At 41.9% G+C, this 286,116-nt stretch overlaps 16 protein-coding genes and 1 long non-coding RNA gene across 36 annotated transcripts; 7 read left to right on the top strand and 10 right to left on the bottom strand.

The window, feature by feature from the left end:
• Nucleotides 1-1,638: 1,638 nt before the first annotated feature.
• rerea (arginine-glutamic acid dipeptide (RE) repeats a) lies at nucleotides 1,639-126,602 on the bottom strand. 6 transcript variants are annotated; one of them, XM_051424228.1, is made up of 23 exons: nucleotides 126,280-126,602; nucleotides 98,888-98,968; nucleotides 73,988-74,498; nucleotides 66,028-66,098; nucleotides 41,209-41,314; nucleotides 39,417-39,513; nucleotides 37,043-37,147; nucleotides 32,030-32,078; nucleotides 31,027-31,151; nucleotides 29,836-29,935; nucleotides 28,980-29,078; nucleotides 20,496-20,576; nucleotides 10,376-10,538; nucleotides 10,158-10,250; nucleotides 9,414-9,613; nucleotides 8,985-9,146; nucleotides 8,778-8,891; nucleotides 7,305-8,683; nucleotides 6,434-6,656; nucleotides 5,614-6,334; nucleotides 4,206-4,349; nucleotides 3,915-4,095; nucleotides 1,639-3,818 (listed from the first exon to the last, which is right to left on the bottom strand). In XM_051424228.1, the coding sequence occupies exons 3-23, from the start codon at nucleotides 74,352-74,354 to the stop codon at nucleotides 3,785-3,787; spliced, it is 4,614 nt and encodes a 1,537-aa protein (XP_051280188.1). In that variant the 5' UTR covers nucleotides 74,355-74,498; nucleotides 98,888-98,968; nucleotides 126,280-126,602; the 3' UTR covers nucleotides 1,639-3,784. The 6 variants fall into 6 exon arrangements, with proteins under 6 accessions (XP_051280188.1, XP_051280185.1, XP_051280187.1 ...); XM_051424225.1 differs by having other exon boundaries at nucleotides 4,206-4,379; nucleotides 126,280-126,600; XM_051424227.1 differs by lacking the exon at nucleotides 98,888-98,968 and having other exon boundaries at nucleotides 4,206-4,379; nucleotides 126,280-126,600.
• Nucleotides 126,603-129,060: 2,458 nt separating this feature from the next.
• eno1a (enolase 1a, (alpha)) lies at nucleotides 129,061-138,032 on the bottom strand. 3 transcript variants are annotated; one of them, XM_051425064.1, is made up of 12 exons: nucleotides 137,867-138,032; nucleotides 135,120-135,214; nucleotides 133,028-133,123; nucleotides 132,813-132,871; nucleotides 131,986-132,055; nucleotides 131,712-131,845; nucleotides 131,333-131,555; nucleotides 130,742-130,939; nucleotides 130,108-130,309; nucleotides 129,896-130,004; nucleotides 129,703-129,761; nucleotides 129,061-129,577 (listed from the first exon to the last, which is right to left on the bottom strand). In XM_051425064.1, the coding sequence occupies exons 2-12, from the start codon at nucleotides 135,202-135,204 to the stop codon at nucleotides 129,514-129,516; spliced, it is 1,299 nt and encodes a 432-aa protein (XP_051281024.1). In that variant the 5' UTR covers nucleotides 135,205-135,214; nucleotides 137,867-138,032; the 3' UTR covers nucleotides 129,061-129,513. The 3 variants fall into 3 exon arrangements, with proteins under 3 accessions (XP_051281024.1, XP_051281023.1, XP_051281025.1); XM_051425063.1 differs by lacking the exon at nucleotides 132,813-132,871 and adding an exon at nucleotides 132,471-132,529; XM_051425065.1 differs by lacking the exons at nucleotides 132,813-132,871; nucleotides 137,867-138,032 and adding exons at nucleotides 132,471-132,529; nucleotides 135,306-135,328.
• Nucleotides 138,033-144,807: 6,775 nt separating this feature from the next.
• Nucleotides 144,808-150,706, top strand: ca6 (carbonic anhydrase VI). The gene is made up of 10 exons (XM_051424216.1): nucleotides 144,808-145,116; nucleotides 145,783-145,962; nucleotides 146,761-146,909; nucleotides 147,371-147,466; nucleotides 148,821-148,887; nucleotides 148,968-149,125; nucleotides 149,269-149,395; nucleotides 149,525-149,608; nucleotides 149,709-149,741; nucleotides 149,856-150,706. The coding sequence occupies exons 1-10, from the start codon at nucleotides 145,026-145,028 to the stop codon at nucleotides 150,488-150,490; spliced, it is 1,620 nt and encodes a 539-aa protein (XP_051280176.1). The 5' UTR covers nucleotides 144,808-145,025; the 3' UTR covers nucleotides 150,491-150,706.
• Nucleotides 150,707-150,749: 43 nt separating this feature from the next.
• On the bottom strand, nucleotides 150,750-161,554 carry slc2a1a (solute carrier family 2 member 1a). The gene is made up of 12 exons (XM_051424217.1): nucleotides 158,341-161,554; nucleotides 158,151-158,249; nucleotides 157,903-158,063; nucleotides 157,684-157,808; nucleotides 157,455-157,607; nucleotides 156,921-157,046; nucleotides 156,618-156,805; nucleotides 156,309-156,419; nucleotides 156,099-156,200; nucleotides 153,217-153,292; nucleotides 152,870-152,997; nucleotides 150,750-151,183 (listed from the first exon to the last, which is right to left on the bottom strand). Exons 1-12 carry the CDS (start codon nucleotides 158,383-158,385, stop codon nucleotides 150,959-150,961), a joined length of 1,539 nt encoding a protein of 512 aa, XP_051280177.1. The 5' UTR covers nucleotides 158,386-161,554; the 3' UTR covers nucleotides 150,750-150,958.
• Nucleotides 161,555-161,677: 123 nt separating this feature from the next.
• On the bottom strand, nucleotides 161,678-167,983 carry gpr157 (G protein-coupled receptor 157). Its single transcript, XM_051424223.1, has 4 exons — nucleotides 167,371-167,983; nucleotides 164,564-164,777; nucleotides 163,773-163,967; nucleotides 161,678-163,013 (listed from the first exon to the last, which is right to left on the bottom strand). The coding sequence occupies exons 1-4, from the start codon at nucleotides 167,745-167,747 to the stop codon at nucleotides 162,792-162,794; spliced, it is 1,008 nt and encodes a 335-aa protein (XP_051280183.1). The 5' UTR covers nucleotides 167,748-167,983; the 3' UTR covers nucleotides 161,678-162,791.
• Nucleotides 167,984-168,258: 275 nt separating this feature from the next.
• LOC127376867 (uncharacterized) lies at nucleotides 168,259-178,964 on the bottom strand. The gene is made up of 3 exons (XR_007887572.1): nucleotides 178,764-178,964; nucleotides 174,697-175,001; nucleotides 168,259-170,758 (listed from the first exon to the last, which is right to left on the bottom strand). It is a non-coding gene; the product is annotated as an uncharacterized LOC127376867 (long non-coding RNA).
• A 49-nt stretch (nucleotides 178,965-179,013) lies between these two features.
• On the top strand, nucleotides 179,014-186,557 carry LOC127376866 (glycine N-acyltransferase-like protein 2). Its single transcript, XM_051424224.1, has 6 exons — nucleotides 179,014-182,560; nucleotides 182,793-182,900; nucleotides 182,977-183,103; nucleotides 184,543-184,666; nucleotides 184,806-185,220; nucleotides 185,358-186,557. Exons 1-5 carry the CDS (start codon nucleotides 182,483-182,485, stop codon nucleotides 185,218-185,220), a joined length of 852 nt encoding a protein of 283 aa, XP_051280184.1. The 5' UTR covers nucleotides 179,014-182,482; the 3' UTR covers nucleotides 185,358-186,557.
• A 3,110-nt stretch (nucleotides 186,558-189,667) lies between these two features.
• On the top strand, nucleotides 189,668-199,689 carry spsb1 (splA/ryanodine receptor domain and SOCS box containing 1). Of its 4 annotated transcripts, none has more exons than XM_051424218.1 (3): nucleotides 189,668-189,751; nucleotides 195,002-195,892; nucleotides 198,058-199,689. In XM_051424218.1, the coding sequence occupies exons 1-3, from the start codon at nucleotides 189,742-189,744 to the stop codon at nucleotides 198,183-198,185; spliced, it is 1,029 nt and encodes a 342-aa protein (XP_051280178.1). In that variant the 5' UTR covers nucleotides 189,668-189,741; the 3' UTR covers nucleotides 198,186-199,689. The 4 variants fall into 4 exon arrangements, with proteins under 4 accessions (XP_051280178.1, XP_051280180.1, XP_051280179.1 ...); XM_051424220.1 differs by having other exon boundaries at nucleotides 189,676-189,859; nucleotides 195,006-195,892; XM_051424219.1 differs by having other exon boundaries at nucleotides 189,676-189,859.
• A 5,123-nt stretch (nucleotides 199,690-204,812) lies between these two features.
• On the top strand, nucleotides 204,813-213,798 carry slc25a33 (solute carrier family 25 member 33). The gene is made up of 7 exons (XM_051424197.1): nucleotides 204,813-205,054; nucleotides 206,968-207,141; nucleotides 209,382-209,459; nucleotides 210,663-210,763; nucleotides 210,964-211,030; nucleotides 211,657-211,913; nucleotides 212,018-213,798. Exons 1-7 carry the CDS (start codon nucleotides 205,014-205,016, stop codon nucleotides 212,215-212,217), a joined length of 918 nt encoding a protein of 305 aa, XP_051280157.1. The 5' UTR covers nucleotides 204,813-205,013; the 3' UTR covers nucleotides 212,218-213,798.
• A 1,994-nt stretch (nucleotides 213,799-215,792) lies between these two features.
• Nucleotides 215,793-221,529, top strand: si:ch211-150o23.3 (deleted in malignant brain tumors 1 protein). Its single transcript, XM_051424196.1, has 8 exons — nucleotides 215,793-216,211; nucleotides 216,858-216,896; nucleotides 216,981-217,289; nucleotides 217,631-217,939; nucleotides 218,758-219,072; nucleotides 219,201-219,350; nucleotides 219,428-219,501; nucleotides 219,990-221,529. The coding sequence occupies exons 1-7, from the start codon at nucleotides 216,181-216,183 to the stop codon at nucleotides 219,469-219,471; spliced, it is 1,197 nt and encodes a 398-aa protein (XP_051280156.1). The 5' UTR covers nucleotides 215,793-216,180; the 3' UTR covers nucleotides 219,472-219,501; nucleotides 219,990-221,529.
• Nucleotides 221,530-226,393: 4,864 nt separating this feature from the next.
• Nucleotides 226,394-229,610, bottom strand: si:dkey-183p4.10 (midasin). 3 transcript variants are annotated; one of them, XM_051424194.1, is made up of 7 exons: nucleotides 229,509-229,610; nucleotides 229,140-229,325; nucleotides 227,328-229,040; nucleotides 227,167-227,233; nucleotides 227,000-227,069; nucleotides 226,775-226,894; nucleotides 226,394-226,673 (listed from the first exon to the last, which is right to left on the bottom strand). In XM_051424194.1, exons 2-7 carry the CDS (start codon nucleotides 229,180-229,182, stop codon nucleotides 226,560-226,562), a joined length of 2,127 nt encoding a protein of 708 aa, XP_051280154.1. In that variant the 5' UTR covers nucleotides 229,183-229,325; nucleotides 229,509-229,610; the 3' UTR covers nucleotides 226,394-226,559. The 3 variants fall into 3 exon arrangements, with proteins under 3 accessions (XP_051280154.1, XP_051280155.1, XP_051280153.1); XM_051424195.1 differs by having other exon boundaries at nucleotides 227,000-227,066; nucleotides 229,411-229,550; XM_051424193.1 differs by having other exon boundaries at nucleotides 229,411-229,549.
• Nucleotides 229,611-229,695: 85 nt separating this feature from the next.
• On the bottom strand, nucleotides 229,696-231,630 carry dnase1l1l (deoxyribonuclease I-like 1-like). Its single transcript, XM_051424198.1, has 8 exons — nucleotides 231,471-231,630; nucleotides 231,302-231,390; nucleotides 231,094-231,180; nucleotides 230,888-231,009; nucleotides 230,466-230,578; nucleotides 230,192-230,349; nucleotides 229,964-230,060; nucleotides 229,696-229,877 (listed from the first exon to the last, which is right to left on the bottom strand). The coding sequence occupies exons 1-8, from the start codon at nucleotides 231,609-231,611 to the stop codon at nucleotides 229,797-229,799; spliced, it is 888 nt and encodes a 295-aa protein (XP_051280158.1). The 5' UTR covers nucleotides 231,612-231,630; the 3' UTR covers nucleotides 229,696-229,796.
• Nucleotides 231,631-233,391: 1,761 nt separating this feature from the next.
• On the bottom strand, nucleotides 233,392-240,679 carry LOC127377012 (TRAF3-interacting JNK-activating modulator). Of its 2 annotated transcripts, none has more exons than XM_051424541.1 (13): nucleotides 240,513-240,679; nucleotides 239,207-239,759; nucleotides 238,889-239,097; nucleotides 238,753-238,780; nucleotides 238,625-238,654; nucleotides 237,009-237,104; nucleotides 236,219-236,290; nucleotides 235,803-235,943; nucleotides 235,550-235,687; nucleotides 235,333-235,468; nucleotides 235,062-235,186; nucleotides 234,366-234,482; nucleotides 233,392-234,146 (listed from the first exon to the last, which is right to left on the bottom strand). In XM_051424541.1, exons 2-13 carry the CDS (start codon nucleotides 239,624-239,626, stop codon nucleotides 233,943-233,945), a joined length of 1,716 nt encoding a protein of 571 aa, XP_051280501.1. In that variant the 5' UTR covers nucleotides 239,627-239,759; nucleotides 240,513-240,679; the 3' UTR covers nucleotides 233,392-233,942. The 2 variants fall into 2 exon arrangements, with proteins under 2 accessions (XP_051280501.1, XP_051280502.1); XM_051424542.1 differs by having other exon boundaries at nucleotides 239,207-239,628; nucleotides 240,513-240,669.
• Nucleotides 240,680-241,547: 868 nt separating this feature from the next.
• On the top strand, nucleotides 241,548-245,549 carry atp5pb (ATP synthase peripheral stalk-membrane subunit b). The gene is made up of 7 exons (XM_051424543.1): nucleotides 241,548-241,697; nucleotides 242,479-242,515; nucleotides 242,644-242,789; nucleotides 243,379-243,542; nucleotides 243,762-243,887; nucleotides 244,053-244,232; nucleotides 245,290-245,549. The coding sequence occupies exons 1-7, from the start codon at nucleotides 241,670-241,672 to the stop codon at nucleotides 245,365-245,367; spliced, it is 759 nt and encodes a 252-aa protein (XP_051280503.1). The 5' UTR covers nucleotides 241,548-241,669; the 3' UTR covers nucleotides 245,368-245,549.
• Nucleotides 245,550-245,856: 307 nt separating this feature from the next.
• Nucleotides 245,857-254,852, top strand: eps8l3b (EPS8-like 3b). Of its 3 annotated transcripts, XM_051424540.1 has the most exons (20): nucleotides 245,862-246,002; nucleotides 246,767-246,867; nucleotides 247,152-247,267; nucleotides 247,362-247,426; nucleotides 247,513-247,671; nucleotides 248,928-249,077; nucleotides 249,240-249,325; nucleotides 249,740-249,867; nucleotides 250,071-250,195; nucleotides 250,339-250,474; nucleotides 250,606-250,682; nucleotides 251,366-251,440; nucleotides 251,528-251,673; nucleotides 252,247-252,409; nucleotides 252,843-252,883; nucleotides 252,983-253,076; nucleotides 253,560-253,670; nucleotides 253,755-253,840; nucleotides 253,938-254,070; nucleotides 254,162-254,852. In XM_051424540.1, the coding sequence occupies exons 2-20, from the start codon at nucleotides 246,830-246,832 to the stop codon at nucleotides 254,201-254,203; spliced, it is 1,971 nt and encodes a 656-aa protein (XP_051280500.1). In that variant the 5' UTR covers nucleotides 245,862-246,002; nucleotides 246,767-246,829; the 3' UTR covers nucleotides 254,204-254,852. The 3 variants fall into 3 exon arrangements, with proteins under 3 accessions (XP_051280499.1, XP_051280498.1, XP_051280500.1); XM_051424539.1 differs by having other exon boundaries at nucleotides 245,857-246,002; nucleotides 253,560-253,840; XM_051424538.1 differs by having other exon boundaries at nucleotides 245,857-246,002; nucleotides 251,366-251,673.
• On the bottom strand, nucleotides 254,748-259,550 carry LOC127377014 (glutathione S-transferase Mu 3). The gene is made up of 8 exons (XM_051424544.1): nucleotides 259,389-259,550; nucleotides 257,640-257,715; nucleotides 257,469-257,533; nucleotides 257,302-257,383; nucleotides 256,978-257,075; nucleotides 256,797-256,892; nucleotides 255,376-255,486; nucleotides 254,748-255,169 (listed from the first exon to the last, which is right to left on the bottom strand). The coding sequence occupies exons 1-8, from the start codon at nucleotides 259,422-259,424 to the stop codon at nucleotides 255,074-255,076; spliced, it is 660 nt and encodes a 219-aa protein (XP_051280504.1). The 5' UTR covers nucleotides 259,425-259,550; the 3' UTR covers nucleotides 254,748-255,073.
• Nucleotides 259,551-260,629: 1,079 nt separating this feature from the next.
• On the bottom strand, nucleotides 260,630-280,120 carry ampd2b (adenosine monophosphate deaminase 2b). 5 transcript variants are annotated; one of them, XM_051424533.1, is made up of 18 exons: nucleotides 279,695-280,120; nucleotides 269,523-269,647; nucleotides 269,294-269,424; nucleotides 269,110-269,178; nucleotides 268,910-269,012; nucleotides 268,570-268,759; nucleotides 267,520-267,661; nucleotides 267,282-267,371; nucleotides 266,993-267,122; nucleotides 266,697-266,891; nucleotides 266,464-266,595; nucleotides 266,192-266,355; nucleotides 265,569-265,695; nucleotides 265,307-265,470; nucleotides 264,330-264,450; nucleotides 264,045-264,218; nucleotides 263,204-263,314; nucleotides 260,630-263,081 (listed from the first exon to the last, which is right to left on the bottom strand). In XM_051424533.1, the coding sequence occupies exons 1-18, from the start codon at nucleotides 279,792-279,794 to the stop codon at nucleotides 262,863-262,865; spliced, it is 2,487 nt and encodes an 828-aa protein (XP_051280493.1). In that variant the 5' UTR covers nucleotides 279,795-280,120; the 3' UTR covers nucleotides 260,630-262,862. The 5 variants fall into 5 exon arrangements, with proteins under 5 accessions (XP_051280493.1, XP_051280494.1, XP_051280496.1 ...); XM_051424534.1 differs by having other exon boundaries at nucleotides 260,630-263,078; nucleotides 279,695-280,119; XM_051424536.1 differs by lacking the exon at nucleotides 279,695-280,120 and adding an exon at nucleotides 276,833-276,916.
• Nucleotides 280,121-286,116: the final 5,996 nt, after the last annotated feature.

Here is a 286,116-nt window from a genome sequence, read left to right as displayed (position 1 = left end):
AAGATCAGCACTCATATGTCATATGAATGGTTATCATAGGCCAACTCTCTCCTCATTTTGCCTTTATTTCAAAATAAAGTCGCACTGTTATTCAGGAAAACATTATCCAAAATTAACAATTTAAACCTTTCAAGAACCAAATTATCCGAATGAGAATTAACAGGATTATTTTCGGCTTCTAAACCACATTAGAAGAACTAAATGAGATCTAAATGAGGGAGGCATAAAAAACATTATCAAGAGATTTTATTAAGCACATGAAACTAACAAACTGGGTGATGGTTCCTGGGGGAATACCAGGCAAATAAAACATCTAGTATGTATATCTAAATCATGAACGGATGGGGAATAACACAAACAGCAGATCTGCTTTCTGTGTCAACACAGCTCATTTTTAGATAAACAGGGCCCTGCTCGGCTACGCTGCAGCCGCAGAGCTACCCGCTGAAGGCACACGGCTACCTTCCAGCTGAACGCACTAATGGCATGTAGGCTCCTCTCTGCCACTGAGCATCACACTCTGCAGCAGGCAGGCCCAGTGGAGCGTAAGAAAAAGACAGGAGGATGGAGGGGATGAGGAGGCTCCATGTCCGAGACCTGCTGCAACAGACACAATAACACTGCGAGAACAGCACAAGACATATTGCTATTCAGACAGAAAGAGCAGATTTTTTGAGACTATGTATTCCTGTGTGGCTGCCTGAGGGGTACACACAGTATTATGAGAAGGATTTGAGTTGACACAAGTCACAGTCGCTCGATCGCCGGTGTGGAGGAGGGGGAGGATGGGGAGGGGGGAGATGAATTATTCAACCAGCAAGAGCTGCTCGGCTCTGACGTCTTGTTGTGTCTTATGGGGAGGTGAGGCGAGCCGGCAACAACAAGCAGCACCTCCTCACAAGGCGGCCGTCACATGACAGCCCCAGGATAGAGCATCCAAGGAACCTCGATTTTCCCGAGGACAGGGCATCATTTCAGAGAGCAGCAGTAGAATAATAGCTCCCTCTCAAAATGACAGCCATCGCTGCGGCACACCATCACAGATTGCTGGTCTGTCGCTCCCCACACACAGGATGAAATGACAGCCCTGCCCCGCTGATAGCAAGGCATCTCAGCCTGAGTAAGTGTTCCTTCTGGCTTAGCCCAGCTTTGATGTTATTATACCATAGCAGTGCAATATTCAGCTCTGAGATTCACTACCTGCTGCTGAGGTGATCTCTCAAAGCTCAGTATTTGTGAAGCTGAGAAAATGGAAGGCTGGAAAAAAGAAAAAGAGAAACGGGAACGCTTGATCTATTCTGTAACACATTTCTCCCGTCGTGCAAAAATTCTATTATTCAAGAGCAAATGTAGGACATGAGTATTATCAAAACAGACACAGCGTCAGTCCCTCTGCTCAGCTGGAGAATTACATTTCACAAATGTAAAAAACAGATGGAATTAACTGTTTTCTTTCGTTCTTTCTTTCTTTGCCGTTCAGCAAATGAGCAGTGAGTAATCAAAATTGTTTACCCTTGAAAGGATTATTGTCTCACGGCTGCTGGGATTTAGCAGCCTGCTTACAAACAACTGTTTACACAAACAAATAGACAGATTTCATTCACGTATCAGGAAGCACAAAACAGATCAAGTCAGATCTTGTGGTGTAACTTAGTCGTTTATTTTAATTCCACAAATTTTTCAAAAAAATTACAAAATACTCAAATGGAGAGAACACAGGACTCACAATTTTTCTTATTATTTCTACTTTTTGTTTACATTGTGTCATCCCATGGCGACTACTCATATATACAATAAGCTTCAAGATACCAGTATATATATAAATCTTAGCAGTCAGAATTTACATTCTGCTATTGCCGCTTTGAAACAAGAAGCTAAACCATTGACAACACTTAACATCAAAGGTTTTGGAGACACAAAAAGAGGGAGTAAAAGGCAAGGGAATCGTCAGGAAACGAGGCAAAGATGATGATGAGAAGCTCGTCGTCAGGAGAGAGACAGGAATTGGTGGGAGATGGCGAGACAGAGTGACAGGTTCTTGTAAGGGATTCAAAGACTGTTTTGGATTTTTAAAAAGGGGACATGAGTTTGATGATGACTGCAAGCGTTTAAATGTAAATTATAGTGCTCCATGGGTAGATATGGTCACTTTTAAATGCAAGTACAGTTTCTTCATTTGGTTAAAAGAAAAGAAAAGAAAAAAAAAAGCCACAGTTTTATTAATGTCCATGACAGTCAAACAGTCTTAGTGCATGGAACAAATGCAAAACTCATGTCATGGCTACAATAAAAAAAAAAAAACTATTTCAATAAACAAAAAGAAAAACTTGGGCTCATGTGCACTGGTATGACAGGTCAACACGACTTGTAACAGTCAGTGGCACAAACAAACACACCACTCCTGAGGCCCAGGAGGCTGTGTGTATCCCTAAGGAACCAAGGCATACGAAAACATCTTGAGGAAAACACACACACATTCACACACACTCGTCGACCCTCTATCTCCTGGTCGTCACGTGTCGGCAGGCCCCCCCCTCTAGTGTCACAGTGAACATTATTACAGCCTAGTTGGAGGATGACTCAGTCGGATATGAGCCCTGCAACAAACGTGGTTGACCGGACCAGGTAAAGAAAGGGGACACCACAACACAACTAGCACCGACACACAACCATTCACGCATTTAAAACAATCCTAAAGTCCTGTTAAGCTCCTGTTACAGTGAACAATTCAGGTCCCCATAATTTAAAAGAACCTCGAAGCAATTTTAACTCTTCTTCAGTTCAGCCAAATATGTTTCTGGTGTCCACATTTTTAAAATCATTATTAAAATCATTCTCTGTAAAAACAAAAAAATAATGAAGTATTACTCCATTTTGTAGACTTAAATACTGATTTTAAGCAAAAAGGATAAAACCAGGTGAGTGGAGCTCAAGGATACTCTCAGTGCAAATGTTTTTTTTTTCTTTTTAATCCATGTGTGCACTCCACAGAAGCTTCAGTGACTACTGTGTCACCTCTTCAAGTGTTTCAAATCATTAACTCAACACGTTGAGTTTACACATTCTGACAACCTCCTGTGTGTTAAAGGTGTGTGATGAATGGATGTGGGTGTGACAGTTTTTATGGTTTACATAGTGTATGTGGGACTAAATGTAACACAGTGATGTCAGAGGAACGTCACAACTGAACCACAACTCTCTCAGAAACTGCTCAAATAATGCCATGGTGCTCCCCTCTGAAACAAGGGATAATGCTTCAAAACAATTATATTGGAGGTTGAAACGACTTGGTTTGGAGTCCACACCTAGTAATAATAATAATTATAATAATAATTATATGTTTATATATACTATTTACAGACTCAAAAACGCCATGCTGTAGCTTTTCTTAAAATTATGAAAAACCTCCAACAATGTATTAAAATAAATGTTGAATTTAAGATAGCACTTGTTATTTTTCCATAAACGGCCTGACCGGTCTTGTCTTTTTTTCTTTTTGTTGATAAGCACAGTGTCTTGTTCTAGCACCTACAAAAAAACGTCAGGGAAGCTTGTCATGCAGGAGTCTTGAGGACGTTGTCACTACTGGCTATATACCAAAGAAAGTCAATGTCTTGAAAAAATAATAATTAAAAAAAAAAGTCTTTGACAGGAACAGAAACCAAATATCAGAGGAATTCTCAGACGATCCACTTGGCCTTTTCCGTTCTTCAAAACTGAATGTAACAACTCTGTAACAACTTCCCGTGTCCTGCACCTGTCAGTCGCTGCTTCCCTTGACTGGTTACAGCTGCTTGTCACTCTCCTTCTTCAGCCGGCTGAAACATAAACAACATCAACCATTAATACACAGACTCAACTGATCTAAATGGTTTTTTTTTTTTCAAATAAAATTTCTGCGTCTAATCTCTGACCTGTAGTAGTCCTCCTGGCCAGGCAGTGGTCCTCCGTGCATGTGATGGTGTCCGTGAAGCCACTGCTGCTCCATGGCCAGCCTCTGGAGCTCAGCTGACTGGGCATGCATGGCCTGCAGCTGGTGTGCTGCGGACATGGGTGGTGGCAAACCTCCTGGTAGATCCCGTGGGTAGGGGGTACCTGGAGGAGGCACAAGAAAAAGATTTGATCAGGCAATCTGGCAGAGTTCGGATTGATAGATTGGACGTGATATTACTGTTAATGAGAGATGATATTGGCAGAGAGCCTACCGAAGACTGGGTGGCGCAGCATCTCGTGTTCATGCGGCTGCTGGCCGAGGAGAGGGTTGGGGATGGCGCCGGGCGGGTAAGGGAAGCGGGCCAGGTGAGGTCCAGCTGCCAGGGGATCTACTGCCAGGGGGTGGCCCCCCGAACCTGGAGGACACACAAGACATTCACCACCACCTTCTGGGCGTCAGAGTCTTAGGTTCAGGGTACACTCATTACAAGATACTGTATCACAGACAGTGCATGCAACAGGCATTAGTGATACACAGCTTAATATAATGTTACTCCTCTCAAGGTTGACCAAAAGAGTGCAGGGACCACTTGACTATATTTATCAACTGTAGAGCATCTGCCGGCTCTATCAGAAACATAATGAGGATATAACACACCCATATGCAATCTCATATGTCAACTCTGTACATTACTACAGAGAGAATAAAATATGAGGTGGAGTTTCAGATCATGTGGTGAACAATTTAGAAGTACCATTAATTAAAGTCCCTTTTTCAGTCTTGACTGTGATGAGAGGAGTATTATAAGTGCATTTACAGAAAACTTGATTCATGTTATAGCACACTGATCCCCCCTGGTCTATATTAAATATATAAATAAAAGATAAGCTAATATTAACCTCCTGAAGAGTTCAATTTGATCAGTTCCTTATTCGTATATATAACTTGCTCATAACAAATCAGGTGACCCTAATTCTTACTTACATTATCATCTACTCTTAATTTTTTCCAACAAAGTTGAAAAGAACATCCTGTATATGCAGATGTATTCTTAACTAATTGTATCTAAAGACTTTCATACTGTTAAACAAAATGTTTTCATTATAAAACTTTGAAACAATGGTTTCATTAAGGAGTTTGTTAACAGTTTAAATAACAATTTGAATCCTAAAATGGCTAAATCTTGAATAGGTAACTAACCTGTGGAGTGCCACATGGTTCTATTCTGGGTCCTCTACTATTTCTGAAATATGTTAACAATTTACCAAAGTTTATAAAACACCCTTTTCTTATCTTTGTGCTGATAACACAGATCTCATCATCATACCATGTCAAAATATATAATTTCAAAATTACACAATAATCACAATATCACACAATAAAACATTCAAAAAAATAAGCTAAAATATGCATACATCACTTTACAAATGTGTTAAGAATAACTGTTTACAAAAGATCAATGTATCAAAAACATGCAGAATATGTCTGCTAAAGTATAACATTTTGGGCTACGCAACTGCGTTGGCCAAATAGTGAGCAATAACATAGATTTCCCTATTATATTTGAATATTATAATATAATTTATATAGCTGTAGTAATTTCATTTGATGTATTAAATAATTTTAATAGTGGCACAGAGACATTTACATGAATGTATACAAGCAGGGCTTTCTTTTACCTTGGTGAAGAGGATCTTGCTGGTGGAGGTGGAGATGGGAGTGAATATGTGAGTGCTGGTGGTGGTGCGGCGTGACATTGAACATCTGTAGACGGGCAATGGGGTCATTGGCAACTGTGGCCATCCTCTCAGCATGGAGTCTCTCTGCAGCCAACCTCTCTGGGTAGCTCATTTCTGGCCGCAGCTGGGGCCCAGCAAGGGCCAACCGCTCACGCTCTAATGGGTTCAGGCCGGGATGGAAGGCGGCGAAATGGTGAGGACCGGCCATGGGGGGCAACGTGATAGCCCCATGCCGGGCAAAGTGCTCCATGGGGTTTGTGGAAGGGTGGAGTGTGTCCATCTCTGGAGGCTTAACCTCAAAACCAGGTTTCATCCTTTCCCTCAGTTCCCTCTCACGGATCTCCCTCTCACGCATCTCCCGCTCTCGTAGCTCACGTTCCCGCATGGCCGGGTCAGCATTGTACAAGCTGGGCATGTGATAGGCCAGCAGGGGGTCTGCAGGGTTGAGGGACACAAAGAAGGGGTGGTTTCGATTGGTGGGGGACATGACGTGGGGTCGTGCGTACTCGCTGAGGGTGCGTAGGGCAGGCGTGTCGGGGCCAATGTAGGGAGGCACAGCTGCAATCGTAGTGGGGGGGCCGTCGTAGGGTGGACGCATGTGGGCAGGGCCAACCATCTGAGGTTCACTCATTCTTCCATCGTGAGAGGAACTGGAGGCTTTCTGTGGGAGAGGGGAGGAATGCTGTGTTTAGTAAGATTTTAAAGAAGAAGAAAAAATTAAGCACTGCCAAACAAAAGAGAGACAAACAAAACCACTCACCGCAGCTCGCTCTGCTTCCTTCTCTCGTTCCCGCTCTCTTTCTCGCTCTTTTTCCCTCTCCCTTTCTCTCTCCTTCTCTTCCCTTACTTTCTGTTCCGCTTCCCTCTTGGCTTTCTCCAGAGCTTCCTCTCGCTTCTTGGCCAGTTTAGATGAAGCCAGGGGAGTGAAGTAGAAATCTGTCCTTGCACACGAGTTGTAACCCCGGTCCAGGTGCTTGTAGAACCTGTGGTCATGGTAAAGAAGAAAACATTTACTCAGAAAAATGGTATGATGCTCCTGTTCATAAATTAATACTTGTTACAAACAGACAAAAGGCTAGAGCCATGATATTCATGTTTAATTTTGCATGTTGAATGGCAGGATAATGTCCCATCAGATGAAAAGACAGCTTGTATTCGCTTACACTGGTCCATTATTCAAAAGGAAATAAACTCCCTCGGCATTCACTTTTGCGGCTACACTGAGTATGTATTAAAATCATCATTGCTATTCATTGGCAGTCTGAGAGCCACTTAAACACAAGGCAACTACAAATACTCATATTCAGATGCCTCAGTTCACTCGCATCTCACTATAATTAATCTCCCTGCTCTCCATCCCCGATAATTCCTAGCCATCAGCCACTCAGAGCTCTGGGCTAATTGTGGCCTTGGATGGCTGTTTTGCTGAGGACATTCGATTTGTTGCGTACATCAAAGCCTGAAAATCTGAAGGCAGAGACTCTTTGTTGTTGGATGTGTTTCAGAGCTAATCAGCATCCCTAAGACACTAAGCAGCTCACCAGACTACTGATTAACAACAGCTCGTGCAGGTGTATGTTTTCTTCTTTTACAGATAGTGTTGAGGTAGAAATCGGTGCTTGTAGACATACCGTGCAGACTGGCTGGCATGACTGGGCGTATTGACGACAGTAGGCTCTGGGGAGGGGCTTCTCTGTGGGGGTGGAGGGCTCTCTGGTTCTTCTGTCTCGTCCAGAGGCTCCTCTTTGATGTGTACAGGCGGGAGTGCCGGGCCCGGGCCGGCACATGTGACCGAGGCAGGCAGTGGCATAGAGATAGAGGAGGATGGAGTGGAAGAAGATGCAGGCTGTATGCCAGGCATAGAGTTTGATGAGGATGGGGGAGGGCCAGTTGGAGGTAGAACTGTATTGAAAGGATGAGACGAAAATGTCGGCTGCGGTGGCCCGTTGGGATGTGAGGCTGCTGCGGAGGGTGGCAGAGGAGGAGCTGGAGGAGGTTGGTGACTGGATGAGGGTGGGAGGCTCTGGGACTGAGTGAGAACTGGAGGCTGGGCTGGGGGAGGCTGGAGCTGCTGCCCCTGAGGCATGAGCTGGAGGGGAGGTGGGTGTGCTGATGGAGGATGGTGGCTGGCTAAAGAGCTGAGGGGCTTGAGGGCAGGAGGTGGAGGCAGGTTTGAAGGCATCTGAGGGAATGGAGGCGCTGACACATGTGGTGGGTGTTTGTGGGACTGTGGGTTGGGTATCTGAGGGATGGGTGTTGTTGGCGGGGGCTTGATGTGAGGCATGGACATTGGGGCAGGGGGAAGGGGCTGTTCTCTGGGAGGCTGGCCTCCACTCTGAGCAGATGACTGGGACTGGGAAGGAGGCGTGTGTGGCCTCTGCTGTGATTGGCCAGGGAGTGGCAGGGGTGGGACCTGAGACTGACCCACAGGGAAGCCCTGAGGGGGCATTGAGTGAGGGTGAGGCATGTGTGAGGGGCCAGGCTGCAGCGGATGTGACATGGGAGGCATGGGCCCGTGATGCGAGCTCGGTAATGATTGAGGTGGGATTGGGGGGCCAGGGGGCGGAGCCTGAGTCATAGGTGAATGTGGAGAGGGAAGCCTTTGAGGGTGGAGGGACGATCCTGACTGGATAAGAGACATCGGGCTTGCCTGGGGCAAAGGCTGGGGAGGTAGAGAGGTGGAGGCCGCTGAGGGGGAGACCTGCGGGGCCAGTATGGGGGCTGAGGTTGTAGGCGGAGGGGGTGCCGAGGAGGTGGCTGAGGTGCCTGGCTGACACTGGATGACTGGAGGGTGCTGGCTCTGCAGGAGCTGCTGCTGCTGGGCAGACGAGTCTGAGTCGCTCTCATTGTCACGGGGGCTGGGGATGCTTGGGGAGGAGCTCCGGTTGTCCTGGTCAATGTCTTTTGGATCGCTACTGAGCTCCTCGTTGATGCTGCGCCCATCAGAGCTCTCGCCCTCGCCTTCCCCTTCCCCCTCGCATTCTGAGGGCGAGTCTGGCCGACTCAGCTCCTGAAGGATAGAAGAGAGAGAGGGATGAATATCATAAGACCAGGTCATTCCATTGAAACACAAACAAACAGCAAAACAAAGACCATAAACGCACTTGTGTCTTGGACTTTTTGGCGCTGGCCCTCTCGGGCTCCTCTGTGTCTGAGGCTCCCTTCTCTCGCTGCCGTTTGGCACTCTTCATAGGTGAAGGAGCCTCCTCTTTAATCTTCTGTGGAGCCAAAATAGCAGAACCATTAGGGTACATTTCACAGATATATGTGTATAGACGAACAATGCTTCAAGTGATCTGTGCTGTGTTTACCTTGCTGGGCTTCTTCATGGAGTCTGTCTTGCTGTCAGTGCTGTCAGTACTTGCTGCACTGGGTGAGGTACGACCGCTGGATCGCAAATCCTCGTTGGTAGGCGAGGCTCTGCCATCGGGACTGGCTGTCTGCTTCTTACGACCACTACGTAGCGTCGACATCTGTTAACAACAAACACAGTTAACATTAATTATGACTGATGTTATGGTTCCACACAATTTGGATAGAAGGAATTAAGATGACATATACCATACGTCCACACCAGATTTATGAAACAATGCATGTCACAGCTGTCCCTGTACTACTTGTATACAGATGAAGAGATTATTGCTTTGTAGTCTGGCTCTGCGTTACTCCGGGGATAACTCTGAGGCTACGGTTCCTGAAGGTGAAAATAGAGGGATGGGTGGAAAACAGTGTGTGCGTACCGAGCCTCGGTTCCGTCGGGTCCTCATGCTATGCTTCCCGCTGAGTCCATCCTCTTCCTCTTTGACAGGTTTGAACATAAATGGCGGCGGGTCCACAGGTTTCTCGATGGGGGGGAGCTCACCGTACTTCTTGAAGTGAATGCGGCAGTCTGTGCACAGCAAGATGTTCTCCCGGCCCCCGTGGTGCCAGTCCTTGGAGGCTGAGGAAAGCCATTTACAGTTGTGAAATAACACTCTCACAAGCGGTGAGAAGTACAAACATGCAGAAATGATCTCTGAACTACAGTAATACTGCAGAATTTAGAAAGTGTCCTTAAGTAACTTTATAGTTACATCTAATCTAATGCTATATTTTTTTTTTAATGAACGATCTGAAGCAAGGATAATGTACATTATCCGTATATATCCTCGGTTACATAATATATGTACATTTTGAGTAATGACTATATGGGTTAACACTATAAAGCCAGTTATTAGCCACCCTTGTTGTGATGGCAGATCAGATGGGAGCCTGGCACTGAGAGCCAGCTGTGTGGAAAGAGGGGAAGGATAATGAGGTGGAGAGAGTGAACGAGCTATGGGCTCATGTCTGATTTGATCAAATTAGTCCTGACATCTTATGATGCCCATCTGTCACACAGCGCTGTGTTGCACAGGCCCACACTGATCCTAATCAGGACAGGAATAGCCAAGCAAGTCCACATGAAGAGTGTGAGTTTCTGTAAATGGAACGCGGTGTCTTACTGGTAGTGAAACAGTGGCGGCAGGCGTAGCCCTTCAGCTCCTGTTCGCTGTCTTCACTGTCGAAGTCATCTTCACTGGCTGAGCTGAGGTCCACTGGAAGAGAGAGAGAGAGAGAGAAAAAAACAAAAAAACACTTCAAATACATTGCTCTAACACCAGAATATATCAGGTCATGTCCGCCCCCCTCCCCTGTCCCTGAAGCAGTCAAATATACGTACAGAACTCGCTTGAGGGTGGGCGTGAGGGAGTGTTGACAGGAGTTGAAGCGGTTCGTGTCTTGATGCGGCGGAAGACGGGCTGGCGGCGGTGTCTGCGGTGGGCTCGACAACTGGCTGCCTCGGGGGTCTTCTTCCAGTAGTAGTAGAAGGTAATTAGCTCTCCCTGAAATGACACACAAAACGAATGCTGTTAAAACGGGCAAATATATGAACGCAAACGTGTGCAGTAGTAATGAAGAGGAGGCATCACTTTTGACTGAATTAAAAGGAATCAGGGTCTATTTTTTAAAGTTGTTGAAAAATTGGAAAATAGTCACTGTGAAGTATCTGCAGTTAGGTTGAATATAATATGTGGAAAATACACATTAGCAGTCAGCACAGTATTTCACAGTGAAAAGGCCACGGAGTAGGTAAGTCCATGCCAGGATTTGTAGCTGGCTGGGTATGTTTGTGCTGCGGCCCTGTCTGTCCCAGGATTAGGCGAGGAGGCTCACTGAATGCAGGGATATTAGGATCAGTGCATTGGTGGCTGCCTGGGTGGCAGGAGCTTGAATGGGAACAAAAGAACATGTCAGGCAGAGCTTTGGCGCTACAAATAGGGAGTGAAATGGCTCCTCGCCCCTTCACTGGAAGAGTCAATTGAACTTTAATCAAACATTCGGAGGGGCGCGCTTGCCAGTGAGCGAGGCGGATAAATCCACTGTACAAAAGGCCGCCAGGAAATCAATACCCAACTGAAACATTAACACATGCAATCATGGATCAGAAAGCACTTTGCTGAGGCAGCCTGTGCATATTAACTGCTGCTTTCCGGCCACACTCATAATACACAAGCCTTGAAAATTGGCGACAGGAGTCACAGACAATTATGCAGTTTCCTGTGGGGCTTTGCCCTTTTCCTCCTCACCATGAACTCTTGTCAGTGGTCTTCCACTGGCTCTATAACAAATTCATGAAGGTGTGGTGTGATTGTTGGGTGAGCAGTAAGTCACCTGTAATCTTTAAAGCCCAGAGGGCACCCATCTACTGTTTGAGGTCTGTTAAACTGCTGTTCAACAAAGCTCCCAGAGTTTAATGGCTATCGATTGTTGTTCTTCTCCGCTTCAGCTGAAAACTTGACATAAATTAGTCAGTGCATTGCTCTCTAAAATGCATTAACAGCTTTTCAGCAACAGCTTAACATCTTCTATCAAAACATACCAAAACAAACAATGGCAGGAAAAGATTTGATAAAATGGTGGATTTTTTTCTTCTCATTCAACTCTATTTTAGCAATGAGAGAAAATAACATTGTTACAAAGCCAACAATATAAATAGGCTGGTGTTAATGGAAACATAAAGGTAACTGCAGCTTTAATTTGTTATCTCATGAAATACAAAACTACTTGAGGCTAGTTGGTTTTCTTTTTGTTTGCTGTGAGAAAACATGGGCCAGTGTTTTATCGCTTCAACAAATCGTGTGAGTATCTGACATTAAGTCTCTCTCAATCACTGCTTTGATTGGCAGAAAATGTTCGACTCAGTGGGCTCAGGCCCGTTTAATAAGATATCCCTTCATGTAGCTCTTAGGGGAAATTCATATCTACCAGTGGCTGTAGGACTTCGTGTTATCAGGCAAAGCAGTGCTGGGAACATTTACCGAGGGTGTCTGAGCTCAATGAAACCTTCTCAAATTTCAGGGTAAATTAAGGTGCTGCGCTGTGTTATGGCAAAGCCATTTCTCCGGCATAGAATTGTCCCAAGCCCTGCAGCTTGACTAGGTTTTTTTTTTTAGACCTCAAGACTGCAGCAGATGAGCACATCTGGAGTCCTGGGAACGATTCCACATGTAGATGCTAAGCAGAGACAAATGAGAAGGGCTCCTTTAAAATACAAAAAACAGTTGGATAAAGAAGGAAAAATTAACCTTCTACATGTGGAACATTTACAGAGCTTCAAATAACCCTGAAAACATTGTTTGTCAATGTTCATGCCAAGAAAGAGCAGTTAATGGTTGTTATATCACCAAAAAAAGCTCCATTGTGTTTCCATGTGTTTGTGCATCTATTTTAGTCTGCTAACAGAACTTTCTAGTTGTTTCCTGTGCGCCTCCCTCTTCAGCCTGGCCGGCCAGTTGGGAGGGCAGGGCGCAGGTGCTAACTGAGGGAAGGCAGGCGTCCTGATGTGAAATCTAATTGAAATGTGCAGATCAAAAGTGTCGAGTGGTGCCGAGCGCTGGCTTTGCTCTGTGCTTAATGACTGTTCTCAGCAGTACCTCTCTGCCTCCTCGCTGCAGGCTGACAACCACACGGCCTCAACAACAGCTTGGCAGACCCGGAGAAAGGTCACCCTGCCTCTCCATCACTTACACTGTGTCAAGTACCATTACATTAGGCAGGGGCTAATGAAAACATTAACTTGGGCTTTTGAATGGGAATTAACAGGTGCGCTGATGAGCTGGATGTGAATGAAAAGGGGAAAACAAAAGAAGCAGCTTAACATATTCAGTGTAAATCTGTTGAGTTGAAAAGTTACGGCTCTCGGCCTCCATTAAAAATGTATCCAGCAAAAAACCTTTAGTCATGTTTGTTATACAGTTTGCTTTTACAGTTCATGAATATTAACTTTGCATACAGTCATGTTGACAAAGCAAAGACGGATGTCTGCAACACATCACAGACAAGACTTTCAACGTATACTGGCGTTACATATGGTGTCTGGGAGCGACGTGCAGTTGAAGATGAACATGGCATTCCTGTGGTTGAGAGGGGCTTTGTGCTGTAAACTAGTGTGAAAGGCAGACTGACAGATTACCTCTCAGTCTGCCTGTGAGTCAAGTTTGGTTCCCCTGAAGCCCCATATGTCCGATCCCTCACACTGTGTACTTTTTTTCTATCAGAGTCACTTTGTCACGCTGCCATATGCCCACAGTAACACTTTCATTACCTTGTGTTCCTTCCCCGTGATCGGGTGTTTAGCCAGCGAGTTTGTGTGTGCTTACGGAGGCTTCCGAGAAAAGTTGCCATTTCTTCATAAAAAGACGACGACAGTAAAGCAGAAACAAATCCATGAACCTGTCTCTAAAACAGTTCACCAGTAAAAATTCATGGAAATACTTGAAATAGAAATCTAGATTGGCCCTGGCCTCCGCACCATAATTTTCCCCCAGTCCACTAAATCACTGCAGAGCGGTACAGAGTGTGCTGCCGCTCGGCAGAACATGAGATAGTGACAACATAAGCTCTGTATTATAAGGCCTTTTAGACTGCTTCCATCTGCAGGAGCTTTCTGGCCGGTGGATTATCCGACAAGGAAAGGGCTTACCCTCCTAACACGACACTCAGGGCTTCCATCCCGGTTATTGCCACTTAAAATGGTCGTCAACATACAAGTATGTATGTGTGAAATGCATGTGGAGTTCAAGATTATGTACAGCAATGTTTTCTTCGATACTCCAACCCTGAGAAACTGATATTCATCCATTGTGCCATGATTTTTACTCTTCCTCATTTCATTGTAATTAATATAAATTAGTTAAATTACAAAAAAGTCATCTGTGCTCTTTAGATAGTATAAGTCCAGAGCTGGTACATAAATACACTGTTTTTATATCTTAACAGTATATCATTATATAATACAGAGATATTTAAAATTAATATGTAAAATATATAAAGAGATATGCATTTATTTTGAAGTCAAAAGGTGATAGAGGAAAATGTAGCCTCAGTCTCTACATGGTAGCAATTTTATGTGTTGAAATTCATAAAAATAATTCCTGATGTTCTCATATTCACTTTTGTACTCAGTCACTGTGTTTTAAACCGTTTTTATGTTCCTCTTTGTAAAGGTTAGGTTGAATAAGGTTAACCATGAAACCACAGTAGACTACAGTATAACTGCAGGTGGGAGTGCGGGTTGAGGGTGAGTGGCAGTGCAGAATCCTCCTCTGAGCTCGGTGGTCCTGTGTGCGCAAGCAGGGCTGAGGGCGAGGGCTAAACTCATGTATTTACACCCTCATCCCCTCTCAGGCCCAGGCCTGAACAGATGGTTTCTGTTTTTCCTGGCAGATTTGTGACAGAGCCACAAAAGGCCCCTGCTTTGACATGAAGCCAAACGGTTAAGGCCGTTATTGGCAAGAGCAGGGGAAGGAGGAGAGAACAGGGGAGAGCTGAGGAGGAGGGGGAGGGCCGAGTGTGGAGGAGAGCCGAGAGGGAGGAATAAAGAGCCAGCAGAGGATAACAATGGACAATCAACATTCAGCCCAACCACAACCCAACCTAAAAATCTCTCACCAAATAAAAACCTAAGCTAAAAACTTAGAGCAGTGTAGCAGCAGCTGTGAGAGCGGAGCAAGCAGGGAGCATGTGATTTCTGGGTTCTGGTGGCTGATAGTGAGTTGTGTAAACATCCATTAGTGCAGCGTGAACCTGTGCTCCTCCTGCTTCCTCCACAGTCTGCAGCCGGAGGAGGTAGGATTGCTTCCTGATTCATTTCAGTGAGGTGAAGGGGGGATGTATTTCCCTGCTCTAAATCAAACCAGGGTTTAATTATGTATGTGCTCGACCCCTGGACTTGGTATTCTTCATCGTCCATGACAGGTTGCGCAGTGTATCGTTTCAGTGAGTGGTGCTTGACTTTTCTGTCATCCTCACGCGGACTGTAACTGTAGGGGGTAACTTTGTAAACGCTTATGCGGTTAAGCAGGTCAGAAGCATACTTGTGATGCCTACAGGGCCATTTAACATGTTCTTCTGTAGAAAAAGTGCATATTTACTTATCTGGAGTTTCTAAACAGCATTCCTATTAAAGTATCTGTGATCCTTAAAGGATACAGATGACATAAAAATATTGCTCTAAAACTCAAGCTCACTAAATGGGACTAGCTTGTCACAGTTAGCAAGTTAGAAGCTGGTCTTTGAATAAATTACTGCTAATTAAACAACATAAACACTAATATAAGAATATTCCTGCAGCAAGTTTAATCAAATCTAAAATATTGTGGCCTATAAATAAAATCAAAGTTGCTGTTTAATTTAACTTTTATTGCCAAAGCTGCACAATTCACCTCAGAGCCTTTGTGAAATAAAATCCAGGGGACAAATATTGTCAAATATTCAAGGTATCAGCCACATGTATGCAAGTGGATTCAGAAATAGCCCTGCAGCACGCTGACGCCTCGAAGCCCATCGGCAGATAGCGGCGACTGAATAGTAAAAGGACCTTGGCTAGTGGAGCAGAGTGTATGTGAAAGGCGGTTAAATAGACAGCCATTCCCTGCTGCGCTGAGCCTTTCTGCCGGAGAATGACTGAATAAGCTCTGCTTTCACAGGTCAGGGATGCACATGCTGAAGAATCAGCACTCGTGTTTTTCCTGCTGTAAGCGCTTTTGCCAATGAAAGCAGATTGGGTGGCAACAGTGCCTTTTTGCTAGAGGGTCGATCCTGCGTTTTCTGCTGATAAGATAGTCCCCCAAAACCACAACATGAAGCCTACCAAAGAACTCAATTACACAGGGTGCTCCGGCTCCTCGTGCTCAATCTATTAGGCTGAAAAAAGATTTTGCCTACAGTCCACCATGCTAAATCGCCTGTGGTCTTCTGAAAGAACATCAATACAAGCTGGTTGAGCTTCCATCAGCTGACAGCGATTTCAATGCCTAAACAAGTTATATCACTTACCAAACACGAAAGCTGTTCTGTCACACTACTGACAGCTGCTGCCAACTGGACCAGGCCCCTGTAGTTTGTAGCTGGTTTAATTAGTGTTTGAACCAAAGTATTTATAATCACAGTCATCCCCAAGGTTCTGGCTGCTGAGCTAAGGACATGGCAATGAATTCAATTTGACGTTTGTACAGATTGTACCAGGGCAAACATCTGCTGTGAGGTTGTGTTGAGAACACTGTCCTCCTGTTGGCCATCCTGTAAATGACAGGGCCTGGGGGGGGCTGAGTGCTCTCTTTTCTCTGAGAGAACAAGATGCTGCAAGAACCGCTCAGCACATCACCTTCTGCTTGATCTGAGTCCCGACACAAACAAGACAGCCTTTTAAAAATCAGACATACTCAGGTCGCCCACATGCCCTGAAAATTTTAACATGCTCTGCAGTCACAGTGACTTCTGTGCCCTGTGCTGTTCGGTCACAATCAAATGAAGACAGCGGTATTACTGAAAATTATATATTTTTCAAATAACTGCTATCACTTGTCCAGCTGTTGGAACCAATGATTCTGAGTACACTTGTTTGACTTGTGACGTTAACACGAACCAAATACACAGTCTGGCTTCACCTGTGTTAGCTTTCCTAACACACTGCCGCACCACCTTTCTGACTTCTCCACCTCCATGCCAAAACAAAGCGGGAACCCGCAGCATAAAAATGTCTCTACGAATCAGTTTAATGTTTTATTCTTTTTTTCCTGTCCTGTAGGTTTCCACGGATTGCAGCAGACTGTTTTAGTAAAACTGTATTATGGTATTATATTACTACATACATGTTTTATGTATCTTAATTCTCAAAATTATTTTTTACAAAATGTCACCAAAATACAATTAGTTCACTGTGTCGGTGCTAATGCTAATTCTGCACGGATATATGAACATAATGTGTGAACTTTAATATTTAAATGTTGGATAAAGGCGAGCAGTCACAAGAATATTAAAAACAGGATGCAGGAATGGGGGCATGAGGGAAAACCAAACTGATACATACACACATACTCAAATTGTTTTACAGTGCCTCATTTAGTTCATTAGATTATGGTTGCTCTTTGTACTATTGTGAAATATATTTATGACCTAGAAATACATAAAACGATGATAGGTGAGAAAGTAAATCAATTACTTGTATTTTAAGGCAATTTCAATTTCTCATAGGACACAAAAATACATGCATATTTTACTTTGTGCCTTCACCGCAGGAAAGGGAAACTGGTGACTGAACACTGAAAATAGCCTCGTCCCTAAAATAGTCAAAGTCCAGTTATGTTAATATGCCCTTATTTGCACATTAATCTCTCTACAACATTAGTAAGTTAACCACTGCCCTGTTTTTCCACCAATGAAATGGTCTGGACTCAGTCATGTACGGAAATAAGCCGAAATATAAGCATCCTAATTTGATCTAATTTTCAACTGTCAATTTCTCTGTTTGGCTGTGCAGCAAACAGATCTGTGGTTGATACAAAGCTGTTCAGCAAATACCGTCTGTTGATATCCCTTAAAACCACATTTTTATGAAAACCCCGTCGAGTGAAAATATCAGGCGCAGAGTTATCTGTAATCTGCCATTTCAGCATATTTAGCTGTTTAAACACTGGAAGCAGCAAGCTCATGTTCCATGACGTCCTTTCTGGAGTGAAGAAAATGGTGGCAGCAAAGCCAGTTGCAGACGGTCAGACGACACACCCACTTCCCCCTCTGGGCCTTTATGTGACTTTATATAAAGCATTCCTGAGTGTTAGTCAGGCCTGGTGTGTTTACACAGCGCTGGGTGCTTACCCTTGGCACTGGCAGTTTGAGCCGAGCTGGCGCTTCAGGGGCAGCACGGCTAATAGGGGCTAGCGGGAGGAACAGTGAGGGGCAGACACACTGTACTGGACCTCTGGACCCAAGGGCTTTATGCCCTGCACTCCGATTTCAACAACAGCAGTCCGGGCCAGGACTTCAGACAGGGACATGCTAACATCCGCAACATACTTATTTTTCGATAGCTCGAAGTGAAATAACAGAAATATGTGCCTGTGGTTTCCCCAGTTCTAAAATATCTGGAGATGTTGTTGTGCTTGTGTTCCTGATATAGGATTTTGAAATGAGCAGGTAGAAAATAAGTGGAGCTTTCCTCTGGGTATTGACTAGCACTCGCTCAGATCAGTCTTACAGCACAAAAGCAAGTTCAATCATAAGCAAAGAGTTTGTTTGTTTCCCCCCAGTGCGACAACCTGTCTTTTCAGCGTCTATATTGAGCCCCAACCTTTCCCCCTTCTCCTCCGGTCACTGCTACCTTCCTTTTGCTCTCCCAGTCATTTTCTCCTCTTTTCATATGTTTAAAGGGCAGTTTATTTTCCATTTGCAGGGGAAAAATTAATCTGTCTCTGCTCTGTGGTGGTGGCAGGCCTAGATCCTGGAGGAGGTCTATTACCTTCCGTGCCAAGTAGACTCCCCCTCCAGGTTGAATTACATTAATACCTCCTTTATAGCCAATCAACTGGACTAGTCATATATTTCAAAACCAGTAAAGATAATTGAAGAAACCTCTGTGAGGAAAGTGTATTCACACACTTTAATCTCTTATTCAAGGGGTTCAAATTGGTTTTGAGGAATAAAAAATGCTGCATAAAGGAGGTGACACACTAAAGAGTTCTTGAGTAAAAATATTACATGATGTGTAGGGAAGGGGGGGGTTGTTTGAGAAGCGGGCCTGACATATCCTCAGCTCACAGCAAACGAGGAAATGAAGTGGCGAGAAGTATGACAAACACCTTTGATTTTCCTTTGATGTCTGTGTCAGCAGTGCTTCGGCACACTTCCAGCATGAGCAGCCTCACAGAAACAGCAAGGTCTGCACTGCTTTGTGAATCAAAATGCAGATTTAGGAATAATCTAACCGCTAAGTCAGACTTTGAAGCAACGTGTTCATGTACAACATGTTCCCTTTATTGCCAATTACAGCCAACAAAAAACAAAAACTTCTTCAAGCTTCTTCACTGTGCAGATATACAAAACAAAAACTGTAGTAAGCTGCTGGGAGCTTAACAGCACAAACTGTGTGGTTGCTATGCTTTGTTTTCTACATAATGATCACCTTTAATAAGGTTAACTGTTAATCATTGTCAGACCTGGGTTTCACTCATGTAACAAGTCACACAGTTGTTCAGTGCTGATTAACACACTGACGCGTGCGCACTCACACACAGGCTCTGACAAGAGGAACATGCTTCTGCTAGTGTACATAAATAACACAATTACAAGAGTTCCTGAAATCTTTCTCTTTGTCTCCGTTGATCAATGTTTTCGTAAGTGACTGACAAACCTTAAAACCACTAAGAAAGAATAATAATAATAATAATAATAATAATACAGACACATTATAATTTAATCCTTAAAATGGGTAAAGGCATAATAATCTGTGTCCCAAAGGTAAACAGAAAAAAATATAAATCTGGAACCTACTGTTACTCTCAAGTTGAATACAGGGACTCACAAAATAGTTAGTAATATTTTCTGATGATGCTAAAGGTTTGTTTACATCAGTGATGTTAGCAAACAAAGGAGCATATATTATCAGCTATAATCATTTGAGAAAGAAACACACAAAACCCCAATTGTACATCTTTAATTGAAAATATTTATGCATGAATATATCTAATTTATATGCTAAAAATAATTCATTTGGGCCTTTAAAGAAAGAAAGTACTAAGCACTATAATCTCAGTTGTGTCTTTTGCCTATAGTTCAACCTCAATTATCCACTTTCAGACACAAATATAATTTAGGTCCTTTTAAAATCACAGCTATCAGTGATTTCACGTTGTGTAAAAAGGCTCCCATTGTAACCTACTTTTTAATTCTCATGGAAGCATTTTATAGTTCACTACAGTTAATGTCGGGTGAACGCGTAACAAAAGCAAAACACAAACTCAGGTGCTGCTATAACACTTGAACACAAACAAGAGGTAAAGAGGGCGGCTCCTCAGACCTGAGATGTGCTATAAACACAGCGGCTCAGATCACATCTGCACAACTTGTTTACTACTTGCTAACAGAGGGTGCTAATTAATGTTCAGCGTGTAACTTGTAAGTGTACCTGTCTGTAAAGTACATTAAGTCTTTTCTCTTCTCGGGTATAACAAGTTGTTGTTTTGTTTTTTTTCTCCCCAGACAGCCTGAAGGAAGATCTGACAATACTGCAGCACAGTTGTTGGCAGGCAGCACTTACTTCTTATCAATAAGGCCTCTGGTTAAAAACCAGCCATGCTCAAAATATCACACTAAAAATGTTTTACTGCTCAAGCTTTCCATTAGTTACAAGCAAACCACATGTACCCCATTTTATATGTTTCAGTGCAATAAAACAAATGACACACACACACACACACACAGTGAAAAAGTTCAACAGTACAGAAAGAAATAACTCCTCTTACCGTTTCTTTGTTGGGCAGCAGCTCTTTCCGGATCCTGAAGAAGTTTTTGCCGAACTGTCTCAACCCTTTAATGAAGCGCTTCTGCAATTTTTCACAGAGGAACAAACAGACAGAGAGAGAGAGAGAGAGAAAAAAATACCAGTTACTATCTGTGAAGTCAGCTAAACTGCGACCGCATAAAGTTACAGGCTAGCACCATGACAAAAAACATTGTTTTCATTTCGCTAGTCTGTGGTTGCAGAGGTTTGATGTGTATCTAGAAACCTCTGTAGCCGTTTAAACTCCGGAGAAAACACAGCCATGTCAGGGCAAAACGAGAGAGGAAATGACAAGTAAGGCAGGGAGAGACGCTGAGATTAAGCTCGCCTTTTCATGTGCAGAGAAAATACAGTTTTATAAAACATAATCTAATATAAAAACATACACAATGCTATACATGTTGGACATATTGTTAATCACATGAGTGAAAAGTTTAAAGTCAAAGCCTAAACTTAAGAGTTGAAAAGAAAGCAAAATGCCTCACTGTTCACGGTGGACAGTTTCTATTTCTATCAGCACATTTTGCCAATTTTAAAAGCCCAGAAAACAATGTAAAATTGAGGAATACAGCCTTACATGAGTGAAAAGAAATGAACGGCCTGATGACAGAAATTGCTACTTCATAACAGCGTATTTAATCTGACATGAAAACTGAATTTAGACACACCACCTCACCTCAATGAGCTCAAAAACACCAGAAACAAATAAATGCAAAAAAGCTGAACAACACCAAATTCATTTCTTCTCCTTTAAGAGCCTGAGACTGCAAGCCATAAAAAGCGGAGGCTGAAAACATTCATAACCAGCGAAGCAGACAACCAACAGATTTACTTTCTTGTTCCAGAGGCGAGCCCCGCTCCTCAGTGATCTCAGCCAACCGTTTCCACAAAGTAACTCCAGCAAAAAGCAGGGAAAAGTCCTCAGGGAGCACGGCACAAATCTCTAACGTCCAGCCACAGGTAAAGGAAAAATTAGGGGGCAAATCCACAACGTCTCCGACGGTACACTGCTTTTTTTTCCTCTTTTTTTACAAGCAAGAAATAGCTTGTCACTCTCTGCTCTTCCACTACAAAGGGGAAGGCTTTACATGTGATCTTTCTGCAAGAGAGCCTCTGGTTCGCAGCAGGCTGGAAAACCTGGAGTGGAGTCCTGTGTTTCACGTTGGTGTTGGGAGCAGCGCTCATTTCAGCCTGTTCTTGATCCGCTAACACGGCACAAGCAGGCTTCATGTCTCCCCCACACAGGAAAAGCCAGGCCACTGATTGTTATTAAAACTACACCGAAGCTGGCAGTTTTATTGAAACAGAAACTACAGCAGTCCTTTAAATGCGTTCAGAGCTTGGGTTGAGCACAGAGGCACAAACTCAACAAGCTGCCAGCCTGAGAGGGGAGGCAGGCTGATACAATTTGTGAGGAGAAAGGTCTTGGACATGGTGGAAGGAGACAAGTGAGAAGGAAAACCAGACATGGAGTCTCTCCTGAGTGTCAGGAGTCCATTTTTCCATGCCATGTACAGTACATTATGTAACCACAGATTGTTTACATACCCAGCTTTGGTGGGGAACAAAAGCCTAATTTACAGAAGTAACACAGCCAGCTGCAAAACACAACAGTCTTTCAGGAGGGAAAAATTACAGGCGAGAAAGACAGACCTATCTCAACAAAAGGAATGAATGACTGTATTTATCTCTATTATGCAAACAAACTCAATATTCTGGAGTTTTAGAGTTTAACTGTGTAATTGTGAATAGCAAAATATAAAAGTATATGTCTCAGTTAGACCAGACTAAACAATCAAACATAAGAGGCCTGATCAAAAGCAGGATGAAAAAGAGCCGACAGCTGAACTAAAAGCCTCTTCTATCAGTGACATGAGACAGCAGTTAATTTGCATTAATCACACTGAAGGTGTAACGGTTGATTAGCCAGTAGATGGAGCCGTCTCCAACACAAGCGCTCCCCCACATCCGACACCCATCTCCAACCACTCAAGGGGTTAAGAGCAGATTACCATTTGGACTGTCAGTCAAACTTCCACAGAGCTACATATAACCAGTGGAACGCCACTGCAGAGGAGCAACAGTACAGGGCTTGTTTGGTCTGCGATGACAAAACTAAGTAAATATCCCTCTGAAATATTAGCTTCAAGAATGTTTGCACAGATATTTAAATAATCCTGAAGGAGTTACTCCTGAGGAAGAGTTAGGATAAATACCAGTGAGGTGTTTAATGTCTCTTTAGCAGTAAGGTGAGAGATTCTGATCAATTACATTTATTCATTTGGGAGAAGCTTCTGTTCAAAGTGAATAAGAATAAGTACCATAACACTCCCACCTGAAGTGTCATGTGGCTGCAGGTGTATGAAGTAACATATCAGTGCACAGCAACGGACAATTTGTAGAGAGAGAAAGAGCATATTACGGCGTAAGTACTCTTGGAAGACACCGGTCTTAAACAGATTTTTGAAGACGGAGAGGGATTCTGCTGACTGAATTGAGTTTGTTTACCCGTTCCACCACCAAGGGACCGTACATGAGAAGAGTTTGGATTGAGATTTCCTGCCTTGCATTGAATGTAGGACTAGTCCACAATCACTTCTGCCCATGCAGCTTGTGTGTCTGTCCTAATTATGTCACCTTAATTATGTTCCCCAACTGTACTATTTACACAGTCTGTCCGTCCATCTTCATAGAGGAGCTGTGTGCACACTCGCTCTCTCTCCTCTCCCCCGCTTCCCTCCTCCCTTCCGTTTTCTTTCCCTCGCTGGCTCCTTCCACCCTCCCTCCCTCCCTTCACGTCGGCTCCAGTTTAAGGCTCCATTTCAGCTGCCTGGGCTCACTGCTCTCCAGCCCAGCTAATAAATCATCCGCCAATCTGCTCCCTGAATCGCTCTGCCCCTGCTCTGATTGCTCCAGCCCTCCGTTGCTAGGCAACACAGCAGCGGAGGAGGGGCTGAGAGAGCTAAAGCGAGCAAGCAAGCGAGAGAGCAAGAGGAGGAGGAGGGGGTTAGCTGGGTGGAAGCGCTACCAAATGGCCATCCGCTGTGCAGAAACAACAGGCTTCTCTCTCTGAGCGTGTTCCAGAGAGCTGGCGCTTTTCACCCGCCCCAAGTTTCCCCCTCGGAGGCTAACAGAGCACTATTGTGAGGTTGGAGAGGAGACATATAAAAGGAGGAGGAGAACGAGAAAAAATTATTCAGTAGGCCATTGTTGTGTGTGCGCACTTCCTGCTTGAGAGTTGATTGTTGGGAGTTGTAAAACTGGTTAAGATAATGCGGACATATACACAAAGATGGTATCACGATGACAAACAGAGTGGAACATAATTCCTGCTAAATGTCATTCCGCGAAAACACTGACGCAAGACCGTCCAACAGCAAACAAAGCCACTTTCACTCAATATGGAGTCATTATACTTGACTCGTTGTTAAAAGCTGACCTTTCAAAGCCTGCTGTGTATAAACCCGGAGGGCCGAGGACAGCCAGTCCGCCAGCCAAAACCAAAGGGTAAAAACACTGCCGTCTGTTATGAAATATCTGCTAGTAATAAGATTGGCCACGGTGTACTGAGAGGAAATCACAACATGCTTGAAGAAGAGAGGGGGAGACCACATTGACAGACACTAGACTACCCACATCCTCTTTGCACCGACACTGAGCATAAAGATAACAATCTATGTTTAGATATGCAAAAATGTATGTGGATGTTAAAGGACATATACACTTTGATTAGGAATCCTTCTTAAAACCTGAAAAAAAAAAAAAACACTTTTCTGTAGCTGAAGATCTTACTTTGACCGATCAAGAGAGCTGTTTTTACCTGATAATAAACATGGATAGTTCTGCCAACCTTTAGCAGACAAAGTAACAGCCTCTGCTTCCTTTGGCTCGTACTGACACAAAAGGTGACAGGAAATTCCAGCACACACCCATCCTGCCTGCTATTTAGTTACTTAACAACCCTAAAAAGCATTGCTGGCACTGTACCATAATGGTGATAAAATGCACTGTTGACACTAAATCTTTCAGTGTAGCAAACAGATCTCCCTCTGCAGACGAGCACCGCTGAAGTGAAGCTGCTCGTCTAAACTTTGAAATAATCTATAGCCTGCAGCAAGACAGCATTTTGTGTTGTATCTGCCTGTGGTGTTTTTGGTCGAGCAGCGCATCTCAGGTCTGTCTGCAGGCCTGTGTTCAACCGCTGGGGGGAGGCTACTCTACTCTCTCCTCTCCCTCGTCTTCCTCCCCTCCCCTTCCACCTCAGTGCCGTCGGCAGCCTGCTCCAGTCATCCATCAGCTGAAGACACAGCCGGAGATAAGCCGCTGAGGAATAGACCTGCCGCCCCCCAGCAGTCATAGATCAGCCTCTCTGTCTCTGACATGGCGACACGCAGCATGGCCGCTGCTGCTGCTTCTGATTGTTTATATGGCACCTCCTGTTGGCCGATGCATTATTAGCACTGCTTATTTACACTCAGGAATGACAGCAGGTTCATGTGAAGAGACAATTTCATTATGTCTCTAGTGAGAACAAGAACCCTTTGATGACCTTTAAAGGAATCAATGTAATACTGACCTTACTTTGGATTTTACTGCGATACGTCTGAATATAAAACTTTTAGAGTAAAATCAATTCATTTGAAGCTCTTGAGATCAACAAAGGCAAATGATGACATAAGACTGTTATTGGTGCAACAGCAGACCTGCATCTGACACTGGGTGTACATTTAAAATGTAATATCTGTGTGAGGAGGTAGATACAAGATATCATGTATTTGTTGTATAACCGGTATATTGTGGTCAGGACTGTTATTTTAATGTATCAACTTACTGATAATTCATTACTACTATTATTATTATTTTTAGGTTTCTTTTAGGTGGAGATTCTTTTGAGATTCACTATAATCCTGTTCACTAATACTTCAATAAATAATCTGGATATCAGAAAAAGAGGCCAATGATGAGACTGTGTAATGACATCTGTATATAATAATATAGAACATTTCACAATGATATTGACACTGAAATAACTTAAAAAGACACAATACTTTATTACAACAACAAAAGCAATTCTTTATAGGTTTTTCAATGCTGTCTGTACATCTAATAAATGACCACATCATGAACATTAACTAAAAAAACCTGGATTGACTACTTCAAGGACTCTACAATCTTTTAGCCAGAACTTTATTTCGTAATGTGCAATGTTTTTTTTTAATCAAAAACATGGATCTGTACTTGCCCAGAAAGTGTCAGCAGTGGTCAGCTACAGTCCAAGATTCAGTCGCAAAAACTGTTCATTTAGTAAAAATCTGTAACGGCATTTTTCTGATCTAAAAAGCAGATGTTCTCACTGCTGATAATCATATCCTGTCAACTAATTGTGGTTTCATGCTTTACAACAAGTGGTTATTTACATACATCAGTGTTGTAACAATATTGCTATTTTTCAATACGGCATCAGTGGCGAGGCATTTAATGGAAACAAAAAGAAACAACCTGTATGCTTTTCACTGCTTTTTGTTCGTCATTTAAAGAGAGTTTATTTTTGCCGTTGAGACTATAGCGCAATCAAAAGGATGGGAAGAGAGTTGTGTGTAGGCAGGGAGGATTGATCTGGCTTCTGATAAAACACACAAGCGGTGTGGGAATCGCCTCTCTCGGTTAGACTTTAGAAAAAGCAGAGGACTGTACTGACTGTCTGAAACGTTTCAGCCGCCCATAATAACAGTAATTATATTAGTAATTATATTTTTCCTTTTTTTGATGGTTAAATCAACCACTTCTCTACTCAACGTTCCAGTACACAGCTATAAGGAGGTTAGACTGCGCAGTAGATGTTTATGGTGAAATATTTATAGTTTTATATCCATTTTTACCATTTGAGGTTTTTCGTTGTAGTTATCACCTTTGAGTGGTTCTCACATTAAGGTGATGAGGATGTACATAAATAGTCAATAGTAAGTAGTCTCACAGTGAAAGATTGTTCACAAGTTGACTGCGAATGTTGTCACGTCCTCCACAGCAGTAATGAAACAGTTTACAAATGATTACAGCAGTGGTCTTATCTTTCTGTTTGAAGAGTGTGTGGGGAGAAAAATTATAAATATTTTTCTAGACATTAGAGAGTTAAGGTCCAGGATTAGTATGTGCTATGTGGCAGCAGCTGCAGGAGAGAAGAGAGGTAGGGTGGGAGGGGGCAAGAGAAGTCAAAGGGGGGAGGGGAGGGTGACAAGTGACCCTGCAGACAGGCTGATTCTGTCATTCCAGCAGCCCCCGCTGTCACTTTTATTCACATCTCTAAAAGAATGCAGGGGTGGGGTGAAAAAAGAGCAGACAGGAATAATGAAGCTAGTCCTAGAGGGGGGATGAGATGGAAGAGGGCGAGGAAGAGGAAGGAGGAGAGGCAGAGCAACGGCTGATAAATAAATAAAGAGCAGCAGGGCTGATTTCTCTGAGTGCGTCAAGGTTGGAGCTACATTTACACCTGTCCCTCAAGGCTGCAGGGCTGAAAAGGCACAACTGGTGATCAGATCACTGGGATCTGTGTCCTTGGCTGACCAGAGACAAGATGCTTCTCCAGGCTGTGGAGCCCCTGTGGGGCAGGTGGAGCACAGACTGGCCTGCTGACCGCCTCCATCCACAAGACACAAAACACACCCGCCGACTGAACATGGCCAACAGTGTGTACTGGACTCTCTGATAGCTCCGCCTCTTCACTTACATGATGTTGTCTGAACATGATGAAACTCCTCTGTGGAAGTGTGGATGGAGCTGCCTTTACCGACGTTACTGAATAAATTAAGCATTCAGGGCTGGGCAATAATTCAATGCTATTATCTTTCATTATAATTATATGATAATAGCATGTTAACGTTTATTTCTAAAACCTTTAAGGTTTTTGCATTTCATGTGTTATGAGTTTTAATATATAAGTGGAACACAATTCATTGCATTAAACATCAGTGATGATTTATATGTCATTTAGCATACATGTGCTATGTTGTGGTATACAGCCATGTTAGCTTACTGCAGACATTTCATATTGATAAAACAATATAAGAAATCTGCCTCAAGAATGTTTGTTCATGTTATATGTTGATTTATTAAAACTTCCATATATCAGTATTGATAGATAGAGAATCAGAAATCCAGTTTGGTTGGGTTATATTGTGGTATCATTTTCTGATTTCAGCCACATTGTAAGAAAATATAAGATCATTTTTTTCCTAGCCTGTGCCACTGAGTTCAGTGCTTTAGCATTATAAGAAAAGACTACAGTCTATCAATACAGATAAATAACACTGTAATGGTAAATTTTTACTGAAGTGACCACTTTATTGTCTGAATCTGGGTATTTACAGCTCCTACTCTCAAGTCCCTACTGGGCTTCTTTGGCAAGTGGTCTATGGTAGACCTACTGTGGTGGAGTGTGGCAATAAAGCCTCCTATCAACATGCCTGTCCCCCGCTCTGATCATCTTTGCACAGCAGATTAGCTTGGCGCCAGCAAGTATGCATAAATAAAGGCGAACTCATAACCAGTCCACAAAAGGATGGCTGACTTAATTTGTTGTGATTTGCTGTGGTCCTGCCGTGGGCTCTGGCTTTATTCAAATGTGCCCATCATGTTCAATTACGAGACAAATCATCCCATTCACTTCCACCGGATCCGAGCTGCTGTATTCAAAGCTCAACAACGGACTGCCAAGCTTCAGCACTACCAAACAATATCAAAGGGGAAAGGATGATTCACCCAGGAGGAGGAAAAACTAACATAGAAGAATTTTAGTGGTGGTGCCTTTTGTTTTTCTACGATCCACAGTCAGCATTGTTATCTTTAAAAGAGAGTTGGTATACAAACATGTAGTGCAGTGTGTCATAAAGCATCAAGGCCAAAGCCGCAGCTCTCAGTTGTTTTGACATGGTGTTATCCAGCACTTTAATTCCCCCTCCTACCCCTTCATGATGTGGTGTTTGATCAGGAAGAAGGGCTGCCATTTTCTGATTCCAACCCTTCAACAGCTGTGGTGAAATTCACATCTAAATTCAAATGGAGGCTAACATTACCAGCCCTCAATCTTTTCCCTTTCCAGACTTCCACGCTTAAGATTTATTCTGTGGGTGATAAACAGGATGCAGCTGCTCTCGGGCCTTGGAGGAGCTGGAAACTGACGAGTGTTTTTAGTGATGTCTTGTGAGAGGGGGCCAAGAGCCTTGTTCTAACTCTCTCTCAACAGCTCCCTCTAAAGACACAAACCAAGCTCTGACCGACAGCAGCAATCCATACAAGAAATACCAAGAAACAGCAACTATTTAATACCCTGACATAAAGAAAAATATTAAATTGTTTTGGATGCCAACTTATTACTTGCATCCTTTAAGTAGTTATTTTTTTTAAGTACATTTTCTTTGTTAATGCATTTCCAAATCAAAGGCTCTCTTACCACTTCATCCTCAGACCAGCACTTCTCTATCAGTTTGGGTACAGGCTTCTTCACCAGACGCTGGAGAGCTTTTCCTGCATCATAGCTGCTCTCGTGAAGCTGAGGACAATCGCAAAAAATAACAGCTTAATATTCTGATTATAAAACCATGCATGGATATATTAAAAAAGGAACATTTTACAAAGATGCCAGCTTTCTTTACAGTCACACCGAAGGGACATTTTGAGCTGTATTGACATATTTTATTGAGCTGATTTGGATTACAAACAGATTTTACATCCAAGATTGACTGAAGCTTTTTACTAGAGATCTTAGAGCATCAGAGGAAATGCTGTGCAAAGATCCAAGAACCACCCTGGAAATAAACAACACGGTGACAAAGGCAATCACTGTGCAGCTTTAAGCCCTGTGTCACATTCAAATGGGTGAAACAGGCAGCACTGGAGCTCTTCCTCTGAGAATAAACAAGCATTACTCATTGGAATTGCAAATAGAGAGGAAGGTCGAGAGACAATGACCTGCCCGCTATGTTAATTTTCCAGTTTATAGAGTCGGAATATAAATGCCCTGTTTATGATGATTCTAATCTCTTTCTTGTGCTTGATTCCTCAGTATTCATTATCAATGTGACGGACAAATCTCTCATTACGCCTAATGTATTGTAAGCCTCTGAGGCTGGGTTCACTACAGGGGGCTACTCTACTGGCTCAGGGGCTTTATCATTGCCCATCACTGCAGAGCAGTACCATCCCGGCAATTCAAACGCAACATTTTATTGTGAAACTCTGTTTTATTTTATTGAGAAACCTCATGTGCACCTGATTTCTAGTGTTAGACTTATTGCTTGGTTACTTACAGTGTTAAGTGCGTTTAATGTAGTGTCATCTCGAGAAGCTGCTAGACACCCGTCTTCGGTTGAGCCTCCGTCACACATCCCTGCAAAGGCAGCCATGCTCCTGTGGACAACACGTAAAATCAACATTAAAATGACCTTAGTAGAGATGTCAACAGCTGACGATAAGCAGGGGTCACCTTAACAGTTTTACCCTCATTTACCAAACTTCAAAAGTGTTGACTTGAATTATAAATTACTTATTTCATGTAAAAACAATTTCTGGCACTGCAACATACTGATATAACTTCATAAATTACAATAAAATTACATCGTAGCAAGATGGCACAATATTCACAACAAGGAACTAATGAACAGGCTGACCAACATTCAATAGCAAGCTAATTTTTGTTTCCTTTATAAAATTAACTTGCTAGCTTGGTAAGAAATGTAGCGAAACTTCAACATCAGTCTGTTAACTTCATCAACAAAAAACTGATTGGCAACTACCTATAATCAATTAATCTTTTTTTTAAATGCCAAACATTTGTTGCTTCACGATTCTCAAATGTAAGAATTTACTATCTTTCTACGTCTGACATTATACTGCACTGAATAATTTGGGGCTACTGTGAAAGTCAAATGACTGTCTGACTGAACATTGTTCCAGAAAGAAAAACTACATTTTCACTGAGCAGGGCTTTGACATTAAGCACATATATTCAAATACAACATAAATATAGGCCTATGTAACACTGGTAAGCATGAAAACAAATATGATGGATGGATATAGACTCTGATGGAATTTATATAACACTGTCTGTCATACTGACTGACTGTGATTAATTACACTGTGGCCCCTGACTACACATTAACACAGAAACCTGTTAACACATATCACTTTCACTGCAGCAACATCTCGGGGCAACACCGATGAATGATTTTATCCCATGATACAACACCTGATGAAGTTTAACATTAATATGTAGCATAAAATACTACTCTGGAGACTTACAGAGATTTGGTTCGACTAATCTTTGGTACAGAAACTTTTACTTTTACTGATGTTTTAAGTTCTGAATTTATGCAGCTACCCTCAGGGATCAATACAGTGGACAGTTTGGGGTTACATATTTTTGAAAAACCTTTAACATCATTGGTGATAGTTTTCCTCTGAACTAGTTGGGCAGACTTGGCAGCCAGGTCTGAACTCACCTTGCGGCTCTGAGGTACATGAGAAGATCACAGTCATTGACCCCTGGCATCCAGACCAGCTCCTCATTCTCGGTCACGGCCTGGCCACCAGGAGAGGGGAAAGGCTGCAGCTCTGGGAGCTTGGCCTAATTAGGTCCAGGGAGAAGGAGGAGGACAGATGGTGTCACACTACAAATAGCTTGCAAGCTTGAAGAAAATATCAGCTTTCAACCCCCTGTCATCAACTTTTCACTGGGTGGTGGCAGCGAGGAATGGGGCAAAGTTACAGTGGCAATGATTCAATATCTTAACACAACACGGAACTGTAGCACTCGGATGACTTTCTGTCCTTGAAGCACTTCAGGTGAACAAGACTGTCTCAAGACCTTTTTTTTTCTCTTAAAGATGGAGCATATACAGATCCTTCCTACTTTTGGTGGCAATATAAATGACTTACTGATAAATTTAGTTACACAGTTAATATACAAAGCTACAGTACAGTTTAACAGGCTGACAGGTGCAAACATCACCGTAAAATGATCATGCAAACTTAATGCAAACTCTTATGTAAAGTGCAGGATCTTGATTCCACCTGGCGTGTCACATTAGTACACTGCCACACTGGCATCACTACCATATAAAATTGCTGTTGTATTTTTTGGGTATATAGAAAGTTTTAGATGTACTAAATTTAAATAATATGTCTTGTGAGAACAGAAGTGCAGCAAAGACCAAACTAGCTCATTGTTATGAGCAGCTTCAACGGTTTTGTGGGAGAAGTTGTCATTTAGTTAAAGCTAAATGGGGAGATATTATTATGCTGCTACACATCTTGTTTGGATTTATCTTAAATGACAAGCGATACCAGGAATCAGACTAAACGGCATCTATAAAAGGTAAGAGAAGAGTTATTAGCCAATTGTGTGATAAATCCAAAAATAAAAAAGGGCTTCCTGCGGTTTCCAACGTTCACAACAATCTCTCAAGTTAACTGCTAAGTGATGGGTGCTTTACAATGACTTACTTGGTGACTGGGTCCCACTCGGATTTCCCCTTGTGTGCTGTTTAGTCGCCTGAGAAGAGACAAAGAGAGCGGATTGAAACAAAATATTCACTTGGCAGCATTTTCAAAGCTAGCTGAAAGAAATCTGTCTGCATTGTGCCTGTTGAATCAGCTGAACAACTGCACGAACTACAAAGTCTCAACTGGGTATCGTAACTGACTGAAGCCTCGATGCAGGGAAGAGAAAGAAAATGTAAGAAACATAATTCATGACCTGGACAAGATCAAATGTAGTGCAAGGAGACATGAGCTGTACTTTCAATTGTGGAAAACATTACAGGCAAGTCACATACGAGAAAAGTACACAGTGTTTTATTCTGAAACACAAATAAAGATTTCAGGAGAATATTCCTGGTCGACTGCTCTTGCACAGCGAGCTGAGCAGAGCACATTTGCAAGCCTGATATTGTGGATGCAGCAATAAAACAGAATCCCCTAAAAGGAGGAGGAGGAGGAGGGGTGGGGGTGGAGGTGGGGGAGCTGGCTCTGGATATGCAGGGCGAGAGCCTCTGAAACGGCTGCTGGTACAAATGTTGGTAGCCATAGCAACTGCAATTTAATAATAGTGTTCCGAATCTCCAGCTGCAGTGGATTAAAGAAAATGACAAGATGTTCCTTTTGAAAAGCCATTCCCTCCGTTGCCTAGGTAACGGCGCCGATTTTCATACAGCCGAGCACGGGGCGGCCCAGAATCTGTCAGCGTGATTTGCACCCAGAGAAGCTCGCACTCCATCACGGAGTCCTGGCGGAAACCTGAGAGGCCGCAGCCCCTCTGGTCTCTTTACAGTGCTCCAACCACAAAACCCTCTGACGGGTACATATTTGACCCGACTCCCCTTTCCCCTTCTTAACAGACCTCCTTCTCTCAGACAGGAGAGAGTAATCCATACTGTTATGAACTATGGCTGACAGAAGCTTTGGCACAGACGACGTCAGCACGGGCCAAAAAAACTGCATTTCAGCTGCAGTAAATGACCCCGGGCCTGCCAGGACTGTCTGCTGCTCCAGAACATGTCGAAACACTTCATTTCATCTCAGCAGATAAGACAAAGTAAATCTAAAGAAATCACAGTTTTTGGCCGACTACGGGAACACAGAGCGATGAATAGTGCTGATAAAGATAAAATATGGTCATTTCCTGCATCATCAGCACTTCAGATTAGGTTTTAGTGGTTTCATAACGATTTCATTATACTTGAATCCTACTTTAACAGTGTTTCTTATGCCAATATTTGACTGAAAGTTTTGAAATAGTTATTACAAGTAAGCAGCGGAGAACTAGCTAAATACTATTTTATTTAGATTTATACGAGATGAACAAAGCTTGAAACAAAGACATACCATTATCCTGCTTTTTCCCTACACAGCACAGACTATATATCTACAATGCAGAATATTTCTGCATGTAACGTGGAGCAAGAGCGAATCTGGCTGAGACAAAGTTCTACAAACGTGTTCCTGACAATGTGCAGTCGGCCAGGTCTGCTGTACGTTTGGCAGGAGGCTGTAAGGATGACAAATGAGGACCGGTGCACCAGAATAAGAACGGCGTCTTGAAGACAGCTATGCTTTACTCAGGCAAATACCTGAGAGCAGACATTCAGATGGAATGCTGCACAGGTCCTGAGAGAGGAGGCAGAATACAGATGTATCGCAGCAGGAAGCTCTCAGGAGTTTCCATAAAGACTGCAGATATACTTGAACAGACACAGCAAAGTACTTACATAAAATAAGGTCAATGTTAGTAATAAAAGTAAGAACTAGTATTATCCAGCAAAAAATACCAGGTTTCATAGTTGATGTTTATTTCTTGTAGACAAAAAGCTAGTCTTTTAATTTTCTGGCTCTTAATGTAGATTAGAAAGACATTATCTCAAAGTTATTAGTTATAATACTGACTTCTTAGTAAGAATGTTTTATATAAGCTGCACAAAGCCTGTTGCCTAGCACAATAAACAAAGTAAAACAAGTCACACTCAACAAGTTCACATCTAACTCAGCATTAGCACACAATCTTGTCAAATAATTACAGGCTTACTTATTAAACCCCAAACAACAACGTGACAGTCTGGTCAACTTTGTGTGTGTGTGCGTGTGCAATCAAGGATAACCCCGCCCCCCTCCATCAATTTCAGCCAATCACAGCGCGAGTCTGTGGCACACTGACATAATTGCAGCACAGCAAAAACAAACCCAACTTGGTGGTATTTAAGTGCAATGGCGAGCAGCGTGGACACAACAGAGCCGGTCTGCGGGGCTGGCAGAGCCCGGCGGAGCTTTGTGTGCAGCCCAGCATCGCTCCATACGCCATGTCATGCCGGTTGTAAACAGGAGCTGCAAAATGGAGCCAGGGCTTATAACCGGGTCTTATAACAGTCATACAAGCAGGCGAAAGGGCGCAAACACACTCGCGGATGCGTCTCAGAAACTATGCATTCACCGGGTTACATACTGATAACGGTGAGATACGACGGTGTTTTCATTACGGTGGCACAATAACGCGTAACGGTATGTGATCTGCGATGACAGCGTTCAATCCTCCTGGCGACTGACACAATGTGCACACTCGCTTTCGTGCACCCCGACACACACAGACGGTTAAACCTAATGACAGTGATGCGGACAGCTCGCAAACATCACACACTTTCTTCGTCAAGACGAATAAGCCGAGCCGACAGTCGCGCAGTAAGTAATAACGGCACGAGAAAGCACGAGAATATGAGCACAAACCTACCTCCGGGGACTGAACAAATCGTCCATTTCTGACATCGAGCCCTAAAGGTTGGGTGGTGACACTGTGTGTATAAATGCTCGTTGGATTTAACTCCCCCTCTCCCACCTATTTCTAGGTGCTCAAAATGGAGAACCACGCATTCGCTCCCGGAGAGGTATTCACTGAGCTTGTGCTGTGACCTCAGCCTGCACGTACAGCGTCGCAAGCTCGGCTCGCTCCTCTGTAGACACTACTGAGCATGTGCTGCGACCTCACACACACACACACACACACACACACACACACACACACACACACACACACACACACACACACACACACACACACACACACACACTCACTCACTCACAGAGGCGCGCGCGCGCACACACACACACACACACACACACACACACACACACACACACACATAGAGAGAAGCAGACAGACACGCATACAGGATACGGAATTCATCTCTCCTCGTATGTCTGCGCCATAATAAACAAGAGTGAAATTGCAAGGCTGCAGACACCCCGCTCAGAATACCAAACGAGCGGAGCAGGGGAGGGAGGGAGGGAGGGAGACTGAGACTGAACAGGGCTCTGAAGGAGGGGGTTCCCAACTGGCAACCCAAGGTGCCAATAACAAGGACAGCTGACACTGCAACACGTGAGACACCACTAGTGGATAATAACAATGAGAGGTTCATCAATTTTGCTTCAGCACCTAAATGATTCAACGGCTCATCACGTATTGTAACCAACAAACATGTCCCATAAACTCTATATTAAACATACATGATACAATAGGTAAATAATGACATATAAATGATAAGCTGAAATGCTTAAATATTCAAATAAACTATGAAAAAAGTTATTTTCTAGCACAACAAACTACAACACAGTAAAGACGGGGTTCAAAGTTCGTGACACTTATGACGGGTTATTTAACCATTTGAAAACTGAAAACTCATCTGTTCAGACTGCGCCTGGGCCCATAAAAAAACAAAACTACCTCTTATTCTTTCGACGAACCTGATGCATGATCGCTGCACACATGGTGCACATGGCTGAATGCACGTATAGGGTCAGTAAATGTAATTCACAACGCGGCCAGCTGAGCAGACATAAAAACAACTTATTAAAAGTCATCTTTTGAGACCATCAACATCAATTGAGTCATTCTTATTACAGTGACATTGTGTCAGTCATCCTTATCAAACAAGTGACTTGATACCATTGATGAGCTTCATCTAGATTTTTCCGTTCTAATCTTCATTTTAACGTAAAAGATCGGTAATGAAAACTTAATCACGTAATCTGACAAATATCAACAAACGCCCAAACAATTATAAAGCCACAGGGGTCTCCTGGGATCAAACTCCATAATTACACCACATTAGGACCATCCTTTGTGCACTGATAACACTGACAGCAGTAATGAGTAGAAAGCATCATTAGACATAACACTGTGCATCCACAGCCAAAAATGCAGAGTGCTCATGTGAAACATCCTACAAATCCACACATTTTAATAGTATTTACGATAGTGAAAAAAGCAAATATAATAATATTTCTGACTCAATATCTTGAGATCTATAACTTGCTGACATTTTTAATTTGTCTATTAGTGCCATCAAATAATATGTATTACTACTGAGGATTCAGTATATGGTCATTGTTGGGATATTACTTCATAAAAACCCCTTCCAACATCTTGCCTCATATAGTTTTAACTGCATTGTATCAGTAAACTGCTCAGCTGTAACTAATGGCTATAATTATCATTGCAATTAAATTGAACCCAGCAACTTTGAATTTATAGCTGAAAAAAAAAAAAAAAAAAAAAAACTGGCAATTAATTGACTGACAGACTAATCATCTTTGATTATTAAATTTTTAATAATTAATTGTCATTACTCATGTAATAATCCTAAACATTACTACCTAATTCTAGCCTCTCAATTGTGAGGATCTACTGTTTTTCTTTGTCTTACGTGATAGTAAACTGAATATTTTGGGGGTTTGTCAGAATAAACAATCAAATGTGAAGACGTCAACTTGGGCGAATTTTTCACAATATTCTGACATTTTACAGACGAAAAAATGAATTGATTAATTAGAAAAATAATCATTAGTTGCATCCCTATTTTAATTAAAATTGTATCAGATGCACAGAGTGTTGAACCAGCATTTCTGGTCTGTGGGAGGACTAAGAAGGGTATTGTATCAGTGGAATTGACTGGACAGAAAGCTCCTCACCTGGTCTCTGGGTTATATCCGAGGATATAGAAAAAGGAGTCGATGCGGGCTTTGAACTCCCTGGCAGCAAAAATGTCGGAGAAATGGGAAATGTTGCATTTCCCCCTGTGAGAGAGAAAAAAGACAGGCCTTATTAGACAACAACAACTACATGACAAAGTGATACCCTAGCAGGAGCAGACGTAGCCCTAATTAGAAGCTCTTGGGATATTCATCTATTGGAGGTGACAAATACAGCAGCAGGTATCTAGTGCCTGTCAGTGCCTGCTGACTTTGCTGTGAGACATCAGGCTCTGGCTACTGAACCCGTAAACACCAGCTGAACATGTCAGCTCTGCCCTGTCTGCTGCAGCTGGGGCATGATGGGAGACAGACGTTGCAGAGATCTGGACAGGAATTCAACCTGTGTGTCTCACTCCCGACACGATTACCCCCCAATGAGCTGAGAGTGCTGAGGCTCCGACCACATCTTGATACCATTTCCTGTTTCCAGCACTCTGGTGTCTGGCTCTATCAGAATAACAGACATCACAGGCACACAGAGCTGGGCTGCCTTGCAGAGAAACAGTATCTTCCTTCCCCCTGAAAAGATTAAAGGGCACTAAAGAGGGCTGTCTTCGGAGAGCTGCGGCATTACAGCACCCCGCTGGAATTCCCTCTCGTTTATCTTAAGCCTGGAGAATAAGTCAAATCAAAGGGTGCTCTGTGTAGGAGAAGTTGCAGCTAATTTGCCCTGAAATCAGTGGTTTCTGGGAGACATGGCTTTGGCTGCCCGCCGCTGTGCTGCTCACACATGGTTTTGGTTAAAGAAAACGGGAAGTGGGAGAGGTGGGAGGGGTGGTCAGACAGGAATGGATGGAAAGACAGAGGCGGTAACACAGAGAGAAAGAAAACGATCCCTGTACATTGCTGACATAAAGCACAAAGAGATTGAGTGCCATCAGTTTCACTCCAGAGGCTCATGTAGTGACAGGTGTGCGTTTGGGGGAGTTGATGCACAGCCATTTCAATCAGTGTATTAATGTAAGACAGCGTGAGACACAAGTCTCATTTATGGCTTTTCATTTCTACACATCTGCTCTATTTCTGCAGCACCTGCTCACAGCAGCAAAGCACGGTATATTAGTTTAACTCCGAATAAATGGAATAGAAAAATTGCTGTGACTTGGTTCATGGACAATTGACAGAAACACAGTAGTAATGTAGTACTATTACCATGTTGCCACTGTTCAGAAAAATACAGATACATGAGGATAAATATAGTAGATTGTAGCAGTCAGAGAGAGAGGGTAGAGTCATTCTTCCGTCTCCTGAATCTGGATCACAGCAGGCGAGTAGGGATGTAACGATGTGATCGTGACACGATTAAAAATCGGTACAAATGCGTGACGATTCGCACCGGTTGACAGAAAAAATGAATCACGGATGCAAGAGAAGTAGGATATGTTCTTTCTCTTTCTTTTTTTTTCAGAAGTAGGTTACGTTATCTTAAAAAAAAGTCACTGGTTGGTGATTCATTTTTAGTCAAGATTTTATATTCTTTTGTTATTTAAGATATTGAATTACATCAGTTAACACCAGTTTACTTGTGAGATCGTTTCTAAAGAAAGGAGATATTTTTCATGTATTTTGTTGTTTAAGATGACCATGTAAGTTGCAATTTTTATAAGAGGACACAAACTGTTTTACAGAGTTTCTGTAAAGAAAGCACCTCTAAGATTTTATTTTCCTACGAATAAAAGATCATTTTATTTGGTCATAATTTGTCTGTAGCTCATTTTGATAAAAAAAAAAAAAAGGTGAGAAAACCGGATCGTGAACAAAAAATCATGAACCGCATTGAATCGTGAGTTGAGTTTATCGTTACATCCCTACAGGCGAGTATTTTAAAATTGCGGTGTATCCAATAAAAACACAGTCATTAGTCTGTTTGACTATATAAGACCAGTATTTGGTTGAGGGGGAGTTGAATTGTCGGTATAGTAGCACCTGATTTGTGGCCGTTTCATGAAATAGAAATCCTGAAGCACAGCACGAGGTGCCACAAAAAGTGCCTGAATTTTGCATGTGGTAATGAAAATAAAACATCAGTTAAATTAATAATTTTCCGGTCCACAGAAATTGGCTTGCTTTCAATTTAAAAATAGGCTACAACTGTGAACTCAACAGGCAAATGCAACAAAACACCACAAATAAAAGCTGTGTGGTGTAACAGGGTTACTGTGTTATAAATGCAAACACTGCAATCGCAGCAGCCGCGATGTTACTGGACAGTGAGAGAGACATGTTGGAAATGTATACTGTTCCTTTAAAGTGCCACAGCTAAGATTATAAGGATCCTAGTTGTTCTATGTGTGTGTTAGTGTTTGTTTACCTGAGAGCAGCAGCATGATAAGTGTCCACATAGTCAGAGATGAAGAGTTCTCGACTCCTGACCACCGGGTCTGTGATAACCAGCTCCCGTCCAGAGTCTGGAGGAAGAAAAAACACAGTTGTACTGAATGCCTATATCTACATTATATACAATGCCAAACACAACCAAACTCATTCATCTATGACAAAGAGGGAACAGAGATAAAGTAGCTTTGCTATTCGAACTCACTAATAAAATCATGAGCACAGTTCTGCGTACACCCAAAGTAACAAGTACCTCTGCAGAGGTCAATAATATGCCACATAATTCAATAAAGCCAATAAAGTGCGGTCCCCCGAGGAGAGGACATAATGTTCAGTTCTCAAGTGAAATGACCCTTCCGGGGGTTAAGATGCATCAACAGCACCAGGAGCCGGTATTCGTCGTTGACAAATGACCTGAGTTGTGGCGTGCTGTGGCCACTGTGCTCCGGCCTTGTGACATCAATTCTAATAATCCTGAGTCCCCGCTGCAAGGACAGACTGCAGATAGCGGAGCAGTGCGCACTGAAGCTGTTTCTGGAGGGAACAGCAAGTGTTAGGTTGATAACCTCAATGACATACCTAAACTGAAGTCTTTCCTCTCACACAAGTAATACTTGGATTATTACAAAGAGGGAAAACAGCATAACACATGGTTTGATTGTAAGTATGGCTGCATATGTATTTGTTCTCTGGTTTCAAGGCTGTTTTTATAGAGTCGACTGCAGTCTGAGGAAAACTGAAAGCAACTTGTTGGCTAATTAGAAATGCTAACAGGATGTGTCAACAGGTGAGTGTGTGTGTGTGTGTGCGTGTGTGTGTGTGTGTTGTGAGTATACACGGCTGCTTTTTTATCAAAACTGAGTTTAAATGATACGCACTCTTAAGGGAAACACACCCAATAATCTAACCTGTTAAAATAAAATATACTATTAACAAATTGTTTATAGCAAGAACACAGAGCCTGCTACAGTACAACACAAAATAACATTTTAGGAACAATATTTTAAATAACACTGAAAGATCCATTGAGAAAATAATTAATTATGTATATTGTAATGAAATTATGTATCTGACCAATTAAACACTTGTTGAGGGCAGGCTAACTCAGCTTAGAGATTTACATGTACAACTATGTAATGACTTTAATAATTAAAAATTAAAATCTGTCAAAATAACAAAGATTTTTTAATTTAACATGAATAAAAAAACACAATACAGTATAATGGTATGTGGCCTAGTGTAGGTCATTTCTAAAATCCACATACTTATTCATCAACTGATTATTTCAACCATTAAAAGTCATTGTTCAATCTGATTTTCCTCTGTGACCTTTCAGTCATCACCATTTGATATTCAGGTGCTAAAAATCAGGGACGGTGTTTATGTCCCTGTTAGAGTGTGACGGGTCCACTGGCACTGATGGTGTTCAGAATGTGTGCTCAAGGGCCACATTACACTGTGGGTTATTAACACTTGACAGTGCTGCTGTCTGGCCTGAAGGAGTGTTACCCGGGGAACAGCACAGAGCCATGGGATTGGCTCTGTTGCCTGGGACACTGTCTTCTGGATTCTGTTTGAAATGCAATTCACAGCTAGCTCTTGCATCCGCCAACAGTCTGGAGAGCAGAGGCAGGTGTGTGTTTGCGAAGGAGAGAAATTGAGTGTAGTATTACAGGGCAAGTAAGTGAATTTACTTTCTGTGTATGGAAGTCTGCTGTGTAAAATGCACGTGTGCGGATGAGTTTTCAGCAAACACAAGGCGGTCTCACCGTTTTCATTGTTGCGATCCTGCACCAGGTGCTGGTAGACAGAGTCGGGCACCTCTGACTGGCGGTAGTACCATTTCACATTCATCAGCAGATGGTCCCGTTTACTCTGCAACACAAAGAGACACAGAGGGAGTGAGCAGGAGACAAATAATAATACTAAAAAGAGATCTCACACTAAGATAAACAGACATCATTTTGTTTGATTACGACGTCACAAACTGGCCTCTTGGCAAACAGTGATGCTGTGCAGACGCACTGTTTATGACTCACACAGGCTGATGCCAAAAAGCAAGCAGAGAGACCAAGTCAATTAAAAAGGGATTGCTGAGCATTTAGAGCCTTAATAAAGTAAACAGTGGGATGGCCGTTGCTGGAGGAAATGTGGAGAGAGAAGAACCACGAGGGGGGATGGATGGATGAGTGTTCACAGTGTTCTCTGCCTCCTGCAAATCAATCCACTGCCTTCTGCTTTCTCTTCACTTAATAACAAACGGTTTTAACATACTATTTGGGCTTTTAAAGTGTACTCATGCACAGGTACTTTGTCCTTTTACTAGGATTTGGACATTACACTTTTTAAGTGCTGCCACCCACTGGCCTTCTGATAAAATGCAACTCAGCAAAGGCTTGTAATCCCTTAGATGAACAGCAAGCGGCAGCACTGAGGTGAAAAGAGAGCTTTTTCCAGGGCCAGTCAATGAAAAAACAGAGAAGGGAGGTAAGGGATGTAAGGGGGGGGTTGGAAGAAAATGGTAGAAACTGAGGCCAGTGCAGAGGTGAGGGATGAAAAGGGCAAAATACTGTTTTCATTTCATGTTATAAAATATTTATTGTGCCTTCACATAAGCCCAACTGACCGTCACAGTGGTTAGAAAGAACATTAGAGAGACTGCCGTGCTGTGTGCTGGACTGCGGCACAATCCTATTGGCCCCAGCCATCTTTATTAGGGACTCGGCTACACTGCACTGCACTCACCGACTGAGACACCTGCACCACCACTGCCACCACCCGTTGAGTAAAGGAGAAATGAGCATATGGGAAAAAAATAGAAGAAGGGAAAAAGTCTAAGATAACTGAAGACAGACAGTTCTGCTCTTTCCAGGCTCTTAATTGTATCTGTGTGTGTGAGTGTGTGCGTGTGTGTGTGTGTGTGTGTGTAGAGGAAGATGAGGTCAGAGTAAAGATATTTAAAGCCTTTAGAGTACATTGTTCTGTTATGTCACTGGGGAGGAGGCTGAGCACATGCAGCCAAGCAAATCATCACCTCCCTAAACCCTCAAACCCACCTCTGGTTTTCCCCATTCTCTCCATTCCTGCCTCCCTCCCTCCCTCCCTCCCTCCCTCCCTTCTCCATCTTTCTCATTCCAACCCTACACTCCTCTCCATTTTCTTTCCCTTGTTCTTCCCTTTATGCAACCTTGAGCAGCGAGGAGGAATGAGTGCGTAAGTGAGCCTGGACGTGTTAAACAGCAGCTGGCACGCAGTCAGTCAGCTGCATTTACTGCTCTGGACGATTGTGCGAGTACTCACGCAACATCACATAACCGCACAGACTTTTGCTTGTTATTTGACAGCGAGCCATACTGATGGACTGAGACAGAGACCCCTTGAGCACGTAGCCATACTGTGTGTGAAGAAATGTGTGCAATGACGTCATGTCCCTCCCACCTCCCTCCTTCCCTCCCAGCAGTTAGCCCACCCATCCAAACCTCTTGTCTATCCAGTGTACAGACACTGTTGCCTTCTAGACTAACAGGCTGCCTGCCACAGCAGAACGAGCAGTTATCCGGTGCTTATACATAATTAATACTTTAAGGAGACTGTAAATGCTGCCAGTGTGCCACCTGAACATTTCATTTTCTGCCTGTAAAAACCACAAAATCAAAGGGTTTTCAGAGAGCCTGATGCAAAAACAGAAAAGCACAAGCAGGCGGAAAGACACACACACTCATAGTTTTACACCTTATTCATGAGCCTGCATTATTTTAAACCAACCAAATGAACCAAAGCAGAGAGCAAATGTTACTTCAGCTATCATCAGTATCCTCGTCACTACAGAGTAGCTGCCGCTCTCCCGAGCAGATTGCTGTTTAGAAGCTCACAGCGGCGTTAAGCCCTCTCAGGCAAAAGAGGGAGGGAGATGGAGAGAAAGACTGAGAGTGCAACATATGGAGCACGTAGTGGGAGTGAAGCATAGCTTTCAATTATCACAATTCTATAAACATGCGGGGTGGAAAAATGAGTAGATAACGCAAGGAGAAAATGAAGGGGGATGATAGACAGCTCAGACTCACCACACCAACTACTAGTTGTATTGTCTGGGTTTTTGCTAAGCCTGCCATAGAAAATAACAGAGAGAGAACATATAAGAGGGAACCCACAATGCTGAATTGATTAGAGACATTCCATGCTGCCTGTAGAGAGCTGAGCCCCGCACAATGTCAGCCATCTTTGTCTGTCCTGCCAGAGGCTAAACATGGCCCTGCCCTCCCTCCTCCTGAGCCCTAAACCCTGGGAATGCCGCTCGCTGCGGAGAGGCCAAAAGACTTACTAACCCACTACTGAGAGAAAGAAATGAAACAAGAGGAAAAAAGAGAAAGTGCAAGGAAGCAGAGCAAAGGAGATAGAGGAGGGGGGCGAGAAAGGGGTTGGATTAAGGTAGGAGGAGCAAGACCTTCTCATTTCCTCAGACTTAAAATTACAACTATCCTCCTCCTGCTTTACTGAAGCCCCCAGGGTACAAGGCTACCCCTTTATTCATTGAGAAGATATAAATCTGAAAGTCATGCTTTGGGGCTGAGCACAATGGTACCTCCCCTCCCCTCCAGTGGCTCAGCCTGGCCTGTGGCATTCTTGGGTACACTCATCATCAGACAGGGGTTGGATTATAGGAGGGCCACAGGAATATTACAAGACTATAAAGTATATTTCTTGTAGAATGAATCCAAAATGTGTCACTATTAATAAATAAAAAAAAAAAAAATCAATGCATTCATTACTGTTCTAAAAGCAGCCAATACAAGCCAGGCCATTGTGTGAGTCGGTTAATTCTCCCTCTGACTAGCTAAAGGTGGCTGGCCCCTTGGATCCATAATGGCTGTGCAGTTTTCTTTGTGTGGCTGCATGTGTGTGCAGTCAGCTCTGGAGTTGGGGCCCCTGTGTACGACCACACCATTACAAAGACTGGGGGGGGAATACAGGAGGCAGACTTTTCTTTTAACAAGGAAAGGCTTTTAATTTGAAAAGAAACCAGCTCTGTTAGACACTTAAAAGATGGACTGAGTGTGGAATTAATTCCATGTTTACAACTAGAAGAGTGTGAAATCAATACAGTGCAAAAAGTAATGACAACTCTAATACCTTTCAATGTTCGGGAGAGTGCACAGCGGCAGCAGCAACTTTCTCCCACATCTGTTCACAGTGGCCTTTTACAATACGATCATCGCCTCGCAGCCAAGCTGAGCTGTGACAAAACTAAGGGAACGTTGTTACAACCTGTAACCCTCAAACCTAATACCCTATTCCTCCTCCTCTCCGCACTGTAACACAAGAGCTTTGCTTTAAACAAAACCAGACCCTCCTGCTCCCACACGACAGGCCCCCAGTGCACCTCGTTAACAGGAAACCTCTGTTTATTTTCTCTGCTTTTCAAACACTCTCTTCTTCCTCTGCTAACCCTGTTAGTGACCCCCCCCCCTCACTGGTGACATCAGCAGCCAGGATCTATGACTTCCTTCAGGAGGTGGCAGCCAGGAGTAAGGAAGGAAAGACAGATCCCAAACACACAGATAAAGGAGACAGGGGGAGAGAGAGAGAGGAAGGGAGTGAGGGACGGAGGAGGGGGAGGTCAAATAGACAAGAGCAGCAGCGGCAGCGTTCAGTGTTAGCAAGGAATGTCAAGCAGTTCAGCTAGGCTAGCAGGCTGCTGAGCTAACAGCTTAGTTAGCTAACGCCCCAGGGGCACGGGGAGGCTCGGGTATGGTAGATCAGGGCTGGTAGCGACGTGACATTGACAGGCAGAGGCTCAAAATGGCACGGAGGGCGGATTGTGGGAGTGTTCACCTCGCCTGCCGCAAGGGGAGAGTAAGCACAACCAAAGAACAAAAGGCTGATTGTGGCATTTGGAGGCAGAGATGGGATCTGGGAGGACTAATCTGCTGCTCCGACATGATAAGATTAGAAAGGGGAGGCAGGAAGAGCTGGCTGGGAAGATCACATATACACTCGCATAAACACACACACAGATGATGGATCTGATTGGAAGGGTTTTCCACTCGGCTTTCTCTCTTCCTCATTTTCCTTCTTTCTGAGATATCTGCCAGCACACCAGCACTCAATAAGCACTTCCATCTGGACGACAGAACACACACACACACACACACACACACACACACACACACACACACACACACACACACACACACACACACACACACACACACACACACACACACACACACACACACACACACACACACACACACACACACACAAACTGTATGTGTGTGAACATACACTGGCGAGGTACAAGAGATCTGCTGTGCTCACGCAATCTACGACATCTCAGTGACTGACAAAGGAGGTTGTTAAAAAGAAATGCCAGCATGCTGTGTGAGCAAACACACACATACAAGTGAATGCGCGCTCTCTCTCTCTCACACACACACACACACACAAATAACAGGCTTTCAGGATAAGCACCACTATTCTTCTCCCAACCCTGCAGTAGAGCGGGGCAGGCTGGGACTCTGTGTCAGAGGTAAGAAAAAGCACCTCTAAATCAGGCTGTCAGAGCCAGCAGCAGCAGCAGGATTCCACTCTGCAATCCTCCTCTGTCCTTATGGGCTTCACAGTGAGCACTTGGCTACTTGCAGGAAAGGAAGGATAACCTGCCCCTCAAGCCTCCTTCTCTTAGGCACATATAATAACACTAAACAAATGCTGATTACAATGTTCGTGAGGAGGAGCTGTGCACAGCCTGCATCCCCGCCTGGCAACAAGAACAAATGGAGAGAGTGTGGGGGAGGCAGAAGGAGGGAGGAGGCGAGGTGAGTCCCAGCTGTGGTGGCGGTGCTGGCAGGACCTATGCGCCGTGCCTACACAGGGGTGTCTCTCTCTCTGCCTCTCTTTGGCTTGACCTGTTGGATATTAAATCGGCGCCCTCTGCTTTGAACACACTGGGCCCATCTGTCAGCCCGGCTCCATATTGGATTGGCTGAGCTTTAGCCGTTTTTAAAGTGGGCAGATTTGCTCTTGTTGCTCTTTGTGTGTGTGTGCATGTGTGTGCGTGCGTGCCTTTGAACATCAGCGCCCAACAATTGCCTTAAATTTTCAAGGAATCAAGCAGACACATAAAATAATTTTGCGGACGGACTAGTTGAGTCATTGTACAAATTGTCGACATGCAGCAACACATCTGAGGATGTTAACAGGTCCTCCTGTCATCCAGGCAAAAGAAAGAGGGATGCTAGCAGAGTTGGAGAGAAGAAAGAAAAATAAGAGACGGGTTGAGTCACGCGGAACTCACAGATGATACTAATTAAGACTTGAGGGCCACTATTGGTGGATCATACTGCCAACCACAGGCACACTCCACACACTAGAGAGTCACAAGCACCACACATGACTGCAACATCTGAGGTCTAGCTTGTCCAACACTCTGTTTCACGCCATGCTGATAACAATCAAGGCTAATAGCACCAGTCTTTAGCAGTTTTCTCATGAACTCCCGACAATGTTCAGAGAATCAGGTCCGGACATTGCCGGAGCAGCCCTTTCACACATTGTAGGAGACTGTCTGTGCAAGATGCAACTTCACTTACTTCAAATACTCAGTTGGATTTAGAGTAAAGCATGCAGGAGGAGAACTCATCAATATCAATATGACATGTACTTGTATGTATCCGCAGTATCATCAAAAGAGTGGAAAGCAACACTATGAACGACGTCATCAACACGCCCACTCACTTGCTGCGAATTCTCCGGACAATGATGTGCTCTATTTACACATGGCTCAGTTGAACATTACACAAACTTTGTACTAAGGGGCTGGCAGGGAAAGGTCTGTTTAATGTCCGGTCCAACTGATTAGGTCATTTGCATTCACACACAAAGCTGGTGGGGGTAATGTTCCGAATACTTCAAGGAATCAGTGCATGTGATTGCTCATTGATTCCAAATGTATCCCAGTGGGACAAAGTGAATGAATGGCAGAAATCATAAGAGAAATGCATGATGTTGACTATGTCTCCCTCCTTCTGACAGTGGCAGTGAGAATCGAGAACACCAGCCTCGGCTACTCGCTCCATAAAGTAGTCAGGCTGCGGCCAACTTAAATATTTGCCTTCAACACACTTCTGCTGCGTGACGGTTTTAGCCAAGAAATTTAAGGCCGAGTTAAGTGATGGTACAGAGAGCAGCACCGTGAAAGGCAAAAGGAGAGAGGATATAAAGAATACATTCACTAATGATGATCATTATCTGCAGACCGCAGACACTGAGCACCAGGGACCTGACAACTTGAGTTCAGTGATTTAAAGCTACACACAAATACACAGGAACTACTTCTCAGTTTTTTGTTTTTGAGAACACAGTCAGAAATCCTTCCTTGCAGCACTAGCAGGGTATAGACTAGAATGCAGATCCAAGTAAGACTTCAAACGCAGGCTGTGCAAGGACAGATGGAGGCGGTTAGGAGAGCTCATATCTGGGTGTTCAGATCATAATACTGACTTTATTTCCCAAGCTCTCCCTCTCAGCCAGACATACAGTTATAGCTTGCCAGAAAACATTGTCATTTCTGCCTTCAGCCTTTCATTTAGCCGCTTCAAAGCCATCTCGCTTTGATACCTGGCTTCCTGTCTCTCTCTGTGTGTGAGTGAGTGTTTGTGTATAGCCCGGGATGTTCTCTTGAGAGCAGAGACTTGTCTGGTCTCAAGGTAATACCCATGAGTCAGGATTCAGAGTTAGACAAAGACAGAGAAATGCTGGCGTTTTTGGATGACACAGGCCTCCTTTGTGTTGTGCAGAGTGTTAAAACTGCTGTTTTATTTGGAAGGCTGTTTGCCTGTGATCCATTGTGTTAGCTTTGCCTTGTTAGCATAGCCTAGTGAGCTAATGAGACATCTTACTAATACTGACTGGACTACTGCTGTGGAGGAAGAGAGGGGGGGGGGACTGCTTACTGAGAGGGGTATGCAGAAAGGATATGAATATCAGGCTCTGTGTGCGTGTGTATGTCATATTGGACGTCTGCCCAGCCAGCTAATCTGGACCCTGTGCATGTGTGTCTATGTACGTGCATGTGTGTGTACAACTACCAGTGGTAGCCTCCTGAGCAGGGCATGGGAGAGAAGGAGCTTTGGTCTGATTGAGCGCTGCAATGGAAGGCAGGAAATGAGAAGGCTTGCTTAAGCCAATGCTAATCGATCCCCCCCTTGGTATAATTCACACACACAGAGACACACGCATACATACACATGTAACTGTAATGCAGTAGTAATAAATCAAATAAGATTTGACCAAGGGTAAGATATATGCGTGTGAAGGGTGGACAGGTTGCGTGTGCGCGGATGTAAGCCACTTCAATGACTGATGGGGTGTGTGCTTTGAGAGGGATGATAGAGCGTTGATAAAAAAGGAACTGAGTGTGTGTTTATGCGTATGTGTGAATGCTTCGGAGGTCTTCTCCATGTAACAGCAGCTGTCAGGGCATCAGAAGAGTGTCTATAGGGAGAGTGTGTGAGAGTGACATAGATACGGAGAAATCGAGAGGCTTCTTGTGTGTGTGTGTGTGTGTTGCTCTGTAGCACACATCGATACACAGCTAATAGGAATATTTATGATCCTTCAAACACACACACACACACACACACACACACACACACACACACACACACACACACACACACACACACACACACACACAAGCTCATTTCTGCATACGTGCACACACATACAAGCATTTCTGTGCAAGAACACATACACACCCAGGAGAGAGAGAGAGAGCGAGAGAGAGAGGAGTGGCGGTACACAGCCAGAGATGGAGGAAAATAAGCAGAGTAAGAGGGCAGGCATGCAAAAACAGATCTTAACACTGCGTGTGAAACCGGACAGATAGCATTGTAGGCGGCCTTGAAGAGCTCATATCAACATGAGCTCAACCGGTTGTGATTGTATTGTTTTATCTGGACACTGCTTCTGAAGATATCCATCTCTCTGTCTCTCTCCTCCCTCTCTCTATCTCTGTGTCTGAAGGTGACCTTGCCTGTCTGTCAGTCTCTAGCGATGACACTGGCCCTATCAGTAATACATCATGTAAGCTGTGTATCAACCAGATGCCGCACAAGCCGAGCAGTGGGTGGTCTGTCAGGGACGCTTGCTTTGTACAATATGCAAATAATCACATGCAAATTACCTACCCGTGTGTGTGACAATATATTGGTGCCGATGCAAATGCAGCAGGCTATCAGATGTGTGTGTTAACAAAAGATTTAAAGAAGTTACAGGCCTTTCACCAAATACAGTTACCCGCCGAAACTGTAGCCTGAACGCTGCGGAAGAATGTGAATATAACACGTGTGCGCGCACACACACACACACACACACACACACACACACACACACACACACACACACACACACACAAAAAAAAAAAAAAAAAAAACAACACACACACAACACACACACACACAAAAAAGGCCAGAAGCTTTGAGCAGCCTCCTGCTGTGCTGCAACAAGAGATGTATTGTACACAACACAGCTGCAATAACAAGGCTGGCCCAATGCTAGAAGGAGCTGTAACTGCATGACTCTCAGTCTAGACTGGCAATAACAGCCGCCATATTGTAACATGATTATGGATGGACTTTGAGTGTGTCAGAGAGACACATCTCAGTCCATTTAAAACTTGTTTAATTCTACCTGAAAATGTTTTAAAGTCGTCGAACATTTTGCCTCCTTAATTAAATCATCACAGGTATAAACCAAATCTAAAATCCATTACAAAGTCCAAAGGCATTTTTAAATTGATGGGAAAGGCTGAGTTGTGTCTTTGTGATAAGTTTTATTGACTGAAATGTTCCTCCCCCGCAATTAACTCACCACTAGAGATTTTACATCTTCCAGTGTAAAAAATCAAATCAAATCAAGAGCTGTTTTGCCTTTTGTTAATCTTTAAACGGTCACACGGATGTATGGTATTGAAGGTAGAATGAGCTAATGAGGCATAACATGTAAATTAAGAAAAATAATCTGAATTGAAAACAACAATGTAAGCAAACCACTTTAAGGATCTGATTAACGTGCAGAAAATAAAAATGGGTGGTGTAAGAGGGAAGATAAAGGGTGAAGGTATAAATTATTGAATTCAGTAAGGCAGAAACAATGAGAAACCATGCGCAACCTGCCGTTGAAAAATACACCTTTAGACACTTTTGTACACACCTTACACATTCTGTTGAGACGAAGAACCTGCTGATATTCTTATTAAGGTAGTACGATGTATTATATATGTATTCCTTTTTTCAAAATATTTTCACACTATAAAGGCAGAGAACATTCAGCTGACAAAATAATGGATCAATGGGTGACTATTTTGCAGGGATGACAGAAAATATAAAAATTAAATAAATTAAAACTGCAGCCCCTTGCAAAGGTAACAATAACATACACATGGTTAAGCAAACAATTGCTCACCAATGCAAAACATTGGAGTCATGATGAGCACAGTGTGTCAAACACATTGGTTATCGTTCTCTCACACACACACACACACATACACATACACACACACACAAATAGAGGACCCACCGAGAGAGAGCTCGAGACAAAGAGGTTGAACAACACACCAACATCTCTACTCTCTGCAACCGAGGCACATCAAAGCTTTCTCCGCCCATTTATCTGTGTGTGTGCCTGTAAATCAAAAGGCATACTCAGAACATGCACACACACACACACACACACACACACACACACACACACACACACACACACACACACAGGCTCAGACTGCATTAGCTTTGTGCAGCAGCATCCAGGGCTGGGTAGGGGAGGTAAAGGATTTTGCTGTAGACGGGGGAATTACTTGCCTCAGCTCACTCTGTCAGGGAGGAGAGGGGGATGACTGTTTACCCGCAGTGAGTGAGAGAAGAAGAGAAAGAAAGAAAAGACAGAGAGGTCAGTGCTGTGTCTGAGACAGTGCTTTCTTCTCTGCAAGTCACCTATTACTTCACTTTCACCCCTCACTTGCCCCCTTGTCACCATCATTGAAAGATGACACGCACATACACACATCTACCTCTGTTCTTAAAAATAGTACGGCGTGTTAGATAAGAGGCCAGGTCAATGTAATTAGTTGTAACAGCATGTTCAGGGCAAGATACTATACACAGGGAAAGAGGTGGAGGAATAAATGCACAAACACATTCAGAAACCCATGGAGAGGGAAACCGAGGAATGCACACACAAACACAGATGATCTGTGCATCCCAGTGTGACCATATGGTTTGGCGGGGACTTCCTACCCACCGCAGAGGAAGTGTCCGTTTACAGTGTACAGTTCAGTTGTCTGCCATCACATCCTGTCTCCCAGCACTAAACGGCAAAGCGAAGCCTGCTTGGCTAAGCCCAGCCGTGTCTTTGAAGTTAAATCAAGCAGAAAGGAGACACAGTTCGCCATACCGTGCAATCAGCATCACCATGAGATCTGGTAGGGCGCACGCAACCTTAAACGACAAAGCACTGGCAGCACAGAGGGAGCTTTATGTAGTGTATAGCTTGTGTGTGAAGCTAGTCGGCTTTCAGACCGTTTTGTTGGCAGATTCTTGCCCCCCCCCAATCTATTGTGGTGGTGTGATTGACATCCACCTGTCCTTGGGTGGAGGGTGATTAGGTGTTCTTACAGCTGGCTCTTTGTAACAGAGTGGATGCTTGTAATAGATTGTGTGTGGAGAGTGGTATGATAGGCTGATGATGGAATGATCCAGCAGACATTGACTAACAGTCTGTGGAATACAACAGGGTGGGGTTATTGATGACTCTCTTAAACAGCGGGTATCATTGCCATGGCAGCCCATACATTATCACCGCGTAGCCACGCCCCATCCCTGGCCTGGACCAATGGGCAGGCAGCTGCCAAGCAAACAATCCCCAGCAGTGTTGGAATGGTTGAGGGAGAGAGGAGAATGCTAAATGTGCCACTTCATCTGGTGATTGACACAAAGCCTCTTGTTTACCGGCGCCACGGAGATTTGCATCTTTTTAACGTTGCCCCTCCCTTTCCTCTTCTCTCTCATTTCTGTTCTTCTCCTCTGCATACCCTGCTTCACTCCCACAATCCCCCCTGTTTGTGGCAGCACTGCATGAAGTGGATATTACCCCACCCTGCTGCTATGATATTGATCAGCCTCCTCCCTCCCTCTCCTTCTTTCTCTCTCCTCTCTTCATAGCCCACTGCATTGATTCCACCTCTCCCTCTGAGCCCGCCAGCTAGGAGTGATTACACACGCTGCTCACACAAAGTGACGCAAGCGCACGCGCCACACACACACACACACACACACACACACACACACACACACACACACACACACACACACACACACACACGAGTCTTTGGTAGGGATGTGGGGATGTGTAGCCTTGCTTTACTTTAAAGGCTATAAAGCTCAGCGGCTGCTGCACCAGTCCTGTGAAAACACTGCTTCTTTTCATTCAAGGCAACCAATGACTGCAAGCTTAGCATGACATATTACCATAATAAATATCCTTGTTATAGCATGTTAGCATAGCACATCAGCAGGCCGGCGTAAAGTCGGCTGTGCTCTGGTGGTTTTTGTCAGGCTGGTGCTAAAGATGGCTGTGGTAGGGCTTGACAGGTGGGCTCCAGACACCTTGTGATTCTGTGCAGAACCACACAGAGCCGATACACACTCCTTATATGGGCCTGCAGTGCTGCGCTCACCAGCAATAGACTAGCAGCTAGCCCACTAAAGTCAAAGCAGTTAAATGTAACAGCACAGAATGGGTGTCTGCACTACATAGACAAAAGGGTTTATCAAAGAGGCAAAATCAGCTGTATACAGTTGTAGCAGATTCTAAGTTGGGAATAAAAAAAGCTCTCGTAGGTGAGTGGAAAGCTAAACTGCCTCAGTGAATTTCCACACCAAAATATGAGCTTGCCTAAACTGTGCCAGCAGCAGGAGCCGCTGGCTTATCCATACACACTTGCACATTAATTAGTTAAATATCTACCCTCTCCTGTTTACCAAATAGCATATCTGCTGACAATAGCTGGCGGAGCACGAAATGCTTTGGATGGGGAGACCTAGCTGATGAGCTAACAAGGACAGTGTAGGCTGAAGCCGCAAGAACACCCACTTATCTCTGTCTAACCTCTATCTGGCAGCAGCAACAATCCAGCAGAGAGTCTACAGCAACAGGCCAGAGATCCCACATATTATACACACCCTCGCTGCCATTTGGCATTTAAATGGCATTTTAGCGTGGCAGCAAACAGTTTGCACCTAATTATGGCCAGTTGCTGCTGTGTCCCGAGTTAAGCGGGAGTCTCAAACAGCCATCCAAACAAGAGCAGTGCTGTTAAATCCACTCTCTTAAGGATAATCAAATACTTCTGCCTTTAGCTTTAATGCTGCGGTGGACTGAGTGTTGATAAAGGGGGCTCTAAAACATGTAAAATGTTAACAGTCCAAACAAAGACAAAGACAAGGGGGAGAGCAAGGACAGTGTGAGTTTGATCAATAGTAGTAATCAATATTCTCCCTCTGTACCTTTCACGGTTTGAATAAGTACTTGTATTGCACTGCAATGTAACCTCTTAGACAACCTCAAAGTCACTTTATTTCAGTTGTGTGCTTTGATAAATACAAAGTCTTAAATTAACCTACATGAAACACTCAATTAACAGCTTTAAAAAAGCTAAAACAGTATGTTGACAAATAAATAACATTATGTCTCATTATCACTCAAAGTAAGCGCATCTAAAAACCCCTCTAATGATCCAATGAGGCGTCTTTAGAGATGACGGTTTGGGCCAAAAAGTACTCCAAGAGACAGTCAGCCATCTGTTAACAGCAAGCTCCATCAGTCCCCTACAGGTCCTGTCACAAGACTACAGCTAGAAGAGTGTATGCACAAGTTCCACTGCGGTGCACACACTGAAGAAATGAGGTGTGCGTTTTGTGTAAATGTGTGTATCTTGGCTCTGCAGGGAGGAGAGGACGAGAGGTCACTGTCTATACAAGGAGCACACCTAGACAGACGGGGGTCTCAATCACCTCCACCACCTCTCCGCACCCTCCACTTGCTGATGGAAGAGAGCCCCTCGCACTCATCCGCCAACTCCATTACCCACTCCGACAGGGCTGCACATTAAATCATTCCATTTCACCTGGAGAGGAGGGTGAAGGTAGGAGACAGGGAGGTAGGAGGAAGACAGGAGAGATTTTTTTTTGTTTTTACACTGTCGTTTCCTTTCTGGTGTGTGAACCGATTCGGACATGCTGGGCTACGATCCGTAATGGGCCCAAATCAGCCCCCCCAGCCCCCCATCCGACAATGCCTTGAGGCACAAGATTCATCACAAGGAAAAGACAGTAGAGGAGAGGAAGAAAGGAGAAGTCGAAGAGAAATAATGTGGAATCAAGGTGAGGAATGCCGTAAGATATGAAAAAAAAAAAAAAATCACATGACGGGAGCCTATAAAGAGTTATTCACCCTCAAATGGGGAGGGTATTATGGCGATCTATAAACGGGCTGTTAAGCTCAATAGCCCAAGGTTAACTTGTCTTGATGCCACAGTCAAAGTCTGTACAGCTGACTGTATTAGTGCTACCATAAACACTCGGCCAAGACCATCTGGGTTAAAAAATATTATTTATAATGCTCTGATTATTTCAATTAGCTCCAGAGGACGTAAGAGGAGGAATTAAACAACACGTCAGACAAAGCTCTAAACGCAGATTGGTGTGCACAGCAGCAGCTTGCCTTAACAACTGTATAGGGTTAGAGGAGAAGTCACTGGATGAAAGACATGGGGATTTGACAACTGTACAAAAAAAAAAAGGGACTTAGGGGAGGTCTGTATTTTCTTAATCATTTCATTAAGATAGTGCTTAGGCTAATTTAACAGTAGGCTTAATAACACAGACTTTCCTCCCTCTGCTCTGTACACAAGTGTTAACTGCCTGCTGGAACAAAGGCGGCTCTGTTCACAAACACAACACTGCCAAACTGTTAAGTACATTCCTATAAAGAGAAGAACAAAGAGCGTTTGAGCGTGGCGGGAGCAGAAATGAATACAGCTACTGAGGGGATAGCACAGCTCAGCCCTTTGATGCCAGGAAATGTCTTTACAATCGCGGATAGTGTTTATGCTGCTTCATAGCGTACTGTTTAAGATCGAGGCAACAATAAAATCAACTGATAGTAGCGTGAAATCTCAGTAGAGATGATGTTCGGGAGAGAAATGGGGCTGAGAGAAGGGAGGAAGGGTGGTTGAAGTATGTGCTGCAAAACAGAAGACGAGCAGAAGAGAAGGTAGAGAAATTAGAGGTTTGGACTGGATTGTTTTTAGTAGGCACAACAGAGGACTCGAGGATTATGCAATGCAAGAATAATGAAGTGTGCAGTGTTTTGTGTGTGGATGCAAGTCACAAAAATGCACCTATGTGCAGAATAAATTAAGTGTGTGTGTGCATGTGTGGTGAAGCGTCTCCCAAGCCCTTGCAGCTGTGGTTCCCTCTGTCCATGTGTTCCATTGGCGGTGACAGACAGGCAAACACAATTTAGACTCGCCCATCAAAGCACATGCAACACCAGTCACAGCCACTGCGGGCGGATATGTGACGCACTGAGCGGAAAACACACAATCCTCCTTCTGTATCCCAGGAAAGACCAGTCTAAATTTGTCATTAACTAAAATCTGGAAAACCAGTTTTCCTGCTTTTCTACCTCTTTTTCTAAGTTTCTGTTTTTTTTTCTGCATACACTCCCAGATACTCGTCTTTTACAGAAGGTTCAGAAGAAAAGAAATCCTCACTTGAATGTAAAGCTTGAGTTGTGAGCCCTTCAAGACTCCTGTTCGGTTATTGGTTATTCTAAATCTAGATGACATGACTGATAAGACCCTTGCGTCTTTAGTTTCTAGGTTTCGGAGAGGGTTTTTCTTGTTCGCACAGACTGACGGGACAGCGCTGTGCTAAATAAATGGCATATGAGAGCTCTTACACAGAGTGATATTCCCCTTTCATGATCAAAGCACCAGCATATGTGAGCCAGTTGCGTTGCATTAGATCAACAAGCATTCAGAGATGGAGAATAGATAAAGGTAGCAGTGAGTCAAGCTGTAGCACATGTACAAAATGTCAGAGGGTCTGTATGAGATTGCAGTGCTGCTGCAGGGGAGCCGCTGGAGATGGCTGCCTGTGGTGATGTTGCTGTTGTTTTTAAGGGTTGTGTGAGGCAGCGGGCTCCAAGGTACAAAGTGTAGACATTCCACAGACCTCACAGCAATCCCTGAAATTTCCTCCTCTCGTGTCTGCTCCTCTCTCTGACCGATGCCCTTGCCCTTCTTCCCCTCGTTCCTTCCTCCCTTTGCTCTCTCTGCTGGTAAGAGTTAATTTGCACCATGTGTTCTGTAACAGAGAAAGGAAGAAAGAGGGGGGAAAAATAGGGCCCTAGTGGAAGCGTGTGAACCCGATACCACTGTAAATCTCCACTTCCATAGCAGTACCCTCTCACCCCTCCTCTTCCTCCTCCTCTCCTGTTCTCTCTCTCATTCTTTTTTTATTGGCATGTCACACATTGGACAAGCTGGAAATTACACTGAGCTGAGCTGAGAACCAGTGGTGAAGCACGCCAGATACCCACTTAAGCTGAGAGCGGGGAAAAGTGGATGGTGGAAAGGAGAAAAAAAAGGGGGAAAAAAGAAGGGGGACAGGAGGGAAGTGGAAATGTAAAGTGGGAGTGGACAAGGAGGTGGGTTAAAATTAGCTGCCCATTCTGAGAGCAGAGGCCAATCCAATTAAAGCTTGACCAATCCACGCAAATGTGTTTAGGGTCTGGTTACTACACTCACACTGGGGGGCCAGGCAAAGACTAGGGAGTACTCCTCTAAATACAATAGTCTCTTGCTACTAACAAATACTACCTTAAATACTTACAACTGCAAATGATAAATAAAGAAAAAATGAAGGGGATCTATTGTGCAAAGCATCTAGGCCCAGTGACTGTGAGACACTATGAACATTACCCTACTTCAAAGGACCCTTCACCCTCTAATTTAGAGTCAACCCCCTATGGAGGAGTCGACTGTTTTCATTTCAACAGGAAGACCTGATCAGGTAATTAAACAGGCCCTGTCATTATTTTCATATACAACGACCAGGTTGGGAGTCCTTTAGGTTTTGCGAGCCACAAATCTACCTGCCTTTTCTTGGCGTCTTTGCTACATTTGTTTTCCCACTTTCTCATCAAAGCTGGTGCCAAAAGAAGATAGCACTGTCTGTTTGCTCTCCTGCTTTAAAGATAAAATGTAGTGCTCTACGCCGTAGCGCAGTGAATTTGCTTCAGATGTTAGTAAAGACATCAGAGGAGACATTTTCACTTGTGATGTGCCAAGAAAAAAAAGAAACGTGTCAGAGGAGCCGCTGAATATTTCAACAACTCAGCAACAAGGGGTGAAATTATCACTTGGATATATATGCGAGGCCCAAATGTCATCTGTCATCTGAAAAACGACTTGACAAATTTGCATGCATCTGTGTGTGTGTGAGCTACGCAGCCAAGCGGCGAAAGTAAACTCAACTAATGAAACTCCCAGGGAGAAGAGTGGGCAAAAGGCTTCTCTGCTGAATAATTTAGCAGTGGTGGGTCAAGGAGGTGGCTATTGATTGAGCTTTTAAAGAGTCTTATGAAAATGCTATGGCCGCTGGCCTGGTCCTTCAGCCTGACCAACCCCCAACCGCCCAGACACTGTACCCTCTCCATCTGGGAAGGTAATCAACACTCATAAAAACACACACAAAAACCCCATTTTGATTTCAGTCTGTCTCTACTTCCCTCCCCTCTCGTCTTCAATCCTAGAGAAAGAGATCATCCTATTGGCTGAACAACTAGTTTCCATAGCAGCATTTAGCTAATGCACAGGGAGGGCAGTGAGGGTGAGAGAAAAAAGTGTTATCTGTCCAAAAAGATGAAAAGAGGGGGATACGAGGGAGAGTAGAAGCGAGGAGCCAAGGGGAGGGTTGGGTAGGTTTGGTTTTATACCCACGAGCAGAGATGAATACAGCCTCCTGAACTCGCTGAGTCTGAACTGTGTCGTTATCTCAACCTTGCCATTTGTACTGCTGTATTTATTCATCGCTGCGCTCGTGTGGACAATCAATCTAACCTGCCTCCCCAAAGAGAGAGAGCTGTGTAGCTGTCTGAGAGATGCGTGCCTGTCTCCATCTGATTTGAGAAATGCACAGAGCTTGCAAACTGACACCAGAGAAGGACTAACACTTGTCAGTCTTGCAGATTGTGTCTGCTTAAGAACATGCTTACACAGAAACAGCAGCTGCTGCAGCTAGTGACCCCGACACCTCAGCTAAATGACCTAATGTTACTCTAAAGAACGGCATTAATAGCTTCACCTCAATGAAATTTCAAGTGTGCGGCGACAGAGAAGGAGCGAGGGAATTGGAGGGGAAGGCAGGATTGGTGGGATGCATACCTTCTCACGGAGGAGCATTAATCAAAACGGTCATAATGGGGAAAGTCACCTGATACTGCCAAAGCAGCAGTATAAAGATCCTTCCCTTGCAGGGTCTGGTCACAGCCAACTGTGAGGGGAGGAGAGGGAGGGAGCCATTTTTTTTCAAATAAAGGCAGGTAATATGAGCAGAATTAGTTTGTTCAAATCTAAAAAATTAATTCACTTCATGTTAACCTACTCCAGCCTCCCACAGTTCAGACGTATAATGTCAGCAACAATTTCTGGTTCCTTTTTTAGGTAAGTGACAATGAATGGCCATTCAACGTTTAGTAGCTGTTGTGCTGCAGTTCTATTGCTTTAAGGCTCAATGGGGAACATTACAGGCAGAACGCTTCAATCAAACAGCTTGCAGCAGGCTCGGCTGACCGGCCATGTCTATAGACGCCTAGATGCCCTTGTCAAAGCTGCTTCCTCAGAGAGAGCACAGAGACAAGCAGACACTTAAGGCAGCCCCACACACAATTGTGAAAGGCTGCACCTCCACATGTTCATGTCTGTGAAATGAACCAGCTCGCTTACAGCAGCTGAGTGGACCATGGAATGAAAGGAAGAGCTGAGCATCTCTCTCTCTCTCTCTCTCTCTCTCTCTCACACACTCACACACACATACAAAATTGCCCCTAATGAGGGTAGCGCCCCTCTCTCAAGAGATGGCAGCGGCTGCTGCTCCACTCGATAAATATTAACAAGAAGTGCGACTGATGGCGGTGCTCACTGATCCATAATTGCATTTCAAAATGTTCGATGGGGTTGGGGAGGAGGGTGATCGCGAAGGGAGAAACAGGAAGATAAAAAGAGGGAACTCAAGCCTTCTGACAAGAGACAAGTGATGTCTGTCTAGTCAACCTCCTGCCACCATCACAATGGCTCAACACCAAGGAGAGACTTTCTGGTGAAAGAAATGCACCGGTTCTGCATTACAGTCTGCTGTTTTTCCTTTCATTGACTGCTGCATGCATCACAAGGCACAGCAGCTTCACACAAAGGGAGAAATCTGAGGAAGGATCAGAAGGATGGCAGGGAACTCCACTTACCAATGCCACATTGTACATTAAGTGATATTTTTTGCATGGATTTGAATATGTGCAAAACAAGCTAGCCGCAAGCTACTTAGCTAGTGGATGTCATTGTTAAGCTAATTCTCAGCATTTTGGATTCCATTAGGACTGTACTCAGGGTCCAGAGAAAACCTAATAACTGCTCATGTTAAGCATGTATATTTATGCACATATATTTGCATCTTTATCAAACCTTTTTAATTATGGGCTTTGAATAGGTTGCATTTTCCAAGGCTGTATGATAAGCACCAGCTAAAACCATCAGGAAACAGTTGTGTGAGAATTAACATTTGGTGTCTGTGTGTGGGGTGGCGGGTGTACACACAATGTTTACATGACAACTGGGAAAGCTATGCTGTTATATCCAACACAAACATGCATGTCAAATACACATGTAACCAACACATGGACATTGAATGAGCCCTAGTTTTTAATATAATTCAAACTGTATGAGATTTTAGTCTTTGCACTATTGTTTTATATCTGTATCATATTTAAAACCACATTACTGCAAATAAAATTACTACTGGGAATTTTTTGATGTTGAATATAAATCTGGAGGGGGATTTTGTGGGTAACATAACTGGAAAGTCACAGTCTTTGGTTTTTTTTTAAGTGAAAATGTAAACAATATACCATATAGGCCTAACTATAACTGTTGTATCATTTATTTTTCCAATCTATGTGCTAATTAAGTGTTTTGGCTTTCCCATCAATTATTGCAACCAGTTTCAAAAAAAGAGATATATAGACACATAAATATATATATATTTACATACATGTTCTTAACATATTATATGTTGTATGTATATCTGGAGTTGTAACGAAAGTCATTTCCCTCTGGGATTATTAAAGTATTCCTGATTCTGATTCTGAAATAGTTTCTAAATACAGTTAAGTATACATACACTGTTGGTGTTCTCAAATGCCACTCATGAAGTTACCAGGAAAATATAACGTGGTACAAATTTTAATAGCAGCTAAGAGATTGATGCAGAGCTGCAACTAACTTTGAAAGATAATTTAATGAGATTTCTGCTTAATTTCCCAGTTAAAAGAATGTAAATGCGGGTAAAAGAAAGCAACATGCCAAAAAAAAAAAAACTGTTAGCTTGGACATATATATATAGCAATATGAGTGATCAAGACGCCCCTGATCGTTTGTTTCCTTAGCATCAGTTATAACAATTTACCATGTGTGCCATATGTGTTAATAATCATTAAGGACAATCTGGCACAAAAACAGCATGTAGGCTGAAAGGTCAAACACTAATCAATAAGAGCTCATGTTTATGGCAAGTCATTTTTCTTTTCCAGGTACACCTTTTCTTTTAACACAACTCATCATTAATTTGTTACATCAATTACTTTCAATAACACAGATGTGTACAATGTGTATATATGAGCATTGTTATTTGACAGTGCTGGAAGGTTGGACACACTGCAACACAGCGGGTTCTCTGGACACACGTGTGAATGCAGATTTCGAAGATGAGGGGCACCAAATGAAAACCAATACAACACACACACACACACACACACACACACACACACACACACACACACACACACACACACACACACACACACACACACACACACACACACACACAAAATACTGGTTATATGACAAAGAAAATCCCTCATCCCTTTAAGCTGATCAGGCCTGCAACATATGAGCTGGACTCCTGGCAGGATAATTGCATTGTACATGGCATCTAATTAAATGTCCATAAGCAGGGAGATCGAGAAGTAGAGATGTGTGTGTGCGCCCGTGTGTGTGTGGGGGTGGGGGTAAACAGTGAGAGAGAGGCTGCATGTGGGGGTGTGTATTGGCGTACTGGGCTCCTCAATCCCGTGTTCCCAGAGGGAAAAACGCTGCAATCACTCCATTAGTGAAAGAGGGAGGGAGACAGGGATGCTGGGAGAAAGCAGAGGGAGTAAGAGAGAGGGATGTGGGGAAGGAAGGGAGGGAGGGAGGATGGAACACAGCTGACTTGGCCAATAACAGCAAATGAGGTTAGATACAAGCAGAGAGGGAGTTGGGGGGGGTCAATGAGCGTCGAGGACATGGACACAATGACTAAAACATGGGATGGGAGGAGGGAGAGAGGGTGAGTGACAGCAGATAAAGAGGAGTGGGGATGGGGGGGGGGGTGTAGAAACAGACAGATGAGAGAGTGAGGGGGAGAGAAATGGAGACAGAGGAGACAATTGAGGTAAGAAAGCAGGATGGATCGGTGAAGCCAGGGTCAATGGGCAGATATGGCTGCAGATTGTTCAGTGCTCAGTCGCTGTCAGAAGGCTTATTGTCACAAAAACAAGAAAATCATGCTGGTGTGTGTGTGTGTGTGTGTGTAGTGTTGAACCACATAAATATGTACACAAACTGCATGATTATGATATAAGTTGCATTACCAAAATATAAACATGATGGCAAACATACATATACACACGCACGCACGAATGCACAACATACACGTCTATGGCCAGCAGGCTCACTGCGTTACTCTCATCAAATATAGATTGTGAACACATTACAAGGTCACGGCACTAGGTGTAAACTGAAACTATCCCTTGTGGGAAAACACACTGGAGGATTGTTGGTCCTTATTTGCCCTATGTGATCACATCAGAGCAAATAAAACACAGATTTTACATTAAATACATCTTTATATATATTTATTTGTGTACATTTGTAGTGACGGCTGCAGTTTCAGTCTCTGATACACTTGAATTCACATTCTATTATATATTTGTCCTACAGTGTCATTGTTTTAATGCTTCATAATCTTATGTTTACTATTCTAATTTACATCATATTCTAATAATCTAATAATCTATACATGGGCATGGAAGGGAATTTAAAAGAGTGGCTGCGTTTCCAAGTCTTGCTTTTGTTTCATACCTCTAACGGTTAAAATGGCCTCCTACTGGTCACCTCTGTATCTGGGCAGACATTTTAGAAGGAAGGCAGGAGACTGAAATCTATATGGCTGAATCAATATGTCACAGAGGTTACAGTGGGCACCATAGCTGCCACTGTTGAGCAAACAAACTAGGGAAAATGATTGTTCTCCCAAGTCCTAAATGACCCCAATAATGCTGCAGAATGGATTTTTTTTTGCATGTGTTATTGTTGAATGATTGTGTGTGTGTGTACAGGAGCGACGAGGAAGCACACTTACGTGCACTAAGACTATACTCAGAATCATTGCAAGATAGAGAAAACATACAATGAGAGAAAGATGTAACAACACAGATAGGCGGACTTCAATCCTTGTTCTTCCCCACAGAGGAGAGATTGATGGCTGCATTCAGGATTTCTACACACCGCTAATTGGATTCACAGGTCATTAGATAAAGTACATGAGTGAGACTGTTACAGCCTAAAGACTGAGAGAGAGAGAGAGAGAGAGAGAGAGAGAGAGAGAGAGAGAGAGAGAAAAAGGAGAAGGGTGCAAGAGGGGCAATATTGATGAGGTTGTTTGGTTCAGGACCAATGAAATTTCCTCACCCTCTGCTGTGCCTCCAAAGCCCTGTTCCCCTACACAGGGAGGGGGTTGATCGATAATTTGTGCGGCAAGAAAACGTGGGGGTTGGAGACAGAGGCAGGGAGGGATGAGAGGGAAGGAAGAGAATGAGTTGATGCGTGGTTCACTTACAGCGTTCTCAAGTTGCCTGTTGTCTCTCCTTTTCAATATATTGTGGCAAGAGACGGAAATGAGATTACACCGACCATTATGTCCAACAAAAGAGCCGAATGAGTGGATGAACATTTTTTTTCTCCCAACGGCAAAAGTCTGTGCCCCAGTTTTGAGAGCAGGGTGACGGAGGAGATTGGAGCAGGTTGGCCAGCTAGATGGTAGTTTATACTGACGTGTGCAATTACAACCTAAATCAGCTATCATCCTAAAAGAGGATTTTGTTCTGGTCCAGTAAATAGAGATTATGAGTTTTCAGTGTAGCTAGCATAGTGCCAATCTTTTGTGATTTGTAACCCGGCGACAAAGTGAGCTCATTGAAAAACGCTGTACTTGTTTAGAGAGCCAGCGGGGCTTGTTGTTTTAACATAGGAGGACAAGGGTACAGTCTGCTCAAACACATACAGGCATGCAGATGGCTGTTCATTAATTACAGATGGATGGGGGGAGGGAGTAACAGAGAGCGAGAGACACAGAGAGAAAAGGGAGAGAAAAGAGAGAGAGAGGGGTCAGCTAATGGAGCCAGTATTCTCTCCCTCTCTCTGGACAATTACCTCTGTCGGCCCCAGACCTCTTCTGGCGCTCTTAATCAAGGTGCAGGTGTGTCGGTTTGTGTGCAAGCGTGTGTATGCGCATGTGCGTGCACGAGAAGGGGTTCCTGCCGTCCTCAGCACTCTCTAGCAGCAATCCGATTAAAGCCCTGCTGCTGTGGGGCCTAGCTGTCCTCCCCTCTGCGAGGCCTACAGCTCACCTTAAAACCCCTTCGACACACAACAACTGCCCACCACGCACAAAAGTATTCACACATGAAACCAAAGTGCCAACACACTTACAACAAACGCATACACACGCACACATATACATACACACACTATTCCACCTTTTCCAAAAGTGGTGTGTGTGGCCTCTGAGCTGACCTCCCATCATCACCCTGGCTGTTGGCAACCATTACTTTGGCCCCCTGGGGCTTGGCCGCCCCTCACAGAGCCCTCTGCGCTCTGCTTAGACAACCAATCTGTTAAAAGACAGGCACCGCTCGCTCCAGCAGGGTTAGATGTTAGATGCTTCTTCATTTGGCAACACAGATTACATATTGTCTTTGCACATTAAAAAGGCAGTCGCATTACTGCAAACCTGCACCGCAATGTGTCCATTCAAAGCAACTGGAACCCACACAAAAGGACCAATTAAAAACAATCACTTTGAGTTGCATAATCAATTTCAGGCTTCACTGTGAAATTTGCATTTGGTGAACATTGACTGAGACATTTCCTCAGCCAAAAGAAACACTTGTTTGGGTGCACTGACCTCTGAGAAAAATCCAATATGGAGCCAACTATTATATTTAACATATTATATTAACACTCAGTTTGATAATGCAGCACTTCCAGACTACATATCGATAGAGATAATCAGCATAGCTTGCAGGTTGCTGAGACATTCATGATGTTGAAAACTGCGCAGCAGTAGCAAACTATCTCACCGCAAATCTTCAACCATAATTTAACATCCTTTCCCATCAGCATAAACAAAGTCAAATCTGCCAATCTGGGTGAACTTCCCCTACAGTAAACATTGAGAATGCACTGTGTTAAAATCAGTTGTGTGTATGTACGTGCGTGCATGCGTGTGAGAGAGAGATACATTTTAGGTGTCCTGTTGCAGTGAAAACAAGCACCACTTCACTAAACTGACCGAGCCTGATGAATCAGCCATTCTCAGTAGCAAATTAAAAACTAATTTCTTTCTTTATTCAGCAAAAGAGGCAATTTGGCCACATTAGGTTGTAAAAAAAAAAAAATCAATTGAAAACTGGTGAAGGTCTCCTTCATTAAATCAATTAAGTGCATCGACAAACATCTTTATTTCCATTACAAGCATTATTACACTGCCAGTGGATCGCAAAGGTGGTTAATATTCAAGCCCGATTCTCAGAAGGGTTTTTATTTTTACACATGACCCTTTAAAAACAAACCTCAGGACACAAACTGATTATAAATCGTATTTCACTATGATTTGTATTCAAATCTCATCGGACTTCCACAGTGCAACAAAAATGTGCAACGCTTCACCTGTAACTCCTAATTAGGGTCCAAGCACACAGCAGCGTAGCCCTGATTTCTTCAGGCATTTTTTGAACACTAGAACAACAGCGGTTTGTGTTTTCCAGCTTGGGACACACAGGACGGGTGGGTGGATTAGCGGTGAACGTCAGGTCAGTGCGAGGACACAGGGACATAAAACAGGACGGACATGAAGTGAAAAAGTACTCACCAGCTTGAAATCCTGAATGCTACAAATGAAGTAGGGAGTGTTGGGCCGCCGACTTTCAATGTACACACAATCTGCAAGCGAGAAAAAAGAAGAAACAGTGAGTTTGAAAGAAGATGTTCACACTTCCAAAAGCTTTCATGTTTTTATGCAGCCAGAGTCGGTAATATATTATTTTGCGTGCTGTTACCTCTGCTGAAAAGACATTTTTCTCCTTGAGTCAAATTCAATTGGAATGCGAGTAATAGGATTAAGGACTTTTGGAGCGCTACAAGGTTGCCTTTCCAAAGCAAACATTACGCCCAAGGGGAATTATGTTATTGTTCCACTCCATTTATACACCAGTGAGCAATACTGGCTTTAACCCCATTCCAACCCCCCAGTCGTCACTGTAACTCCTTCCTGCAAAATGACAACTTCTGTCATTGCAACTATATATGTCCAGTTAGCTTCGTGGTAAGGCCTCGCTCCTCTCATTCATGTTTTAAAATGTTGCCAAATTACATAACCCTCACAAGTGTTAAAAGCAGTCCTCTCACATTGTGTGTGAGGAGGTGGCCCTGGCCGGCTGTGCTGTTAAATTGGATGTGACTGGTGGTATGGCCAGGTCGTGAACCCTCATCTCCTTAACAAAAACATTCACGCTGTAGAGGGAAAAAAAAAAACACAGCCACTTCTGTGGAGAAGAAAAGGAGGAGGAGGAGGCAAGGGGGGACATGGCTAATGGTTACTGCTAAGCCTGGCACAGTACTTTCCAGAAACAGCCATGGGTTAGAGGTATTAGAAAAAAACTGATTTGAATTCACAAAAGTCAGATTAGCATAATAGTCGCCCATTCACCTTTAGCTCTTAGCTGAAACACAAAACGAGGAATGTGATCAAACTCTGCAAAAATACATATTTATTTTGGTTTAAATAGTAACCTGTAAAAGACGGTGCTCGCCCACCAAACAGGCAAAGCAATCAAAAGCCACCGACACTTAATTGATCGCAAAATAGATCTCACACTGAACGTTGACCTTCTATTCAGATGGAAGCAATGTAACAAGCTATTGCTGACTGCTCCCAGGATTGGTTTTGCCTACAGTTTAATGCAATGGAGCGTAGCACTCTTGCTAATGTTAACACATTCACAAGGCCATGAAGATGGACAATATCTCACATCTGTAAGCTTTGATAAAAAAAATATAAAAAAAACGTAGGTAATATTTACACTGACAACACACACTGCTGGTGCTCATTTCACCAAAACACAAGCTGAGCTGTTCCTTGCAGAACGCCTAAGCCACACTTTCCCAAACAAAAGATGTGCGGCTCGCTTTTTTTTTTTATAGTGACTGACAGTGCCATCATCTGTTATTTATTTGTTTGTGTCAACAGAGTTATCGATCTGGCTGTGGTTTATCTTACCGCTTGCAGAGGAAAAGAGGGGTGGCAAAGATATTAAATGGCTCTGACACCCAAGATACCATTTGTAGAGGGGCTGGTGTGTTCGAGTGCGCCTGTGACATCACAGGCTTTGTTTTTTGAGAGGGTGTGTGTGTGTGTGTGTGTGTGTGTGTGTGTAACCCTGGGGTGGGCTTGTTATCTGCTGTGGGCTGAATGAGCTGTTCTAAGGAGACGGGGGGAGAGAGAGGGGGTTATCGCCTTCGCTGGCTATGAGTGACGCATTATATCTCTGTCACTACTGCCCTCTTTTCGCTTTTCCCCTCTCCCTGCTCCTCTCCCTCCTCTTCACCATCCCTGGAAGTCATTTACAAGATAACATGAATGAAAATATCCATCAGTGCTATTGTGTGATCTGTGAGCAACACAGTGAGTAAGTGTGTGTGCTGAGAGAGACAGAGAGAAGCGGGTAGAGGAGGAAGAGGAGGAGGGGGGAGCATGGGGGAGGGAGAGAGGAGAGGGAGGGCCGAGAACAAAAGAGACTAATCTGAATGAGATGACGTTTCTGAAGAGTCAAATCGGGGGAATTAGGGTTTAGTGTCCCTTCACCTCGTCGGCACATTCATTTAGAGAGGCCAGATCTCCGTGTCTACACCCCAGAGCACACCAACAGGCATAAAGAACAGACAGCGAGAGTGAAAAAGATAGGTGGAGGGAGAAAAAAAGACAGGGATCTAGTTTAATCATTCACAGACAGCAAAGCGAGTCTATTCTTCGAACGTCAAAAGCACATTTTGAATTCATCCTGGGCACTAAAAGTGTACTACCTCAAGGGCATTTCTCTGAAAACGACTATAACAAGAATCTCAATGAATATGAAAGTTAAAACCCGGGTTAACGCTTCAGACTCGAACTTGAACGGAAAGGAGGCAACGGAGCTCGGGGAAGTTGGGTGGGGTAGCGGGGGGCTCGTCAAAGCGGGCCACACGGTTCCTCCGGGGTCTGACTGGCTTGTTAAACATTCCTGCCATTTTGTGCGTTTGGAAGTGGGTCTCCTCGCTCAAGTGGAGAAGTGGAAAGGGGAGGGATGAGAGGTTTAGCTGTGGCGGGGGTCTAATGTAGGGGGGATGGGCACTTTTTTTAGGGTTGAAGTGTGTGCTCGTTGGATGGATGTAGCCTTCGCTGTAGGAGGGAGAACCACAGCAGGGCCTTTGTAGTTTGAGTGCTCTCACTCCCTCAGCAGCCGTAAGTTTGGCTTCTTCCACTCGCCTCCGCCCTACAATCCAATGCCGACCGCCACGCCACCCAGACAGATAGGGAGCGAGAAAAAGTTCAATACTTTCGACAAAGGGAGATAATCGCGAAGCTACTGAGCGCAGTTCCTCAGACCCAATCACTTTGCTGAAACATGATCCTGAACATCGTCACTGCTGAGTTCAAGTAGTGGAATATTCATTGTTATAACCTTGCGACACACGCACACACAGTGTATACACACAGCAATTTTCTCAGCTGTAGCTCATTGTTCAGCCAGCCATTCTCTTGCAGCTGCCAAGCATGTCTAATCTAAAACACACCTAGCCTCAGCAAAAGAGCCATGTCCTCCTCTCTCTGTATCAAGCAAATAAGATGCTGTTTAATTTGCTGCAGCATTTCAGCGGAGTGCGGAGGGGGAGTTCTTAGATAATATCAGCTTGGTTTTCTTTTACAGGCGGCCAACAATGGAAAAGTCACATTGTGAACACAGTCATATATGCCAATGTTTTGTAAACAGTGACGGGGGGTGGGGTGTTTGCTGCTGTGGAATGAGATCAGCTAAACAAAGCAAGAATGTGAGCATATTTTAGGATACAAGACGAGCTTATTAAATCAAGACGAGTGTTTGTGTAACCCATACTTGCAGGTGGCGAGTCTTAGCCATGAGGCAGGACGCACCTGCATTGTTAAAAGTGGTGCTTTGCTCAAAGTGCCGGAGCAGACTTTCACACACACACACACACACACACACACACACACACACACACACACACACACACACACACACACACACACACACACACACACACACACACACACACACACACAGCGGAGTAGGGCACGGGTTTAGCAAAAGCTACCCCCCTTGAGTGTACTGATCCTAAAATTAAATAGCACAAGGAATGCAATAATGGAACCATGGGGGTGTAAGGGGACTAGAGGGCCAAGGAAGACAGAGAGGTTGGGAGGAAGAGGGCGACTGGTGTTATTACTGATCTGCCACCGACCGCATCGCCTCTTTGAGAGAGACCAGCTGATGACCGAGGCTGCCTTGTGCCACTTCCTGCTGGGCCGGTCCCAGCGGGGGGAGCGTAGCAGGCGGTCGAGCCCTGGAGGCGCACGGACGCTTGCTTCTTCCTCAACTTTCTTTCCTCTCTCTCCTCATCCACAAGCCCAACAACTCTTCCTTCTTCTCACTGGAAAAGCAGTGGGAAATACCTGGCAAGCGATACCATCAGCGCTCTACAATAGGGCAGGCCTACAGCTGACTGAGCTCCTGGGGGAGAACAGAGGCTCTTTGACAACCCCCCCCCCCCCTCTCCTTTCCCTCTCGGCTAGCCCACGCTTTCTCATTTAGCGGTCGGCAGGTGGTTGGATTTCACTAAAAAGCCCTTTTCCCAGAGTCTCTAGCGTGGGGAGCGATGGGAGAGAAGAGAGGGTTTTTTAAAAATAGATCTGTTCAGTTAGCGACAGGCTACAGATTCACACTGCTATGTTTCAATATGAGATGACTCCAAGGGCTTGTTCCTCATGTTAGTTTGACTGGAAACAGCAAACTGATCGACAGCTAGCCTTTATAGCGGAGGGCATGTGCGATGCTAATCGAGCTCTAGCCTACGGTGTATTGGCTCTAGAATAACCAATCCAACACTTACTGAAGCACATTTTACTGGCATCTCAAAGGGAACCATACTGAGAACAGAATTCAGATGTGTTGTGTTCTTATGAAGTATAATTTTTTATTTACTATGAATTAAATATCTGTCTGCAAAAAGGGCTCAGAGGTTGCACAAAATGATCGACGGTGCAAATTTAGGTAGATGATGTAATTCTATGAAAGGTACCTCAAACTAACTTGAACTACTGAATCAAGTTCAGGGTTTTTTTTAAACTCCAAATGACTAACAATAACTAAAGGTTTGGTGTATTAGCAACTGCAAAGGAGCAGCTAAGCCCCTACTTTTGCTGTCCTGGTGAGACGGCCTTATATTTTATACAATTAGAAAATTACAAGAAAAAAAAGAAAAGAAAAACTAAATCCCTTGCAAAACATAAAAAACAGGGCAGCTTTGTTTGACTGACAACAGTTGGTCCCGTGTTTAAAAAAAGGGGGAGGGAGGGCTGGTTATCCAGCTCTACATGTGTGTGTCAGACATACTCCTGCTGTACAGCTTACTGTGTGTGCACACATGACACATACACAGTGACACACACTCACTCCCCAGGGTTCTGTGGCGGCTGTGGCAAGAAGCGCCAGCTGTCCACATCAACAACTCCCCCAACACACTCACAAGGTGCTTTTTCTAAGACTAGCCAGCGATCTCTCTGTATTATACACTGCACTCACCCCACAAATCTATCACTTTCTAAGAAAAGACTGCTAGATTTAATCAAGTGTAGTCTTTATCGCCCTGAAACTCAGTGGGGTGGCTGTGGCAGCCATGTTGTGTGACATAAACCGATGAAGTAAGGGGTGGGGGCAGGTGGTTTCCATTAGCTCTCTCCATTTTAAACAGACCAGCCAGCCAGTCAGTTAGGAAGGAAGGAGACATGCGATGGCAGCCAGCCGCCTGCAGCACCAGGCAGACTCCTGCTGCAGGGGAGAGAAGGATGAGCAATGTAAATAGTACTGTGTGTGTGTATTTGGCTGAGCTTGTGTGTGTCGCAGGAGTGTGCTTGTCAGAGATAGGGACCGTGTCTATGACTGTTAAAAAAATGCCTTGTATGTGTTAGTGTGTGCCTGTATATGCGTTACAGTACACTTGTGAGAGAGCACAAATACTGGTTATCAGCATGCTGTGTATGTGTGCGCACTGACATGTTTTGTGTGCGTGTCCGAGCTTCTAGGGTGTCTCCTATTGATCCCCCCATAGCAGTATGTATAATCTCCAGAGAGAGGATCTATAATCTGGGGTGGGGGGTGGACGGGTGTAGAGAACAGGCTCTGGAGGTGTCTGGCCAGGCCAGGGGAAGTGGTGAGAGCTCAGCCACAGGGCACAGATTGATTTGGTATGTCTGCTTGGACTGCACTGGGTTGTTCACCCCAGCAGCCGACCATAGAAATGGCCCAGGACACAGTCCCCCGGCCACCACCACAGACACACTGCTCCATCCTTTTTAAATAGCAGCGGAGCTAGCTTTAGCTGCAGGCCCACCTACTGGCCCGTTGCACTTCTCCTTCCACCCTTCCCCATCCAATCGATGTGCACTAAGCCGCCTGAACCCATCTTCGAGGGATAGAAAGGCTAAGCATAGAGATTGGAGGTTTGCTGGAGATTGGGAGTGTGCAGACGGTTTCAATACTAGCTTACCTGTTATTTCTTATGTGATGACATGGGTCTGTGTGATTTCTAAAGCTCCCTGTGACAAAAGCAATCAAAACAGTATTTTGGGTCATAATTTTTGGGGGTTTCTGCACTGCTCTCCAACACCAACTTCTTCCCTCTCGACATGTCTGGGGTGGTGCAAATCCCTCTCCGAGGGTGGTCAGTTTTACATATTGTGTGTCACTAGACGGCTATAAAGGGATTTAACATTTAGTAAAGCATAATCCATTGCAGGCTTTGTGCCTGCCTAAGCTGCACACATCAAATCTGATTGCAAGAAGGCTGCTACCAATGACCAGGCAGGAGGAAAACACACACACACACACACACACACACACACACACACACACACACACACACACACACACACACACACACACACACACACACACACACACACACACACACACACACACACACAGCTTATCACTTGAACAATAAGCAGAGGAGACAGCAGGAGGTCAGTTGCTGAGGTGGAGGATCTTCCATGTTGACAATGGGAGGTAAATTACAAACTAGTGTACCGGTGTTGGGGCCACCAATGCCGAATCCTGGCTCATCCCTAATCTAAACCAATCTAACAGCTCCAGTCTATGTGGTGGGAGCAGGTTGTGACACCCGGGCCGCTTTAGACCTGTCAAACTAATTGAAGGAGAAGACAGGAAATATAAATATTCCCCTTCAACCAGACACTGGCTGCGCTGTTCGCTCGGATGTGGAAATATAAATATTCGGCGGGTCTAATCCACTGAGACGGTCGACTTTGTTTATATGCCTTTTGAATGTTTCATTGATGTGACTGACTGCTTCCGTTATTTTTTTTTTTTTTACCCCCCCCCTTTTTCCCACATGGTTAACTATGAGACAAAGCGCCGGTGCTCTCTCTATTAAACATGAAATGCGGAGGGAAAAGGCTTCAATGGAGTCTGTTGCAGAGCATTAGAGAGACAGAAATAGAGAGTGAACAACAACAAGGATTTGGTTCAGTGTGACTGCCTGCTTGAGGACCTCCACTGATACCAGCGCAGAGATAATTTAGCCAACAAGATTATGCAGCTAGACAAAAACTGTAGGATGGGGAGGTCTGGATGTTTTACTGTGGGCACTTGAAGTTGTCTTTTTAGTAGTTGAAAAGAAAAAAGGAGGGCTGAGTGTTGGCTGTGTGTATCAGTAGGTAGGAGAAGATAACCTAACACTGGCTGTAATTTCCTACATCTTCCCATTAAGTCCCCAAGCAATGTGCCTCCTCCACACCCACCCCCCCCCACTACTTGACCTTTTGCTAGCTGCTAGATAAACGAAAAGACATGGCGGCAATGATTTAGTTGCAAAGCAGAGAGCACTGAGCAGTAGCCGAGCAGGGAGACTACACACACACACACAGCTAGCTAACCTGGCTTCCTTCCGACAGCGAGTGCTGACATTCCCCCCCTCTAATACAACCAATTTATAAACAGTGGGTGAAAGAGAGGCCATGTTTACAGCTGCAGAAAAGGTTGGTTCCCTTTTTAGCCTCATTCATCCGACGCAATAAAGACACTGTACCACAGCTCAAACACCTCTCCAGGAAGCTAGAGTACCTTTTGGCCCTAGAGGAGATAGCGTACGTTCAGATGGTGTTGGGATGGAATCATTATCATCGCTGTCGTCACCATCACATCATCTAGTGAAGCACCACTTTGCTTTATTGACTTCCCCAAGACAAAGCACAGAGTGTGTCAACTTGGAATTGATTGTATGATGCATCGGGCCTCTTGGCTAAGGGAGTACTTCTGCTGTTAGGGAGTTGCTACTTTGGAGAATCGGCAATCCCTTAGTAGCTTAGCTCGGTGGCAAATGTGTCTTAATTCCTAAAACTAGCTTATTCGTTTAAAGTGGGATATAGGTAAATGAGCGAATGTAATGAAAAGAAGGTGGGCTTGCGATTATACTTAAACTAGGAAAATTGAATAATGGAGATTGACACAATTACATTAGCCATGAGTAGGACTTACCTCCGGGTCTGTAAACAACATCGTCTTCCGTAATGAATGACGTGATTTCTCCGTTCTCTGTTCGCTCGTAGCGAGACTTCTTCTTAGGCGTCTTCTTCTTGCCCTTTTTGCCGGCCTCCTCGGCCGTGCCGCTACCTCCACCTGTGCTGCCATTGTCATTGTCCTCGTCCTCGCTGTGCTCGCTCTCTGCATAGTTCTTGGCCCCGCCCTCCAGCGTACAGCTGCGTCGGGGCCTGGAGCTCTCACTCTCACGGTCGCCCCGGTCCCCGTCCTGCCGTCGGGACTTGCCGGCCTCTCTCTTGTCCCGGTCCCTGTCTCTGTCTCTGTCCCGCTCTTTCTCCCTCTCCTTCTCTTTGTCGGCCGTCATGATCCGCCACGTGCCTTCCTCAGTCCTCTCACGGCTGGGCCTCCGTGAAAGGTAGACTGTGAGCCTGGGCTTCAGTCTTCTGAATTTACCAGTCAAATCCAGGGAAAATTTGGCCACACCAACAACCCCAGTGTTTCAGAAAAGCTGTTGACAAGAGAGGAAAAAGGACAATTAGCATAACCCTATGTCAATAATCATCCTTACAGTGCAGGACCTACATTTTCTAAGTACAAAGGGTTGTTTTGTGCTTGAGGGTATCTATTGTGGGTGAGAAATACAAGATTAGTTCCTGGAGATCAGGCAGCTGTGCTGACTCTTCTCAACATCCCAGTAATTGTTGGCACTCCCCTCCACTACCATGTATACTCTGGAGAGCACTGAGTAGCTTTATCAAAGAACAGAACCTTCTAGCTTCCTGCTCAAGCATATTTCCATTCTTTCAGAGAGGCAGTAAAACAGAGTTATTAAAGAGCAACAGAATGGGAAAAAAAGAGTGAGATAATAGAAAGACGCGCTGTGCTGCATGCACAGTATTTGTAACCCGAGCTGAAGGGAAGTCATAACTGAATAAGCATAAAAAGGTAGCTCTGCATTGAGGATGAGGCATGCAGCCAAGAGAATTCCTCAGAGATAAAATGTCGAGGGGTTTTTCGGCACAAGACGCTGCTTGTCTTTTGCAATGCCACGGGAGAGACACAGCAGCATGAAGCTCAATGACAGAGTTAACTGGCTAGCTTCTCTGCAGACCATCTGTGATGACACCAGGCTCAATTTTACTCATCTGTGTGCGGTTATGTGTGTGTGTGTGTGTGTGTGTGTGTGTGTGTGTGTGTGTGTGTGTGTGTGTGTGTGTGTGTGTACTTTACTGGACTGCACCCCACCCCAACCCCCTCTGCCCTGGCTGACAGTCACCACTGTGCTAATGTGAAGTGACAGCTCTGGAGGGAAGAACACAGCAATCCACTGGGTAAGGAAAGGGAGAGGAGAGAGGCTGAGCTAGTCATTTGCCATGCCCTGTCCACTGCCATTTTCAGCTATAGTCGTTCACTCAAAAAGAAACTCAGCTACCACTTTCTCATGCCATAATGAAATCCTCCATAAACAGTGGAGTGGGCAAAGCTGAAGCGGCACGCTGTCTGCGCTACACTCCCTCCATACTGCGCCTACAAAGGAGGCTTCTCATTTACTGCCAGTGTTTGCCCCCTTCGCCCCCACCGCAACAAATTAACTAGAAATAGTTATTACAGCCCCCAGAGGGATCAGACCAGGCAATCAGCACCCGCGTTACCATGGTTGTGATAGCAGGGTGGGAGAGCGAAAAAAGGAGGGAGGGGGGGTAGAGATTGAGCCAGGTAAGGCAGACCCAGCTTCGAGGGAAAATTATACAGCATGTCTGCAAGTGGACGTGGGTTTATTGGGAGAGCTAAAAAGAATGTGAGGTGAAGAATAGAAAGAAAGAGGAAGGTGGAGGAAAGGTTTTTGGCAGCCACAGACACACACACAAACACAGGGACCCAACGACACACACACACACACACACACACACACACACACACACACACACACACACAATGAAGCGCGTTTGACAACGGCGCTCCTCAGCAGCGGGTGCTGTCATCTCGTGAGCAGACACCAACTGACAGGGCAGCTGCTCTTGTCGTCGGCTTCAACACAAACACCGGGCCTGATTAAACCGCAGCCTCGTCACAGCCCCATTAATCACCTAATGATGAGTTACCACGGCGACCACTGGGCTGCCAGCATATACACACAAGAGCACATTAGTGCACACGTAGGACGCGAGGACTCAGGAACGCTCTAACGCGCATGTGTGTGCAAAGGACACACACACCCACCATGGATACACACCTCCGTTGGTGTGCCAAAATACATACTGTGCCCCCTCCTGTGTCAATATCCAGCAGCATGTCTTGGAGGTGTGAGAAACATGAAAACATTGATGAAGGTAGCATTTGATAGCACAGCTCTAATCCTGGGAGCTGCCAGAATCTGTGTATAAGCTAAGCACCTCTTCTCTCCTCTAATCAGTAACATAAGCCTCTTCCACTGAAACCAACGAGGACCATGAACTGTTGCAAATGGAGGGCTGGCCCAGTCTCCTTTGATGTTGTGGGCTGCTATAAGCCTCTATAAGTATCTTTAAAATCTAGGTGCTATTAGCTTGCATCTGGATACACTTTACACAACTGCCTCATTCCAAATTCTGTATGTCCAATTACCTTGCTGACGTTAACATAATTGTATCCATTAACCCTCAGAGCAAAAAATAAATAAATAAAATAAAATCTTCATACAGACGTATGCTCATGTTTAGTTGTGTCAAAACTTTTACTAGATAATTTACAATATGTCTATAGTTCATTTGTATCACATAAGTAGCTGCAGTTTGATGCAGATAAAAGGGCCATTTGAAGTCGAACAAATTGAGCGAGTAAAAAGGAGTGAGTCAGAGTGAAGTGAAGTAGTAACACTGTGGCAAAAAAAAAGTCATAATGTATTGATGGCTGACGGGGAAGAGAATGAGAAAGAGAAACTGAGAGAGAAGGCGAGGGAGAGAGGGCTCTCCACCCACTATCGGGGAAACAAAGTGCTTAGTAGAAAGCAGCACTGGCTGCCTGGCCGATGAATAACACTGTGAGGGGGCAGGTGAGGCTTGGAGCTATTACACATCAATCACTGGGCCAGGACCCTTTGAAAGATACCAGCTGTCTTAATGGAAAAGAGAAGGCGGGGGCAGTGGCTGGAGAGGGGTTGAGGGGGTCCCAGCCAACGTCACCTAATCCACCATTTACATTACTGCAATGGAGTCAAGGGCTAGCAGCCAGCAGGGCCCTGCTCAAATACATTTCTCTTTTCCGTGCCTGTTTAAATGAGACCTCTGGCCTGAAAAACCACACAGTTTGTGGCTCGATTAACACATCATCCCCTACAATGGCCACACAGCAGGTTTGTGTTACTAAACACAGTTTTTTTTTTCGTTCTCCCTCCCTCTCTCTCTCTGCCGAACAGCCTTTTAAAAAAACATGTTTTATTCATTCCAATCACTCCCACATTTACCCAAATCCATGCTCATCTCTGTAGTTTTAATCAAAACCTGTCTAAGGATAAACATCCAAATTATCACGCTTCGCTTGAGTACCTACACAGCTGTAGGGTTTCTTTTTAATCCCGCCAAATTTTAGTAATTGATTATCTTGGATTATGAATTTGCAAAAAAACTGGACATTTATTCACACAGCATTTTATGGAAGAAATAACAACTACACATTTCTACATTTACATGCAAAACAGAATCTACCAACAATATAACCAGCACAGTGATCCACTCGGTTTTGGGAGAGAGACTGAAAAGTCATTCATGGCATATTCAATTGGAGAATTATGAAGTAGCAAAATGTGATTGGCAAGGATTTAGGACCGGCTTTGCAAAGGGATTGAATGAAATACTCGCATGAATACAGATTAGAGGAGAACAATGTTAGCATGAATATACACAGGGTTATTAACAATGAGGGCAACTCAAATTGATCCGAATAAACCAGCCAGATCCTCAGCAGTGCACGGATCCTAGCTGTGGTGATGTTGAGCTGCAGCAGGTTTTCGTCAGCTCCAATCCATTACTCAGTGCCATCTAATCTAAGCTGCCATCCAAGCCCCCTAGAAACAACAGCACAATGAAAGGCTCAGCTGGAGGCAAGGGGTAGGCCACTTCATAAGAGATTCTCTGTGGTCTCTGCACCCTGCCTGCTTTGTCTTACCTGGTGCAATCATGGCTTGTTTTATTCTCTGCAGCCCTCTCTGTTTTAGTTCACATTGGCAGGGCAAAGACACTTGTCTGCTCCACTTGTTTTTCAATTCACTGATGAGTAACCACATCTTTTTTCCCTCTGTTAAAGCTGTGCTCACAAAGGCTCTATTTTTAGCCGGCATCCGGGGTTAGTTTAGTAGGTAAAAGCCAATGCTCGAGAAAAGATAGCTTGGGGCTTTCCAACATCAACATTTAAACCTGCCTAGAGACTTGCATGGCAAACCACTGCAGATTCTCATGCACAATGACACTGTGTGCAACAATAAACTATCACTGTCTAAAAAGATCAAGACAATTTACAAAATCTCCCCGGGCTAACAATAGCATCCATTACTTTCTTTTTGTAATATAAACCGATACCCACTAAGTCAAACATATTCTCTGTCCAGCAGTTCACAGGTACTTTCAACCACAGACATAAGGATCAGACTGTGTGCTCCACAGGGCCTAAGCCTCTACTCCATCCTTTAAAGAAGGCTAAATCCTACTCTAGTCCCCTGTCTGTGTGCTCTCTGCAAGAGCTCCACATGGACCTGAGGGGGTCGCTCCACAACCCAGGATGTCCATTATCTACAGGGTCTGTGAGCAAGACTTCATTTCGCAGCCTAATACCAGCTACTTCAAGACACAGTACCTCTCAGTCTGCCACGTTTGTCTGGCTGGAGAAAAGCTGAAGGCCATTTCAGCAGCTCTGACTGCTTCACGAGGCATCATGTTTAGAGACGGCTCCTAAGGGAAATGCCAGGGTTGTCCACCGTCACCCTTCCCCTTTCCACCAAATGAGGCCCTCTTGAGAAATGTAATCGTGAGCAGGCCAGTAAAGGACCTTTCCCAATGTGTCGTTGATAAGAGAAGCAGGAGAAGGTGAGGTACGTGGCGGTGGATAGCACTATCATGAATGTGGCTCTTAATTGAGTTTCCCTGTAAATCTTTTTTTTTTTTTGCAGTGTGAATAAAGTGCCTGATTCGAAAGGATTTTCTAGTGTCTTTCACCTCTGGAGAGGCACTGACAATTCAATTTTTTGGCGAATTATGCTGTTGGAATGGAAATTTACCCAAAGGTAAAGCTGGGGTCAGGAGAGGTACAAATACGCACTGGGGACACATTCAAGCCTGAGTTGTACTAAAAAATATCTGTATCCCATATGCATGTTCAAACATTTATCTCTATAAATTGGAACAGAGCTCTAACGGGGGGAGGAGAAAATGAGTTACATGACATTTTCTCAATCAGATATATAGTAAAAAGAGATTTATTGGCAAAGGGAAAAAAAACCCCAGCAGTGATTTTGTCTTCTGTTCGAATGAAAGGACTCTTGAGATTTTAATATTTGGGCACTCAATCATGTACCACTTCCACTGATATTCTGCAATCAAATATCCCCACTCTTCCTCCCAGATCTGCCTATCAGCTTAACGATCCTCTCCGTCAGTTCAACTCCAACTGGTAGTCTAAATGAGTGTGAGAGAGGAGGAAATGTATTCATACAGCTGCCCTACATCCTCCAGCTACTCTAATCACTATGTCACACAGAGCGACGTGCCAACACAGAGGAAAAACTAACATAAATAGATTAGAGTGACAGATAAGACAGCTCTGAGGTTTCAGAGTGACAGCACGGGCCAGCAGGGGCACCGAAGGATGTCTTCAAGAGCAGTTCCCAAAAACAAAGCCATTAGGTCAGTACACAAGACCATTTTTCTGCCTAAATTATTTAGCTATGTGGAGGCAAACTCTTCTCTATCCTTGAGCAGATGGTCAGGAGGGGGTGGGGGCAATCCCTCCATTCAACGTCTTACATTGATCCGAGCCAAAAAACACCTCCACCTCTAGGTACCACAGGATGGTATTACCTCTAATTAAGAAGGGCTATTATTTCATATGCAAACGCTTCTCCTCTAACCACCAACCGCCACCCAACCATCACGACTGACTGCCATTGCAAAATTAATAAAACAAAAGGATCCGTCTTCTGCGCATAACATCCCCCCTTTTTTGTTACCCTCCATGCTAATTTCAGCATTCTCGCAACCAGAGCTATAACTCACAAGTCAGTGTGTTAGCACTGCAAATAGACACCGTCACTGAGCGTTCTCCAGTTGGAGATGTGTTTGTTCAAGGAAAAGGACGGCTTTAGAAAGCAGTCAGCGGGGGAGGTGACTAGAGGAGTGGAATATTCAGTGTAGCGTTCAGCCTTGTCATCCACCATCTCAGTCGTGAGGGCCAGTGATCCTAGACAGAGGGGAAGCACCCTCTGCGTGTGCATGAGGAGAATAATATGAATCATGACTGTGTGAGGCCTCCATGCAGCTAGCCACACTTCTTAGACCATAGTCACAGACAGGGCTGTGTTGAAGATACTGTCCGATTTTGGATGGGTTTCCTCTACCTCATCTAAAAAAAAAAAAAAAAAAAAAAAAAAAGAAATTTTAAAAAAAGCTAGAGGGAAGTGCCCAGGAGTGATGAAAACTCTGTTGTAACAAGCAGGATCTGAGCTCAGTGCTCCCATATCCTCTGAGGACAGCTCATAAAACATGCAGTGGCTGGGACTGGGCCTCTTACAGCAACGGCATTTTAGTGGACCCGGCCACAAACACACAGGCCACCCACACACACAGAAACACATACACATATATAGGTAGACTATAAATACATACAATTAATTTGAAAGAGTCTTAAGGAGTCAGACCTGCATGGTTTACTACCTCCACCACAAGCGAGTGCTTCGATCTTAACCTAAAAATATCAGTTACAAAAGGTAACTTTTTTTTCCAAAAACACTAGCAGCAGGAGCCTAGAACAATGGGCTTTTGGGAAAATATGAGAATAGAGGCGGGATATTATGCAGTGTACAGTAGTGATCCACAGATTAACTCTGCCTGTTCATGTGTGAAATGGAGACTTGATCCCTGACTGATAGTGTGCTATGCCTCCAGCAAACACAAGCTGCATATTTTTCATCTTCCCAAACATCTAACAACTGAAATATATTGGATTACACATTGCATCCTTCACTATGCAACAACAATGGCACATTAAAAATACCACCTAACAAAACAAAGCTCAGGCTGACTATAGGCCTCTTGTCTTTTTTTAAAACCGAAAGGTGAACACAGCTGGCTGTGCGGTTGAGTTGCTGTGAATAAGCCTCAGATATTCTTGGAATGTTAATGTTAGGCTTTAAACTACGGCAGTCTCACAGACTTCTCCTCTCGTCACAGGGCTATTAATGATGATGAAAATACTACCACTAGCCTGTGCCAATAACACACTCTTTTAAAAAATAGAGAACATCACAAAAATGATTTGCTCTGTAGAAACATATAAAATGCTGGAGTAACCGTTTATACTGCACTCAATTACCACAATGTTGTGAGACAATTGTTAACTAATCCCATGCTTGCATTGTGTTTAAGCACACCATATGCTGTGCTCATGCATAGGAAATCAGCCTCTGGTGCTCCAGTCGCTTAGCAGAAATCTAGGAGGACAGGTTTGTGGAGCTACAGTCTTGTTAAAATAGCTTCCCACTGCATCTGCAAGCTTATAAAAAGCCACTGAGAGCATATTCACTACAGTACAGCATTCATCTATGTGTGTCCACACGTGTCAATCTAAAATGTGTAGGCCATTGACACACACACTTGCAAGCACGCACATACATATATAAACAAAAAAAAATAGCTGCTGAGCAACTGTATTTGCAGTCCAGGTCAGACTATGTGCTCAGCCAATAAATGGCCAGAGTGTAATGTGCCTTGACCTTCTATCTGTCTTTCAGCAGCTCCTTACATATATTGCTGTCTCTCCTCATATATCACTCGGGCAAATGGCGCCCTTCACCCTGCTCCCTCCTGTCCCCTCCTTAAAAGGCTGAGGGGACATCTTTGCCTGCTGTACTCAACTGACAGCCCTGGCAGCTTCCTCACCAAGCACAAGGGGAGGGGGAACAAGACTCGTCGAGGGGAAATGCTGCAATGAATAATTATGTTTCATAACATGCCCCATCCCCCCTCCTTTATTAGCATCAAACAATAATTAATGGGGAACAAGGGGCACTGAGGAGTCTGCTTTTCGCTTTCCAGAACAAGAGGGTCAATATGCCCTTCAACCCTTTCTCTCTGCTCACCGTCAAAGCCGGAGACACCTCATCCCTCTAAAAACACGCTCTTAGCTTATTTATGATGCCAGTTGCTCTGCTGGAGAAAAGGCAGCTTTCCTGCTACACTCAGCAAAACTGGCCGGATCACTTTACGCAGCAGTTCACTACTTCCATCCCCACACCTCTTCTCAGCAGGCCAGCCCAACAATTCAATAATGAATATGAAATGCCTCCTAATTGATGTCTATGGGAGTTGGAGCGGCTGAAAATACGGGGCTATTGGACATGGGCTTGACTTGATTAAGTTTTTGTTTCACGTAAAAAAAAAAATAATCTCTGATCAGCAGTAGCAAAGCCAGTCCTGATCGAATTAGCTTTGCACTAAGAGCTCCATTGATCTTGGCACTCATCTGTGCAGATGAGACCCGGAAAGGCAGCTGGTAATCCAATAGCAGGGATGGGAAGTGCTTCAAGGACTCTGCTGTGTTTACCCACCTATTTCCTACACAAAGAGGCAAGATGTTAGCGCACGCCACTCACTGGACTGATTGGAAGCCACGGGGCCTTGGGAGCTCCAGTGAAATGAATAAGAGCCGCAGTGTGACCAAAAGCAAGGTACTTGAAAGCTGAAAGTAATTGCTTTCGCCATAGCTATCATGTAATGAGTAAACAGGATGAATCAAGCGGAGCCTAGATCAGTGTTTAAATGAGCTGTGCGGTAACATCCAAGTCCTAATGCAGGCATCACTTCATAACCTTAGCAAAAAGGAAAACAAATCTAAAAGCAAAGCTGATATCATTTTAAAGGGTCTAGAGTATGAAAGTTAAAGAGAATCAATGCAGGGAAGTCTCTCTTTACACTATGATAACTTCATTGCAGCAGGCATTGATGCAATCCTTCGCAATCAATTTTGCATGACACGAATGACATCAAACCCAGAACCCAGAGGGCAGAGAGCATGTGAAATGAAACAGAGCAAAACTAAGGTAGTAAAGGGCAATACATACAGCTGTTTTGCTTGTGGAAATAGTTCAAGTAAAGTGTGCCTGAATGGTATCGCAGCCGTGCGTTAAGTATAGTGCTGCCACAACAGCGCTCTCTCTCACACACACACACACGCCTGTAATCCATCAAGGATTCATGAGTGAATGCTCAATAACAGACTGAGTGCATTTCTCTCCTTCATATCACTGCAGCAAAGAAAAGAGTGAGAACTCCTCAGCAGCCCATAGACACACCACAAACACACTACTCTCATACCACACTAATAACCTTGGGCTGCTCCAATGCCATGACATTATGGAACTCTATGGGCTCTAAATAGAAGCTCCATTTCTCACCAGCAGTCAGTAAGAGCTCTATTTCAGCCGCCCTGTCATTAAATATTTATCTTAACAGAGCTGCCGATCATACCAAGGTGATAACAGTTTAAAAATCCAAATCTGGGGGCTTTATTCCCCCTGTTGCTCACACCCCCACCTCACTCCACCACTGCCACAACAAAGATCTATTTTTAAAAGGATTATCTACAAGTGTTCCTTTAATCAGCGCATGGCAGAACTGTAGAAATCCCTCAACAACAGTCCCAGAGGAATACCTTTCTCTGAAGCCCTATCAGGCAGAGGATCTCCTTCACCGACAGCAGACTGAACGAGTGGGAGTGAGTGTGTTTGAGGATGAAAAGATGTGCTGCTACCTTGCTATGATGTCCTCTCCAACAATCTCAGAACAAAGGCCTCCATTTTGAAGTGGAGTTATGGTGGCGAGGCGCCCTTAAGGTCCTCTGTTACTGTGTATCCTATTGCTTTCTGTCCTCTTTGTTAGCCCGCTGTTTGTTATGCTAGTGAGATAAGCCACTGTTGTGGGTGGCTGGGTGTACTACAGCAACCGGTGTACTGCTTGAGTGCCAGGGCTGACAGTCTGTGGGAGGGATTGTGGGCGTTATAGATCACCAGGAGACAGATGTCCAGTCTTGCCCCGACGCTGACTCAAACACAAACCCCAAAAACCGTGTGTTTGCAAACTGGACTGCTTCCTGGTGGGTCTTAAGTTGATCTTTATCAGACCAATAGAGTCAGCTCACTTTATCATGGCAACCTTCCTCTTTTACTGGCAAAGGGTTGAGCAGCTTTGTTATTTATGAAACATAAGAGGTGGAAATCTACTCTGCTATAGCCTGATAAACATTACAAGCTGTCTCGTGCATGCAAACAAGCAACCTGATTCCGAGTGTGCAGAAACGACACCAGGCTCGAGCAAACAAAGAAATGTGAGGTTTGGATGAATGCAAAAACATTACATGAATTACTGTGAATGCCTCTGGAGAACAGATGACTGGCAGGGCACTGGCAAGACACAGCGTCATTGTCTACCATGAACGCGTGGAGATTCTCTGCTGCACTAAATAAGTGTCATGCTCCAATAAGCAGAATCAAACCCTTTGAGCATCTGTTGTCTTTAATTCTGCCTCGCTTTGTTTTATGGTACGGCGTCACAGTTAATGATTTCCTCAAGATTTTTCGTTTACCACATACGACTTACATGTTTGAAATGCTTAGTTGAGCAGACACCGGTTTGTAAAGCAGCCATTACTGCCAAGCTGGATCCAAAGAGTGTTTGGGCAGAGCCGAGAAATTTAATTTCAAAAGCTAGGCTGATCAAGAGGAAACAGACAAGGTATCAGCATACTGCCTTTCAGTTTCTCCTGGTTTACATATCTGGATTGTGCAGTCATCCCTTCCAGAGAGAATCACCGCCAGCTAAAACAATTACACTCCCCCCACCCGAGCACAAGCCTCTCACCGACTGCCTCAACTCAGCTTGACAATCAAGCCCATTAGATCTTTCCGTGAATTAAAGCTAGTTAACTTAAAGCACTGACACACATCAAGAATAGTCATTAGCCTGTCTTTTTAGCATAAAAAACAGGAATGATTTGCCGGTTCAGAGAGATCATCTCCCTACATGCAGCCTGGGGCAGCTCTTACTGTCTCTACCTCATTATTTTTGGAAGAACAAGGCCACTGATGAATCCTGTTGGGTTAAATGTAAGGTGCACTCGTTATGACCTGGCTTATACACAGCAGCCGACTAAGCCGCTCTTCTTACAGACAAAAGAAAGTGGAGTAAATCGCCTGCACTGTAAATATACGGATATATCTCACTCAACTAAGCTGTAAAATCAAAGTGGAATTGTTGGAGTACATCACTCCCACGCAGCTGCACATTCTGCAGTGAGAAAAGCTGTCAAATGTTGGCTTTTTGTGGATAGTAGCTGAGCTGACAAGTGCCAATGATACACCATGAGTGATAAAGACATTCATTCCTGCTTAGAGAGAGGTTTTCCAGATGTGATAAGTCTGCGATGCTCCAGTGCCTTATTACTGGATAGAAAGAGGCTGTTGCTGTGTTTTCCCATTTACGTTGCCAGGGTGACAAATGAAAAGCAGAATCACTCGCACAACTAATCAAATGAGTGAGTGACAACAAGTCAATATTTTCTCATTGTGTGGACAAGCAATATATCTGCACAGTAACGGGCTCTGCTTCAAGGCTTAGGCAATGCTATACTCAGAGCATTAGACGGATAATGTGCCAATAATCTGGCTCGGTGTGGCTGTTGAGACCAGCGCCAATAAAGAAGCAGTATCAAAAGGCAACCTTTACCATGTATGGGCTAAATTACAAACTCACCAGACATCGTCTAGACTCTACATCAAACAAACATACTCGTTGTGTAATGGCTACGAGCCAACAAAGACAAAACTGTAATGGGACATTGATCTGTCGAGGTCTAACGATGAATAACTCATCCTAGGAGCAGCTATGAAGAGAACAGTATATAAACACAAACCATACAGAAAAAAAAAAAGGATAACTAAAAGTACTAAGTAGTACACGCTTGGAGAATTCAGATTGTATCCTTTTTGCTTTAATTCCTCGGGGCTTGCTTGTCATTTTTAAAAGACATCTTCAAAAACCCAGACAATTAGCTTGCTTTTGATTGCATCCTTGACAAAAAAAGAACCCCTCCCTCAACACAAAATGGAGCAAACATCATCTCTACAAGGCTGGTTGAACACAAGCAAGATCAATGGGTAAATTTATCAGCAAATATTACCATTCGCTGCCTGGCAAGTAATCATTAAGGAATGGCACTGATGCATTATTCATTGGCTAATGTATAATTCAGACTTAACAGCAGATTCTATGCATAAATAAAGCTGTGATACATTTAAACACATTAAATGTTTACTTGCTAAAATAGGAAATGAATGCGCAGCATGAATGCTTCCCTGCTGCTGTCACTTGATTATTTGCTACCATTCCTGAGGATGCAGGAACGTAAGGTGGATACTGGAATATAGACTCTGACAGCCCACTCATCATAACACAAACACTTAATGGACACGGGCTACCGATATCCAATATATTGTGGGGGGTGTGGGGGGGATAGCTGTTTCGGTGTAGTTGAATGCTAAATTCCCACAGAGCATTATATTTTCTTTGCTTGTATGTATTTAGTACATGAAAATTAGGATTGGTCAAGAAAAGCACACATTACAGCCTCACAGTTTACACATTTTCTGGCCTGTGAAGATTTATGTACTGCCACTTTATCTCCCTCGGACATCAGCATCTGTGTTTAAGCAATCATAGTGGGACTGTGAGGACGTTCTTGTTCAAGTGTCAGAGCTGGTGTCAGAGGGACAGTCAACAGGGAGGACGAGGAGGCAGCGAGGACACACAGGCTCCATCTGACGGTGTTCAGAGCAGGCGGCCCCTGTGGGGATCGCCATTCCACTTTATGACCATGCACTGAATTAACGAGGCCAGATGTCCCCCCACTTAACATGTGTGAAAGTGCCCTCCGATGGGCTCAGCTGCTTTAAGGATGTACAGACAGAGAGAGGGGGAAAAGGAGACTGGGCCTATTTTCAATTATCCCAATTTCTCACTCATCGTTGGCTCCTGAGGTTTATGTTAATTAAAGATATCGGCCCTTCCTCTGTGCACACAACAAATTAGATGGAATTTTCTATGAACAATCGAATCACCTCTCCAGTCCTTCATCACTCTCTATTTCAGTAGTCACCCACCAGAGGGTACTGCCTCCTTAGCAGCGTTTCATGTGTACTATGTCAATCAGTGGTTAATGTATTCTAAATGCGTCACTGGTAAACCACTATCTGCAAGGACAATAGGTCAGGAAGTGCCAAGCTGACTCGTTCCATTTAGAAATGAAACCCGTCTGAAGAATCAACGAGACCTGAAGAGATTTATCATCGCTCCTCAAAACCATGAGTCTGCTTTGGTGTAGGGGGATGGAAATGACACCAACAATGGTATGGAAGCCATGACTCCTCATTGATTTCCCGCCTGGCTTTATGACAAGGCGGCTCTCGCGTTTCTGTATTGCTGGGGGGTCAAAAGTGGGAGGGTAACTGCGAGCGATACCTTTTATGTGGCTGAGAGATGTATGCAGTTAAACAACAGTCACACAACCAAAAGGGCCAGAGGTGTAATTTACCTACGATAATCTGAACAGCATTTTACAAACTGTTTGTTTTTTTAATGGGTCAAACATCACATCTGTCTTCATTTATGTGGCTCATTATCATAACAATTGGCTCATGTCTTTGTAATTGCAATGGAATACAGTTAAGTCATTCAGACTATTACCCAATTGGAAAAGATATCAAGACCCCAGCATACTTACTCATTAGAAAGAAAAATAGAGGCCTGCCAACATTGCATCAATAACAGTTTCTCTGATTCTTTATGCATTACATCATACAGTTAAAACAACAACAACCAAAAAACAACACAGACAACCTCTGACGTTTTTTCTACCAGCCAGAAACTGCCATCATCCTGACATAGGGAGGGAAAAAAAGGGGGCAGAGACACAGCGTGGTGCAATCCCAGTGAGGACCATCATGCGAGCAGATTAAATAACGTTTTTCCAATGCCCTGTCAAACATTCAGCCGCCTCTGAGCAGCTAGACAGCCGTTACAGCCTCACTCTATGAAGCATCTCTCTCTGTATGGTCGGAAACAGCCCCTTTGATCCGGATATCGCCCCTCAGATTCCTCAGAGGTGACACTCATACACGCGCCCGTATGTGAGCTGAATGTTTACTAGCTCTCTGTACCTTGTCAGCGGTGAGACTTGTGTTTGTGAAGGGGGGTGACTCACACCGCTACTATGCTTCCCTTGGTTTACATGAAACACAGACTGCGGACTCAGACCCAGATCAAATTGCACATCAGATTTAATTTCCTACAAAACACTAGTACAAAGCACTGCAAATGGAGATGATATGAAATGATACCGACAGCAGTATGGTGGTGTGTACATAATTAAGATTTAGGCTGCTATATTCTCATCTGACGGCAGACTCACCGTGAAACGCTCAGTGCTCTCTTTCCCATGCAAATCCCACACTGCAGAACAACTCGTACCCTTGTGTACAACTCCATTAAGAGGGCTGACCACTTCCTCTTTCATTCAATCCACAAGTAGTGAAACTAAATGGATATCATGACCTCTGGGGGAAGTGAGGCTCATGCCATTTCAAAATGTGTTCAGAAAGGCAAGCTATGCATGTTTTCCCACATGACACTGGAGGCTGAGATTGTGACTTTGATTGCAAGTTACCCACATAAACAAAATGTTTTCTGCCGCACAAGTGGTTACCATTTCAGAGACACTCTTATAAAAGGAAATGGCTATCCTTCTCCTGAGTAAGTTACCACCAAACAAGGGAAAAAAAGTATACATGGAAAAAAGCTCTAGTGAGTGACCAGAAAAAGAGAAAGGCCTCAGTGTCACTCATGAGACTGGAATGCGCCGTCTTGTTTACACCGCCATATTGCCAGCCGATATGGTGGCGCAAATAAAACTCATGAGAAGTCACATCACATGATCGTCATCAATAAAAGGGAAGCAAGTCTTGTTGTCTGCCTAATCTTCACACTCCATCTACTACTGATATCTAAATCAAAGATTAGAGAGCACGGACTGACAGTTGAGCGCTGTTCAGAGTAGTGAGTCACAGGGACACTAAGAAAGAAACCACTGTTAACATTTTAACTATAATTGCACCTCATGACTTATATAATTTACCATATTCACAATCGCGTGACTTTTAAGACCGAGCAGGCCTCGAATGTTCAAACTATTTATTTATTTATTTTAACGTGGAGCAAATGTCCTTTATGTTCCAACAACCATCCATTATCCGCGGCGCTTGTGCCATACATTATCCCGTGCAGTGTCTTCCCACTCAAGTGGATTAATCACATCTCAAATCATTAAGCTAGAGGTCACTTCTCAGCTAGCAAGGGGGGCACAAAAAAATGCCACAGGAAGCTGGGGCATGGTGGAGATTAGCTCCTCACAATTAGCGATGCAACATCTGAGTCCTTGTAATAGTTGAGTGAAAAACGCAGCAGCGGGGGGAGGATTTCAGGAAGGGATTGTTTTTATATGGCAGAGATTGAAGGCAATCACTGCCCCTCCCTCCCTCTTCCCTTCTTCAATGATTTGAATCTTGTGTCAGGGCTGAAGCTTTCTTTGTGCTTATGTGGCCACATACCCTGCGGATTCAGCTTCTGACTGGAGTCACATGAAGACTTACTATGACCAATTTTACAGTGAGTTAAGTAAACAAGCCCTCCTCCCCCCTTTTCTACTATAAGTGGAAAACATTAGATAAGCTGCCTTTCAGACAAATAACTGTAGTCTGCTTTCAAATCCTAAGCTGCCCCCCTCCTAAAACACACACATCCACCCCACCACCCATCCAGCGCCCCCCCCCCTCTTTTCAACAACAGGCACAACCCCCCCCACCTCACAGTGAGAGCTGCATGTGCTCGGGCCAGAGTTCATAGCCTCTGGGGTGCTGAAGGGGGGAAGTCAAGTTAATTTGGAGGTCCTTCAACAGTTTGCAACTGGCTGAGCAGGTCTCCCACACACACTGCCCCCTACCCAAGACCCAGCTACTTTCCATTATTACAGTCCAATAATCAATTTATGACACGAGCAAGGTTGTAAATCCAACAGCCAATCCTTTATGTGAAACTGGGGGAAATCCCACCCATCAAATTTATGTGCCACTGACTCATCAGGATCTATTTCAACATTTTTCCCTGTCAAAATGTGACTTTTCGTTCCTCGAAGTTGACTGATTGCTCAAATACACACACTCACACAAGTAGTTGGGGTTTTTTTTTAAATAAAACATCTTTGATGTGTGTTTCCTGTTCAGGTAGTTTGCCATTTAAACTCTCTTTTTGTTTACTTCATTATTCTCACTTTGAAACCATTAGCTGCTGCAAGCCCTGTTACAGGGTTGGAGGGGGGCAGGTCATGGAGGTTGCTCCAGGGTCCTGCTGCACCGTCCAGAGCGAGAGAGTAAAAACTTGCAACAATGCAGCCAAACTTTCAGCACTCAGAAACATTTGACTGGAGGTCACAAGCGCTTCCTCCTCCGCGTATAAACACAATTTAGACACTTTTAGGTCAAAGTCTAAGTGCCACCCGGCTTTAACCAACACTACTGCCTAAATTCCATTTTTTTCTTTTTAAAAAATCACCCACACATTGCTTCCCCCCCCCCTCTGTCTGCACCCCCTCCTCCTCCTCCGACCACAACCGTCCTGCAATCTTTTTTTGTATTCAACTACTCACCCGCCAGTCTGGTGATTCTTGGAGTCCCAGAGACCGCTGCAAACAAGTTGAAAACGCGGATCCTTTCCCCCCACTGGATGACCCACCGAACTTAAGCCAGCTGGGCCAAATCCAAGAACCGGGACCAAAAAAACGAGACGAACACGGACACGTTTTTTTCCCCCTCTTGTATTGCCCCCGGCTATTTTTTTGTTGTTTCTTTTTAACCCCGCTGTCCGCACGGAGGGGTTCAGGCGAGCACTTGCTTCAACAAAAGACGGTTTCACTTTACTGATGGACTGTTCACGTCCGAAATCACCGAGCAAAAAAGGCACTATAACGTTTGCTAGTCCCCCCCAAAAAGAAACCTCCTCCTCGGAACTGCTCCTATTCCCTTTGGCCGTGTTGTCGGTGCTGCCGATGATAGTGTCCACATGAAAAGTAACAACAGCGCTGGTTAGTTGTTTCGAGGGGTAGGAAACCAGTGAGTTCGCCGTTTACAGGCTCCGCTTCCTTTTTCCACACACACACACACACACACACACCGCGCGCTCTCTCTCTCTCTCCCCTCTCTTCTCTCTCTCTTTCCTATGCACACACACTCACTCCACGCTCCCCCTATCGCTCCCTCCTCCTCCTCCCTCCTCTTCAGCTGTTCAACAGACGCATCCACATGGCTGACCTAGTCTTTCTTTATCCAGACACTAGTGAAGGAGAATTACCCCGACCACACTCAACAAAAAAAAAAATAAGAGAGAAGGAGAAAAAAAATGCGAGCGAAACAAAAACATGGACTGGATTCAAATAATCGTCAGGGACAAAGGGGTGGTTGGGGTGGGGGGCGCCAATGTGACTGTTGATTGATGGCAGCCCCCGTAGGGAAACGCTGCCTGCACGGTGTGTGTGTGTGTGTGTGTGTGGTGTGTGTGTGTGTGTGTTTGTTTGCCTGCAACTGCACCACGATGCACGGCAGCCAAAAAGTGGCCTGACCGACCATCATCAACCGATCAATGGTAACGCTTATGGGAATGTAACTGAAACACTAAAGCGAGACAATGAAAGCTAGAAGTAGTAGTGGTGGTGGTGGTAGTAGTGTCTTGTTAATAATGGCTCAATAGCCTTACTTTTATGTATGTCTGTACAATGCCACCCAGCACGTTTTAATGGTTAAAATAATAATAATAATAGTAAAATGTTGTTAAATACATGCTTATGTCTGAGAACATTACAATATGCGTCTGATGGAAAATGCACAAGAGGAAAGCGACTTGAATGCTGCTCGGGCTTGTGGATCTCATTTGCATTTTTGGATAATGAATTAATTAGTCACCCCACCCATTAAAAAGGCAGAAACAAGCAGGGATGATAATGTGAATAGTCCATTAGCAATATTTGGGGAGTCTGATTTTAATGGTTAGCCTGCACATCACATCAAAATGTGATCCTGTTTTTTTTTTCTTTTCAAGGTGTCCATTCTCGTTTTGTACCGTTTTGTATGTAGAAAAATATACATTAGGTTTTGTTTTATCTTTAAAAAACATGACACCCCCCCAACACACACACACACACACACACACACACACACACACACACACTAAGAGGAGCAGGGGAAACAAAGATGGACTGCATTAAGTTATAAATTAATAGGATGATTTCCATTTCACTGAGCGAGCTTGACACATTTTCATTGTCTTAAACATGATATTGGATCACTGTCAAAATCCAATTAACTAAACCAAATAGTTTGTGCATTGGGCTCTTTTTTTGCACTAAAGCTGGGCAGCAGGAGAGACAGGCAGTGAGGATCAATAGCAATTGAGTTGAGGGTGGTGTGCAGGGGGTCCTTCATTGTGCTACAAACCATGTTGGTCGTCTTCGTTTCAATAGCATAGAGGAGGGGGGGGGGTGCGCTGTGTAACAAAGTGCTGGTAAAACCTTTCACAGCTCCTGAGGAAACTGTCCTGAGCAGTCCTACTCCCCCCCTCCACATAGTAACCTAACACCACAGAAGCCACAGCTCCTCCTTTATCACAGTATGTATACATTTCACAAGGTCAATGTTTATGATATTTAAACACACACACACACACACACACACACTCACACAGTCTGCCCCCTTTCCTTAGTTGCACAAACATTCAAAGGATCCAAGATTGATAAGAAGGTGGAAATGTACGCCTCTAATGTACAATCAAAGCCTAAAAAGGAATCCAATGATATTTCAGGCTCCAAAAAATGACTATCATGCGCTACAGTGAGAAACCAGTCAAACGGCAACATTTTCAGTAGGTTTGTCGGGGCTTAAGTTATGGCCAAGACGGCAGTGAAGGGTGAGTGCAGCGAATCCTCTCTGAAGGCAGTGCAGAGCAAAGCTGGATTGGCTGGCGGGGCAGGCTCCCCTCCCCGGCAGATGAGATCCCATTATCAGGCAGACGAGAACTCCACCTCCAGGATTTCACAGCTCCACTGTTTATCACATGGCTCTGTCAAGTTGGGCACCATTAACCGATAATGAAAGGAGACAACCGGTGCAGTTACAAGCAAAGCACTCCACATTCTACAGGCCTAAGCATGTATCTGGGAAGCTGACTGTGTCTATTCAATTCTGTTCAGCATTCAAACGGCCCATCACAATACCTTTTCCCTAAGCGAACCCCCCCCCCACACACACACACACACACACACCTCCCCTACAACTAGCAGTGCCTTCGATCCTGACAGAACAAAAACTGGATACTTGGTGCCTCTTTCTGAATTCAGAGGAAATTAAATCTAAAAGAGCTGTACGCTGCTCAAAAGGGAAAAATGACACTTTTCTGCGACACTCTTTTTCCTAAAGAACAATTCCTGGTAAGAGCTAACAAAACCAGAGGGGGCGTATGAGGGAGGAAAAAATGGCACAATAAAGCAGCACAAACTATGATTTTGAAATATGTTTTCTTCATCCACATCAAGCGTAATTAGTACAAGTGTTACTAAACAAAAAGACTGAGATTGCACCTGAATCAAAGGCCAACACACTCTCCCCCCCTCTCCAGTCTGACTACTCCATTTATGGTTTATAGGATTCTGTAGCCACTTACGCTCATTAAAAATGAATACTTAACAAAAGCTGTGGCTGACACACACTGTTTGCTTTAGCCTGATTTCTCCACACTGGAGGAAAAACAAGCCACTCAGAGGCAGCAAACACAGAGAGCAAGGCGAGAAAGAGAGAAAAGCGCTCGGCAATACAAGTAAGTCAGCCAGTAGCTGAAACAACAGAAAAAAAAAAGTGACATGGATGACTGAGCCAAGCCTGTGAGAGACTTGGCAAGCCTCAGAGGGCCTGGCCTCTTAAGCACTCATATCTAGTAACTTCATTTAATACATTCACCAGGGATGAGCAGACAAGTTGAAGAAAAAAAAGGGATTGAGAGAAGAAAACAGACTTGTAAACCAAGAGGAGGGTTAGGTTGTGGCGGTGGTGGGGGTGTACTTCAGAAGCTCGACTTTAACACATGACTAAATCTCCACAGTGTAACAAGCTAACTTCCCTGCTGCCAAAACATAATGCGGGGAGGAAAAAAAGAAGAAAAGAAAAAAAACGGATGTGCTAGATTGAACCTCGAAGACCATTTTACCATTCACAGGCAGGTATTATCTACAGGAGCAGTTCTACTCATATTAGAAACCTGAACAGTGCTTTTCCAGATGGGGCTTTAAAGCAGCGACTCTCTCTTTGCCACACGTACTAAATCCATAAAGAACAAAGACTCTGTGTGACTGCTGCTTGAAGTTACTGTTCCTCATGCTGACGGCAAGTGCTGATACCCCCCCCTCGTTCTCTGTTGGCAGGCAGGCAAAAAAAAGCTGACTTCAAATCATTCATTGCCCCTTTTAGCCTTCGTGGATTCTTAAGAGAGCACTTTATAAGTTGGGGGAATCCAAAGGGAAAATAGGGTCTTACACGACTAATTAAAACACAGACTTTGCCCGGAGGGGGTTGAGAGAAGGGGAAGCAATAAAACAATCCTCTCCAATCTCCCAACAAAGTAACTCAAGGAAATTACTCAACTAAATATGGTTAACTACACACTTGTGGATATGAAGATTCACTGTTTCAAGGACTATTGCTTTAGCTAAAAAGAACAGCACTCGACAGAGCAAAATTTCATTAATTTAAAAAAGAAAAAAAAGGAGAAATGGGGGGCCTTTTATACAATAGGAGCTAACACTTTTCCCTATACAAGCAAACAGCTGTATCAAGATGTCCTTTGGAGACAATCCAAACAGACAGCTAGTAATTAAGCTGCTACCTAGCAAGCCTTTATTTGCTATCATTAACACAGTTGTAAAAATGTGAGAGAAGTAAAGGAATGGTATTTCACTTCAGGCAATCAGTGCGAGGTCTAGCCTCACATAGCTATCTTGTTTACATAGCTATTCACAGTCACATTTGGCAGCCTCGCAACACTCTGAAAACCAAGACACTTGTAGGCTACATATGTCTAATCTCTTTGCCAAGCTACACAAGCTACTCAAGAGAGTGAAACTTGCTTGCAGGAGCCATTTGGTAAAACTATTGCATATTAAAAAAAATTTAATGTAAGTAAACCTTATTCCAGATGGAGGTAGCTGCCACCTGGCAGACAAATTGATCAAATGTTAGTGAGACGAAGGCAAAACATTTTCCCTTTTATACAATACAACACAACCTGATTGCCCATTAATATACATGAGCACAAAACACACAGCTTTTAATAGAAGCTCACACTACATCTTTTTTTTTCTTCACACAGAGAGGTCGACAGTTTCCATTAGACCACAGCTTGCTGTAATGAAGAAAGAGGCTAAGGTAAAACAAGACCAGGGTGTCAAATGCTTATGAATCAGAGAACAATCCACCAACTTTGCAAGAGACACAAAAAAATGCACACATGTAATACCTCAGATGCTATTTCACTGAGGCCCTGATTTTCCACATTCTTCAAGCACTCACATGGACTGTCTGTGTCTGTCTGATTCTCCGGGCAAAACAGGGCCTCATTCATCTGAATAAAAGAGCAGTTCAGCCTGCCGTGGCTGCACTGAGAACAGACTCTGAGGAATGAGACTGTATTTCCAAGAGGGCCACAGAGAGACAGAGTGCACGCTGTGGCGAAAAGAGGAAGTTTACATTTCAGGCAAATCCTTTTGTGAACAAAGACACAGCGAGATAAACAAACAGTACATGTGTCTGGTGCTTAGCTCTGGATCCAGTTAGGAAAATCCTATTCCAGCAAGAGGGTGAGACTGTGTTTAAAAGTCATCAGCAGTCTGCAAAGAAAATGGGGGTCCATGGTCATGAAAGCAAAAGAGAGAGTGGCGGTTGGGGTGTGTGATTCCTGTGTGGTTACTGTCTCTGAGCTAATCTGCTCAAATAGCCAGTGACTGCTCCATTTCACACAGAGCACATGGCTGTCTCACCTCCACACACTGCCACCCTATGGACAGTGAGTGGAGGTGCAGCTTTTACGCTGTTGCTGTGCTAGAAAGAGGAGGTGGAGTGGGGGACTAGAGGCTCATGATGTGTAAAACAAAAAAATTAACTCCCTACACTATAATCCATGACATGCATATTAAGATGCTCAATATGGCGCAATGGCCGACAAATCTGCATTTTTTTCCCCCCCTCCAGTACCGACGCTTATTCTGGAATCAATTATTCTCCTCTGGTCACACTTGGCTGCTCTCAGTGTGTAAGCTAATGATTCAGCCATCTAGTTTACAGATAGATAGTGATAACTAGAATAAGCACATCCATTACAGGTCAGAGGGACAAGATTCTCAAGTTATTCAAGCTAATTTTTCACATCCTTGAATTTTTCCAACTCCCTTTCCTCATATTCCTTTTCTTTTTTTTCAATTTGGCAAGAATAATAGCAGAGAAGTAATCTCAAAAGCAAGTGTACGGTCAGCATGTCAGCGCTGGGTGCGGTGAGAAAAGGATGTGTTATTCAAAGAGACAGCACAGAGACAGGGCGTTGAGGCTGTGTTATGAGATTAGACTGTTTTTGTGGGAGCGAATGGGTAAAATCAGTCTGTGTGCAGTCGGAGCAGACAGTTTGGAGATCAGTGCTGAGGTCAAGAGGAGCCACTTAGCTGTGCTTTGGCCTTCCAACCCCGACAGCGTTCAGATTCAACTGCTCTACTGTGGGAGTAGATAAAAAGCTTGGCAGCAGTCTTGCAACTGGAGATGGCTACATTTACTAATGCATGCAGGCTTTATTTATGGCTTTTTAAAGGTACAAAATGGAAATTAATGGAAACAGGTAGGAAGGTGGGACGCTCGCTCATTAGCCAGAATATATATTAGGTTAGCCTCACTAGTGCAGATCCCCAAAGGTACTAAATCTGGGGGCTTATTAAAAACAAACAAAGCAATAAACAATCCAGACTAAAAACCATACCTCTCTCAATTACAACTAAACCATGAAGGTCATGTTAAATTTTTTTTTCCCCTCCAACTATTATCACCATAATTTAGCATACGAGTTAATGAGATTTAAACCAGATGTGATGCCGTTTTTTTCCCCCTACACACATTATTATAACAGCAATGAGACCAGAAGAATAGCTGTCCCTTTGATGTCTCTGGTGAGGAGATAATGCGCTGAAATCTGAGAATAATATGTTAGGTGTCATTTATGATTACAAGGCAAGCCTGCTACTCTTTGTCTTTATTGTTTGGACTTATGAATCAACTGAGCATGGAAGTGTGTTTCTCATTATGCTGTTGTGGCCACAGAGAATTACAACTCAGAAGTGGTGAGCTGGAAATTCTGCAAATTGCTTGTTTGGATGCACATATTCTGCATAATGCATGAAGCATCTAACATATAATAGCGCGTGTGGTATGTAGTGTGTGTGTGTGTGTGTGTGAAAAAGATAGCAACCAAGTAGGAGAGACAGGGGGAATGAGAGATAGAGTAACACTGTTGATATTTGATATTGAGCAGAGTGGAAAACTAACATGCAGCATGCCAACTGTCTTTATGAAAGGAACAGCGGGGGAACAGACAGAGGAGGCTCGGTGCAGCATTAGGCTGCTCAAGCCAGCTCGTGGAAGAGGGATGGATGGAGGGGGAAGATGGATGGGTCGAGTGAGGGAAGGGAAGATGGAGCCGTAGCTCTCTCTGTTCCTGCACACATCAGCAGCAGGAGGGCAGGGATGCGCGGAGGCCGCAGCAAGCCAATTACCAAACTCATTAAGTAACCTGCTAGTCGGCTTTGAACTGCAGCCCCCACCCTCCTCTATATCGTGACTGGATTCTCCGCCGCTATTCTCACACCTCTTTTTTTTTTTTATAAATTGCTGGGAGAGGAAATGGCAACACGGTAATCACATTTTCACATGCGTTCATTGGAATTAAAAGTGCAACGCAGAATCACAAGTGAAAGCGCAATGACAAAGATTGGTAGATTGGGGGCTTAAAGGCATGACGTTGCCAAAGACAGCATTGCACTGGCTGCAAAGGGAAGTAGAAAGGTGTGGGGTAGTGGGAAAAACATAGCAAAATATGCATCCAGAAAGAAACACAGTAGGGTGTTAGCATGAGTTAGCAGTTGAGGGATGAATGAGGGCTGACAGGCTTGAGCTGTTGTCTCTACTAGCAAAGGAAGTAGCAAGAAAGATGGCTTCGAGGGGTAGGAGGAGGACAGTGGGGAAGGCAAAGCACAAACCAAGGGGGTGAGGATGATGATGGCGAGGAATAAAGCTGAGAACACCAAGAGCAGGTAGAGAACATGATCAAGGTCCACTGGGTGGGGCAGGATTAGAAAGACTTTTTTAACATTTTTTATTTTTTTTTTTTTTTGGGGGGGAAGGGGTTAGAGGAGAGGAAAAAAACAACAACAACGCTGTGTTAGTCAGCGCCCCAGTGTCACAAAGCATTGTTGACTAACCTTGACTGCATTCACCTCCTAGCTCACTGCCACATTGCCTCTCAACAAGTATTGACACAACGACAGTCTGCAAGAGAAAAACTAAAGGAAAAAAAAAACAGACACACACACACAGAGGACAGGGGAGAAAACATGAATGATGTGTAAATGGAACAAACGAGGTGATAACAGCTTGACAGTAGAGGTGTATGCATGGGTGAAGACGGCTGCCATATTTGGCATCATGTTTAACACATGGTGAATATAGGCACTGAGAAACATGAAGGTACACAATAAAAAATAATAATACCATTCACAGTGCAGTTAACATTTTCTATGAGCAGATTGTGAGCATTTATTCTAAACCAGTATTCATTTCCCTCTTCTCAATAAGCCTCTCTGGATACACACAGATCTAGGCACTCATACCTGCTACACACACTGTAAAGCACACACACAAAGAAACGCGCGCAAGCACACACGCGCGCACACACACACACATGCACACACACACAGTCCCCCACCCCTGAACCTCCCCCATTATCCCATGAGCCCTCTCTTCTCTGCCTTGCTTGACAAGAGCTTGGAAATAAAAACATCACAGCTCTGCCTCGCAGCACCTGTTCAATAACATTGACATTTCACATTCAGCATTCGCACACAGAGATTCCCTGCATTTACTCTCTTTAACACCCAGAAACACACACACGCACACACTGCTACATCAATCTGCTATGTTTCAATGTAAGCATTTTTAACACCGCACAGATTGGGGATGTGTTTATGCATATGTGTGTATTTCTGTCTATTCTGTCGCATACAGTGTAAGAATCCAAATGAATGGCTGGATACATCTTGATCTTAACAAATCATTTTTTTATAGTAACTTGTGACGCGATTCTTTTAATTATTTTCATTAAAATTGTTCATTGTAGTCAATTATCATCCATCAATTATTTCATATTCTATTCATGTGACTCAAAGCCACTTTTTTTGTGACTAAAACTACAAAACCAAATGAATAATGAGAATAATTTAGGGAAATCTGTCAGCATAATACACGGTACATAAGGTGTTTGTAAAAGATCAGAAATTGAAGGACACCTTACAGACGAGATAAAATGACGAGCAACTACTGAATATGTAGGACATTTAGGATTTATTCTGAGCAATTTTTTTCTTTAAAAAAGGAGGGCGTGGCTCGTTTCTTAACCAATTATTTATTGATGACAAAGCTGGTACAAAACAAGGAAACATACTGTATTTACCAGATGTACAAAATGATACTGTTTGTTATCATTCATTCGCCGCTTCTGATGCAATACGCCTCCTAAATTCAGCCTGCTTTTTGAAGTGAAATGGTCTGTTCCATTTTGAATTTGAAAATAACACCAGGTGTGCAGTGAATAAAATCAAAGTATTTCTACCCATGCCGTCTCAGCACTGTTCAACAGCACAGCAAGCCCCGTATACTGTGAAAAATAGCACAAATACTCAATCAATCATCCAGATAAGCACATAATGTTTATATTCATGTCAGGAACAAAGATTTTTGGGGTCACAGATGTTTGATGTAAACATTTGGCTTGCTTTTCTTTTTGATGCACCATAACACCATAATGCTTGTTTTCGTACAATAGTTGCCACCTGAGGAGAAATTGAAATGTGCAGTGGGCCACCTAGTGCCAGGGCTCAATGGTGTCACCAGGTGCAGCCTAACCTAGGTGGCTGAGCAGGGACATCTGTTTGACGGCATTAGAGCCATCAGAGCCGTGCCATAACCACAGATTAAATGGCAGTAAATCTGAGGATTAGATCCGTGTATGAATAGCTCACATTGATTTTGCAATCCCTTCAGTAACTCTGGGATTTCCACAGTGACAGACAATGTGGCCATCAAGCACACACACAGGGACTCATCTGTCTCTCGTTTTTTTTTTTAAACCCTCTAAAAATCCGCCTGTGACTAACATATCTCTCTTTTAATCTTCTCCTATCTTGACCTAGAGGCTATATCCAAATAGCACAGGGCATGCAACATCATTCCTTTAACAAACTGCCCCTCCATCCACTCTTTCCCACTAGTCACAACAGGGCAACCAAAACAATCTCAACAGGCCTAGAAATGTCCATTCCTATATTCTAGTATGCTAGTGTGCTCATGTGAAAGATCACTTCCATGCTCTGTGAGTTGAGGGTTATTATATGTGAGCACCATGGGCTGATGTGGATGATGACAAATACAAACTGGCCTTTCCTTCTTCGGCTGCCTGGTGTAAGTGTTCGTATGTGAAATGCATGCGCTCACACACGCTTAAATTCACTCAGCCCCAGTGAGACCTTTTTGACACGACAATCCCAAAATCCCACGCTGAAACCCCAATCCCCTCGGACCACCACGGCCCCTTTGGAAGCTGGCTGACATCAAAGACAAGCTCTTCTCTTTCATGACTTTAGTCCGCCTCTCAGTCTGTCAGTGTCTCTGGCTGTCCACCACATGGTTGTCAGAAGAGGCACTATTTTATCACCAGGCTCTTGCTTAACCACTTCAAACACCTCCACAACACAACATGAAGAAACCAAAGATAGCCTGTGCTGCATCTTCACTATATCCCAACTCTTAAGAGGTGGGTGTCAAGGATATGAGGGGCTTTTAAATAGAAGACAACATACTGCTAGAAGAAATTTAGCTTGGCAACCACATCTGGCAAATCGCAGCAACCTGATTCCCTCATCCAAAATGGCTGCACTGGTCATCATGGCTGACCTTAGCCAACTATCAAGCCAAACGAAAGCAATTACCTGGTGATTAACGTGCGTTGTGAGGCAGCTCCATTAACCTTTGAGAAACAGAGTGTGGAGGCTGCAGTGTCTAGCCAAGTGGAACGCTCTCCTTACTACCTCCAAAAATAAAAAAAATAAAGTGAGGTGAGTGAGAGAGAGACGGAGAAACTCAGTGTGACAGTAGAGCAGCTCCTATTAGGTAAGCACATTGAGCCGTCAGGCCGGCACATTCATCAACACACAGAATGCCAGTCAGCAGCACCAGCAGGCTCGTCCGCCTCTCTACCACTCTACTGTTACTGTGGTGAGGTGGGGAGGGGAGAGTGACAGGGAGGCATTTGCAAAGCAGATTTGGACTGTTCTTCCCAGCATTTGGCAGTGCAAATGTTTTCATGCCTGGTGCGAGTGGTTTTTACTAGCATTTCCCCTGCCCTAATAGATCGGCCACGGGCTGCTAATGATATCATTATCATACATGCACTGTAATTGTCTGGACCCAGGGTGTGCCAAGATCAATGGACGGCAAAATCTGGATCAATTGATTAGTCTGCCGCTGTTAAGCTGCTACAACATATTTTGTGTGCAGTCAATGTGTTGTTGGATGGGCGGTGAATGAATTGGGTTCTTGCCTGTTTTCAGAGTGCAGCATCCAGACATGGGGTTAGGCAAGTGGATCCGTGCCATATGAGAAGTGAGCCGAATTGGCAGGGCTAATCAGCTTCCTCCACTCATCTTAATGTCAACCAAAGCCAGTACCATTCCACACAAAACCTCCAAATTAGGGCTAAAATGACTATTTAACATTCCAGACAAAGTCAAAACAAATGAATACTTGTATATTATTTCTATTGTTCCTTTGTCATGTGAACAGTCAAGCCACCATAATGTCAAAGTGGTTTTATTTTGAAAACCAAGCAACCAGCAACCAGCCTGCAAGTAGAGAAAATGTGTTCTAACTTACTGTGCAAAGGCAGATGGTTTTGTTCTTTATGCATGGTTAAGCACATGAAGGCAAAAGATCCTCTTGTGGACTCATCCTAGTAAAATTAGACTCTTCCAGTAGCATTGCATCAGGATTGTAGAACATAGTGGGATCTAAATTTAGAGTAATGCTTTTTTACACTATGACATTTGGACTGTCTGCAACACAACTAAAGTGACATCTGAAGCCCATACAAGCCAAAGTGAATGAGTTTGGATCCACAGGGACACTTAAAAACACGTGACATTATGAAACATTTGCTCCTTTCTTCAGCAGTGTGAGGTGAGATTTGATTTTGAATAATAGTTTTGAATTATGCAATCAGTGAAAATTAAAAAGGGGACATTTTTATGTGTAGGTATGAATTTCAAATGAGTGGGCTTGACTAGTTTTGTTAAATTAACTGGATAAAATCAAATGTAGACACAATATTGTGAACATCAACTGCAATCCAAAAATAATCCATGCAAACAACTTTGTGAAGCTTAGCATTTAATTTATACCTGTATACCTGCAACAGTTACTTGATTAAACAATTACCGGTAGTTGATTGACAGAAAACTAATTAATTTTCATAATCATTTTTTGGTTTAAACATTGGAAAACATTAGATAAAAAAAAAAAATCACTGGTTAGACTCTTTTTAGATTTTCTGCTTTTTTTTTTTTTTTACTGTGCTACGATAGCAAAGCCGATATCTTTAGGTTTTGGACTGCTGGTCAGACAAAACAAGACATTTGTAAAAGTCCCCATGGGGCTCTGAGAACTTATTGATGGCCATTTTTCACAATAACTATGGACCATTGTAGTTGCAGGCTGCAGCTCCCTCGCTTCACCCTCCCCCTTTCAAGCCCAAAGGAGAAACTACAGTGGCCACGAAACGCGACAAACCCATACAGCCCTATCTAGAACCAGTGTTTGGTTTGTCCCTTCTGGGCTACTGTAGAAACAAAGCAGTTTAATGAGCTGGATTCTGTAGAAGAGGATCCCCACCTGATTAAAACCTCTCATTCTAGAGGGTAACAAAAACACAATAATTTTAACTGTACACAAATAAAAACATACCTCAACTGCCAATAGAGTCTCCTAAATGTTACACACTGGACCGTAAGAAAATAGTCGGTAGATTAATCAATAATGAAAGTAATGTGCAGTTGCAGCTCTAGTTTAATATTTGCTGTGGTACCGATATTAAATTCCCTTGTTGTTCTTGTGTGGACAAAGTAAGAAAAACAGTTGACCATATATAATACATAAAACAAGAGAACACAGCATCTAGGTTGAATCAGTACTTCTCGTATAAAAAAAATGCATCTTCCAAGCATCACAAAGGTGCCATTTATTAAAGGGCTATCGCATTGGATTGCATTATATTTTACAGATATTCATTTATCGTGTCCACCTCCTGAACAGCGCTGAAATGCTCGAATCATAAGCGCTCTTGTCTTTTCCTGCCACTGACTTGGTCTCAATCATGACTGTAATTTGAGAGCAGCCTGATTGTGTTAGGAGCTAGCTGATTGCGCTGATGAGTAGAGAGCTGCTGAAGAGAAGAAAGTGGGCCATCTACGCTGAACAAATAATGACATCAATGACAGTCGGGGTGATACAAGTTTGTCAAAGTGACTGCATCGTTTCTAAATGGCCGCCCTGTCAACCGCTCCATAAAATGCAAACTGGACAGAAACAATCCTGCACGAATTCATCTCTAGTCCAACCTTGAAATAAGGGTCTTGGCAACAGTAACACTTTTGCAATGCAGCTGCACCATCTAAATTACATTTTAGTGGGGCCAATCTATCCACAGGGTTAACTCTATGTGTGCCTTTTCTCCATAATCACCCTTTAAGGCTGCACAATGCAACTTATTGCAGGACACAAAGACTAATGCAGGTAAACACCTAGTGGACTTGAATGCTTGACACTAAGCTTCCCGGCATACTAGCTAGCTCGAGTGGGCGAGAAATGAACCTTGTTATGTGTCCTGACACTGGGCCCTGCTCCCCGGCAAATAAAAACATGCCTCTCACTTACTGGCTGCCTGCGCCCACAGCCCCATACATCAGCATTATAAAGGAGCTCGGCAGCCTCAAGGTCAGCTCAATTTCCTCCTGCCGTTATGAAGTATCAGAATCACAGCGAGAGGGGGCACCCACACACATGTAAAGAAATGATTTAGGGAACGAGGGAGGGGAGGGAAAGAAAGAAAAGAGAGGAGGGGTGGGGGGGGGATTTGGAGTGTGAAGGAGAGGTGGTGGGTAATACAATGGGGAACTGTGACAAATCACCAGGATAGAACCAGCTTCTTTTACAGTAAGGATTGTGTGAGTGAGGGCATTTGTGAGAAAATGTAGAGAACATTAAGCCTACGTGCTCATTTCACACACTAAGAAAATATAGTAGTCTGTAGTATAAGTAATGGGATTGAACAGTTTTTGTTTAACAAGCCGATTCCACTTGTATAATCGCTCAAGTGTAGTCTGTGAAACTACAAAGCAATTAGGCCGACTGAATTATTGTTTGAGAAAATGTGAATGTTTACCATTTACTGTAATTAAATTCTAAGCTGTTACATGGGCATAACAGCGACCTAATGCAAAATAAATGTCTTTTTTTCCTTTTGAGATCTGGGACCATTCATCACATGCCCAAGCAATTTGATAAATTACACAGAAGCATGAAAGCTGATCATGTGCATGGCAGAGAGTGTGGTGCCTGTCTGTGTGTGTGTGTGTGTTTGTGATTGCCTCTGCCTGAGTCGGCAGTCATCCTTGGCTGCCTCAGTGGCTGAGGTTTGACATCTTCAGCTAAGAGCCTGGGGAAATAACAGCAAATTCACTTAATGGCACCACCTCATCTATTCCTCATACAGGGAGAGGAGGGAGGGAAAGTTCCTTGAGGTGTTACAAAATGGCTGTGTGCTCTCGGCTGTGCTGCCGCTGCTCTCTCCCATCCGCGGGGGTGCAGGTGTGTGGGTAAACACAGAGTGCATTGAGATCTATCACAAGCTCTGGTCGGCCACCAGCTGTAATTTGCAGTCAACTCTGACCCTTTGCGAAAAAAGCCAGCCTGTCTGTGCTGCTGCTACGAAGCTTTTTGCGGTGACAGCGCAATCTGGTTTGATGTGTGCGTGTGTGGTCGCATATGGGTATGTGTGTGTGATGATCTGTTCCTGCAAAGACAAACATATGCAGACCTAGATGCAGTGAGGACGTGCATGGCTGCAGGTACGTGCATGCATGTTTGCGCAGGTGTAAGTAACCATGTGTGTGTGTGTATGTTTGTGTGTGTCTATAGGGAATGTTACAGAGCCAGAGGTATAATGGCCCCACTCCATCTTTGCGTGAGGTATTGCAGAAGAATCCAAAGCAGAGCACAGCAGCTGGGAGGGAGCCTGGGCTGGCTTGCAGTTGGATAACATCTCAGAGTAACAGCAGGTATGCTATCAGCGCAGCCTGAATCCCCTTAGGGCTATTTTCAGAGCCTCTGACCCCTGTATGACTGGCTGGATGACGTCTCTGTGCCAGCAACACAGGAAGAGCAAGACTCAAAAACCACGGCGCCGCTTCCTCTCGACTGCATAACATTTCATTCCAGCTGCCCTGAACAGCTCCGCTATTGTTCAGATGTTTTACTAAAAAACACTCAACGGTTCAATGACTATGTTTACAGGGACTGCAATTTGACAATATTTCCCACAATTGAGACAACGCACTGAATAATAAATTGCCATGTAAACACACTTTTCCAATTACCGTAATCTGAATACAGTCATAGTCAGAAAAAACACCTAATCACATTAAGGCATGCATTCCAAACGCCTTATTCAACATTATTTTAGATGTGTGTACACCTCAAAGGAATGATGCATCACAATTGGAGCGTTGACAGTATTTTGCAGCAATCCAACCGCTTGATAAAACAGGCTCTACCGTCTGACTCAGCTTTCATGTAGCTGCAAGATGAATAGTACAAAGCACGGTGTTATTGCAGGATCTGTACAAAGGCTACAACAAGGTAGCAATATGACAGAGGGATATAGGGTGAGGCGGACTACTGGAGGGAAACTGATGTTGATACATACTGTGGAGGAGGCGTCTGAAGATATTAATTGGGTTATGCCGCGTAGCATATAAATGGGAATTAGTAACCCACATAAACAGCTAATAAAAATATACGTGTGTAGAATAGGGTCAATTGTGAGATTGCTGCAGTCAGTGTAAATGTAGCTGATAATCCAATCATATCTACGGTTGAGACTATAGATGCTGTTTTTTTCACTATCAATTAATCTGAAGATTATTATATAATATATTATATAATTTGATTATTTATGAAAAATGCTCATGCACCATCTCCTACAGCCCAAAGTGACATATTTAAATTTATGTATTTTTTATGTATGACCAAGAGTCAAAAAGCCAAACATGTTCAGTTTATGTTTGATATGTTCAGCAAAATCTTTAAGGAGCTGGAACCATCAAATGTTTAGCATTTTTACTTAAAAATAACTTCAAACGACGAAATCGATTTTTTTCCCCTGACGACTGACTTATCATCTCGGTTAATCACATCCATCAAGCTGAACCAGATAAAAAAAAAAAAAACTAAGACCAAATGAGGAGCAGACAGGATGATGTTTTGCCCAGCAGTTATGTTATCATTAGGGGAAGCAACACACTCTCCAGTCCAGCAATGACAAACCCTTGTCCGAACAAAAAGACACATGCTAGTTCCAGTGCAAACATCTATTGCCGTTGTACCACTAAGGCCACATTGTGCTCTTTGCATTCATTTTTAGCATTAGTGCCTGTTAATAGACCAGCAGGATAATATCATTATATGTATCATTGAATGCAGTAGTGCTGGAGTGAGGTGATGGATGCCTCCTGTATGCTTTCCACTTATATGCTACTTATATAAAGCTCTCTCTCCTCTCCCATCTGAGAGAACGGCTTCCCACTACTCGGCTCCCCATGGTTGGCTTGTCAACCCCCTCTCCATCTCTTTCCTCCGCACCTGCACCTGACACTGCGAGCGTTCTGTCACCCACCTCTCCACATCCCCCTGGAGAAAATGTTCAGCCCCGCCCAGCTAGCTCCCAGCAGCCCCTGGGGCATGGGACAATTAAAAACGAGGCAGGAGCTCAGTCGAGCTGTCATGCTGAGTCTCAGATGGGACCATGCCTGTATCGCTGCAGAGGTAGTGGGGAGTTTGGTATTGGAGCCACAAAGAAAATAATATACAATGTCTGTTGTATTTGAGATCAACATCCACTGTAGTGCATGGTGATGGCAGCATATCAACACCCTGAAAGCAATGTAGTCTGGCTGGAGCGATATATTTGGCCTTACAGTATTCACACAGACAGACACAGACACAGACACAGACACAGACACACAGACAGACACAGACAGACACAGACACACAGACACACAGACAGACACACACACAGACAGACACACAGACAGACAGACACACAGACACACACACAGACACACACACACACACACACACACACACACACACACACACACACACACACACACACACACACACACACACACACACACACACACACACACACACACACACACACACACACACACACACCTACATTCTGGTGTCAGCCAATTACAAGCCTGCCCTGACTGCCCTTGACTACACTCCCTAACCTCCCTCCACAATCCATGTCAAAACCCTCTGCACTGATTTTGCTCCCCGTTTTTTGCTTCTTCTTCTTCTTTCACTTCTCTGTCTTTAGGGTGTGAAATATTTAGCAGCCCCATCTAAATACACCTTCAGGCAGCGAGTCAGAGCCGTCTCCCTACCCAGGTAAGAAGTAATGAGAGAGGGAGAGAGGGGGAGAGAGAGAGAGAGAGAGAGAGAGAGAGAGAGAGAGAGAGAGAGAGAGAGAAGTGTGGGGCAGAGAGGGAGACAGCAGAGGAAGGGTTGGCGTAATATCTCATCAACATTATTAAATCATTCCTCCCCTCGGCAGTCCCTGGGTGGTCTTGGGTTGTGTTATTTCTCAGTCAGGGATCAGCGGCCTCAGCTCTTAGGGTTGAGTTGGCCGCTCTGCTAGCCTAGTGCTGTGCTAAGCAGGTGTCAGGGGAGTTTCCCCTCAATTAAGCAAAGGTAAAGTAATGCCTCTCACCGTGGCGGCGCCATGAATACATTAGTCTTGCTGTCACCACAGGCTAGAGCATCGAGATGCATGAAGAAGACAGACAGCTGGGTTGCTTCAAACGCTGCTGAAGCAGGTTAAGCCAACTAGCGGCAGGGGTGTATTGTATTGTATTGAATAAAGGCTTATATTAGACCTCTGATACTAAGCAGATAAAAAAAAAGGTCTACAGGATATGATCTGAAAACCTTAATTTATGTGGATGACTACATCAACATAATCAATTCTAATATATATCCAAACAGTAAACAGTGTAATAACAGTTTGTTTCAGAGTTACTGGGAGTAGGGCTAATGAGTTTGTATTAGCTGTCTGAGTGGATGACACTGGAGGACACCGAATCCTTGTTGTGTTAATTAAAGCTCAATGAAATGATGCCGATGAAAAATTAGCATGACCCACAGCCTCAGTGAGGGATACTGGCAGGAAAATGGATCTCTGTTAAGTTGTTTTCAAGGCGAGGCTTGAAGAGAAAACACTTTCTATAAAACAGAAATAAAAATGTCATTTTAACCAATTATCATATTAACTAAAAGTGGCAAACATCTGAGGAATCAATTACGCCCACAATGAGAACAAAGCACTACTCGCTATATTTAAAAAAAAAAGTGTGATGATTGTATCGTTAATGTTTGTTACTTCGCTAATTTGAAAGAAAAGAAAATCAAAGAAACACCAGCAATCATATCAATCCATATCATCTCAGTCAAAAAACTGCTTTCTTTACTTTTTTAGCCCGCACACCACACTCACCTTGCTATTTTACTCCCTCTGACAAAGCTAGCTGAAAAGGGGCTTTCTAAAAATATGTCAACAGCAGCAATAATGCCTTCCTTTGTCAGTCTTTATGTGTGAGTATTACAGTGTGCTGGACAGGCGCATTGAAAAGGGCTGATTGATGGATTCACTGTAGACTGTCTGTCCACCTCTCTCCCTGATGAGACATGTCAATGTAAAGACACATGAATGCAGCAGCCTGTCCTCCATTTTCTCCTCCTCTCCTCCTCCTCCTCCCTTGTCAGAGGCAGGGAGAATGACGCAGTAAATACAGATGCTGTGTGTGCACCGTAATTCTGGGGCCCTGCTGCCTTTTATCTGCCATGACAGCTTCTGCTGCTGTCGAAATCAAACGCCCGGGCGCAAGGAAAAAGCTAGTATTCCCTTTAATAAACTGCCAGGCAGAGCAGAGTGAGAGGAGAAAAGGAGGCACTCAGCTCTGCTCTGCACTGGCCAGGCTTGGCTAAGCAGCAGCTGAGGGGAGAGGCGAGATAGAAATGGGGAGAGCACTCCTTCAGGCATTAGTTGGTATTATGCCGCTCACGCAGGCTCAGGCATCCAGCATCATTGCACTTACCAAGAGCCTATCGGTCAGCGGGGAGTCTTTGGTACTCAGGCAGATATATGCACACAGAGATGAGGACTAGTGTGAGAGACGGTGGGGCAGCACAGTCAGCACCTGCTCCCGGACTCGACCACAGCCCGTTTGAGCTGCCAGGGTCAATTAATTATATCCCTCTCCAAACGCTCTCCATTAGGATAAACAGAAATAAATGAGGAGCAGTCTGACAACAAGGGGAGCGCTGAACCTCCCCCACAGCGACACGACTGACCGGCTCCTCCTTATGTTGATAAATCAATTAGGCAATGCACAGAAATGACTATTTTACACTAAACATTTCCCCGTTTGCAGCTTCTCAAATGTGAGGATTTGTTTTTCTTCCTTTCATTTCATTGTAAATTCAATATGTTTGTTTTGTTTGACTAAAAAACATTTCAAGATATTACTTTGAGCTGAAGGGAAGGCCAGAGACTCTGTCATGAAAACATAATTTATAGATTTATCAATAATGAAAATAAGCTTTAGTTGCAGCCTTGTTCAGTACTACAAGTACAATTGGACAGACATATCTTGTTTCCCCAAATTCTCCCACTGACTCATTCTGTGTGTGTCTGTTGGACAGGAGGACGAGGAGGGCTGCTGCTTTGGAAATAGACAGCTTTTTGTTCTGACCCCACAGCTGTCACTAGCATAAGAGAGCCAGTCACTGGCAGCTCACATAAGCATTTTACTTATACACACACACACACACACACACACACACACACACACACACACTACATACACACACACACACACACACACACACATAGACACACACACACCCTTGACACTGCAGCAGGGGTTGGACAAGAGGGTTGTGCTTTAGGTGCCAAGACCCCTGAGGATACGGTTATGATGCACAACTGCATTAGATGAGGAGGCAAGAGGGGTAAATCACTAAATACCTGGTCAGTATTTAGATTCCCACTGCACCACGGCGCCCCTAACACCATTAACGCCCTTCCTTATAATCCAATTATAAGCCATGTGTGTCCACATCAATCAGCCATTTTCATTTGAGCCTGTGGTCTTCTTTATCACCATTACTGCTGCAGTAATTGAGGCGGCGCTATGGAGAGGCTGTGCAGTTTACCTCCATCTGGGAGGTCAAGAGGAATGCAATTGGTTGACAATGATTATGCTCTGGCTGATTAGGCTATGGGCTACCGCTGAATATTTAGCACTGATTAGACTAAGCCCTGTAGAGAGCCATGTGGCTAACAAAAGGGACAAGCCATAGGGCTGGGAGAAAAGGCTAGCAATCAGCATAGGCTAGTTGAAACAGACTATCTCAGACTTTTAATGGCTGGAGAAATTTGATTCACATTTTTGTGTTGCATTCAGGAACATTGTTTTATGATGATATTATTGCAGCGGTTTTGTGAAGAAAAAAAAACACAGCAAATAGCCGTGAATGAAAATAATTAGGTTTAACCAATATTCCATCAAAACATAAACCTTTCCCCGTAATAGAATGAGGCTACTATAGGGAAATATTACTGCTAAACTCTGACAATTCAGTCAAACAATTACAGAGGTACAAACCTGCGTGTTGTAAATAGATTTATATGTTTTCCTTCCTATGACAGGAAACAATCCATACAGCTCACGGGGAGAGCCAAAAAACAGATACATTAATAAGTGATACACAAAATGGCTCCTCTAATCCCCTTGTGGAGATGCCAGTACTTTTTCCTCAGCAAAGATTGTGATATTTACACAGAAACTAAAGTGCACTCCTGATAGTGAAATAAGGGGGAAGAGGACAGACGAGGAAGAGAGAGAGAGAGAGAGAGAGAGAGAGAGAGAGAGAGAGAGAGAGAGAGAGAGAGAGAGAGAGAGAGAGAGACAAGCGTAGTGAAAGTGATAAGGGAGAAGGAAAAATGACCAGGAGAAATGACAGCAGGGAGAGCTGAGAAGGGTGGGAGAGAAAGAAAAAACAGATGGAGGAAGGCAGAGAGACATGCACTTATTTGCAGAGGCTTTAACTGTCTTGATCCTCAATAAAGAGGTGAAACTGATTAGGTTTATATCAAACGGCTGCTTGTAACACGGTGCCTGTCGCTGAGAGAACAAATCACAGTCAAGTCAGGTTTCCTTTTTTCCATTTGAAAGAGCCAGCTCTCTTCTCACTTGTCTCTCACTCTCTCCTTTATTCAACGCCGCACAGCCTCCTAAAGCGCCAGCTTGTCAGAGTGACAGATGCAGACACGACCACTGACCTAAATCACTCTTTTCCAGCATATTAACCCCAGTGTCCCTACACTTTTTACACAAAACATAAAACACCAAAATAGGGAAACACTCCAACACAATCCTCACGACACATTGCACAATGAGAACGACCCAAAAAACCCCCACCCTTATTGCATTATCACCCTACTGCTTGAATGAAGGCTATTCTTGAAATGCCTAAACAGGGGGAAAAAAATCGCCAGGGTAAATAAATCTCCGTCTGCTGTTCCTAGAGGGACTGTTTCATAGTGACAAAAAAAGATGTTGTGAAGAGGAGGGCAAAAACACATTTTTGTCCACCTCGGAGCCAACATGGAAAGGATCAATAATACTTTAATTACTGTAGCCCATGTTTATGAAATGCAATAATCATTCATTTAAGATGCAGACAGCGGCAAGCAGGCGGCCGGCCGGGCATCAAGGCTGCGTGCAAGGGCAGGAGAAGGGAGGGGAGGGGAGGACTGGCGTAAATGATTCATGGTTTGATATCTCTCCTGTATAATGGGCTCCTCCGGGGAGCTGCTGGGGCTCCACTGCAGCGACTGACTGCCTGGCTGGATGGCTGCCTGGCTCGCTCCGACTCTGCCCAGGCTGCTTCTGCCACCGCTGCCTGCTGCCCAAGATTAAAAAGCCTTGCCTACCATGAAAAGCGGCTCAGTGAAAACAGAGAGCGGGGACGTGCACATACACACATAAAAGGAAGTGACTTGATTCAATATCGTCTGACAAAGTATCTGGGGGCACGCAGAGGGGGAGTGAAAGGAGGGAGACAAGAAAATATCAAAAATCCTTCAAGGGAGAAAACACTGGCTGCACAGATACTGGGGATACATGTAACATCTAATGGGAATATGGGAGCATTTCTAAAGCTGTCTTCCTTCACTAGCCTATCACCCCCTTACCCTGTACCTCCTCCTCACCCATGGAAAGAGAGGAAAAAAATGAAGAAATTAAGGTTGTAACGTGTTGGGCTAATCATAACATAGACAGTTTAGTGCCATCTCGCATAATTAAATGCTTTGCACTAACCACCTAATGCATACTAATTTGGAACAATCCACTCCTGGAGTTGGCAGACCATGAAGCTCCCTGCAAAGGAGGTGCTCGTTTCCCTCTCTGCGTGTGCATGTGTGCATGTGTGCTGTGTGTGTGTGTGTGTGTGTGTGTGTGTGTGTGTGTGTGTGTGTGAGAGAGAGAGAGAAACACACACACTTACTGATTTGCAGAGAAGTAAGGTGCTAAAGGTCAGGCTGCGGACTTGAAAGAAAAGGTCAAGCATTATTACAACATGACTAAATAAACAGGCTGCGCGCAGCCCCTAGCCTGGCCGATGTGGATGCTGGAAGTCTCTACCTACAAGCCCTAGTACCTGCCTGTCTGGCTGGTTGGGATTCAGTTTCATCCCTTGTCTTTATCCACATATCCCTCCAGCTCTAAGACAGCTGACATGAGGACTGTCATATCCTGCCTAGATTCTTATCCCCCGCTGGCTTTATTGCTCTCTTCCTCCTGAGTCACACACACACACACACACACACACACACACACACACACACACACACACACACACACACACACACACACACACACACACACACACACACACACACACACACACACACACACACACACACACACACACACACACAAAGCAAGAGAGAGGGAAGCAGGGCTGCTGGAGCGTGCTTTAAAGCACATTAATATTAATTGCAGCACTAGCTGGAGTGATAACACAGACAAGATGCCGCTGTGAGAGAGCTGGGCGCAGGCAGCCCCTGCTTTTTGTTAGGAGCACTACTCATCTGTTGGATGGCCATGGTGAGACGGCAGAATGATGAGCATTTCATCTTTGAATCGCTTGTTTTATATTAGAGGGGGCCTACCCTCGCCGGCGAGGGGAATTTGTGTTTGTGAGTAGATACTGTGTGTGGGTGTGTGGACGTGCGTGCGTGTGTGTGCATGAGCGTGGGTGTGCACTGAGTGATAAAAACTAGGCAAGATGAATTATTAGGCTAGTGGCTACATCAACAGCAGTAGAAATGTGCTTCAAATAACACACAGAGTGCTTAAGCGATCCTGCTTTTATCTCCCCTACTACTCCTGGCTTGGCTACCTTTTATGTCCTCCATACTGAACTCAATATTCTGTGAGCAATGAGCTCTGCTAAAGATGTAAATAATCTGCTGTCCTGGAGAGAGAACTAGCTTTTCCAGTACAGTGGAGTAAAAATACAAATCAAGTTGAAGCCTGGGTGCTGAAGCCCATCTCCACCTCTAAGCTTCTTTCTCCCCCTGTAGGAATAGCAGGCGGCCGAAGGCATCGACAGATGACAGTTATATCTCTACAGTCCTCCATTTTTACCTCATCCTCTCTTTTTTCCTCTTTTGTCAATTACTATTGAGAAACCTGACGCTGTCTTTACTGCTGCCTCACAGTAGTGGGTTTTTGCAGTACGGTTTTGTGCTCCTTTTCCTATTTCCCCCAAGACTCATCAATGTCCCATTACCAAGTCAAATCAGGTGGTGCTGCAGAGATTTGCAGAGAACCAGAGCTGCAAGCAGAGACACACACGCACGCACGCACGCACGCACACACACACACGCACACACACATATTAGGGGATTCATTCAAGAAGCCTGGGAGGTTTTCCACCAGCAGCTCCACAGGATCACAAACAGGACGAGGAGGTGAACGGAGGAGAAATCACTGCTGGCTAAATGCTTGTGAGTGGTTTATGGCTCAGAGGGGCAGAGAGGGAGACAAAGATGTGGTAATGCATCTCTCTGACACTCCTTAAAGCGGCCGACCAGATTGTAATCTCCCGGGCCCACTAGTCACACATTATTGTTTCTCATTTCACATGTCACAAACAATTAAAACACGCCCATCGATTCCCGTGCCCCATGAGCTACTTTACTTTAAATGCACACTAATCTAAAAATAAAAAAAGCTCTCATATGACCTCCATCCTCCCCTCTATACACCTACACGTACAGCCAAATTCCTAAGCTAAATTCCCAGGGAACGTCACACGCATTTCTTGCTTTCATCGTGTTTATCTCTCTGCAACAGCAAATACAAGGTGGACGAGCCCGGTGTAATGTAAGCAGCTACGTTAGCAAGGTAGCTGCTTACAGAGAAGCGTAAAAAGATAGAGAGAAGCAAAAAGGGGGGGGGTAAAGACGACGTGTCCTTTTAGTTTTCTATGCCTGTTGTCATCCTCTTCACAGCAGCAGCTGCACAGGCAAGACAAAAAAAAAACTCAGGGGAAGAGTCAGGCAGAGGAAAAAAGAAGAAAGAAATAAAGCAGCATTGTGCATTGTTTTATGTAGAGATTTTCACAAGCCTGTCGTTGATTAGAGGAAAAGGCTGAGTGCTAAATACAGAGGGAAACAGGGAGAAGAAAGGGAGGACTGCTGGTTCTCTAAGGAAGGGTCTCTGAGGGCTGCCAGAGGTGGTGGTGAATCTCTTCCCTGTGACAAAGCTGTCGCACTGAGGAGTGAAATTTAAACTCCTGCTGTCAGGAGAATTTTTGGGCTTTTATTACATCGAGTGCATGAGTCGGTTCACTTGTGCATGCATCCGAGCGCGCGTGCACAAGAGCAACACGAAGCCAGACGCAAACCTTCCTCTACTTACTACGTTCGGTGTTTGCAGCGAGCGCACGGCTTTGTGCCGAGCAGATCGTTTGCTTTGTGCCAAGAATAAAAGGAAGAGGCTGAAACTCTGACGGCGTTCTCCTCGTGCTCAATCACAATCATGAAATCTGTGCACAAACAAAACATCCCCAACCTTGATGAGAGATTCATGCAATGGTGGCTCACCATCTCGCCTGCCAATCGCCGTTGTTTAAAATGAACCAGAGCAAATCAAGATGGAAAGCTGCTCACTAGACCCTTGCAGTTGGAATTATTTGAAATGTGACAGGCACTTAATCAAGTCGTCATCAGCACCCCACTACTGTATAACTGAAGAGGCAAAAAAAAAAATAGAACTCTTAGAGGGCTAGACTGGAATAAGCTCATCTATACAGAGAATCAGGCCTCAGTAATGCCATGCCAAATAGCATTTTCTTCATTTGAGAAGGCGGTGAAATGGGGAGAGGAGGAGGAGGAGGAGGAGGATTTGGCCTCCTAGTGCGCTGCTATGCCCCAGCTCGGCTAAGTGACAGTGAATCCTACAGTGAGTCGATTTGCTGCTTTTGAGTGCCTGGAAACTTGTCTGGCAGAGTGCTCGCAAGGGAGAAAGATAGATGGGAGAACGGGGGGACCGAGCCTCACCTCTCGCTGTCTTCTATTTGTCCGTTCATCCCTGGAGGCTTTTGGGCTGCTCGGTACAACAAAGAGGGGAGAGAGGCGACAGAGAAAGAGCTCTGCGGCCATCCACAGACAAAGCAAAAGCAGAAAAAGGACAAGTTTACAGGTAAATAGTGAGAGGCAGCTGGCTGGGAGCTGAGGCAAGCTCAAGTTTCAAACAATCAATCATCACTCACTCCTCCACAACAACAACAAAAGATGTGGCTTACAGCACAGCATTCACTTCCTGTAGGACATCTTATTTTGTATCAAAGCTACTTTACAGCAATGCATTACCAACGTGTTACTGAATGTCACAGTCAAAGACATGCACAAACAAATACCAAGTGTGCAAGGCAAGATTTAACCTAATTTTCAACTCTGAAATGATCACTCACAATGCTGTTTGAATATGGGTGGCTGATGACAAGAGTAATTTGCCACATCGCTGATTTGAAAAGGAGCACTTGAAGATGACACAGAAAGACAACTTTATTGTCATCTTAAAGAGGATCTATGAAATCAATGGGAGGAGATCAATGCTGTCTCTCCCTCTCTCTCACAGCACTTTACATAAGCAGCAATAACCATCACAGAGGCCATCATTCTAGCTCACCGATTTTCTGTGCAGGACTCCCAGACACCTCCAGGCAAAAAAAAAAAAAAAAAAAAAGCTTCTCTCACTCCATCAGCGCAAACAGTCACATCCACAACTTCACACACAAGAAGGGAGGTGGAGGAGGTAGAGAAGGAGAGGAGCTGAGGGGGAGAAAATACCTCTAGGCAAGCCAGAGCCAGATAGAGAGGGCTGGAAGGAAGGATGAGAGAGAAAGAGAGAGAGAAAGAGAGAGGTAGCGGGCGGCTAGCAGAGCGTCTTCATTAGAGTATAGCAGCTAGCTCTGGCACCGACTAGCCAGGAACTGTAGTAAGAGCTGCTCATCCTCTCAGTTAATTAGGATTTCTGCTGCTTCATTTTGGGGCGAGGGACAGGATGTTGGAGGCTTGATTGCCTTTTATTTCCCAGCCTAACGGCCCGGCTGCCTCTGCTGCTTTATTAACAAGAGATCTTGCAGATTTACAGCTCCGCAGCAAACATCAATTTCAATAATTACAAGAAAACTGTTAGCGGGGACACAATGAAACACACACACACTTTTTTTTTCCTTCTCTTCTCTCCACCGTCACCACTCCAACGCCCCTCCCCTCACCTCCTCCTTCACTAGATCTAATTTCCATAGATGTGCCCTTTTTCATGATTGCGTATTATAAACACGTTAAAACGCACACTGATTTGCCACAGTCGCACTTAGCACTTCAAACACTTTACAACCGATCCCTGACCTGAAGGGCAAAGCAAATAATGTGAATGTCACATTTACATTCAACAGTCAAACCGAAGCATTTGTGTCGTCACAAAACAAAACAGATGAGAGATGATTTCTCTGTGGAGCAATTACAGCTGGCTACATGTGGTAGCCCTACAGTCAGAATAAACACTATCTAAAATCACCTGCGCTGATAAATGGAATTACAATAACACATCCTCTATAAGCTATATCTTTACACCCTGGCGCCATGCCGTACATTTTATTTTACCAAGTACATGTGTGAGACTGAACAATAGCTACAATAGGGGAAAGAAATAATAGAAATCATACTTTGAGGGCTACAGATACAGAACAGAGAACCACAGATTTCATTTGAATAAAATCAATAATTGTGTTGACTTGCAGTGTATTGCCTTCCTGTCTTCTCATCTTGCTTGCTAATGTTTCTTTCATGAGCCAGCCCACTGCTGGTGACATTATAGCTACAGCACTTCCACAAGTCCCCAATGGATCAGTGAAAATGGTTGGCGTAAAACACAATTAGTACGGTCCATATGGCTGCTAGTGGAGGAGGAGCAGGAAAGGTCCCATGTGGTCCTTATAGAGGCCCGCTCTTTTGTTACCTTAAAGATCAAACTGTTGTCATAATAATGGGGCCATTTCAATTCTGCTGCCTGGATTTTGTAAAGTAGCGCTACTTCAACAGATCCTCACATTGTGGAATGACTCTTGGCAAATAAATTGACCAACCTTGGCTGATAGCCTAATCAATAGCTCCTTCATCATGATTAATGGCTCATATTGGATAATGGGGAAATTTAATGTGAGGGGAGCGTTACTTCCTCATTTCAGCGCTCAGTCCCATCGATTGGTTATAACCCCCCTTTTTGACCAATGGAATGTGCTGATAAGAGAGCAATGTGTTCGACCTATGTAAACTGAGCACAGAGAAAATGATTTACTGCGCTTTAGGCGCGTCTCATTCACTGATAGCTCTGTATGCCCTGCCTGACAAGCATTTTCTTGCCTGAGAAACGCAGACACCTTTTACTGAGTAGAAGCGAACAACAACAGCTTGAGGCAACAGATTTATTACAAATTGATCTATTAGATAGCACTGCTGTGCTTCGCTGTTTTCTCTCTTTCTCTCCCTCTCTCTCTCTCTCTCTCTCTGACAGCCTTCCCCTGATGGTAGCTAGAGTGTATCAGAGTTGAAGTGCTACAGTGGCAAATCTAAACCCAATCCTCAGAACTCATTTTCTCTGCGTCGGCTGCTGGAACTGGGGTACAGAGACAAGATGTCCATCCTTAAACCTATAGTCGAGCCAGCTGTAAGTCGCAGCACCTACACTGAGGGCTCAGTAGGCTCGATAGGTGTGCCTAACCTGCAAGGGCGAGCAAGGACACAGTTTACCGGCGGCCCCTCGTGAACAGGAGAGTGGACACAATGTCACCGGGGTCATTTCCTTACGGCTGCATGAACCCTGAGCTCACCACTGGCTTGCGTGCCGTCTCCATTATAACATCAGTCACAGGTTTGGGTTCTGCAGCTCTGCAAACAAACTGTGCCTCATGTGCACAGTCGGAACATCAGTGCAATATCCGTATTAGTCACAGAGGCCACAGAGCACAACCAGCGCATTGTAAAAAGATGCATGTATAATATGTCTTATCCGCGGTGTTGACAATCAATGTCCTGCAAACCCAATATTGTACAGAAAAGAAACACAACATAACGAGCCATTACAGCCACGTTAATTAATGACAAAGATATGCGTCTGTCTGGACAATAGACAGCTGTTATTGACACATCTCTCTATAGAGCAATCAATTATATCAACTGCATCATTTAGACTTGCTAATCAAGGTGGCTCTCTGATAGGTATAACAAAGTGACTATTTCCCTTTAATCACTGTGTCAGGAAACACGGTAATGAAATGAATGAAAGCCAAGTTAACATTGATGCGTGTGATGAGTCCAATACATCGATGGAAACCCTTAAATGTCACAAGCAGGAACAGAATATGACATGTCTCCTCATGTTTAAGGTTCAGCTAATAGAGCAAAGCGTTTGGCAGGTTATGCAGCCCATTTAACAATATACGTCGGTGCTGAAAAATACTGCTGTCAATAGTAACAATAAGCGCTGATAGAAAACTGCACAGACTCTATTGTGCTCCTTTCCTTTAATCACCTACATCTTTCATCTTCGCTACAGAAGAAAACGAGCGCACGGTGAAAAGAGCTATTGGCTCCTGGATGGAGTAAATGTGTGTGTTGCTGGAAAAAAAAAGGGCACCATCTAAAGATGCTGAAATATTCTAGGGAGAGTGTATATGTCTATATAAACATCTTCAGGCAGGCAGCTGCAGGGGGTGTGTGCAGTAAAACACTGGTATGCATTGTTTGTGTTTCTGCACCACTAGCGCCATGCCGTGTCATTACATGAGGCAATCTCTTACCTAATCAGCACTGACACACACAGCGGCAAAGCACTCCTCCTCCTCTTCCTCCTCCTCCTCATCTCTCTCCCCCCTTTCTCTCCCTCTCCTCAGGGGCCAGCCAGCTGATCCTACACCATTTCATTTTCCTCTTTTACTGAGATGGCAAATGGCTGACTGTTATTTTTGAACACTTTCAATTCATGCTTTTTGGCACTGTAATTGATTAAGTGCTATTATTAGACAATCTTACCCAAATCCTGAAAAAAAAAAAAAAAAAAAACAGGCTATCATCTGCGTGCTATGGTGTGTTTTAACTAATAATTAGTGAGGCGCATGAGAAATCTAACAATGTGTAAGATGGGGGGGGGGGGGAGTCAGTCACTATCATCTCATGTACTCATTGTCCTATGTTTGCTGTTGCTTCACAACCAAGCCAAGCCTCCATTTCCACTTTCCACACACTCCATTGTACAACCCTCCAAGTACATAAATCACAGAAGACACTGAAATGGCGAGTTGCAACACTTCGCAGTCTCATAGCCTCAAAGCCACATACAAAGCTGAACAAGGCAAATATGGAGACAACTTTTTTTTTGCTATACCTAGGACCTGCCAAGAGGCTGGCAACAACACGAAACACAATGTGTCTGATTAGTTAAGATGTGAATCCGGGCCAAGCAGGCCCAATAAGACACAAACGGCATTTGCAGGATGAAGTGAGACCGGCTTCACCAGGGCTGAGCTCACAGAAAAAAGCAGATCTGATCACATCTAGTACATCAAATACCACCAGCAGTATGTAGCAAGACAGCTCACAATTGTTAACACGGATAGCGTTTGCCGATGCTATCTCCTTGGCACAATTGTGGAGCTAGGCCTGAATCAAACAAAGATGAGATATGATGCAGCGTGCTTGGATCTCCTCTTATGAGAGGTGAAGGGAAGCTGTCAAAGAACACAAAACACATCCAGCATCTTGCCTCCTCTGACTTGCTGGGATAAGCCAGGAGGAGGAGGAGGAGGAGGAAGGGGGGGGGGTTCTTTGCCTCATTTCTGCCAGTGTGCCCTGTGCGTGTCAGTCCAATATCTTAAAACAACACATGCAAGGCTTTGCTACAGCCAATTACCCAGCTCTTGGCACGGGAACTGAAAAACATCTTCGGAGAACAATAAAGAGAGCTTGGCTTGTTGTGCGTGCTGTCAGTAAGTGCTGACAGATTGTTATTTTTAATGAATATACAGCACTTGAATGGCCCATCAAGAGGTCTTTGAGCGAACATTGCTCCTTTGTTCGGAGCATTAATTTTCTATGTAACAGTCAGATATCTTGCAATGAAATTGCTATCAAGCACTGTAAAAGAAAAAGCTAAATCAGTTTATTCACTTGATTTAGGGTTGGGTGATCGTTTCGATTTGCATAGGGTCCGATCGTGGTTACTCGAGATCTTATGTCACAGCACGCCAGTGCAATGCCAGCATGGACGACTTAAACCGGAGTCCACAAGAGTTTTTAGTCAATATAGCCCCAATTCCCCCCTACTGACAATCGGAGGAGAAATCTGGTCTAGGACTTTGGTCGGCACTAATGTTTGGCCCAAATTATCTGATAGTGTGAAGGGTTTAAAGATTCAGTCTTAAACTTCCCAAACTGTTCGCAGGCTCATCAGAACATCCCTGATCAACATGTTTGATATTTAGGAGTAAAGATCTGTGTGATTACGATTGATTGATTGATGATTTCAAAGCGGGACCACATTAGCCAATGAGAGACACATTAGTCCAGGAGCAGATGACGGCGTTGCCAAGCAACGGTTAACGTTCTAGCCCTTGAAGCTAACATTAGCTAGCATACCACTGTTGACAGATATTAAAACTGACAGTTACAATCTCACCTCCAGTTCTCACTGAAGAATAGACAGGGCTGACTGCGACTTCCCAACCATTTCCTCATCCAGACTCGTGCCCTGCTTTTGTTTTCTCTCACTACAAATCATAACAGTAAGTGGTTGCAACACATCAGTCTCCATTTTGATCACGATTGTTCCCTTTGTCACAATCTTAATAATATCCATAAGTGTGTGATGCGAAAATCAATGTCAAACCTTGCAGTGTGTGCACGTTTGAGATTAGAGAGAAGAACATCTGTAAAGTTTCTTTGCATGATGTTAGGATTTTAAAACTCCTTAGTCTGAACCCGGCTTTAGACTTAGTGTCAAAGACAAATTTGAAAAAAAATGTGTGTCAGAAAGACATGGAGACCACAAATCTATTTGCACACATTAAAAAAAAATCAATTTAATAGCAATGTCTCCCCTACTCAAACAAAGGCTGCCTTTTAAAAGTCTGTGCTTAAAAGTATCACAGCATCAATGCTCCATTTATCATTACTGATACCTTATCTTTTATGTACGTAGTATTTCTAGATTAGTTTTTTAATGTGTGTAAATGAATACTCCATGTGTACTTCTGTTTGCACACTTAAATACTTTAAATTGAAAATTCTTTAATGTCACAATCCAAGTGTGAACTACTCTTACAGTGTGGAGGGCAAAGTTTTGGTGAGCAGGCGTGGCTGTATGGACAACAGAACTCTGTCGGAGAAGAGATAGCAAACTTTGCAATTAAGGATTTAAAATTCACTTGTCATTTGTGCTGATTAACTGGGCTCAGCAGACAGATGTGTGTTCCACAGGAAACATCTCTAAATACACAGTAAGGCGCAGATTCTACAGATTATTTTTATAACATATTAGTTCTGATAGAAATTGCTCTAATATCCGCATAAGAAAAAAACAATCATCCCTTCAATCGTCAATACTCCGATCGCCTATTGGCACAAGCCTTACTTGCTTCCCTACTCTCCACTGTGTCCTCTATGCAGTTCATAAAATATAAACACAAGGCAACACTCTATCTTATTTACAAACCTGATGTCTAAAGACACTTGACACATAATTTCCTGTGCTGGTTCTGTCAAGCAGACATTTCAATGCTTACCTACGTCTCCTGCCAACTTCATTTCATACTGTATATGAAATCCCCAAGCAAAACAGTCTTGAACAAAACTATGAAACAGCCTAATCACCTTTTTGTTTAAAACACAATAGCCTTGCTGAAAGCAAAATGCCTCTTTTCAAATACAGGCTAGCCACAGTGATGACAGGTTGTAGCACCATCTCATACTACAACACAATGCCACAATGCCTCCGTATACAGCATGAAGTCGCTCTATTATAATGGGGAATCATCTTTCATGACAATTCATGGTGAAGGAAAGATGCAGTGACGGCATCTAGGTGAAAAACAGCAAGACACCATTTGAGCGCAGCATGTAAACATTGAATTCCCGAGCATGTGTATTGACAAATCATCCAACAAAAAAGGTGTCAGACCGCAGTGAAAAGGGATTTTCCTTAACATAGTCTGGCCCTCCATTTGCCACACATTGCTCACTGGGAGCTGCCATTACTCAAACACACATTAGTCATTAAAGGAAAATAGCAGGGTTATTACACTTCTCTTATCATTACTCTGCTGCTACTACAGCCACCCAGCTAGATTAACATTCGATGGACGGGGTGTGTCATTGGATATGTGACTCAAAGTAATTTTACCCACTGCTGCTCTTGAGATCCCATTCAAATTGAAACACTATAAAACACCCTGACCTCCTCTGACCCCTGAACTAACCAGATAATGTGGATTTAAAAAGGACTTTACACATTTAAACCAAAAAAAAAAAAGGCATGAAATGACATGAAAAGAAAATGAACACCACAAACACTTTAAATTATGTTCTGGGCTGAAATAATTCTCTTCCAACAAAAAAAACACATAAACCAAACATTAAGGTGCTTTACTGTCAGGGCTAAGTAATAATCAACGTATAGCCAGTAATGGCAGACCTATTTAACCTACCTAGCGCATTTACAGTCTAAGTGGTACTTTAAGCTACTTGAAGCAGGAAAAGCAACAAAAACATCAGATGTGCCATATGCTAGATGTGTGGAGCTAGAAACGTATATCAAGGTGCAATAACATTATATTTCCAGTCAAATCTAAAGCCAGTTGATTATGTTCTGGGTTTAAACAGGTGTATTTATTGAAAGATAGTAGTATTCCTCACAAAACATGTCTGACCATAGGGTTGCTGTCTGTTTTCTTACCTAACTGTGTGTCTGTGTGTAACAGACATTAGACATATGAAATATGTAGTGTGTGTGTGTGTGTGTGTGTGTGTGTGTGTGTGTGTGTTTGTGTGTTTATATGAACTTTGTTTTCCAGTTCAATGACCCCTCTCTACAGACATCATCATCAGCCCTGAGCAGGAGGCTAAAGATTGAGTAGTAGAGTGACTTAATGTTTACAGTCATTAAATATAATGCGCTGCTGAGTGTATATAGATTGTACACGGCAATGCTGTCAGGATATGAGATAATTCATTAAAGATTTTCTTATACAGTCGTCTAATGTTTTGGTACTTTGACAAGTGAGGAAAGGCAGGCTTTGTTGTCAACATTAAATTACATTTGTTCAGTGGGCTGAAAATAGCTCGGCATTTATGGAGCAAAACAAATGTTTCTCACTCCTTTGATCACTGAGCAGTGTATATTCATTAGCTATGGCAAAGTCCACAATTGTGCAGGGCAATGTAACTCACCCTGTAAGGCGCACTAAAGTGAACAAGTCAGGAGTGACTCATAGGAGGCACTCAATGAAAATAAATCACTAGCTTTTAACAGCTCTGCCTTTGTAAATGACAGATATTAAAATGAACAGAAACCATGTTTGAAACCTCACTTAAAAGGACATTTTATCCATGATTTCTGAAGCCAAAAGCCTGTTAAAGAAATTTCTTTTGTTTACTATTTGCAAACTTACAATTCATAACAACTTGTACTGAACTCAAACACAAACCCCACTCCACAGCTAAAAGAACAACCCAGTAAATCCCACTCACCCTGTACCTATCTTACTTATAAGATAAATGTTGTGAACTACTCACTGCACACTGCCATGTGTGCAAAGTATTAATGTCAGATCTGCTGATTCTATTTGTTGACAAATGTCTCCATTGAAGGTTTTTTACAAGCCTTGCAGGTTTGTTTTTAAAAGTCAACAGGAGTGTGCCGTTTATCCAGTGTTATCTCTGTTTTAAAACCAGCACCAACAAACTCATAAATCATCTCAAACTGTGAGCCAGATAACAATAATTGAGCAAAAGTCATGCAGACAAAGACAGCTAGTTAGCATCGCTAGCTAACGTTACCATGAGCTAATGACAATAGCTGAACGGGCTCAGGCTACTCCCTGGAACAGGGGCAACTACACTGGATAATTCAAAATGGGGAAACGCTTTGTGTGGGGTATTGCGAGGTTACGTGTGCGATGAAACCACAAAGCGTTTAATGAAGTGAAGTCATGTTGTGTGTGTTGCACGTACACTGTGCTAACCGGTGTCAACGAGCTGTTTGTATCCAGACATTAGCCTGCTCCCAGCTGGCATTCCCCAATCAGTGCTAGTCACTGGCGCTAGCCGCTAACGGTAGTTCATGGTAACCAGCAACAGTGAGGGGCAAACAAGTCTATCAGCTAACTAGCTAGCTGATGCTAATAGGCAAATTAGCCCAAGAGCTAGCGGGTAAAAGGGTGTACGTTAACAGTCCCAACGTTCACAAACTACAAACTACTCCTCATATTTGTCATTTCTGCCCCGTTTTGCTGATGAACGTCAAAAAGGTAAAGGAGACGAGTGGTTGAAGCTCACAGCACTTACCTTGAAGAGCTTGATCTACAACATCTGTGATTTGTTTGATGGGAGACTGCAACAACAAACAATAGCAGCAGCAGCAGCAGCAGCAGCAGGGGCAGCAGCAGCAGCAGCAGCAGGGGCAATTAGCCAACGTTAGTTAGCCAAGTGTCGCCACTACAGAGCAGCACAACAGCTGCAGTGCCACCTGTGTATCTTAGCTACAGCGGAGCGGACCACGTTTGATTCAATGCTGTCATAAATAAAAATGGACTTGAGAATAAAAGAGGGGAGTAATCGTTGCCGGAATGCTCAGACTAGTGTGTGTGAGGGGCACTCAGCATGACAGCATCCTTCTTCATCTTGGGGTGAGAACAGTTGGGGGGCTTCTCAAAGTTCAACCGGTAAAATATCGTCACCCACTGGCCAAACCTGGGAACATCCACCGAGGAGGAGTCCTCTGGGTGTCTGCTCTGGTAACAACACTGCCGGGTCTATCTTCATCCTCATAAACCGGTGATACTGCCAGACTATATTTGGACTGTCACTGAGGCCAGACGAGTAGAGAAAGAGTGAGGGGCAGAACAGAGAGGAGTGAGGGAGCTGCAGTGTAATAAATACACTTTATAAAAGCTTTACAGTAAGTACACCAATATGACCAAATATCACAATGACAGAATATAATAGAGTTCCTTGATGGAGTAGGAAACATTTTAAAGAATAACACAATTATAAAATAACAATTTGATCAACTGCAGCATTAATTAGCAATATATATATATGGGTCCACAAATCAGATAAAATAGTTATAAATGCAATTGTTAATCACATAATATAAAATAAGTTTTATGAAAAAGCAGCATAAATTGAAAATATGTGTGTTAAATGCGCATGCGCGGTGTGTATTAAGTTATCAAAGGTCGCTCTTTTTTCAGCGCTGTTGGAGAAGGTGCTGCATGATTGTTTGTGTACAACTGTTTATGTTTGAATAATCCTAGACACACAGTGTGAGAGACTTATTGACAGGCGTACATTTGGATTTGGACATTGGTTATATGTTTGATCGATTAATTAATTCTTTCATTAAACTGAGCTGCAATTAAAGTTAGCTGCACCTCTCTTGGAAATAAACAGTGTTGGGCTAGTTACTCAAAAAATGTTATACATTACTCATTACCCTTTTAAAAAGTAATATTATTACTTTACTTATTACTCCATGCTAACAGTAATTAGTTATAATACTAGTTTAATTAGTTTTCGTCTACTCACCACAAAATTGGTATTATAGATTGGTATTTGTGTCCCCTCCCCCAAAAATTAAGACTTACAATGATTAAAATCCAGTTTTGTTTGTTAAAATTAAATTAATGTGAATATTTCCAGGAGCTGAATGTTTCCATCTTCCAAACTAGTTTCCTCCATGATTACAAAACTGAATCCAAGGATGTGATTGAATTGTTGGATTTCAAATCAAGGGTGACAAAAGTAATATTGTAACTAATTATTTTTTTGGAGGAGTAACTATAATATCATTACTCAAATGTATTAGTAATAAGTTACACTACTAGTTACTTAGAAAAGTAATATTATTACTGTAATATTATTACTGTTAATGAGTTACTGCCACAACACTGAAATTAAACACACAATCCATGTCTTCTTGAGCAACTAGTTATTTATTTTTGGGTTGAAAATATAAACAAATTGCATGTTTTAATTAAATTTAAATGGTTTAATTTTTCACCTATTATTAATCTGATATGTTCAGGCGTAACTTCAGCTCCAGGATTTGTCTTTAGCGTCAGTTCGCTGTTGATTTTATGTTCTTGATTTACTTAAAATGGCTGTAAGTTTTGATGAAGTACACTTTCAATGTCACTGTGGCAGGAGTTGAAACATTACGACGGTTTTTTTGTCATCAAGGAACATATCAGGGAAGTGTACTGCATATATCTGACCACTGGGGGGCGCAGCTCTCAAAGAAAAGACATTAAGCATTGCAGTGTCCAAGAATCCCATGTATTTTGGGCTTTAATCCACACTGTAATATCAGTTTACAAGTCACCCAGATTTACTCTGACTGTTTTGAACTTTATGTAAAAACACAATTGTTAGTCCATTTAAGTGTGAAGACGACGTGTTGCTGATGAAATCTGCAGCTGCCGATAGCCACAGGATGTTTATAGATTCTGTAATATATGCTTGGTAGTTTCTTTGTACCAGTGATTTGTAATACATCTCCTTGGTGACAGCAAAACAATAGAGGCAGGTTCAGACAGGGCTCACACAAAGTGAATTGGTGTGGCACAGACCCAGCTGGCAATCCCCCCCGGTACCATACAACTGGTGAATAGACCCTCATTTATCTTGGCAAGGCTCAGTACTAAAAGAGCTTGCTTAGAGCTTCTGGATTCTTTTACCCCAGGGGGACAGAAATGGCGTCCCAGAGCACAGAGCTCATGTTTCTGCCTCTCGGTGGCACTCAGATTACATCAAACACTTCAGACAGTCAGGAGCAGTTTCTGAGGAGGCCCTTTACTGCGAATACTCTCACTTTATCTGCCAAAAAAAATCTATGAATCCTACATGATTTGTGATTATAACCTTTATAGTAATCATTATGAGCTGAAAGAAGCAATGGTATGTCTCGCTCTAAAAGTTTCTTCTTTTTAATTTCTCCCACTGGTCTCTGTTAATGGTTAAATTATAAAACTTGAATTTATATGGGAATTAAAACTAATTAAAATCATAATTCATCATAATTGAAGCTCAGCCCCCAAACCTAATGAAGAAAAATAAAACAAAGCATTTCAAACTATATTGTTTATTACATATTTCTGCCCACGCTTACAGCAACACAAGACCTTGTCAGATGCGACACATTGCACATACAGTACTGTTACCACTGCTCGAGGCAGAGCCGTACTAAAGTTACAGTAGCTCAAATACTCAATAGAGGACCAAGATTCACTACAACTCACAATAAGCGAAACAAAGATCTCTCACACAGTTACACAAACACAAACATAGGGACCAACACTATTCAGGAGCTTAAGCATAGTTTGAGGGTGAGCTGAACTGTGGTTGTACTAGGACGTACTGTAGCTTCTCCCCGCCACAGACCACAGACTTGGACCTTGGATTTCAGCGTTGTTCTCTCCATCTTCTCTCCGGACAGGGCAGGCAACCTAGCGTGGCGTATATGTGTGGGGGTTATTTATGAGCAATGAACACACAGAGGCCCCAAGGAGCAAGACCAGCTCAGATGGGGTGCCTGAAGTTCTGGCCGGCAAAACGGGCCTTGTCGCCGAGCTCCTCTTCGATCCTGGGAGAGAGTGATGACACAGGTTGTTAACACGCATGGATCTATAGACTGAGGAAATCTGAAATATTCTATATTGGAAATCATACCGATAACAAAAATATGTAATTTCTTTGGACTGGACTCACCTGAGCAGCTGATTGTACTTGGCCAAGCGCTCAGATCGGCAAGGTGCACCTGTCTTGATCTGGAAAAGGAAATAAATGACATATATAAGACCCTGTAGTGTAAAAGCTACTCGCAACATAATTACTGACACACAATGCCAATAAACTTCCAAATAAGAATGAAAAATTCAAAATTTCTTGGTTAAGGTTTTACCTGTCCAGTGCAGAGACCGACCACGAGGTCAGCGATGAAGGTGTCCTCTGTCTCTCCGGAGCGATGGCTGACCATCACACCCCAGCCGTTGCTCTGCGCCATCTTGCAGCTAAAGCAGAGAGACACATGTTAGCCCTGTTAGTCAGCTCATACACGCACATATAACAGCTTATATAGTGTGACGATCACGCTGCTCTGTTGTGGACACTCACGCCTGCAGAGACTCTGTGACGGAGCCGATCTGGTTGACTTTGAGCAGCAGGCAGTTGCAGGCCTTGTCGGCCACAGCCTTGGAGATACGTTTAGGGTTGGTGACTGTGAGGTCATCGCCCACCACCTGGATGCTAGTGCTGGTTGTGAAATTGGTCCATGCCTCCCAGTCATCCTGGTCAAAGGGGTCCTCAATAGACACCACTGTTAAGATAGGAAGGAAGAGAGAGCAATGGTACATCAGTTTAAGAAGCTTATGGTATATAGTTATTATCTACAGACATCTTAAACCTGCAATAACTGATTTTATTGGCCACTTGGGGGCAACAGAAACAAGCTGCTAAATGCTCCACTATGTTCACCAGCTAGCTGCTACATGTAACAGCAGTGTACAGTCGGTTTTTAAGAGCTTTTTCCCTGAAAAAACTGCCTGATTCAGCCAAAGACAATGCTTGTGAGAGCAGTGAGAGTAAACTAAACCATTACATTCACTTACAAAATCACAGTTTATGTAAGATCAAATAACTTCCACAAGTCTGTCCTTCATGCTCGCCTTTTTCTTGTTATACTAAATTGAGCTCCATAATAAAAGAGCTTTAGAGCTGTAAAGATGAAGTTATGTGTTTAAAAGCCCACCGGGGTAATCTTTCACAAAGCTCTTGTAGAGGTCAGCCAGCTTGTCAGGGGAGATGTAGCGGCTGGGGTCGTCAGGAGACTTGAAGTCCAGGTCGTACTTGCCACCCTTGTAGAACTCAGAGGCAGCCACATCCATGCCAATGACGATCTTGTCGGTGTAGCCGGCCTTGCCAATGGCATTCTTCAGCAGCTCCAGAGCTGAGACAAAATCAACACACTACAGTAAAAAAACGTGACTGGAAATGCTGCCAATAAAAGAAAAAGAAAAAAAAAAAAACTTTTCACAAGTGAGTCACCACTGAAGACCCTGCTCCACTGGGGCATTTGCCATATCAGCACCTTAACCTGACACAGGAGTCAGACGCAGGCAGTCAATGCACTCAGCACTGAGTTGAGGCCTTAATTTAGAAACCATATGTGAGCCCAAGAGTGACATGATAAGTGAAGTACTTCCCTGAGAGATCTAAGAATGTAACACAGTAACAACTCTCCATAATGAACTCTTTCCTCAAAAATAACAGTGTCCTAAAATAACAGCAGCTCCGTTGGCTTGATATGAAAAAATGGCTCTGCGTTCATGCTTTCTCTCACCTTCCTTGTTCTCCAGGATGTTGGGGGCGAAGCCTCCCTCATCTCCTACATTGGTGGCATCCTTGCCATATTTCTCCTTGATGACATTCTTCAGGTTGTGGTAGACCTCAGCACCAATACGCATGGCCTCCTTGAAGCTGCTGGCTCCCACAGGCAGGATCATGAACTCCTGCATGGCCAGCTTGTTGCCTGCATGGGAGCCGCCGTTGATGACATTGAAAGCCTGAAAGGAGGCAGACAGGATCCGCTTTCAGCCTGATGAAATCACAACTGAATATAATGATTCTTTGGCTCAAACATTAGTGCTACATGACTGTTGGTGCCATTAGCATTACAAGGCTGTGGTACATGACTTGGGTAATTGCACTATCATGCTCACAGGGACAGGGAGGATGACTTCAGGGTTGCCAGCGAGGTCAGCAATGTGGCGGTAGAGGGGAACGCCCTTCTCTGCTGCACCAGCCTTGCACACAGCCAGGGAGACGCCCAGGATGGCATTAGCACCAAACTTAGCTGAGGGAGGGTAAACACACATGTTTCAGTATACTGAAGGCAAAAATCAATAATGTATGACCTTGAAATGATATAGTTCTAGCAATGATATTGATACTGATATAGTCAAGTCAGTTATAATACACAATGTAGCATCTTACACTTGTTTTCTGTGCCATCCATGTCCAGCATCAGTTTGTCAACCTTGGCCTGATCCACAACGCTCACATCCTGGATTAGATAGAGCATGACACGTTATACTGTTCATGTGGAAATAAAAGATTAACTAGGTTTAATTCTAACTTGTTAGTTCAGAAGAACACACTCTAGTAACGTTAGAATAATCACAGCATCTCACTGAAGCTCTGCTAATGCAATGGTTTATAGATACCTTTATCATTTGTATAAAGGTAAAGGAGAAAAAAACAATGAGCTGAATGATGTAAAATAGCTCAAAAAACTGCTCAACATGTCAGTTTTATGAAATTAAATGTCTTACCACTTTGTTTTAAATCACTAGTCTATTGGAAACAGTCAGTACTGCTGACAATGTTACTAATTCAATTAATTCAAGAAAGTGATCAATCAATTTAAGGCTTTTGATACTAGCACACAGTAATATTAGTCAAACAATAAATGGTCCTACCTTGCTAACCAGTGCAGGTGCAATTGTTTTATTGATATTCTCAACAGCTTTTGAGACACCTGCAAGGGACAAGCAGACCATGACTGACCCAGACGGAAGAAGACCATGCAGAGCAGGCGAGACAGATGACCACAGAGCACCTCATCCAGTCTTGTATGGATGTGTGAGTAATTCTCATGAAATTATTTAGCCATCTATGATTGTGCTCTTTAATATATTTCTATTTTTAGATCTGTGAACATCTGTTAGTGCCTGCCAAGGTTAGTTTCCAAAGGCAAACCCATTGTTCATGCGCACAGTGGCATGTAAAAGAGTCATCCTGTTATTCCACACATTATTTACCTGGTTACACAACGCAGGGGCCAAGAATTCATTTACATATTTAACTGCTCTTTTGACTCCTAATAGAAGGAAGAAAGATGGACGAATCGGAAATGAGGAAGAAAGACTCAGAGACAGACAACATAGAGTATAGCTGTGTTGAAATGACATTTAAGATGGCGACAGAATAGAGGTAAGCAGCAAGTTTAGAGGGGGAATCAATGAAGACGCCTTACCTTTGCCCATGTAGCGTGTTTTGTCATTGTCACGGAGCTCCAGAGCCTCATAGATTCCGGTGGAAGCACCGCTGGGAACTGCAGCTCTGAAAAGACCTTGAAGACACAGAGGACGTTTTGCAATTGTCATTACCTGAAGTGCTGTGTCATGTCCAACAAGAGGGCCAAGGACTGACTTCTGTTTGATAATAGTTGCAATGTAATTTTACCAGATCAGCCATTACCATGACGATGAAAGTGTCTAAACTATGAGATGATGACTTTGTGATATTTATACAGCACAGAATCTGCATACACAAACATGTCTGATAGGGCATTAAGTGCAGGAGGGGCTGATGGTATTCAAGGAGCAGCAGCAGTAAAAAGGCACTAAGGGGTTGACATCTAATCAGCTAAAGGCATTTTCTACCACAGTAATGTACATCGTCATTAGAGAGAAGAGAGAGAAATAAAGCTTGTGTGGAGGAAGTTGTGACTGGCTGTGCGGCAGAAGGCTGTGATGTAACAGGAGGAAGACAGGCTGCCGCACTGAGCATGTGCAGTGCATCTGTGGACGGATGCCAAGCCACGCCCATATATAAGAGGCTGGCCATTTTGGATTCATCCAAGTATAGAGAAATTGGGGATGAGCAAAAATCTATTCAGTTTGCTCATTGGACCGGCAGGAATGGTGCGAGTCTGAAGGGATTTAAGGCTTAGGACATGAGGACAGAGCGGCTGTCTCCGCCGTGAGTTCAGGCTTAACAAATCATCTGCATCAAGACATCACCTGGCTGCAGCTGGATGCTTCTAACAGTCCTTCAGGCTATAAACCGAGATGCTCTTACTAATACTAGTTTATTAACAATTTATCTGGTCAAATACAATGAAAATATTAATCTGCAGCAGTTCAAATACTTACTATACTGGGATGTTCTCCATGGAGACAATGCAACAAATGACAAATTATTAATAATTAATTTCTATTTTGTGCAGAGGACAGTGACAGTGAGAGTAAATATCTCTCTAGATTACCAGAGTTACTGAAATTACATAATTCTAACAACGAGCATCAGAGGTCTTCTAGTATGAACGTGACCGAGAGGCAAGCTGGTTACATAACACAGAAAAACACATTACAGTGACTATGACAGGCATGCTCTGGGTGCAACACGCTCACTTTTGTCTCTGCCGTTAATGATGCCATAACAGGCCTGGCTGACTTAAAAGGGAATCTTATCAAAAAAAAGAATAAAAGGTGCTATTTACAGTAAACCGGAGCAACCATCCCAAACTAATAGAAAGACGACAGGGCTGCAGAACAGAGCAGTCGATTTCCAGCCAACGTATTCAAGGCAGTGTAGTCTGTTCCACTCACTTCCATGTCAATGGTCATTCAGGTTGCTTCATTAACATTCTCAGCGCATTTCATTGGGTTGAGCTACTCCTTTGTTTTAGCTCTCAGAACAGAGCAGCTCGCCAAAAAACTTCAATCGCAGTCGGGCCCATTAGTTAATTGGATAAATTGATCTCAACCTTAGGCAGAGGTGTCAAACTTTTACAACTTTAAGAGGTGTTATACTCAGCAGCTTCATTATGTAATCTAGCATACAACTAGATAAGAGAAGCGTACTGCGGAGCTCTACCTCCCATGCAATATCAAGGATTCGTCTCAACTCAGGTTTGCTAGAAGTACCTACTGTATGAGCTATCTGTGCTCCCAAACAGGAACCATTACAGTAACAGAGTGCTGTAGAGGCAGTGTGATATTACAGGAGCTATTTTCACACAACCACCATCTGATCTGATCTACTCTGGGCCCAGAGCTGGCAACCGCACGGGGCAACAGAGGGGCCACACTGGCTTACTATCCTAATCTATAACGTTTCACTAGCTAGCTAATTGGGAAAGACAAAAGAAATGTATGAAACCGATGTTTATTTAAGTGATGGATATGTTCAAATTACTTACTAAACAATGTGTAGAGGTTGAACAAGCATTAAAGTTTAATTTGTAACGACGGCCTTCTGTAGTCTGTAAGCTGATGTGATGTGCCCTTCTTGACCACAATCTCCTCCAGGACATAAAATCATGCATACAAGCCATACAATACCTTTCTTGGTGTACAGGTCAACCTCCACAGTGGGGTTTCCACGGGAGTCAAAAATCTCACGAGCGTGAATCTTCAGGATGGACATGGTTCTGGATCTGCAGGTGAAACGTCACAGAAGAGAGATCAGTATACTGCAGTTGCACAGGCCAAGTAGACAGACGGCGGTTACTCTGCACCGTTACTCACTGTATTAAATCTTCAAGTCAAAACAGTGAGTGGGCAAAAACCTGAATGCTCAATGAGACACGCGGGACAAAATGTAATCCAATTTAAAGCCAAGAGTTTGGAGGCAAAGCCATAAACCATCTAATAGACTCTCTAATTAAATATATGTCTTATCCTTAGCGCGCCACCTGAACCAACTGACGTGGGCTGGCCAGGGTGGCAGAGATATTAGTCCCAGGAGGGCGTGGCTTATGCAGCAAAAAAAAATCCATTCAGTTTACTTAATATATCAGATTACAAAACAGCCTTGCAAAAGGCTTGCAAAACTGAGTTGAGAGCACTACTGTCAAACAGTTAAGCAAGAACTCTTGATAACAATAGTAATAAGTAACAATACGTGAATGACATGGCACAATACATGTTTGGCTTCTTATTGTCTAAGTTACAGCGTACAGATATGGATTAAAAGCCTGAGTAATGGTCTAATCTCATGGAGCATTCGTTATCTCTCCAAATTCCAGTAGTGGAGGACAGAGGAGGCTTTAAGTCAGTCTGGTTCATGACGCCTGCTGCACTATTGATTCTCATTTGTTTTTGTCTAACTTGCCCCGAGTCCATGCACTAACTTGCTCATCTACCCACTCTGAATGCATGAGTGAACTTTGAGTACAGTCTGCAAAGCTAAACTAGAGTGAGCAGAACCAATGGAAAATCCTCTGTCCTTAAAAGTATGTATGGAAACTTGCCAATGGCTACAGCCAAGAGGCAAAATCACCCAAACACACACACACACACACACACACACACACACACACACACACACACACACACACACACACACACACACACACACATGCACAGATCCTGCTCTTTAGCTAAATGGAAATATTTTACAGTTTACTGGGGTCGGGTATTGAACCTCAATACTTTTTTGACACCTACCCAAATGTGTCTCTTGGCACAGAGTGTTGAAAACTGTCAATCGGTCTGTCTGGTCAGATTTATAATCTTGTTTAGTTATAATTTTATCATATTGTCCCTAAATTTAGAAAGATACACAGTTTATGTTGTTTTATGTAGGTGAAAGTTCTTGTAAGGCTGCTTTTGGTTAGATAATACAAGAAGTTTGCCTTCATTTGTTAAAATGAAAAGATTTTATAGAAAAACATGTTAATATTTATTACAGTAATCAGTACAGTAGCCTAAAAAGATACAAAATGTACTGAAATACCCACCCTACTGACCTGGAGATGGAAACAACATACACCCAAAAGATATATATCATACATGAATACAACAATTAACCCATTAACTAACAACTATAAATCTTTTTTCAAGCAAAAATGCCAAAATATCCCAACTTCCAGCCATTGTGAGGTTGCATATCCTCCTGCGATCGCTCATCTTTTGATAACAAAACTAAATAGCTTTGGGTTTTGGACTGTTGCTCTTACAAACAAGCTATTATAAGGCAGCTTCAGGACATTATGATGAGTATTTTTCACTATTTTCTGACATTTTATGGACCAAACGATTCATTGATTCATGGAAAAAGTAATCGGCAGAATAATCAATAATGGAAATAATAGTAAGTCGTAACCCTGACACTATAAAAACTATATTTCTATAACAGAGGTACACACACAACAATTTCTATTCCTTTTTATGTTTTTTTGCTGCCCTATCATGGCAAAGGTGCAGAGCAAGGAGGTAGGCTGGCAGCACAAAATGGCAGCCACAGATAAATAAATAATTAAGAATAGAAACCTGATATCTGTGTATGGATGATAGTTTGGCTTAATCCTCAATTAGGCTACATTAGTGTCTGCCAGCATGACAAATATGTGTGTTAATAATCATCTTAATAACTATTAATAAAAACAAGAGCTTTCAAACTGCAGTAGTAAACTTACAATCTACTAACTGGATGACTTGTTAAAAGTACAGATATCTGCTGGGAGGTTTGTCAAATAGAGAAATGACTGATAATCACTGAGTAATCTTGCTTCATACAGTAATTTTCCTACAACCGGTGGACACACCCCCACGTCTGCTGCAAGCAACTGGTAGCTCACTCACTTCCTGAGCCAACATGTGTAGCCTATGACAGTGTCTGACATACCATCAACATCCTTCAAGGCTCTGAACAGAAAAGACACCAGTAGGGGCTCTTTATCAAACAGCGAGAGACTGCTGGAAGCTGGACCCTTGCAACCCGACGCCCTGTTCCCCACACACACTGCAGTTCTAAATGCAGTGACAGCTCGCCAGCTGACGGCCTGCGTTATAAATAGACGGTGTGGGCTACAAACTACTCCATCCTGCAAGCCACAAAACACACATCAACTGAGGGATTCACTGGCGTTTATAGAAAATAAGATTTTTTTAAAATCTGGTAATAGTCAATGACACAAGGACAAGACTTTGAGGTTATCGTCGAGGATGTGGAACACCATGTACACGTTTATAAAAGATAAAAGTAGTTCATATGAACACACACACCATCTGAGAATAGACTATTTCACTCTTAACAGCCGCTGTCCGACCCATAATGTGCAGGTAAAAAGCAGAAATAAAGTTACCTTTCCGGCCTAACTGTGTGCAAGGACGGTGCTGTGTGTCTCTCTCTCGTGCGGGCAGGAAGAGAAGGCGCTCGTGACGCTTCGGGCTCGATGATAAGTGGACGGAACCAGGAAGGAATGGCGGCGGAGCGACGCCATTGGCTGGGGCGGACTCACGAGGCACACGAGTGCGAGGAGGGATGCACGTTCACCATCAGGAGTCAGACAGACTTTACATCCCAAATGAGGAAGAGGAGGATGCGGAATTTCTTTTAATCTTTACTAAAGCATCATTTTTTTAAACACGACACGTACACAACACAGAGAGAAAGAGTTATTTTATCTCAGGTGAATTATGGGAAATGTAGTTTTTTTTTTTTTTCTTCCCCTCGTGAGGATGAGGGAGGTATGCGGAAAGATGACGCATTATGAGTACGTGCAGAGAAGCAGGCAGGGATCTCCGATGCGGTGGTTCGTTGTTGGTCACATGTCACTTGTGGTCACGTTGTTTGGCTCTGACTTTTTCCCCTATAACGAATTTCATTGAATTAATGTCGGTGGAGAGGTGTGTGGGTTTCTTACTGGACCAAAATGAGTACCGGTGTGATGACTTGCAGGCCAAAATATGTCTAGACGTCTAGATTCAAACTGGCTGGGGGGGAAAAAAAGAATAGCTCGTTGTATGAACATCATTTTAATATAAGTAAGAGTAAGTATAATTAATATGTAGTTAGGACTCACCCTGTGTAATATGTGGCCTTAACTATATAACTGAAAAACACCAAGTCAGTGCTCACTGGGAAAGTTTTGTTAAAAGATGCTATTAATCTACAGAAGCCTATTTAAAATGTGTTTGCCTAGAATCACCTTATTTTTCCTTTATACCTTTGTTTGAACATTTATTAGTTTAAAGTTGAAGTGTTTCATGCGTGTTTGTCCCTGTATGAACATGTAGAAGCACTCGGATTTGCACAATTATGTATTTTAAAGAGGGACTGCACCGGTAATTCATGTGGAAGTTGCAGTAATGAATCACAGCATGAGTGAATAGTGGGTTTCCCCCACTCATCTGGCGTCTCATCACTACAATACAAGGGTTTCACGCAGCTGCGCAGTGCAGTGAGCGCAGCATCCGCGCTACAGTGTGATGAAAGCCTGCTGCAGTGACCTTGAGACTTTGTCAGTGTTAAATTCAACTGCGCCCTCTGCTGCCCAGATGCTCTCAGTGAAATGTCTCTGCAACAAGTGCCTCCAGCAGGCATGTTCAAGTTTGGGAGGAATTGATTGTCAACATATGGAGAGAGGAATTCACTGTCTCCAGTATATTTATCCAATAAGCCCCCAAATTCTCAGTCAAATAACCTCAAAAGCCTACCTGTAGTATTTTGTAGTGATTACTCTCATGATCAACCCTGTTTCTTTTAAACAGTACATTTATTGTATGAATGAGCAGGTGAATTAAAGCACAGATACACTGGCAGCAATAAGTAAATACCAAAAATAAACTTAAAACTATGATTGATAATATTTAAAACGTATTGTCACTGCTCGTCTTCCTCGGGATTCAGGTCAGTCCCCTACACCCCCTTATTATTCTTATGGGAAAATGACAGTGAATGAAGCGGACATTACGTGGGAGGTTTCACTCAGTTTATTGATGAGTGGTGGAAGAAGTATTCAAATAATATACTGAAGTAAAAGTAATACCACATAATACTTATTCACTAATAAAAGTCCTGCATTCAAAGTCTTAGTTAAGCACAAGTACAGAAGTGTTAACAAAATGTACTTAAAGTATCAAAAGTAACAGTTGAAGGGTCCTTCTGTGTTATATTATTGTGCAACTGGATTATTGTTATTAGTGATGTGTTAATATGTAATTTCAGTCATCAGACAAATGTAGAGTAGTAAAAAATAATAAAATAACATTTTCTGAAATTTAAAGTATAATAAAGAAATAAAGTGATATTAATGACAGTTTGAGTTTAATTTTGTTGTTTTCCTCTGTCCCATGTATGTGTACATTAAATGTGTTGTTCAGACTATAGTATCACTTTAGGCTCGGGTAACAATTAGATTATTAATTGAGAGTAAAAAGAAGTTCTAGTTTTCAAAGCAGACATTTAGACGTAGTGGGAAAAGCACAAAGTAACATCAATGATGACTATTCAATGTCCCAGTATAACAGAGAACGAATGCACAATACCAAGACCCTGAAACTAAAGCAGCTAAATGGAATTCAGCCATAATTTATTGTCAAAGTGCCTTCAGTCACTAATGTATTGCACAAATATAGATAGTAATTAATGTGTACTAATTGTTAGAAAATTCATCCCTGGTACCTGCTGCACTCTGCACACACAGAGGATTGTGGAGGCGCTAGCAAAAAGTTGGTATCCAGCAGCTTTAGACCACAACCTGGATCTCACATAGCTGCACATTCTTTCCTCCTCTACAGCTCGTTGGAGCCAGAATCAGACTTACAATAACTACACTAAACCTACATCCATTAAAAAGTTTGCTTCTCTCAGTCAATTTAAAACATTTTCCCATAACCCAGTGTAACCAGCCCAGATGTTACATTACAGTGTCAGGCAGCCTGGGTGGAGGTGATGAGAGGCCTAGTTAGAGTGAAAGCTGGTTTGCTGCCTCACTCTGCTGCATATCTTTGAGGAACTGGCTGAATATGAGCTCCTTCCTCTCCGCCCTCTGGCTCCAACAAATCCCCAGTAAAATATATGTGCAAGTCAAACATATCGATGTGTAGTGTTCGGGCCATTCACATCAGCCTGCAACCTTAATTCTTCCAAGAAATCCTTTTCATACACTATGATGAAAACTTATTGCCACTGCCAAGCTAAGACTAAGTTGCTCCAGTGGGGCTACTCACTCAGACTGTGGTTGTACTGGGCAGCTTCCAGGTGTGAACGTGAGGGACTGTGCGGAGCAGCAGGGCGTTACTGGAAAGAGCTTTCAAGCTCAGTTACTATGAGTAAATAAAGACTTAAGACCCATACATTATTTCTATACTATGCATTTACTGATCCAGACAGCTCAACCAACAACCAGTATGCAAAGAAAATAACCTTTTTACACAACCATGTGGTTCACAACTAACTAACACAACTTTCCTCACTGAGCTGAGTGTGCATGATTTGTGTGGCCGTTTTTTTTTTTTTTCAGCACAGTTCTTTGCATCCTCCTCAGTTGAGGGCATGGTTGGTGCAGAAAGAGAAACTACACTGACATGCAAATGCACACCAGAAGTAATTTAAAAGACTAAAATGAGATGAGTTGAGGTAAGTTTCAGATGTCAAAAGCTAAATTATAAACACAAGTTAAATAATATAGTTTTTAAAGATACTTTGTACAATGTGAAACAGAAAATGGAGGAACAATATAAAATACAAGACGCAGTAAATACAAGAAATGAAGTGTTATGTTATAAATACTGAACTTAAATGGGGCCTATTATGCTCATTTCAAGCTCCACTAGAGTAGCTTTGCATGATTCACTCTTCATTTATCTTATACTATAAACTATACTTATACTTCACGTAGCCCCTCAGTTCATCCTCTGTCTAAAAACAAGCCGTCTCTTTAAGCTCTCTTTCTTCTGACTGGACAACTTTTCAGGAGCCTGCCGGGGGGCTGCACCCAGTGCTTGTCAACAGCGCTTTGTCCTCTTTCCTGTGTGCTCCTGACAGCTTCATTAACTTAGCTTGTCAGTTACAATATGGGGCACTGGATTTACTGTTTGTCAGACCACAAATGAGAATTAATTTGGAAAGATGAACGATGCCACCAGAGCACACACCTTTTATAACTTTATTCCCTGGCCGCCCCCCCCGGTGCCCCCATGTTAAAAGAGACACTGCCCTCATGGATGCCCCTATGGCAGATAAAACATATTAAAGTGCTCTCAGGGGTGCTAATCCTAAGCTTGACTAAGCTGTTTAGTTTTTGTTTATTTAATTTTTTCTCCCCTGTCACTGGTTTTCTCGGAAAATGGATCCTATTTCACGGAGGGAATATTTTCATGGTCTTCCCCCTGATCTCTTCCGGCTGTTCTGCTCCAACTTTTAGTGATTTACAGAGATTCCTGATGGAAAGATAACCTTAGCTACTTGTTGTTAGTGGAGAGCTACACGTCCACGTCCATCACTAAACTCTATAAATCCCTTAAGAGTTGAGGCAGAGAAGCTGCACGACATCAGAGAAAAACAGAAAAAAATTTAACTTTCCTAATCGACAAAGCATGTCTGTATGTAATAACTTGAAGGGTTCGTCCTGACTCCTTTAAAAATACAAATACTGCTGTTTAGTGATAACAGTTTGGGGTAATGTAGCAAAGTGTCAAAAAAATTTACCACAAAAGAAAAAAATTCACAGCTGATAGTTAAAGATACCAACGTGTTGCATATGACAGAAGTGTGTACAAACAGTAAGGCTGGGCTAACGGTTGATAAAGGGAAACTTCTGTATTTTTCAACCTGGATCCTTTTTTCCCCACATTTTTGTGTCTTAGTGACTAATGGGGACTGATTTCTTGTCCAGCTGCCTCTCAAGGTGAAATGGGGACAGCAGTTGTTGAAATTGGTCCAATATTAAGCGAGAACGCTGCAGCTTTTTTGGATCCAAACTAACATTAACATGTTAAAACACCAACGCTGAACCAAGCAAAGAAACAACGGTTTCTGGTTGAACAAAAAGGATCGTACTCTTTCACAAAAAGGTCTCTGAAGGATCCTTCCATAATGTTGTCAGACACTTGTTATAATAATCTGAGTCTGTCTGTGGTAGAAAACAAGCACTTTTAGTGGACATACAATAAGTCCCATAAGGATTACATTGCAGCCTGTTTCAGGGCTGCCGGCTGCAACGCTCTCGCTCAATAATGGACCAATTTCAAAAACTGTTCTCCCCCATTTGTCATTTAGACACAAAAACATGAAAAAAAAATGGTGTTGTTGAAGTTGGAAGTTCCCCTTTAACACAAACAAACACATTGTAAATGAATCTCGTCACTATGAGCCGTTTGTGTTTGTATGTGTGCATTAGTTCATTCAGTGTATGTATGTATATTTTCTGTTTTAACAATTTTATATTTGTTGTTTTCGTCAGTTTGATGTTTTGATGAAGCTTCCTCCCATTAAAACCTTAAACTTGGCAACCGGGTTACTTTTTCTCATGGCATGTGGAAGCTACTGTATATACTGGTGACTGCATTGCCATCACAAATCATCAAAACTAGCTTACTGGGGGAAAAGACCTTCAGTATAATAAATCTTTATAGGACTCATAAACCGTAAAGGTCAGAGGATCCGTGTAATGAGGTGTCCTATCTAAGGAATTTCACCTGTTGTAAATTCTATCTACATGTGAGCAGTTGCACTCTAGTTAAAAATCTAGTTTTATTAACTTTCTGATGAAAGAATGTATAGCTTTTGTTGTGTTAATCATCACAGGACTCTACATACAATCTGCAGCTGAATCATATAGGTCAAGCTCCCCATATCTGGGCTTAAAATTACTAGGCTTGCTCTTGGCTGGTACAGTTACATCATTAAAGTCCCCAAGACCTTAAAAACTATGATTGTCTTCAAGGCAAAGATAAACCTAGTGATTTACTGAGGAAGAAGACAGACTTGTTTCATTTCTAAGTGCTGGTGTATGCACGTATAGCGCTCAGGGGCATCAAATCTGTGACTTGTCAATGATCTCAGTCTTTGTACATGTAGAAAAATTCTCATTCACTTCACCCGTAAAGGTCAGCTCTGTTTTCTCCACCTGGGCTTGTTTAGAGCGTTTTTTTTATCAGCCTTTAGGTGTTGATAGCCACAACACAAAAACAACTGGTATCAATAAACTGCAGGCCGCAGAGAGGCTGTAACTCCAGTCTGGAGAGGAAGGATGTGAGCGGGACAATGAGAGTCTTAAATCAAGGTAAGTCCTTTGATCACTTTGTAATTCAATCAGTCCTTTACACACAAACACACACATCCCCCCCAAGATGTTTGGATTACTATATTCATGAGGATTCTTCGACTACATGAATCCCTTAAACAAACTTATTTTACTCTAAGTCTACAGTTTTAACCATAAATTAAAGAAGTTGTTTAATATTTTGAGAAATAGACTTATTTGCTTTCCTACAGAGAGTTAGAGGAGAAGACTGATACCATTGTCACTGTGGTAAATATGACTCTACAGCTGGGAAGCCAGTTAGCTTAGCTTATCACAAAGACTGGAAGCAGGGGGAAACAGCTAGCCTGGCTTTGTCTAAAGGTAACAAATGCCGCCTACCAGCACCTGTAAAGCTCACTAGTGAACACATTTTATCTTGTTTGTCGCAGTGGAAGACACCACAAAATAGTGCGGCAAATAACTCCAGAAATTTGCTGTTTGTCTTATTACACTCTATTTTTATGGAATAGACCAACAACAAACAGTGTATTATTAGTGAGCTCTTTCCGGCCTTTATGCTAAAGGTAACCAGACAAATATGAGATTCGTATCCATCTTCTCATCCTTTGCTCTTTGCTCCAATAACAGGTGACTTAGCAAGAAAGTGAAAATTTCCCAAAATGATGAACTATTCCTTCAAAATGCCATAAAATACCTTTTTCATTACCACTTTATTTATATGTCCTTGTAAGGACATTTGTTCCTCCTGCACACACACACACACACACACGCACACGCACACGCACACACACACACACACACACACACACACACACACACAGATTTGAATAGCTCTGGTATTTAAGGTTCAGGTGTTGGACATGTTGCAACTAGTGTGCATCAACAGGTGATACGTGTCATGGATTATTATTTACAACCACTGGCTCGCAGGTTTTTTAATTCACGGATGTGTTTTTTATCAGAGGCCATCTGTGTTTTTTCAAAATGACTTGCAGATTTGCCAACAAAGTGACAGTGGCATGAATGTGCTTGTACTTTCCTGAGAAGACTAACATATTCTATTAAACAAGTGATAAGTTAGTCAGCAATTGTTGGTTGTGAGAAAGTAGCTACAGAGTGAGCTGCTGTCACTTTGGGGCTTCTGAGAAGAGCTCTGGGCGTTTTCAGCGGAGATTTCGACACCTCCCTTCACTCGCAGTTTAAATCTAGAGAGAAAACCTCTGAAGTGAAGTGTCCTCTCAGAGACTCAGCGATGGAGTCTTTCTCTGCGTTTGTCTCAGCTGTTTTGGTGTGTGTTGTCAGTGCTGACATCCCTCATGATGGAATACATTGGACATACACAGGTAGGGTTTTTATTTATTTAATTTAAGCATTAAAAATTATTTATTTTTATGAACCGTTATATCTATTTTTTGACAGAATTTAATTAGACTTAATTGTGTTTCATGCGTAAAACGTGCGTGACAGCCTCTCCAGTGCGTATTTGTTTTGGTATGAAGACGAAGAAGCAGCAAATAAAACACACCTTTCCCAAGTTGTTTTAATAGACTATTATTAGGCTATTATTCTTCTGATTATTATTCTCATTATTTGACAGTCACCCGAGGCATTTAGCTGCTTGGTTTTCTGGGTGACGCGCGCTGCGTTGGCCACGTACCTCGGATAACCACTTGCCAGACTGCTGTGGTCACATCCAGAGCTTGTGAAGACACTCACAGAAACAAATTATTAGGTGTACAGCGCGGCAGTAGTAAATCATTTGGGAGTGAATACTACAGAGAAACACACCATCAGCTGCAACAATATCCAGTTGAGCAACTCCTGTGCGTGCCAGTGTAACTAACGACATGTGGCCGGTTTTTAATACTCCACAAACAGGGACTAATCTCTTGCAGTGTTCCGAACACAATCACTCCCTAAGTTAATTTATCTCATCTCATTTACTTCACTTAGTGGGTGATTTTTACAATGTGATAATAGTTGTATGCTCCCTGGTTTTCTGCACGCAGAGGGAGCTTTGGACCAGATGCACTGGCCGACCAAGTACCCTGCATGTGGCGGCAAGAAGCAGTCCCCAATCGACATCCAGCGGCGCAGCGTGAGACACAACCCAGACATGTTACAGCTGGAGCTGAGCGGTTATGATGCTAAGAGTGGGAATTTCCTCATGACCAACAACGGGCACTCGGGTAAGAGAAGCCAGCATGGAGGAAATGTATGAATAACTCAATATAATCTCAGTGTGTAAGGACCAAACCACTGTCTCTGCTGTTCCAGTTCCTGGACTAAACAAACTTTATGTGACTGCTGACCATTTTAATGTCAAGAATTTAACATTTTCTGAAGCATATATTTCTTTATGGTATAAAACAAAATTCGCAACTTCTCAAAACTTTATGGAGTTGTGTAATCCATTACAAAATCACAATGTGCACACTTTCCGTGCATGGTATTGATTTGATTGGAGAAGTCTGCACTTCATCACTTCCCATCAGTGAGACTTTATGTTCACTGTTTATACAACTCAAGAAGGTTCAAGAGTCTTTTATTGGATTTTCTCACAGAAATGCCTGTAGAGAAACAAGTGGCTATTTTAAATTAAACACTTTAAAAGTCCAGTGTGTACATTTTAGGAGGCTCTATTTCCAGTAATTGAATAGAATATCAATATGAAAGTTTTCAGTAATGTTTAAATACCTGAATCATTGTGTTTTAGTTATCTTAGAATGAGACGTTTTTATATACAGAGGGAGTGGATCTTCTCCCCGCCACGTTGAACCGTCATGTTTCTACAGTAGAACAAACAAACCAAACACTAGCTCCAGATAGGGCATTTTTTGCAAGTTTGGCAGCCACTGTAGTTTCTCCTACATGTTCAGGAGGCTGAGCTATATTCAGATTGTTCCAATCTGCACCTTCACAACTAGATGCCACTGAATACTACACACTGCTCCTTTAATATCTAAACGTCTTTATGTCTCCATCAGTTCAAATTGACCTGCCTCCCACCATGGTGATCACTGAGGGCCTCCCAGGAAAATACACAGCTGTCCAGATGCACCTGCACTGGGGCGGCTGGGACCTGGAGGCCAGCGGAGCGGAGCACACCATAGATGGCATCCGCTACATGGCAGAGGTTTGTTTAAAATAGACTGAATTTAACAAATTCAAAGTTTAAGTTTGCCTCGATAAAGAGAGACAGAGTAGAAACAAACTGCAGTGATGACAAGCCTTTAATGCACAATGCAAACATCCTTTATTAAAGGGTAACCAAACACACCTGAGCAGCTATGAGATGCTGAAGTGAGTACTATAACAGTGCCTCAGGTAACTGCCACAGTGTATATCATGTTTGGGTTGCATCAGTAAGGAAAGCAGAATTAACTGCAGCTTTTAATTTGAAAACTGATCCTCGCCCTCTTCTTTGACTCCATTTCTGAGCCGCCTAAAGGTAAATGTATAAACAGAGGCCTTTGTTTTCCTCTGAATATTTCCCTGCCGATATATGTCATTGCTTTCTGAGCCAGCCTTAATTTGCTTGGTCATTGGACATATTTTGGCACCTAACCTGTTCTGCATTTCCACTGTGTCTTTCAGCTCCATGTTGTCCATTACAACTCTGACAAGTACAAGAGCTTTACTGAAGCCAGAGATAAACCAGATGGGCTGGCAGTACTGGCCTTTTTCTATGATGTAGGTAACCCCCCCCCCACACACACACACACACACACACACTTTGTTACCCTTCCTCTAACCACCAGCTTGTTCAACATTCACACAGGATGTCAGCAACACTATTTCTGATATATGACCATCAGTTCTGCTTTGTAGTGAAATAACCCAAAAGCCCTTTGAAGTATATGATATGTTTTTCGGTCATCCTGTCGGGTTGAAAGCCTCTATTGAGTGTTCATTTGCATGCCGACATATTGAATGAGTGCTTGTTTCCAGAGGAATGCTCTGGATCTCAGGCTCTCAGCTGGGGGAGGTCATCGCTACAGCAACACCCCTGCTGGCATCCACCGTGACAGATAGCAGCACAGAGGGGCCGAGAGTTAGTACGATTCAGACAAACTCATTTAGTAACAAATGAGTAATTGACGTGGAAGTTTAAAGAATTCATCCACCGTCAACTCTCCCCGTCCTCCACCTCTGTGTGTGTTTGAGAGCACAGGCAGCACCGCACGCCTTGGAGCTTCACCGCAGGGCTGGGGCTGCCTGTGCTCGAGGCAGACACAGACTGAACACCCCACTGCAAGTGCAACAAAAGCCCCACGAATAAAATGCCAATAAGAGTGAGTAATTAATAGACATATAGTTCATTCAGATGTAACTCAGGTAAAAGCTGCACTGAAGCAACAAACACTGGAGAAAGACATAAATATTACAGATCTGTAATTTTATATTTTATTCTAGAAATGGAGCTTCTATGCAGGCATTTTTTTATAATGCAATGTAGAACTATTTAATTGTCATGGACAAACATGGGATTGGATTTAATACGCTACCTTTAATGTACTTAAAGTACAGTCAGGTATCGGCTCGGTATCAGCAGATACTCAATATTAAATGATTCTGATCATATCAGGGGCTAAAAGAACGGGACATCCACTGTTTAAATCATAATTGTGTTAATTTCTCTCACTCTTCACTCAGAAGTCAGATGATCAGACAGAATATAATGTGTTAAAATGATTAAAGTGTCCATTAAAAACATTATTCATTGACATACAGGTTAATCTTTGACCTTTTGTATCCACAGACTGTTTTCTGGTGCAATGAGGGATTAATAATGACATCTTTTCAAAGAAGTACTTTAGATCAAACCATAGATCAATAGTTTATATTGATCTTGCTTACTTTTGCTCAAGTCACTCCTTGTGTTATATTCAAACGGGTTTCACATCACATGTTTCAACACTGGAAACGACGAGTGATGCCACTCAGCCTTAAAAACAATAACAATGAACAACATAAGCTCAACAATCCTTCTGCTTTGAGTAAACCTTTAAGATTTAAGTTTCACACAGCTTTGGTTTTCTTTCAGGACGGGCATTTTGAGAACACCTACTACAGTGATTTCATCTCCAATCTGCACAGAATCAAGTATGCAGGTGAGTCACTGCACAAAGAAATGCACTGACTTTAAATTCAGAGTTTGAGTCTAATGTGATTGTAATGTACACCCTGACAGGTCAGTCCATGAACATATCGCACATCAACGTGCGCTCCATGCTCCCAGAGAACCTCAACCATTTCTTCAGATACCAGGGCTCCCTCACCACTCCACCCTGCTACGAGAGCATCCTCTGGACTGTGTTTGATACGCCCATCACTCTCTCACACAACCAGGTAAGGTTGAAAGTCTGTGTTCATAAAATTACAGCTGATAAATGATATTCTGTCATATATGGAACCGTAAGGTCACCATTCAAAAGAAACCAGCTATTACTGAATATTATGTGCTGCAATGTCTTCGTGTCTGTTGTGTTCAGATCAGGAAACTGGAGAGTACACTGATGGACATGGACAACAAGACCCTGTGGAACGATTACCGCATCGCTCAGCCTCTCAACCACCGTGTGGTGGAGTCTTCTTTCCTGCCACGCCTCGGGAAAGGAAGTGTGTAACGTATTGCAACATTGTGATTACCAAACATTGCAATACCATTTATTTCTCAGAAGTGACGTAGGGCTCTCCCAAGGCCTGAGTCTGATCTTTGCCATTTTCATTCACTTTTTGCCTTTTCAGCATTTTGTCGGCAAGATGAAATCGAATCAAGGCTCCAGAAGATCGAGGGTCTGATAACGTCTCTTGGAAAGAACATACATTCAGGTGAGTAAGCTAATAGTTATTAAAGCTGCTACAGATGGCTGGATGTGAAATGAAAGTGCCCATAATTACTCTGCTCTCTTTTTTAATGATTCCCATAAAGGTGGACTTCGCAACCCAAGGCCTAGCAAATCAGGTGAGTCCTATGTTTTCATTCGGACTGAATTTGAGCTGTGATTTGTGACTGTGGAGGATTAAAGGGAGATGGATATTTTCTGGTTCAAATGTTGTTCTTTTTTCTCTTCCTCAGAACCCCGCGGTCTGTTTCCTCTGGTGCTCAGCTACCAGGAGAAAAATTCTGGTAGTTACGCCTTGGCCCGCCTCGGCCATGCCATGGACCTGGACTCCTTCACTGCCTGCATGCATGTCCTGCCTCAGATTGAGGGGGTCCACACGGTCATCTCCTACTCCAGCAACGGCAACGACAACGAGCTGATGATCTCCATCGGCGAAGACAAAGATTCAAGAGAGGTGGGCCTCTGGATTGGCAACGAGTTCGTCAACCTGCCGCACAACTTCAGGTCCCACGACTGGGCCAACTACTGCGTCACCTGGTCGTCCCACACCGGTGGCGCGGAGCTGTGGATCAACGGCATGGTCGGGGAGCAGCGCTACCTGAAAAGCGGTTACACAATCAACCCCGGTGGGGTGTTCATCCTGGGCAAAGACCAGGATGGATTACTGGGCATCTCTAACGCAGACGCCTTCGTGGGTAAGATGACTGATGTCAACGTGTGGGACTATGTCCTGACCACAGCAGATATCCGGGACCAGATGTCATGTGAGAGAAACGGCACCACGGTGGGAAATGTGTTCAGCTGGGGAACCACCAAACTTAGTCTGTATGGAGGGGTGCAGCTGGACAGTCAGTACAGATGCCCCTGAGGATGCTCAGCTGCTTCTGTGTTTGCATGAGCTTTAAAATGCTGCAATAAACCAACATATTACTGCAGATGGAGGGATTTTAAAATGTGTATGGCGTATGTAATGAAGGGTAAAATGTCTTTCAGGCACCTGTAAAGTCAATAAACTGTTTTATCTTTGATCTTCAGACATGTTTTGTTTTCATATCTTTGCTTATTAATAAAGGCTTCCAAGTGACTTGTTGGTTTGTTTAATGACTCATTCACGTCTCTAAAAAGGCTGCATGTAGTGCACACATCAAGTTTAATGGCATTAAATTGAACAAAGATCTTATTTTTTCCAATAGCAGCTACAAACAAACTGTACAAAAGGAGATTGTGTGAGGATTCCCTGTACAATAAAAATAGAGTCTAAATTAAAACATTTCCAGTCCATTACAATACCCCCCAAGAGCGAAGACTTCCTCTCCTTTGAATGCTCTCATTTTCTTCAGAAGGCTGTGACCCTCTCTGCATCCTCCAGGCTTTCTTTGCTCTCTTTCAGTGGTAGATCCCCATCACCCAGTTTGATCTCCACTTTGTTCATCTTGGCGAACATCTGGCTTATCTCCAGGAAGGTCTTGTTCTTGGTCTCTGGGACCACCAGCCAGATGTAGACCAGTGTGACCAGACAGATGAAGGAAAAAATTATAAAGCTGTAGGAGCCCAGACCTCTCTGGAGAGAGAAGGGGGGGAGGGGGAGGAAATGCGATCAGTGTGTCCTCAAGATGAAACACTGTAAACATGTTAGCCAGAAACAGTTGGTCGGACACAAACAGCAGCCAAGGTGAGGTGAAGTGTTGTGACTTGCACGCTACTTTTGTTGGAATGCTCTTTTTTAGTTTCTGTTACTAAAACAAATTTTTCACTAGTTTGGTTTCTGGTTAGAAGAGGAGAACATGAGACACGCATAATGTTTATGTTTATCTCATCTCGTATCTTAAGATTACGCCATTTGGTCCGTTAGAAAATGACAAAGCCTCTCCCAATAAACAGAGACTAATGCTACCTCTGCTAAATAGAAAGAGGACGCAAGATTAAAAGATTATTCAAGATGCCCTCCAGGGATGTTTCACAATATATGACAAGAATGTGATGGGAATTAAATCTACTCTCTTTCTCTAGCCGCAATATATGAATATGCAAATATTTTTCTTTTCCAAAGTTTAACTACTGGACACAAAAAGTCTCCTACTTCACTTTAAAGTCAGTTCTCTGTTGTATAAGTACCTTTATAAGTTAACATACTGGACCTTGACTGACTTCGAAACCAGTTGTGAAGTCAAGATTGTTCTCTTACACACTCGCCTTAAACTCAGATTTCCTGTTTCAGCAGCCCTCTAGTATATACACACTCTGCACATACATCATTCTGCTCATTGAAGGTCAAAAAGTCAAGTGAATTAACAATAAGCACAACACATTTTTGAGTGGAGGGGGATTAGAGCACTTAAAACTAACTCTCAGTCTTTATAATGAGTACTGCTGAAAATATGGATTTTAACAATAGTACAGCCAGTAGACGGTTAGCTTAGCTTAGCATAAAGACTTGAAACAAGGGAAATAAATAGCCTTGCTCTGTCCAAAGGTAACAAATCAGCCTACCAGCGCCTCTAAAACTCTAATTATTTCTAATTACACGACAATGTCAGGTTTGTTTAGTCCATACAAATATTAAGCTTGTGATTCACGATTAGTGGGAATGAGTTTTTTGCATCACAATTATAATTTTCCTTTAAAAAACTATTGGACTATGGAGTCTGTACCAAACAAACATGTTTCCTTATACCTGGAGAACAAGATTTGGAGTCCAAGGCATCTCTGCAGCACTGCAGTACCTTATTATAATGCTGTTTGTCACACATTTACCTTCTATAAACTTAGTCATATTGGGATTTTGATAATACTTTTAATAACTGTGCAGGTAACAGCTAACTAACAACAGATGTGTGGTGTTACAGGGGGTTATGTGCCTGGCAACATCATGGTGATGATAAGACTGTGAGTGGTAGTGGTGCCCATGTTCTCATCTAAATCTTTGAAAGAAGCACATAAGTGTATTTCCCATGATGTTGAATTGCTTGAATATATATTGTTTTTCATGTGTTATATTTTGAATCAACTTAGTGCTAACATCGTTCAGGAATTTCTTTAGTTCAGTTGAATTAAAAGTATGCCTGCAATTCTGAAGACAAACATACTGAAATAAAGTAATTCAGAATATAAAAGTATAAATTATAGTGTCACAGTCAGGATGTGACCTCTGTTTACACTTAAAAAAAACATCTGTAACTAATTCAATTTCACAGTAATAAACTTTCTTTCCCGCAATGTGAGGGCTCTTAGAAATTGTGTAACTGACCTCTAGGAAGGGGAAGATGAGGCCAACAGTGAAGTTGGAGAGCCAGTGGACAGAGCCTGCGACCATGAAGGCAGCGGGCCTGGCCGACTGCCTGAACATCTCAGTGGTCACCACATAAGGAATGGGACCTGGAGAGCACAGATGTGGTCAACCACAACCAAAACACTCGAGACACATCATCACTCTTCAGGGTCACAGTGAGGATGCTCATGTCTCAAAACAACTGACTGTAGATTTACAACATATATCATTACATGTCTGGTCCCATCCAAACAACACTTCAGCTAATGGAGCACCCTGTTGTAATCAGCGTGTGTGTAAATAACCACAGGCGGGGTCAGACTCACTGGGTCCTATGGCATGTCCTATGACGTAGATGATGACACAGGTGATGCTGACGTAGGGCATCCACGTCACGCTCTCCTGTCAACACAAACCAACAGCTGCTGTTATCGTTAACTAGTCGTATTGATGCTTTCAAACAGGCACAAATACGCAACTAAATCTCCTTAACGCATGTGTGCGAGTCCATATTAAAGTCGTCACTCAGTGGATTATTAGCGTGCCTGTTCTTTAAATTGTGCATTTACTCTTAAACTTGTGAAGACTGATGTCAGTCTGATGATTTTGGATCCAGGTGAGATCATACGGTTACAGGAGGGGGGGAAGCACTGGTTTTGTGGTTCTGTATAATGGCAAGTGTTTCTCATACTTTTGTGGTGGGTGACTCTGTTTTTATGTCTTGAAGTTCTCATGACCCCAGCAAATAGAGATGTCAGGTCAGCATTTAATTTTCCAGACCAAGCTCTAAATGTATAATACATAAACATTACAGTAAATTGTAGCTGCTGTTTAGCCTTTGTACATCAGTACACTGGAATTTAATGAAACTGTGACCACGAGGTTAAAGTGCTGACATTCAGCTTTAAAGGGATGGTTCTCTCTGTCATGGCCACAGATAATTTATAAATCTTTTGCACTTTTTTAGTCTTCAGCCAGTCTGACAGTTTCGTCTGTCTTCACTAAAGTATTCTGCCATCTCAGAGCCTCAGGCCTCACCTGATCTCGACACATACCCGCTCTCTATTCCTTCATCAGCTCCCCCAGTATATATACCTGCCCCCTTACGCTGCATTCCTGTTATATCTGAAGATATTGTAAGTATGAGTTTTATAAGTAATAATTACAATTGAGAGAGTCTGTTTTTTCTGAAAGCTCTTATATATCCAACTTGGTACTTGGTAGAAGTGCCTAAAAACCAAACAAATATAAAGACTGTTCGTTTAAGTAATAATACCAACATTTCATGGACATGCTGCTATATGGTCAATGCACAGTATTTTAATCCTCATGTGACAAATTCTGTAATAACAGTTTACAACCGTCTCGATTTTTTTGCCTTGGTGTTCTCTGCCATGTAACAAAGCAAACTTTTGTTTTACTTTTACCTGTTCCTGTGAGTCATGCTTTGTGAGTCCACACCTTGTTACTAAGCCGATACACACCCAAAATGCTTTTTAAGACATCAAAACATAGAATATTGTTTATTGCTGTGAGCACAACATACACAATTCCTTTCACCTCAGTTGTATTGGGTGGCATTATAAATCTCAGAGACTGATATCTAAAAACCTGAACAACTAAAATCAAATCTATGGTCCTTTCTACATTCCAGAGTCCTGTGTTCTCCAGATTTACATAATGGGAACATGACAAAGGGTCCAGTGCTGTCCAGTTCTAGGGTTGGGGTTAGGGGGTTGGGGATAGGACCTTAGGAACATAGATACACTCCTGTGGCTTAATACCACTAGAGGTGGTGTTTATGTTTTTGTCATGTGGGTGAACCGACCCTTTAAGGGTGTTTGAGGTGGTTCAAATCGATATTGGGCGACTCATAAGCATATACGTAGTCCCCCAGTGAAGCAGGACACTAATCCTGAACGTGCAGTACGGATGAGGCAATCAAGTAACTCGAACTCCCCTGTGCTATCTTCCAGATCCACCAGAGGTCCCTAACTGACTCCCTTTTGCAGCTGCCTGCAATCAGCTCAACAGCCTGTGGGAGTATATTAGACCCCTCCCTCCTTCTGTCTGGGCTTGACTGTAATGACCATGTTTCAGAGTTCCTGCCAGAGGTTTTGTTTTTTCACCTTCTGTTTATAGAGCTGTATTTATTCATGCCTGCTACTAAAGTAAGTAAAGGTTCTGAAGAGAGACAGACTAGTCTCCTGTGTGTTTCTGCTCTTGGGTCCTGCTTCTCTGTCACCATCACTTTTATAGTTTAATAGTAGTCATATATATATAGTCACCTGACCTCAGTCTAACTGGACATGTTGGTAGCTGAGTTATTATAGTTTTGTATTTTTATTTAGTTTTTAATTTTTGTTTTCAATTCAGTTTAGTTTCCACAATGGGGTTGCTCGTTTCAGTTTAGTTTCTACTGTTTTAAATTAAACATTTTTAGTTATTAATTTTAGTATAAGTTAGAGGTTTTTTATAATATGTCAATATTATATAGGTAAGTATCTGTCAGGTTAATTGAATTGAATTTTGGTCTATTTTGTATTATAATTATTATTATATATTGTTACAGTTAGTTTTCGTTTTTTGCTAATGTCTAGTTTTTAATTTTCTGTCAGTTAACTAAAATTATCACACCTAGTTTCAGTTTTTAGTTCAGATTTAGTTAACTATAATAACCTTGTTGTAGTTACAGTAGTCTGAAGAAGTTAAGCCCCTTAAAACAAGCAAGAAGTAAAGATGGCTGCAATACTGGCCTGTCAACATCAGAAAATACAAAAGTGTCGGCTGATCTGTGGACTACAGGCTTGCAACCATATATCAAGTATAATGACTTAATTTAAGCTTATTTTAATGTGTATTTACATTTTGCACACAAAAGCTACAATTCCTGCATAGTTCAACCGAGGTGGATGTCATCTACCTTCAATTAAAGTTACATTTCATCACTTTAATCTCATAGTCAATGTTTCATTTCAAGTAAAATGTGCTCGAGTGCAGAGCTAGATCAATATTCTATTATTGGAAGTAAACACAGAGATAATTCACCTGTCAACCTCCTCTGACTCAGTCTCCATAACAAATCTCCTGACCCCAAGGTTGAGAAACTCTGACATAAAACAGCAAATTATTTTGTATGCTGAGCCACTAGAGGGCAGCAGAGTAACACGTTGAAACTGTGAATCACACTGGAGCTTTTACACTTTACCTGGAAGGTGAGAGCAACAGTAAGCAGCACACAGGCTCCACAGCAGATCCCAAACCCACAGAGGAGGAGCAGCCGTCTTCCCGAGGCCTCCACGATGAAGACCTGGTAAAACAAATTCCCTGTTTAGAACTATTATCCCCGGCAGATATGATCAAACAAAAGACTGTAGATTTCAGCTCCTCCTCTCAAAGGTGTTAACAGGGTACCTACAGCAGCTATGGTCATGAAGACATTCACTGCACCTGTTCCCACAGTGACGTACTGGATGTCATTCTGATTGACTCCTGCAGTGGCATATATGTTATCTGCATAGTAGTAGATCTGAGGAGGGAGAGAGAAATGCATTGTGGTTACAGAATTAGCCAAGAGTTGGAGAAAACTCATCCTGCTTTGTGTCCTGATGCTTTATCCACAGGATTCAATGACAGTCTGACTGGTGTTATATCTGAAACAGAGCTGGTGTGGGCATTAGTGGGTCAGGGACAAGAACAAGGACAACTGGCGACGGGCGTGACTCACCGCATTGACCCCCGACAGCTGCTGGCCCATGTTCATGATGATGATGGAGACTAGCTGCCAGCGAAGCGAGCGCTGGGACAGCAGGCTGAGCACAGACAGGTGGCCCTCGGCCTTCTCCGACTGGTCCTCCAGACGCATCTCTGACAGTTCTGCATCCACGTCTTCCCAGCCACGCAGACGCTGTAGTGCTGAAGGTGACAAAACATACAGAACATCATAATATACAGTTTTTATTGCTAGTTTTTATTCATCTACTCTCCCTCTGCCTCTCAGCCATGTTAGGCAGTTTTGGTGTTTTCTTACCTTTCTTTGCTGTCTTCTCATCTCCTCTCTGGATGAGCATGTACCTGGGGCTCTCTGGGAAGACGGGCAGCAGCAAGAGCTCTATCAGGGCAGGGATACCGGTCAAACCCAGCATGAGGGGCCAACCTGGATACAGAGGGAACAGAGACACCTCTTTCATGGTGTAGTGCAGATCCCCTCAACTGTGTATCATTCAGTTGTCTTCTGCAAGTTGAATGCGTGGATTAAGTAACTTTCTCAAAATGTATAATTAGGTAGTTATGTCGCCTGTCTGTGGGCCAGAATTGATGCAAAAACTGCATCTCTTCGGTGGCTAATGTTTGTTAATGTTTGGGTGAACTAAATATGCAAGAGTAGTGTTATATGTCAATGTTTATAACACAGGACATTTATACTTGGATGGGACCCTCTAGGGGCATAAATTAAGAGAATACCCACTCCTCCAGGCACCACTACACCACTGAATGGACCAACCTAAAAAGCCCCCCAAAAAACTGTTGGATTTGCTTCAGCATCTTATCAGTGAACATTTACCTGTGCTGTTGCCAAGTATATTTCTGATGCCCAACACTTGTGCACTGAGGATGCCAATGGTGATGAAGAGCTGTGGTACGATGCCAAGGGCTCCCCTCAGGTTTTTGGGAGAGAGTTCTCCCAGATACATGGGCACCACGTTGGACGAGAGGCCTGCACATAGGGAAGTTAAGAAACATTTTATAATGTACTCTCATCAGTCTTGATTCCTTGAAAAACTTGAACATACCTGCACAGATCCCAACTATAAACCTAGCCACAATGATGATCTCATAGGTCTTGGCAATCTCACTGACTCCCATCATCACAGCAGGGACCATGGAGAAGATGTTGTTGAAGAGGAGGGTGCCCTTCCTGTGCATTTAAAGTCACATTAGGCAAACGTTTTTTTTATTGTGTTTTAATGTGACATATCCACTGTTGCATGAGGCTTAACATGCAGCATTACCTCCCTAGTTTGTTGACCAGAGGGGCCACCATCAGAGAGCCAAAGAAGCCTCCAAGCGGATACATGGACACAGAGAGAGACCACAGCAGAGTGAGGAAGTTGTCCTCCATTGGGCTGCCATAGCGCTCCAGGTAGGTGGTATTATAGAACTGCTGCATGAACTGAAGAGAAGAGGACAAGTGTGAGAGAAAACACATCAAGTATCACTCTGTGTTACACTAAATACTCAGTTTCTTTGCTTTGGTTACCGGAGATGGAGAGTTGATAACAGCCACATTATAACCGTACTGGAATGAAGAACCAAATGCAGATATGAGTGTTGCCAGTGCCAGCACCACAGTTAATCTCTGCAACACAAACATCATCCATCATGATCACCCTGTGTGTACACCCTCACAGAACAGACAATACTAACATCGATGTGATAATCGCACTCACCCCTCTCCTCTCCACAGGCTTCCCCCATTCCTCAATATCCGCCATTAGCTGTGTTTGGACTCACTTTCAGCAATAATAACAGCTCACTCTGTCATTACTGCACCACTGGATTCTATCTGCCCTTTGGACACGAGATCAGAGAGCATAGCAGTGGTTTACAGCCTGGCTTCGGTTATCGTTTTCATGTTGCTGACTGTGCTCTCGGGCTCAGGAAGTTTTGTATGCAATATACTCAAGATATTAAATGCTGCCCGGGGCTGAATGTTGGCATTTGATACTTTTATTGCACTGCAATTTCAACTGAATTGGTCCAATTGATGGAACCTACAGCTGTCATTAAAGGCTGGAGTTATTTTATCACCAAATGATAATGCCACCTGCATCTTTATTGCTTATCCACCTGCAGGCTGGATTAAAGAAGAGGTGTTATTACAAAATGATGACATAAGGCTGAAATCACAGAACGTTGGAAAAGACTTATGTGTGGATCCTTGAGCAATCTGAAGGATTTATCTTTTCTCCCACTGAAGACACTCACTGATTACAGAATAGAGTAATTTTCTGCACAAACCCCACAGCTGCAAATGTCTTTTTGTGTTTGTTTTGTCTCCAGTTTGTCACGTGCTGCATTGCTGTTATCTCTAAAGATGGCCCTGAGGCTGTTTGCTGTTGCAACTGGATTTTATTTGCTTCAGGATGCCTCACTGCAAAAACAAGGCTAACATGTCTGAGAGTAAATAATACCGGTGGGAAATATGAATAAATAGAAGTCAGAACTATGTATGCTCAGAGCAAAATATCATAAAAGATGTAGTGTTAAGTAAAGCAAGATAATCTGTAAGAATTTAACTGAAACAAAAGTCAACATGAAAGGCCACTTATAGATTTTTATACAGTTAACTAAACGATGGAGTGCTTGATTTGGACTTATTTAGGCAGCTTGTTTAAAGGGAAACATGAACATTAAAAATAAAATACTTTCTATTGAGCAAAATCAAAAGCTTAATGTCTTCAATCCATTTAGATACAGAGCGGGATGACTTTCAGAATTTCTGGCTTGAATTGTTTTTTTTACTAGATTTGGCAAAGCGGCGCAATAAAACTAACCTCAGTGTCACATTGTGCCCCTCTGTCCCTCCCTTCTGCCCATCCACTGCCACCAGATGCCTTCAGACTTTCACACCTGTCCCAGGTCCCAGACATTTTCTAGGGGCAGGGTCTCAAGCTAAAAAGGAGCTGAAGGAGCACTCCACTTACAAATTCTATATACCACACATAATGGACATGTTTTCGTTAAATTCATTAATTGTTCAGTTGTTTAGACCCCTTCAGTCACATTAGATCAGTGGGTTTCTCCAGAACGTAAAATTAGGAAGGATACAAACAGATTGAGAGCCTGACTGATTTTTTTTTATTTTTTTTTAGGGCCAATACGATACTGATTTTAGGGCAGAACAATTCAGCTCATTGAGAGATGGAGGTATATATAATAGTTAACATCAGCCAAGAGGGCACTTGTCAAGTCTGGGGCAAAAGGGCAAAGACTCAAACCACCTTTTGGGGTATATCTGTGCTTGTGTTAGTTGTGGGCCCTCAGTTACTTCTGTTTACTTTTGCCAATAAATCACTGAGCCCTTTCCTGTCTCTGCATTTGGGTCCTTCCCTTCTTGCTTTGTACTCACCTGCTTCTTGACACTCAGCTATGCAGAGAAGTGAAACCTCGTTAGACAAATGATGGAGCCAGTTTGCAGGTTTCCTCATTAGGAGACTTCACCTCTAAGGTCACACTCAGATGGTGACTTAATGTTGTCATGTAGTTTTCTTGTGGGGAAACCCGATGGAAATTATGGCTTGATATCAAAGGAAGAATGTGTCGTTAAACACAGAGCTGGGAAATTTAGGAATTTAAAATGTGAGTTTTAGAACAAATGCACAATGCTTGTAGTGTTTCTGTTCTGTCACTTATAATTAAAATGTCCTGTCGCAGCTCAAACCTATTGCCTATTACCTTTGTTGGACAGTGTCTTGAGAACTGGCTCTGGGAACCACCGGCATTGCCAAATGAGCAGCCTGTGTTGTGACTTCCATTAACTTCACTGGTGAATGATCAGCCCATGCAGTGTAGTACGGCCCTCTGGTACACTTTAACTTAATGAATTAAGTGGGCAGAGAGCCAGCAGAGGAGAGAACACAAACCTCTTCCTTAAGTGTTTCCACAGGCTCCAGTTACCTCAATGTCAGCCAGATTTCAGAACCCACACAATAGATTAATTCCTGCAGGAAATACAGTAAGTGTCGGTCCTCTGCGTGGCCTCCATCGTCCTCAAGGACAAAAAAACTGTTCACTGGCAGTTTTGGATGTCATCGGCATAAACAGCTTTCACTTCCTCCATTTTCCCAGATGTGGTATCCAGTGCTCTGTCAGTGTTATTGATGGTCCTGTGAGAGTGAACTCTGCACTGTGTTGCATTAATTTAGACTACAGATAAAATTAGACAGTATGGAAACTCTATCTCATAAAATAAATATTTATGTTTTTAATACTTTCAGTATAAAGTCTCCATGTTCTGTAAATAATGTATGAGAACTAAGTGTCCTCATAAGAGCAGAGTTGTTTCAGTGTAATGGAAAGCCTGTCCGAGCTGATATGAAGGCTTATTATAGCAACATTATCCACTTCTGCATTGCCTAATTCATCAAACAGACCAACAGAGACCATATAAGATCCATAAATCCACTTGCTATGACAACACCTACACAAGACATCCCAAAGAAGCGCTTGCCCTCTGCGAGAGTCAAACAATTGCTTGAGGATAAGAGAAAAGTGGCTTGTCAACATGGTGGAATTTCTTTCCCAACGATCACAGTAATGAATCTTATTTGAATGTAGCTCATCATCTCTGCGGTAGGCTTGTTAAGACTCAATGGATCTCAGACAATACTTTGAAGAAGCTGAAGGAACTACAGGAAGTGGCTTTGTGGTCGTAAGCCAGGTCGGTCCCATTATGGTTCAGTGGGTTCATGCTGCTTTGTTGGTTTGCCTTCATCCTGCAGCTCATTCGGACAAACAGGAGCCAGCAGTAACAGGGGTCAAAGGAGAAGTGGGTCAGGTTTCAAGGAGGAAGGATAGCATGTGATGATAGATCATACATCCTGACCACAATGACCTTATTGATGTTGAGTTAAATTTGGCAACATGGATGAGGTTTTGCATCTACTGTCTAATGTTGCAACTATGAAATTAGGCAAGAATTAATACCCGATATGAGCATCATAGGAGCATGTTTTATGTTACAATACAACTCTTCATTTCATTTACTAGATATTGAAGTCAATGTCAGATGTAATCAGGTTTATTGTACACAAACCGTTTGGACACACCCAAAGTCATATTTGATAGAAATTGGGAAAATATTTTACATTAAAGTTATATTACAGAATATATTAAAGCGATAACCCCAAAATGTATAAAAAAAAACCTCTTATCAATATCATGCTTGAAAGACGGCTGTAGAAAGTTAGCTCACTTACAGAGCAGCAGCTGTGGTCAGCTCGAGTTCATGCCAGTTACAATGGATTTTAATGGTGACGGGTTTATATAAAATAAAGGATCAAAGCATCAGCATTTATTATGTTACAAAGACTCACCAAAATATGACTAAAAACACTGTTTCTATGTGGTGCTAGTTCCCTCCTGGAAGCTCTGTTACAATTATTTAGCCATATTTTAGCAAACCAATGACTGAGCATACAGATGTACAGTGATGAAGATTAAGGTGCAGGACCGGAATCAGAAGTTTCTACAGATGTTTTCTTCTGTGAATCCGCTTTAACTGACACGAACTCTGAAGAAAATGACAAACCTTTTCAGAGCCAACACACCCTGATAGACGAAAGATAAGATTTTGTGAGGGTTATCACCAAAATTCACAGTGACAATGAAAAGATACACATTTACAGTATGTTTATCACCTAAAGTGAGAACGCTATACAGTTGTTATTATGGTAAGTAACTTTCCTCCATAAATACAATACTCTAATTCTCAGTGGAACAAGATGAAAGAGAAATATTAATTTCACAGTGACAACCTCAGAATGTAAGTGACTCCACACAGTACGGGATAAATAAAGCTGCTCTTTCAGAGAGTGCTCAAAATGCAACCAGAAAACGTGCACAAAGAACCACTTTAAAGTTTGATGTACAGCCCATCTATAATAAAACTTCCACATATATGTGCAACATATACAATTTGCAACAACAGCACAGTCAGGTAATATCATCCTCATCACCCAAAGTGCATGTGACTTTTTCCCTGTGACACGTATGTGCATGAATCTCCAACCCTCTCTTGAAGGCACTTCCTGTAATGAGGCTCAATATTACGTGGAGCCCGCCACCGCTCTCCCTTCATGTCAACCTTCGTCTAGTTTCACATCCCCAGAAACGAGTATCATCTATCAGTCCGGACTCGACTGGGGTTGTCTTCCCCTCTCTGTGTGGCTGTGTCCTGTCCCGGCAGCAGCGTGTGAGCGGCGTCGTGCGAGTGCTGCGCCTGCTCGGCTCGACACTTGGAGCAGCAACAGAGCGCGGTGCAGAGGCGCGTGCGGATTGGCTTAGTCAACAATACAAACATGATGCAGTTGGCTGCTCCCTGAGAGGTGTTGCCAATCCCCTGTTGGGTCCAAACAAAAGCCATTAGGGGAGTGTGGCAGTAAGAAATTATTACACTGGAATAAAATGTCCCTTAAAATAAAACCTCTTAATATTATTATCTGATAAAGAGATATTTTGAGTTCAGACAATGCTTGTCACTAGTGGATATTCAATATTTTGACATTGGTTTTAATTGACTGATAAAATAACATATATTTCATTAGTTCATTTGTTTTATGAACTACTGTGTTATGATATCAAATAAAAATATTTTACACACACACTTATAGTCACAATATGATTGAACAAAACTGTCCATAAAGTTATTACATCATAAAGGCTTTTTAACTAATGCAGAAGGACATTTTAATAGATTTTGAAGTTATTATGCTACTATGTGGATGTTCAAAATTATCCGTACAGGAACTTTTCATGGTTTTGTGATGAACGTGTGATGATTCACTAAATGTGTGATGGCAGCTTGCATCACACCATCACAAGTTTAACTGCGCATAAACTAATGATAGCACACACATCCACCCACACTGATGTGCTGTCTCACACACACACACACACACACACACACACACACACACACACACACACACACACACACACACACACACACACACACACACACACACACACACACACACACACAGTCTAAAGGATGAAGCAGCATTAAGCAGGAGAAGTAAACTGTAGGATAAAAACGGAGATTAAAAGGGATAATCCTGTACACTGGACATCACTGGTTTAAAAGAAACTTTAAACTCACATGTAGAGTGACCAGCACTGGGTTCTGTCTGGCTGGAGAGTCGGCTAGCAGCAGTATGAAGCGCACTGTGCTCCAAATGCGCAGGGCGATGAAGATAATGGGAATGAGTGTTAGCTTCATATCAGCCATGGAGGAGAAGGATTGTGATTGAGGCCTGTTGGCCAAGATGGGGCGATACTCGGACAGGGCAGCATGCTGTGTCAGACAGTTTAAGCAAAAACAACAAAAAAACATAAAAAAAACAAAAAAGCAGAAAACAAAAATAAGAATGATAAGAATGATAAGAATGAGATGTGTCAGAGGATAGCAGATGATCTTCTCAACATGATAGACATGTTCATTTGGATGCCATGGGCCAAAGAACAAGAAGTTCACTACTTGAGATCAAGGGGTGGATCAAAGACTTTTTTTTTTTTTTTTTTTACAAAGGATTTCTTAATATTATGAGAAAGCGATGTTTGGCAGCAGGGCTCTGGGGACAGCAATGTTGGTTTGGTAAAGGCTGAAATATCTCAACAATCAGATTGATTGCTGTGAAATTTTGTGGGGACATTTAAGGTCCCCAGAAGATAAATCTTACTGACTTTGGAGATCCACTGTACTTATAAAAGGGACGTGTGTACAGCAACTTTCAAGAGATCCCCTGTATGAGGTATAATATGTGCTCTCTGAGTACTTTCTAGTTTGAATTGTGTAAAATAATATAATATGTATGTGTTTTTAAGCGTTCCAAGGTTGTTGTCGTAATAAGAGCTAGCATTACGCTGGTAAAAACCTGGTCTGGTTCTCACCGCTATGTGGATGTGCCTCTTGATCAGGATGTAGAGGACAGGGAGGGTGAGATAAGCCAAGAACTCCCAGATCTTTCCCGTCAGCAGCATCCACAGCACCCGGTCAGGAGCGTGGATGCTGACCCAGCACCAGCCCACCGACACCTCTGACGCATCGTAGCCAATCTTGTGCAGGGACACGGCTGCAACAGTGATGGCCAGAGGAATACCCCAGCTAGAGCACAAAACAGAGAGGATTAAACACAACTTCCTCAAAAGGTCAACGTCCTATCTTTGAGTATCTTCACAATGTTTGCACCTAAATGTTTGGTTGGTCCAACGCTTATTGCAAAGTCATGTGACACCAAGTGATAGATTATCTTGTGCTTTAGGGTTGTTTTTGGTAGATATCTGACAATGCAGAGTCATTGTGTTGCTTTAGCTGAGAAAACCACAACATGATTTCAGCACTTTGAGAAGCAATGTTCGCTACATTTCCCCCCTAAACCGTTACCTCTTCTCCTAAAACAGCAATGTAAAAGAACACTACATTTTCATGGCAATATGTGGCTGATCATCATAAAAACAACAATACTTAAGGCCTTGTGTGTGTGTGTGTGTGTGTGTGTGTGTGTGTGTGTGTGTGTGGATGAATGGATCTGTTGTGTAATCTTCAAATCAATGGACCATTTGAGAATTCACAGAAACAAAATTAGAAAGACAACTACCGACACTGCTGTGAGGCGTACCCAGGGTGAAAATGTTCTTGGGTCCAAAAATAGATCAATTATACAGCGCAGTGAAACAACTCCTTGTTTACATCTTCACAATCCACATGGACAGCTCATTAATGTGCAGCAGGAAAGCTGACACAAAGGATCAAACATGTGTGTGTTTGATCCAGAGCATCCAAAGTGGAGTCTAGCTTACAACAAAACAAGTGGTTTGCTAAACCTTTTGACAGCCTTCAAATAGATCCTTTTTAAACAGCGAAGCCTTGTTTGTCGAGGTTGATTTGTAGTTTGGGGACTAATTAAAATTGTATCAGTATTGGGTGATAATTAAGCTTGGAAATAACAAATTATGGCATCACTTTGGGACCAGGAAAATGCTGCTTAATATTGTGTGGTACATCAGGGATAATTTCAGTGATCAAATCTAATAATTTTGTGTGTTTTAATGTGACAAATTCAAACTTAAGGGGAATTAATGTTTGCATTTCTGTGCTTAAAAAAAACCTTTGATGATTGAAGGATCTGATTTCCAATTTTGTTATTTAAAAACTTTACTGATACTAACATATGAAGACAGGTGCTAATGCATCATCATTATCTCAAGTCTGCTTTTGCACCAAGTGAGAATAATTCCCGGCAAGGGAACAATAATTCAGAGTAAATTTCTAAACGTTTCCCCCAGTGTTGTCAGTTCAAGTCTGGGTGTACTGTGACTGGCACACGGTGAGAAAAACAATTGCAGGAAGTTTCCAAATGTTGGTCACTCAACAACATCTAAAACAATCTAAATGTTTACTTCCTGTTAAGCAGGAGGGTATTCCAGTAAAGGTGAAATAACAGAGAAAAGCTTGACTTTAACCTGGGGAAGCAGCATTCAACTTCTTTTTTGTGACCACATTTCTATTGGGTTTCCATTTAAATTCATTATGGGGGGGTAGACAACTTGAAATATTGTGGTGACTTTGCATAACATGTATTGTCTACTTCACTTCACTACAGTAATCCCATACGCAGCGTTCAGTTTCTATATCTGCAGGAAACCTGAGGTGTGCTCAGGCTCACACCTTTTCTGTTTGCGATTGCATTTTTATTAAATTAAATCTGGGATTATTCACCCATATCTTGCGCTGTGGATTGTTCGTTCCCCTGTTTATTCTGTTGTATTAAATGTTATCTTTTTTCATCTTCCATTTTATTGTACTCTTATACTACATAATAATATTATGTGTTTTTATATTGTTTTGTGCTGTTTTATATCTTGTTTTAATGTATTTTCTTATGTCTTCCATAAAGCTCTTTGAATTGCCTTGTTGTTGAAAGGTTCAAAAGGAATTTGCCTTGGTAAAACAGGTTTAGACCATTATAAAAAGACAACCCAGAGTTAATAAGCAAGCCCAGTTTAAACAAATGACATAATTTAGTCATATGGGACTGGAGAATTTTATTTAATTATAGTTTACAGGTTAAAATAAAGTTTCTCTTTTAGGCGACACAGCAGCCTTCATAGTAGTTAATACTGTTTGTCTGGCTTATTGAGATAAACAACAAGGGTGGAGTCCGGTTGTTATGGTAACATCAGTTGACCCGCTGAGAGATGGAGCTTACCTGCTGACATATACGTAAGTCAGTTTGTGCTATTAGTTGTTTTATGAGCACATACAAATGTTTAATAGTTTCTGAGTCAGACATAAAGTCAAATCTAGGATGTCCTTTAACTTCAGATGCAGTTTTTAGACGGAAAGTCAGCAGCCCCTTTGTGACCTCAGCAATTACAACGAGTCCGCGTGGACCAGAATGCCCCCCCGACACTGTCACCATGGAAACATCGCTCTTATTTTTGGTTTTCGTGAGCAAACTGGACCAATTTACCAGATAAACTGTAATGAAACCTTTGTTTTCCAGTTTAATGGAAGCAGTACATTAACTTTCCAGCACAAGATGCTTCAGGGAGGGTACAGGTTCGGCGGCATTCCCACTAAAGCTCACATACTTGTCTAACGTTAGCTATTATCTCAAAATTCACCAATGGCTTCAAAGTTTGGCTTAGCAGCAAAATAAATAGAAGTAACGTTACAACCAACCCGCGCCACTTACCTGATAATGTGGAAAAACAACACCAGGCTGTCAGCGACTCTTTGACTGGACCTCACGATAAAAATATACAGGTAAACAGCGATGGCCACGGTCCAGAAGAAAGAGCTGGTGTTGGCGAAAGTGGATATCGCTCCTTGGACGACGCACTCCAGCGAGTCGGTCCCGAAAACCCTCCAGACTCCGAAGCCGTAGGACACGGCGGACATCCAGTCAGACACCGAGAGGTAGACCAGCAGCTTCCGCGGGGTCGTCCTCAAATCGGGCCAAATAAAGTAGGTGAGGATGATCAGCGTGGAGCCCAGGAACGACAGCGAGCACGAAATCAAAACGATCACCTGCTCGGACAAGTACACAACCGTGTGATTCCCCCCAGCCATCGCTCAGTGTCGAGGGTAAACAGTGCAACCAGGGTTTGCAAACACCGACCAGCAGACTAGTCTTTCATGTTGTAGTCTACATTTAGACTATTGCCATAGTCTCTCCGCGTGATTTCCCCTTAAAGCCAAGCGACATTTGAAACACCAGTCTTGACTTCGCTAGTAAACTTCGCCCATTGCGTTTCAGGGAGCCAAACAAACTTTTCTTCAGTATTTAACCCTTCCCTCCCTCCCTCCCTGCCTGCCTGCCTCCCTGCCTGCCTCAACCGGAACCAAAAGCAGAAGTCAGTCAGCTGGTAATAGGCAGACTCATGTAGGTCTATTTATGTCTCTTATGGTCCGTACTTGTGTGTAAAGCTATGGCGAGTTTGTCACATAAGAACAGATGACAACCTGTTATTGTAGTTCCTATTCCAGGCAGGGTTTATATATATAGATATTCTGTTATAACACCTGTCATTTCCATGCTAAACACACACAGCACTAATCAGGTCATTTAACAGCACAAGTACAGAATTTCATATCAGATTTTATTTTAAAATATTTATTTTCATTTGTAACAACTGTCCCACTCTTTATTAAAACTTACCAATACACTTAAATGGCTTTACTGTACAAAATGTAAGCTAATAAAACAGTCAATAACTTACAGAAGTAAAAATAGAAAAAAACAAAACAATTGGAAGCCAGTTTATGGATGCGAGGATCAGTGAAATAAGCTGATATTAATTTGTTCAGTAAAATCCTAGCTGCAGGATTTTGAGTTGTGGGCTGGAAAGAGATTTATTTGCTAATGCCATAAACACCGGGCATTATAGTTTGTTCTTGTATGTAAATATCTTCTGAAAACACCTATATTCATCCCCAAAATATTATTTGAACTGCATCTAATGATTATTTTTCATTACTGATAAGATTAATGAATTGAAAATGCCTGTCACAGTTTCTGAGAACACAGGGTTATGTCTTTCTGACAAATGCTGCAAATTCTAGAGTTATTAAATTTACATTTACATGAAACGGAAAAAAAAGCCACCAGTTTGAGGACCTGGAAGCTCAGAGTGATGTTCAGTAAAGTAAATGATTAGAATAATTCATCGAGTGTCAATTGAATAATCAATTCATTTAATAATCATTTTAGCCCTAATTTCTGTATTATCAATGCTATGGTCGTCCACAGAACGTATATGAATTTCTCAATATTCCTCCGCCCTGTGCCGTTAACCAGTTGGAAAACAATGCAGATGAAGCACATATTTCCTTCTTGTTTTGATAGGCAGCTCACAATAACACATTGCACTAACAATCCAACATGTAGGCTGAGAACCTGAGACTGTCACCCTCACTTAACAGGGACTATCTCAAGAATTTCCAAATTAAATTATAATTCAGATTTAATTAAAATGTGCTGCTGGAGGTCACCTTTGGCCTCAAAGTAAATTTCCTTGTTATCAAACAGTTCATTGGGCTAACCCCCCCCCCATAATAAAGGAAGGGTTTGTGACATTTTTAAGTAATGAGTAATGTTTTGTGTCGAGCAGCTGTTAATGCTTTGGTGGCCTTATAATTGTAGTTTTCCAAGGAGTTGAAGTGTAGAACGTCTTAAAGCCATAAAGCGGTGACCTTGTGTGAGAGCAGGATTTTAATGCTTCTGCATTGCTGCAGCCCAGAAAAAACTGCATCCTCTTTTTTTGTGTTTGCAGCAATGCAGAGGCACCGTTGTCTGTTTCCTGCAGTCTGCAGCAAACGCATCTGCATTCTCACCACAATCACACAACCGATTACCAGATTTAAAAAACGCAAAATTGTCCATAAAGTGATAATAATAAATAAAGAACAGATTATGTGATTCAGTAGACAAAAGCCGCTTCTTTGGATCTTAAGTCAGGAGCGCTCTATACATTCAGCTCTGTCTGCGTTTGCTGTGTGTGCCTGTGAAAACCTAAATTAGCGTGCACCTGGCGTCCAGGCCGTTCTGCCTCATCTGCACTCATTAGGTCTTCTGTGTTCGCATGGCAACATAATTTTTATTTCAAGTGTCTCAAAGTGCTTTCACACAGTGCAAAGTGGTTTATACAACACAAGTTTTTCATGATTACAAAATGCGTGTGCACTGTGAAAACAAACAAGGATAATTTGATTTATTTAGCTTTTATTTACCCCTTTTGTACAGTCATAATTTATGACATGAAGAAATTATTTGGCTGCAACTAATAAATTAGGACTCAATCATATTCACTATTAATATGTCAGCATCCAGACATAAGTACTTGATAAATGATAATTCACAAAGAAAAATTAAATGTAGTGACAAAAACGACATGCATTTTTAAATGAGGTCACGGTAAGCCAGGCCATATTTTCTGAATGAAGGGGATTTTAGACTGAAAAAAGATAAACAATGTAGGTTTTACAATTTGCTGCAGTGTTTAATGAACAAAAGCTTATTGGGACGATGCTTTCAGTCACAAGATGGCAGCAGAGGATCATAGAAGTACAACACACAGTGTGGAAGTTTGATGCTTTGATCCAGTTGTAAATATTGTAGAGACTGTTAACAAATAGGCCTTGCTCTCAGTTGATCTATCTTTAGTTAATTCTGTACCAGGTCCTCAGTTAATTTCTACAGTGTCAGCACACACATGTAAAAACTTACAGTAACAGCAGGATCCATGACGGCTACAATGCTGATATGCGTTTTTCTCCTTTTGCCGGCTGTGTGCCCGGGGCCTCTTATTGCGAAGAATTTCTGCGGCAGTATACTTGCTGATTGCTTCGTTCTCACTCCTCACAACAACCAGCTAAGACACTGCCAGAGAAACACCCACAGGAGCCACGTCCAACCGTCCGTCCCTCCGCCTGCCTCTCCCCCGGCAGGACCCTGAGTGGTCTTTGTGGTGGAACTTCCACCTGTGAGTCTGGCACTGCGGACGCTCACACTTTCTGTGCCCAGCTTCGTGGTTGTTGGAAGGCAACGGCCTCACACTAAAGCCCCCCCAGGGCCGAAAGCTCTATAAGAGAATTAGGAAATAATGATTGAATAACAACCTAATAATTCCCAACCTAACCTACTTAAATATGATACATAGGAATGTAAAATGAAAATAAAAATCTGACTGGATTCACTTTCTTTTTAGAAATCTTAAATTCAGATTTAAAGGGGCACTCTGCCAGTCCCAACTCGGTTTTATATAACTGCGATGCATTGATGAGTCTACGCGCCACTGCCCAAAGTGACCCAAAGCTTGTTCCCAAACAGATTCTGGATACTCTTCTATCCTTTTGTGCAGCATCACTTTAAGTGCACACAACTTGGGCAAACACAAACACCCCCAGACTAAGAATAGACTTGCCATGACTCATGATTTTGCAACAAAAAGCTCGGTTTGATTTAGCTCTCGACTATTTGTGTGTGTGTGTGTGTCTGCTCACACGAGTACCATATATTCCAAGTGCCTGTGTGGTTGTGTACCTAAGGGACAATAACTAAAACCCCCCTCACTATCAGTTGCGTTTACTCGCTGCAGTGCTATTTTCGGGCTGGCTGACCATTCCATACTGTCCTCTCCCTGTGGACTCCGCTTTGCTGACAGGACAACATGGATAGTAGAGAGCGATCTGCAGCAAACGATGGAACAGCGAGTTATGACGGAGGTGGAGAGGTGTCCGGAGGGATGTTTGGAAAAAAAACACAGATGGATGAACGTCCTCTATGTAGTGTATCTTCACTGTTGAAATCCGTAGCAAGGCTATTTGTAGCTCCCCATGTCTGCTTTTGGTGTATTTTATGACGCATTTGTGGTTGTATAACTGGAAATTCCTCGCTTGATTGGTGGTTTGAGGCATTTTGACCTTATCTAATGTCAAAGAAGGAAGTTAGATACTTCTAAGAAAAATATTGTGATGCTCACATGTAAGTTTGTACACAAAATGTTCGCTGATACCAACGCTAAATATTTATTGCCCCTGTCTTACACACACACACACACACAAGCTGTCCACTGACAAACACAGACACTACTCTTTGACCTTCTTTCAGTGGCCAAATGGCTGCATCCGTGTCTCTTTTTGGCGAGCCAAACGCTGCCTTCGCTGACCACATGATGACAGGAATTCCTTCCTGCTCAGGGCTTGATGTAATCCCTAATACAGGATTGAGGAATGCCAGTGAAAACAACACACACTACTTGCCTACTTGAATGAATGGCTGCCTCACTGCACCACTCAGCAAACAGCAGGAGCAGCGACGAGCCTCGACTCAAACCTGTCCACAAATATGTTCCAGGCTGGGTTCAGCTTTACTGACAGAATTTTGTCTTTCTACTTCTATACTACTGGCCAAACAAAAAAAGGTAGTGGGAAGTGTGTCTATGAATAATTGTGTGAGGTGTGGATGAATGTTGCATGAATTCATTTAGTAGAGGACTAAGAGAACATTTAGATTGATTAGATGGGCCATGTTGTCAGGTTAAATACACCTTAATTTAGATTATTCTTTTTTGTTATACTAATGTGTATATGCTTAAATTAAACATATTAATAAAAAGGTAGCTTGCAATGAATTACGTCTTAAAATAGGCTATGTTCATCACATAGTTTAAGTGCGCTGATAAATATGAGCTATAGACATATTCAGACGAAACAGCATGATTAGGGCTACAACTAACAATTATTTTCATTACCAATTAATCTGCCAGTTATTTTCTCAATTAATCAATAAATCACCTTTCCTTAAATCCAAGTTGGCTTCTTCAAATGTCTTGTATTGTCCAAACAATAGTCCAAAAGCCCAAATATATTAAATTTACTGTGATAAACGACAAAGGAAAACAAAAACAGAGAATCTGGAACCACAAAATTTTATTTTTACTTGAAAAATTATTTAAATGATGAGTCAGTTATTAAAATCGATCAACAAATTGTTTTGGCTCTGAACATGATAAAAATGTTATATTTGACAGATGCTGAATAAATAAATACATGTTAATATTGTTAAGCATTGCCTGTTCTTTCATCAGATATTTCCAATTTCCCAAATTTGAATCATACTTTTGTTAATTAATCATATTTAAGTAATTTATATATAATATTTTTATTATTATTGTTCTGACCTGAAGCACTACTGCAAAGTTTAAACAAGTTTAGCTTATTTTGTTAAATGTTAGTTTTGCAACATTTTGGTAATTGTACAGATTTTAGGTGGTTTACTGGTCACTCATCACACCAGTGCGCAGAAACTTAAATACATATTTTTTTAATATACAGTATATTGTTTTTTCATCTTGAAAATGTTTACAGCGTCAAATGTAATCGTACACAAATGGCAGATAGGGTTTGTGTGGCCTTTGTTGGAGTAATGAGAGTATCTACCAGCCTACAGGCAACAGATCTCCTCAGCAACAGCTTCTCATCACATCAACAAAGACACGTACACACACACTTGGCCCCCCCAACCCCAGGATCCCTCTGGATGCTAGAAAACACACTCACCCAGCTACCCGACCGCACCAACCCTGTGCACCCGCCCTCCTCGCTCCTCTCCGCTGTGCATTTCTCTGTCGTTTCACTGTCAGGAAACAACGCTCAAACAGTCATGCCTCCCTGCTCCAGTTCCTTTCCCACAAACCCTAATCATCTTATGGCCAACAATGACACTAGTATTTACTGTAGAGCCATGTTTCTGAACAAGGCTACACATGATGGCATGCCTGGTGCTGGAGCTTAGCCTCTCCTGAGGTTTATGTAGCACAAGTATGTATATTGGTTTTGCTTTTGAGGCATTCAATTTCAAATGAACAATTCAAAACTAATCCACTAGAGGCATTTTAAGTATATAGAAAATGATTAGAAGTAATAAAAACCTGGTCATGAAATGTATTCTTTTGTTGTAAGCGTTTGCACGTTATTTAGGGGGTAAATAGGGTTCATCAGTGTTGACTTATCAGTATTGTCTGTCAAACTGCAGTGTGTTAATAATTCAGTGGTTTTGAGTCTTACCCACAGTGCACACTACCCCTGGTTACCAGAAAACAGTTGCCCCAGTAACTATCTGTAGGCTTGACCACACAAAAGCAAAATACACAGATCATAGTACACAAGACACTAAATGATTATCATTGAGTCACTGGAGTGATTGATGTATTTGAGTTTTGACTGTAGAGCTAATCAGTAACATGCAGCTATTATGTGCGACAACGTGAAAAGTCTGAGGTTAGTGAGGTAGTCGTCTTTATCTGCTTTTTTTATTTACAGTATGTGTGCTCTTATGACTAAAACACTGATGAAAATTAGGCCTTTTAAAAACAAAAATCTTCCATCGCACTGTATTTCACCAGACACAAATCAGAAATGTGAGAAATGAGGAACTCTGAACTATTTATCTTTGGTCTCCCTGCTTTTCAGGGAGGAGGAGGCGGCCTGCTGAGTCTCCTGATGAAAACCGACTTTCATGCTGAACAGAGGAGAAAACAATAATAAAAACAGCTGTCTTCCTCTGCGAGGATCCAACTGTGGACGGACAATGATCGCTGAGTCCCCGGGGACTTGTGAAAGGGTCACTGGTGGGTGCTCTGTCTGTGCGGAGGTTACTGTGCCACTGTGTGATTGGTAACAGTCTGTTTGGGTGTATCACACTTCAATAACCTTTTGTATAGTTACCATGGCATCATGTTAGCATCAAGACTTAGCTTGGACACACTTAGAGTTGCGCCCTTCAAATGAACATTTTTTCATTTATACTTCAGTCAACGTACAGGCCTTATTAAGCAGATGTGAAGGCCTCATTTTAGCATCTTTTCGATTTCCCCACACTAATTAGTGTTTCTGAAGTTTTACTCCAAGTAGAGGTGCTCCTCTCTGCAATAACAATTAACCTAGACGTTCACAGAAGTGCTCAGTTGTAACATTATATGTCAGAGGTTTTTATTCACACACAGTCTTTGACACTCACCAAGCAGCGAGGACAGCAGTGGAGCTCCTCCATCCACGCTTGTCTCCAGCGAGTGCACTCTGGTGTTGACATCAACAGGAGTCTGTCCACGGGTGCTGCAGGGCTCTCCCATTGGGTGGGTCACTTCACATTGGCAAACTGTTGACCACAATCCTCTTCTCTCTCTCTCTCTCTCTCTCTCTCTCTCTCTCTCTCTCTCCTCTGTGTCTCGTGGATGTCTGTCTCTGCTTCACTCAGGCAGTACAACAAGTCAAGGCATGTTCCAACACGCCACCAACAGCCGGACCTGGTGTATGAGCCTGCTCCTAGACCAGAGGGGGAGGAGCAGAGGATCAGAGAGGGGGGAAACCCAGCAGAAAAAAACCCCAGCATGACTCAGCCTGCTTCAATTGGTTAGCATACACAGCTTTAACTCTGAATACTTTCACACATGAAGGAGTTATTGTTTGACTGTATATTGAGAATGATTCTCTGTGTGGCGTGGTGAAGTAGTTTTCTTTACAAAAGCTTTGAGTTGATGAGATGAGGTGAGGTGAGGATGGCCATCGACTGAAAAAGTGTTGGAGAGAAGAGCATTTTTGATTTGGACCGACTTGTCAGATCATCTTTGTTCTGTCATAGATCATAAAGAGCAGTTTGCCTACAGGCAGTGACTTCTTTCTCTGCTCAGCGGGTGGAAGCAGTTCACAACGTTGTCTGTCTTTCCTGTGCTAAATGCTAAAAGTCTGAATCTTAAATTCAGCAGCTAAAGTATTGCTCTTCATTCATACTCTTGTTAGCAAGTAGTGCTGCTTTATCCCTAACACAGCAAAATGAATAGTTTATAGAAGCTGGAACTGGGCACCAGCACAGCATACTAATGAAAGCTGCTGATTCATCAAATTATTTTACACAGTAACCCGGAGTAGGTCACATCAGTTACAGATGAAGCCCCTCAGTGTGAATTATATGACTGTGAAAATCCTAAATAATGCACAGGGAAAGATATGTTGAACATATAATATTAATCTGAAATATAATCTCAATTTAAAATATATTAATGCCACAGATAAAGAATCCTCTATGTGATGGATCACATACGTATGTACAGTATATACAAATTTACATTTTATTCTACGTAGTTACTGACATATTAAAGTGTATCACGTGTGCAGAATAATCTCCAGGCACTAGTGCTAATTATGCAGAGCCCCTCTGATGCATGCTTTTTTTTTTTTACTAGAGGAGGGGTGATGCCAGTTCATCACTGCTGTAGTAGAAGTTGATCACTAGGCAGATTCTGGGTGCAGTGGCAGGAACCAGCTCAGCAAAACTCACCTGCTACAATATGGTCTCAATCTAGCTGCCTGAGCATCTCTAAAGCACCGTACTGTACATCACTGAAGCTGCTCTCCACTGCAGCTTGTCAACAGACTGATGACCTTATCAATGAAAGAGCAAAGTCACTATGATGTTACGCCTAGAAAGAACTCAAAGCACTTTTAGCTCTGCTTGGAGGTTTGTCTTTTCCCTGCTGAAAGCAACTAGAACAACTTTGTAGAAAAGAGCAGAAGAGGCATATTTGCCTGCAGATAGTTGCTTTAATTTATTAGAAGTGGGGATGCGGCACTGCACAGCAGCGTTTTGACGAAGTGCCAGCAGTAGTTTCACCAATTGAGTTGGTTCTTAATTTATGGAAGCATGAAACTATCTGTTTGCACAAGAGTGAAATATGGACAGTCATTGAGCTAGCCCACTCACAGGGAATTATTTCCTGCACTTTAATAGCTAAATCATCACATAAAGCTATAATTTATTAATCTTCCTACCTGGGACACGGACTGCAGCTGAGGCCTCATACTTGCATCTGTGTGTGAGTTGGGGGGAGTCGGGGGGTGAGATGGGGGGGGGAGGAACCCCTAGCCCAGCAAGTTCAAAGCTTGCTGCATTGATTACATCATCGGAACTGGAGTGCTGGAACGGGACAATGCACCACCGATGGGGGGTGGGGGTGGGGGCAACCGGCTAATCTCACCATTGCCTCCCTGTGGAGCTCCATGAGCAGAGTGTATGTATGTATGTATGTATGTGTGTGTGTGTGGGTATGTGTGGGTGTGCATGCACACGCGTCTTTCTCTTCTGTCTCTAAACTCAGCTTAGTCCGGTGTAGAGTGAGACGGCCTGCTCTCTCTCACATTTACCACCACTATGTCACGTGACTGAAGGACTGTCTGAGAGAGAATGATAGTCTCGATGTGCTTCTCTGTGTGTCTGTGTGTGTGTGTGTGTGTGTGTGCTATTAGAGGCCAGCACTGCAGGAACTCAGCTGCTGCAGGACACTGCAGGATTGCTGCTCTGCTGCTGGCTCACTGGCTCTTGCTTTTTTTTTCTCTCTCTCTCTCGCTCTCTCTTCACTCAGGCAAATTGCTCAAGGAGGATGGTGAGAGCATGTGCGGCATACTTTTTCAGCAGGGGAGGGGGGTGGGGGGGGTGAATGGAGGAGAGAGGATGAGGAGAGGGGGGGTGGGGGTGGCAGAATCACAGAGGTGCAAAGCATGCCGGTGAGGCGCTGTGCTGGGCAACTGTACCTCTGAGAGAGACTACAGTAGAGAAATTGGAGACGAGGCAGGAGGAGGAGAGAAGGAGAGGAGAGAGGGTGGGGAGGTGGGGGGAGGGCAGAAGTGAGGCGCAAGGAACATCAGGTGAGTGCGGCAATTTCCTTTGCTGGCAGTGCAGCACCCACCCTCAGTTAAAGTGTGAGCAGGAGAACTGCAGATGTTCCAAGATGATGTCAGGCTCCGGATGTGGCGCGGACCTCTTGTACAGTTTGCTATCACTCTGTTTCCCTGCACTCGCCCGCCTGCATGTGGGGAGAAATCCAAAGGCCAGAGAGATGCTTCTGCCTCACAAAGAGCCAGCTGACGACGCAGGGCCAGCTTTTTCAAGGTCTTAGCACAGTTACCTGAGGTGAACTCGCCGCTGACCGAGTCTGCATACAGGCGAACTGACCTGGCTGGAACCATCATCCAGACCTCCCATACAGGTTTCAGAGCACAATTTTAAATACTGACTCACTTTTCTATGAAGCTTTTTCGCCCACAAACTATTTTTACATGGCCTTTGAAAAGGCTCGCAGTTGAGCGTAGACAGTGCATTATGGCATAGAAGACAAAAGTGGCATCATCGACTTTTAGACCAAGAGAGTTGCTGAGATACTGCTGCTGCATATATATTACCATGTATAAGAGGGGTTCTGCTCTGAGAGACCTTTCCATTTCTATTTTTATCCAAGAGACAAATAAAAAAAAATGCATACACACATACCTCAATACTCTCCTCACACAGTTTGTGCTGAAACTCTCCAAAAAGAATCTCAGAGAACTGCACTCTACCCTGGTATCCACTTTTAGGACGGCTGAAAAGTCCTGCTAGCTAGTGCATAACTTCATGACTGCACCACAGCTCCCCTGTCCCATGCAGGCCACTGTAGCCTCATTCTCATTTCAGCACTGAGACACTGACACCCAGGACCACTGTTACAATAGATCCTTCGTAGCAGTTTCCAGCATCGTATGCACAACCAACACATGCTGCTAAATATAAATCCACAACTACCAGAGAAAAGTAGAGAGCTCGGGACTGTCTGTTCTCTCCTAAAAGCTAAGTCAGCAAAGATAAAAGTCTCCTCTAGCGGAGGGAACTCTTTGTATCATGCTTAGTTTTTTTTTTTTTGTCCTTGTGTCAAATGGCGAGTCCTCTCAACCAGCCGCTATCTGACACGCCGGCTGCTATTTCCAGCCCGTACCATGTGTTAAACATGGATGAGGGAGCAGTGGAGCCTGACTGCTAACTGACTGACTGACTGACTGGCTGGCTGCTGCCTGGTTATTACTGGTGCAGAGGAGGCTGACACTGATGAGACAGAAGCAGCCGGGAGCTTCAACACTGCAGGCATGCACACCGACATACGTATATCAACACCTGTAAGGCTGATTTAAGAAGTGTACCATCCTATGCAAAGAGATAGACACACAAGGAGACAACATACAAGGTAAATAAGACTAGAGAGGAAATAAATGTATACCTACAGATGAGTCTCGGACCGCATCACACACGGGGCGGAGAGGAGGAAAACTTCTCTGCACTCACTCTGAGCCTCATGGTCGCTTGTGATGTGCCTTCATGGCGCGGCAAAGTTGACTGCAGCATTGCCTCCTGAACAGAATGACATTGTTTGCACTCTCTCTCTCCCTCTCTAGCTCCCTCACTCCTCCTCCTCCTTCTCCTCCTCCTGTACGCGTTCGCTCCCCCTCCTTTTCTTTGCACGCTTGCTGGCAGCATAAACTGCACAGCTCAGCAGTGTTCCCCCACTGCCGCAGCAGATCCTGCATGAGCTCTGCGTATCTGAGTGGGATGGGACTTTTAAAGGGGAACGCAACCTCCAGGGTCAGTGTGTGTGCACATCCTCAGTCTGCCCTCCTCTCCTCCCTGTCCTCCTCTGCACCCCCCACCCTCCTCGAACAACCCCCGAGAATTATCAGTGTAAAGGACTCTTCACAAGAGAGACCCCCTCCACACACACATAACTCTCCATCCCCTTTTATTCATTTTCACACTACAGCAAAAGCTGCTTTGAGATATGAGTGTGCTCAAACCTGAATGAGGAACAGTTTGCTCCACAGAGAGGCCATCTCCTCTGGTGTGCTTTGAAACTTGTCACAGTATCTCTGAAATCTAATTTCTTCTGAAAATTAGGAAGGATTTCTCCTGATATGTGTTGCCAAAAGATGTATTGAAGGCATCGCAACATGTAAGATCAGAAAAGGGGACACTGTAAAGCTAAATTAAGAAAATCACAGACTTACTCTAAACGTTTAAGTCAAAATGATTCTTTGTCACCTGTGAAACAGTTAAAAAATGTGCTTGATTTATTATTATCCAAAGCAGTAGTTATGGATCATATTTCAACCAAGTATGTTGACAAAGCGTAAAACACAAGGCACACCACAGGATTATTGCACACATATCACCAACCATTTTGACAAATGAGCAATAATCATGCAATCAGTAAGTGAATGTCACTATCAAAAAGCTGCTTTCTCAACACTTGAGCTCAGAGTTTCACAATTCTCACAGGTACAAAATCCCCTTGAGTAAAGTGAAATGTCCTTAATCTGCAATCCCTATTACCTGCCTTTCATTACCCATGATGCACTGCCGTACTGGTGCTATTCTGCAGTGCGCTACAGTAAAGAAAAATCTTGACCAACCAAATTTGTCTTTTGTGCATTGCACACAGTGAGATCATCCATCATTTAGTCAGCCAATGAGGTTGAACTTCTCTTTCTGCAATGTCTTTACTTCACAAAAAATGCACTTGGCGGTTCACTCTCCCAGCTTTCAGTGATGACGTTTGCAGTGCACTGCATGGGCTCTGTATGGATAATGGTGGCTCCATTGTAAATTCTGTACGTTTTAGGCATCAGTGCCTTGGTTGCTCTCTGCAGCAGTGCAGCGCTCTGCTCTCCCCTCACTGCAGGAGCCAGCCCCCCCCAGTTGAACCCTGTGATCCTTCGTCCTCTGGTGCAAAATTAGGAGCCGCATGTATGTCATATTAACCCTGAACCCATGAAGTCAAGGTGTATTCTTACCTGTTTTAAGCTCATTAGAGTTGATGTTTTATTTTAAGGCTTTTCTCCCTGATTAGCTTGTATCTGCCCTCATGAGATACGCCTCTGCTGGAACAGATTGCTGAATCAGTAAAACTCACATAATGGAGCATCTCTGACTATGGGGATCTGATACATGAGGCTGTCCTCATCAATCAGTGTCAGTATGAATCATAGGTATGTATCATGCAAAAACTGCCATCAGCTGAGAGTGGAGCATCATTCCCTGCATGTAGCATCTGCATGCAGTGCTGCTACTGCATCAGTCTGCCGAGGCTCGCAGCATCTGTCCTCTCCTCTGTACTCTGTGACACCAGGGAAAATGCCCCCGCCAGCATATCCCTCACATAGCCCACGCCATTCTCAGTAATGGCATCCCCTGTGATGAATAAGCCATGAGGAGGGGCCCTTTTACATGTCCTATTAGATTACCTCGCTATGCTTTACCTGGCTACTGTCACCTCACCGCCTTTGGCTCTCCACTCTTCTTAATATTCTCTTGTTAGCCCAGCCAAGGGCAGAATGTGTAAATGTGTGTTAAGGCTCATAGATCATATGAGTGCAGAGATTCAGAGTTGAGTCACCTATGCAGTTCATTGAATGTGTACACACATGGCTCTCGCTCATGTTTATGATTTGCATTAAGGCCTGACTGTTAGAGTTTTTGTAGTACCTAAATAGGTGGTTGTTTTTTTGTGGCTGGCCGTCGTCAATCCCTTATGTCTTATCAGACAAGCGCTGTAACCAAACTGACGTACTGATTATCTGAGGGGGGAAAAAAGGTTATCTGTCAAGTATGGACGTTCTTGACATACACAGATAATGGGAGTCGAGTCCAACCATCGGCTGGTGAGTTTGCGTGTCTTTTCTTTCCTTTTTTTTTTTGCCATTCACAGCCCATTCCTTGGCTCCATTGATCTGTCCGGAAAAGATAATAGACACATTGATTTACAAGCTCAGCAGCTTGCTAGGTTTACTCATCAATTCAGACTAATTCTCAACAGAGGAGGAGAATTGCCTTGACTGACAACTGACTGGGTCTATGAAAGGTTTTGGGTGTATATTTCTGAAAATCTGACAAGATGTGAAATAAAAGAATATTTCAGTGAGGATAATTGATTAGGTAGTTATATGAGATATCCTCAGGGGAAACCTGACATCGGCAATGAAAAATAGAGTCAGAGAAGAGGTAATTGAGGCTAGCTAGCAATAAATTATCTGTCTCTTCAGTCAGTCTGCCATAGCGAGAGACTGAATGATGATGATTTTGTAGAAAAAGGTGCCTGGTGTGTTTCACTGCACCAAATCGTCTTTGTTGACCTCATTTTGTAAAGCTGAGCAGTTTCCTCCCAAGGCCAAGTGGAGTGAAAAAGACACACCGTCAACGACAATACAGGTAGAATGTGGTTGTAAAGAAATGACTGTAAGCACAGAGAAGTACTGTTTAACATTGAGGACAGATTTAATTTATTTCACTGACAAAGAAATAAAGAAATACTCTTTTCCATTTAACCAAAGAACTGTCACTGACAACATTACTCACCTTGATATTAAAGATCCTGTTCTGAAAGGCGGGCCGCGATGTGTGAAACGTATGAAGTGCGAGGAGTCATCGGTTTCTCCCTCAGTACGAGAGAGATAGTAAAAGGTCTATGATGGATTGACATTATGATGAGTGGCCGAACTTCTGACAGCTGGCTGCTCTGTTGTGGTGAATGAGCAGCGGCTCCGTCAGTGTCAGCAGCAGTCAGCCAGTTTGCTCTCTGCACCGGTGTTGTAGTGAAGCATAATGCACAGATCAGCCTTCACTGAGGGAGACTGCAGCCGAAGAGCCTTCATTAGGACACCACAGGCCAGAAATATACATTTCAAGTATTCCTATGTAATAGTTTAAGATAAACAGTAAAAGAAATAGTTCCGTACGTTATGTTTTGTCTGGATTTCTCTTTGTGTATTTAGTTACTGTAAATGTGTAAACTGTAGGTAAAGTAAATATTTCTCTGTATAGAGAATAAAGACTTTGGACTTTGTGTTCATCTTATCTGTGGCAGTAGCCTTGTATGTAGATAGATAAATTACACCTGTAAATATGTATTACTCTGAAGGCAGAGGCCAGTGTGAACTAAAAAACAAACAAAATGATCATCTTGAAAGCAGTCAAGGACCTCACTCTGATGAAAAATATCCTTCGCAGGGACCTGCCACACTCCATCACTGTAATGCTGCTCTGTTTTTTTTTTATGAAACATTAATATTTGTGTGATAGAAAGGTAGAAAACAACTTTGTGTTTAATAGAAAATATGATATGGCATGAATTTTCATAGAAGAAACTCCACTCTACTGAATATTGTCTCTGGTGTTATTTGTGTGCCATTTTCATCTGCAGGGATGGCGAGCTGCTTGTTATTTTGGTCTGTTTCCCTGCTGCATTGTGTTCTGCGTTCCAGGTTCTTGGAGGAGTGTTGCATATCCTCCACAACAACTCGTGTCATCTGGAGATGTGTGTTGACTCCTGGCCTACATTCACTACTGCCATTTGTTACCGTCAAAAACAGGTATAGCACACGGGGACAAAGATAATTTATAGGCTCCACCAGAACGTCCTGTTGATGTCTGTATCTGCCTGTGAAGCATTTCGGCAGCAGCTCCGGGGTGATTCCAGACATATGCACCATCTTCACAAAGAACCCAGCAACTCTGAGAGGTCTGCTGCTTAATGAGAGAGTCGTACACTGGAGGAACGGACTCATATTCAGAGGTAGTGTGAAAGAATGAAGGCATAGCATTTCCTTAACTGATTTATTATAGTATATTGTATGTTCTATGCAGTACCCATAGGAATATACAGCATTCCTATAAGTATACTGTAACTGTGATGCATGGTGCAGATACAGACAATCGACAATATTGTGTTTTATCGTGTTTTTATTGCTAAACTGTTTCAAAGTTTAACCTTCGTTCAGAGATAAGATGAGCTACGTGGTTAAAGGCTGCCGATATACTATGTTTTTGTTGTTCCTATTGAAAGACGGAAACCAACAATGCACTGGTCATGATCTGCAGCCGATGTGTATTAGTAGCTACTGAAAACATAAATCTTTACAGATGGATTACAAATATATTCTAAATAAATACTTTAACAGCAGGGCATTGTAGTTATTAACAAACGGTACTCAAACCAGAGGGAATAGTGCATTTGTTGGGAACTATTTTCACCTGCGGATTAATGCACGTTTGGTGTGCTGGTGAGTATTTTTCAGCAGGAAGAACATTGACTCAAAACAAACTACAGTGTTCATTATAATGAAGGAATGTGTCACCCACTGCAATAATGTGGCTCATTGATGTGTTTTTAATGGCTTTGGGACAAATGGAGGAAGTGGCGAGAAATAACAGGCTTTGGATGCACAGAAATACGACACAAAATACTTGTTAGTTGGATCAGTTTGTTGTTGGTTTTGGTCTTGGAAACATTGAATATCACCCACTTATTCTTTAAACTTAAATGTGGAACATACTGATATGTTATGCTATTTTATTTTAGCCTTGTATTTAACATGTTTGTATTTGCACTTGCAATTATTAAATGTATTGTCACTTACAGAAACGTGAAGAAAATCCAGACATTTTTGTCTGCATATAAGTATTAATTGATTGTATGAGACAATATAATTCAACACAACAGGCAGTTTTAATATCAGAGCAAACACAATTATTGTTTGCACCCAGACTTTTAATCAACTGCATAATATGTGATTTTCTTTGACAATCAGATGGTTCTGTAACATGTAATTTTGTTGGCCCATGATACGATTAGGGATGCACCAATCTGATATAGTGGAATAATATTAGCACTGATACTGACCTTATTAAGTGGCCATGATGCAATTGATCTACACTAAATCCAGAATCTTTACCATTTTCTTTATAAAAACATGTCTCTGCTGTCAGTTACATTCAATCCCTAGCCTAATGTTACCTTATTTAAAAAATATTACAATCAGCTACATACAGTGTGGTAAACAGATTTTAAATTTGAGAAAAAAAAAATCCTGGATTGGTATTCTGTATTTGTAGATATCCTAAGTTGAGGTATTGGAAAAGGTGTTGGGAAAGAAAAATCTGGATCAGAGCATCCCTTGCTATGATGATGAAGGTAAATTAATTAAAACAACGTTGCTTTTGTGTCTCTGAAAGGTATACCAAGCTCACATTGTCATCTCATAAAAGAACTGGCCTCTCTCAGTGGGCTCGATATCACAGAATATGGTGGTTATAACACCTTCATCCATCAAATCCCCGAGAATACGGACTGGCAAGAGTGAGTTTCTGAAATGTATTCGTGACCTCAGTTTAAGACAGCTCCGTTATTTTTTGCAGCTGACGAGGAAGATTAGAAAATATGACTTTCCTTAATTCATGTTCATATTTTCTGCTCACACCTTTCTCTGCGGACCCAGGAATGTGTTCCCGCTGCCAATTTCCGTTCTGGACGAGTCCCACGCTGAGCTGGTGGACGCACACTTGCCTTATGGAGGCAGCCAGGAGAGCCTCAACCACGTGAGAGCCTGTATCCGCCATCTGCCAAACCACTGTGTGACAGATGAGAAGGGCCGGCCTGTGTCCTGGATGCTGTCTGATGAGCTGTGTGAGCTGAGGATGGCCTACACCCTTACACAGTACAGACGGGCCGGGCACCTCCTGGCTCTGTCTCTGGTTCTGATCCGCAGGATGATCTCCGTGGGTCTGCCTGTCTACTGCCACGTCCACCAGCAGAACCAGGCCACTATTAACGCTGTGACCTCACTCGGCTTTGACGCTTGTCCCAGTATGGAGAACATCTCAGTGCTGCTAATATGCAAAGACAGAGTCTGAGTAAGCCAAACTAATGACAATAAAGTCTGCTGGATGATCGAAACCACACTGGAAAAAGGATGTTTTGTTATAAAAGTGGAAAATGTAACAATTCATTCCTCCGTTCTCATCGTTCTATGATTTCTGTTTCCCTACAGCACTCAGGGGGATGCTGCACTTTAGACAGTTTAGTCCATTTCTGACAGCAAACTGTAAGTAGAACAAACTCCAAAATAACATTTTTCTGTGGCCTAAGGGTGGATTTGATGAATACGCCAGCCATGCTGCTCCTCTCTATTCACTGTTTAAAAATGGTATGCGAATGTCCCTCAGTATGAAACAATTCTGTAAGAACAATACAAATCTGTCACCAGTTTGACCCTCTGGCATGTGCTCTTGAGGAAAAGACCCCTTAATCTGCAGACCGCCCAAGGAGGCTCTCCTCCACCTGGAACCCTTCCCTGGAGGTGTGCTGTTCCACTGCTGATTGCCTCTCTGTGTTTTAGCAGCAATGCACCATTCAAGTCTGCAGGCAACTTGACAAATGAGCAGCGATCTGAGCAGAGGGGATGCTCGTACTGCACCACACATCCTGTCCCATCCACATCCCCCTGTCCCGCAGTGGTGCACCTCTCTTCACTGACGCCCTTTCCTTACTCTAAACCAGCGAGAGCTCCTCTCAAAGTCAAACAAGTACAGCACACGTTAAATACATGTTTGCTGACGCATGTACGCAGTTCACGGCGGAAAGAGTGAGTAAGTAAATACAAGCCTGCACTTCTACCACTGCTTTTTCAACGACATGTTAGACGGTTATACCAAGTAAACTATGCTTTTAATGCTTAAATAATGTTTTATATTTTTATTATATATATTTATTAAATAGAGCTGAAACAATTAATCAATTAATTAAACTGACCACTACTTTGTTAATCAATCAGTCATCATAACAAAAAACATTTGCTCGTTCCAGATTCTCCAGTGTGAGGATTTGCTGCTCTTCTGTTTTTACATCATTGTAAATTGAATTATCTTTTGGGTTTTTACTGTTATTTTGACAAAACAAGACATTTTAATTCATCACCTTTGGTTCTGGGAGACATTTCATAGACTAATTGATTCATTTAGAAACAGATTAATCCACCATGAACATAATCATCAGTTGCAGGCATCCTGTACATTTTGTGTGTTAAAATCTGTCAAAAATACAAATTTGATTAACAGTTTGTGTATCATAATTGTCAGCTACAATTCTCCTTCAGAAAGAGAGACTATACTGGTTAAAATGTTTCCTCGCTGGGCCTCATTAACAACAGGAACAATATACAATCCTGCGTTATAATAAATAACTAACCAGAGGTCTGTATTGCCAGAGTGAATGATTTTCTAACCCTCGCTGTCCATGCACACTACTCTAATAACTGGTAAAGGTTTATTTTTATCCATGTCCAAACATTTCTGCCTTACAAAGCTAGACTGTACAGGTCTTATATTGCAAGCCATCCACTGAAACATGAGATGTCTTCTCACCTACAGCATGAATCTATTTGAGTGCTCAACCTCCAATACAGTCAAAGAGGTGTAGGACGATTTAAAAAAAAAGACATCGGGAGGACTTTATGCAAGCTGCATCGGCTGCAGATCTGTGCTCATCTCAGGGCAGATTTGTGTGTCAGCTGAGAGGCAGAAGACTGGGAACATGAAGTACCTGACGGCTGAACTACTTCTGTGGCTTCATCAGTATGTTGCCTGCAACTGCAACCACCACTTGAGGACAGCATCCACCCACTGGTCCTCCTCAGAAACTGCATCTCAGAACAAGTGAGGAGCAGAGTGTCTGACGCAGCATGCGATCATTCACCTTGGCTGCGTGTGCTGCTCGGACTTGCCTTGGTGCAGCTGTCCACACATACTTCCACCCCCTACTACCCCCCTCCTACCCCCGACCCACTCCCCATAGAGGCAGTGCATTCTGCCAGCCATGGAGTGGGACGTACTATCGATCCTGCTGAAATGATGGTTTCTAAAAGGGAGGCAGTAAGCATGTCTGAGCTCCCCTCCTCCACCGTGGAGGGGCCCTGAGATATCACCAAGCTCAGCACATTGCACCATCACCGTATGGGAAAATGGGATTTTCACTGGGGGACGAGCTGAGGGGAAGGTAATTCAAGTCGCCAAGCTATGTTCCCCACCAAGGATGTAAAATGAGCCATATTACCTTCAGACGCCGCTCACAGTGGACAAATAAGGTCATTTTAAATGTCCTATTAATTCCAGGCCTTGACACAAAGAAATCAGATGCCAAATGAGAAAATATGCATGATTGCTGAAGTTAAGAAGGCTGTGAAGAGAGGGAGGATGTTCATTCAGTAATCTTTGCAGCTTTTAGCACTTCTAGCTCAGGATCATGTGCCACTTTGATTGTAAGATTCTGCAAGGAATTCAACGTTGTTCGTAATATGTGATAAACAAATGAAGTAGAGTTTTAAGCAGACTGAGCTGTTACCATAATGTGGGCTCTGAACCTCAAGCAGTAAGGTGTCTTTTCCAGAGACACCACTAGATGGCAACAGTGTCCTAGTATTCCCCAATACTCAGGTGAAATCTGGAGCACATGTATACTGTGACTCAGGCAGGGCTGCAGATTTAGAGGAAATTCTGAGCAGGCTTTTATAGTTGTCAGTGTCTGGTACACAGAATAAAACTAAATAAGAGTTGATAATCATTCACTGGGATCACTAGTATGGAAATAATTATGCTTATTTCCACTGCCTTTATGAATGGATCTTGGTATTGTAAAGAAGATTAGAAGCGACTGCATCAGTTCCCTGCCACATGAAGGTCGTGGACGTGGTGCACCATCCTTGTCGGTCCAAATCGCCACACTTGACATTCCCCAGAGGTCAGAGGGTCAGCCAGTGGAGGATGATTGTGGCTTACTGAGCAGCAGGGGCTGATGTTTAGGATCTCCACTCATCTTCACGTCATTCTCTGATCTTTTAAATCCTGTCAGTGAGCAGCTGAATGTCCTGAGGGTCAAGTTAAACAACAGAGTGCTCCAGTGTTTCAGTCTTATGAGCGATCATAGTTTGCTGGTGCTGTCAGTAATGTCATGCTGCATCTGAAGTTGGTCATATGGCTGTGTGCACTTGACATACAGGAGTGTGAATTATCAGTTATGGTTCCTTAATGCCATCACACACCACATGAATGCCCTTAGGACAAACCATAATGTCACAATTCTGACCTTGAGTTCAGTTTAGGACACAACAAAACATAAATATCCTATTATTTTGTGTCACCCACAGACAAGGTTTAAGCCCTGATAGTTTCATTATAAATGTAAAACTGTCAAACAAAGACGTGAAGCTTAGTAGTGTGATGTCCTACCTGACTTGTTGAGGCCAGTGTAGTCTGCAGTTTGGATTACACATTAAAATCATCCTGTAATGGTGAGGCACTGCACTGAAGATAGCTTTATATTGGGGGGAGCTGGAGAGTGGATATTTCTATCTTCAGTAAAGTAAACTTTAATTTCAGTCATGGATAAACAAATTGTTTGTATATATATAATTTCAGAGGGGTGTGTGCAATTTTATATTTACTAATACCAATTTAGTGGATCCAAGTGGATCAAACAAGCTTATATTTCTAAAAATAATATATATATTTCAATATTTAATGGTGTAAGTGGATACTTTCATGTAGCTACAACCACATATTTGACATTTAATTTAATGAACTACTTCTTCCTTTTTTAATGTATGTTTGTGCATGTGTATGTATATGTGTCCCTTTTCAATGTAAATATAAATGTTCAATGACCATTTTTAAAAAATCCTATAATTTTTGACGTTTTAACGTCTGACTCATCAATCACACTTAATTATTATTATAGCTATTAATAATTAATTGTTATTATTATTCCTTGTAGTAGAAGTATAACTACATAGCTGCCACAAGGCCTTTTAGGATAATGAAATGAAACATACTGATAAAAAAAGATTTGACAAAACTAATCAGAAGCAATAAAATATTAAATACATGAGTTATAGTGTGAAGCTGTTTGCATAGGAAGCGAATGTGAATGGGAAAATTAAAGATTATTTTCGGAATGATGGAAAACAAATAAAGCTGCATGTCAACCTCACATTTAAATGTGTTCAGAGTAAATCATGCAGGGGCGGATCTAGAGAAATATTTATAGGGTGGCAGACATATATGCTACAAACAATCGCATATTATTGTGGCACATTAGTATTTAATAGAAATATCTAACATATCATATCAAAAATATCTAAACAGTTGTTATAACGGGTTTTTTTTTTTCATGTCATCTAAAATATGTGCATTATAAATAAATATCTTACAAAAAAATCCGCATAAACTGCAACCCCAACATGAAGCCAACTTCGCCCGGGCTGCAGGCCGTCAGTAGGGAGGTCCTAATCTAGCAGAGCAGCTGGGAGCATTTTACCACGTGATAGGCGAGATGTTAGAGAGCAGCCATCATCATTTCACCTAATTCATGTTCAGCCTGAAATGGTAAAAGGTAAGACGACAAGGAAACGGAAAACTGCGATGGAGTAGGTGAAGCCTGAAGCCTCTCCCGGTCTCATCCCCTCCTCTGTTTCACTGCCTGTTTCACAACTTTAACAAGGTCTGTTTTTGTTTTGTTCTTTTCATCCCTTTCTCCCTGTTTTCTGCTCATACGGTGGCCGCCGAAGCGCTCCTTTCGGTTTCACTGTTTCTCTTTTACATCACACTTTACGTATTTGATACCGAAAAAGAAACACTAGCGAAGAGGTGTCACTTCCCTACCGTCCTCTTTAGTAACGCCGTAGTGAGCTGTTCCTGCTGTTCGTGCTCGCCGCTCATTCACATTAGCCATGTTTTGTTGCTGTTTATGCTAGCGCGGCTCGCGCTGCTTGTTGTGTAACAAACGTTTCGAACGCGACCGAGCTTCAGGTAAACGGCCGCAAATTCAACGGTTTTCTTCCAACGTTCGATTCGCGCGCCGTCCCCGTTCGGAGGTCGCGCGTGGACGTTCCACACGGCTGCTGCCCGGCCCCACGAGCGCCTGTGTGACGATTACAGACTGCTTTTTAACATGAGCTAGCATGAAAAGCTACTATGGGTTAACTGCCCAGAAGGCCCACATGCACTCAGTTGCCAGTTTATTAGGTGTGTTTATCCAAAGCTAGCGCACTCTTAATACAACAGACAATGCGTCTTACTCTCATAGAGCTTACGGTAAGTTACTTTTTTAGTTAAAATTGGTTTTTTTTTAGGGAGGCGTTCACTCAACGTTATGGTCATTCTGGGGTCTGTCGTTAGTGGTGCTATTGACTTGTATTGTTTCGATTATATCGAGACATTACGTCTAATGTTTGGTCCTCGTGGATAGCAATGTGTACTGACCCCTTGCTTCTAACATTTTGTCTACCCAGTTTATATCAGTGAGGATTAGGTGATGTGAAGATTTCATGTTACGATTATCTTTGGCCAAAATGATTGCGATACACTATTATCACGATAATCCTCAAGGTATACTTAAAATCCTTTTCAAAAGGCACTAAAACACACTGGACTCACTTTACCTGACATTTTATTATCAAAGTATACAGTACATTTTTATTGCATCACTGATAGGACACCTAAATTCCCTGTTCTTGTAGTTTCAAATCCATCATAGTATATCCTCACATCCTGTTTAATGTTTTTTAGGTTGGATACAGTGGCCCAGCCATGGTGACAGCAAAGATATGGGTTCCCCTTTGTCCCCTTGTTTAAAGTATATCAATAAAGGACTGTACGTTAGTGAGCCAGACAGCTTTTTCAAGTTACTTGTGAGGATATTCACGATTATCCCAATAATAAAAAAAATCACCACGATATACACATGGGTGTGCTTTTTTTTTTTACGTGATAATATTGTTTATCATCCCATCCCTAGTAAGGATAGATATTTGATACCTTAGTATACTGTAATACAATTCAATAGCACCCTACAGAATGACGATAAAGTTGAATCAACAAAAACTGAACACAAAACTTTCGTGGTGGCCTGATTTATTGTGTTAGACTGCATTAGTTTTAATTTACGTATCCCTAATAAACTGACAACGGAGCGTAGGGTACAGACTTGCGCCAAAGAAAAGGCAACTGAACAGAGCAAAGTACAAAGAAAAGTCAACTAAACCCTTTTCAAGGCCCAAACATGGTTCAGTTTTAATTTCTTCATAGTACACAGAAGAGTCATATACTATTATATTCAGCAACACTTTCCTGACATGACACATTCAAGCTTTGTATCTGTACAATGGATGACTTTGTCTTTGGTAAACCTTGAGCTTTATGTACTCAGCAGGTCAACAAACAGGCTAGGGCTTAAGTTCAGGTGGGCCCGATCTAAATTGGGCCTTACAATAGAGACAAGTGTTTCCTTGGCTCAGCAAATCCAGCGAGCCTTTTCCTCTTGCATTTTAATAAGCTCCAAACCAGCCCAGGGGCCCAGGAACCCCAACCAGTCCAGGCCAGGATCCAGCCCAAATATATCCCTCCACAAGCCACCTTTTATGCTACAAATGATATGTTTGTTTTGAAGTCGAAGGTAAATGTGGGAAGATCTTTTTATTGTTCTGTTTTAGTTTTGATTTTCTTGTGTATGTTGTGTGTTTTTGTAAGGTGGCCTGTTGCCACAAGGAGGGGGAATGGTAAACTCCTGGCTCAAAGTGTGCAAATGAACATGTTTCACTCTCCCTGAATGCTGGACAGGCATTGAAAAAGAGATTGTTTACATTCAGATGCTGGCCACCCGCTGCTTGCTTTTTCTTCCCTCCTGTTTTCCAATCACTGAAGAGACATGACCCATTTAAATGGTTGTTTACTTGCATTAGAAGAAGAGCCAAAGCACTTCTCAATGAACTCTTGTCTACAATTCAATTAGAGTGGCCTTCCCAGCAGCACAGTTTTCCACATTACACAATGCTCTCTTCAGCCTAGCTGCAACACAAGCAGAGGTACGAAGACCAAAGAGCAGCAGTAGTCACACCTGCGCCCACAAAAAGTCACTTTATATGTCTTTGGGTGTGGTGTATCGGACAAAATTGGGTTTTCATTATAAATAAGGGCCTGGCTAATGGCTTTAAGTAGTATTAATGTAAAAATGAGCTATAAGATGTTGTTGAACAGCTAGATTCAGGCTCTGCAGTGAGTGCCCTATCACAGCTGTGGTCTATTGTAATGGAGCCAGTGAAGTTTCACACAGCAGGTATTCATCAGGCTTTTATTGTCAAGTTTCTGCGTTCCTGAAACTGTTTCTGACCCAAAAGAACTGGTCCAGCAGTGTCTCCCTCAAATACAAGAATGTTTTTTTTTTTTTTTTTTATTTCTTAAAGCCAGACGTTTTATTACTGCTTTTCCTGTTGCCCTCTGACTAGACAACCATATAATAAGAAATGGCTGAAGGTTTTTCCCCTCTTTTTTCCTCCTATTTTTGGAGATTGTGGGAATAGTGGCTGAGTAACGTGTCAGCCCATGGAGTTCCTGGGATCTACTTCTGTGCTCCTTTAGCGCTGTGTTTGATGTTCATTAGCTTTTGAGAAACCAAAATGAAAATGATAATACCATAAAACCAAATCACCTATTTTTATTATATGCTTATTATAAAGCTTGTGTTTCATCAGTTGATCAAATACAGTTGATTTTGATTATGTACACACACCAGGAAAGAGTTGTCCTCTCTGTCGGGAACTATGTGTTGTAGCTGCTTTATAAGTGGTAGAAATCTGCAACATCATGTTATCACAAATTCTAGGATTGACTGCGCTTTATCAAGAAAAGCTGCAGACGAAGTAATGCGTAAAATTGAGGACAACTAATCAAATGAGGTTTGAATGGTTTTTTCATGTTGTTTGTGTGCCCTTTTCCTAACTGACTCACTTAGCAGGAGGAGGACATAATAACATGAGTGTTTACAAGGAGAGCTCTAAACACTATATGGAAATCTGTGTTTTATAAACTGCGTAGGAACTGATGATGAGAATACTAGGATCAAGGTGGCATGTTGCTCCTCCGTCAGACATCCTGTTATAATTGCTTGACCTAATTTTGTATTAATTCCTAAATGTATGGATCAGGTACATTTTAACTGAGAATGAATTAGTGTCACTGACATGTTTTATGGTCGTTTGTAGGTCTACAGAGGCCATGTCTGGGGCGCCAGAGATCACAGGGTGCACACAACTTTGTCTGCTGGGGTTGTGAGGTTACCAAAATTATTTTCAAAAATTAAATTTATAAAATCCCAATAACACACACAATTGGATAATCAAAACTCTGTATAATCCAAATTGAAACATATTTTTGGTCCACATTTAAATTCATTAAGCTATTTATTACCTATTTAGTGCGTGTATGCAGGTAGGGGTTGGGGTCGGGGGGGCCTGACTTGTCTTGGACACAGGCAAGGGGGGCTTCAAGGAAAAAAGGTTGGGAACCACTGCTTTAGAGCATGACTGAGGAGCTTTATGTCAAAATGTTTCCACTGTTGGATAAAGTATGTTTTCTTTATTGTTGGTAAAATCATCATAAAGGCATGAAGTTTGAACGGATAAAGAATGTGTTTCCAGTGCTCTGCAGTTGTTAAATTAACAGATTTAGGCAGGTACCCTCTTAATTATGATTACTGACATTGTCTCTATTGACGTATATTTATTGTTATATGTTGCAGTATTGCAATATAATAAATTTTTAGTCAATTGAGAAACTGTTTATGGATCAAATTGACAGCAAGTTCAATACCTGACAAATCAAAGCACTTCACCAGTATGACGCAAAAATGTTTCCGTCATCTACATTTCCTACAATAGTCGAGTACAACCAGATACATTAGGTGATAGCTACTATGGTATAAACAGTATATGGTCTCATGGTATACACTGCCACTGCCCAACCCTAGTTAGCTATGTGTTTAAAAGACTTTGTGTACACAGCAGATAAAACATGTAAAATATTAAATGTTGAACTATTGCCTTTCAGTCTGACACTGTAACTCAGCCAGTGTATTCTCTGTAATAAATCAAATCCATTATACGTAATCTTTTCAATCTAGCAAATACGTTTAATGATAGTTGAGTGGCAGAAACTTGTTGGTCTTGTCTGTCTTGGTTTTCTCTTATTATAGTGAACTGGCTGGAAGGGAAAACATGCCAGAAAAAAACACCAGTCTACTGTCTGACTGCTCCAAACTTAAGAGATGGTTGTGGTCAAACACGTCACAATGATAGTGACTCTAGGAAATGAGGCCACGGTCAGCAGATGCAAGTTTTCCTGCTGTTTATGTAATGATAATGTTATCAGTGTCAATCTGTATTTAGGTTTACATCTCAGATTTCTTAGGTCATGGGACACTGCCTCCTTTATGTTTCATACACTAAGCATCACAAGAGAACAAAGCCACCTTTTGAGGCCGCATAACAACCCTGCAGTTAAAATCAGTTGCTGTCCACCGAGGACCATATGAACTGAGTTAAAACACTGAGTGAATTTTCCATTAAATATAATCACACACTGTTGAATTTCCAACAAATACTGTATGATGTAATTTCAGCAGAAGTAGCATTTTGTCACCCTCAAAGGGTATGATTGCATGATAAGGATGTACAATGTGCCTTATGATTATCTTGCTGTTGGTCTTAGTCTGATATTAACATTTCTTGGTCCAAACAGAAAGATAATGAGATTAGTTAATATTTAACTTGTTTTGCCTTATTTTTTCCATCTCCTCTGATCCCTCCAGGCAGGCTTCAAACAACACCTGGTCTGACCTTGGTCTGTCTGCATCTAGTGACACAGGAGCACCAACCTGCTTCTTGGGTTGCAGGAGCACAGTGGAGGAGAGGGTCTGAGGCTGATTACTCCCCCCATTTGTCTTTGAGGAGGGGGGAGGAGGCGGAGGAGGAGGAGGAAGAAGGAGCTGCTATAACCACCCAGAGCATGGGGCAAAAAGTCCCAGGTGGCATTAAAACCATTGATATGCGGGATCCGGCGTTCAGCCCCCTGAAGCTGGAGCTACAGGCCCTCAGTCACACCAAGCCGTCTCGACTAGATCTGCTGCTGGACATGCCACCTGCCAGCCTGGATGTCCAGGTCCAGAACTCGTGGAACAACGAGGACCGCTCCCTCAACATCTTCGTCAAGGACGACAACAAGCTGGTGTTTCACAGGCACCCTGTGGCGCAGAGCACGGACGCCATCCGGGGCCGTGTTGGCTACACAAGGGGACTGCATGTGTGGGAGATCAGCTGGGCTATGCGTCAGAGGGGCACGCACGCTGTGGTCGGCGTGGCGACTACCGACGCCCCGCTACACTCGGTGGGCTACACAGCTTTGGTAGGAAGCAACGCAGAGTCCTGGGGCTGGGACCTGTGCAGGAGTAAACTCTACCACGATGGCAAGAATCATCCAGGAAAAAGCTACCCGGCATTCCTCGAGCCAGACGACACCTTCATAATACCTGACTCCCTCTTAGTCGTCTTGGACATGGATGAGGGGACTCTGGGTTACATAGTGGATGGACATTATCTAGGAGTGGCGTTCAGAGGACTTAAGGGCAGGAAGCTGTACCCAGTGGTGAGCGCAGTGTGGGGACACTGTGAAATACGAATCCGGTACATAAATGGACTTGATCGTAAGTGCAAACTTTAAATGTTTTTAAGAGACTTCTGCTATTCTTTTCTCTCCTTAGCAACAGTGTTTTGCCATCCATGATGTGTACAGCTCTTGCAAAACCAGTGGTACCATTTATAAGTGCAATAAACAAAGGTGTGACAGTTCAGGGTTTGCCGTAATGTCTAAGCAGGAGATATTACTGCAGACGGGGTTACTGTAGAGCAGCACTACTGTCTCTGATTGACATCAGTATGACTACCTCTGGCTTTTATGTAAAGCAGGACATGTGATAACATGTCATTTGTATTTGTGCCAGGCAGTCCAGATTGCATATAAATTAATATTTAACTGGATTCCTGAATCACCTAAAAACATGTGATCTCATTGTGACCTGGCCTAGTTTTTGTCATTAACTGTACTGCGCCTTCCTTTTTAAGCTAGACAGTGGTGCCTCCATTATAGATGTTAGTGTTCATTGCTCTGAAAATTATCCTTAATGTTCATGTACAAAAAACAAGCTGCAGGTCCCCCACCCCCCCACAGGGAAATGCAAAATGTATTCCAATTGGATTAATGTCAATTATTCCATGGTGAGACGATCATGAGCTTTAAATGAGGGAATGTAGGTGCTTATCAAAACATGTTGTACTACCCGCATGTCCCAAGCGCTCTGTGCTCATTAGATTTTTATGTGCAGCTCGGATCTCTCGACCTAGTTTAGGCCTGTGGAAAAGAAGTGCCAGATGCAGTGATATGCATAGAACCAGTTTCGATTGGTAGAGAAAGGATATCCCTGATCTTACACGTTGATGTTAAAGGCAGTTTGCCTCTCAAAATGTACTAGAGGTGTACTTACATGTTCAAGTTTAATTAATGTTTCTTCTGCTTTTATTGGCTCCGGAAGGTTTAATTCTTGTTTGAAGCCCTAACAAAATGTCTGTAGCACATTGGAAATTGTCAAGTATCAAAATGATTTAGTTTGATTCTGTATTGTTTTGAACCAAATGCACTTACTAACCTAAATGATCAAAACTGATCAAAAACACAAACACTTTGCTTTTACAAATGATCAGTAGATTACCATATTCATCGATTTTTAAATGTTTTGAGAAATTATAGCTGTAGCACTACCAGTGAACGAACCATTTCCTAGTTTCCCTGCCATGTACTTTATATAAACTACAGGACAGACATTTGCGGCATTTCATTTGTTAGTTTGATGTTCTCCCTAGTACAAACTGAGAGCTGCCTAGATGTGTTAATACCACCTCTAGGAATATTCATCCATTTCATTAATTCAGTGGATTTCACATCGGTGTGAACCTCCTCCTGGAATATCCTGCATACACCACCTTGATTTTTAGATTTTTCACATAGCGTAAAACTTCCAATAAAAGCAGGGTCCCTAATAGACGAAGGTCTCTTTTAAAAGCCCGGTGTGGCTAAACGTTTTGACAAATAAACGCAGGTCTCCAATAGAGGCCTGGTCTAGATTTTTAAAATAAAATGATCTCTATGTATACAACCTCTTAAAACCCACCGGGTCTCCTGCTTGAGCGAGTTTTAAGTCGTTTTGATCTCCTACACAAATATAAATGTTTAAACTTCTGTCAATATGTACATAATGAACATCATTAGATCAGTTATAGATTCTCCACAGTTCAATCGTTCACTATATTTTACGAAAACCATCAACAACAAAGCAAAACGTTAATTCATTCTGACTTACCGGTAACATGGTAAAGAAGAGAGATGGAAAAAAACCTGAAGCGATCATAATAATCATGTAAGCTGTCAAATTTGCTGAACAAAACTCAAGAGAAGCAGCAGTTAGTTTAGTTTAGTTTTGTGCTAAAGGAATTAAAGGCCTGTCCCAAATAGTGGCCTGTCTCCAATAAAGGCAGGGGGAGTTCAGTGATTTAAGCAAATAAACGTCCGGGCTATTATTAGAAGTTTTACGGTATTTCAAAACACAAATGTTGCAACATTTTTATAACGGGCTGTTCCCCTCTGTGTGCACTTTATTTTATGCTTGTGCCTGCACATTTTAATAGACAGTGGCCCCCAAGATTTGAGTTAAAGCTTGACATTTTCATGCTCCTGAAATTAGATTCAGCCATTGCTAACACATAAAAACATCTTCCAGCCCTTCCTCACTCCTGTCCCCCTCTTGTCTCCCCCCAGCTGAACCGCTCTCTTTGATGGACCTGTGTAGGCGTTCGGTGAGGGTGGCATTAGGAAGAGACCGCCTGAGTGAAATCCATAGACTGCCCCTGCCGGCCTCTCTCAAGAACTACCTGCTCTACCAATGACGGCACTGACAGTCACAACACACACTCAGTACGCCCTCGTCTCTTTCTCATGTTTCTCTGGGATCCTTCTTGGGTTGAACCCGTTTGACAACATTGCTCAAGCCTCCAGGACTGACTCAGCCTTCCACAAGTATGCTTCTGTGTCAGTGGCTGGACTCCTTTTGAGTTTCTTATCCTGTTTTTATGACTCTTTGCAATTGTACTCTCTAACTTTATAAAAATCAGGAATCACTGAGCACTATGCACATGCTGATCCAGACGATGCCCTGTGACAGTCACCATGTTGGTGTACCTCCTCCAGTTAATAAGTTAATGTGGTGGCATATGTGGTCAGTATCTCTGCTGTGACCTCCAGACAATGAATATGAATTTCTATCTTGTGGCCTTTTTAAAAAAAAATTTAAATATTATTGGTTGTGTTAAAACAAAATTGTGTGATGGAAACTTAAACTGAGCATTGGTGAAACGCACTGCCAGAATCTTCCCACAAGGGGGAAGCACACACGTCAACCTGTACATCCTCTCAAATTGAGAATTATAAGATGAAATCCTAGTTGCTTTTAGAAATGATGGTTTTTAAATGGCTCATAAATGAAAAATGGGCGGTTCACACAACAGACAGGAGATGCTGACCACTCCAGAGTGAGTGAGTCTGTAGTGCAGTGTGAATGAATGCACTGTGAGGCAGCTGAAGAGCAGCTCCGACCACACACTGCACTATCGGGTATCTCTGCCATATCTGCCATATGGAAGAATGCCCCACAGCTTACCATCAAGGCATCCGACAGGAACATCATCAGCAGAAATTTTAAAGGAAGGATAATGTCACTGTGATTATTTGTAGCATGCATCTGCAGGAAATTCTTCTCAATACAATCACAATTTTTTTTTTAAAAAAATCTGTTCTGTCACTCCTGCTTTTTTCTAGTGCAGTAGTTTTCATGCTGTCGGGGCCCAAGAGTGCTGTTTTTGTTTTTATTCATCCACTCTCTCTCATCAGCTGATTTCACTGTTTTGCACATATTCAGCCAGAGAATTGGAAACTAACCAACTGAAGTGGTTCGTTGGAATGAAAACCTGATACTCTTGGGTCTCACTGGCACATAGCTGAGAACCATTGATGTAGTAATTTGTCTTTTATAACATGTAAAGGGTAAAAAAAAAAAAAAAGGGTTTGGGGAAACAGACAACCGGTATGTTGGTGAACGGCACTGTGTCTGAATCGGCAAAAACTTCAAATTAAAGGCACCATAATGACAGAAGAAGACAATCCACAAAGTGCTGCACAAAAGAAGGTCAGATTGCCAATGTATTGTCAAATGCCATATCATAGACCTGTTGACTCTAGTATTTTTAAATGTGCAGATGTGGTCCTTATTCAGCACTCAGCTGATGTGGACACACTGTGCCACACCTTGCTTTTCCTTGCTTGCAACTTCCATTTTATTTGTATTCCTTGTTGTAGATTTGTTTGTAAGTATCTATTAAAGTTTATTTCAAAGTATCTATTTTGTGTTGTGCATTGTACAATAATCTGCTGTGAAAACTGAGGCTGAAAGTGTTACAATTGTACTACTGCCACTAAAGAAATTAGTTAAACTGTTTCCTACGGTCCTCACAAGTTTATAGTGAAATATAATGGATGTTAGATGTTCTGTACACTGTAAATATGTTCAGCCACACAGGTGTTTTTCATTAGACCTCTTCTCAGTACAGTGGGTTTGTGGACAGAGTGTTCAATGACATCTTACCTCTGGTGTTAGTTTTGATACTCGGTGACCTGCACAGATGACATTTTGACTTGTTCACTGTAGGAAAAGCACAGGTTGTAACAATGAAGGATGGCTGAGTTCCAATTAGTTGCTGCTGCACTATCTCACTGCTGTGGTTTACTGGGGCACTAAATAGGACAGAGCTATCATTTATGTTCTTAGTAACGTCTGCTTTTCGTACTGTGACAGGTCAACATGTCTGCTGTGAAAAAGGTCAATTAGTGCAAGACAAGTTGCACTTTAGCAATCATACAGTTTGGTGATCTCACTCCACCTGATTAAAGGTCCAATCAGCCAGAATAATTGAGAACACCTGCGTGGATGTGCACAGCCTTTAAAGGTCCAGGGGGTAACATTTAGGAGGATCTATTGGCAGAAATTGAATATAATATGCATAGGTATGTTTTCATTAGTGTATAATGTTTTTCGATACCTTTTTATAAGTTTTTAATCTACAGGTGCTGCGGTTTGCCATCGTCATCAAATACAAACGCCAGCTGTGTTCAGTTACTTAAAAAACTTGTGAAACTTCACCACTAGATGGCACTAAATCCTACACACTTCAACTTCCCATTTTAACCTGTAGTAGTACCTTTCAACAACACATTACAAAGTGCTTTATTTAAGGTGTAAGGGGCATGAAGGTGAGATACTAAACACAAGAAAATACAAAATACATAAATAGGGTTTCAAAAGAGTCAAAGATGGATTGAATAAGAGAATACAAATTAAAGTGCAGTGATACAAATAGTCATATTTAGTTTAATAGACGGCAGAAACAGAAAGGCCCTGAATTAAAAGAACTGAGACGATCTGAGTGGTCTGGGTGGTTGATAACAGAGCAGCAGATCAGAAATAAACCATTCAGTGCTTTAAAAACCCAATAGTTTAAAATTATACAATTTTTGACAAGCCAAAGTGAAGAGCTGAGAAATGGAGAGATGTGATCCAGATTCTCACAACAGCGTTCGGTCTCTGGTGAACTTTCTGGAGAGGCGCCAGCAGTGGGGATGATGGAGATTTAACCCCCTCGCATCCTGTCTCCAAACTACTGCTAATAGATTCAGACAGAAACTGAGACAAAAGATTAGGGCAGTGAATTTGAACACACACACACAAGGGCCACACACTTAGTATTTATTAAGCAGAAGTCTTAAAATGTGTAGTTAAAACCAGTTACCTGAGACTTTTACTTTAAAAGAACAAATCAATTATATTCTAGTCAGATCAGATCACAGTCAATGAAGAACATATGTTTTCAGACACTTTCTGTCCATAAATATTACAGGATCCTCTTTTTTTTTTAAATAATCTGATGATAATTAATCATTTCTGGTCTTTGTATGTCTTTATTTGTAAAGTGACAGCTGAAGATAAACAGGGAACTGCAGGTTGGAATCAAACCCAGGCCACTGCGATAAGGCCTCAGTACACAGAGCCCAGGATCCTCTTTTAATGTTGTTTCCCTTCTTAAAGTCAGTTTAAGGCTGCAGGGAAACGTCCTGTGCCCTAAAACATCCCCTGGGGCTTAAAATATATCTTAGAATATGAACGAGAGCAATGTGATTGTACACACAATGTGACCTTGTGCAATCACTTGCATGATTAGATCTGTTTAGTCTTATAAAATGTGTAAATGTGGCTCATTTAGCACTTTGCTGAACACAAACAGCCGGCTTACACCATATGTTTGCCTCTCGCTTGCTGCTTCTTATTCATTTGTAGTCCCTACAGGGATTTATTTTAATGTGTATATAACATTTATTTCTAGTTATTATTATTATTATTATGTTGTCTTGTGCATAAAGGAAAGAAAAATACTGTGAAAAATGTTGCCAAACAACAAGCTACAGGTATATTACGGTTTGAATACACACTATCAGTATTACGGTGCATTGAGTTACACTAAATTGCAAGAAATGAAAAAGCACTTTGACTCAGTTAAATTTAAAGCTAAAATGATGCTTCTACTACAGCCAGTATTTCAGAAGATATGAGAGAGACTGTTTAAGCTTGATTACCTCATGTTCGCATTGAAAAGTGCATTCATTTAATTTCATTTAATGTTGCTTCTTTAAAAATACATCAAGATTTGGGTGCATGCTTTAGAAATAAAATGAATATAAATGAACCCAAAACTGAGGGAAACCAATGTTGAAAGGGGGGGCAGGGTGTGATGGGAGGGGCACAGGGGGATTTTAATGCATCAGTTTATTGCATCAGTCTCCAACGACTGTGACAGTTTCAGTGATTCAGAAACTGAGACGCTTTAATCCCTGCAATGGTTTTTACATAAGGCTCTGGATTAGGTTCAGCTACATGAATTTGACCACACACACACACACACACACACACACACACACACACACACACACACACACACACACACACACACACACGGTAAGGACAGTAGTTTAAAAACACTACAATGATTAAAAATAAGACAAACAGATGAAACAAAGTGACAACAGAACAACTTATAACTGTATGTTTCATATTCCGTCACTTGGTGTCAGTATTTCCAACTCCTACATAACCATGAACACCAGACAAGATCATCCAATGGTGGAAGAAGTACTCAGATCTCACCAATACAACAATGTACAAATACTCTGTTAAAAAGCATTAAATATTCTACTTTAGAAAGAAAGTAGGAAAGAAAGTAAATAAGTATTTTCACTTAAATGCATTAAAGTAAAGGACGGTTGCACTTTTTTTTGTTCATAATTTGATCATTAATTCTGATGCATCAGTGTGTACCAATGGTGTGTACACAGCATTTTACAGTTGAAGCTGGTTGAACTCATTAGTAGGTCATGAGATTATAAATCGTTCTAAAACAAAAATCTGTATCATTTTTTCAGACTTTGGGCTGAATCTTTGCATATTTTGTGAAATATTGGATAGCATTACCTCTTTGGACAGTTATTATTATAATTTTAATTATAATAACATTATTATATTATAATTATGAACCCATCTGAAAGGTTTAGATGGGAAATGTTTCTTTGATTGAACTCAACATCTGGATTGTGACAAGAAGCTTTTTATGTAAAAAGAAAAATGCTCAAGTAAAGTACAGGTTTCTCAGTACTTGAGTAAGGTTACTTAGTTACTTTTAACCACTGCTGACAAAATATGTAAAATATGTAAAATATGTTAACTGTTTTATTTTATGTTCATTCACAGAAGCTCAATTGGAATGTTTATGTTGGTAAGACTCACAAAAAGAAACCCAAACCTTGTTGTATGTATATTTACGTATTGATTATATGAATATATTCATGAAATTGTTCACTCAGTCTGTAAAAAGGTAAATAACAAAGCTTTAAATCCATTGAAACAAATTAAATTCAGATCTCTGTCAAAGAACAAAATAGCTGAACACAGTTAGTTTTGTTTACATGTACACTGTTTAAACTGTTATTATTTCAAATAGGTGAAAAAGCCAGTTCGGCTGGTTTGACGAGACTGGTCTGACATCGTGCCCCAGATGTTATTGTTCAGACATACAGACAAACAAGGTGCTATGAAGGTGATTGAGTAACACTCTGGTTTAAAGATATCCTCGGCAGGAGTCACATTCCCACTTTTATTACACAGTGCTCATTGGTGGACAGCACATACCATAACATCACATGATCTTATGGCCCGGTTAACAGCTCATCCAGTCTTATTTTGTCTCCAATTATTATCTTTTTTTAACTCTCCATGCCTGTTTTTTTTTTTTTTTTATCAAAGTAAGGAGAGGAAAGGCTGTAGAAGCTGCAACAAAAGTAACAGCAAACAAATGTTATATAATCAACACAAGCACACAGATAAAAATGTACCTCTGTGGAATGTGTTGAGTTTTACAGGATATTTGATCATAATTTCCAGGCATTGAAAACAATCCACGCCTGTGGGATTATTTGCATTTACAATCCTCTCCAACCAGAAAGGTGATATACCAAAGGGAGTGAAATGTATCTTTTGTAATATCTGTTTGAACAATACTTGTAGCTCTATGTTTTTTTTCTTTACTACTACTAATACTTTCAATTTATCAAGTATTCATACTATGTAGACATGTTTCATACACAAAGGTAGATTCTGTACTGCATTACATACTGCATGCATTACGTCAGTGGTTCCCATCATGGGGGTTGGGACCCCCACTAGCTGTCGCCAAAGCTTTCAGGGGGGGGGGCTTCTTGATCTTAAGTTGTGCTAGAAAACATACAAGTAGATCCATATCTAAATGTAAAGTTAATTAAATTGTGTAATAGAACAATGGCCAAACGTCAGGGACAAGAAAACACTGAATGTGTCCCCCCCAAAAAGCCTATTTAGTATGTATGATTATTTTATTTTATTTAAAACACATAATACAGAGAGAATGTTGCATAAAACGTTTTTCAAAAAGGAAATTATCTGCCCAAAATGCATCCAAATCTCTTGTTACTGAGTTCATTATTTGGGTTAATTGTACAGTTTTTAAAATAATATAAAATGTCCATAAAATATATCACTTAGTCAGTAATCATCAGTTTCCTAAATGATAAAAAAAAAAAATTGGGTCCTTTAAGGAACCACTGCATTACATAACTCAGAATCCACTCATGAATGAATGAATGCAGCTAAAAGAATATTGTTGTTTAAAAAAAAACAAAAAACAAAAACAACTTTTATCTCCCACTGAAACTGGTGAAGGTCAGGTGGGACTCCGAAGTTCAAAGTGTTATTCTCAGGTTGTTTTTGGTCAGAATTGTGTAACAACATGAAACAGGACGGGGCACAAGGTGGCGAGCACATGTTCCTACGTCACGGACAACACCCCCGTCCGGCCCTCTGACGTAAATGTGAGGAGCTCTTCAGGTCACCCTGCAGCCCGGCCCTCCGCTGACAGCTCCACCGAGCCGGTAGCAGCGCACCGGGATCGTACACACGTCGCTCTGCGCTTACTGTGTCTTTGGTACGACACGCGATTTATTTATTTATTTATTTTTTAATACAGAGGTACAACACGAGTAATGGTGGCTGTTTGAAAGAAGAAAGAAAGAAAGAAAGAAAGAAGATGGCACAGAAAGACACGCTGCTACATCTGTTCGCTGGGGGGTAAGTTACGTCCTTTTTAATGCTACTGCTAACGGTATTAATAGCTCAGAGGTTAGTGTGACAACACCTTAGGTTACATGGTATTTGCTGACTTACACAAGTATGTCTCAGAGCCTGTATGAAACCAAACTATTTGTAATTCTGACCGATGTTCAGCGTTTTAGAGCCGATAGCCGGCATGCTAACGGATAGCTAGCTCGTGTTAGCTCAACACGATCTTTCGGATGTAGCTAGCTAGTTAGTTAAACATCTGTTTTCTACACTGGCTGACTTATTTATGCTGCAAACTGACTAGGTGAAAGTAGTGACTTGCAGTTGAGTCAACGTTGTCGTGGACAAACATATTTTATTTCCATAAACCCGCTAGTTAAATTACATCCGTGCGGAAGTTCGCTAGCTAGCTAACGCATGAAAGCTAGCAGGATACCGCAGCTCGTTGTTTGAGACGCAGAAGGTCGTTTTCACACTGCGGCTGACAACGTGGTGTTTTATAAAATAAACTGTGTGAAACCCAGCGCTGTAAAGTGTGTCTGGAGACTGTGGGTTAGCGGTTAGCGGTTAGCTTATTCTCCCGTCGCCGTCGTGGCGCAGTCCCGAGAGTCGTTAGCCTTTAGCTCTACGATGTCCTCTGGTGTTACATAACACTGGACCTACACCATAAACTGCAGCCATAGCTTCGTGCTAGCGATGCAGACAGCCCACCATCACCTGGCTGAAGAGTGCTATTTTAAAACAAACCTCCTCAGGATCATAATGTGCAGGACTGCGGTGTCCTGAGGAGCTGGATGGTTTCTGGTTTATGTTAAAGGTCACATTTTAAAACAACACCGGCTTCTTTAAAAATGACGCCATTTTACCCTTGAAATGTTTTAGCCTTTTAGGTTAGTAACTCATTTTAGTTCTAAATTATAATTATTATTTTTTTTTAATGAGAAATAAAGTCAAATGTATAAGAATGTTTGGTTTTAGTTTAACTTTATCCAGCTGAATCATTTCAAAGGCAGAATTAAAACATGCAATGTGAACTTTATAGAGGGTGCATGTTTACCCCTGGAGTTAACAGTTAAACAAAGCCAGCAGAGTTTGGTCGATTTTCTAAACTATATCTTGAAGAAGACCAATACATTATGTACACAATGTCATTTTATAGTAATAGTAAGTATGACAAGTGTGATTGTCATTTACTCTTCCACCCATCCTCCTAAATGTCTTATCTGTGTGGTCAGAGGTCATGGCCACAACAACTGCCCGGCACATTATTACAACAGGGTTACATGTGTGTTTGTCAGATTAGGTTATGCAAGGTGGAACACTTAATCCATGGTATAATTTTCTCTCTATGATTTCCAACCATCATAAGTTGGGTTACTAATGATCAGTCAATGGACAATTGGGTCAGGTATTACTCCTGTAAAGATGTTTGACTCTGTCCTTTAGACACAAGACACTACAGAGGCTTAGTGTAATCTGTCCCAGACGTCTAAGCTTGTGGCCGTCAAGGTTATAGACACAGTGACACTATTAGGAACTAAATTAATGAATGGCCAATGCTGAACTATGAAACATGCTATCTAAAAACAGTATTTTTGTCAACGGTTTCCAAGTGCAATTAGAGGTTCTGAGATGGTAAACCCTGTGCACCAGATGTCTCGGATTAACTCTGCAGTATTTCTGCTGCAGAGCAGACAGACCGCTCTTTGACCATAATTGTTCATTACACTTGCCAGTAGCTCTCGGGTCTGTGTTATGATGGAAGAAAAAAACACTCCTCAGTCAAAGCAGATATAAGTAGCCACAGTACTCTGAGCAGGTTAGACATTGTATTACATTTATAACTAGTGGGACTTTGCCTAATTTGTTTGCAAGATTTTAGGCAACCCAAGGTCCATAATCCTAATGTGTTCAATTTCCAGATGTAGTGGTACGGTGGGAGCCATCATGACCTGCCCCCTGGAGGTGTTGAAGACGCGGTTGCAGTCCTCTGGCCTCACCCTCAGACCCGTCTTCCAGGTCCAGCTGGGCACCCTAAGCGGCACCGGGGTTATCCGACCAGGGCCTGTTACACCGGGGCTGCTGCAGGTCCTGAGGTAAGATATTTGCTTATGTTGTTGTTAGGCAAACGTGCTGTGTGAGATTTCCCTGGAGGCATTTGTATTTTTCTACTTGACAACAAAGGGACAAAATGTTCCCTCCTCACAGCTGGTGCTCTTAGCTGTTTATCAGAACTGCCTTGTCAGGACTGGCATAATTGGTAGTTTGTGACTTGTAGTTGCCTAGTGGCGTCCTACTTAGGTTTACCCTGTGAAGACCTGTTTGTGTGGAATAGTTGTATAAGAACCTGTGCGTTTGTTGTGCTTTAGTTCATGGAAACAGCTTTTCATTTGATTTCTGCTTTCGTAGTCTTAAAATCAAGTCCTCTAATCTCATCCTACATAGAGTGAGGATTAAGTACACAGTATCCTGCTTGTATTTAGTGTCTTTAACCAGCTGTTTGGGTCAGCACAAAACATCCTTTTCCAACAGGCAGAAAGGCATAAAACCAGATTTTTGTGGTGTCTGTGAAAAAAAAAAACCCTTGTATGACTCTATCTGCTTAGCTTGGGGAAGACTAGAAGTAACATGCCAAAAAGGAGGGAAGGTTTTAACCAGGGTGCTGTATCAGTGTTATATTACACTGAGGACAGGGGCCACAAATGAACCGGTCTGGACTGGTGTCTGCTGTAGCTGTAGACTGGAAAGTTACTAATGCCGTTAGACATTTTCCCCCACCTTTCTGCAGGTCTTTTGCCAGTTTTTTTAAAAGTTATTTTAGTTGGTACACATTTATTTTTTACGCCATTTATAGGCTTATATTTATGTCAAATATACAAGAAGACCATTATGGACTTCAAACCCCTTCTCCAGCCATCGAAACCTTTAGAAGAGGTTTCAATGACGAGGCTATTAATGTGTTTTGAATCTCATTATTTGAGAAGAGGTGTATATCAGTAGGAGAGAAGTGGAATGCGTGAACACTGCTTGAGAGACAAGGTCTGCATTACTGAAACCAACACAAATTGCAGTTGTACCCTCCCCCTTTGCTTGGCCCCAGGAAGACCAGACAGTCATCTGGAGAATTAATTTCACTACCTACAAAGAGTTAAAAGAACTCTGTGGGGATGTGGCTGACGTGACAAGCTGAGCACTGCCGAGGGGACCGGGTTCAGTGTACAAACTACCAAACAGTTCATTGGAACAGGACTGGTGTAACACTTGGGAGGATTGCAGGCAGGGTCTGAAATTAAATATTTCCCTCAGTCCTGAATTCTACTTAAAACAGTTCCAGACTTAACAATCATTAGCTTAAAAGTTCTTTCTTTTTCCTAATACATAATGAATGTAGTTTTGGCCCCCTAGGTTTGTCCACAATCATGTTATGTGTGAATCTGTTTTCATTATTCCTTTAGTCATCGGTTAAGTTACTGTTTATTTCTAAATGTTTGGTCAATAAATGCATCACTGCAAACTGCAGTGAAAATCCAATCTGGTTTCTGGTATAGGGCGATGAAAATGTACATATACACACTTTGATTATTTTTATTATTATTTTGCCAGATAATCACAAACTCACTACAGTGACATTGTCTTTGAAATAAAACTAAATCTACAAAGGGAGGGAGATGATCAAACAAACTATTAGGTACACCCTAATCCAAAGATCCAGAGAGAAAATCAGACGACTTGTATAAGGATGTCCCAATCCAATCTCAGCACAGTATCGGTGCCAACCAAAGCATTCTTTGACTGATCGGTATCAGCTATGTTGAGCTTTATTGATCCAATTTTTTGTTTTACATCATCCGTCACACAGCTTTCTTTCTTTTTCTCACAAACCTTTTGTACGGTGCAGCTCTTGTCAACTCTTTGTTTCTTTCCTTCACTCTGAGCTCTGTGAGAGAGAGCAGGAGCAGCCCCGCCCACAGTGAAACTCTGCAGGGGACAGGGCTGCCCGTGCTCGGAGGAGAGAGCGGTAGAAATCTGACAAAGGCACACTCAACATGCCACTGAAAGTGCATCTAAAATCCCTCGATCAAAAAGCCAATATGAGTAATTAATTAATTAATTAATTAATGTAATCCATGAAAAAGATGTAGAGACAGAGGGTTGCACACAGCACAAGAGGAGAGGCAGCTATCATACTCTACATAGAGACAGTTTAACATGTACAATGGTGTATATCAATATTGCACTCTAAAAATGAATAAAATAATCATTAAACCAGTAAAACTCTGTAAAATGTATTGTGTGTTTTTGATAATTGATTGCTGTTTTTTTTTTTTTTTTTCAGATCAATTCTAGAAAAAGAGGGACCAAGATCACTTTTCCGTGGCCTGGGGCCGAACCTGGTTGGCGTCGCCCCCTCAAGGTACAGTGAAAGTGTCTACACAACACGTTTTAGTTACATCTGGGCCATCCTTTGTCATAGCAGTTTTGATTAACAAAGTCAATCTCTGTGTTAATGATCTATGCCTGTTGTACAGGTTAGTGATGACACACAATGAAGTGTCCTTGTATTCAAACATATCAAGCAAAGCAGAGGTTAAAAAGGCCACAAAGTGAAGCAGAGTGTGGGTTTCTCCGTAGAGTCTCACTTCACAGAGTATTATACCAGGAGCTGCTGAACAAAGAAAACAAAAGGAGGGGTCTGTGTTTATATTTTTCTCTTTAACGGTTGAAGGCAGTTACTGGCTGTATAAACAGGAAACCGTTGCCATGACAACAACTTCCGGGACCCTCCTAGCCTCAGAGTTTTGTGAGTCAGCTGTTTAGTTTGTCGGCCACTGCATCTGTCAGTATGAGTAGGCCTCTGTATTTGTAGTTAATTAAACATTTTCTTAACTCGAGGCAGGTAAGATAAGGAACAAATAAAGAAACTATGTTTAACGGTTCAGTTGAGTTTCACTGAAGCGGTAATGAGAACAGCTGGATAATAATTGATCTGTTCTTTTTATTGGTGTGGGAACTTTTACATTGAACACAAGTTCTGTTTTATGTGGGTGTACCTTGTGAAGTTTCAAATTCAATGTTGCTCTATTTTTAGTGTCAACAAATGGTCAGCACTTTGCCCTGTTCAGTCATGGTTTAAAAAAAAACAAACAAAAAAAAACCTCTTCTTTACAGCGATGATATAACCGTAGAAGGAATAGTCCTACTGCATTTGCCTCAAAATGTTGATCAGACTTTGACACTGTGTTAAACCGAAAAAAGGTCATGGGTTGCGTATACTTTCCCCATGGTTAATGAGTAGCTGCAGAATGATCCTTTGCTCAGTTATTCCACTGGCCTTCGTTCCACTGGTCAACTTGGACAGGCTCACATTCATAGCAGCTCTGTGGGCATATGTGGTGCCCAGTGCTTATTCAGCCCATTCTGGTGCAGTGACGGTTTGTTCCAGAAGCCGAGCGGAGAGAGCAGGACCCGACTGCTCTGGATGCACTCTGTCAATGGCCAACACAAGTCCAAATTGAATAATTTGCATAATTGCCCAGCTGTTATAAAACCCACATTCATATTTAAGCCGTGTCTGCCACTGTGTAGAGTTCTTACCAGGTTGTTCTCTTTGTTTCAGGGCCATTTACTTTGCTGCATACTCAAAATCTAAAGAGATGTTCAATGGACTGTTTGTCCCTAATAGTGGAGTGGTGCACATGTCCTCTGCTGGTGTTGCAGGTGAGCAGTCTACATGTTGGCCTTTGTTACATACATGTAATGGGCGTCACGTGAACAGCTGTAAAATGTAATGCAATCCAGTGCTCTGCAAAAATATCTAAGTTTTAGACGTTGTGTCTGTCTACACTGTAAATAAAAAACAAATCCTACGTGTCCTATCATGTATAACTGAATATGCTTCTTTTGTTCCCCATCCTCAGCTTTTGTTACTAACTCTCTGATGAACCCCGTCTGGATGGTGAAGACCAGGATGCAGCTGGAGAAAAAGTGTGTACACTCTTAATTTTGCTTGACCTGTGTGTACTTACATTTTTAGTAGTAGGCTGACTGTAGTTCTGTCTAAGATTGGGGTTATTTTAGGGACAGTGCAGGTGGAAGGGCGAGCCATATAATGTGACCTTTAGCAGAAACCTTTAACAGAGCCCCCCTTCACGGCACTGTCCTTGGGTTATGCAGCGTGCGAGACTGAGCTTGTGATCTGACTCCATAAATACACAGTGCTGACGCACTGTCCTGCGTGCAGAAGAAGAGTCTATATTTACATTACTGAGTACAGGGCAGTAGTATCGTGTGAGGTCACAGGAACTAGTCTTTTCACCCCGTCTTTAAAGAGCACCTGTCCTGCAGCGCAGAATGGTGGCTTTATGAATGAGGAGGAAATGATTGTATAATCTCAGGTGATACGAGTTACTCATTCAATCATGCTTCCTTATAGGGTTGAAATTTGACTAATCGCTTAGACGATACAGAAAATTAACAGGTTACAGTTTTGATCATTTATCAAGTAAAAAATGCTGGGGAGAACTGTATGACGACTGTATGATTGATGATCATAAACCGTTAAGATAGTTGTGATTTTGGCACTAATGAACCTGACTGGTTTAACTTTTTAGAGCCAGAGGAGAGAAGAAGATGAATGCACTGCAGTGTGCCCGCTATGTTTACAAAACAGAAGGGATTCGGGGCTTCTACCGAGGCCTGACTGCATCTTACGCCGGCATCTCGGAGACGATGATTTGCTTCCTGATCTACGAGACACTGAAGAAAAACCTCGCCAAGAACCAGGAGAAAGGAGCATCAGACTTCCTGAGTCTGATGATGGCAGCTGCTTTTTCAAAGGGTTGTGCGTCCTGTATAGCCTACCCACACGGTAAACACTTGCATCCTTATTGTTTGTCTCTTGCAACACAACCACCTATTGTCCGGGAGAAGTATTTATCTAAAAGAATAATACCTTTTTTGTTCTCTCCACAGAGGTCATTCGGACGAGGCTGCGCGAGGAAGGCAGCAAGTACAAGTATTTCTTCCAGACAGGGAGGTTAATAGCGGTGGAGGAAGGCTATGCAGCTTTTTATAGAGGACTCATTCCACAGCTAATTAGACAAATCCCTAACACAGCAATCGTCCTCTCCACATATGAACTCCTTGTCCATCTGCTGGGAGACTCCAAGTAAAGAAACGCATGAAGGTTTGTCAGGAAAAAGGATTTCCCTGACAACTGATGGATGCCACAGAAGACACACTGGGCAAGAGACTTTTGAAAATGCAGCACATACATTTTTTTCAATGTGGTGCTACAGAGACTTTTATGGTGGAACTGAAGCAGGTTGTACTGTTATCCAAAGAGCTAAACACATTATTTTATTGAAAGCTTGTCGTTAGGAGTTTATCAAAACTACTCAAGAAGTCGTGGTACTTTTATTGAAACTCCAAACCTGTGAAAAAGGTCATCTTCTTAGAGGACTAGTGTTAAGTTAACTAAATTATTTTATGTTTTGTTATTTTATGACAATGTTTGTTTTGATTTATCAGTGGTAAATGTACCAACACGCGCGACTCATTTAGTTAATGGTGGGGAGTAATTCAGATAAAGTGCTAGTAATAGTGCTGTTCCTCGCAATGTAATGGTCGGATCATTTTGAGATTTCTGTTTCACAAATACAACGTGCTGGTTTTGAAGTTTGAATTTACATAGAGATTTATCATATATATAGATATATATACAGGCTTATCTGTATGTTTTCTTTGTGGAAAAAAAACAGTCACCTTTTGCAATATGAGAACTCAGATGCTTATTTGACCAGTGGCTCAATAAAATGCATCAGGAAACTACATCTGTTGGTGGTTGACCCTAATACTGACAAGGTATTCTGTTTAATACAAAAATCAACCTTTTTATTGTAAGCACATAGCGCATATTGTAGAGCAGGGTTGTTGCACTTTTAAGATGTCTCGGTAACAACAAATCAGAATACGGGAGGGACTAGTTGGTCGGTTTTGCTCTGACATGTAAACATGTACATTTGGGAGGGGGGGAATCATCTTCAGTCAGAGCTTTCTTTTAAGAAATTAAAGTCAAACCATCAGAATAATCCCTAAAATGTAGACCCTCGCTCTCAACTTAAAACACGAGGTAGTGCTTTTATGCTACGACTGGGCATAAGGTTTGTGTTTTCTAATTGTTTTCTTCCATGTACTGTAAGTTGCTGAGAATGTGTTACTTTTTTGCAGTAATACCTGCTTCACCTACGGTCACACAGAAACAAGTCTTTCACATATGCCTATAAAACGTGTTCAGCCCCTTGGACTTTTTCATGGTTTGTTTTACAACATTGAGCCGTGGCTTTTATGATTTATAATCATAAAAAGAAAAAGAGATTATCTGATGCCAAAGCAAAAGTGTACATATTGACCTACATTATATTTATATAATTTACAGTAATTGTGAAGTCACCTTTAGCAGCAGTTACAGTCTTGAGTCAGTGTGTGTGATATTAGTTTTACACATCCAGACACTGCAGTTTGTTCCTGTTCTTTGTATAACTGACCATGGTCTATGAAGTTGCATGGGTATTGTGACTCAACTCAAGTCCTACCACAAATTATGGATCGAATTGAGGTCTAGACTTCAATTTGGCCACTTTCAGGACTCAGGTTTTGAGAACATTGTTGTTTTGGAGCCTCTGTGGCGTGCATGGAAAATAAATCTTCTGCCAAGTCGCAGTTATCTTCCAGACTGAAGCAGGTTTTCAGGATTTGTCTGTATTTCGTTTCATTTTATTTGCTTCCTTCACAAACCTTCCTGGACTCGGAGAGGTGTCTGTTCCTGATGACTCGTGGCCATTCGTGGGCACAAATTAGATACTGATATGAGGTACTTAAAATACAAACGCACAAAATCAATAGTCATCTATTCCAGGAAATGCTACAAAATGGGAAAAAAGCCTCTGGGCATGTATTGGGTTAGTCACTTTACTTGCTCAGAATTGTGCAACTCAGACGTGAATCAGCAAAAATATCTTCTTCCTGTTGCGGTTTCGGTTGATTCATCCACACTCTCTTCCCCAACACGGAAGGAAAGCCTCGTGACCAGATGGTGTTAAGTTGGCAGGCGGCAGCAGGAGACTTGTGTTGGTGATAAATCCCATTGTGGATATTTGTGTCTACATAGATAGTGATGGAGCTGCTGGTCCCATACTAACGGCTGTTCCTCCCACTACAACAGGGGACCACTTTAAAATACGTCATCCTTTATAAACGCTTTATAAGTTGAAATTCATGTTTTTATTAATTCTAGAAATCATTTACTAATGCTTTATAGATCAGTTATAGGTGATTAATAAGCACATTCTTAGGCTGCAAGTTTTTGCTGTTGTTTCTCTTCCTCATTAGTAAAGTTAGTCTAAATTTCTTATTACGTCATCAATTCTGCTGCTACACAAATGTTGATAAAGTTGATCAAATATTATAACAACTCATCCTTAAGTATGAAATTCCCTCTTTGTGTTTCCACAGACAGTATTTTCCCTTTTTGACTAATTACGACTATAATTAACATCTAAAAATAATATTTGATACCAAAGTGAAAGTAAATCTGTACACATTTAGCTAAATAAAATGTAAAAAGAAGAATTAATTGCAGAGTTAGTTATGTATCTGTAGCCAGTATGTACAGGAGGAACAATTACAGGGACCAGTTATGCTTTCAGTTTACACATGGCATGTAGTATTGTATTAAGATAGACTTGAAAAGGTGAAACCTAATTATAATCTATGTTTGAAGCATAAGTAAATTAGGTATTTACCATTAGTAAAGAAGCTTATACACCCATTGTGACTTATTATGAGACAGCAGTACTCGATCTGGGCTGGAACACTTAACTGGCTCCAGATTTGCTGTGTGGTAATTTAATTAAAAATGCAAGGCGCTCTTTTATATTGCATAACTGATCCAGGCCATGGTCATGGCGTTGGAAGTGAAATACAGAGGAGACTTGACACAAATGGGTCATGTGGCTGAAAGAGGGAGTCAGTGAGGTGGCACTGTGAAAACCTACCCTGCTGTTTCATGTCAAAATGTCACAACTACTCAATAAGACTATTCAGCAAATTCAAGATACATTTCAAAAAGGAAATAGAAAAGAGTAAATGCTTTATTTGAGTGCTCCTCCAGAGCCACAGAAGACTTTATAGACTGGGTGAGGAGCAGCAACCATGATGAGCAAACTGATCTCCATAATCACTTAATTTCTGTGTTTCTATAGAAAGTTGGTTTGTTGGATTAATCAAGTGTATAATTATTAAAATATACCATTATACAATCACTCTCTAGGGTAGGGTTTGTAGCTATTTAAAAATGTAATTACTAATTACCCAATTCACCAAATATCACAATATTAAAGTAATGTAACCAGATTACTTTCCATTACTTTGGATTACCTCAACATCAAATATGCAAATAAAGACAAGAGAAAAGAAATGCCAATAATAAGTATTGATTTAAGATTAATTTAACAATGTAACCTTTAAAAAGATGGAAAAACTGAAGATTTTTAGCATCAAAACTTTGTCCTCTGCTCTCCAATCTTTTTTAATATATGTATTTTATATTATAACTAAAAGAAACTCTTATCCTTTGTTGTATCCTCAATTACATAACGTTAAGTGAGTTACATGTAATCCATTACTCCCCTGTTAGGAGGAACTAATGGGTTTACACGCAGCGCTGCGGTTTATGGTGACCTCTGTCTGCCGCAGGGAGAACGGCTCAGCGACCATTGACGTACTATGGCGGCCTGACGGCAGGTAGCAGTTCCCTAAACGGTTCCCTAACGCTGACCCGACCCCTCTCACCGACACCATGTTATTATGACAACCACAATCTCGAGAGAGAAACTTAAATTTGTCTCCGTTTAACGTTAGCATTTCCCTCAGTGTCTCGACAATGCCTGTAACGGCCGGCAGTTGGTCCAGGTAACCTAGCCGTTAGCTTCCCAGTTAAATTAATCCAAGCGTTTGTAGCACACAAGCTATCTAATGTCTCGTGCGATCGGTAGCGTTCAACGGCTGTCAGAATCATCACCAGGACAACGGGGCTCCTTCCCACCCGGCCGTGTGATGGAAGGGTGAGGGGAACGATGCTCAGCTTCCTCCATATCCTTTTAACAGGTAAGCCGAGGCGCCTATTCCTGGTTACCTTAAGCCTGTTTTGCCAGCTAGCTCCGCGGCAGGACCAGAGAGGTGGCTCTCGGTTCATTATGCAACGGGACAACTTAACCAGCTCTTGTTCGAGCTGCAGTTTGCTCTGTTAAATTGGTTACTGCCTTATATTCGTCAAAGACAATATAGTGTTTTTTTGTGTTTCTGACCTCCGAAGTATCCTGTAATTATGCTATGACTTGACATTTTTGACAATCTAATAACGTTTTATTTAACGCTTACTGTTGTAATATACACATACAGTTGATAATATTTTGGGTCCACCTAGCGTTAGCTCTCTCAAATTAAAGCAGTCTAATACAACAGTAATTTAGTTACCCTCATAAAGGTTATATTGTTCGGTGTTTGTTTTAGGGAGGCGTTAATTAAAATGTATAGTTATGTCGGAGGCTGTAGTATTGTATTATACTGAGAGGTGTTTAGTACAACCTCATGTTATAGTTAAATAGGTATTAGAAACACCTCTGTGTGTAATGCAGTACTATTCAATAACACCACAGCCCTCAAAATGATCATAAAGTTGAATCAACGCCTCTCAAACTGAACAACTTGTGTATTTGCCTGATGATAATTTGTATGTTTAATTTCCTCACAGGCCTGTTTGGTGTTCTGTGGGATGGAGTTGCTGCGTTTGGTAAGCCTGGGATTGATATAAACCTGCTGCATCACCAGCCGTTCACCCACTTTCTGTCCTAGTAACGTTGTCTCTGATCCACAGGTGGGGTCAGGCTAGTGGACGGGGAGAACAAGTGTTCTGGCAGAGTTGAGGTGCTCCGCCATGACCAGTGGGGGACTGTCTGTGACCATGGCTGGGACCTCCGGGAGGCTGATGTGGTGTGCCTGGAGCTGGGCTGTGGCTTAGCTGAATCTGCCCTTAATGGTGCAGTATTTGGTGCAGGCAGGGGAGAGATCTGGCTACGGCATGTCCAGTGCTCTGGACACGAGTCCAGTTTGACCCGCTGTGCTGTCGTCCTGCACAGTAACCCCTACTGCACCCATGAGAATGATGCAGGGGTGAAATGCTCAGGTGAGACTCTGCTCTGTTGATGCATTTCATTTAACAAGGAGCAGTGCCAGATGCTTGACTCGTTTATTTAAACTGAGTATTTAATCTAAACAAATAGCTGGAATAGACAGATATTATCTAAGGCACTGAGGCATGTTCATATGTTATCCTGCAGTGTCTTATGTCCAGGTCAGAGTGTTAATTGGTCAAACTTGACCAGCATCTACATATCCACCTGTCCATTGACCTATTCAGTTTACCAGAAGGCTTACAGCATCAGCAGAATACACACCACTGTCATAACATAAACATGATTTTATGGTGTCAGTCACATTCTGTGATTAACCTGTCTTTCCTCTCAGGTACCCTTTTAATGCCCACCCTCACCCTGCTTTCGCCTCACACTGTGTTCTGTCCCGGGGAGGCTGTTCGCTTCAGCTGCAGTGTTCTGCTGGGTCACCACCTCAGTGACTTCCACCTGTACAAGCATGGAGTGTCCACCCCACTGGTTACACAGAGGGCGGACCAGACCCAGACCAGAGTGGAGCTGACACTGTCCGACATAGAGACCTTCCACCAGGGCAGCTACAGTTGTCGGTACAGGATCAAGGGCGGCTTCCCTTCTCAGCTGCTCAGCTCTCCACCCAGCAACTCCATTAACATCACTGTTGGTGAGTCGTAACTGCATTGTCTAATGCAGATTAACACCAATGCCCATTTCAATAGCACATTGTTTTGTTGTGCAATTTATATGAGACATTTTATTCTCGATGGAACCTGAAGTTCCTATCCATGAATCAGGTTTGATTTCATTTTATTAAAGTCCTGTACTCCTAACTTACGGCACATCAAAGCTGGATGGAAGTCCATTGTTGACCATTGGGTGTAGTATGTGTAACAATATACGTAATCTAAGCACAAAAGTCCATTTACTAGCTCTGAATTTTGAACTTCATCTCACGGGCTTCTTCTGTCAAAGACGTCACACGATGACACTTTACTCCGTGTCTACACAGGAGGCTCAGCATGAGCAGCACGTTAGCAGCAGCACATTTCAGTTCTCCTCCTGTGTCTAAACAGGATGCGTTCAGGTCACTAGCGTTTAGGCAGCACTTTCAGCTCAACACACAATGATTGTAGTTACGCAGTTAAAGTGGAAGAAAATTGACTTGAACATGGCTCAAAATGTTTACATGTGAATAGCTGTGGCCTGATGTTAATGTTCAGAATTTTCTTGTTTATTGTTAATATAGGACTCTCAGTGGTTATTTATTAGCTAAAATCAACAGGCATGGCTGTAACCTCATTGAAAAGGCCATTATATTTTAAAATATATGATAAAAACATTCAAGTGGTAGAAGGAACATTGTATTTCTATGGCTAAGGCCCAAGTTATCTTTTCAAGAGAGGCGGTACTTTTTTTTTTTCCTTTCTCAAAACTATGTGTTACCCTGAATAACCTATTAAATTTCTTTTCGCCTGATCAAAGTGGAGGTCCTGACCCCCCACCACTGGTACAACACGTCCACTGAGGCCCCGGCTGGTTCCGTCCTTAAAGGCCACAGTTTTAACATCACCTGCTCCACCCCGCATCAGTACCCTGGAGGTTCCTTCCAGCTGCGTCTGATCCGCTCCAACGGCACAGTGCGCCAGTCCCTGCCTGCCCTCACCCCGTCCGTCACGTTCACATTTCCCAACGCCCAGAGCTCCAACGAGGGCTATTACTACTGCCTGTATCGGGTCCAGCTGGGGGGACGCACCTTCGTGTCCAGAGAAAGCCAGCCCCTGCCTATAGCCATCAGAGGTGAAACTGATAATATTATAGTTATTATAGTTGTTTTGCGTCTGTTTTTTTTGTTTGGCCGTAGATTAAAGTCTAACTATGAAAAGCCATCCTGTATGTAACTTACAGTGAAGTCCTCTCCCCCTCAGACCCAGATCCAGTCCTCAGTCCAATGGTGATCAGCTGGCTTGTGTCTGGCCTTACATTTGTTGTAGCCGTCATCGTTATAATCATTGTGGCCAAGGTGCTGTGTAACAAGGAGAAGAAGCCCTCTGAACTGGAACGAGAGACCAGAACCTGTAAGTTCCCTTTTCCACCTCCCTTAGACAGAAATGACATTTTAAAAGCAGAGTAATAGATGTGCTTCTGTCTACAGGTGTGGACAACACTTATGTTGCCTTATCAATTAACAAGCTATGACGGGGGTATGCGGGCAGCTGATTACTACAGGTAATGGAGGTCATGATTCTTACTCATACAGTGCCTATGAAATGGTATTTACCCCTTGGAGGTTTTCATGATGCGTTTTAATCACCTTATTAGTTCCTTGGAGCTTTCTTTTGTCCTCATCATGTAAGTTTTGCCACGATACTGTCGGACCTATGTGACTTCTGAAACTAATTGGCACTAGTAATGATGAGGTGCGTCCAGTTAAAGGGGATGACCACATATGCAAATGTTTTATTTGGGTAATTAATTTAGATGTCTTTGTATATATCTGAAGGGTATTTTTTGTTAGTCAGTGCAAAAAAAACCCCACATTAAATCTACTTTGATTCAATATTGTAAAAGAATAAAACATGAAAACTTCCAAGCGGGATTAAATACTTTTTGTAGACACTGTAATATTTAATTTTTTATCGTCTGTGTCCATATTCTTGATTGTGCAACACTAGTGAATTAAGGGAAGCATTTTGTGTTTCTTCTTTCATTAACAGACAGAAGGCTCACACAGTGTCCATCGTGGATTCAGTTGGCAGAGGACGTAACACAGAACCAAACAGCTTGGTCGGTCCTCCATCACACTATTGGAAGAGGCACGAGCTGGACCCAGTTCAGTACAGTTTCGATGAGGCACAGTTTTTATTGGACTCTAACATAGACCTATCTAAGACCAGTATTCTTTCAAACAAGACTTTAGGCTAGTGCAACTGCTGGGATCATAGGCTAATGGCCACAGAGAACTGACAGACCGTAAAAACTGTTTTCACTTCAAGGTCAGTGTTGGTTCAAGCTAGACTACAGATTCCCTCTGACTTGGCCACTGCCATGACCCGAGATGTATGTGTGGACAACTGCTACTAAAAGCTATACTGGGGAAACTGTGACATGGGTTCCTCAGGTCTGTGTATATTAAAAACATTGGGCCTCATGCAAGAACATTTTCGTATCCTTATCTTAACTTTCTTTTTGTGTGGTGGGCTCAAATGAGTGTGCTACCTCATTTTCAGTAAACGCGCCTAACGTCTGTGTAAATCACCTGCGTAAAAATGATGAATGCCACCTGTGTGTAATGGAGCAAGTGTTTATGAGAACTGAAAGCTCACTAACACACCCCGATAATACCATAAAAGGCTACACAGCCTGCCCCATGTGTTCGTTCATTTAAAATGGTACAGAAGAGTAAAAAGAACTTGAGCTCGCAGATTAAAGTTGTGCCCTTGGAGATTGTTTTTAACAGTGTCAGGAGTTGAATTAAAGGACCTGCTTAAGCCAAGGACTGGGTAGAAAATAATGAGTGCTGTCAACGCCGTGTCACCGGAGGGTTGTACTGTTGCTGAAATCAATAATAAGTGGTTTAAAATGAAAAGCAAGGCTAACGATGACCATGAGGGTCAAATGGAAGTCTCCATCACGATAACAGACGATAGAAGACAATATTGCAACAGAGGATGTTCCCCTAGACAGCGACCTACACACTCCTGAATGTGAAGAGAACCCCATTAATAGCATATTTAAATTAATGATGGCATCCTTAGGCTACATGATACATTAAGAGCTATAATTCAGACTGTACAGTCAAACATACTAATGTAATTATGAAGTATAATTTACATAGTAAACTCAAAATGTCTCTATAGTAAGGGGAGATATAATCCTTTAGTGAAAAACGTGTTTGGATAACAGCGGACTAATTGTACGACTCCCTAAATTGTTTGTGCCCAAGAGAAAATTAAAAAAAAACAGAAAATTGTTTAATGCCACAAGATCTCAGTCATACCAGCCACTTAAGAACAAATATGTTTGTACGAGTGCTTCTTGCTTGAGGCCCAATGTTTTGTATTTATTACCACAAGCTCCACTAGCTTATTATGTACCCGCTTCAACAGATCAAGGATCCTTAAAGGATTAGAAGATGTCTTTGTATTTTAAGTCTAACCCTACTATGCATCTTATGTCATTTACAATATGTACATTGCTGCACTTAAAGGTGTGTAAATAGAAGCTGTAGTTGATTAAAATGCTGCTGTTGTTGGAGCTTTTGGGTTCAGTCAGTTTTGTACAGATCAAACTGCACAAGAGGAAAAAACTTTTAACATAATGCATAATATAGCCAATTTATTTTTATACCCTCAATTATTTCATTTTTTTTTTACATGTACAAGCTCTTTTATAATTTGACTCATGAGACAGCAAAACAAATCACATCAAACTTACAGGATGTAACGGTTGGGTTACGTAGTACAAAAGTGTGATATCTCTGAACTGAGTCTAGCGAAACAAAACATGTTGATGTTTTCATAAACATTACAGCTCGTATAAACAGTGCAATTTAATACCCCCCCCCCCAGGATAAAAAAAAAAGCATTAATTATATCCCAATTATTCCTTAAAGAAAACCACTGAGGCACTTGAATTACAGCTGGTCTGAAAACTGTCCCCACTGTTGTACCCCAAGATTATATAAACTACAAAGATTTGTGAATTAACATACACATTATAGAATTGTAGACTTTTAGACACCCTTGTTACCAAGTACTGTAACACTGAAGAAAAGAATCATTTTGGGATACAAGTAGAAATAGCTTTGATTCTGTACTGCCAATTGTTAAATACACACAAGTTTGTGTTTTTGAGATATGGACATATTCTGTTAATAAGAGAAAAATAACTAAAGGTTTCTTAAAATCTGGTGAAATGACCAATTCTCTTGATGGCAACTCAAATTTAAACAATAGTCTATTACCTCTAAAGAGAGATTTGTGCTGGTGTGATATTATAGGATATTTCCTGTCAAGAAATTGCATGTGGATTTAAAAAAAAAGTCAGTTTTCATAAAGTGTGATCTTCCAATGCAGATATATTCACTGTGATCATCTCCAAAACCTCAACAGATCACACTGAAACCATCTGTATCGATAAACAGCTGTCCTCATCTGTTCTAGTGGTGGTACTGAAACCTACTGACAATTTAGGTATTTTACACTTAAGCATAAGCAAGCAAATAAACTGCAATTATAAAAATGCACACAAATATTGCATCAACCACAATTTCAGCAATGTCTAAAATAAAGCCATTAACCAAAATACATTCCTCCAATTAAAACGCATAATAAAGTATAAAGTAACAACCCCATAAAACGAGCATTCATTAAAAAAAAAAAAAAAAAAAAAATCATTCGATTCCTTTGATGGATTCATTCGTCTCCATACTGGAAAAAACTATGTAGAGGAAGACGGCCACAGCTAGGAAGAACAGAAACTGCACCCACAGTGGGATGAGGCGAGACGACTTGGGTGCCTTCGAAGCATCGTGACCGGATTTCATGGGTGTTGATTTCAAAGAGGAGTTTCTGTAAGTGGCCGGCGTGTCGTACATGTAGGGTCTGAAAGGGAAATAAAGAGAGTTACGCTTACAGTACGTGATTAAAATTCTCCATCAATCCAGCAGTAACCAAATGTGACCTTGTTTTGACCTGTAAGTGTGGCACTAGAGTTACAGTGCCGCCCCCCCACCCCTCCATTGGGACAATCAATGCGATTTTAACAGAAAATGAAACCGTATTTTATAGACTCATCATGGTTTGTATGTAAAATCTTAATATTTAAAGTAACCGGTTACTATAGCTGTCACATAAATGCAGTGGAGTCAACAGTACTGAACTGTAATGCAGTAGAAGTATGAAGTAGTCGTAAAGTACAAGTACCTAAAATTTGTACTCAAGTAAGTGTTCTTAGTTACTTTCCACCACTTTGATTAATTGAAAAAATGTTGATATCTGACACAATAATAAAATCATTGTTAGATATGTCTATTACAATGAATATGCAATCTCTGTAGGAGTCAAAGACAATTTAACAAAACTCATAAATACACTTACTCGTCAGCAAAATCCCTTCCTCTGTATTCAGGCGTTGACCTTGTGTAGGACTGCCTGTAGAGCGACATGAAACACAACATGTGATATTGTTTTACTGCTAAACAACTGAGACAACAACAGGTTTGTAGAATAACAACTTACTCATGTTCATATTCCCTCTCAGTCCACTGTGGTCTTGACCTCATGTAAGACCCACTAGATAGACAGAGGACAAAAATAATTGATTGACTGATTTGCTAATTAGATTTTCTGAAATAGAAGAAAGGCTAATATATGTAGAACTGACCTGTCTCCAGCACCTTGCACCTGCATTTGGAAGCAGTGTTAATAAAGAGTGAGATTTTATGACAGTTTTGATACCTACATGCCCAACAAGTACTATTTAATTTTTCATATTTCATTTGTAGTTGACAGGAAAGGAAATTTTAATCAACACTCTTCATCAAAAATGTATGAATGTAATGTTCGGCTAAAACTATACATATATAAAAAATGTATGTATCTGCTATATAAAGTCAAGCAGGAAGCTAGTTTTCTTTAGATGTCTCTTTCCAGTCTGTTCACACTCAAATAAAAAAACAAAACAAAGCAGAGTAAACTGTGATACTTACAGGTGTCCTGTAAACGTAGGTGACTTCCTCCGCTGAAATGAAAACACAAACATAAGGCTCAATGTCAGGGTGTTCAAAGCGTACATTTCCATTGTAATATTTCCCACACTCATAACAAAAGAGGCACATTAATACAGGTAAGTACTATCCAGTATCTGATCGGATTCATTTAAACATACCAGCAGCACGGATGTTTGCAGTTGTTTTGCTCTGCGGTCCATTATGTATAATGGATATAACTTTAGAAATTGTTATAATGTCTAGATATTATAGTTATGGATGTAGATATTTAGGGACAATTAACAGATTTTACACATGAAGACCCATTTAATCGTCACGAGGAGGATTAGACTGTGAAAACATTAAAAGTTATGTCTTCTGTGGCTCTGGATTAAGACTTTAAAATGTTCTAAAAGGGAGCCTGTGGTAGCTGCATTATGGGAAGTATAATATCCAATGTTTTATATACTTTTTCTTAACCAGGAAGGTCCCTTTGACGTTAAAAAAGGATTGAGTCAGAATATCTGCTTCAGTTTTTACCCTTCTTAAAATTAGGTTAATGTCTATGGAACCATTATTGTAGCAAAACTATTTACAAATGTGAGAGTTGTGTAACTGTATCTCAAAACTTGTGTGTAACCAGATTTGCAAATATGTAAAAAAAAAACAAATCTCAAACTCTGTATTCAGAGTTTGAAATACAGTTCTCCATTCACATTTGCTACAATAATGACTCCTATTTAATCCTTCTGTAAAATATGAGACTCAACTCTGAGGAATGTGAAATGACACATGATAGACCTTTTTCACAGCAGCCATGACGTGAACAAGAGTGATTTGCGATACATAAATCCTTCCCACACTAATTATATCGTAATATCTGTCACAAAATAATCACAATATTGTGTTTCTACCAAATCCTGCAGCCCTAATCCACAGCTGTTACCAGTGACACCAAGTTCAGGTCCAGGTCCATTCAGCTCAAACAGAGTCAGGGGGGCTGCTATTGTGTCTGCTGGCTCTCTGGAAAGGCTCTGCTACACTAAATGGAACTGAACCTCAATCAGTACCATTAGTTACACCTGTGTTTACCCTACTGTATCATGGCAGGAGGCTGCTGTGAAAAAGGGCTCCAGTAGAGTTTTGACACACTTGTTGCTTTCATTCAACCTTTTCAATACATCAGTGTAAGTGTAGAGTTAGTATTCACTGCTGTTTGTTTGTTTGTTTGTTGTAGTTACCCTCCTCTCTGTAGAAGGTTTTATCAGGTGACGGTTTCGCTCTTTTCCCTTTGGCCATCGCCTCTTTCAGCTTCCTCTCATACAGACCTCTGGTGGAGTCTGGGTACAAAACAAGCCACATGAGTTACACTTTACAAACAGAGAACAACAGGAGGTGGTCGCCATTACAGCGGGGGGGCTTGTGTGGAATTAACTGCCGTTAACCGTTGATTCAAAAAACAAAAAAAACGGGCGCAAAGTGACGGTTGACGGTGGTCCACTCACCGACCACGGGGCCGTGCTTTATCCCGTATTCATCCAGCAGCTCGCTGATTTCCTGCGCGGACTTGTTGCTGAGCGAAGACATTGTTTTAATTTGATTTATTCGTTCTGCTTTCTGTGTTGTGTTATTTGCATGTTCTGGTTTCGGTGAAGACTTTCGTTTGCCCCAAAAAAAACCAAAAAACAAAACATAACAGCCATAACTCCTCCCACCGGGACGTTCGTTTTGGCGCACGGGATGTCGCTGTATGGAGTCGAACGGGGGCTTGGAGGCTTCGAGAGGCTAAACCCCGCCCTCGTTTGTTTAACCGTGTCTTTAAAACATTCGCACGTTCAGAAATGTTCTACATCACTTCCGTTTCCGTTTGACAATTTCTTCTTTTTACGATTTATTTTTTATCCTCGTTACTTTCCAGAAATGTAACAGCGCCACCCGCAGGTTAGTGATGTTACATCGACTACTAATACTAATAATGATAGAAATATTAAAGCGAATATTATTACAATGAAAGTATAGCAGTATTATCAAAGAAAGTATAACAAAATAAAAGAACAGATTATTACTGATTTATTAACATATAAAAGCCTTTTATGTAATGTTGTGTAGTTTAATCTGTAACAATCTATTGTATATTTCTTTTGACCAGTAACTATCAGATACTTTTACAGGAGTAAAAAGTAGACGATGATGAACTGTGATGATGAAGAGTAGAAGCAGAAAAAAGTAGAAAATATAAAAACTATATATATTATATTATATTAATATTAAAGTACAAGTCAAGTCTCAAAATTGTATTAATTTAAAGTACTGAGTTACTGTCCACCACATTATGATTAGATTTAGTCCTGATTTAATCTGCTTTACTTGACATGATTCATCTACAGTAACACAGATACATCAGCATCGTTGTAAACAATGGTAAATCTTTATTAAGCGTATTACAGATAACAGAACATACATTTGAATGTGTGGGACTTTACATCGCATTTTTACAAGAAAATATTGTCATTTTGGATTTTTCTTTCATCATCTATAAGCATTTGAACACATTTCCAGAAAAATAGGCTTTGCCCTAAAAGAACACATGGCTGAACCAGCCTGCCTCGTCTGTGGCCAACCAGAACATCATCAGTCCCGTCACTACCACCACACCCATCTTCAGTGTCAGCTTCAGCAGGTCGAGACACTGTGGGAAACAAAAAGACCGGACAGAGAGGTTGAACAAACAAACTAATTAAGGGACAAATGAACAGAGAGAATGTTGAGAAAAGCCCAGTGAGTACGCACTTTGTGTTTCCTGGTACAGTTTGGTGTGTTGCAGAGATCTGGCACATTCTCTGGTAGCTGAGTTTTTGGGGGATCACACACAGGTTTCATTTGCACGGTGTCGTCAGGCTCCCTTAATTCCTGGAAAAAGGCAAAGCAGTTAATCTATAGCAGTTAATCTATAGCAGTTAATCTAGTGTATGTGATCATTAGCATGTGTGTGGTCATGTGTGTCCTCATGCAAACCTCAGATGTTTCTGCCGAGCTCAGCTCCTCCTCCCTGTCAGTGGAGCTGCTGAGTGAATCTCTGTCACTGCTGAGTAAGGACGAAGCAGACAGAGGGGTTTTGTCTGTTTACAGTTCCGGTTGTAGTTTGATATATATTAATAATAAATAATATATATACTGCTTACCTGTCAGTTTCATAGTGAATGATTTGAGACAATGGATCTGCACAAAACTGAACTTTTATCTGCCGTCCTATAAAAAAAAAAGCACAAATATAAACAGATGAATAGTGGAATACAACAAGAATGTTTTCCCATATAAAGACTATGCCCTCTTCATGGCTCACCTTCTCTTCCGTTCTCTCCATCGCTGTCGTCATAAAACTCATAGAAAGCCCTGATTCTCTCCTGCTCTTGTTCCCAGTTCCTGTCCTCTTCAGACTCGTCATCTCCCAACTGTCCCATCTCAGAGATCTCAGAGGCCTCCAGTTCGGTGTTGAAGAAAAAGCTGTCATCCAGAGACCCTTGGTTAGAAGGGCTTGTGGTTTTTGTGTTCTCTCTCTGTACCGCTGAGTAGGTGTTGACGTCTTCTGCAGCAGTCACATCTGAAAGCAGGGTTTCCGCTTTGTCTGTGTCCTCTGTGGTTAACAGGTCTAAAGACAGAAGGGTATCAGTTGTTAACACGTCCAGATTCCAGTTTATGTTGAAATCTCCTGGATCCACTCTGTAGTCGTCAGATGTGCTCCATCTGGCAAACGCTGCAGTGCTCCCACCATGAAGCTCCTCCAGTTGCGTGTTGTTTTCGCGACCCTGTGGACACATGTTTTCCAGGACTTCCTCATCGCTTCTCCTCACTTGGACCTCATCATCACTGGAGGTGTAGGAGTCACTCTCATCCGTCTCACCTCCGTCATCACACCCAATCTCTACTTCCCCTCTGTCTTTTTCTCCATTTGTCACATGCAGGCTCCTGAACTTATCAGCATCCACCTCTAAATCTATGCTGTACAGATACTCATCTCCCTCCTTATCGTTGCCCTGGGCCCCTGCCATTGTCGTTGCATCTGTCACACCTCTTTCCAGGCAGGTGTCCTGCTTTGCAATGGACTGGTGATTACTTTCTTGAATTTTCCCTCCATTTTCTACGTATTCGCATGAAGAAAAGTCTGAGGGGTAATCTGCAAAGCTCTCACCTGCCTCTTGGTGCTCCTCTTCTGAGAAATCCTTCATTTTCTCTACGTACTCCTCACCGTCAACTTCAGCAAGAAGATCCTGCAGATTTTGCGCTGATATCTCGGGACACTCCACACCACTGGCTTTCTCTGGGACGTCTCTGCAAGGATTTTCAAGCTCACGCTCAAAACACTGAGCGAGAACATTTTGTACTTGCTCAATTTTCATGCCCTCGCACTCAGAATCAGAGGAGTCCTCTCGCTTTTTCTCTTCCCTCTCTAGCTCATCCTCTTCGAACCCGTCACCTTTTGTCATCATCTCACTGCCACGTTTGGGGACTCTCTCAAAATAGGACACCTCCTCATCACTCTCACTCTCACCTGGCTCCTCATTTCTAACTTGAGGGTTTTCGGCACCCTCTGGGGCCAGAGGTTGTCCCTGAGCAAAGAGCCTGTCCTCTTTATTACCATCGCAGAACTCGTTGCCGCAGTGGACTGACATCAACAAATCCCCTGGTTCCTCTCCTGTTCCCATGTCCTCTTCCTCATCCTCTTCCTCATCGTCTCCAGAGACAGAACCTTCCTGTTCAGAATCTCCATCTGAGCTTGTGTAATCCTCCTCCGGTGTTTTGTCCATGCCCATGACCCGTACACCTTGAAAACCCTCCTCATCAGACTGCTCTTCATCCACATTTTCAGCCATGTAAATATCTCTAGTTTCCATGTCAGACAGAACTGCAGTTTGAAGCATTGCTTCCTGTTGCAGAGCCTCTTCTTCCTTTGTTGTTAAGTTTTCATGAGAGATGTCTGTTTTGTCCTCAAATCTTTCATCAAAATTTAAATTCTCAAAGTCCAAATCCCCATCAGGGAATGATGGAACAGATGTTTCTGTAACAACATCATTATTTGAAAATTAAATACTTTCATAAATAGCAAAAAAAAAAAAAAAAGGTAATAAATACCACAATATTAAGAGATGGTTCTTACCTGAAAACGCATCACTAAGTAGATCAGAAAAACTTTGTTCCATCTTCACGAAATGGTGGCAACAGTAGTTAATATGGTCGCAGTTATAGCAAGACAAACATTAAGGCATTGCCACAGATGATCTCTTCGCTCAGAGAGGAAGAGAACACGATGTAACTCTCATCTGTTGTCGATGCGAGTGGCTTCCTGTCAAACAGACGGCAAATAAATTACACATTAAAACTAAATGGTTAAAGATAAGACTACACAAGTATATATTATGTTAGCTTACCTTTTTTAAAAGTGAAGATGATCAAAGAGGTGTATGAAACGTCTTTCTTAAAATCTCAGAAGTAATGTTTTGTGTTTTGTGTTGCTGCAGGAACATACCTTCATGAGCTCATGAAATGATGTCAGCTTTGATGTGGTTTTGGTTTCAGATGCACAATAAAAAGCAGCAGTTGAACACGCAACTCCTTCGTGAGGAAACAGCTCATGTTTCATGGTGTCTTATATAACTGAGAAGAGTTGCAGTGCCACTTTGCCATTTTACAAAAGAACACTTGTTATCAGTGAATAATCTATTAGGTCATTTTATTTATTTTAACAGCTAAAATCAAGTAAAACTACAGTTAAAATTGAGACATCCTGGTTTGTAGATTGTTGTTCTGAGTGGTCTTACAGCTCATTGCGTAGGAGGTAGCGATGATTAGGCTTCAGGTCAACTTCTACAGGAAAATGATCACTCACCTCAAGAGCCTAAAGTGCCATCAAAAGAACAGGATTATTGTTCAATGCCAGTATATAAGTGAACTAAAGAAAGGTATACTTTTTGACATGTTTACCTCCTCTTCGGTGAGATGGAAATCCTCTTTAAAGTTGAACGGCTGAGCTGAACCTGGCACTATACAAGAGATAATCTCATGTCCGTGGATAATGATCCTATTTGGAAGTAAAAGCCAAACTGTAAAGCATAGCCTTGTCCAACGCGATGGACCTCTACAGCACAAAGTCTTCAATCACATGTTATTATAGAGAGTGCACATGAAAGTCAGTTTCCAGCAATCACTGACCTGTCATAGGCACAGTGTGTCTTCTGGCGGACAGTAGTGTCTTGCTTATCTCCAATCAGCCAGTGAAATTTGGGGTCACTCCTCAAGCGCACAGCTCTCCAGCCCTTGATGGTGACGTAGCTGCAGCCGGCGTTCAGGTCCCCTAAGATCATCACATTCTGGGTGAATGGAGAGGAAGCAAAAAGGGAAGTTCAACAGATCGAAATTACTTATAATGTCTCTTATATATGAAACCAACAGGAGATAAACAAATGACCAAAATGAGGTAACCTACGTCAGTCTTCCACTTCTTGTGAATTCTTTTGAAGACAGTATACAGCTGGTCAATCTCCTTCATGGCATTTCTGGGACAAGTATGCTGCCCGATCAGGACAAAATCCTTTATCACTGCAACAACAACAACAAAAAAAAAGTATAATCATATTTGGGACTTGGTGTTCACATGGAACATAGAGGAACTTTGAAATCCCTCAATACACGATCATAATGTAAACCAGATTTTTGATTCTTTAAGTTCTGGATCTGAATAAGGTGTAATCCACCCAGCACATCCAGGTTTTTGGAAAGCATGTCATGATGTTTACATCATGGATTATCATCATGGATAGTCCCAACAATTATGTGGTATACCAGTGTGTACTATCATGCAATTTCTTTTCCTGTATAATTCCACAAATGCCTTTTGTTTCATCGTACATGTTGTAGGGGAGTGAAAGCGAACAATGAAAGGCTCTCTGGAGAAAACTTCAGTTTCATTGCTCCCATCTCCTTCTTCTTTAGGATACTGATAATGCTCTTTGACCTTCAACATGTTGTTCCTGGAGAAAATGAAAGAGGAAAAAAGACGATTAAGGATTAAACTGACTATTAACAGCAAAGGGATTCTGTTTGAAATGGGTTACCTGTAAATGTAGACATACTGCTCCTTGTAGGTCTTCCTTCCCAGCCTTTCACTTTCCACATAGGAGTATGGGTTGGATTTGTGAAATCTGATTACAACAGCATAAATGAGATAAGTTTAAACTCTAAGGTGTTGATTGGAGGTTGTTTTATGAGACAGAAGATTCACCAGATCCTTTAAACTTGCCCACAATCCACAAAAGCTTGCACCTGTTAAGCTCTTTCACCAAAGTTTGTATGGCCTCTCCTTTAGAGTCTCGGACCTCTTGAATGAGACACAAGTCACACCGAGAAAGAATCTTGGAAGCAAAAGAAGAAAATCAGTTGTCTAGTTTTGTATGGCTGGTGCTCTAGATGTTTCGCACTTGCAGGACAGTACCTTTAGGAGAATCCCCATAACCTTCTTGTTGTTGGACTTTGATTCGCCAAAGCTCTGAATGTTGAAAGCGCAGATTTTCAGGGATGATGTGACGTTCAACGCACACAACCCGACAACAAACAGCAGAACTGCAGTCCTCATCTTGCAGAAGATTGTCACTCTGTAAGTAAAAGAGAGTTTGGCAAGATCCTCTTTGTCACATTGTGAAATATGTTACAAAAACCTCTTCGCCCCATCTGCACCCACGGGACCGGCTTTGCAGCCTCTTACCTTCAGGCTCACCGGGAGACTGACCCCAGTCCAGCAAAGATCCATCTCTTCAATAACCTGTGGTGTATTTGGGGAACATGCAGGTAAACGTGGATGAAAGACAGGGGCTGCAGATCTGTGTGGTGGATGTGCTGTGTCAGTGCCTGTTGAGAATGGAGCTTTATCTAGAACAGTTAAAACCACTGAATACAATAAACAATAGCTCCATCCCACTCAGAGAGTTCAGCTTTGAGTGTGTTTTGTCTCTAAGTTTGAGTGTAATCAGACAATAGATGGTACCATGTGTCATGTCATGTTAGTTTCATGAACATTTGTGAATCGTTCTGTCATTTTAGCTTAGACATGAGCAGCTGGCAGTTACCACAGAGTGCCAGTATCACACCACGAGACAGCTAATGCTGAGCACTGCTGCGGTGCTGCGGGTGCTTCATTATTTAAACCTGGACTAATGTGACTAGTGCACAATGTTTGTAGACAAAATGTGTGTATGGGCTCATACAGGACGAGCTGAAAAAGTGGATTATTGATACTGATTTAAGTAAACTGAAACCAAAATAAAATATATGTTACAAATATGCACAGTTCTCTATAGTAGCCGTGTTGCCTATGCACTAATAATTGAAATATAAATCTTGAGAAAATCTTTCAGGTGGTTTCTTTTTACTCTATATCAGAGGCAAATATTGTATTTTGTGATTTACCTCATCATTTTACATATGAAATATATGACGGATAGGGTGCCCGGTGGCTTTCCCACTTCAGGTGTCTCTGTCAAATGAAAAAAACAAAAACAAATGATGGATTCTTAAAATATGTTGTAAAATGTGTTGTTGTAGATTACTGTCTATAGTAGGTCAAATTTGTTCAACCTCAACCAGCTGCAGTATTAAAATGCTGCTTACATGTATCCATCGGTAATGATGATCCAATATTGTTTTATACTATATTATATTATATTATATTATATTATATTATATTATATTATATTATATTATATATTTAACTCTGACAGTAGGTTGCATAATGTTTTACTTTGGTTGTTTTAACTACATTTTTCAGATAAGATTTGAAATGCAGAACATTTACTTGTAATTCAATATTTTTTGTGTAGTATTACTGCTTTTACTTAAGTGAAGGATATAAATACGTCTTCCAACACTTCTACAAATGTCAATTATTTATTGTTAACTTGTAAAGTAGTTGAAGCTGGTCAGACAGCAACCCCCGTCTCCTAGAAATAACATTCAGTGGTCCAAGAAGTTTTCACTTTTATTATTTACAATATATTCATATGGAGATGTTGGGATTTTGTAAGACAGTGTAGGAGACTGTCTGTAGGGGAGATTTTAGAGGGTAAAAGTGGATTTCACAGTCTAGTGGTTCACAGAAAGTTTCACTCCCCAAGTAGGATAAAATATTACCCACAGGGGAATTAATGTTGGTCAATGGATGATGAAGATTGTTCCTCACTAATCAGTGATACTGTTGTAACGATGAGACAGCAAATGAAATCCCATTTCCATGCAGTAAGCCCATAAACTGTCCTCTCTGACCAATTTAACTGTGGTTCTTCCTAATAATGTCTTCACAATGGAGACCTTGGGTATCTTACTCAGACAACATTCAAAAGAAAACTCGACAAACAGTAACATTTCGTATGACAATATTTCTTTATTTCTTATAATATTAAACTCTAATGGCTCTTTTATTGAGTGCTTACTCCCCCAGCAGTGAATCTAAAACAACTCCCCAGCATGTCACCACAACAGCTGAAAGCATTACTGTGATATTTTATCTTCATTTTAAGTGCTTTTGATGTTTTATATGTCTTTTCTAATAATTCAAGGTGGCGCTTTTGACTAAATAAGCTGTTTACAGTAAAGAGGATACTTCCTCATTTTTCCCTATTTTGTTGACACAAACATCACAGGTTCTTAAAATGTTATTAACCTCAGCTGACTTGTGCGCTGATAGTGCTTTCAACATCTTGTAATTGTTGCAAACATTGTTATATTTTTCACACTTTAAGTGTTCACTTGTATTTGAAGATCCTACACATCATACACACACATACACACACGCTCCAAGTCTGAAATAGTATAAAATACAAAAATATCAACAAACTATATCCTAATATCCTAAAATAGCCTTATTTTAAAACAAAAGCAACAATAAAAATAACATTCCTGAGCAGTGCCATTATCATATTGGTCTAAAACAGCTTGAGTGCTGAGGAGAGGCCATTTCCACTAGATAGTCTTCAATGCGTGTCTCTATGTCTGAGTACAGATCTTCAACTTGCTCCCTGAAAGGAGGATACCACAGCCACAGCAGGGCAACTTCCACCACAACGAGGAGTAGAAGGAAGAACATCCACACCTTCCACCAGGAGCCACACAGCCGCGTCTAAACAAAGAGGGAGGAGAAGACTTCTTTTACTACATTTGCTGCATAATGTACATATGTAAGTAAGTCCAAAATACATATTGGTACATAAAGTATAAAACAATTCATAACTGTTAGTTTATAATGTATGGATGAATGAGAGCATTTGAGTATAGCAAGGACACACACACACACACACACACACACACACACACACACACACACACACACACAACTCACCGGTCTCTTGTGGCGCTGGCCGAGTTGCCGAAGCTCATCCCTGCACTGTGACAGCCGGGCCTGGCTGGACTGACACTCCTGCTCCATGACATGCAGCTCTGTCTGCAGCTCCTCGCACTGCACACACACACACACACACACACACACACACACACACACACACACACACACAACACACACACACACACACACACACACACACACACACACACACAGACACACACACACACACACACACACACACACACACACACACACACACACACACACACACACACAAACACACAAACACACATACTTACAATTCAGGTGATGTTCAAAAATGCATAATTTTTTTTTTCAACATGTGTGTAAAGCAAGAGATTGCACCTTTACCTTTACAATGTTTTCCAGAAACGAGGACAAGTAATATTAAAAGCATCTTCATGAATATTAGTATCATAATATTTTTGATACTCAAAAAAGTTATTTAAGATTTATATGGTCACAGAATGGAGAAGTAGACTATTCTAAAACAACTGATTTATGACCTTCTGCACATATTATTTAAAGCATGTTTATCAGTTTTTGTAAAAACAAACATTATGCAACAGTCTCTGCACTTGTGGTCTCATGGATATCTATTTTGTAGCTGTCATTATTAAACATGAAGCTTGTGAATGTGTTCCAGTGTACTGTGATAAAGCCCCAGTTTACCTCTCTCTCCTTGAGTCGGAGTTTCTCCTGAGTGTGACGGAGCTGCTCCTCCACCTGAGAGTCTCTCCTCAGTTGTTGCTCTGCTTCCTCTGACTCAATCAAGTCCTGGGTCTCATTGCTGCACTCTAGGAAATAAACAGTAGTTTAAATAAATTATCCATGTTGCCTCTACAGTCATTTTAAAAGCGACAAAGAGAACTTGGTGTTTAGTTTCACAATTACTGCCATATAAAGTAAAAAAAAAACAGACTCTGAGGTCTAAGTGTCTTGCCTTTAAGGTGCTGAATTTCCTCTCTTAACATCTGGTTCTTCCCTTCCAGCAGGCAAATGTTGTACTGTAGCTCCTGCTTCTCTTGTCTTAATGACACCACCTCTTCCCTCAGCTCGTCCTCTCTGGCTCTGGACAGCTGCACAGGACACATATGTTTTTCACAGCCATTTACAAATCATAAACTCCTGAACCAACAAGGACACGGACTATCCTGTACCTCCACTTGGCTGTGCAGCTGTTGCAGCTGTTCATTGCTGAAGAGTTGGTTCTCCCTCAGTTGTCCACAGTTTATCTTCAGATCCTCATAAAGGCTCTCCCATCTCAGTGCCTCTGCCTTTGCTGTAATTAACGCTTCCTGGTGGCAAAAAAAAAAAAACCCACACGTCTATCAATGCAAAACCCAAATAAGTCAGTGACGTTAATGTGTCTTTCTCCAGAGTGAGATAGAGGTTAAAAGCTGGATATTTGACCTGCATTGCCTCAGCCTTGGTGAGCGCCTCTGTTTTGTCCTGTGTGGCCTTCTGCAAGGCAGCCAAGGCCTTCTCCTCATACGCCAGTTTCTGCTTCTCCATCTGTAGCACCAGTTTCTTCACTCCATCCCTGGGAAACTTCTATAAAGGACCAAACACCGCTGAGTTAAACCTGCAAATGCTTACGTGGTGAGATGCAAACCAATACCACATATGAGCATGCTCAGATACTGCACTGCACACTATCACTGAATGACAGAGTGAAAGTGTAGAGCGGGTTGGCTGTTTTAGGAAGGACAAAATGTTTGAGTTGTTTTATATAACAATTATAAATCAACTCAAACATAAAAAACTCCCATTGCATGATTAAAAAATCATCACCAGGTTGCCTCTGTATCACCAGCTTCTGTTCTTACCTGCAGGCAGACTTGCAGCTGCGCCTCCAGAGCCTTGATCTTGTTTCTCAGTAGGTCTTCACTGCAGCGAGCCTGTGTGGGTGAGAAAGGAAATGACTGACTGTCACGCTGTAACCTGCAGATGGAAAATGAATGCTTCATGTACCAAAATCTGTGACAGCGTGTTCTGTCACTGCCCGCGCTCACTGGTGCATAAAGGGAACTTCAGTGAGCCTCAAGACAGATCACAATGTGATGTGCATGTGCAAGTGTGCAAAATAATAGTTTCCTAATGATAACATACCTGAGTGAAAAACAACAGACAGACAGATGAAAAACATAAATTATTTACACTAAATAAGCTTCTAGATCCTCAGCTTTTCAAACCCAAATTAAAAAACTATAAAATAAAAAAAGGGAAACACCAGTATTTCCCCTTCATTCATTACAGTCTGAGAAGCCAAAAGAGAGCTAATGAGGATGCATAGCACCTATAAGCTACTGACTACCACGCCCTTCCTGTATAAGACTGACAGCTTGCACTCATCCTATGCGGTATAGGCTGGAGCGGAAGCAGGAAGCTCCAAACCACAGTCTGCACAGGCCTTCCTGAGGTAGCAGCTGCCATACACTGGTGTGTACACAGCTGTGACAAACACATTCTCTGTGTCGAATCAACCAGCAGACAAAGAGAAATGAACAGCAACAACACGGCCTCATAAAACAAGAAAGATGGGTTTGGTATTTGGAGACTGGAACACTTTGGGTGCATTTATGTAAACAGTGTGTGCATACAGATGGAGAGTCTTACAGTCCATATTTTGCTGGAGGAGTTCACGAGGTTTGACGTGCTGTCCTGGAGGGCTGCCAGCTTCTTCTTCACTGCCTCCTCTCTCCACAGGGCCTCCTGACAGGAAACACACAGAAGAAGAGAGATACTTACTGAGCGTAGCTAAATGTATTAACCTCATGTTTAAAATAAATGATGCTCTCACGTACTGGGTGCAAATTAAATAGTAATAGTCTATTTTGACTTCCCACTGTTTGGTGCAGAGAAGCACTATAAAGTCACACAACTTACTTCAGTAATAGCAGGAAATCTAGATAAAGTTTGCTAACGTTAGCCACCATAAGCTACACGTCATACCCAAACCAAGTAGCTTCCTTCAGATCAAAGATCAAAACCAATGTGTGATTAGAGAAATGCTGGATTGTATTATTTATGAATTCAAGATAACACTTTATAAAATACATTCACAGTGTAGTTTTGTTGTATGAATCAGATACCAATAAAATACTTAGTGTAGTGTTTGTTAGTACAGTGCTATTGTCATTTCATAGGAGGGCCACTTCAGTGTCAAGTATTACAAGAAAGGGTAATATATAATATTTCCTCAAATCATACTTAAAAACTATGCAAATATCAGTTTATATACATTTTATATTATTATGTTATATCCTCATTATAGAAGACCTGAAGCCTGCTTTCTCCTTATCAACCCTTCGCACACATTGGCGGGCCGTTTGACTTCAGCCAAACAAAATACATTTTTAAAAGTAGACTTGTGTTTTTATTTTAAATGTTAATGAATTGTTAGTTCAAATTTACATGAAACAACCAGAAAATAATTATTAAAAAAATATCTTGTGGGCCAGAGGGAGGGATAGTGGAGAAATGGCCCGTGGCCTTAGTGGTTACTTGGGGATTATGGGGAACAAGGAAGTAACATTTTAGAAGAAAAGAGAAATAAATTATATTATTTTTGTAAATTAATTAAATAATTAATTTAGTTTTATTTACAAAAATATTTAAAGTTACTGTTAGGGATATTGTTGTGATATTGTCCCAGTCCCTCTGCAGTAAACACAATACATTTTCTTGTATCCTGTTTCCACTTTCTCCAGTCGGCAATCAAGCGAGAGAACAGGAAGAGGAGGAGGGAGGGGACTGGAGGACGGACAGGAAGTTAACCAAAAGGCCAATTTCACTAACAGCCCCTTTAACACTGATATTCTGCAGAACCTGAACAGCTATTAGGCTCTTATGTAATTCACAGTTTTGATAGCTCACTGCACGAGTGGTTTGGCCTGCAAGAGTCTGTTGTTTGGACCGACTCCAGTGTAGGTGATGTTCCTTATTGTGAAAGTACAACACAACGTTTGCCCTTTGCTTTTACCCAGTGTAATAAATGTAACGCAAGTGTAATAAATATTGGGTACATTGGGTATATTTCCTCTGTACAGTTGTTACTTCCTTGTTCAATATAGTTTTGTCTTCTTTATGTGTACCTTTAAGTACCAGTAGGAACCAGTAAGTATTTTATGAGCACTTGATTCACACAATCAAATGACACTGTAAAATGTGGGCTGAATCATAAAGTAAAGTTGTTATATCATCAATCAAGTGTGTCAGTTTGAAAATTTTACCTGCAAGTAGTCGGCTAACCGCTGCACATCCTATTATGTGAGAGTTGAGAGACAAGAAACTCAGTTAAATTTGGTAACATTTTAAATGATTTAATGAGACTAAATAAAGCAAACAGTTTGAAACTTACTGACTCCTTGACAGTGATAAGACCCGACCTGCACAGAAGGAAATATCTCATTATAGAAATACAAAACACTGATCACAGCTGACTCTGATATAAACCTTGAAATTAAATGTTTCAGGGAGATTTAAATGAAACTCACTCTGTCTGCACGCTGGTCTCTCGCAGTATCTTTTTTTGAACAATATTTTCAGTTTGGACAGAGAATTTGTGTTGAATCTTTTCTATTTGGCGAGAGAGTAAAAAGTGCTGGTTTGACTCCTGTACCGCTGACGTAGAGGTAGATGCTTGCACCCTTACATGGCCTTTCTCTTGCCTCATCAGTGTTACCTGTTCGGGCCATAACGAAGCCTGAGGAGAGAAGAGGATGCAGGTATTATTCCCTGTGGACGTGGGGAGAAGAAACTCTGGTCTGGTGAAATAACACTCTTAATAATGTCAAAGTGTGTGTTGTGTTTACCCATTTCCTGCTGCCTGGGCCATCAGTTATGTTGCTGTTGGGTGTTAAAATCACTGGATATCCATTAGCTTTAGGAGTATTTTGGATATTTGTATACAGTGTCTCTGACTTGCTGATTGATGATGACTGATGTTTCATTGAAAATGTCTCTGGTGAATGTTGTGTCTTCTTAGACCGGTTTGTGGGCTTCACACCACACAGCTCTGGGCTCACTGATCTCCTCCTCAGAAATTCCAGATGCCTCTTTTCCTTCAGTTCATTCTTTATCAGTCTTGTGTTAAACTCTCTCGTAGGGCTGCGACATGAAGTCACGTTGTTACGTCCTCGCAGGTGTTCATGTTTCTCGGCTCTGATCTCCACTATTTGGTCGAAGTCTCTCACTGGGGAGACCTGTATTCCCCTAATAGTCAGGGCGTCCATGGCTGTGTGAAGACAGGAAACCAGGTTTGCACCCACAGGCGCAACACAAGGACTGCGTTAGGGTTAGCAGGGGAAGGTCAGTTGATGGGAATGGTGGTAGAGGAGTAACCGCAGGGCAGGGTGGAGGCTGGGTCTGAGTGTTTTTATGTGGCAAAAACAGAGCAGGCAAAAGAATGAATGATTAGGAGCCTATAACCACAGTGTATCAGGAGATTAATTATCAACTATGTTGATGCACTATACAGTATGAAATGAATTTACTGATGCATATAAAATATTATAGGTAGCTGAAAAATACGTTTTTTAAGTGCTGCAGGTGCAAAATGATGACTCAGATGGTTCATTTGAAGATATAACATTTCGTATTTTTCTTCATATTCACATAAACACTATAAGTGTTTGAAATATGTTCTCATGCTTGGGTAGTATAAATATGTATTTTCTCTGATACTGGCCTGATATTTTAATCTCAAGAGACTTTAAAGTAAATAAATAAAGTCAGTCCTGTGTGAGCAGAATGCATAAAATAAAGCAGAATGTGAAGCCTTGACAGCATCTTTTACATTTAAGACGCTCTGCTTTGCACAGAGATGCATTTTCTCTGTGGACCATGCGGATGAATTGCAGCAGAAGCAGCTACAGTAGTACTAGCTCTCGTAATACTACTAGCAGTAGTGCTTTTAGTAGTAATGTTAATGGTAAATAGTAATAGTAGGTGTTGCACTGTGGTTGTATTTTGTCAGAAAGCTCCTTTAACGCTGACCAGAGTTATTAAAGACAGACTAGGCCCTGGGATGTGTTGATTGACGCTGCGGAGGGAGAATGCACGAGATAATGCAAAGACAAATTGTGGCTTTAATAAGCAACAAAACGTGATAGACCTTACCTATAACGCCATCTCATTCAGTGGGGGAAAATGTCTCCATGAGGTGCTTCAGAAATTATCCATTTTCTAACTCCTCTGAAATAGTGTGCGGGGTTTTTTTGTCTGTGTTTCACATGTAGCTGTTTCTGCTGAGCATAACTTTACAGGAAGTGAAGAGAACCACAGCGTCATATGTTCCTCTATCTCAGCAGCCACTCGCACCAAACTGATGCCATACACGGGTGGGCCCCAAGATTACACACAGACCCAGCCAATTCCCCCTGCATGCAGTCTGGGGTTAAAGACACCACACGGGCGAGAGAGCTGTGCAGTGTGTGTGGTTGCCTCTTGGAAATTTACATTTTTTAAAACTAACATCAGTCTTGTTTTCAGTAGATTTGGTTACTGACTGATGAAGGTGTAAGGGACTACACAGAGCATCAACAGCTTCATCATTCACTGGTGGTGTGTGTGTGTGTGTGTGTGTGTGTGTGTGTGTGTGTGTGTGTGTGTGTGTGTGTGTGTGTGTTATTTGCATTAAACAGACTTATTTATTTTTTATTATTACAAGCTTATTAAAAAAAAAGAATAATTTTAAAATATACCTGTTATTGTTTTTATGTTGAGCATGCTTGATTGCGTGTTTACAGGTCTTTAAAGCTTTGTAACTTTGCCAAAGCCACTGGCCTGAATTCAACGTGAACCTGGATCTTTATAGGCTATTAGACATCATTCAGGCTTTAAAAAAAAACCCAATAATAATACTATTTACATTCAAGACCATAAGTGGAATAAATATTTGTGCACAGTTTATTTTAAACGAGCCTGGACTTGATACAATACATTTTTTAATGACAGTTCTGATTAAAATCAGGAGCTTTTCCAAGATTAAATAACCCAAAACCCTGGATCTTAGCATCATATATAACTCCTTAATTATAGCTTAATTACCTAAATGAAACCAAAGTCGGCGTCGGGGGCAGTGACACATTTTATCTTTGCACACAGCGCCATATAGCGGTCGCTTCACGTAACGACTCTGAGGAGAGCGGCTGTACTCTCGCGATATTTCAGGAGGATATCTCGTGTATCCGCCATCCTTGTGGCTCTTTGCAGAAGGGCACGAAGAGGCCGAAGCAAGGGTGCCCGGTGTCAGCGAGAAACTCATCACTTCAAACATGTTGTCCAGGCTCGTCATTGTCTCAGGTATGCACCAGTGTTGTTGTTTAAGATGATGGATACAAACTCACGTTTTGCATCGTCAGACTGTCAGAGAGGAGAAACAATGAAAGTGAAGCTGAAGGGTAAAGTGAAGGCCGCGCGTGGAATGAGACATGCTAATCCTAGCAGTGGGTAGCTAGTGTAACTAATAAACACTGAAACTGTAGCTGGTTTATTCGGTTGCATTCATGTCCACAGTTATTGATGATGTTAATACGTGTGTAGTCCTTTCTGTGTTGTCCAGCAGACACCACAACGGTCTGTTACAGCTAACGTTAGATTACGATAGCTAACGGTGGCTAGCGTTAGCTCCGGACGACTGCAAATGTCACCTATTGACAGCTGGCGTTGGTCGGTTTTATGTTCTTTACGTCTCTATTGAGGACAAACTTTACTGGATTCACAATGCAAGTCCACCAAATGTGTGTTTCCACTATAATGCGTTCACAAGTTGCTCATTTAAACGCAGTCTAAATGCTACTGGACGTTTAGTTGATGTGCTGTTACTGAAGTGGCCTCATCCTTTAACAGGGTTTTGCTGACCTTTAGTAATTATTTAGTAAACTTAAACTTAAACACTTCGTTGCCAGTCTATTAGTTACATCAACACTACAGTCTTCAAAAATGTTATAATGGTTTGCTTTTGTTCGAGCTGTTTTTAAAGAGGTGCTGATTATAATAATAAATAACAGAATAAACTTGAATGAATGAAAAACAAGCTTTTGGTGCAGCCCTGAATTCATGTCATTGTTTGTTCTGTTTGCAGCCAGTGCCCTCAAAGGCAGTGGCCCCCTTGGAGCTGGGTATGTGTCTTTTAGCAGTTATTTTATTTGTATTTGTTACTAACACAGTGATGCATTGTAGCAACAAGGAATACAAGTCCTATGAGGGCTGTCCCTGTCAAAGCTTTTAATAATGTTGTCTCCCACAGTCTGGTCCAGGCGTCTCGCTCCCTGCACACAACGTCCCAGAGTCTGGCCCCAGTGCCCCCTCTGCCAGAGACGGGAGGCAAAGTCCGTCATGGACTCTTCCCAGAGGAGCTTTTCCAGCTCCTGTACCCCAAAACTGGAGTCACAGGTCAGTCACCAGAATGCAGACTTAACTTTTGGTTATTTAATTTGTCATGAAAAGATCTTAAGTGAACCGCTGATCATTTGAGTATCTCTGTATCCCTTCACGCAGGTGAAATAATGAATTCCAATTTTAATTGCTACTCTAAAAATGGTACCCTTCATTCTCATTAGCTATGAGCATTAGGTAACCCAAAGATATTATCTGAGTAGACCTTGGAATAAACAAACAATTCAAAGTGCTTTACATGAATCAGACTAAAACATGATTTAAAATAAAGACAGATTAACAGGAGAATATAATATATAGTGCAGTGCAATTCATGTGATAAGACGGTGGCAAATAAAAGTCCTAATTTTAAATTTTAAACATTAAAAAATTAATGCAGCTTGACCCCATGCTACATACGTTGACACTGTCTGTCTGAAAAACTTTACACATCAAAAGCCCAAAGTCAGAGCTGTGTGCCTTAGGTGTCATTGTTGATGTTTTTTTACTTAATTTAATGTGTTATATATTTCTTAAATTAGCTGGTGTATGAACATCGTTTCATTGACGATTTTAAAGATTTGTACATTTTTCCTATTCTCACTAGGACCCTACATGCTGGGCACTGGCCTCCTTGTCTACCTGCTTTCCAAGGAACTCTACGTCATCAACCATGAGACCTTTGCTGCCGCTTCAATAGGCACCATCATCGTCGTGGGTGTCAAGAAATTTGGTCCAAGTGTTGCAGCTTTTGCTGACAAACTGAACGAGGTAGGCTGGCAACCATATTGAGTGTTTTTATCTTTTTTTTTTTCTGAGGTAGTTTGAAAATATTTCAGATTGGAGTGTGTGGATGCTTATTACTCTTGTGGTGTTTGAAGTAATGGACAGATGATTTGTAATTTCTTTGATCAGTCAAATAAAATTAGTCTTCTTTTTGTGTACAACCTCTGTGAGCACCTCTGTGATCCTGCTTGTGTGTGTTTGCAGGAAAAAGTGGCCAAGGCTCAGGAGGTGAAAGACCAGGCCATATCTGTGCTTACTCAGGCTATTGAGGATGAGAAGAAGGAACAGTGGAGAGTAGAGGGAAGATCAATGCTCTTTGACGCTAAGAGGGTAAGCACCATTTTTATTCTCAATTATTGTCACTGGTCATAATGTACTGCTTCGTACAGAACAAGTATATAAGAGGGAATTTAACCTGCTTACTCCCAACAATTGGAGCAGTGTAGACCAGATATTTCTACAGTGTGGTTTCATGGACTCCTCTTTCTCTCTCAGAACAATGTGGCCATGCTGCTGGAGACCAACTACAGAGAGAGGCTACACATGGTGACCACTGAGGTGAAGAGGCGCTTGGAGTACCAGCTCGCCCTGCAGAACCTCCACCGCCGGATGGAGCAGGAGCACTTGGTCAGCTGGGTGGAGAAGAATGTCGTCAGCAGCATCACTCCTCAGCAGGTCAGTTTCTTGCAAGCACGACCTCTCAGTAACGCCTCGAGAGTTTCTTCAGATTTGCACAAATGTCGGCTTGAACTCAAGATTGAACTGATGTAGATTTTGGTGGTCAAAGGTCACTGCGACCTCACGAAACGCCATAATTCAAAATTGGTCAGCTGGTGAATTGGTGACACTTTTGACTCAAAGGTCACTGTGACCTCAAAATGACCTTGACAAACATGTTTTTGTTCATAACTCAAGAATCCATTCAATTGTATATGTAAATATATATCTCAAAGGTCAACTTCACTGTGACACCGTAATGTCCTTGACCATTATTCTATACCATAACTCAGGAACAGAAGGAGAGTTGTGACCATATTTCCCAGTTGGACGAACTCTGAATTTGTGACACTTCTGATTTCACACATACACACACGTTGACTGGGACGACACAATGAGTAAATGATAACAAGCACAGTACAGGATTTAAACATTAAGGGGCTACAAATAACCCACAATGCAACACCTTTTTGTAGGAGCCGGTGTTTCACCAACGTTCTGAGAATGTAATAGGTGTTAAATGTGAACGATGTCAGACGTTTAGTCCTCCAATATCAGACGATCCCGTATTTCAAATATTATCTCCATAAAAAAATACTGATGTTATATTTTATAATATATATTATTATATAGATACTGTTTTCTTTGATCAGTTCCTCATTTAATTCAACTTTGCCGATTTTACATTGTATTTTATTTAGGTAATTCTTTAAGCTTCCAGAGCTTTTGGCTTTTTTCAAACAATGTATCAAATAAAATAATTGTTTGGAGCTCACCCTTTTATCGGCAATAGTACCAAAAACTTACCTTTCCTGTTGATTGTTTGATTATTGATGTACTTCCAATGTAAGAGAATCACTATTAACACAATTCACAACAGTAAAATTATCTTTATTGTGAGAAAGTTATGGGGTTTTCCTTCCCGATCTTCAGGCCCCTGCTGCTGTATTGAATTGTACAGACTTCAACGAGGCGACACTTCAGGGCTTCATATCTATGTTTTTGTGTTTTTCAGGAGAAAGAGAGCATTGCCAAGTGCATCACAGACCTGAAGGTTCTGGCGAAGGCCAGCCAGGCTCAAGCTAGAGCCTAAACTGTCAAGTCTTCAGAGAAGACTTCTCTAACCCCCAACTCATTGTCCCAAGACGAGACGTTCACTTTTTCTTTACAGAATAAACAATTTCCTCTTTAAAGATGGTCTCTGTCAATATTATGGGTGTGTACAGTATTTACACGTCAGATAGTAAAATAAATGGTTCTCTTATTCATCTTAAACTGGCTACTTGTGTTTTTCCACCTCAAGCAATGTTTGTTTATTTCTCTTTGTGTATTTTCTCAATGATGTTAGGTGTATTTGGAATGTACTTACCGTCAGTTTTATAGCTGCAATAGATTACGCTTAAGCTTGGTGATTGCATAAGAGCATTTTCTGGGGCACTTAAGACCTTTGATCTCTGAAGGAGATACTGTGAAGCATTTCTAAACCTTTGCACTCATAATGGTCACAGATTTGCTGCCTTCCTTCCATCATACCTCAAATAGCCTCAGATGGCAAAGCGGGCCAACCCTCCTCATCCGTCATTACCGTCCTTGCACTTTGATCCTGGTGCCTTCAAGCAGGAAGTCAAGGAAATTTCTCTGTAAGCTGTGAGAGGAACAGGTGCTTTCTGCTGTGAACGGTCTTGGTAGAAGGGAACAATGACACCGGAGCAGAGCTGCCGCTGACGGGTAATAACTGGATGAATTATGTAAATGTGATTTAGAGTAAACTCATCTGACAATCCTACATTTAATCCAGAAACTATGTGACAGTTGAAATGTTGTATTTATGATGTGTTACTTTGCTAAATTGGAGCAAGTGTTTGTTGAATTTGTGTCTTTAACGTCTTAATACATCAAACTGAGTCTTGTATCAGCATAAATGGTATTTCAGTGTAAAGTCTTCATTATACAGATTAATAATTATTGTAACTTGGTTAATCTTAACTGGGTTTATAACAGGTTGTGTAACTGACAGCACATTTCCCTTTTACTGCTTTATTATTGCATAATTTTCATTTCAAGTTCAATTTTAAAGAAAAACTTTGTAATTTAGGCTGAATAAGCCACTGAGTCATCAAGTGACACAGGGCAATAGCGTAATTATATAACATTCAAAACAATCTGTGTTAAGTTTTCTAACAACCACCCTTAAATAACCGACCAGGTTGTAGCAGTAAAACTGCTGAATGTGTTGAACTGTGTGTTGAACTGGGATACCGTGTATTTTATTGCTTCTGAATTCAACATTTAATTTGTAAAAGGCAGAATACGTTATTTCAAAAGATATATAGTCTCACTTTAAGCTGTAAACATACCAACTGAGTAAACAAATCCTTTGTACCTTTATGTGAAGAGTGTATCTACGCAACCACCTGTCCTGGTTTAATATGAAACTAATTTGGGCTGCTGCTGTTGTCATTTGTCAGCATGAGAAATATCTTTTCTTACAGGTTAGTGATTCTTGCCAATCTGAAGTTTTTAACTCCAAAACAGCCGGACGTTGTAGTTTGAAAATGTATGGAAACAGCGGACCTTTCTCTTATTCCCCAAGGTCAGTAAAAGTTTAATTTCACTTTCAGGTTCACGGATCACTGGTATTTATTCGATTAAGCTTTTGAGCAAAAATGTTTAGATCTTTACAACGCTCTTCCCACCTGTTCACACCCTTTCATGATAAAACACTGCTGTGTTGTGGTAACTGTGCAGCTGTTGTGAACTGTGGGCTGTGGATGGCTTATCTTTTAGTCACTGGTGACGATCAGGTTGTAAGGCTGGCCACAGCCCCATGATTGTGCCCCACTCCTGTCTGATAAGTTACCTTTTATTATGCTTCAGGGGTTTCTCGAAGGAGGACCTCCCTCAGCCGAGATGGGCTGTCCAACAAGATGACCTCAGGCAGTCTCCACTGCAGAGAAACAACATGTCCAGACCTAGTGGAAAGTCAATATACAGTATGTTCACTCATTAAAACTCATCTTATTTAACTTTTTTTTTTTTTTTTTACATTTCTTTTAACAATGTTGTTGTCAATGTTCTTTCCACCAGTGCAGAGAAAGGAGTACTCTGAGACGCTGAACAGACAATCTGACAACTTTCACGTCAGAGTGGAGGTAAATAAGTATGAAATCTGCCCCAGCTACTGACAGTACAACCTTTCAGCTCTCCTCATCCATGACCCTCTACATTGACTCCACAGCACCTGTTCACCTGTGAGCTCGACGGCCAGGAGCTGAAGACAGTGGACAGCTGCGTGGCTAAACTCAAGAGGCTGGATGCCAAAGGTCGTCTGTGGTCGCAGGAGATGATCATCGAGGTTCAGGGAGGATATCTCCTGCTCAGTGACATTGAGACGAAGGTCGGTACTAAACAAGTACAGCACATGGCCAAAAGTATATGGACAGCATAACATTCCTCACATGCAATATGCTGCTGTGACCGCCTCAACTCTAATGGGGAGACGTGACTCTTATTTTTGGACCTGGCTGCAGAGATTTGCTCCCATTCAGCCACCAGAGCGTTAGAGAGGTCAGGGAAGTGATTTTGGGTGATAAGGCTCACGGTTGGTGTTCAAATTCATCCCAAATGTGTTGGATGAACCTGGCTTTATGCACAGGATGTTGTCAAGAGGAAACTGTTGCCAAAGAGTTGGAAGCACACTATAGACTAAAATATAATTAAACTGGGGCGAGCCAAAATCAAGAAAAGTAGCTTTAAACCAAAAGTACACAAAAGGATGAAATGTGAATGAAGCATTAAGCAAAATGACACAACCAAAACTGTTTTAACTACAATTTCACATAGCTGCTTATTATCTTGCAAAGTCTTAAAAGGATGTTCTGATGGTTTATATGCAAAATGAGAGGCTTACAAAATAAAGTTATATTTAGTATGTAGATACAGGTACAAATATTGAACATCTCTAATGAGTTTAACAAGTGCTACAATTGATAAAAGAAGCTGATGAAAATTTGTATTATTTTAAGCAGGTTAGTCACAGGCCAGAAATCAAACACCTATTATACTTGAATGTTAAAATGAGACATGGTAACAACAAGTTCTCTTAATTGACTGACTTCCTGTGCATAGAGTCACTCTTACTGCAATGCTCAGATTATTAAAAATAATTAGGAATCCTACATTATTAAAGAGCACATTTTACCTCACAGTCAATAAAACACAGCTTTTATATTATAATTATTTTACTTATTATCTATTATTATTAAAAAATGTTCCGTTATTAACATCTGGTGGCATTTTTGCATTTACTTTCCATGTTTCACTCAGTATGAAGTGAATCTAAAAGCATTTGTTTTTGGTTAATTGAAAACATTCAAATAAAAATAAAACTTGTTAGGGAAAGAATGATAAAGTCCTGCACTTATTTCTATCATTATCTTGATGTACACTCAGTGAGATAAGTGAAGACGGAAACAGGCATCCAGTGTCTGACATTGAGAAATAATATATAATAAGAAGAATGAGAACTAGAAACAAGAATCAGAAGAGCAATGGACACAACCTTGTCAGAAAACAGTGTGTAAATACTGACCAATATTGATAATTAACTGTATTCTCTCTCATAAACCTGTCCTGTTCAATCTGACTCTAAAGGCAGAGCTGGAGTTGCTACCATTGGCTTGCATCCTGGAAACCAAAGCTGTGCTGGATAGCTGCGCCTACAACTCTCTTCTGACAGTAACAGTGCAGGAACGCAACAAACACAATCCCCAGGTCTTCATGTTCCAGTGTGAGGAGACTGGGGTGAGTCACATTCAACCAGACCTTTGACCTGCTGAAAGCCTCCAGAGGAGGGAGGACGTGTTAGTCAGACATGAAGGCCATTCTCTGAGACCATTATCTCTATTTCATAACATTGCTGGTGTCGTGTAGGAGTTGGATTTTAAAGCAGGTCTGTTTTTCCAGGCGGAGCTCATCAAGAGTGACCTGGATAAGGCCGTCCAAAAAGGAGGCGCTGTTGTGGAACCACGGAGAGAGCCGACTGACATCAGGTACACATGAGCACAGTCTAAACCAGGGCTGGTCAAAGTTGGCCTGCCATTAGGTTTGATTTGGCCTTCTAGCGAAAACATAACAATATATATATATATATATATATATTTGAATATATCAGCACTTTTTTCTTTATTATTTCTCATAATCTGAGCATGGTGGGCAGAGGCACACTTGGGATCCCTGCATCTTAACAACACTATAACAATACAATACAATACAATCCATAACAATACAATACAATAGGTGTTTGCTTTTGGTCCGCAGCCCACCATGAAGTTTCATTTTTCAAAGTTTGGACACTCCTGGTCTTAACAGAGATTAAATCACATTAAGAGAAAGCACAGTTAGGACAAATAAAGAAATTGGAACAGTAAAATAGGTTGACTGCTGTCCGTCCTTAATGTTCCCAGGAGTAATCTTGAAAATATCATCGGGCAACAAGCTCTGGGAAGTTTCCGGCAGCCTGGATTTCGTCCTGTGCAGCGAGAGAGGACCCCACCGCCACCAGAACACCCGCCCCCACAGTGGAGAGAACCAGGTACAGCTTTATCTGATCTACTCTAAGCATATGAAAGAAATCTTTAATGGTGCGTTAATTGGGCTTTTGTACAACTGACATTTACATTTATTAAGACAGGTTCAGCCATAAACTCCATGCAGTATGTTTTATAATGTATAAATATTCTCCTGAAATGAAGTCATATTGATATTTGTCTCTTCATTCATTTTGTTGCTGTATAGAGAATTTCGCCCCTACACGCTACACCCAACAAGAACCAGTGATGCATCTTCCCGACCTTCGTGAATTACAGATCAGCCCAGAGGTCCCTTTGTCACCTGTGCCAACAGACACAGCGAGGAACACGGTCAGTACTGCAGTCTAACAGTCTCTACAGAAGTTATAGCTAGATCATCTTTCTCATGTCAAGGAAAACATACTCGTAGATAAAAAGCTCCTACAGGCCACAGAATGTCTAATCTATGTTTTGTTTCATGCTTGTGATCTCAGGACATTTTTAACCATGTTCTAAATGACTTGGAGATCTTTATGGGCAAAGTGTCGACTGTAGCGAATGCACCTTCACTGAAAGGAGACCAGAGCAAAAAGAAAAATGCATCTAAGAAGAAAAAGTCAAAGAAATATGGTAATAATCTTCTTTCACTTTATCTTTTCACGGGCACATGTGATAAATTAAGTAATTACTGGAGGAGAGACCTCCTATAGGTGCAGATACACTCACAGAGGTTTGTGTCTGATAAGTGTTTTGTCTTGCAGCCCCAGCTGTCAGTCTGCCACCATGGGAGGAATATGTGTCCTGTCTTCAGAAAATCAAATATGGATTCAATCTGCTGGTGAATACTTATTTCACATCTTTTAATGTCTCCACAGGAAACACGTTAACCAGAGTGGTTTGGGTGAATGCTCTAATGCAGTGGTTCCCAACCTGGGGGTCACCAAAGCTTCACAAGGGAGACGCGGGGCCTTCTTAATTTTAAGAAATACACACAGCATAGCTATATCTCAGCTTTGTGTTCATTTCTGTGAAGAAAACTAAATGCAATTGTTATTTTAAAGTTTAGATTATTATTTAAGATCTAAAGTGTCAGGGAGAAGAAAACACTGAATTTGTCTGAAAAAAAAGAAGCCTAATAAATATGTATGACTGTTAAAAAACAACACAAATACATAATTCAGGCAGATAATGGTATAGAAAAGTTTCTTCCAGTTTATGAATCTCAGATTAATTTTTACAGGAAATAATCTGCTCAAAATGAATCCAAATCCCTCGTTTTACACAACCCTCTTGCAGTTATTGTGTTCCCTATTTGTGTTCATTGTACAGTTCATCAGTTGTTATGTGCCGTTATTGTTACACACTGAATATATATCCATAAAATATGTCACTTAGTCAGAGGTCGTCACTTTCCTCAGTGATAGAAAAGTGGTTGGGAACCGCTGCTCTAATGTGTTGAGTGGACCGATTGATTGCAGCAGGAAGCAGTGAGGTGTGACTGACAGACTCTTTATATTTCAGGGCCAGCTGGACGGGTCGCTGAACGGCCCCACTGCTCCTGACTATGTCCACATCTTCTTCGGTAACTTGGCCATGGTGAGCTCTTCTAAACTAATTTTTGTCTCATATTTTTCTACACTTAAATGTGAACAGTTGATACTTACTTCCTCCATTTTTCCACAGATTGTGCCTCAGTATCCTGCCGACCTCCCTCCCACTGTCATCTCCCCCCTGCTGACAGTGGCAGCCCTGCGGCTGCTCAGTCAGGTTGTCGACCCGGAGGAGGACAACCTGTGGAGGTCTTTGGGAGACAGCTGGAACCTCCCCAGGTAATGCAACGTTTATCACCTTCACACAATTCTTGTTACGTCTCATATATAGCCCTCTGATTGTGAGTGCACCTATACCTGCCCTGGCACGCCCTAACTTAGGGAACAGTGTGTGTGTGTGTGTGTTTGCTGATATGTAAATATAGGTCAGAGGTAATGTTGCATTTATGTGCTATAGAGGAAATGATAAACAGGAGTGTGTTTATTTGGAACTACTGCTCTTTTCAGTTTTAAGATGTTAAACTCTACTTGAGAATTACTGTGAAGGATATATAATAATTTAATGGATTCATTAATAATTTACTGATGCTTTATTATCAGCATTAGTAAGAACAACTTTAGGGTTGCCAGGTTGTAAACATTTTTCCAGTAGGACACTTGTTGTCCAGTGCCACATCAACCATACAGAAGGTTGAACTATTCCTTTAACTTCGGCTCATAAACTCGGCTGACATCTGGGTTTTTATTGTTTGTTGCGTAACCTTTGTTTGAATGAAGAGGTCCCTTCAAGCATTAGCTGGTTCCTTTTTGGTTTTACTTTTACACAATTTCTGCCCTCCTGTCGCCTCACAGGTCTAGATGGCCAGAAGATGTCCCATCGTACATCCCAGAGTTCTACGATGGCTGGCAGCCGCCTCCACCCTCACACAGGCCTTCCCCGATCCCTTATCAGAACGGTCCAATGAGCAGGAGCAACAGCCAGCGCATCCCACCTGGCCAACGCCATCCCGAAGAGGTAGACCCATACTGACACAATTACCCACCTTTATCTCTGGTTTCACATTACGTTTGGGACTGTGTTAACGGTGCTCTAGCAGATATATTAGGTACCTGGCACGACTACACATCCAGCCGTCGCTAAATGAGTTTTCCCATAAGGTAGATTACAGTGCTGGTGATTAAGGCCTGTTGTTTTCAGCAGCTCAGTAACTGTTATTCATTAGCTGAGTGTTAAATGAAGTATCCTGACACTCTGCTTGAGAAGTTGGCAGTGGCTTAAGTTACATAATCAACTCCACTGAAATGGACTACCTATTTTTTAAGTGGCTATCACAAGTGGAATTACCATCTGGCAGTCACCACCTTTGATATGTAAGTTCTCAAAGCGCCAGTGAAGCTATTATCACAAGTCTGTAGTCTCATCATGTTGCATTTTATGCCTTTTACAGCCTATGACCAACGGTCCATGGAGTTCACCACCACCAATATAGTAAGCATTTTTACACTGCAGTAAATGTGGCTTTATGATCATATTTTTTGCGAAAACTGGTCATGTGAATCACAATGTGTGTGTCTGCTGCGGTTTCAGTCCCAGTGAACCTCCCCTGTACATGATGGTCATTTACGACTTCATGGCCAGGAACAGCCAGGAGCTGAGCATTATGAAGGGTGACGTGGTTCAGGTGAGATGACAAAGATGCTACAATAACCGCTGGAGTTGGATTTAAATCTGTGTCATATGATAGTTACCAATAATCCAAAAGTCCAGTTGACTTTTGTTTAAAATCCTGGTTTAATTGCAAATAAATAGAAAAAAAGAGACCAAAAACCTTTATCAAAAAACCTTTTTTTGTTGTTGATATAATTGTTACTATTAGAACTAATAACTGGCTGTTTACTAATGGTTATTTTTTAGGGTTAATCTTTGTTGTCCATTGTGTTTACAGCTGATAAGAGAGTTGCATTTCAGTGAAAATTAAAAGAGAACAAAAATCTAGCACTAGAAAGCAGCCCAGTAAATACCAGCTTAACCTGTTTAAGTCTTCACATACTGCACTGATACACTATTCTGTATCCAGCCTCATTTCTATTTAAATGTATTTACTGTCAGTAGTAACATTCAGGTGCTTGAGATGTTTGATTCTGTTTTTTTTTTTCTTTTACAGGTGGTTCAGAAATCCAAGCAGTGGTGGCTCGTTCGCAACAGCCGCAAGGAGGAGGGCAATGTTCCTCAGAACGTTCTGGAGCCGATGAACGCGCCCATGGACGATCTACCGGTAAGCCCACTGACACACAGCTCACAGCCGGGTAACCACTTCACAGATTTCACATTTAATTCCCTTTGCTCTCCCTCACCGCAGGACACTCGTGGTCCAGTGACCTTAGATATGACCTCCACATCTGCAGAGGTCAAAGCCTGGCTGGAGTACAAAGGTTTCTCTAGAATGTGAGTGAAATAATCTGCAGAGGGACTGGGAACTATAAGATGTTTGAACTGCACGATGAAGTCAGATATTGTGTGTTTTGTGCCTTTTTATGTGCAGCACTGTGAAGAGCCTCGGGGTGCTGACTGGTCAGCTGCTTCTGGGAATGACCAAGAATGAAATAAGGACTGTGTGTCCAGAAGAGGGAGGGAAGGTCTTCTTCCAGCTTCAGGCCATTAAGTCAGCCATTGCAGTAAGTAACATGTCATTTGATACGCATATGGACACACACACAGACCCTCTAACTGCGGCACATCAGTAACGTTTTATCCTGTTTCCTACAGCTCGCCAGTGAACCATCAAGCATGTACAACGGCCGATACTAACAACCTGCTTCACTGCTCCTTCACTTCCTTTTCCCCTGACTTTGCATTCACAGATAGACATCTGGAATCATTAGCTTCTAATTAAATCTTTAATCTCAAATTATCTTATGTGAGGGGCTGCTTTCAGCATTTGTATTATTTAAGACCAAGAACTTTAAGTGAATGAAATGTCTGTTAGATAATTTATCACCAGCAGCAATAGTTGGAAGTTACTCAACAAATTTCCCTGAAAGGACAAGAAAGAATCTATTTACTCCATCTAATCTTTACTATAGTTTATTTCACTTATGTTCCCTTTAGCTATTTTAAGTAAATTGTGTATAGTCTTCCCAAATGTGATTAAACCAAAAAATATGTAACTACACTACAGTTGGATTGATTTAAAACTGTAGTTAACCATTATTAGATGCACTGTATAAAACCCAGTTTCTTTTGCTTCATTAACTTATACCACATATTCCATTTTCTTTTAATTGATTCTTAAATGTTGTGTATTGTACAGAAAGTGATGCTGAAATTGAGTCATAAACTGGAAGAAACAAAGTCAGTAAAAGATTTACTTTAATCTGTCAAATCAAATCTCTTTCAGTTGTAATAAAGACATTAAGTGCTTTAATTCAAATTAAAGTTTCTACTCATCTTCATAATATCAGTAGACTTGGATTTTTCTTTTTGCACAATTCAACTAAAGTGGTTTTAACCTGACTAAATGTTGTGATACATGTGATTCAAGGACCTTAAACTAGTTAACAGGATATAAAAAGACAAAGTACAGAACAACTTTTCTCTAGTCCTGAATTTACATTATTGAGTTGCACTTGGGAACTTGGTTCTTTTCATTGTTTCTGTAAGGTGTAAATGCATCGTCTTTTACTCTTTCTTGTTTCCCCACTTGGCCATCTTGTTGTTGACAGGAGTCTTCATGAATTTGTCGGACTTCATGTAGGCAGCAATCTTCTCCAGAGCCTATGATGAGAAGTAATTGTACCAAACCATTGTGAGTTGCATTATACTGTTAACAGGGCAAGAGCAGCAGAAGCAACTGCAGTTAAACTCTATTCACCTATGGACATCACAGACACACTAAGACACACAGGAAGACACAAAGAGGTGCAGGACTTTCTATTTGCTGAGTGTAACTGTCAGTGTGGGAAGTGCTGTCTCATTCTCACCTCAAATCGGTCTAAAAGATCTTTGAGATTCTTGAAGTCATCCAGGCATGTAGGATGAAACATCCTGTGTTGATCCAACAGCTCGTACATAATGAAGTCCACAAAAGTGATCTGTTGTAAAGAGAAAAGGTACATTACTACACATGTTCAAAGCAAAATAAAGGCTCAAACTAGACTTTAAAGCTGCATCAATAGTAAATTCAGTAGAATTAGTTGCATGTATCTGTAATACAAGAACATGTGTGACCAGGCAGGCTGCCATTGTTTCCTGCTATGGACAAGTGCAACCAGTGATTGCAGCACAACTTGTGTACGTCACCACTTCTGGTAGCAAAAACCAACATGGGAGCAGCCATAAAGCCAAACTCGAGGCTTCAAAATGGTACACCACTAGGGTTGGGCAACATTTTTAATAACTTTAACCAACAAAAAAGTCAAGAAAGGAAAAGAAAAACATTGTCTTATATTTTTTTATTAAATAGGAAAATACAACTGTACACCTTTTAATTCAAGTTTCTCTCTTATATTCAATTCTATTGTATTTTGTAAAACGCCTAATTATATTAGTTATCTCAGGACAAATAGAGCAGGTCTAGACTGTACTCCTTATACCAATGACCTTGTTAAGGAATCTTAAAACACACTTCATTCAAACGCGACAGGAACAAAATAAAACTCACCAAACCAACTTTATTAGTCTTTGCACTGTTCCAACAATCACCAACTCTGGTGTCTAACTGTCTGTGTTAGATAGAAAATATTCTGTAAATGACCTTGTTACTGTATCCTCGGTTGTCAGTCAAGTTGAAATAAACTTTTCATTCACTGCAGTTAGATGTGAAAAACAGCCGGTTCAACAGCTGTTTTTCCTCTCACCCTTTTTTGGCTCAGTGCGTGTACTGCGCCTCTGTGCAGCAGCTCTCATTCCTTGGAGGCAGACCGTTAAATTAGCAAAATAAAACGAAAAAGGTCGGCCAAATAAAACTGGAGATGGACAATCGCTGATAGACAATATATTTGTCCAATTGGCCAACCCTATACAACACCATCCAATGGGTGACGTCACGGTAGGTTCACACTTGGTCTCATCTCATCAGTTTGAATCAACAGAGTTCCCAGGAACAGCAGGCAGCTGTTTTCAGTCAAAAAGGTTTGTATAAATCTACTGTACACTACACTGCACTGTGGCAGACACACAAAATGAGTCACTAAACGGTGAACACGGGAATATCTAGCAACTCAAGACCCAGTTATATTTCTCAAGCTCCAAATGTGAAGGCTAAACAGGCAATTGTCTATGCTCACCATAAGGTATCAACTCCATAATGTGTCAAATGTCTGTGGTTTTCAGCTTGTTGTGTGTAAGGCAGCTTTAAAAATGATTAACGTATAAAGCCTCCCATGTTTAAGGGATAACATACCTTGTCACCAGCAAACCACTTCCTGTCTCCCAAGAAATTTGACAACTGCTTCAGTGTGCCTGGCAGTGCCTCAAGGTACCCGGGCTTCATCTTGTCCTGATATCAGATGGGTGATGATGGCGTTAGTGGAGAGGAAAAGGTGTAAAACGACACATTCACTGACTTTTAATGTAGTACTTACAAAGTCAGTGTAGCACAGCCTCACAAAACCATTTCTGAAGTCCATCGCCTGGTTCTCCATGATGTCCACACGGACCTTCTCATCCTCCGTCTCTCCGCCTGTGATCAGATCAGATTTACTGGGACACTCAAAGCATACAGACTGAGATACTTCACCTAAAACCTGGAATATATAACTACATGAAAATGATGTGGTGTGCACTGTATTTGAAACTTTTTGAAGATTTATTTTGAAATGTTTACAATGAATGAAAAAGGAGATGAAACTAATGAAAAACCCTTTTGAACAAAATATTAATATGTGGAATAAACACACAATACTTACACAAATTGTGCTTACGAGCAATGTATCTCATGATCGCATTGCTCTGCACTATCTTCCTGTCTCCATCCTCCAGGTAGGGCAGCTACGGTGAGATGTTAATCACAATACTCTTATTAGTTGATGTTCGCCTGCTTTACACTAAATATTCACAAGTTAAACTCACTTACATTGGGAAAGTCCATTCCAAGTTTGGGTTTTTCATCAAACCAGCAGCTCTTGTCATAGTTTGGAGCTAATGTGAGAAAAATGTGAGTCAGACGATTAAGTGGGTATTTTGTACAGACACTTGTGGTTTAAATTGTAACAGGTGTTTGTTGTTAGTTGAACAGGTAAGTTACCTTCACCACAGACGTAAAACTTGTCCTCATACTTGGTGCCGGTGTACTCAAGCAGCAGGCGGACAGGCTGGGCGAGCTGCAGAAGTGTCCGAAAATGAGACGTGTGAGAGGCTGATATTTCAGATTTGTTTATGATGTTTACACATGTCTGCAGATGGCATGCATTAAAAATTTTATTGTAATTTCAGATAATTAATGTCATTATTATTTGATTTATCGTAAAAAAACAAAAACAAAAACAAAAAAACTAATATGTGAACAGATCAATTTTAATTTGAAGCTTTTTACAGCAGAAATTTGGACATGAAACAGTAGGGTAAACAAAGGTGTTACCAATAATACTAATTAAGGTTCGGTTTCATTCAGGTCAAACAGAGTGAGGGTTGTTGCTATTGTACATGTAGACTCACTGGAAAGGCTCTGCTACACTAAATGGACTTAATCACTGGTCACACCTGTTTCTACCCTATCAAATTAATGTCAGGGGTTTATCAAGTTAAAGCACAAAACACCAAACAAGGCTTCTCAAATGTCAAGTTTGCCTGGTTTAATCAAATTTTAACCTTGGGGACCATGTGGGTCAAATAAAATGTGCTCTTTTAAGTGCTTGTGAGGGGAGTTCACATTATTTTGACATTTTTAAGAGAAGCCGATTCATCAAGTATAGTCTATCCTGAAATATTTTGAAATCAAATCAAGTTCATTTATATAGCACGTGGACTAAAGTGCTGTACTGCACATCAATAGCTAATAAAAGACACTGAAATAGTAATAAAAAGGCACATTAAACCAATAAAATGGCAATCGAATAAAATATATAAGGCAATAGCAAATATGTGCAAAAAGGTAAAACAGTTCAGAATAAAACAATATGAAAATAAAAGATGATAAAATACTAAAACCCACTAAGAGCAACAGCAAGTCGTTGAAAACAAGTCTGTTATTATTATTATTATTATTATAGTATATTTTTAGGTGCAGGCTGCCTTACCTACAGACTTATAGTTAAACCTTAATCGATTTGGCCTTTTACCCCTTTATTGAAGTATCGTTTGAACAACAACATGGCAGGTAATAACTAACTCACACCATCAGAAGTAGGCTCTTGAGAAAACGGAGCACACACCGTAAACAACATTAAACCTTGTACACAAGTGTCTGCAGGATGAAGCATGTAACTTTAAGCCCCGCTGCTCTGACTCTCTCAACTACCGATTTCCTGCTAACTTGCAAATGGCCATGTTAATTAAGTTAATTAATGTATACGCCAACTCAGAGGTCCGGTTTTTAAAATATATGTCCCACCTTACTAACTTTAGAGCCATTTAATTGCACTGGTAACGTTGCGCATACGCAGAGCAGCTCACACTGTCTGAACGCCGGATAATTATCGCGTATTGTTGATTAAATATGTAAGCTAACCTCTAAGCTAACGTTAGCTGCAGAAAACATTAACGTTTGACTCGAACGTGGTAGTCGTTGCTAACGTTACCGATAACGATAACGTTTGGAGCACGTGCAACGGTTTACCGAGCGGGGCTGCGTCAACACGTAACGTAACGTAACTAACTACTAACCTTATATGATTATAAAACACAAAAACATTACGCAGTAAAATAATAAATGTCAGTAACTTCGTAGATACAAAGAGTTTGACAGCCTGTGTTAAGTCGAGCTCCGGTGGAGGTACAACGGCAGCCGTGAACCGCCAGCTGTTACTTTACAAACAAAGAAGGCGGCTGAACTCACCCCGCGAATATCCCAGTAAGCCAGTTTCATTGTCATTGTGAATCACTTTCGGGTACCAAAATGTGGCTGACCGAGACTTGAGCAGCGGCAGTGTGTGAAACGCTTGCGGGAGAGGGAGAGGGAGAGAGGTGAGGTGGGCAGGCAGACGGAGCTGGTGGGCGGGGTGAACCGGGCGGTCACACACTCTCTGAACCGGTTCTTTTGTTTGGATTTATGTAACATTCATATGGTATGTGAACATGAATACACTAATCTGCTGGAAAGCTATTATTCATATGCACCTGACATGAGACATGTAGGTAACTGACACCATATATTGTGTAAGGAAATCCTGTTTTTATCCAAACATATATGGAGTCGTTCAAATACAGACTTTTCCATGACACAAAGAAACCACAATGAAAGCCACAGTATAGCTAACTGCACTACCAGAAGTAATGCAGGGATTATCTTTAAGTCACCTTTCACATAAAGCTGTGGAGTCACAGCCATTTAAATGAGGAGGGTTTGTGCTATTATTTACTACCACAACACGAAAACTAACTCAAGGTCAAATGGCGGAGTATTATGGGCTGTAGCTTTCATAATCTTGTCTATAGCACCTTTTCAAGAGTGACACAGCTGAAAGCTCAAAGCTGGTAAGTGGCCCTTGAGTTAGGATTGTTTGAGTACCGCAAATAAGGGCTATTTTCACTATAGGGCTAGAAGTTATTAAAAAATTCAGTTGAACTTGAAGTGGGGAGAATTCACTCTAAATAAAAATTTAATTTAAATTGATATAATTACAAAAGTGCAAGACCATTGATGCATATTTTCACTTGACAAATGACTTATCTTATTTCTTTCACTTCAGTCATTATAACGTTTGCTATACAACGTGTGTGAGCTGTGAATTTATTCTTAGCAGCCAGATGTCAGTTCTTTAATTTAGAAACGATGGAGGTTTGTAATCGGCCTGAGTTTTGTGTTGAACTTCCTGCTTACTTTGACCCACATTTGCGAGTTGAATATGGACCACACAATGCCCTCTTTGTTTCACTTCTTTTCCTCACTGGCTCACAGAAATATCCACCCAGAACACATACTGATGATCAGCTGCTGACACTAAAACAGACCTGATTTGTGTAAATAAATGATGATCTTTAGTGTCATTGTTTTTGATCTTTTGTAACCTGCCATTTGCAGTTTTAGAAGACAATTTTTTCCTTTCTGGGACGTATAAACCACAGCAAGTCAAGCACTCCAGTGTGAACAACATTTTTTATTCTTAGACACAAATGTCATTAAATAATAGGTCACAAACAGCACATATAAATCTCTAAGAGGGACACAGAGTGCTTTTGAGTAACAACAAGTAGCCCCACAGATTAACACCAGGACCCAGACTGAAGGCAGGAGTTTGAAAAGGGTTTGTCAAGTTAGTCAACTTTCACTTCTCTAAGAAAATGTGTTTATTCATGAATTTGGCACTGGTTGAACTTGTGCAAGGAGTGAAAAGTGAAGGAACAGATCATGCATCAGTCACTGTACTATGACTCAGAAATGTATTTTAAATATCTACGTGTAAAGGACAGATAGTATCAGAGTTACAGTTCAGACTGTCAGTAGAAACAATGTCACAAAATAAGAGTTATTATAATATAAGATGTTACAACTGAGTAGCATTACTGCACACCAGAAACAAATATTGACGTGCCTTCATGCAACTTAATTACCGTAAAAATACTGTAAAAAAAACATCAAGAATATGACACTTAACAGCTGTGTTGGGGATGTTGTTAATATCCAACACGTAGTAGGAATACTGAAGATGGAGATTTCTTTTTGCCAGTTACACAGCATGAGGTATTGTCCTGTGGGTAATTACAGTAGAAAATATCAACCAAACAGCCATAAATTCATGCAGTGTTTCTAACTCGACTATAAATGTTCTTTAAAGGTTTTTTCAACACTTTGAAGTTTGCTGGAAAGGTTTATGATTCAGTCTTAGTAGTCAGGGCTGTGGCCAGGATTTTAGAAATACTGAGGTCATCAGTCATAGTCTGCCTCACTCACCACTCCTCTCAACACCAAGAAACTTATTATTTAAATGGAGCGATGCTTTCAAGGACATTCCTCTGGATTAGGTTACACCATCTATTCATCAATACTACGTGTGTGTGTAAAGTCTTTTCCTGAATTCTTTGTATCAACTCGATAGTTTCAAACTTGTGATTTATTAAGTCAGTTTGCACTATTAAACCTCAAAAAATGCCTCATTAAGACTTGCAATGAGCAATGTGTTACTAGGAAACACCTGTTACACCATCCAATCAAAAGCAAAAAACTATGTAAACAGGATGTAACTGTTGAATCACAGGCTGTAATATAACTAACTGTAATATTTTAAACTCTCCTTCCAATCTTTTGTAAACATAGGTATGACTTGGTTTTATTTACATATATGAAGATATAAATTTATATCAGATTACACTCACAATGTTATTAGGAAGCATGTTAGCTCTGCAAGTTAGTTCAGATAGTTAGTTACCCCTGATGGTTAGTCTGTGTAAATATTTAGAATCAACTAATCTCTATATTAATTAGTTTTATTTTAGTGATGCTTAAATCTCCATTTAGTAAACACGTGAGAACCACTGGTGCAAACAGCTCCTGGAAACTAACAGAACTTTTCTAAAATAACGTTTTCTTTAGTTTCCCTATAGTACCAGGTTGTAGAGTTATTTCAGGTAATCTGCTTGGAAATGACCTATAAATAAAGTGCTACTGTTTTAAATGATGGTCTAAACATGGTTTCAAATCCTACTTTACACTGCACATTTGTCCATTTTGTTGGGCTTAAAGTCGACAAATTTAAATATGTCTATAAATACTGGAATCAGCTATAAGAAAATATAATTTTTTAACTGTAGTGTGTAATATGTATGTCTAACCTTCGATCCCTCAAGGTCACTCAAACCCCCAAATTGGCAGAAACTGTAAACAAGAACATGACCTCAGTGCCCTCAATAGGAACAGCCCCGTACGTAGTTAGAGCCTCTTTACTTTTAAAATATGTTCCTGATTGTCTTCTTATTCTAATCGGTCAGTGTTGGAATCCGGTTTATATGTTTTATTAATGGGTTTAATCTTTCATCTTGAATGTCAATATAATTCAATGTTTGGTACAGGAAATACAGACTTTGTACAGACAAAATGTTGTCACAAACCATTAAAATATACAAATTAAAATAAATAGATCAAGAGACACCATGAAATCACCCTGACAAATTAAACAAAGACTGACTCAAAGACACTAAAGGAAGGGAACACGTTGGGTACACAGATTGTAGGTCCTCTCTGATACTGTACTTATAATCTTCTTGTAACAAAGCTTTTCACTTTTCACAGGTGTGATATGTTGATATGCAAATCTGTACAAAGTCCTGATGTGAACACAGGGAATGTAGTGAGAATTTGTGTCGTGCCACACGTTCACTTCTCTCCCTGCACAGCTCCCATACACAGACTCCCCTCCTCCTCGATGGTCTCCAGCTCATCTGTGCGGATGGCCTGTGTGATTAAATTCAACTCCTCGCACATGGTCTCATACCGGTACGCCACGCGGATGTCAGGAACGTTGGTGCGCCTGATGTCATTACTCTCCTGCCCGTCCTTGATGTAGTTTGGTCCAAGCCAGGAGCTCTTCACCTGCTCCAGAACAGGAGTCAGAGTAAAATTAAATGTCGTGCAGAACAATAGACTGAGGAGGGACTGGTATAGTTGTAGACAGTAAAATTGGATAATGTGCAGTGTGCTATAAAGATAATTGATACCCTGTGAGAGAATCCGCTCATCAGCACACTGTTTCTGGCCAGCTCACACATGTCGCAGGAGCTCAGCTTCCACACCTGAGCAGCAATGCTGTACTCTTCCATCAAGGGCTCCTACACACAACACAAAAGATACATTACACTAAAGCTTTCCCTGCTTGTTGAAGTTTTTTAATTCAACACACTAAAATTAAATACAGCAATGGTAGAGGTGTAAATGTGAATTGCAACTGTTTTCAGGCATTTACAGCAGCAACTAAACAGTCTACTACAGTACTGTAGGTCTACCACACCATTTGTTGATAAACTGCAACACCTGTAGATGCTGGTGGTGACAGCCGGTGCATTTTAGTGATACCAGAGTCTCAAATAAGATGTGTATCAACCACTTGAGGCAGTATACACCTCTTAAGTGTTTACTCTGTATGAAAACAGAAGATGGACTTGTGTTTATTTACTACACATCACAACAAACCGTGTTTATTAAGCAGACAATCAACAATGTAATCAGAAAGGATCATTTCCTGTAAATTAAAATAAAATAAAAAAATGACATTCAGTCTTCTTTGTGTTTAAGGACCTATTAAGTGTCAAATTAATGCTTTATTGAAGACAGGTGTACAGAAGGAATCAGCCAATTAAGCCACCACCACGCTCAGCGTTAAAAACATGTAGATGGTGGTGACATTGATTACAGTACAATTATACAGCAGTGCCTAACTAGAGTGATCAAAATGTAGAGCATTTCAGATTTAAACCATTTATAATAAAGTAAAAAAAAAAGCATATAGCATTTTGGTTAGTTTAGAGGATTAAAGAGGTTTGACTGGCTGTGTACACTGACCTTGGTGAAGTGAAACTGCAGAGGGTCGTCAGTGGACAGAGAGACCATGAGGCCTCTGGACAGGTACTCTGGCAGAGGGTTACGATGGTAACTGAGAAACAGGCTGTTATTGCTGAGAGGGGACATGGCGATACCTATCTGGGCCAAGTAGTACAGATACTGCAGCACCGGAGCCTGGAGGAACATAAAGCGTAATGTTAGGCAATGCACTAATACTGCAGCCCTAATTTTCCTCAAACTCTTGGACTGATCAACTCTCCTCTCATTGTGATATTGAGGTCGCACCTTCCTAAGCAGCAGCCCGTGGGAGATGTTCTCTGACAGCATGAAGCCTGACACCAGGTGATGGATCGGCCCTGCCTCCCCACAATGAGGACGTAGGACAAGCGTGGGAAACCCCCGCTGCCTGGAACGAAAAGAATACGAGGAGGGAAACTTCAATAACACTCAATTTCAGCTTTGGTGTGTTATTTATACAACAGTGTCTCAAATAAAAAATATATGACAGATAAAGGACAAAGGATGACTGAAGAGTTAAAGTTCAGAAGGGCATGCACAGACATGTAATCTCTAACTGTTAGGAAGGTTTTTGTACTCTGGTTTTATAGAGATGGAGTTCGGACAATTTGTTATCAGATTAGTTCAGGAAGTGAAACATTTAAAGCTTTTATAAAGATGTTGAGGTCTTTTAATTGCCCTTTTAATGTATTTAGGTTATTCAGTATATCCCATTTCAAACGAGTTACATGCCTTACATTCTCTCATTCACTAATAATTCTGTTTAAGTATTTTGTATGTATTATGAACTGTAGCAGGAAAGAAAAACGGACATGTTGAAGATAAAATTGTACTGTAGTACTGTTGTACTGTTGTACTTAAGTTTAAGAGATTAAAAAATTACAATAAAATATAAGAAACACAAAAAAAGTTAAACCTTTGCAAAGGAAAGTTTTTGGTTTAATTATTAATTGCAAATAAACATTTTACTTGGGTACTTAAATATCTTAAAACAGCTTTTTGTCTCTGGGAGATATAAAGTGTCTCAAAATGTTATTGTAATTTAACAAAAAAAGTTTAACAAGCATTGTATTTTGTGACAATGAAACTCCTCGGTAGGAGCAAATGAATTAATCTTGAAATATGCATTGAATCTGAGGAATCTAAAGTATGATCTCCCCTAAATAATTTTGTTAACTGTATTTGCTGTAAACATTGATAACACCAGGGACTGTTGCCACATGGACTGAGGTGTAGTTCCGTACCTGCGCAGGTGATTCAGCACAGTCATGTTTGCATACATGTAGTAGAGGTAGTAGGAATAGGGCGGGTTGTCCTCCTCTGTCCAGTTGACTGGCAGCGGACTGTCCAGGTTGAAGATATGTTGCTCTGGTTTTGACTCATCATCCACACTGTCGAAACCCACAACCTGTGTGAGGGACCAACAACAGAGACCAATGAAACCCTCTGAGGTCTGGCTGCATGTGAATAAAATAAATTCAGGACTCCACAGCAAAGAGTTTGTACATGTTGAAGGAAGAGGTGCAGCTCTGGATGGCTGCCTGGGTTGACTGTAACCTCGAACAGAGGCATGAAGATATTCTCCAGCATCTCTTGGAAGTTGCACAGCTGTTTCTTTGTGTGGTAGACGTCACTTTGAGAGAAAAATACAAGAAGTCACTTGTGAAATTATTGTACCTTTCTTGTTCCTCATTTTACTCATATGTGCTGCAGATTTTTTAAAGAAGCTTAGCAATTGATGTGTGTTTGTACGACAGTAAGGGTAGTCCGAGTAGACCTTACTGATTTACTTTTTACAAATAAAAGTCACATATTCAAAATGTTCCTCAAGTTAAAGAGCATATTTTAGCATTTTAATGTTGTAGCTGGTGGAAGGTAGAGCTTTTTTTAACTACTTTATATGCTGTTGGGAAGTTGAATCTATAAGAAAATCATTAAATATATTATAAATTGATCAAATGCTTTGTAATATTGAAAAGTAACAACCAACTATTGCTGTCAAAAAAAAGTAGTGGAGTAAAGAGTACAATATTTAGTATAAAGTGGCATAAAGCAGAAATAGTGCTTCAGTATTGTATTTAAGTCTGATACTCGTGGTCTCATCCTTCCAACCACTGGGGATTACTCACAAGAGTCGAGGCACTTGCACAAGCCAGCGCACATTATTGGAGTAGACCCGATGTTTGACGGCCCACTTGGCCAGTTTGTCCCACTCATCTCTGGAACGGCCGTAGACCGACAGCCTGAGCTCCACGTTCTGGTACTTGCTCTCCTCCAGGTCGGCCATTACCTCCTAAGAAGACACAGACAGTCAGCAGAGGGCGCCAGTGACTCATACAGTCATTCAGCAGGCATCAGCAGTAATGGCAGTGTTAAAGGTGCACCTGACCTTTAATCTCACCTTAATAATGTGACCAAAGTATTTCCCCTCAATGTGGTTGTCTGTTTTGATGAAGATCTCTCTCAGGATGGACTCGCCAATGGGATTGTATTTGGCGTTGAACTTGTCAAAGCGATGAAAGGTGTTACGGTCCTGCAAGAAGAGTTGAAACAATGTGATACAAACAATCTCTCATTAGAGAAAGCTCATGGTACATTTCAGATTTTTAACTATAGTTCATGGACGTTACTCACTGCGTGCATGTCCAGGGTGTCCACACTCAAGTCAAAGGCTGTCAGGTTCATGCTCTCAAACACCTCCATGAGCGTCTGACCCTTGCCTCTTTCCACATGCACAATCTCCTTAGGATACTTCTTCATGGCCCTTTTGATAAAACGCAGAAGGTGCTTCTGGTTCATGCAGGACGAAGCGTGAATGTGTGTGTCGACCTGTGAAACAATACATAGGAAAATTACATATTAGAGTCTGGTAACCTGGATTACAACAGTTAAGTATGATTAGGTTGAGTAGAAACCGCTCTCAAGTTCACCTTACGGATATTGTAAAAGTCTCGATGTGGGACTTTCTTCTGTGCTGCCAGCTCTTTCATCTCATTCAGCAGGATGTGCATCTGGAACTTGGAGCTAAGATACTGCAGACGACGGTAGCAGAAGGACTTTCTGTGGCAAAGGGAAACAAAAACAAAGTAATGGGTACATTTTGAGAAAATGAAAATGTAATACAATATTTTGTATTTCCATTTTTTGTATTTCAAAGGTTCAAAAAGGAACAATAATTTGAATACATGACATTCACACTGTTCTGTGTGCAAAACTTACACTGGTCCGTTAATAATGAGCGCCATCATTACGTTCATATCAGCGATGTACTCCTGCAGGTCTGGATACGGCAGGTCCAGCTCTGTTCCCCTATTAGCAACATCAGAACTTAAGCAGGAAACTCTCTGCTGCCAACAAAATGTGTGAACCGAGTCTAAAAACAGACAAGCATCCTGCCACATCGAGGACACCAAGATAAAGCATGCATCCACCGAGTGATTCATCATACACATCTCACTTTTCCATAACGTTCCTCGTTGTGTACACATGCATGACACCGTCCACCATCTTGCAGCCGTAACCCATGTCAGGGGGCATGCTGGCAGGGTCCTGGTTCTCATAGGGGTGTGTTTCACAAACAGGTGGGTGCACTGTGGTATCTGAGAGGAGACAGAACGTTGCACTGTGTCACGGCTTTGAACGAGGTGGGAAAGCACATGCAGCTAACGTCTGATTTGAACAGCCTGTACATTGTGGCAGCCGGTACAGGGGTGTGTGACAGATGGATTGTGAAACCCATGTGGGTGTGCCCGGTTATGTCTTAATGTGAGAGTAACACACAGGACACTGGACATGACTTACACTCCCATATTAACATAAGATTACTAATTATTTTTGAGTGAGCTGAGCTGGAATAGAGTAATGTGTAATGTTTTTTTTATAATTTGTTAATATGTTTATTATTTTAATTTATGGATTTTATTGTTGTTTTTGTCTTATAATAAGATATCTATTGCGTGTCTGTCTGTCCGTGTTGGAGAACAGATTCTTCCTCCGTCGTACATCCAGAAGTTTCCTTTTTTTCTGTTAAAGGACCAGTGTGTAAGATTTAGTCGCATCTAGCGGTGTAGTTGTGTAGATTGCAACTGTGCAAAGTAGAAACTAGGGTAATATGGAAGACAACCTGTGGCATCTGTAGATATAAACGGCTCATTTTAAATGTTACACACTGGACCTTTAAAAGGTTTTTGAGGCATATCTTTTTTCATCATCATAAAATGTCAGAAAACATTTACATTTACAATTATTTGTTTGGTCTGACAGACACTCAGAAACCCAAAGACATTCAATTAACAATAATAGAAAACAAAGAAAATCCTTAAAATGTAAGAAGCTGGAAGCAGAAAATATTTTCCTTTTTATGATAAATTACTTTGGGATCAATTAATTATCACAGTCGTTGGAGAATAATTGTTTCAGCACAAATCGGGACCTCGTATTTGTTGGTTATGCATGAATGTTTTTAGGTGTGCAGTATATGGAGATATTAGTGTGCACATGAGTATACCTGCAGTGCCTGTGGTTTCTGGGATCTCCTCCTCGTAGATATCGAAGTCCAGAGGTCTCTCACTCAGCTCCTGCAGGTAACGAGCGGTAATCCTGCAGAAACTCTGCAGCGACAGACCCATATACTTCTGTCTGATGAACAGGGCCTTCACGACACATTTGGCAGCATCCAGCAGATCTGTGAAGGGAACCTTGATGGATGAACAAATGAGGATAGAAGGTGAAAAGGACAGAGGAGGTGTTATTTAATTATGAGAAAATTGTAAGAAAGTATGTTTCTACTAAGAAAGACTACTTTCTTTTCTGCTTCTCCCTACATTACTGCAGTGACTCTGACTTACCCCACATTTCTCCTCTCCAGAAATACTGACTCTTTGGTACTCTTTCTCTGGAACCAGTTCTCTCTCCTGCAGGTCAGGAGATTGGCTCTGCTCCTTCATGTATCTAATGATAGACCGACAAATTTTCTTTTTAATTAAACATATACATTCAGTGAATAATGAATGTCACTGTTGCATTTATCCAGAGAAAAAACACTCACTCAAGATCTGTGGCACTGTCAGTCTTCATGAATTCCTGTTTGGCTCGCAGGAGGATGTCGGGTTCAAACCTGAGCACAGAGACGCTGAGCTCACTTTAGGATCATTAGAGCAGAGTCTGCCCGCAAACATGGTCACATGTGTTTGTATATTAACTGACAACCTCCTTCCTTTCTCTGCACCTACTTGACATCCTGGCTGATCTGTCGCTCGAGGCGATGACGTCTCTCCTCCAGCTGTTCGATGGGGCTGTCCTCTGGAAATTCATAGGGGGCGCTGCGCATCTCACTCTCTGCCAGGGTGCGGGAGAACAGCTCCTTCACACAGACAAAGTAAACAACATTACAACAGTCAACACATCTACCTACAAGTACGTTTAAAATGAGGATAATACTTGATTACAATGAGTACTAACCTCAGCAATCTCCTTGTACTTCCCGTCCATGGATGTGCGCAGGTCAATGGACTGTTTCAAGGCCACAGGGATCCCAGGCAAGGAATGCTGGGAAGTGAGGAGGTGGCGGGCACCACGGAGATCAACTAGTGATAAAGCGGAAAATAAGAAAGTCTTATTTTGGGCTTCAGTATCTTCTATTGATGGTCATCAGACATGTGAGTCCTTCATTTCAGTAACTCTAAAGACACACACAGCAACTAATTTCAGTTTGAAAAGATGATAAATGAGTTTTGCTTGCAACAGCTGCATCCAATTAACTGTCAATGAGCTCATCAACCTTGATAAAAAAAGCTTCTCACTTTTCCCAGCATGGAAAACAGTGGGTGAGACATAACTATGAATCAGCTGAACTATCTAAATCAGCTTAATTAGACTAATCTTTCTTTATTATTCTTCATTCCTTCAACATATAATGCATCCACAGTGATCAAAACAATCTGCAGAAGCTTGTTGTTCCTCTGTCACAACAGCGGAGGTCTGAGCTCAGCGGCTGTTTGTGCCTCAAGACACAATAGACCATTCAGGTGGAGAGCCCATCAGCACATGCACCGGCTAATACCCTCCATTGTTGCCATCGCACAAGACTCAAGTTTTATACAAACCCAGTTGTCATGGAAAGGCGAGAAGGGAAAACGAAGGGGGATGGTCACTGAGAAAAGACTTGGGACAAGGACGGCTGTGAGTGGACGCAGCAGTGAGGATAACAGAGGGGTTAGGCATTTGGCTGTGAGAAACAGACACAGAGAGGAGAGACGATACCTTCACTGCTGTGTAACTCCCCCTGGGTGTATATTTAGCGGTCAGTCTGCAATGATATTAATCTTTCCCTCGAAACTACGCACCTGCCACTGAAATATTCATCATCCTGCTGAATATTTCATCCTGGGTGCTAGAGTGTCAGTGGGGCTGTTGTCTGTCAGTATTTATAGACCATACACACAAGAATAAGGTCAAAGAGGGTGTACTGTATGATACCTGCACACTGTGTTGTCTTTGTGCTATTGTGCCCCGTCTAAATTAAGTCTGATTTATTTAACACAGCATGTCTGAGTCTGTCTGCTCTATGGGGACAGTGAAGGAGACCAGAGAGGCCAATTAACTGGGCCGATTAAGACTTTACAAAAAGCTTCATTAATGGTGTAAAAAACACTTGGCGAGGCAGACAGAACTGTAGCTATAAAAAGAAAAGAGGTGATGGTGTAATCATTGCCCAGACCACAACTCACCACGTGTTCACCACCTTCTGCTTAACACTCACTGTCCAATCAACACATCCCACTCAACACGCTGAGCAAGTTTGCCTGCACCACACGGCAGCAACCTCAAAACATACACAAGTATCTCAGACTGGAGTATTTGAGCGAACAGTGAGGGAAACACAAACTTCTGCAGTGTATAAATATTGAAGTACACTCATGCTTTGACCTTTTAACCTTTTACAACAACAATGGAAATGTAATTGTTAATGTTCAAGGAGATCACCTCTACCTAAATAACATAAAGGAGGACTTTAAGGAAGAGGGGAGCTCATTATTCTCCAAAAAGTTGTATTTTTCAATATTTACTGAGAATTGGTTTAGATTTAACCATTTTGCATAGGCACATAAACCAGAGTGACAGTAGCTCATCAATCAATGAGTTGATTGTTGACTGAAACGATTAATTTATTAGTCCATGGACAGAAATTAAATGACAACTATTTTGATAATCGTTGAAGTAAGGTTTTGTACTGCTGGTGAGGCAAAACTAAATATCTGGAGACTTCATCTAGGGCTTTAAAGGAAATACTGTAAAATGGATATTATACATACAAATAATCAGGAGACTAATCAAAAGAAAATAATTGATGTTCACAGCAAGAACATACTGAAATATTTAGTAAATACTTTAATTGTAAGTAAATTCCCTCTGTCCAAGCTTGAATCAATTTAAATAAGAACACATGCTGTTGTGCCAAAGTGTCTTCCAGTCTCAACCACAAAGTCAAGCCACAGAAGTGCACGTCTGTGTAATGTAATGGCCGGCTAAGATGTTATCTGTGCTGTCGGTTTGGGGTCCATCAATTTGTCATGATAACAGTGGACGCTGGTGTGGAGGGCAGGAGGCGACCAGCGGCAAAGACATCAATGCTGGGCCACAGTAAAGCCGAGCCTAACCGAGCCTGTCGGGCCTGGAGCTAATCCCCTAATGGCTGCTATATTTGGATGAGTAGCATCTATGGTTACGTAACAACTCATCCCCCCACAGTTGGAGAGCAAACCACTCAGAAATTAAAGTCAGCCACGTTTCACTTGAACATATACTACATAATCTGGTTGGCTAAAGCTTTTATTGATCCAATGGGAGCAGGAGGAAAGCAGCATGAGAGCTTAATACGACAAGAGTGAAACGTGATTATCCAAACGCTAACAGGTGTCCGTTACAAAAACAATCAGAGACAATGCAACACCGCCTTCGTTCCACTGAGCCTCAGAATGAGGTCAAATACTATCATCTTGCCGATGGGGCTTCCACTGCATGCATATTTCAGCAGCAATACAGAGTCCTAACCCCAGGCTAACGCAAACAGGATGGTGCGCAGAAAAAGGTCCTAAGGGAAGAGATCACAAGTGGAAAGTCATCCAAAGCCTAGAGCAAGAGGTCAGAGGCCGAGGGACTTCCTGTGGAACTTGATCTACAGTATTGCTTATTTGTTTTCTCGCCTTTTTTAAGAAAACTTCTCAAATAGAGCCAGGAATCCCTGTCTGAACACATACAATTCTGGCTGACTTTAATATAAAGAGATTCCCTTTCTTTTACCCTCTGATCTCCCCTCTCTTTGTTTTCTACCATCAGACAGTCCATGCATCATCAGCCGGTGTCTACCTGCTTCCATTGACTATGCAGATTTGGTATTCAGCCCACAAGAAATGCCACTGACTCACAGCGGACTGCGTGGTAAATGTCTCACAGTGAAAGCAGTTCTTACTCACAGCTCACATGTGTCAGTGCTGCTGAGAAAGCAGGAATAACGGAGAACATAGAATATAAACAATGCCGTGCTGGAGGTTCATTCTGACAAGTCTTTAGTAAGATCAGGTATTGTTTGAAATTTTTCTATACTAATGCTGATACACCTTCGTTTCAGTCGAGATATAAAAATTTTTCAGTGCATTACTTTTTTCTGCAAAACACCTTTTATAAATTAACAAAAAAGGTGAATCTCTAATCTTAAATTTACTCTCATCTTGCCGAACTAAAATAGAATTAAACTAGGAAAACTTATCGGGCATTTGAAGCCATTTTTCAGTATTTGAGAGTTTTCAATATTTCAGTGCTAACGAAATTTCAACATTCAGCCCTCGATTTTATGGCAGAATATTTTAATCAAAGCAGTCTGCCTTCCACAACACATCTATAAAATCATACACATAACATCAGAAAAATCAACAGAACTGAACACACTGACCATTGTTTCACAAGAAAATATAGCAGACACACATATTCAGCATAGCAACAGTTAAATCTGGCTGCTCACTAGGAAGTCTCATGTCTAAAGGACAAACACACATGACAGGGAAAATGCTGCAGGACCTAATGACTCCTCTGCTCCTCTAAAGGATGCGTACTCCTCCAGCATCTCTCACTGGCTCTGCATCAAACAACCTGTAAAGATGTGCAATCAAGATCATTCTATGGCCAGATATGGTTTAGTCTCTGTAGCTGCATGAACTGCATGTCTGCAGGCAGGTGTTGGTATTCTTGTAGAAACCTCTGTTCTGTGTTTCCTTTGCTGCCTTCAGCCTTCTCACTTGAACCATAAAGAAAAGAAACACTAAAAATATAAAGGCAGGAAGCCCACTCGCCTTTAAAACAACCCTTTCAATCAAGATCCCACAGTTGCAGGTGTAGTCAGCACAATTTATCGATCTGCTCTGCTTCTTTGTGCACAGTTGCACCTTCACACCCATCTCCAAAAGACATGCGAAAGCGAGTTTTTATGGGACAATCAATCGACACAGATTCTCTTCAGCACACTGAAGACAGCACTGCTCAGGGCTATTACACAAAGCCGTCAAGGGACAGGCAGAGGAGAGTGGCAGTGAGTGTGAAAGAGAGAAAGGAAAAAGGGGGAGGGTTAGAGGGGCAGAGAGGAGAGGGTTGTTTGTGCTTCTGCACAGGATGAGGTAGTGGAGCGTACCTGTGTCCTCAGAGCCTGTGTAACTAGCAACTAGCAGGGCCGAGACAGAGGCAGATAAAGACAGAGAGTGAGAGGGAGAGAGAGAGAGAGAGAGAGAGAGAGAGAGACACTGTCCTGGCAGGGAGATGGAGCATGCCAAACAGCAAATGGCCCAGGACATGCGTCTGCTGTCCTTTCAAGATGGGTTAAACATGATGGTAGTGAGAGGATGAAGAGACACAAGAAAATAAACACTTCAAACACTCAGTCTAATGACAAAACTGGCAAAACCACACGTACGCTCTCACATCAACACACTCACAGAGTCAGAGTCATCTCCACTTTTCCCTTAATCTGTCCCTGTCATACATACAAAGAGCTGGTCCAGCAGATCCATGAACTCCCCCTGCACATCCCAGAGTGTGACCCCCCTTTGCTCTGTGTGCCTCCTGGTTCAGGCCAGCTGTCGCTGCACTATCTGCCTCTGGAGCTGATCCTCCTCATTTAAATGCCTCTGACATCTATCTGGGACGTACCACAGGAGGGAGAGGAGGCGGGGGGAGACGACATACATCACAGGCGGATGTGGGTTCTCCTGCTGCGAATTTCTCTCACAACACCCCCCTCTCTCATCCACTTTATCCTCCGTGCTGTTTTTCGCTGAGGAGACCATGTGTTCAGGATGTTTTAGTCGTCTGCGTGAGAATAAAATGGTGCTGTCTCAGCGACAAGGTTTGAGATGTCATGGTCTGGGTTTTTTCCCCCCAGCTGAATAGCTGCAGTCTGAGGGAGATGACTGTCTAATAAATTAGACCTTGCCTCCATCTCCTCTCACATGAATGAAATTAAAGGGCCAGCACGTTGTCCCCATTATGATTTCTGGAAAATGCTTTCCCATGTTATAAACACAGAACTGTGTGTATGCTAGAAATGATGAAATAACACATTAATAATTGAGTGAACTGATGCAATTTCATGACACAACGATAAATGTGAGATCCTTCATTGTGTGCAAGTTTCTCTGCAGTCATATCTCTGTTCTTATTATACTTTTGCACTGAATGTAAATTTGCTCTGGATAACAGCTGCATGCTTCAGTTGCAAAAAAACATGTCATGAAAAATGTGAATATTTCAAGATTTGACTGGAACTCCACGTGAACTGCTTCTTTAGTGTCTGTTAACATTTGGAGAAAAACGATGAGATCGGACGAGAATCCTGACCTTTAATTAAAAAATGCCCATTACTGTGTGAGTAACTGAACTTTTCAGAAAGTGTCACAAGCCCTAATGATAAAACTGTGGTGAGTGAATCTGATGTTAGCTAAAACTTGATTCCATTCATTTTCAACCAGTGAGTAAAAGAGGCCTTTAAGCTCAATCAATCATCAGTTTGTATCAAATGTTTGCGCTGCTTACCTTATCTTCTCTTGCTCAAGACAAGTTCAACTCAGGTGGTCTTAACTTGGAACTCAACTTGGAATAAGACATTTTTTCCTTTTCTAACTCTAACACAGTCTTATCACAGCATTTGTGCAGTTTTCTTCTCTTCCACAAAGCGAGCAATATATTTTTGTCACTGTCAACAGATCAAGTCAGTCTCCATACTTGTCTATTCAGCCTCAAGCTAATTGGTTCATAATGAATTCGTGTCACAAATGTATTTTTTCACTTTTAAAAATGTTAAATGTTGTTTTTAGCAAATGTTGCCAAAACAGAAGTAAATTGTGCGGTTGTTGGGGACTATTTTCCGCTGCGGATCTGATGCCCGAGAGAACGCAGCGCATGTGGGGTTGAGTCAACGACAGTTCCTAAGTCCATCATAATGAAAGAACATGTCACACAGTCCACCAGATGTGTTTTTAATAGACTTATAGTAGACAACAATGCTGCTCTATGAGACCGACAAAAAGGTTAAATTATTGTCCGTGTTTTTTCAAGGCACTCAAATTCAAAATTGCTTTCAAGAGGGCTAATCAAATTGTTGTGGGCCCTTAAGAGGAGAACAACAAACATGATTGCTGTTCATTGATTCATCATCAGCGTGGCTGCATTTCTTCAGACCAGGCTCCCCCTGATGGTCCAATGCTGCATCACACACAAAGCTTCAATCTGGCCAACTTATATTCATCTTTACAATAACAGCAGCAGTGGAAGAAGTACACAGACCAATGGTGCCTTTCAGAGTACCTGTTTTATTATTGGATTATTATTGTTCATACATTAACTGACTAAAAACTATTTTCATTTTGCAGCTGCTCCAGATGAGCTAACTTTATATGGTATTGGGCATTTTTATTAACAGATGACATGTGTTGTGTGAATATTTTTAGTACGAAGCTAATGATTATTTTTTATTATTAGTTACTCTGACTATTATTTTATATTATTTTAAGTTTAGTTTGTTTAATGTTAAAACAATTGAGCTCTTAAAGCTCCTGATGATGTCTTCAATCTATTATTCAAAGAGCTAAATTGTTTTAAAGGAAAGCAGTAAATTAAAAGGCTGAAAATAGCTAATATTTGGAATTTTTAAACTACTGACTACGATTAATTTAATGTCTATAAACTAATCAATTAAATGTTGTAACTCTTAAAATATACCTGTAACTAGGAACTATAGCTGTAAGATAAATGTAATGCAGCAAAAAGTACAATATCTCCCTCTGATATATAGTGGAATAAAAGTTTAAAGTAACTTCAAATGGAAATACTCAGGACCAGCTTGTAGGATTTATTAGCAGCTAGTGGGGAAGACAGCAGCCAGCTGAATAACGTGAAATACCCTATCCAGAGCCAATGTTTGGTTTGTTCATTCTGGGCTATGTAGAAAGTCTGTAGAAAAGGACTGTATATAGAAATGTCTCATTCTATAAGGTAACAAAAACACAATGATTGATGATTCAGGTGATTATACACTAATGAAAACATACCTATTAATATTATATTCCACTTCTGCCAATATCTGCCTCAATGTTACACACTGGACATTTAAGTATAAATACAATTACGGTACTTAATTAATGTACTGCCCAATAGACAAAACACAAACATATTTCACTCATATTTTCTCTCATTTAAGATTCTGTCTATAGCAGCACTCACTGTACCTTTCTGGCTCTCCACAGGTTGATGTGTTGCAAACTACAGCTTCATCGGACATCAGGTATCTCTATGTGTACTGCATCACAACACCATTAAGTATGAGCGACAATACAACAGAGAGGTCCCACCTACAGGGCACAAGTCCACGAGACCCCTAACATGCCAGCTGTTGGCTCACATGAGTAGCAGAGACACAACTAAACCACAGTACAGTAGTGTAGATACATGGATGAGTGAGTGACTGAAGGTTATCAGTTGAAGGTGTGTTGGTGTGGGAGTCCCAGAGCTCCCAGGTAATCATTAATTAGAATTTGAGCTATCACTTTTACAGATTAGATCACTGTGGGGAGAGACAGGGATTATCATTTAACCCAGAGGGTCTCTCTCCTGTAATTACTGTATTTGTTCATGACACACACCCTGACATGTGTGGGCATGTAACGATGACAGGGTGTGACACAACCGAAGGAGGCGTGAACAGGATGTGGGCGAAGTACAATGTGTTCAAAGTCCTACCTCAGCCTACTGTACTGTCCAAATGATTGGAGTAAATCATAGTTATTTCATGTCGTGGTATTTATTTCCTGCAGAGATAGATAGTAAATCTACACTTTTACTCTATATTATATCTTTTTTAAACTTAATCTATCATGTATTTTATGTGCTCTCATGGGTAGTTATTACTCACTATCTTACAGTACAACCTTTTCGTACCCTTTCGTCTACTGCTACAACAAAGTTCTTCTCATTTGATTTAAATGGTTCAACAAGTGCAGTGAACAGCATGAGGCACAGAATAGGCTAACTGGTGGGTGAGTGGGTGGCGCTCTCATCTCAGAACTACCTTTTTCACAGCCAGAGAAGTGATTCTCCCGCTGCTGTTCTCTACTCAGCTTACTCTACAAAACTTGCAATAATGTGCTAAATATGGACAACGCTATGCCTTAGTTCTTCACACTATAACTGCACAAGAGAGCAAGAAGTTGTCTAACATGCATGAGACAGTGTGTTAAGTGTATGGGTGGTCTATAACCTTTAAAGAAAGGTAAGTTGTGAGTGATTCAAGCTCATTTAGTGCTGATTAGATTCTGCTGCAGATCCCATCTATTCCACTCTGCTCTGTTGGCAAAGAGCTCATTAGATTGGATCGAAAGCTCAGGATTCTTATTAAAACAATCTAATAAGCTAAAGTTCCTCAAGCATGATAAGTGCCAGTTTACACAATTGTTAAGCAGATGAGTGAAATCAAGTGTCAGACGATATATAATTTATGATCCTGTTATTAGCAGCTGCAGCAGATTCAAGAATAGCAATCACTTTATTAAACATTCATTGACACTGGCAATTATTTAAATAGCCCATCTAATACATCAAATGATCATGCATCTGCAGCCAGTTTCCACTGCATGAATTTACACAGACTGTACTGTACAATCTGCCACAACTAGATATGTGCCCTTTTGAAAAAAATAAATAAATAAACAAAGAGGAGATGAGTCACCTAAATGTCATCTTTGCTTACTCATGTTGTTCCCTGAGAGCTTTAACAGCATAAAATGTGAACGTTATCTCAATGTGCTTCTGCAGAGACTTACTAAATCAACCCCTTAGGCTTCAGAACAGTCGCAGATGCATGGTCCGCCTTTTTCTCTACATGTAAAAAAACAGAAATCTGTCTCTGTCGAATATAAAAGCCGAGACAGCACCTCATCATTCCAGCCACTATTTATTCCTCCCAGTCTGAGACTCCAGAGCAATTTGTGCAACAGCTACGAGCTGTTAATGGGGGTAATCATTTGCCAATAGGGGGAGATTATGTCATCTACTTTCAATACAAATAAACTTGATAACCAATGATAATAATATTCACAAAAAAGACTAAATGACACAGATATTTCCTCATTTCTAACCAGTAACATGACGCGTGGACACTGGTGTTTGTGTGCTGCTGTATAAGAATATCCCCATCTACATGATATTAATATGAACTGAACATGTTTTACATTTCAGAGAAAGTGACAGTGACTGAGCGGAGGGAGGGGTATTTAAAGGGCTGGTATTTCATCATATGGTCATTCTACACTCTTTGTAGTTTGGATGAAAGGCTGATCAGTGTGTGCATACATCAGAGTGAAGGCTAATCCTCTCATTCAGCGGGGGGATCAAGTCCTGAGGTACTAGACCTACATATTCTCTCCAGGCCACATATTGCCATCAGGCTAAATGAAAAACACTGTCATCACATTTATGTAAGCAACACACTGCTGCTCTCAACGGAGAAGCCTGTGTATATAGGAATAAGAAAAGTCCTATTTTTAGGTTAAGCCTGTATTATTTTTCACCTTGTGCAGAATGTGTTGAAAGGGGGTCTCAAGCCAAAGTGTCACCAACTCATGACGGAGAATGAAAACAACAAAATATGAGTTTTCACCTGACAAAAACAAGTTATGCAACATTTCAGCAATGTCAAAATTGTTCCTGATCCTGCAACAAATTAACTTTCTGGCTGATGTTAGAGAACGTATGCATGCATGTTGTATCATTTATTATAATTTATACAAATAAGTCTGAAAATAAAAGATTAAATGAAAAGCTAGAAGTCCCAAAATCTTCGACATGCAGAGAGCGTCTTTTACTACACCTCCCTAATCAACAGGTTTTCCCCAAATTACTCGCAGAGAAAAAGTATTGAACCCTCTGTCTTCGTCTGTCACTGATACCCTAAAATAATCATAAATATAATCGTTTACAAAGTCACAGAATTCACATAACCATGCACAGTCCAGAGCCACAGTGCCTCAGGGTCAGTTCATGAGAGAGTCTCAGACCAACCCCCCCTTCCCCATCCCCGAGCTCCCTCCACTCACCTGTGCTGGCTGTGTACTGCAGGCTTCCCCGCTTCTTGAAGGGGGAGAGGGGTTTGCTTTTGGCCCCGGCTGTGGTCCCGGGGGGCAGGTTGGAGGACATGTCCCAAGGTTTTGCAGCTCAGCTTGGTGAGAAGAGCTGAGTGAATCAGAGCTGAGGAGGACGGAGCGCCGGAGAGCTACAGAGGGAGAGAGGAGGAGGAGAGGGAGGAGAGGAGAGATGCAGCACAGATGCTGGGAGCTTGAGGGGTTTCGGCTGCAGTCACCGTAAATGTGTGCGTGTGTGTGTGTGTGTGTGTGTGTGTGTGTGCGCATGTGTGTTTGGTATGTGCCTGTGAGCAGGGATTTCCAGACTGGTTGGTCCAGTGAGGGGCTGCGGAGCATCCCTCTGCAGCGAAACAGGTCCCGCCCCCTCTGAAAGACTCTCTCGTGCCTGTGAGCTGCAGCCTGGATGGAGGCTCTCTCTCCCTCCCTCTCTCTCTCACACACACACACACACACACACACACACACACACACACACACACACACACACACTCTCTTGTTCTGCTGTTGCCATGACAACCACAAATCTGTGTGGGCAAACCAATGGAGAGAAAAGTTGTGTGAATTGACACAGTAAAAATAAATACTACAAATATGAGCAATATACCTTATGTAATAATAATAATAATAATAATAATAATAATAATAATAATAATAATAAGTCTATAGTGTAATGTTAAAAAAATGTAAAGGCCCATTGTGTAACATTTAGGAAGATCTATTGGCAGGTATGTTTTTGTTACTGTATAATCCCCTGAAGATAAGAATTGTTTTTGTTAGCTGTTTTTATCTACAGAGGGAGCGGGTCCTCTTCTACAGAGTCCACCATTTAGACTCCACTTAGCAAATGTTAGCACAATAAGATGCTATATTAAGATGGTGAACATGGTTAACATTATACCTGCTAAAGGTGTCAGCATGTTTGCATGATTATTGCAAGCAAGTTAGCATGCTGATGTTAGCACTTAGCTTTAAGCATTGCTGTACAGCACAACCTCACAGAGCAGCTAACTTATATACTCTTTTAATTATCTCTAAGTGACAAAAAAAATCTATTGAGGAAACACTTCTTGGATCTGACAGCGACATAACACAACTTAAAATGATCTCATGAAAGACTAAATCATTTGAATCATCCTCTTTTATGTTACCCAATCATGTTGACAAAACACTTCATTTTCATTTCATTTTTGTTATATCTGTCCGGTATATATTATTGTTAGGGCTGGAACTAACTGTTATTTTCATTATTAATTATTTGCTCTATAAAATAGTGAAAAATAACAAAATCTTACAATATGACATCAAATCTGATAAATCTGAAAGCTGGAAACAGAGAATGGTTTTGTTTGAAAAAAGACTTAATGATTGAAAGATAATTAAAATAGTTGCCGATTAATTTTCTGTCAGCCGACTAATCGACTCATCAGTATATTATTTCTAATTATTTAGCATAACAAAAATACACTTGACAAACACTGTGTTGTTCCACCTTTTTCTGTTGGTCAGGCCCTGAATGATGACTCAAATCTTTATCATCACATTTATTTTGATTATTTTATTATTGTGACTTCCACTCATAAGAGAGGAACCACTGTATGATGAGAGAGGACACGAGTGACAGAGCAGCCTGTGGCAAAATATTCCTGGAAAATAACCTCGCTGGGTTGCAAAATCTCAGAGGGGGAAAGAAGAATAAAGGGAAAATGAGGCTGAACATTAAATCATTAGAATCAAATAAAAGAACACATTCAGTGAACCAAACACTGCAGTAGATGTAATACACTGCCAAAACAAACATGGAAAAATTGCTGCATAATCAAAGGACTCAGTTATTAAGAGTGATTAACATGACGTCAATGGATGATGTGTAGAAATTCATTTATCATTCCAGAGGGAGACGGCCTATAAATGCAGATGAAAGCACAAATGGAAATCAGTCTAACATCTCTCTTTCCTCTCCACAGAATTTATGGGTTTTACATGACAATGCCTCTCTGAATACAAACAAGGAGCTCGCTGGAAAATATGACAGAATGATGGAAACCACATGCAGACCTGATATAATCTCTTGAAACACATGATTCCACCTCCTGGATAAAACCCCACAGACATTTATATGTAAAACAATTATAAAGTATAATTCTACACTTGTAGTAAAAATGTAAAAGTATTAAATGGAAGCAAGCTGATTAATAATGCTGAATTAAAAGATCTAATAAGAGCTTTGCAGCAGAGGTGTGGCACTGTGGAGCCAGCGCCCTCTTGTGGTATTAAAGGGGAAGTAGTGAGACTGACTGCAGCACAACACCATACTGCGGTCTGTAAATCTTAGTATCTGATAAGCTGCTCAGTGGCATCATTACCGTGGTAGCATAGAGCTCACACAGTTAAATAAGAACATGTTTACAACACAAAACACCAATACCAATTAAAACATGATACAGCCTCAGGATTATACTTTATTTCACATATAAATCCAGAATTGAATAATATAATGTTGGTGTGTAAGATCAAAGTGTAATATTATTCTGGTAATGTACCAGTAACTGTAGAAAAAATATTTTTGTTTGTTTACTTGATTTATGTGAGGTTGAAGATGAAGTCCATGTATTGTTTTATTGTTTATTATAATAAGATTTAATGGCTACACTTTATTTCGGATGAGTTCTCCTGGATTAATTATGATAAAAAAACATCAGCATTGTTTTAGAAAAGGAACCTTTTTTGTGGCAGGTTTTACTTGTCGGGCTTAGAACAGTTTGCAGTTTAATGTAAGAAGTTATTTTCATATATTTTGGTGACTTAAAGGTCCATGTGGGCTGGGCACTGTAGGTAGGTAATAGAGTAATTTCTTAACTAATAGCATTAGGACTTAGACTCAGTGTGGTGGTACATCTTATGTTTCAAAGGTGATTCTGTAAAAAAGTCTGTGTGTGTTCCACACGGTCAAAACAAGAACGACAAAAGAAAACAGTTTCATAGAAAAGATAACATCAACATGCGGGGGTTGTCCTGCTAGAGCTCCATGTACAGTGAAATGAGTCGACACCACAGTGGCCCAGGTTCAATACCAACCTCTGGGCCTTTGCTGCAAGTCATCCCCCCTCTCTCTCCCCACTGTCCTTTCACTCTTGAGTTGCTACTGTGTAATAAATAAAACCCTTAAAGATGAAAAAAGTCAACATGCTGTTCCAAAGTTTTAATGGAAAATAGAAAAATGTTTATCCAGGTAAAAGCCTGACTCAACCTTATACCTGTTATCACAATAAATACAATTATTTCACAAAGGACCGTCTTCCCTCAGAATATTATTCCTGCTCCAGAGGACTGTGAAGCCCCTGAAAATAACCCAGTTATATATATAAACATCATCTGAGGGCAAACGAAAGCAATAGAAATAAAACAAAGCCCACATCCTCACATCCAGACTTTCAACCACCCACATCTACACTTCAAACAGCCATTTCATGACTACTTTATGTACACACATCACCATTATCCACAAATATCCAGGCACAGGACAATTAAACCAGAAACAATGAGTGATCGAATCCTGTCGCACTGATGCTGTGAAGATGTTTGTGCAAATGTCTGAATTCATAGACCCCTCCCTACTTGTTCATTTCTAACAAAAATGGACAACAAAACACTTCACATCCTGATACTGACTCAATGACAGTGTGGTTGCCTTTCAGTAAGGGTTTAACGACAAAAAAAAAAAAAAGTGTGGATTGGAGTCATAAAACTAAGCAGCCGTTTCCCAAAACTATAAATCTGAGAAGGTTGTTAAACAAAACTTACTGCTGTCCGGAAGGTATTTCCAGATCGAAAACATATTTCGTCTGTTGCACAAAAGAAGATTAATAACCTGATTCTCAGATTAATCTGCTTTCTATCCAGGAATAAAAATGTATGCAGTTCGTCCAGTTAACAGAGTCTTATAAGGGCTCAGGTATTTATCTTTGGGAAACTTAGCCCTGTGACTCAAATATAATACTATAATAGAAACTCCATCATATGTTTAACAAGAGGTCCATATTGATTGAATACTGACATGTCAATGTTTGCAATAATGAAAACCTCGGTCGGTGAGAGTGAACACGTCCAAACACTTGTAGTAAAGCATGTTGAGATTGTTGTGTTTTGCCGGGGAGATGAAGCTGATGAGATGACGGGTGATTTAATTTGTAATTTCCTGATCAGATGCAGATGGATGTGTGGGTGAAGAGGATGGCTGCTCTGAATTTCAAACTGTGGTTTCATGCAGCTCAGTGATGGAGGGCTACAGGCACCTGGTGTACGTACTGCATCCACTCTTGTGCACTCTGACTATTTTTCACTTGTTGCCTCTAAAGTTAATCTGTCTGTGGTTAATCCCTGTTCAGCTGCAAGAAAATATACGTTGACCTTGGGCACACAGCTTCCTGTTATGCAAAGACATCTATACATGCAGCCATTGATGAGAGTATTAGGAGAGAATTTGAATTATGGTCTTTTTACTGTGGTGGTGGGGTTGGGCGGGGGCTCAGAGTATTCTTACATGCAGTGTGCAGACAGCAGGGAAACACCCTTCATAAAGTATCTGTTACAGGACATAAACACAGAACCTGGAGGAACGACTGTGGATGAAAACAGAAAGACGATGTGAACTGAACCATCATACCTCTATTTTTGATTGGAATTTAACAACATTTCTGCATTTTGCACAAGGTGACAGAAAAAATAAGTCATGGCTTTCCACACTAAAATTTTCTTTTGCAGCGAAATTTTAATTTCTGGAGCTTTTATTTCAATAAGTTTGTCTCATCTCCATTCTCCTTATCTTTTGATTTCTGTCAACCAGTTTCCACTCAGAAATACCGACGACATTCACTTAAACAAAATCCGCAAACATAAATAAGGTTTAAAAAAAGTAGCTGTTTACCTGTATAATGCATCATTAAAATTAAATCCCAGAAAAAACATACTTAAAATGCTCAAAAGCAATTTATCTCATGCACATTCTTCGTATTATCTTACTATCCCGTCATTTAGCTCAGAATTTCTAAACAAATTCTCTCTAAACTAAATATGCAAACATAAATAGTGTAAGACGTGTCCATTTATGTGAGTAATGCTTGATTGTAAAGTAATAACAGAAATAATATCAACAAAATGCTTAAAATCAACCAATACATTTAGATTTTTTTTTTTTTGCCTACACATGTAACTTTGCTTTTTGTCTGTAAGAAAATAAACTGATCTTTGTTTTGTTGTTGCTGTTTATGTGAAGTGTCTATCATGCAGGATGACATATATTTGAGAAATAGAAATAAAAAGAAAATGAACATGCTTCACAATATACATAAGTCATTGTACATAATGTTACAGAGGTCATGGCAGCTCTATCTAAATGATGGAGTTGCAACATGTTTTGCGTAAGTGGATTAACAGCGAGTATCACAACATCTTGTGTGTAAATGCTGCAGTGTGGTGTCACAATGGTTCTCCCATGCGTCATCAGTGGGAGTGCACGCACTTATTTTGCAGACTTGTAAAAAAGCTTGTAGACTAAACCACATGAGCTCATCAGTGGGTGGGAACCTGCTGTAATGGAGCCTGCAGAAGATTTAGAGAGTAACATCACCACAAATCACAAAGGGAAGTATGTTTTAGGGAATATAAGTGAATTACCAGATATCTTTTATTATCTATCTGCTTATTTATCTGTCTACTGGAGTCATTTGTTTGTTTGCAGGTTTGTTCAAAGATAATCTACAGGCCAACCTCACAGAAGTCTGCAAATTTAAGCTGGAGAATCAGCTCTTCTGTATTAAGATGTGTTTAAAATTTCTGAATGAGTAACGGCTCAATTTAACTGATGTTGAAGTCGAAGAAGAGCGTCACGCTTAACCTACTTGAGCACATAAATATAAGGAAGAGCTGCATCCTTATTCATCCTTCTTGTACCAGGATGCAACATAAGCCCTACAGTTTCCCCTGGTCTCCATTGCACCCACCGCCCCAAACGGGCGATTCGTTAAGCCCCTGCCTGTTGGGTTGATCTGAGGCTCTGTGGGTAATCTCGTCAACAGATCAGAGACACAGGGACTGAGCACAAAGTGGGGCTACGCCATCCTCCACCTAATGGGATTGGCTGCCATCACTAGATGTGCTACTGCGATTAGCCTGCTTGGAAGCATACAGGGATTTAGGCCTCAAGTACCATGCCCTGGGCAATTAGCACTACATGCTTAGGCAGAGTGACGTGAGTGTAATGCTCCGTATCTCAAAGAAATGGACTCTGGCATGGTGCTGAGAAGTGAGGCAGTATAAAAGGGAAAGTGCTGTTTGTTGAATGAACTGATTGAGGATACAGTATGTGCAGCTAATGAACA

The sequence above is a fragment of the Dicentrarchus labrax genome, unplaced genomic scaffold, assembly GCF_905237075.1.
Source record: "Dicentrarchus labrax unplaced genomic scaffold, dlabrax2021, whole genome shotgun sequence".
In the NCBI taxonomy this organism is placed as follows: domain Eukaryota; kingdom Metazoa; phylum Chordata; class Actinopteri; family Moronidae; genus Dicentrarchus; species Dicentrarchus labrax.
This window is presented reverse-complemented; position numbering and strand designations above follow the sequence as displayed.

Excerpts from the sequence above, each read along its gene's own strand:
- atp5pb (XM_051424543.1), top strand. The coding sequence starts at position 241,670 with ATGTTGTCCAGGCTCGTCATTGTCTCAG. Across the intron at positions 243,543-243,761 it reads TTGCTGACAAACTGAACGAG|GAAAAAGTGGCCAAGGCTCA; the intron begins GTAGGCTGGCAA and ends GTGTGTTTGCAG. Across the intron at positions 244,233-245,289 it reads GCAGCATCACTCCTCAGCAG|GAGAAAGAGAGCATTGCCAA; the intron begins GTCAGTTTCTTG and ends TGTGTTTTTCAG.
- eno1a (XM_051425064.1), bottom strand. The coding sequence starts at position 135,204 with ATGTCCATCCTGAAGATTCACGCTCGTGAGATTTTTGACTCCCGTGGA. Across the intron at positions 132,872-133,027 it reads AACACGCTACATGGGCAAAG|GAGTCAAAAGAGCAGTTAAA; the intron begins GTAAGGCGTCTT and ends TCCTTCTATTAG. Across the intron at positions 130,310-130,741 it reads CTTTGTGAAAGATTACCCCG|TGGTGTCTATTGAGGACCCC; the intron begins GTGGGCTTTTAA and ends CTATCTTAACAG.
- ca6 (XM_051424216.1), top strand. The coding sequence starts at position 145,026 with ATGGAGTCTTTCTCTGCGTTTGTCTCAGCTGTTTTGGTGTGTGTTGTC. Across the intron at positions 146,910-147,370 it reads GCATCCGCTACATGGCAGAG|CTCCATGTTGTCCATTACAA; the intron begins GTTTGTTTAAAA and ends TGTGTCTTTCAG. Across the intron at positions 149,742-149,855 it reads CCCAAGGCCTAGCAAATCAG|AACCCCGCGGTCTGTTTCCT; the intron begins GTGAGTCCTATG and ends TCTCTTCCTCAG.
- eps8l3b (XM_051424538.1), top strand. The coding sequence starts at position 246,830 with ATGTATGGAAACAGCGGACCTTTCTCTTATTCCCCAAG. Across the intron at positions 247,672-248,927 it reads TCAGTGACATTGAGACGAAG|GCAGAGCTGGAGTTGCTACC; the intron begins GTCGGTACTAAA and ends CTGACTCTAAAG. Across the intron at positions 251,674-252,246 it reads GACAGCTGGAACCTCCCCAG|GTCTAGATGGCCAGAAGATG; the intron begins GTAATGCAACGT and ends GTCGCCTCACAG.
- si:dkey-183p4.10 (XM_051424194.1), bottom strand. The coding sequence starts at position 229,182 with ATGGAACAAAGTTTTTCTGATCTACTTAGTGATGCGTTTTCAG. Across the intron at positions 229,041-229,139 it reads ACTTAGTGATGCGTTTTCAG|AAACATCTGTTCCATCATTC; the intron begins GTAAGAACCATC and ends ATGTTGTTACAG. Across the intron at positions 227,070-227,166 it reads ATTCACTATGAAACTGACAG|CAGTGACAGAGATTCACTCA; the intron begins GTAAGCAGTATA and ends GTCCTTACTCAG.
- ampd2b (XM_051424533.1), bottom strand. The coding sequence starts at position 279,794 with ATGTCCTCCAACCTGCCCCCCGGGACCACAGCCGGGGCCAAAAGCAAA. Across the intron at positions 266,356-266,463 it reads ACTTTGGTCACATTATTAAG|GAGGTAATGGCCGACCTGGA; the intron begins GTGAGATTAAAG and ends GTGTCTTCTTAG. Across the intron at positions 264,451-265,306 it reads GTGCTGAATCACCTGCGCAG|GCAGCGGGGGTTTCCCACGC; the intron begins GTACGGAACTAC and ends TTTTCGTTCCAG.
- slc25a33 (XM_051424197.1), top strand. The coding sequence starts at position 205,014 with ATGGCACAGAAAGACACGCTGCTACATCTGTTCGCTGGGGG. Across the intron at positions 205,055-206,967 it reads CTACATCTGTTCGCTGGGGG|ATGTAGTGGTACGGTGGGAG; the intron begins GTAAGTTACGTC and ends TTCAATTTCCAG. Across the intron at positions 211,914-212,017 it reads CTGTATAGCCTACCCACACG|AGGTCATTCGGACGAGGCTG; the intron begins GTAAACACTTGC and ends TTCTCTCCACAG.
- slc2a1a (XM_051424217.1), bottom strand. The coding sequence starts at position 158,385 with ATGGCGGATATTGAGGAATGGGGGAAGCCTGTGGAGAGGAGAGGG. Across the intron at positions 157,608-157,683 it reads TATAGTTGGGATCTGTGCAG|GCCTCTCGTCCAACGTGGTG; the intron begins GTATGTTCAAGT and ends CCCTATGTGCAG. Across the intron at positions 156,201-156,308 it reads TCTTCATGACCATAGCTGCT|GTCTTCATCGTGGAGGCCTC; the intron begins GTAGGTACCCTG and ends TTGTTTTACCAG.
- spsb1 (XM_051424218.1), top strand. Across the intron at positions 195,893-198,057 it reads GTACATAAATGGACTTGATC|CTGAACCGCTCTCTTTGATG; the intron begins GTAAGTGCAAAC and ends GTCTCCCCCCAG.
- si:ch211-150o23.3 (XM_051424196.1), top strand. The coding sequence starts at position 216,181 with ATGCTCAGCTTCCTCCATATCCTTTTAACAG. Across the intron at positions 219,073-219,200 it reads CCTGCCTATAGCCATCAGAG|ACCCAGATCCAGTCCTCAGT; the intron begins GTGAAACTGATA and ends TCTCCCCCTCAG. Across the intron at positions 219,351-219,427 it reads GGAACGAGAGACCAGAACCT|GTGTGGACAACACTTATGTT; the intron begins GTAAGTTCCCTT and ends TTCTGTCTACAG.
- rerea (XM_051424225.1), bottom strand. The coding sequence starts at position 74,354 with ATGACGGCCGACAAAGAGAAGGAGAGGGAGAAAGAGCGGGACAGAGAC. Across the intron at positions 20,577-28,979 it reads GCTGGTCTGAGGATGAAGTG|AAGCGCTTCATTAAAGGGTT; the intron begins GTAAGAGAGCCT and ends GAAAAATTGCAG. Across the intron at positions 6,335-6,433 it reads AGGAAGCAGAGCGAGCTGCG|AAAGCCTCCAGTTCCTCTCA; the intron begins GTGAGTGGTTTT and ends CCTCTCCCACAG.
- LOC127376866 (XM_051424224.1), top strand. The coding sequence starts at position 182,483 with ATGATCATCTTGAAAGCAGTCAAGGACCTCACTCTGATGAAAAATATC. Across the intron at positions 182,561-182,792 it reads ACCTGCCACACTCCATCACT|GTTCTTGGAGGAGTGTTGCA; the intron begins GTAATGCTGCTC and ends TCTGCGTTCCAG. Across the intron at positions 184,667-184,805 it reads GAGAATACGGACTGGCAAGA|GAATGTGTTCCCGCTGCCAA; the intron begins GTGAGTTTCTGA and ends CTGCGGACCCAG.
- gpr157 (XM_051424223.1), bottom strand. The coding sequence starts at position 167,747 with ATGGCTGGGGGGAATCACACGGTTGTGTACTTGTCCGAGCAGGTGATC. Across the intron at positions 164,778-167,370 it reads TTGTTTTTCCACATTATCAG|CTGGGGTATTCCTCTGGCCA; the intron begins GTAAGTGGCGCG and ends TTTGTGCTCTAG. Across the intron at positions 163,968-164,563 it reads AGAGGCACATCCACATAGCG|CATGCTGCCCTGTCCGAGTA; the intron begins GTGAGAACCAGA and ends TGTCTGACACAG.
- LOC127377014 (XM_051424544.1), bottom strand. The coding sequence starts at position 259,424 with ATGACAATGAAACTGGCTTACTGGGATATTCGCGGG. Across the intron at positions 257,076-257,301 it reads TGCTCGTAAGCACAATTTGT|GCGGAGAGACGGAGGATGAG; the intron begins GTAAGTATTGTG and ends ATCTGATCACAG. Across the intron at positions 255,487-256,796 it reads AGTGGTTTGCTGGTGACAAG|ATCACTTTTGTGGACTTCAT; the intron begins GTATGTTATCCC and ends TCTTTACAACAG.
- dnase1l1l (XM_051424198.1), bottom strand. The coding sequence starts at position 231,611 with ATGAGGACTGCAGTTCTGCTGTTTGTTGTCGGGTTGTGTGCGTTGAAC. Across the intron at positions 230,579-230,887 it reads CTTTCACTCCCCTACAACAT|TGATAAAGGATTTTGTCCTG; the intron begins GTACGATGAAAC and ends TTGTTGTTGCAG. Across the intron at positions 229,878-229,963 it reads TCCATCTCACCGAAGAGGAG|GCTCTTGAGGTGAGTGATCA; the intron begins GTAAACATGTCA and ends ATGGCACTTTAG.
- LOC127377012 (XM_051424541.1), bottom strand. The coding sequence starts at position 239,626 with ATGGACGCCCTGACTATTAGGGGAATACAGGTCTCCCCAGTGAGAGAC. Across the intron at positions 236,291-237,008 it reads CCTCCAGCAAAATATGGACT|GCTCGCTGCAGTGAAGACCT; the intron begins GTAAGACTCTCC and ends TCACCCACACAG. Across the intron at positions 234,147-234,365 it reads GCCAGCGCCACAAGAGACCG|ACGCGGCTGTGTGGCTCCTG; the intron begins GTGAGTTGTGTG and ends CTCTTTGTTTAG.